This window comes from Phodopus roborovskii, unplaced genomic scaffold (genome assembly GCF_943737965.1).
Source record: "Phodopus roborovskii unplaced genomic scaffold, PHOROB, whole genome shotgun sequence".
In the NCBI taxonomy this organism is placed as follows: domain Eukaryota; kingdom Metazoa; phylum Chordata; class Mammalia; order Rodentia; family Cricetidae; genus Phodopus; species Phodopus roborovskii.
In genome coordinates this window covers 9,892,749-10,159,785 of record NW_026126546.1, presented here as the reverse complement: position 1 = coordinate 10,159,785, position 267,037 = coordinate 9,892,749, and the positions used below count along the sequence as shown (strand labels likewise).

General features: G+C 45.7%; 6 protein-coding genes and 1 non-coding gene across 12 annotated transcripts; 4 read left to right on the top strand and 3 right to left on the bottom strand.

Moving 5' to 3' along the window:
* The first annotated feature begins 26,610 nt into the window (after positions 1 to 26,610).
* Positions 26,611 to 62,864, top strand: Rnf185 (ring finger protein 185). The gene is made up of 7 exons (XM_051200201.1): positions 26,611 to 26,683; positions 49,828 to 50,048; positions 53,102 to 53,120; positions 55,222 to 55,334; positions 56,727 to 56,781; positions 59,364 to 59,481; positions 60,725 to 62,864. Exons 2-7 carry the CDS (start codon positions 49,873 to 49,875, stop codon positions 60,820 to 60,822), a joined length of 579 nt encoding a protein of 192 aa, XP_051056158.1. The 5' UTR covers positions 26,611 to 26,683; positions 49,828 to 49,872; the 3' UTR covers positions 60,823 to 62,864.
* A 5,353-nt stretch (positions 62,865 to 68,217) lies between these two features.
* On the top strand, positions 68,218 to 131,365 carry Limk2 (LIM domain kinase 2). 3 transcript variants are annotated; one of them, XM_051200376.1, is made up of 16 exons: positions 68,218 to 68,248; positions 83,288 to 83,387; positions 111,881 to 112,016; positions 113,387 to 113,496; positions 114,016 to 114,204; positions 115,743 to 115,848; positions 116,207 to 116,403; positions 119,223 to 119,409; positions 120,493 to 120,579; positions 122,763 to 122,894; positions 123,115 to 123,171; positions 125,185 to 125,250; positions 126,153 to 126,327; positions 126,987 to 127,042; positions 127,662 to 127,819; positions 129,776 to 131,365. In XM_051200376.1, exons 1-16 carry the CDS (start codon positions 68,233 to 68,235, stop codon positions 129,918 to 129,920), a joined length of 1,917 nt encoding a protein of 638 aa, XP_051056333.1. In that variant the 5' UTR covers positions 68,218 to 68,232; the 3' UTR covers positions 129,921 to 131,365. The 3 variants fall into 3 exon arrangements, 2 of the variants coding, with proteins under 2 accessions (XP_051056333.1, XP_051056334.1); XR_007835517.1 differs by lacking the exon at positions 129,776 to 131,365 and having other exon boundaries at positions 123,006 to 123,171; positions 127,662 to 127,755; XM_051200377.1 differs by lacking the exons at positions 68,218 to 68,248; positions 83,288 to 83,387 and adding an exon at positions 103,379 to 103,803.
* Positions 131,366 to 132,479: 1,114 nt separating this feature from the next.
* Pik3ip1 (phosphoinositide-3-kinase interacting protein 1) lies at positions 132,480 to 145,199 on the bottom strand. The gene is made up of 6 exons (XM_051200362.1): positions 145,037 to 145,199; positions 144,080 to 144,196; positions 143,885 to 144,004; positions 142,746 to 142,946; positions 142,568 to 142,646; positions 132,480 to 134,084 (listed from the first exon to the last, which is right to left on the bottom strand). Exons 1-6 carry the CDS (start codon positions 145,104 to 145,106, stop codon positions 133,880 to 133,882), a joined length of 792 nt encoding a protein of 263 aa, XP_051056319.1. The 5' UTR covers positions 145,107 to 145,199; the 3' UTR covers positions 132,480 to 133,879.
* An 11,842-nt stretch (positions 145,200 to 157,041) lies between these two features.
* Positions 157,042 to 157,150, top strand: LOC127233827 (U6 spliceosomal RNA). The gene has a single exon (XR_007835520.1). It is a non-coding gene; the product is annotated as a U6 spliceosomal RNA (small nuclear RNA).
* Positions 157,151 to 171,837: 14,687 nt separating this feature from the next.
* On the bottom strand, positions 171,838 to 189,825 carry Patz1 (POZ/BTB and AT hook containing zinc finger 1). Of its 3 annotated transcripts, none has more exons than XM_051200358.1 (5): positions 188,293 to 189,825; positions 186,833 to 186,896; positions 181,006 to 181,177; positions 174,687 to 174,824; positions 171,838 to 173,304 (listed from the first exon to the last, which is right to left on the bottom strand). In XM_051200358.1, the coding sequence occupies exons 1-5, from the start codon at positions 189,561 to 189,563 to the stop codon at positions 172,886 to 172,888; spliced, it is 2,064 nt and encodes a 687-aa protein (XP_051056315.1). In that variant the 5' UTR covers positions 189,564 to 189,825; the 3' UTR covers positions 171,838 to 172,885. The 3 variants fall into 3 exon arrangements, with proteins under 3 accessions (XP_051056315.1, XP_051056317.1, XP_051056318.1); XM_051200361.1 differs by having other exon boundaries at positions 173,127 to 173,304; positions 174,687 to 174,759; XM_051200360.1 differs by lacking the exon at positions 174,687 to 174,824.
* A 17,745-nt stretch (positions 189,826 to 207,570) lies between these two features.
* On the top strand, positions 207,571 to 228,486 carry Drg1 (developmentally regulated GTP binding protein 1). Its single transcript, XM_051200198.1, has 9 exons — positions 207,571 to 207,738; positions 208,970 to 209,093; positions 212,384 to 212,559; positions 219,279 to 219,348; positions 221,773 to 221,942; positions 224,842 to 224,972; positions 226,497 to 226,664; positions 226,795 to 226,917; positions 228,084 to 228,486. Exons 1-9 carry the CDS (start codon positions 207,697 to 207,699, stop codon positions 228,181 to 228,183), a joined length of 1,104 nt encoding a protein of 367 aa, XP_051056155.1. The 5' UTR covers positions 207,571 to 207,696; the 3' UTR covers positions 228,184 to 228,486.
* Positions 228,487 to 230,919: 2,433 nt separating this feature from the next.
* Positions 230,920 to 266,725, bottom strand: Eif4enif1 (eukaryotic translation initiation factor 4E nuclear import factor 1). Of its 2 annotated transcripts, none has more exons than XM_051200461.1 (19): positions 266,601 to 266,725; positions 265,665 to 265,784; positions 256,019 to 256,092; positions 253,274 to 253,401; positions 249,524 to 249,810; positions 248,981 to 249,182; positions 246,138 to 246,313; positions 245,410 to 245,545; positions 245,024 to 245,203; positions 243,668 to 243,900; positions 240,527 to 240,598; positions 240,249 to 240,432; positions 238,787 to 238,866; positions 238,112 to 238,251; positions 236,587 to 236,671; positions 235,193 to 235,310; positions 233,045 to 233,389; positions 232,186 to 232,350; positions 230,920 to 231,646 (listed from the first exon to the last, which is right to left on the bottom strand). In XM_051200461.1, exons 2-19 carry the CDS (start codon positions 265,758 to 265,760, stop codon positions 231,408 to 231,410), a joined length of 2,940 nt encoding a protein of 979 aa, XP_051056418.1. In that variant the 5' UTR covers positions 265,761 to 265,784; positions 266,601 to 266,725; the 3' UTR covers positions 230,920 to 231,407. The 2 variants fall into 2 exon arrangements, with proteins under 2 accessions (XP_051056418.1, XP_051056419.1); XM_051200462.1 differs by having other exon boundaries at positions 265,665 to 265,789; positions 266,605 to 266,708.
* Between the last annotated feature and the right edge of the window lie 312 nt (positions 266,726 to 267,037).

Sequence of the window (267,037 nt, the reverse complement as noted above, 5' to 3'; positions counted from 1 at the left end):
GAGATGGCTCTGTGGTTAAGAGCACTTGTTCCTCTTGTAGGCTATCAGGATTCAATTCCCATCACCTACATTTTGTGGCTCAAGACCATCTGTACTCTGGTTCCAAGGCATTCAGTACCCTCTTCTGACCTCTTCAGGGACTAAATATGCACATGGTGCACAGATACACATGTAGAAAAAATACTCATACACATTAAAAACAAATAACAACAGCAAAACAACCGGGTGGTGGTGCACACCTTTAATCCCAGCACTTGGGAAGCAGAGGCAGGCAGATTTCTGTGAATTCCAGACCAGCCTGGCCTACAGAGTGAGTTCAAGGGCAGCCAGGGCTACACAGAGAAACCCTGTCTTGAAAAACCTAAATAAATAAATATATAAAAAGAAAGAAAGGAAGGAAGGAAGGAAGGGAGGAAGGAAGGGAGGGAGGAAGGAAGGAAGAAAAAGAAAAAGTAGTGCTTGGAGCTGAACTCATCTAGGAGAATGAAAAGGATGGGTGTTTGGGACACATAAAAAGTGAATACTCATTATAGAATTTGGCCTTTGTTTGACTAAATAGTAACAGTCCTAAATCAATGCCCAAGACCTCAAAAGCAAAGGGGTGTTGTATCAGGCCCCAGGCTCTCGTGGCTGCTGTAATTTGGAAGTAGTTGTTATTGTCAGCTAATGAATGCACACCTATCTCCAAGTACCTGCTTGGCAGGTGAACACAGCTGTGCACAGTTGTGTGTGCCTGTAGTCCCAACCTGGGAAGTGGAGACAGGGGGACCACATCTCAAAGGCTGCCTTGGCTATGTAGTAAATTCAAGGCCAGCCTGGGCTACAGGAGGCCCTCTGTCTCAAAAATGGTAAGACTGTGCTCATGCCAGCCCTGAACAAGAGAACACTAATGCAAACCACACAGACAACCTAAAATATTCTTGCTGTGACCTACAATGTAATGAATAAAGGAAATTAATTTTAGTAATATATTTTATGTAATCTACTGCACCAAGTATTATTTTGACATGTCATTAACATTTTTAAACGATGAAAGGGCTACTTTACATGCCTTTTCATATTACCTTTCAAAAGCCTCTGAGCAGCCTAGCACGGGACTGAGGACTGCAATCTCAGCACCAGGGAGAGAGACAGGATCAGAAGCTCTGGATCACCCTCAGCTACATACTGAGTTTGAGGCCAGCCTGGGCTTTGTGAGACCCTGACACAAACAAACAAATTCTATGTTAATGTCACACTTACTGTTGTTCAATTTGGATTTACATCAAAAGTTCTCATTAAAGGGTATCAAACAGCATAGCTCTGTGTGTGTGCATGCGTGTGTCAGTCAGTCTGTCTGTGTGGAGGTATCTGTGCTTGTCTGTTTTGAAACAGGGTCTCCTGTAGCCTGGTGGCCTTCAACTTGCTACATGATTGAGGCTGGTCTTGAACTCCTGATCCTCCTGGTTTATCTCTCAAGCCCTTGGATTGCAGGCATGTGCCCCATGCTTGGATCAGCCTTGGTGTGTGCAGTGTTTACTGATGAAGAAATCTGAGAAGCCAAACAGAAGGCTATTCTTTTTTGAAAATGTGTAACTTCTGGCTGGAGTGTGACTAGACAAAAGTGGGTTAACTTCAACAGAATAGAAGAGCTGAGGATGAACAGTTGGATATGGGGTTGGAGACCCTGAGAGAATACGGGTCGGGTCCTTGTCCCTTTAAGTCTTCATTGTTGCAGTCACTGGGAACCAAGCCCCCCCCCCCCAAGTCAAAGCTGTGTAGACCTTGGCTGCCACCTGGTGGCCTGATGTTAGTGCCAGGGAGTCACAATGCCACCCATACTTATCTCTTGGCTCCGGGTCTGCCTGGCCCAGCTGTTGAGAGCATGGACATTCCCCCTAAATGAGATTTCCAGACTTGGGGGGGGGGGGAAACCCACCAAGCTGGTTGTGTGGTGACCCACAACTACTCAAGAGACTGAGGCAGGAGGATTGCTTGAAAGTTCAAGGCCAGACTACACAATAGAATAAGACACACCTCTTTAAAAAAAATTGAAATAAAAGTTGCTGAATTTAAAACTTTTCACTTTAGATTCACTTCATAACATATATGAATAATCTTTTAGTATAAGCCTGTCCCTGGCCAATTAACGGATGTTTTTTCTTGTGTGTGTGAAACTTGAATGAAGTGCACATCTTGTGTTTTCTCTGGAAATCTTCCTTCTAGTTCATTTTCAGGGTTCCAAAGGAAAAAAAAATATACACCCGGGACTTTACTGGGGCATAAGACTAAACTATAACCATGCATTGGACTCTGAACTTCCCTAGGAGCCACACAGGAGAATGAGAGGACTCTGAGGTCTGGGGGGGGGGGTTAGGTGACAGGCCTCAAGGCACTCAGCAAGGACTTAACCAGGTACCCCAGCTGTGGGGACTAATTCATACCAGCCCAGTCACGCGGCTCACTGGCCCTCTTCTGAGGAACGCTGAAGATTGCTTCCCTGGTTTAGTCTCGCTTCTGACTGCACACATGATTTTTGTGTCTTCACCTCATAGCCATGAGAAGAGCGTGAGCATGGTGGATTAGCCACGCCCAGATAGACCCATCTCCTCCACAGTAGGTGAGGAGAAGATGAAGTGATGCCTCCTCCCCATCCCCTCCCTGAGCTGGACTACCTGGGGACCTGGAATTCCCTCCCTGCACTGAGTAGACAGGGAAACCGAGACTCAGAGAAGGGCAAGGGTCACGTGAGTGGAAGGTTTCCTGGTCTAGATGTGTTTTCCTTTTCCAGGCAAGTGAACACTGAGGCTTTAGGTTCTTAGTCACGCATATCCTGTCCCTGGTTGGCCCAGTTTGCTTTCTGTTTATGTATAAAACACTGTGATCAAAAGCAACCTGGAAAGGGAATGGCTTATTTGGTTTACACTTCTGATCACAGTCCATTACTGAAGGACATTAGGGCCAGAACAAAGGACAGGGACTTGAAGGCAGATCTTGAGAAGCAGAGGCCATGGAGGAATGCTGCTCACTGGTTTGTTCCTCCTGGCTTGCTGAGCCTGCTGCTTTTTTGTACAACCCTGAAACCCCTTGCCCAGGGATAGCACCAATGACCGTGGCCTGGGCCCTCCTATTTCAATCATTAACCAAGAAAACGCCCTATAGACCTGCCTACAGGTCAACCTGATGGAAGCATTTTCTCAACTTAAATTCCCTCTTCCCAGACAACACAGCTTGTGTCAAGTTAACAAAAACTATCCAGCACATCACACTATCGCCTTCTTCTTCCTTCTTCAACCTTCCTGGCCCTCTAAGTACTTTGGCTCGGACCTTGATCTCCCCAAGGCTTCTCAATGGCCTCCCATCAGTCTTCTGGAGAAGTTCCAAATGTCTCTTCATGGGCTCTCAGCCCTCATTGCCCCAGCCCCTCGCACACCCCACACTCTGTACCTGGAAGGCAAAGCAAGCTTTTGATGAGTTGTTTTGGAGACTGTTGGTTTGTAGGAGAATGGTACCATGTCTGCCTGCACCCAACCAAGCTCCCCATTACGATAATGAATTAAACCTCTGAAGTTGTAAATAAGCCCCAATTAAATGTTTTCTTTTATTAGAGTTGCCTTGGTCATGTATAGTGGTCTTTCAGTGAACTTGTAACGATGGCCATGCCCTATGTTGGGAGACAGAAGTGGAAAGAGGGAAGCTTGAGGTGTGGCTTTCCTTTGTCGGTCTTTCTGGTGGGTCAGCTGACCTGGTAGGAAGGGCAGAGAAATACTCCCGCGGTTCTCTGTATTTTTCTGTGTAAGTGTTCCCCAATAAACACCTATTTATCACTTATCTTGGGCATAGTGAAGTCATTGCATCCTCGCCTTCAGTCGTGGTTTGTTTATCTTCACAATAGCACTTTGACTAAGACAGAGTGGGTACCAGGAGTGGGGAATTGCTGCCAGGCCTGACCATGCTGCTTATTGGCAGGATGTGGACTTTGGGTTAGGAAAGCAGTTGAATATTTAAGTGGGGCAAGACCCCACCCAGCTAAGCTTCCGACTGTGAAAAGGAATTAAAGAAAAGCTTAAGCAGTGAAGGAAACCATCACCAACAGAACGCCGCTACAAATGGAATTGAACAAGGTGGTCCTGATCCAGTCCCAGCAAGCAGCAGCACTTGGCAGCCTTGGCCATGTGGTCCATGGATGAGCACCTGTGGGTCACCATCAGGCAAGAGGGTAGCAGGATTGACGGTGGTGGGTTTCCGAAACTGGACTCAAGTATAGTCCAGGAGTAGGGTCTGGTACTGGGTCACACAGGCATTAGACAGTCATCATTCTGGTGTTGCTTGGAGGAGGATCTTAACCACATGGGGTACTGGGAGTATAAGATCCTGACTCAGAGTTAACTTGTTTGCTTGTTTTTCATTAGACTAGAGGTAGCCACCATAGCCCTGAGGCAGATGGGCCATTCTGTGGCTAAAAGTCCAATCATTTGGACAGGTATGCCACAGGGTGTTTCCATGTCCTCAAAGTTTGTGTCAAAACTCCTTTTACAATGTTTTTTGTCTCACGGACAAACAGATGAAAAAAGTTTTGATACATCTGAAGTGTTAGAGCTGGACCCCAAATCACAGTTGTTTTTAAAGCCTCAAATGCCTTTTGTTCAGCCTCAGTCCAGATTAGGGGACTCAGTGTCCCCACTGTGGTAATATTTAGAGGCCTTGATATTTTCACTAACCTTGGTATTCAGAGGCAACAAAACCCAACCACACACACAGACTCTTGAGCCTGCCTCTTAGTCTTTGGAGTTGGAATCTGAAGGATGGCAACAATCCTACTCTGAACCAGGCTCCTTTTATCCTCCCCCAGCTGGGAGCCAAGAGAGGTAGCCTCTGATGTACAAGTTGGGGCTCTCTTAGCTGACACTCTGCAGCCCACAGTCTGTAACTCTTGTAGCAGTCCCTCTGTGGCCCTTTTATAATCTATTTTAGTCTGAGAGAAAGGAGGAGGTCATCTACATACAGTAATAGTGTGGTCCCAGGAAATCACTAATGGAAGGGCAGGAGGTCAGCACTTAGTGCCTCATCACACAGGGTTGGAGAGCTTCTAAATCCTTGGGGCAATGTGGTCCTGGTAAGCTGCCTGCTGTAACCTCCCTCTGGGTCTGTTCATTCAAAAGCAAAAAGGGTTGACTCACCTCTGCCAATGGGAGGCTGAAGAATGCATCTTTCAGGTCCAAGACTGTGCCCAGCTGTTTCTCTGGAGGAATCAGACTCTTGAGAGTATATGGATTTGGGACTGTGGGAAGATGATTTCAGCTCTCTTATTCACTTCCCTCAGATTTTGAAGGGTCTACTATCAGAAGCCCCAGGTTTCTTCAGGCAGGAGAGATGTATTCCAGAGTGACTGGCAGAGTACCAGGATGCCTATCTCTCTCTCAGCCTGGTGATATGGGCTGCAGCATTGAGTATTGTTTAGTCTAGACAGAGCAGCTGAATTAGTTAGTTGAACAATTGTAGGGACTTCATGTTGGGCCAGTTCCAAAAGGTTGTTTTTTTTGTTGTTGTTGTTTTTGTTTTTGTTTTTTTTGTTTTTGTTTTTTTTTTTTTTTTTTTTTTTTTTTTTTTTTTTGCCCATACCCCTAGGAACCTTTGTTGTAAATCTGAGAGATAGTACAACTGTATCTTTTGACTGGGGACAGACTTTCAGCTAAGAGACCTTCTTCTGACAGAGAGCAAAACATCAAATTTGTGCTGGCTATCTTAAGTCTAACTGCATCTCATCATTAGGGAATGTGATAGTGGCTTTCAGATTATGCAAAAGGCCTCATCACAGTAGTGGGTAGGGACACTCGTGCATGATTGCCCACTGTCCACTTTCCTAGGTCTGTGGAATGGGTTAGTGCTCCAGGGGTAGCAGGCCATCTTTTCTGTTGCTCCTTGGACAATCTTTTGATCAGCCAATTGTCCTGGGGCTTCTTAAGGACTGAAGATGTCATCCCAATGTCCACTAAGAAGCCAATTGCTTTGCTTCCAGTTTTAAGTGCTACCCTAGGCCTCTGAGGGCTTAAAGTGTGGGAGCCTGGTGCCTGTCACTTTTCTATTTGCAGGCCTTCTTCCTCTGATTAGGGCACTCATTTTCCCAATGTCTTTCTCCTTGCCTTAGGTACATTGCTCTTTCTCTAATGGTGGCCTACTTGTCTCCTGGCCTCCTTCTTGCCTATAGCACCAGACTGGCTTAGTATCTGGGGTTTCTCATAGGGCCACTGCTATTGCCCGGGTAAGTCTCTTATCCTCCTGGCTCTCGGTTGTTTCTCTGTTGTAACCCTTTGGGCTACCCCAGCAATTGGGACCTATTCACACCTTCAATCCCTCTAAACGTTGCAAATTCTAATATCTGGGGCCGACTGGGTACAGAGACAATGTTGACCACCAGTCTGTTGTCTGGTGCTTGTGGGCCTATGGGCATATAAGTACAGGGAGTCTCTAGGACGCACTCTAGGGACCCAGTGGGATAAACCGGAGTCCCCTGTGTCACCTCACTTACCTTTGACAGGTTTGTGGGCTTCTGTGTCACTGCTTGGAGCCCAGCCAGGAAAGTGTGAGGTAGTGTCTAGCTCCCCTTTACCTTGGTCAGTGTTAGGGTTCCAGTGGGGTCAGCTGGACAGAAACATGCCCTCAATGTTGTGTTACCAGCCAGAGATCTCCCATCTAGACCCAGGACAGCAGCTTTGTTAGCTTCCAACCTTATGCAGTTTCTTTCTCTCTTCCTCTCTCTCTCTCTCTCTCCCTTTCTCCCTTTCTCTCTCTATGTATGTATGTAATTTATTTTTATCTCTTGTGCATTTGTGTTTTGCCTGTGTGGATAGCTGTGTGAGGGCATCAGATCCCCTGGAACTCCCTGAGCTCCCATGTGGGTGCTGGGAACTGAACCTGGGTCCTCTGGAAGAGCAGCCAGTGCTCTTAACTCACTGAGCCATCTCTCCAGGACCTCCCCTCTTTCTTCTGATATAAACAGGGTGTCCAGTAACTGTCAGCAGTCTTCCAAGCTGGGCTGGAGAGTATAGAAAACACCCTCTAGGAGAGAAATGAGTGCCTGAAGTTTCTCGGAGAAAAAGGGTTTCTGGGACTTCCTGTTGCACAATTACACAAATGGGTGTAGGGGCTTCTTACTCAGATCCTTTGGCCAAAAGGAGTTTGTCTGGGAGCTTGCCACGGGGGAAGAATGGCAGGAATTGCTGGGGTCTCCGTCAAAGCCAGGGAGTCAGGGAACCGGGGAGAGTAACTGAATATCTGCTAGATTCAAGTAGGATGCACAATTGGAGCTACTGCGGTGTTCAAGGCATACATAGACTTGGGGAGGGCTCTGTAGGGGGAGAAGAGAAAAGGGCCTCTGGGGCCGAGGCCTGGAATGGGGGTCACCTTTGTCCAGGGACGTTAGGTGGGAGTAAGTCTTCCTCCTCTGGGTTGCTCAACAGAATTTTGTGTTTTCTCCTATTGCAGCTTAGCTACCAGAACTTTCATTCAACTTTAAGGGAACAAACAGCATTTTCAGGAGGCATATAAGAATATGGAGACAGACCAAGGGCTCTGCCTTCTGAAAGGACACCTCTGGACCCTCTGTAAAGTAGAGTGATCCTCTTTGGCTGTTGAATGACTGTCTGTAGGTACATACAATAAATAGCCACATGGCCTGAACAGTATGACTGGTAGTCACATGAAATACTAGCCACTCTGATCAGTTCCCTACAGAGATGTTTGGTTAAGTCTGCTACAACAACCTCCTCCATAGCTCAGGATCTGAGCATTTTCCAAAGGAGTGAGTTGCTTAGAAGCAAAACTGCTGATTTGACTTTCCAGATCTCAATTCGCAATGACAAATAACAGACCAACCAGAGGAGACAGACACAGACAAAAGGAACAAACAACGGCAAGAGACAAATTAGGGATGGCCACCACCCACTCAGATGGGGGCGTGCAGGAATCTGGTGACATCTCACATGGATTTCAGACTCTGGGGTTCTCTCCAACAGTTCTTACATGTCCAAACAGAAGGTACCTTAACCAGACTTACCTCCAGAGACCAGGTGGTTCTCACTGAAGGAAACTTAGAGATGGATATCAGGGGTCTGAATGGTTGCAAATGCCAAGACCTTCTCTCCCAGAGAAGGGGGTACACAACCTGAGATGTTCCAGGTGACTGCCTGGAGAAAAAGTCACAGAAAAGTGACATCCTTATTGGAAGTCACAGGGGGCAGTAAAGCAAGCAAGCCATTCATCAAAGCCAAAATCATGAAGTTATCTAGTGCATTTTGACTCTGAGCTTCTAGAACAGGGTTGGGCACTTTCCCATGGGACTTTTCATGGTAAGAATAGAAAAAGGAGGTCGGTTTCAGGCTCCAGTTGAGACAAGATGGAGAAACCTACCACACCAGGATCAGCTAAGTGCCTACCCATCTAACTGTACTTTCAAAGTTATTTTATTTTTAATTGTGTGTGCATAAATATGTGTGTGTAAGTGCAGAGCCTTCTGAGTCCAGGAGAGGACATCTGATTCTTTGGAGCTGAAGTTATAGGTAGTTTTCAGTCACCTGATTTGGATGCTAAAAATTACCCTCTGATCATCTGCAAGAGCAATATGCACCATCAATTACTGAGTCATCTGTCGAGTCCTGCCTGGTGGATTTCTGAAGCTACCGCAATTCCAAATTTCACAGTTCCAATTCCTGGGGAAATTTTTTTTTGTTTTGTTTTTTTGTTTTGTTTTTTAAGATTCGTTTATTGATTATGTATACAGTGTTCTGCCTGAATGCCAGAAGAGGGCACCAGATCTCATTATAGATGGTTGTGAGCCATCTATAATGGCTATTTACAATGAGCCCCCTGGGGAAGTTTTTAATAACAAGAACATAATGAAATGGAAAATGCTAGTTCCTCAATGTTAAATGTTCAGGAATATAATTGTTGCTTACCAGATAAGACCACGAAAATGATCTATTTTCCAACAGAAGAGAAGGTGATTTTCTTTTTCAAGACAAGGTCTCACTGTATAGCCCTGGCTGTCCTAGAACTCACTCTGTAGACCAGGCTGGCTTCCTACTCATGGAGATCTGCCTGCCTCTGCTGGGATTAAAGGCATGTACCACTCTGCCTGGCAAAAACATGAATTCTTGAATAATAGGTCAGTGGTAGGGTGCTAGCGCAGCATGTACTAGACCCTGTGTTCCACCCATAGCAACACACACACATACACACACACCATATTTAATTCTTTCCTTCAGTCTGCATTACAAATCCAATGACAAAGTAACAGAGTAGTGTGAAATTCAAGCTAAATGGGACTAGGGAGGTGAGTCGGTGGTTAAAAGCACTGGCTGCTTTTCCAGAGAACTGATGTTCAATTCCCAGCACCTACATAGTGACTCACAACATTTACTCCAGTTTCAGGGAAAACACCTTCCTCTGGCCTCTTGAGTACCAAGCACACATGTGTTACATAGACATACATGCAGGTCAACACTCATACACATGAATTAAAAAATAATTCCAGCACTTGGGAGAACAGAGGCAGGCAGATCTCTGTGAGTTCAAGGTCATTCAAGGTCATCCTGGCCTACAGAGCAAGTTCCAGGACAGACAAGGTTTCACAGAGAGACCCTCTCTAGAGGGAGGGGGATTAAATAAATAAATAAATAAAAATTTAAAAATGAAAATAACCAAGCTGATTGAGTCAGTATATTTTCAAACATTTTTCTATATTTTCATAATTGTTATGTTCTGTGATTTTTCTAAAAAAGCAATACCAGCTAAAGCAAGATCTCCTTCTCCCCTCTTTCCTCCCTCTCCCTGTCTTTCTCAGTCTCTGTGTTGATATTGTTTTGTTAGTTCCGAAATTTTGTTTTGTTTTGTTTTGTTGGGAGAGTCTGGACTTCAACTCACAATCCCCCTGCCTCACATTCCTCTGTGCTCTGATTATAGATGTGAGCCACATGCCTGCTCAAGCAGAAATTTTAAAGTGTTGATGCCATCATACTTGGATATAGTGCACTGATTACATTCACCTATCGCTACCCTCTCCCATTTCCCAGTACTTCCGCTAACCCTCTTCTCCCAAGCTAGCCTCCACCCTACCTTCAAGTCTGTTACAAGCACTTTCCTGCTAGCCTGGCCCCAGAGTCGTGTCAGTCCCAAAATAACACACAGAGACACTGTATTAGATATAAAGCTGTTGGCCTGTTACTAACATTTCTTATTGCCTAGCTCTGTCTTAAATATTAACCCATCTAAGTGATTCCAGATGGTCTTATTTTACCAGAAAAAGGGTTTGTTCGGACCTTTTCTCTCACATCCTACATCTTGATTCCTCTCTACTCCATCTTCCAGAATCCTTCTTGTCTCCTAGTCCCACCTATCTTGCTTTCCTATAGGCCAACAAGACTTTATTCATTAACCAAAAAGAGAAACATATTTACAGAATGACATCTCCCATCATCTTCTCTTTTCTGTCTAAAATAAAAAAAGGTTTTAACTTTAACACAGATAACAAAACAGTTATCAAATAAGAACCATAGTTAACAATATTTAGTCCATTAACATTAATATTCTATCATCTATCCTATCTTTGTGAGTTTAAATTCTCATATGTAACTTATCTTTAATCCTAACTAAGGAAAACTATAACCATACTATCTGTCTTCAACTCCATCAAAGACCACAGAAGGATAATATATAAACTCTAAAATGACAAAGACATCTTTGCTACCTGGACAGTCACCAGAAGTTCTTCTGTAAATTGGCACATCCATCTTCGGCCCATAGGCCATAGTGTGTCTGGCAGACTCCTTAGCAAAGCAGGAAACTTTAAACTGTCCACCTATATTGGCAGTTTGTCAGTCACTTTTCTCTGGGTCCTGCAGACTGTCTGGTAGACTCTTCAATGAAGCAGGAACCCTGTAGCAATGTCCATCTTGTTTCAGCAGTCACTTTCCTGTGGGCCCTGTATGTCTATTTTGTACAGCATAAAGTCAAACAGTCCAGACAAGAGCACTTTCTTGCCCAAATGGCTAGTCTTGCCATATTGGGAATAAACTCCATAACGAGTTTCTTCCATGTCCATCTTCCTTTGTGATGCAGGTGGTGTTGCCAGGAGCAGTTGTGTCTCACTGTTAAGAAAAACCCTAAACTATTTTAAATGCCATATTCTGTAGGTCTTTGAAAGGTTTGAAGAATGCCTATCCATTTGAAATATCTCTCTATATATCTATAAAACCTAACCAACCTAACTATAAGTTTCGACTATTATAGATAACCATCTATAATTTCTACTAAATTATACATTTTTAAATGGGCTATGTAAATACAATACTTAAACAAGAGGAGAAATATACCTATCACAAAATTGACCTTAAATTTGTATCAATAAATGAAAATCCATTCCAAAATAAAGTATTCATTTCTATACCATAATCTCCTTTTTACATTTAAAAAGAGATAGATTGTGATCATTAACCATTTATAATCAACCCCATTTAAATGAAAACAAACATTAATAGACAATATTTGGGAATTTGGGCATCATACTTTCCGAACTGCTTCCTGCTGGTTGGGGATGCTATAATACCATGAGAATCCTAAGAAGACAAAGAAATCTTGGCTGTAGTCTGCAAGGATGCCTTGTCTCAGCTGTTTTTGATGTTGGATCACCTGGGACACTGTTTCAAGTGGTCTGGCTTGATCAAGCCATGTTAGTATGGAAGGAATCCACAGCCTTTCATTTTCTGTGGAAACAAAAATAGAAATTCTTTTCCCCAGTAACCTGCCTTTAGACTTAAATTTTGAAGTTAAAGCATTTTTAAAATATATAAATTGGATCAATCCAGGAGCATTTCTTTTAGTAGTTGTTGCTATTTCCTTAGCAGTCAAACAATTCAAAGATAACACAATAGCATACAGTATCCAGACTCTGTATGTTTTTTCCATCTTTAGGTGGCTTTTTTTATTACTGTATTTCTTTTTTTACTTCTATCTTTTCATTTTCTTTCCTCTTTTTTTTTTTTTTTTTTTTTTTTTTTTTGAGAGACAGAATTTCTCTGTGTGCTTTTGCCTGACCTGGAATTCACTCTGTACACCAGGCTGGCCTTGAAATCACAGAAATCTGCTTGCTTCTGCCTCCCGAGTGCTGGAATTAAATGTGTGTGCCACCACACCCAGCTACTCTTTCAGCTACTCTTTCTTTCTTTCTTTTTTAAAGATTTATTTTTTTATTATGTATACATTATTCTGCATGCATGCATACGTGTTTGCACACCAGAAGAGGGCACCAGATCTCAATACAGATGGTTGTGAGCCACCATTTGGGTGCTGGGAATTGAACTCAGGCCCTCTGGAAGAGTAGCCAGTGCTCTTAACCTCTGAGCCATCTCTTCAGCTCCCTCTTCCTTCCTTCCTTCCTTCCTTCCTTCCTTCCTTCCTTCCTTTTAAAACTAATTTATCCTGTTTTTTTTTTTCTCTCCCTAGCCTACATACTACATATATTTTATTTTATTTTAAAATACACTGTAAACCTTTAGAGGTTTTTCTTTATCTTAGTCTGTCTTTACTGTAAATCTTTATCTTTTTCTGGCCCCAAGTCTTTTATCTGCCAAACAACAGCATTGCTTTCCAATATGGCAGGGGTATGTTTATTGCCAGCAGTGAGAGCTGTGCTCACTGCCTTGGTCTATGTTGCCACCAAGCAGCATGCTGCCAGCTTGGAGATGTGGCCACTGCCACTGCCAGCTGCTTGTAGGCCATTGAATTGTTAGCAGGGCCGTTTAAAAGAGCCCTGTAGGGTTTTTTTTTTTTTTTTGCTGCTTATGCAGAGTCAGGAAACCTCCCTTAAAGGAGTTGCGCAAGTCTCTGCTTGTCTCTAGCAAAACAGAGCCCAACTGAGAAAAATACTGCTACCAAGAAGCCTTGCTTGTCTCCGTTCTTTTGTTTTTAAAATCATTTTTTAAGCTTTTGTTAAGTTTTAAGGGGACTTCTTTGTACTCACATTGTAGGCGCCATTTTGTTACGAGCAGTTTCCTGCCAGCCTGGTCCCAGAGCCTCATCAGCCCCAAATAACAGGCAGAGACAGTATATTAATTATGAAACTGTTGGCTGGTTACTAGTGTTTCTTATTGGCTATCTCTGTCTTAAATATTAACCCATTTCTGTCTAAGTGTTTCCACGTGGTCTTATCTTACCACAGAAATGGTTTGTTCGGACCTCTTCTCTCATGTCCTACATCTTGATTCCTCTCTACTCCATCTCCCAGAATCCTCCTTGTCTCCTAATCCCGCCTATCCTGTTTTCCTATTGGCCAACAGGACTTTATTCATTAGCCAATAAGAGAAACACATTTACAGAATGACAACTCCCATCACAAGTCCCCCTCACTTTCTCTCTTCAGACCCCATGCAGACAGTCACCCCTGCTGAGTGTCCATGTTAGTACAGAAGCCAGCAGCCTTTCAGCTCCCATGGCGCCCGCCTGTCCTCCCTGTTGTGAAGCTTTCTAAGCCTCAGAGCAGGTGACACTGGTGCTGTTAGGGCCAAGCACTCAGCAGTCACTTCTTCTTAGCGTTTTAACCAACCCTGAGCTCCCTCTGTGACCACTGCCTGCTGCCCAAAGAGGCTCCGCTGACTAAGGCTGAGAGCTATTGTGGGGTATTCACCTGATGAGACTGCTGGGACTCAGGTGTAAGCCAATAAAAGTCTTTAGCCAGCTGGTGACTGTACTGGGTTTTGGGGTCCCATTGTAGTCCCCGGTTTTCTCAGGGTGGTCTTTTAAGCACAATAAACATGTCCAGGGTTGACCTACTTCAGCTAAAAAGAAAAGTCAGACAGAAGCAGAACTACAGAAGCCAAAAGGCAAGGTTAGAACTTTTAGAGCTGGTCCCAGTACAGACCTTGATAGACTGGGTCTTTGTTTTAGTTGTGGCAGGTGGTGGTGTCTACCTGCTGAGTTTTACATCTTGAATGGTACTTCCATCATGGAGTCCATTGTGCTAAGGTCTGTGGGTCCCTATTACATTTCCCCACTGGTCCTACTGAATGAACTGTTTTAGTTTAAGATGCAGAGACTCCCTGTTAATCCAATCAGAATGAGAATTAAAGGCCCAAGCAGTGCTGATGGCAGAGTAGTTTGCCAGGGGATCAAGATAATAGAGACTAGTATTAATTGTCTGATTCATGCCTTTGTTTTTCTTTCTTTTTGATTTTTTTTTCCAACCATGGCAAGATTTTTTTAATTGTTCCCAGTCAATTAGCATAGAAACAACATATTTTTTCTCAAAAGCTGGACAGTTTCTTTTATCTCATGAGAAGTAAATCTAAGCCTCTTCAATTTTGTAGGATCATTGTGTGTGTCTGTGAGTAGGATTATCTCTGCAAGGGGATTTAACTGTTGGCTTAATATCCCCAGGCCCTGATCAACCTACCTACTGTGTTTGGGAAGCATCAGAAGAGGTACATTTAGTCAAACCCTTGGTACACACCCACCAAGTAGTCTCCGAGGCTCAGTAATATTGCTGTTATCCAGATAAACTAACCGGAAAACCAGAATAGTTGCCATCAGAATAAGAGAAGTGCCTAGTTTAAAGATTTGGAACATTACACAAGTGTTAGACTCTTGTTAAGTCCTCCAACATTAGTTTGGGCTGCCCTTCCGGTTGCAGTGAGTTTTGTCAGTCAGTGGGCTGGCAGTCTGGTTATTTCCTATCTCTATATAGTACAGCGGCCAGGTGTCTAAGCACAATTGGCAATCCTGGCTGATTTTTGGCTGGGAATGATTAACTCTATCCCCAGGGTCCCTTCCTGTGATATAGAGTCTGTTTCTCCAGGTTTTTCCTGTTTCCCAAAGGCCAGAATCTTTTTAAAGGAAGCCTTAGTTTTTACAATGGAAACTCCCTTGTTTCCGGCAACTAGGGGGCCAAGCCATAGAGGATGCATGAAATTGTAAGCTCTGTATATTATCTCAAAAGATAAATTGCCATATCTTTCCTTTTTCCTGTCAAATGAGACACTTAAAGTGAGCATCAGCAACTGAAGATCAAGATGAATATGGTTGCTAGTCTGTAGTCACACTAGCTAACACCTTCCCTGTATCTGTCTTCCTCAGTTTCCGGTCCAGGCCTGAGGGCAGTGGGGGTTGACTTCCACATGAATACATGACCCTGTATTTATACCCATAGTGCAAAAAACAACTCAGGAGGAGACAGAGGGGCAAGGGGTAGAAGGGCCCCTGGGCCCAGTGAAACATTAATTTTAATGGGTTCACAGTCTAGAGACAGTCCAATTGGCAGCATCTGTGGCTTCTGCCTTCTTGATCTGGGTGTGGTGGATCCATGGTGTGATACCAGTTACCTTTACCATCATAGGAGTGGAGAGAATCACCTTGTAGGGTCCTTTCCAAGTTAGATTCAGTGCCCCTTCGGCTATTCACTTGACCAGAAGATATCACTGGATTCAAACAAGGGGAAACTGGTGGTGAACTCAGGTCAGCTGTGTTTCTCGGAGCCTGGGAAGCAGTGGGGAGGACTTCCAAACATAATCTCATAGGGGGCAAACCCCTCCCTACATAGGGTGCAGTGGGCCGAAGCAAAGCAAAGGGAAAAGGCCTATCCATCCTTTGCTGAACTCTAATGAGAGTTTGGTTAGAGGTATCTTGTTTGTTTTGTCTTTTGTTTTTGTCCTGTTAGGGCTTTTTGATACCGGGCTTCTCTGTATAACAATTTTGGCTGTCCCGGAAGTCACTTCGTACACCAGGTTGGCTTTGAACTCAGAGATTGCCTGCCTTCCCTACCCTCTCCAGTGCTGATTAAAGATGTTCAACACCACCTCCTGGCTTCTGGTTGTTGATATTTACCTGCCCAGAACTCTGAGTTCTATCTGCATAATGAATTTTTCATCCTATGTCTGAAGTTTTAGGTATTAATTGAGAGGTTTTGGCCATGAAAGCCAGGACATTGTCAGACCCCATTGCTAGGAGGAGGCCAAATCGGGGGACCAGTTCCTGGAAGACTGTTTAGCCATTATTGGAACAGGTCAGATTGAGTAGGGAACACTTCTATCCAGCTGGAACATCCATATGTAAAAACTAGCAAGTACTTTTATCCTTCTCCAACAGGCAGAATCTTGGTGAAGTCAGTTTTCCCAGAGTTCACCAGGGTGTTGGTCTCTCATTTGGACCCCTTCCTGAATAAGAGCTCTCTGTTTTGGATTCATTTGAGCACAAACCTGGCATCTGGCTGAGACATCCCCTATTAGACTGTCCAATCTAGGTATAGCATACCTTGGTCTGAACTACTCAGAAAGTTTTGTGAACCCTGTGTGAATAGTCTGGTGAAAGTCAGTTATCAGAGTTTTCCCAGTTGTTTCTGGGAGAATTATCATTCCCTCTGCTGTTCTCCGTCAACCTGAGGGTTCGAGCTGTCTATTTCTTCCTTACCATAGAGTCTCAGGCAGTACTGGGTCCTGGTAAGTCATCAGAATGTCAATAGGCCCCCACTGGTTTTAGGGCCTTCTGTCAGGCAGCCGGGTCCACACCCCAGGAGTAGAGGACAGCAATTTGTAGGGGAAACCAAATAGTCTTGAGGAGGCCAAGATTATTAATCTCCCTTTTCCCAGCAGTAAGAAGCCTTCTTCCTCTATAGACCCCACCATGGACATGTCCCATAGTAGAAGAAGCATACTAACTGACAGTCTGTGTTTATGGTGGTGGGACAGGAGTACCTGTCTTGGACCCAAATTGTTTCCATTAAAGTAATTATTGCAGGTCTCAGTAGCTGGTTTCAGCTTTCATCTCCTGACAGTCATTGACAAGCACCTGCATCATCAGGCAAGAGGGTAGCAGAATTAATGGTGTCGGGTTTCTCCAATTGGACTGGAGGGGTGGGGCCTGCTACTGGGTCACGTAGTCATTAGACAGCCAGCATTCTGGTGTTCCTCAGAGGAGAACCTCAACTGTATCATGGGGTACTGTAAGTACAAGATTTCATTTTGTTTGATTTTATTTTGAGGCAAGGTTTCTCTGTCCTAGAACTCACTCTGTAGACCAGGCTGGCCTTGAACTCAGAGATCCACCTGCCTCTGTCTCTCAAGGGCTGGGATTAAAGACATGTGCCACCACTTCAAGTATAAGATCCAACCCAGAGTTAACTTGTTTGTTTTCTTTAATTAAACTAGCAGTAGTGGTCACTGTTCTTGTAGGCTATCGCATAACTACAGGTGTTTGGACAGATGTTGGGATATTCTTTTTGTATACTGTGTGTCTCTGTTTAACCCCACCTAACTAAAGAACCTTCTGATTGGTTTAATAAAGATCTGAACAGCCAATAGCTAGGCAGGCAGGAGAAGATATGCAGAAATTCCAGGGAGAGATAAGAACTCTGGGAATCTGAGACAGGAAATTCACCAGCTAGATTCGAAGGAAGTCAGACATAAGGTACTGAGGAGTGGTAGCGAGCCACGTAGCAAAACACAGATTAATATAAACAGGTTAAATTCTAAGAGCTAGTTGGGAACAAGCTTAAGCTAAGGCCAAGAGTTCATAATTAATAAAAAGTCTCTGTGTCATTATTAGAGAGCTGGCAGTCCAAAGAAAGACCTGTTACAGGCAGGTATGTAACAGGGTGTTTCCATGGCCCCAGTATTTGGGTTAAAACCCCTTTTGTAATGTCTTTTGTTTGGTCTCAGTCTAGATGAAGGGGCTCAGTGCCCCACTTTGTGCTGATGTATTTCCATAAACTCTGGTGTCCAGAGACAGCAATACCCAGCTGTGCCTAGGAACTCCAGAGACAGCAATATCCAGCTGTGCCTAGGAACTCTCAAACCTGTTTCTTAGTCTTTAGAGTTGGGATTTGAAGAATGGCAGTAATCCTATTCTCCTCAGCTGGTAGTCAAGATAGGTAGCCTTCTACAAAGCTGGGCTTTCTTAACCTTCTGTAGTCTGAGTTCTGTAGCTCTTGTAGCAGTCCCTCAGTGGCCCTTTTATGACTTGTTTTTCCAGGTAACCTCTGATGGAAGGACAAAAGGTTAGCACTGTCTCTCATCAAACAGGGTTGGCTAATTTTTAAATCTCTGGGGCACCTGGTTCATGTAAGTCTCTCATGTAACCACCCACTGGGCCTCTCCATTTAAAAGCAAAGACCTAGGAATGGCCCCCATTGACTCATGTGGGTGAATGCTTTGCCCATGGGGAGTGTCACTATTAGGAGGTGTAGACTTGTGGAGTAGGTGTGGCCTTGATGGAGGAAGCGTGTCCTTGTAGAGGTGGGCTTTGAGATTTTGTAAATTCAGGTCTGGCTGGAAGGACACGGACTCCTGCTCCCTACTGATCAAGATGTAGAACTCTCAGTTCCTCCTCCAGCATGGTGTTCGTTTGCCTGCCAGCATGTTTCCTGCCATGAAGATAAAGGACTAAACCTCTAAACTGTAAGCCAGCCACAATTAAATGTTTTCCTTTATAAGAGTCGCGGTGGCCATGCTGTCTCTTCACAGCAATAGAAACCTTAAGACAGATGGGTTGACTCACCTCTGCCAATGGGAGGCTGAAGAATGCATCTTTCAGGTCCAAGACAGTGTCCATCTGTTTCTCTGGAAGAATCAGACTCTTGAGAATCAGAGGTCCCAGGTTGCCAGTCAGGAGAGGCATATTCTCGGATGCCTGTGTCTTCCCCTTGTTTCCAGAGTCATTGGGTATTGTCTGGACAAAGGGAGCTGAACTGACTAGTTGAACAATTGTAGGAGCTTGGTCCTTGGAGGTGATTTCTCTTGACAGCAAAATTTGCTGAGTAAAATTTGCAAGCCTAACTGCATTTCATCATCAGAGAAGGTGACAGTGGCTTCCAGTCTATGCAAAAGGTCTTGTTGAAATCAGTTGTCTGTTGTTAAACACCCTTTGAGCTACCCCAGCAACTGGGACCTACTTATAGCTTTACATGTTTTAACTTTCATAACTTTTTTTTTTAATATTTGGGGTGAACTGGTAACAAAGTACAAACATCTTTTTTAGCAGTTGTCTTTAATCCTTTTTAAAAGGACCAAGTGAAAACTGTTTAAAGTCCCCTTGGTCAATGTTGGACAGGCTGCGTGGCTTGGCAACAATTCCCCTATGAAGCCTTGGTGTGGTTTTCCTACTTTTTCCCCCCAGAGAATGGTGGGGTTTGAGTTTTCCAATTATAAAGATCACTGATTAATTAAAAGGCATAAATCATGACAGAGAACGAAGTGGAACGTTCCCTATTCCTCTGGGCTCAGCTCAGGAGAGCTTTCCCCCTTCCCTGGGGCTGCTTACAGCAGGCAGGGGTAGAGGGGATGCTCACCTGGGGGACTATTCCTCCCTGTGTGCACCTGCTTAGATGGCAGGGGCCCTGGATGAGAGGCCCAGCTCCTCCTCACCTCCACACAGGGACCAACCCTGACCATGAGCAGGAGTCAAGCAACGAAACAATCAAGTGCATGATGGGTGGTGAGGCACACACCTTTAAATCCAAGTACTTAGGAGACAGAGGCAGAGGCAGGCAGGTAACTGTGAGTTCAAGGCCACCCTGGTTACAGAGCAAGTTCCAGGACAGACAAAACTACACAGAGAAACCCCATCTCAAAGAATCCAAACACAAACAAGCAACCAAAACAAAACAAACACCAAGTAAGTGCTCCTGCCCCTGGAATGAGACAGGTAGAGATTTGGGGGGGGGGGGGGTTCTCTGGGTGACCTGGCAAAAGCCAAAAGGATTCAGCTCTCTAACAGAAAGGAGCACAGGTCTCAAGCTAGGTCAAAGGGGGTGGGTCTCACATCAGAGAAAGCCACTGGTCAATACAAGGAGACAAAACTGACAGAAACACATAGAAAGACACACAGCCATGGACACATACACTGTAAAAACGACCAAGGGTGGCCACCACACACTCAAGCATCTGAGCAGGCAGACAGATTCAGTCTTACATGACCCTGGACTGAAGCAGTATCCTGCTGGCTTGGCACTGCAGGGATATCAACTAGCCCTAACACACCTTCCCTAGCTCTGGACAGTTAACACCTAGCCTAACCCATTCTTTGATGGACCACATACCTTTTGTCCCCCTGTGTGAACTTTGTTGGGACTTTCCCAAGAGGACAAAGGCCTATGCGAAACTTGGTTCAGGAAACTGGAAAACTGTGGTACCTATGAATCAAGACTTTGCACATGGCATTGTCTTTTTGGAAGCCTCATTCAATTTGTTCTGAGCATATGGTAATCAACTGGCTAAAGTGTAAATATAGAGAAAATTTAAATGCCGTGAGCATAGGGAACGTACTTCAGTTCCACGAAGATGAGGTCCCCTGCAGCCGCAACAGCTAAATTCATTCTTAAAGAGTCTCTGAGTTTTCTTTCAGTGCACCCACATGATCCCACACCCAAGCTGCAACATCTGAGACACTGGACACTGGATCTGCTTCTGAGTCGACCTCTCCCATGTGTTCAAACAGAAGACTCCTTAACCAGAATTACCTCCAGAGGTGACAGACCAGGTGACTTTCTAATTAGTTTCCTTTGGATGGGGACGTGTCAGACCCCTCTGAAGCACTAGGCAGCAACTGAGCAAAGGGAGCCCTGGCCCTGAGAGTCCCATGGCCACCACACTCTTCCTTGCTCTAAGGGGTCCTGAGACCCCCCAGTGTCTTAGGGTCTGGTCTCTAGAGATCTTAGTGGGGCCTCTAGAAATGTTATGAGGTGCTCATCAGAGAAGACTGCTCACACATGGGTTTAAGCCAATAGGTGTTCAGAATCCCAGTGTAGCCCTAAGCCTTGCTCAAGGTAATCTTTCATGCATAAAACCATGTTTTGGGTTGACATACTTCAGTTAACAAGAACAGTTAGCCAGAAGCAGAATTACCAAAGTCAAAAAGCAAGGTTAGTACATTGAAAGACTCTCCCTGATATAAAGTTAGTTCTGCTAAGGTCTGGGGCCCTGCTATAGTACTCATCTATGGGTATGAACACACACACACACACACACACACACAGAGAGAGAGAGAGAGAGAGAGAGAGAGAGGAGAGCAATTTAACTACATATCCATTTAGCAAAACATTAATAGTAGATGCTCCCAGAGGGCCCTGAACTTTCCTAGCTAAAGGCTTTTAACCAGTTCCACAGTGCCAGGCGTGTACTCCTGTTCTGAAGTATTCACATTTAAGGATTTTCCCAAAACTATAAACTTGGATAGATTAGGACAGTGGTTCTCACCCTTCCTAATTAAGTGACTCTTTAATATAGTTCTTCATGTTGTGGTGACCCCCAACCATAAAATTATTTCCATTGCTACTTCATAACTGTGATTTTGCTTCTATTATGACTTTTAATGTAAATATCTGTGTTTTCATATGGGCTTGAGGGTCTCGACCTACAGGTTCAGAATTGCTGGATCAGAATTTTGTTCTGGTTTTGGCAGGTGGTGCTGCCTACATGTTGGGTAGCCTGGATGGTACTTCTAATATGGTGTCAACCGTGCTAAGATGTGGGAGCCTGCCACACTCCCTTCTGGGGAGTAAGCCTAAGATTCAATCAGGAAATGATTGAGCATTACTGGGATATTCATGCCACCACTATACTGGTAGGTACCAATCGCCAGGCATTGGAGCACACAGAGTCTACATCTGATTGTTGGTGATTTCCCCCTAACAGGTTACATAAAGGGATGTGAATATTCTGTGAAATTGTTATGTTCAACAGAATACCAAAGCCTATCTGTGAGTGCCTGGGTTAAATTTTCCTTTATTTGAGCCTGTTTTCAAGTCCATGTAGGGATTTCATCTATGATTCTATTTCTTTCATCATGCCCACTCTCTACCCAGGTCCAATCACTAACAACCCCTTTAATAAGCACTTGCTGAATGGACTGATGATACTATTGGGAAAACTACGTGGGTGCCAAATAAAGCTACATTTCCTATGTATTCTATTTGAAACAATATGTACTGTTAACTACCATCTATAAGTAAATTCTGTTATCCGTCCCGATACTGATCATTAAAGCTATTCTACTGCAATCCTCAGCCCAGGATTCAATTTAGAACAATACACATTTTGTTGTCATGCTCCTTTAGTCTTCTCTAGTCCTCAGTTTTTCAGGACTCTGATAGCTATTTTGTAGTTGACCCAGTGTTTTCTCCTGAGATTTGGCCATGTACTCTTTTTTTTTTTTTTTTTTTTTTTTTTTTTTCCCCTTCAGGTCCTGAGGATGTGAGACTCAGGACCTCAGGAACGCTACACAAGAGATCTGTCACTTCATGACACCCCAGCCACATAGAAGTGATGTGTGTTCTTCTCGGTGTGTCTTATTGGGAGGCATCTGATCTCTGCTTGACCCACTGAGATGTTGACATTGATCACCTTGATTTAATTTGTCCTGTTCAGCCAAGACTCTGTAACGTACCAGTTTTGCATTATGGTGACTAATTGGTGAGAGACACATCTAGGTAAACATCCTGTTTAGTTCCTGTCATATTTACTTGGCATTTAATCAAAGGAGAAGTTGGAAGTTTGCCTTGTCCCCATTTACTCTTTCCTTTCTTTCCCACATGTGCCTTAGTTATTTTTGTGTGCATGAGTATTTTGGTTCCTGATCGATGGAAGGTAAGCCACTCTGTTCTACCACACTCTCCCTGCAGTAACAGACTGGAAACAAAAATTAGATTTACTGTTCTACTAGAAGATGAGCCAACCACAGCAGCAGGGAGAGAAGGGACTATCCTGAAGCAGGGAGCATGGTAGAAAAGAAAAGGAGCCAGAGAGATAGCTCCGTGGTTAAGAGCACTGTCAGCTCTCCCTGAAGACTTGGGTTCGATTCTCAGCACTTAAATGTGGCAGCTCCCAACTCCAGTTCCAGAGACTCTGATGCCTTCTTCTAGCCCCCATAGCACTGCATGTATACTCATATACACGCAGGCAAACACCCATATACACAAAATAAGATATGTTTTGTTGTTTTGCTTTGTTTTTCCACAGGGTTTCTCTGTGTACTTCTGGCTGTCCTGGAACTTGATCTGTACATCAGGCTGGCCTGGAACTCAGAGACTCTGTCTCCCAAGAACTGTGTTTAAAGGCGTGTACCACCACTGCCTAGAATAACATGAATTTTAAGGGGGGGGGGAGGAAGGAGGGAGGGAGAGAAAACAAACTGCCTTAGCTGCCAGCAATGGACTGTACTAGTCCTTTGTGATAGCACAGCCAGGACAAACTTGTTTCTGCACAAAATAGTGACCACCATTGTTCACATGTGCTAAGAATCTGGATGAATGACAAGATGCACAGGAGGCACAGGGGAAGAGCCCCAATGAGTCAGACGATGCAGGAGGGGACCCACTCTCCCGGCTGTTACTGACTGTTGAAACACCGGGTGTTTCGTGAAGAAAGTGTAAGCGTTTAGTGGTAGTACTCTGAAGGTGGCTGGGATGAGAGCGCCATGTGCAGCTTCGAAGACTGCACCACCTTCATGAGCCTGAGATGACAAGGAAGGAGACCTCAAGGCCAAATGGGCAGTGGGGGGAGAAAATAAGTCACCGTACGGAAGTGAAGCTGGAGCTGGTGGCTGCAAGAATGGTCCAGGTCACTAACCTGAAGCATGTGCAGATTTCTGCTAATGTCATGACTTCATGTCAGAAAAACCTGATTGGGAACAGCTCAGTCAGATTCTAGAACACAGTCAAGGGTCACCACCTTGCTATACTCTGAGACAAGACACCCGAGGCCAGGCCACTGCTGGCCTCATACTGGGATCAAAAGTGCCAAGTACTTCCAGACTAATGCACTAAAATGTGCATTACCCAGTAGATGGAAACCAGGACCCAGGTCCTAGCAGCTGAACTAGCCTGCAGAGTGTAAGGATCACAGCACAGCCCCGAGAAATCAGGGGCTTCAGTACTCACTGCCTGGAGTACTTCAATGCTTAGGGTGGCCAGAAGGATTCTGAGGCACCCGAGCACCTCCAGCAAGCCAGTCCACTGTGCCCTGGGGCCTTTGTCTAGCACCGCTCTCCGGGGACAGGTGGGCACTCTCAGATCTTGTCCTGACTCAGCACGTTAAAGTGTACTGGGACCAAGGGTTCCCACAAGAATGTGACAGGAGAGAAACAAGAATAAACACTACATCAGCATTAAAATGGGAAAGAAATCCATTTGAACAGAGCATGAAGAAGACAAAGCCAGGGAAAGACAAACAGGAGGAGTGGGCTCTAGGAGACTATACACAAGCAACCCAGACACTTTTAGGTTCTTTGCTCAGCTTACTAGGCCACTTCCATTCTTGGGGGTTGCAGGTGTCTTGATTTCAGGTCTTGTCTGTTCTTTGGCAAGTAATGTGCCGTACTGTTCCCATCTGCTGCTATTAGAATGCAAGGTGACGCTACTGGAGTATGATTGAACGTTGTGTTTTCCCAGTGTTTGGGGTAGTGATTGTTGGAGGAAAACCCATGAGTAATAAAGGCTGAGTGTTGGGAAATGGCTCTGCAGCCTTAAGTAACATGTGTTTTGTGAAGCCAAGTTCCTTTTGCTGTGCTGCTTTAGGTAAATAAATGTGTTTAGCCGTTTTTGGTGAAGGGAGACTAGGGGCACTGATGCCTTTAGTCTTTTTCAGATTCAACCTAAAATCTGGCGGGAAAGACTGCTCCTAACAGGGGGTGGCTTTTCTTTCTCTCTTTTTACTACTTTTTAAATTTTTACTTATTCGTGTATTTTCTTAGGCATGAGTGCTCTGTCTGCATGTATGCTTGATGGCAGAAGAGGGCATCGGATTCTACTATAGATGGCTGTGGGCCACCATGTGGTTGCTGGGAATTGGACTCAGGATCATTAGAAGAACAGCCCGTGCCATCTCTTCAGCCCAGTTTTTCTTTAAAAATATATGTGTGTGTGTGTGTGTATTTTGCCTGTAAAAATGTCTAGTCACTATGTTCACAAAGCACCCACAGAGGCCAGAAGAGGGTGCCAGATCCCCTGAAACTGGAGGTGGGGAAGGTGGTGAGCTACTATATGGCTTCTGGGAATCAAACCTGTGTTCTCTAGTCCAGTGCTCTTGACAGCTGAGCCAGCTTTCCAGCCCTATTTTCCCCTTTCTTTTACTCCCCCTCCCCCAGTTTCTGTGTGTAGCCCTGGCTGTCCTAGAATTAACTCTGTAAACCAGGCTGGCCTTGAACTCACAGAAATCCGCCTGCCTCTGCCTCCTGAGTGCTGTGGTTAAAAGTGTAAGCTACCATTGCCAGGTCAGTGTCCCCTTTCTTGATAAGTTAATTCTATTCCATGTCTAGTTTAAAAGATATGACTTTTTCCTCCATCTCCTGACAGTTTCTGAGATTTTCAACTAACCTGTCTGCTCTTCTCTAAAACTCTAATACTATTGTCCTTTTGTTTTCTTTGAGCCCATTTCTAAATTCTTTTTATTAATGAGACTAGCCCCCCCCCAAAAAAAAAAGAACAAAAGGAGAGGAATACTCTGATAGTCCCCTCGGGTCTAGAGTCTGATAAGGGAAGAACTGGGGAGAACGTGCAATCTCCTCTGTCATACGGGCTTTGGGCTCTCATGCTGTCAGTTGGAAGATGAAAGTCATCCGGTGCAGGATACTTCAAGGCCGACGTGCTAGCCCAGCCTTAGCTCCTGCTTGCCCAAGGCCAGGACGGAAGTCCCATCTTGTTTCCAGCATGAAGTGTGCCGGCTCTGTGCCCACTGTGTGTAACATCACATCTGCACAGTTTCGTGGCGGCTGCATGGCCGAGTCACTTATCTGCACGGAGTACTGCTGCGCCAGAATAGCGTTTGTTATATATTCAAAGTTAAGACATCGAATTTTCTATTTTTTTTTTTTATATATATAACAAATGTACTTGCTACTGTAGGAAAATCCCTCATCGGTCACCAGCCCATCTAATTAATTATACTCTTAGAATGAAAAATTTAACACGTATTTATTCAGTGTGTCTGTATACAAGTGAAGGTCAGGGGACAACTGTGAGTCCCCGGGGACTGGACTAGGGTCAGCAGGCTTGGTAGCAAGCATCCTTACCCACCATCTCATTGCCTCCAATTACTTATACTCTTATTATCTTTGTTTTAATACTGACATTTCACGGATTTGGTTAGTAGAGTCTTCAAAGCTCCACTGTCATTTTACACATTTCCATCCATCTGTCCTTACATTCTAGTACAAGGCTGTGTCTCTAGAACTGGCTTTTTCATCAAGGCGCCCCCCCCCCCCAAAACCTTTTTTGCTACTGTTGTTTTGCAACACAGTCTCATGCTCGAAAACGACACTGAAATTCTGATCCACTACCCGAGTGGATGCTAAGACTGCTGGCGTGCACGCACACGTTTCGCGCGATGTTAGGAATCGAACCCAAGACCTCAGGAAGGCGAAAACGAACACTCCATCCACTGAATTCTCCTCCCCACGATCTAGGAACCAGAAAAGACCGGAAGTCCTCTGCTTCCTGCCAGGGCGGAACTTACGAGCTACGCACCTGGCCGGAGCTGGGCGCTGCACACCAGCCTTTTCCGGCTGTAACCGGAAGTCGCTCTGGCAGAGGCGGCTCCGCGTCAGGTGACAAAAGTCCGGGTGGGAGGGGCCGAAGGCTCAATCTTTCTGACTGAGGAGTCGCTGAGACTGGCTTGTCCGCCGTGGGGCCGGGAGGGACTGGTGGCGACGCTGGCGCTCGCACTGCTGCGGGGTACGTGACGGGCTGGGGCGGCGGGCCGGGGGGCGTGGGACCCCGTGGAGCTCAGGGACCGAGGCACCTGAACCCCGGTGCCCGGGACAGCATGTCTGACTGCCCGGGTCCCAGAAGAGAGAGAGGTCAGGCCGGCGTCCTTGGGTACAGATTGGGCAAACCGAGGCCCCAGAGAAGGGGCGGGCGCGCACGAGCTCCCTTCCAGACCGGGGCTCACCCTGACTTCCTCGGGTGCGGGACGGTCTCCCTTAGTAATGGTTCGGCCGAGTGGCGAGGTGCCGAGTGTGGCGAACAGATTTGGGGTGAAGCGCAGGAGATCTGGATTCGAGTTCGCCGCCTACAGCTAATTGTGCGTTCTAGGCCAAGTCCCCTACCCCACGGAGCCTATTCCCACACTTGTAAAACAGCCCTCACACCACCTGCCCGGTAACCCTCCAGTGTGCCGGCTTCCCAGCCCTGGACTCCTGCGACAGCTGGTTTCGAATCTGGGTTTGGAACCTAGGAAACCTTATTTTGAACGTTCTCCTCGGGACTCCTGTACCCACCGGTGTTTGAAGCCTGTTCTGAAGTGCTCTCCGCTGTGAATGCGCGTTTCGCGTGGAGGCAGCTGGAGCCGGCTCGGTTCTTTGAAACATCCATCAGTCTAGCACAGGAAAAGACCACCAGAGGAGACTATCTTTAAAAACTGGCCGGGGGCGTGGCGCAAGTAGGTTATGTCAAAAGATGACTCCCACTTAAGCTTTGATGCTGAAAGAGGTACAACTAGGATTAATAGGTGGGTTCTACGGGAAGACAAATGTGTGCTTAATATTAAGGATTTAACGGAAGGATCATCAGAGGTGACTGTTGATGGGATTGACCGTCTCCTTGTGGGACAAGGTGTCAGGTATTAGGTGGAGGTCCTTTCCAACTTGAAAGTCTCTTATTCTGAGTAGTTATTGTGAATCTTAGCTCTCCATCGCTAACTCTGCTCTCACAGTGTATGTGACATTCCTGTTTGAGACAGGGTCTCATGGGTGTCAGGTTGTCTTCAAACTCCTTTTGTAGTTCAGGTTGGCTTTAAACTCGTGATCTCCTGCCTCTGCCTCAGAGTGTGGAGATTCCACATTGCTCAGTACCATTATGTCTGTTGAATGTGAAATTGCTTTGTCTTCCTTTCTTCTCTTGACCCCTCCTTCTCCCTAGCCTACATTTCCTGTAAATAAGACCAGCACGCTTGATCTTATGTAATCTTTTCCTGGTTGTCATGTTCACCATCCTTCTTTTCAAGGACTTTGGAATGACCCAATATCTGATAAAGGTGTAGGAAATGTGTGTTGTATTGATAGGCAGTGATCCATTCTATTGCTTAGTAGTTTTGTTTTGTTTTGCTTTTTTTTTTTCATTAATTTTATTAGTCAGGGTCTCACTCTATAGCCCAGGCTCAGATCTTTGTGCCTCAGACTCCCAAGTGCTGTGTCATATCTGACATTAGTAATTCATTTTCTAAGACTGTGAACTAGCTAACACTTGGTCTTTCTGTCTGTCTGTCTGTCTGTCTGTCTGTCTCTCTGTCTCTCTTTCTCTCTTTTCCTTTTCTAGAGTGTTATGTAGCCCAGGCTGAGTTTGAACTCAGGGTCTTCCTGCCTCAGCCTCCCAAATGCTGGGGTTGCTTGTGTTCCCCCAGGACTCTACTTGCCAGTGAACTCTGGACCACAGAATGGAGGGGTGATTGCAGTTTTTAGGTCAGTCTTCTCCCTAGTTTATAAACAGCCTTAATCCTCTCTCCAACAGTGTGTGTAGATGTGAGAGATTTTTTTTTTTTGCAGTTTAGTAAGCTGGCTATCCATCCAGCTTATGTGACCAGTTCTTTTATGGTCGTGACTTGCCAGCACGTTCTCACAGATGACCCTTCAAGCATATCTATAGTTTTCTAATATAACATTCTATTTCCTTATTTTGTACTTTACCAAACACTAAGTAGATCATTTTCCCATCACCTGTTTATGCTGCTGGCATGTTGACCGATCAATGCCTTTATTCCCAGCATTCAGGAGGTGAGTTCCAGGACAGCTAGGCTCTCTCTCTCTCTCTCTCTCTCTCTCTCTCTCTCTCTCTCTCTCTCACACACACACACACACACACACAAGTGCTTATATTGTCTTGAAAAGGAAGATACCATATTATGACCCAATTCTGCTGACACTTCTTCCACAAAACAAAAAGTTGGGGCTGAACCAAAAATTCCTGGCTGTTTTCCTGTTGTTTATGTTTCTCAAAAAAAATTTTTTTAATGTGAAATGATCATTCAGTTGTTATGTGACATTCAAGACTATGTGGCTTTAGACTCAACTCAGTTGCCATCTCAGTGTTGAAAAAAATGCTCTTAATTTGTTGGAGTTTTTAAAATTTGATTTGGGAATTTCTTCCTTCCTTCCTTTCTTTCTTTTTTTTTTTCAAGACAGGGTTTCTCTGTTGTTTTGGAGTCTGTCCTGGAACTCACTTTGTAGACCAGGCTGACCTTGAACTCACAGAGATCCTCTTGCCTCTGCCTCCAGAGTGCTGGAATTAAAGGCCTGCACCACCAACACCTGGCTCTGGAGTTTCTTTTTAAAGGGATATCTGATTGATGCTTTAGTAGGTGTATTCTACTGGCCACTGTCTGATGCCTGTGAGAAGGGATCTGATGGTAAAAATACGTTTGGGAAAAGCTATTCATCATTATCCTTTATTAGTGTCTTAATATGAGTACCACATAAAGGCACTGAGATGTCTCACAATAAAAATGCAGACTTATCTAAGCTAGCATAATAACATGTTTTGCTTGCTTAGTGTTGCCAAACTTATTTGGTGTGAAACCTCTTTTTTTAAAATCCTTAACACAGAGCTTTGCTTCATAATATCCATGGTAGCTTCAGACTTTCTCTCCTGCTTCTGCCTTCCAAGTACTGGAAATACTAGTATATGCTACCACAGGGGGTTATTTCTTATGTATTTTTTTAAATTGAAACATACATTGAAAAATCCTGATCTAAAACCTTTGGTCTGTAAGCCAAATCTAGCCCACTGAGTGGTTTTTTGCACAGCCTCTGAGCTAAGAATGACACACACACACACACTTAGGCTGGTCCAATTGCTGATATGTATTGTTTGCTTGCCTGGCTTTTAAGTTTCTTGTGTTTGGGGGCTGTATATGTATAAAGATACTTACTTGCTTTCTGATTTGGTTATTTACTTATTACCTTTTTTTTTTTTTTTTTTTTTAAACAGCAGAGTCTCTGACAGAACTTAGAGCTAAGCTGGCTGGCTAGCAAGCTCCCAGGATCTACCTGTCTCTTCTCCCAGCCCTCAGTGCTAAGGTTACAGATAAGTGTTGCCTTATCTAGCTTTCACTTGAGCGCTAGGAATCTGAACTCAGGGCCTAATACTTGTGCAGCAGCACTTACCAACTGAGCCATCTCCCCAGTCCTAGCTTTTACATTTCTAAATGGGAACTAAATCTAAGAATGATCCCAGCACTTGGGGTAGGGGGATGTCTGTGAGTATGAGGCCAGTCTGTTTTTTGAGTTTCAGTACAGCCAGAATTACATGGTGAAACCCTATCTCAAAATCACAACTAAACAAAATATACATATACATGTATACACACACATCCTCCCAGGTATGAAAGGTTATCTCATGTTATTGATTTACATTTTCCTCATGACTGACAGTATTGAACATATTTGTATGTGCTTGCTCTCATTTGTACATCTTGTAGGTTTTTGATATTTTTAAATTTATTCATGTGCGTGTGTGTGTGTGTGTGTGTGTGTGTGTGTGTGTGTGCATGTGCACATGTCCATGCCAAGATGGATGTGTGGAGGTCAGAAGATAACTTACAGGAGTCAGTTCTTTCCTACCATTTGGGTTTATGGGGATTGAACTCAAGTTCTCAGGCCTCACACCAAACACCCTTACTTACTAAGCTATCTCGTTGACCCATTCCTCTGTACATTTTATTGGAACAATATGAGAATATTCATTTCCTTTACCCATTCTGTAATTGGGTTATTTGTCCACATATACAGTTTTGGATATCAGTATTCAGATTGTTTGTAACCTCTGACAGCCCTGGAAGTAACTCACAATGAACCAAATGGCATAATAGAGACATGCCAGTAACTTCCTTAACTGAAAGAAATTTGATTTGAGTATCCATAGGCTTTTTTGTTTTGTTTTTCATATCAGGGTTTTTCTGTTTAATAATAGTCCTGTCTGACCTGGAATTCACTTTGTAGATCAGGCTGGCCTCAAACTCACAGAGATCCGCCTGCCTCCACCTTCCTAGTGCCAGGATTAAAGGCGTTCACCAATACTGCCACCTGGCAATTTGGACATTGTGAAGCACAGAATAAAGTTGTCCATTTTAGACTGCTGATCATGCAGAGCTTGGCACAACCCTAGCCACGGCTGATTTGAGCAGCCTTGTCCTGTGAAAGAGGTATTATTTGTGCCCAGAAAAACAGCATCATCCAAAATGTGGTAAGAGCATGTGGAGATCCTTCCTTGTGTCTGTCACAGGCAGAGAGGACAGGGGTGCATGTGAAGGACTTAGGGCAAATGTAGGCTTTCAATTCCAAAACTGCTGGCTCACCATGCTGCTTCTGACTCCATAGCCTTTGATTCTACCCATACCATCATGAATATTAAAACAAACAGCCTAGTCATTTAAATTATTAAAGATTAGTTAGGGAAGTTTAGAAAAATATCCCTCATACTCACCTTGTCATCCCTGTATCATCTAAAGAGAACCTTAGTTGCAGTTGCTTTTATTTCCTTATTTCTTGTCACTGGGTACAGCACAGATGTGTGTGTGTGTGTGTGTGTGTGTGTGTGTGTCTGTGTCTGTGTCTGTGTCTGTGTCTGAGCAGGGGAGAGGGAGGGTTGGTGTGCTTGCCAAGTGTTCGTGTGGACATCAGAGGACAACACTTTGTTTGAGGCAGGGTTTGTTTTGCTTTCCAGTGTGTGTGTCAGGTTAGGTGGCCCATGAGTTTTCAAAAAATCCTCCTGTCTTTTTTTAAGAGTGTCTGGTCTTCCATGAATTCTGGGGACTCACACATGGCTTGTTATGCTTATGCAGCAAAGGCTTTTACCCATTTAGCCATCACCCTGGCTCACTATTGGGTGCATTTTTATGGTTAAATCAGTTGCTATATGTAGTTCTGTATTCCACTTTTTTCCAATTATCAACATTATTTGAGATTGGGACTTACTGGGTTGCCTAGGCTAGTCTCAAACTCCTGACCTCAATGGATCCTCCTGCCTCAGTCTCCCAGGTACCTGGTACCAGCTATTAGCAAGTAGCCTGTTAACATCTTAATGTTAGTGTCTTTGTCTTTTTGCTAGTTTCTTTGTAATTACTTGTAATGTCTGAATGAATTTCCATTTCCTTAACTGTTCACTTAATAAGTCAGTAAACTAAACATCATGGCTGTGATAACTACTCAAGCATATGATCATTGGGGTAGAGCTGTGGTTTGGGTTTATTTATGATAAAATATTGTGTTTGTTTTGAAGTAGGGACTCAGCCAATGGTGGCCTTGAACTTATCTTTTCTGCCTCTATTTTCTAAGTGCAGGGATTTCGGTTATGCTCCACCACACCTGACAAATTTGTTGTTGTGTTTTTTTTTTTTTTGTTTTGTTTTGTTTTGTTTCAGACAGAGTTTCTCTGTGTAGCCCTGGCTGTCCTAGAAGTAGCTCTGTAGACCAGGGAAGCCTTGAACACACCTGCCTCTGCCTTCCAGGTGCTGGGATTAAAGGTATGCCACCACCACCTGGCTGTCCCGTTAGTTTTGGTTTTTATCATACTAAAATCCAGTAATCAAGTTACCCTCCTAGCCATTTTTAAGAACTTTAATACTACAGAAGCATCATCACTATTTCTCTCCAGAACTTTTCACTTTTCATATGGGCCCTACTTTTGTTTTTTCACATCTGCTGGATAACACATGGGTCCACCTCTTCATTTTGTTGGTGTACACACAGTACTTGAGTGTGGAGCCCTTGTCCTCCAGGTGACCTTGGGACATACTGAAGCTGATTTCTGTGATTATTAATCTGAGGTGGCTATTCTGTTCTAGAACTAGTTGCTAGGTTGATTCCCTGGGTGGTGTCTGTAACAGGTGACAAACTAGTTTTTACTCTACCAGCTGTTCCTTAGAAGTGCCTGGTGGGTTTGTAAAGTGAGACAGCTCTTTGAATATGAAAGTGGATCCAATATACATTGCAGTGTGAGGAAATTTATTACTGTTACATAAAAGTTAAATTCAGACTTAGCCATAGATTCCTTGGGGCCAGGAAACAGACCTTGTCAGGCTTTCTTTTTATCATTGAGCCTAGTTGGCATTTTCTAAATGGCAGTAAGCGTAACTGATAGAGGAAGCTTTATGGTGCAAGCCTGGTTTGTAAGAGTTGGTGTAGATTTTCCGAGCACTACCTGGCTTTATATTGCATATGTGTGCATATGCCTGTGTGCACAGGTGCTTATGTCCATGTGTGTTTGAAGGCCAGAGGACAACTTCAGGCACTATCCTCAGGTGCCATCTTCCTTTGTTTTCTTTGAGGCAGGGTCTCACTTACCTGTGACTCACCAAATAGGCAAAGCTGGGGGGCCAGTGTACCCTCGGATTTGTCTTTCTTTCCTTCATGTTGTCTGTCCCCTGTGCATACCCCTTTCTATTTCTGAGTCTGGACCAAGGCTGGGAGTGTAGCTCAGTGGGCTACAGCATGGCCAGCTTGCTTGTGTGTGTGCTGGGGGAAGGGGTTCTGGGAATTTAACCTTGGTCCTAATGCACACAAAGCAAGCACTACCAACTGATCTGTCTCTCATACCTGGCTTTATTGTTTTTGGTCACAGTTCCTCTTCAAGAACTCCTATTGAACACAGAAATGAGAATATTGTTTTGTCATTATTTTGTGTGGTATTAAACTCATAGAAAGCTTTTCCCTTAATTGGTTAATTCTTGTCAACCCTATTCATTCTCCTTTAATAGTTTAGAATATTTTAGAGGCCTTTAGCTTAACCTCAGGGGAAATCTGAATTAATGAGGTTCTACTGACTTGCATGACAGTAGAAGCAAAACACTCCTTATCTTATAAAATTTTCTTGTAGCAAATGGAGAGCAGGTGAGGAATGCTGGCTAAGTGAATGGCAAAGATGAGCCTCAGCCCAAGTCCTCTGGCTCTAATTGCTTTTTTTATTGCAAAGTGACAGCCCTTAACTGGGATCTTTCCCAAGCTGGAGAGCTTTTCTCTAGCGCAGCACTGCTCAGCTGTGTTGATTTGAGTTAAAACTGCCAAGTTCCTATTCATTCACATACAGTATTTGATATCCTCTCCTTGTCAGGCTTGCTGTTGAGCTTAGGAGTTGGGTCTTACAAGAGTGCACAATAAACTCCATAGTTAGTCTTCCCCGTGAGTGCACGTACATGTGCACACACCTCACGCACGACAATCTGGACAACCTGGACTGTTTTCTGGTTGTATCCATGAAGTCCCCTGTACTTACCCCTTTCTATTTTTAAGTCTGGACTAAGGCTGGGAGTGTAGCTCAGTGGGAGTACTTGTCTACCTTTGTGAGGCCTGGGTTTCATTCCTAGCACCTTCCACCCCTAAAACAAGGCATGAATCAGCCATATAATAAATATAGTTCTGGGTCTCAACCACTGCTCTTGTATGATACTGATTTTCCAAAGCTTTAGTTAATAGATTGTCTTGTATTGAGTTGTACAGTTTGTATGCTCCTGGACATGAGCTTTGACAAACCATCCTTGTCCTGAGTAATGTGTCTGGTAGCTGGGACAGACATGAGGAAACACCCAAGCACAAGTCACTGAGATACCATCTTTTACACATGTGACTTGGGGTTGGGAAGCTTTGCTACTGACTGGCTCAGTGACCAACCAAATGACCTAACTACTCTGAGCCTAATTTAACATTCATGAGATGCTAACAGTGTTATAGCAGTATTTGCCTCAAGGCAGGCTGAGAAGATTAAATGAAATAGTTCATGTGGAAAAGATGAGCATGGAGTTAGTGGAAGTTATGGTAAGAGTGGAAATGACCCTGACTTCAACACTTCAGGAGAAATCTTATTTCTCGGGATCAACTGTGCCCCATACTGGATTTCCTGTCAGTGCATAGACATATGCCCAGTCTGCCTTCAAGGAGCAATGTTCACTCAGAAAGGAAAGTTGTGATTCATTTGGCAATGTAACCACCTGCTGATTTCATTGCTCTGAAGGGAGTGTAAACAGTACTGTTCTCTGAACTCAGAGTCCTTACCTGGATGGAGTCCCTTTACTGTTTTCTCTGTGACTGTGACAGCTGTCTTGTACAGAAGGTTGTGACCCGTTCTACAGAAAGCACTGAGAGGCGATACTTGTGCAAAGTTACAGAATAGGTGAGGACTGAAATTCATACTCAGAGCTATCAAATGCTCTATGGCATGCTTTTTGCATGCTTTTTATGAAATTTTATTTATTTACTTTAACAATACTAGGGATTGGACACAGGACCCCTCTCGTGCTGTGTAAGCTCTCTGCCACTGAGCTGTTCTGCAGCTAATTTTTTTCCTAGAAAGATGACTTGGTAGTTAGGAAGAACACCTGCTCTTGCAGAGAACCTGGGTTTGATTCCCAGAACTCACAAGGTGGCTCACAACCATCTGTAACTGTAGGCCTAGGGGGGTCCAACACACTTTCTTGATCTCTTTGGGCCCCAGACATACATGTGGTATAAGGACATTGTACAGGCAAAAAACTCATAAAATGAATGTTAAAAAAACGTATGTATGGGTATTGTCTTAGTTAGGGTTTCTATTTCTGTGATAAAATACCTCAGCCAAAAGTAATTTGGAGAGAAAAGGTGTATTTTAGCTTGCAGCTCTCAGGTCACACGCCATCTGAGGGAAGTCAGGGCAAGAGCTCAAGCAGGACAGAAACCTGGAATTAGGAGCTGAAGCAGGAACCACAGAGGAGTGTGCTTACTGGCTTGTTCAGCCTGTTTTCTTACACCATCTAGGACCACTTGCCCAGGAGTGGTACTGGCCCTCACCCCTGTAGGCTGGACCATCCTGTACCAATATTCAAGGAATGGCTGCAGACTTGCCCACAGGCCAGTCTGTTGCGAACGGTTGAGGTTCCTTCCTCTTTTTAAACACAGGGTTTCTCTGTGTATCCCTCTCTTGGAACTCTCTGTAGACCAGACTGGCCTGTCAGAGATTCTCCTGCCCCTGCCTCCTAAGTGCTCTCCAGCTGCTTTTTTCATCTTTTTGTTTGTTTGGTTGGTTTTGGTTTTCAAGACAGGGTTTCTCTGTAACAGCCTCACCAAGAGAAACACCATTTGAATTGAGAATATTGGAAGAAAATATGAAAATGCCAGAGCTGTCTCTGGATTCCCCTCTCAAATCTGACTTATTTGCAAAATTGATAAAACTGATGTATTTATTTCATCTATCATAGTGCATGCATGGGTCCTGATAACTAATTAGTGAAGGAAACAGTGAATTTCATTTTAAATCTGTCTTTTGAAAGTATATATTCTCTTTTGAAAACCAAAGACTTGGAGAAAAAAACACTTTTGCATATGTATCAGGAATAAAACTAGTACATTATTTCTGGAGGATGTTTGTTAAATTGACAAACACACACACCCTTTGACTCTAGTTCTACTGCTAAGATTTACCCTAAAGACAATCTAGTACCATTGGTCTCCAGGTCAGAGAACAGGGTGTCTGAGTTCCAGGGGTGGGGAGTCTTTTTGAGCACCTGAAGGTATTTTAAATAAATCATTAAGGGGCTGGAGCACTAGCTGCTTTTCCAGAGGATCTGAGTTAGTTCCCAGAACCCACATGCTGGCTAATAATTGTCTGTAACAGCCAGGCATTGGTGGTGCCACCTTTAATCCCAGCACTCAGGAAGCAGAGGCAGGTGGATCTCTGTGAGGTCAAGACCAGCCTGGTCTACAACAGATAGTTCCAGGACAGCCTCCAAAGCCACAGAGACACCCTGTCTCCAAAAACAAACAAATAAAATAAAATAAAAGACATTTGTCTGTAATTCCAGTTCCCTCTTGTGGTCTTTAAGGACACTGCATGTTCATGGTCCACAGGCATACACACAGGCAAAACAACCACATATAAAATAAAAAATTTTTTAATGAAAACTAAATAAAAATTAAAAATGAGCTGACCCTGGTATCACAGACCTATAATCCCAGCTACTTGGGAGGTGGATCCAGGAAGATCTTAAGTTTAAGGTCTGTCTGGTCCACAGATGAGTTCAAGATCAGTCTGTACAACTTAGACTGACTGTCTCAGAAAATAAAATAAAATAAAATAAAATAATTGTGTGCATGGTGACCTAAGTCTGTAATTCCAGCATTTGGGAGACAGAAGCAAGAGAATCATCAAGAGCTGTAGCATAGTAGGAACTTGCACTGGCGAGAAACCCTGTCTTTAAAAAAACAAAACAAAAAAAAAGTTTAAAAGGATAGGAATGTGTTGCAGTGGTAGAGCACTTTCTCAGTTTGTGTGGCCCAATGCAGGGTGAGGGGAAGTGTGTGTGTGTGTGTGTGTGTGTGTGTGTGTGTGTGTGTGTGTGTTTGTGTGTGTGTGTGTGTGTGAAGTGCTAAAACATCACCAGATGTAGTAGCTCATGCCTTTAATCCTAAGCAAGCAAATCTCTGTAAGAGATTTAGTTTGGTTTATGTAGTAGTGAGTTCCAGGATAGCCAGATCTACATAGTGAGACCTGTCTCAAAACAAAACAAAATAATTCTAAAATTTCTAAGAGAAACACTAAGACTCATTCACAGTTTCATGTGAATGATTCTTTGCTTGCCTTTTTTTTTTTTTTTTTTTTTTTTTTTTGTCCTCTGTTGAAATATGAAGGTGTTGGACTTTGAGTGATTCCCTGTTTTTCTCCATAGTAATATGTGGACTGTTGAAATGGATCAGTGGGTAAAGGTGCCTGCTGCCAAGCCTGAAGACCTGTACTCAATCCTCAGGTCCCATACAATTGGAGGAGAAAATGCTGACCTACACAAGTCACTTGTGGCAGGCATACACACACACACACACACACACACACACACACACACACACACAATTGAATAACTGTAATAAAAAGTTTAAATATAGCATTTATTGTGGACAAAGCAGAAAGTATGGGGAGGGGCAACCCTGTGGCTGACATGTTGACTTCAGCTGGTAAAGACATCTTCTCCAGGCCTGATGGCTTCAGTTCAAATCCCCAATGTGCACATGGTGAATGGAAAGTACTGACTTCTAAAAGTTGTTTTCTGACTTTCCCCTGCATGCCTTGTCATGTACTCCCACACACATACATAAAATAAGTAAAATGCAATTTAAAAAAATTTTAGCTGGCTGTGGTGATATACTTTTTTCCATTCTAGCCTCATTGGGAGCCAGAGGTGGGTGAAGTTCTGAGCTCAAGGCCATCCAGTGAGACCCTGTTTCAAATTTTTTTTTGAGATTTTATTTTTATTTTATGTGTATGAGTATTTGCCTAAGTGTATCTGTGCACATGTGTGCAGTGCCTTCAGATGCCAGAAGAAAAAGCACTGGATCTCCTGAGCCAATATGTGTGTGCTGGGACTTGAACCCTGGTCCTCTGAATGTGCTTTTAATACCTGAATCAACTCTTTAGCCTCCCGAAACATTTTTTTTTAAACTTAAGAATTTTTTGACCATAATTCTGCTTTCCATAGACCACCACCACAAATAATATTTTTGGCATTTTTTTTTCTTACATGCTCTTCACCTCTTGTGGCCATAGAATGTGTTCAACTTTGTATGCAGGGTACGTTTGGGTCTCATGCAGGGAGCATCTGGTCTCAAGCTTGCTTTGTAGTTGAGGATAATCTTTAATCTTTTTTTGGGTTTTTTGTTTTTATTTTTTTGTTTGTTTGTTTTTTTTGGGTTTTTTTTTTTTTTTTTTTTTTTTTGATTTTTCGTTCAAAGACAGGGTTTCTCTGTGTAGCTTTGGAGGCTGTCCTGGAACCTGGAACTTGCTCTGTAGACCAGGCTGGCCTCTAACTCACAGAGATCCACCTGCCTCAGCCTCCCGAGTGCTGGGATTAAAGGCGTGTGCCACCGCCTGGCATGCTTCCACCCTTTAAGAGCTGTGAGGTTACGGGCATACGGCACTATGTTTGACTTTGTATACTGTTTGTTTTATAAGAAACTGTTTTGTCCAGGCTGATCCCAGACTTATGTTTCTGCCTCCCAAGTGCTGAGTGTATAGGCTTGCACTTTCACATCAGCTCTTTGTATACAATTTTGTATCTTGTTCCTTCACTTAACATTATGTCATATAAGTAAAAATTTTACGTAAGTGAAATTTATAAGGAAGGGCTGGGAATTCAGCTCAGGGGTAGAGTACTTTTTCCATGTATGAGGCCCTACCCTAGGTCAGTGACCCTGGGTGAAGCCCAGTGTCATATAATAAATTTCTTTCTCTTTGTGTGTGTGTGTGTGTGTGTGTGTTGTTGTTGTTGTTGTTTCCTGGATGTGTGCAAGTGTCTATACTTGCATGTGGAGGCCAGAGAAAAATTCTTGGGAATACTGTCCACCTCCTTTGAGACAGGGACTCTCGTTAGTTGGAGCTCTCCAAGTAGGCTAGACTAACTGGCCAGAAAGCCTTGGGGATCCTTCTACTTTGACTTTCTTGGTACAGAGATTACATTTGTGTGGTACCACTCTGCCCAGCATTTTTACATGATTTCTAGGGAGCAAAGTAAAGTCATTATACTTGTGAAGCAAATACTCTTATCAATTGAGATATTTTCCCCAGACACTCCTCACCTCAAGGGAAAAAAGTGCAATGGGCTGGCTCTGGTGGTGCATACTTATGATCTTAGTACTTCAGAGGGGTATCACAGCAAGTCCCAGATCAGCTAGGGTGACATAGCAAGACCCTGTCTCAAGCAAAACAAAACAAAATAAAAAATAATGAACAATAATATAATGGATAGTATTGCATCACATAGTATAATCTACATACATCCAAATCTACCAATTGGATGTCCCAGTCTACTTAGCTAGGGAGTGGGAGCAAGCTGGATAGGGAGAGGAATCATTAAAATCATGGGGCATTTTAGAAGGTTTGGTGGGGAGTTCAGGTTATAGACCCCGGTTTGGAATATGAGCAAGCAAGCCAAGCCTGAAGGGCTCTGGGGAGGGGCTTCCTCCCTGCTCCTTCCTAGCTCTTGCTGCCTTCCTTACTATCCCCCCGGGCTCCTTTTACACTGAGTTTGGCACAGCCAATTGTCCACCTGTCTGTTGTGCTGTGTCTGTATCCTCTTCCGTCCTCACATGCTCTGCACACCCGTCAATGCCAAATGACTGGGCTGCCTTGTTGGGTTACTTGTCATTGTCACCCTTAGGCTGAAACCTTTATCTCTGTATCATGAATGTCTGGCAAATGAGATCTTCTTAAATAAATCTTAGAAGGCAGGGGAGGTTTTGTAAATAGGGAGATTACAATACCAAAGAGCAGGACCAGAAAATGAAGCCATCTTCAGCTTTCTTTGTCCTCCTGGACCTAAAAGATCATTCAAGTCTTTGGGGCCAGGTCTCTTGAGTGCTAGCTTTGGGACTTAAACACTTGAATTTTACAGCTGATTGATGTGTGTCCCAAGTTCCACTCAACCTACTTATTTCTTCCCACTGCAGCCTTCTGTGAGTGTGACATAAACATTCTTGGAATGCGAGTCTCATCTGTCTCCATGTGGTCCATCGGCAGCCTAAGCATCAGTGTAGACAGGCTCAGACATGCCAATGCTACTCGCAGAAAGCTCCCATGTGAACAAGTACGTGCCACAGGAACAAGCCCTTTGCTGGGAACATGCCCAGATTTGTAATTGTCATACTGAATATTGGTGTCTTTTTGATATCTTTGTACACCTTGGCCTGACATTTTAGAGTTAAAAAGGGGTAGAGGATCTGGAATATAGTCAGTTGTAGAGAGCTTGTCTGGCATGCCCAAGACCTGGGTTTTGTCCTTAGAAATTGTGGGGTGGAACATTTAAAAAGAGCACATAAGCCAGACATGGTGGTACACACCTTTAATCCCAGCACTTGGGAGGCAGAAGCAAACTGATCTTTGATTGAGTTTGAGGCCAGCTGGTCTACAGAGTGAGTTCCAGGACAGCCAGGTCTACACAGAGAAACCCTGTCTTGGGGGACAAAAGGAACACATAAGACAGATGATGGATTCCAAAATACCTAAAGTTCCGTAGAGCCTAAGAACCAAACACAAGAATGGGAGTCAGTTCATAGATGATTGCTGCAAGGATAGTCAACTAACTCCTTCCTCAGTTCCTCAGGGGTGAGCCAGGGAAAACAAACCAAAGAATTGAGGATGCTGTCTTGGTCACCTTTAAGCCTTACATTCCTAATTAAGTATTGGGAATCTGCCCTAGTCTTGAAGCACCACTTGAGTCAACCTAGACATCTCAAATTGAGAAATGTTTTTTTAAACTAAGTGTGTACTTGTTTACTAAATGACCATTTATATCTCAGAATGAGGACTGGTCTGAGATCTCAACAGAGTTGCCCCCATCCCAGTTAGTTAGTTAGTTAGTTAGTTTGTTTGTTTATCTATTTATTTTTATGACACAGGATCTTTTTGTCTAGCCCAGGCTGACTTTGAATTCACTGTGTGTCACAAACTGGCTTCCTAATCTGTGATTCTCCTGCCTCAGTCTCCCGGATACGGAGATTACGAGTGTGGGCCACCTCATCTGGCCACCACCAGTGCCTGAAGGTTGTTCATTCTGAAGAACAGATTGTTTTCCATCCCTCTCAAGAACTGTGTTGTGCTGATATTGCTGCTTGCTTTTAGTAGAGTCCTCACTTTTAGAACTGATTTCTGAAACTCTGTCCAACAGAAAGAATCATTTTAGAGTAAGGAAAATGTCACTGAGGAGGCCCCGGGAGTCAGGTATCTTGGGAAAAGGTTGTCTCAGGATTTCTTTTGCTGTGATGAGCACCACAACCAAATGCAACTTGCGAAGAAAAGGGTTTATTTGCTTACATTTCCATATCATAGTTCAGCATCTAAGAAAGTCAAGCTGGATCTAGAGCAGACTGTGAGGCTTGCTTTATTAAGGCAGAGCTTGATCTATTAAAGGTGTGCACCACCACCACCACCTGGGGTCAGCCTGCTTTCTTACAGGCCTCAGGACCACCTGCCAGGAGTGGCACCTTCCACAAAGGGCTGGGCCTGTCCATATTCTTCACTAAGAAAATGCCCTACAGGCTTGTCCACAGCCTGTTAGGGAGGCGTTTTCTCAATTTAGGTTCTCTCTGATTAGATGACTCTAGCTTTTGTCAAATTAACACAAAAACAGCCAGCACACAGGTGCTGGGTTTTTGTTGTTGTTGTTGTTGTTTGTTTGTTTGTTTTTAGGAAAATAGCACAACTCAGGTGATTTTGATGAAGTCATTATTTAGGGTTCATCTTTGAACGTATGCCTTTTTTAGCTCTTCTGCTAATAAACGCCAGAGCCTCAGCTTGGTACTGCTCTTCTTTGTGAAACTTCCACTTGGTAGCAACAAATGTGGCATGTAATTGTAAGTGAAGAATTGTTAGCTGTGTGAATTGGTGGATGGATGATGAGTTGCTCTATATTTTGTATTGCCCGAGCTACAGTCTATTCCACTAATTGTTCAAAGGCCTAGAGATTGAAATAAAAGAGAAGACAGGGGGTCATTCGTGCAGCTGAAATGCTGAATGCCATTTATTGAGGGGATGGAGTGGGCTTATAGACTGACTAACAGCACAGTGGAAAACAATTAAAGATCAAGCATGCTAGTTCTTGGGCTTAGTTCTTCCCCAGCAGATGTGTGTTAGCAAATCAGGAAGAGTGCCAGTAATAACTCTGGTACAAGAAGTTCCACCCAGCAACTTCAGGCTTGCTCGAGGTGCCTCGGGAGTCCATGCAGGGCCCTCCAATATTTCATTCAGAGAGCACAAAAGTTACAGCAGGAGTTTGAGGGCAAACAAAGACTGCAGGTGCACAGGTATACATGCAGGCAAAACACTCACATTCATAAAATAAAATGTAAATGTAAGTCGTGGCTGGAGAGTTGACTCCATAGTTATGAGCACTTGCTGATCTTCCAGTAGACCCAGATTCGGTTCCCAGCACCCATACTTACTGTCTGTGAGAATGTAAAGTGTGCTGATAATACTATTGGAAAGTCTGAGTTTGGCACTGGATGGTGGCTTGGCCTAAGGCAAGTCCTTTAACCTCCCTGGCTTGATGCTCTTCTGTAAAATGGAGTAAGGATAAAAAGCAGTAATAGATTTAAAACTGGAATGTGCTCTGGGTGAAGAGTAATGAATGGCTGAGTACAGTGGCACATGCCTTTTGTCCAGCAGAGGAAGTTGAAGTAGAGGATCACTTAAGTCCAGAAGTTAAAGACCAGCCCTAGGGAAGTTGCTATGTTGGTGAAGTCAGAGTTTCTTGGTTCTGTAGGGACCAGGATTAATTTTAGCAGCTCAGTGACGCTTGGGCCCTATTTCCTTTTACTTTGTCTGGTGCCTGGCCACCAGGACCTATATTATCCCCAGTCCTACAAGACCCATGAGGCTGTGGCCACATTCCTTTGTTCTGTATGTACTTAGTGGATAGCCCCAAAGAGATGCTACTCATCTCTTCTTGTAGATGGTTAGGGAGGAGGTAGAGGAGAGGCTTCAGAGATGAGTATGTGGCTTTGGAAGCCAGAATTGCAGAGGGGTTTGTGAGCAGCCAGCCTGGCAGTCGACGAAAACCAGTCATGCAAGCTTGTACCCACTCATTCAGCAGTTATCTGAATGCCTACTGGGATGAGGCCCAGGGAAGGGAATTAGAATAAGAGTGATGTGATCTGTGCAGAGTTGGCATGTATAAGCCTGTCCCAGTAACTGGCCTGCTGCATGGCTGCTACATCCTGCAAACTCTTGAGCTGGCCTGTTGCTGTCTCCTGACTATTCCCACCTATCTTTACCCCAGTTTTTCCTATATACCTGGGAGTGGTAAATTGAGCCATGCAGAACCTTATTGGATCCAGGTAGGATGTGTTCATTTTAAGTGGTACATATGTTATAATAGCTCCCTCCCACTTTGGTTTCCCTTCCAGATCACTGATCTTGGTAGACCTGTACTTACTTTTCAGGGAACAAAAGAAATGAATTATTTAATTTATTGAGATAAGATCTCATGAAGCCTGAGTTGAACTGAAACTTACTGTGTAGCCAAGAATGACCTTGAATTTCTGACCCATCTGCTTCTCCCTCCCAAGTTCTGAGATTATAGGTGTGTGCCAACATGCCTGGTTTTAGGTGGTGCTGGAAATGAAACCCAGTGTTTTATACATGCTTGACAGACATGCTGCCAACTGGGCTATACTCCCAGCTTCAGAGAAAAGAAATTTAAATCATGACCAGTCAGTAGTAGAGTCACAGCTTGAATTTAGAGCTTTTCAGGATTGGGGGATATGTAGACATTATAGGTACTGCTGTACTGGTCTGATTTGAAAAGTAATATATTTAAAATGTGACACAGAAGGTCTGGAGAGATGGCCCAATGGTTAAGAGCGCTGACTATTCTTCCAGAGGACCCAGGTTCAATTCCCAACACCCATATGGCAGCCCAGAACTGTAACTTCAGTTCCAGTGAACCTGATACCCTTACACAGGCAAAACAATAATGCACAATAATTAATTAATTTAAAAAAAGCCAGGCAGTGGTGGTACAAGCCTTTAATCCAAGCACTGGGGAGGCAGAGGCAGGTGAATCTCTGAGTCTACAGAGGGAGTTCCAGGGCTGGCAGGACTACAAAAAGAAAAAATAAATGAAAGTAAAGCTTAAAAAATTTTAAAGACACTTCCTAAAATTTACGATTTATCTAACAAAAGTAACATACACACATTTACTTCCTTTTTAAAAGTTATTCTAAATGTAATGACAGGTCCCCAAGAATGGAGATCAGAGGGAACCCCAGTGGATAAGTGGGGGGCAAAAAGGGTCAGGGATTGCAGAGTAGAGAAAGATGGGAGGTTTCCAGTCAAAAGGAGACAGGGCTCGAGGACATCAGTGTTGTTCATTCAGAGGATGCAAGAGCTACAGGCATAGCAAATGGAGACAAAGGGGACCCAACTATTGGTTCCAAGAATGAAGGACAGCAGATGGAATTTGGGGGCCCAGGGCTGAGAAATGGTGTACCATGCCCCGCTCCTGTGAGGACTGTGTTGGAAGGCAATCCAGAACGGGCAATGACAAGGGTCGAGTCCCTGGCCACAGGGGAGATTGTAAAAAGAGGAGGTGAAGAAGGCCCAGGGGAACCAAAGAAACTTTGCCCCCCCCCCCCAGAGATGAGGAGGTGGACTGCAAGCCACTAGCCAAGTTCCGAGCAGCCTGTGGGCCAGAGCTGGCAGACCTAGTGGTGGAGAAGCTGGCTTTCGCCAGGCAGCATGGGACCGGAGGTTTCCCCTGGACTGGAGCGGGCTTTGCCCTTAAGGATGGCATCTCAGACTTCTTCCTGGATGGGGCCCTGACACACTGCAGCTGCTCAATCCATGCTGCCAGGTGCAGGTGCCTGCCCTGCAGACACCTCTGCTGCACAATCTCCTCAAGGGGCAGCCTTGTTCCACATGGACCTACTCAGAGATTGCTGGGGGAGATCCCAGGAACCCTGACCCTGTGCACCTCTGCCTGCTACCGTCCACACGGAGGGCAGAAACATATTCTTTGATCACAAAGATAACAGGGCTCACACCCAGTGGGCCACTCCAGCCTCTAATCACCTGAGTCATCAAAGGACCTCCTCTACATCCTAGGGGATGCTGGCCATGGTCTCTTGAGATCCTAGAGCCACACCTGTGGGGAGTGCTAATGGCCAGAGCACATCGAAAGGACATTGCTCTGGAGAAGAAATGTGTGAGGAGAGGCATAGACAGGATTCAACAAGACAAGACAAGGACAGAGCCAGGGCAGGGGGGTTCTCAGAAGCCAGGGTACAGGGACACTAACAGAAGTAAAGACTGAGAACCCAGGGAGAAGAACAAGACTGAAAGAGGAGAGACGGGGAGACTTCTGAAGGAGAGGGGAGAAAGAGAGGGGAGAGAGGACTGGGGAAGTGGGGTGCTGGAGGAGAGGGGAGAGAGGACTGGGGAAGTGGGGTGCTGGAGGAGAGGGGACTGGGGAAGTGGGGTGCTGGAGGAGAGGGGACTGGGGAAGTGGGGTGCTGGAGGAGAGAGGGCGTGACTGGGGAAGTGGGGTGCTGGAGGAGAGGGGACTGGGGAAGTGGGGTGCTGGAGGAGACAGGGCGGGACCGGGGAAGTGGGGTGCTGGAGGAGAGAGGGGAGAGAGGACTGGGGAAGTAGGGTGCTGGAGGAGACAGGGCGGGACCGGGGAAGTGGGGTGCTGGAGGAGAGAGGGGAGAGAGGACTGGGGAAGTGGGGTGCTGGAGGAGAGAGGGGAGAGAGGACTGGGGAAGTGGGGTGCTGGAGGAGAGGGGACTGGGGAAGTGGGGTGCTGGAGGAGACAGGGCGGGACTGGGGAAGTGGGGTGCTGGAGGAGAGAGGGCGGGACTGGGGAAGTGGGGTGCTGGAGTAGACAGGGCGGGACTGGGGAAGTGGGGTGCTGGAGGAGAGAGGGCGGGACTGGGGAAGTGGGGTGCTGGAGGAGACAGGGTGGCAAGAGGAGGGGACAGTTTTGAAAGGACATGACAAAGCATAGCAAGAGAAAATAGGATCACCTGGGGACTTGGCCGTCTCTCAGGGTGGGGCAGGGGAAATGGCTCTGAAGATCTAGTGGTACCTAAAGACTGCCTCAGAGGGAAGGGAACTAATTGAATGACTGTGCTTTGAGATTGAAATAAACAGCCTTATTTTGGTTAAAAAAGAAAAAAAAGTAATAACAGGCAAATAGGATAAGAATATAAAAGTTCAAATTTCTTAGTCCTCAAAATAATAGAAGTAATTGATAGATTAGTATTGCCTTCTAGACATTTTGTGAATGTGTTTGCATGTATAAATTTTAACTCAAAAGAAGTTCATAAATTTTGGCAACCTTGCTTTTTAAAAATTCTTTTATTGGAAAGTTTCAAAATATACATAAAAATAGAATACTACATAATCCTAACACATCATTTCTTTCTTTCTTTTTGGGGAGGTGGCGAGACAGGGTTTCTCAGTGTAGCCCTGGCTGCCCTGGGACTCACTGGGCAGACAGACCTGGCACATCATTTATTTCTCATAGCCAATGTATTTGTTCTTATTTCATCTTTTACTACCTCACCCAGTGTGTGTGTGTGTGTGTGTGTGTGTGTGTGTGTGTGTGTGTGTGTGCCTGCGCCTGCAGTGGTGTGTGTGTGCATGTGTGTGTGCCTGCAGGGGTGTGTGTGTGTGTGCCTGCAGGGGTGTGTGTGTGTGTGCCTGCAGGGGTGTGTGCGCGTGCGTGCATGCGTACGAGGGTGTGTGTGTGTGTGTGCCTGCAGGTGTGTGGAGGCTGGTGTTGGATGTCAGGTGCCTTCCTCAGTCATTCTCCACTTCATTTTTTTGAGACAGGGACTCTGACTGAACCCAGAACTCACAGATTCAGCTAGACTAGTCTGGCCAGTGAGCTCTAGGGATCTGTCTATCTCCACACTCCTGGCACTAGGGTTACTGGCACAATCCCCCCTGGCTTTTTATGTGGGTATTGCAGACCCAAGCTTAGGTCTTCAAATTTGAGCAAGAAGCCAATTCCCCAGTTTCACTCTGGAATGTTTAAAGGAAGTCTCAAACATTCTTTTCTTTAATATTTTATATGTATCTCTAGCAGATGGTGTGTGTGTGTGTGTGTGTGTGTGTGTGTGTGTGTGTGTGTGTAGGTGGGCGTTCTTCTCGGGAGTTATCTGCCTTGTTTTTTGACTAGGGTCTCATATTTGTTGGCCTGAGTAGGCCGGCCGGCCAGCCCCAGGAGTCCCTCCCCACACTGGTGGCACCTGTGGAGCAAATGGACACCGGCAGACACAGTTGTGCACAATAGATACCTGCACACACACAGTTGTGCACAATAGACACCTGCACACACACAGTTGTGCACAATAGACACCTGCGCACACACACAGTTGTGCACAATAGACACCTGCACACACACAGATGTGCACAAATAGACACCTGCACACACACAGTTGTGCACAATAGACACCTGCACACACAGTTGTACACAATAGACACCTGCACACACACAGTTACACACAAATAGACACCTGCACACACACACAGTTGTACACAAATAGACCCCTGCGCACACACAGTTGTACACAATAGACACCTGCACACACACAGTTGTGCACAAATAGACACCTGCACACACACAGTTGTGCACAATAGACACCTGCACACACACAGTTGTGCACAAATAGACACCTGCACACACACAGTTGTGCACAATAGACACCTGCACACACACAGTTACACACAAATTGACACCTGCACACACACAGTTGCACAGACACCTGCACACACACAGTTGTACACATAAAACAATAGACATCTGCACACACACAGTTGTGCACAAATACACACCTGCGCGCACACAGTTGTGCACATAAAATGACATAAATCTCAAAAAGTCTTTTTTCAACAAGGGAAGCCTGGGGCTTGGGGATGTTTATGGCTCAGTGGTGGAGTGCTTAGTGTTTCACTAGCATGTGTGAAGGCCTGCATTTATTCCCCCCCACCCCCCCACACACACAGTTATAGAAGGGAGGAAGTGTTCCACCATGGAGAAGGTCTTGGAACTGAGGCTAGCGAGACTGCTGCCGTCAGAAGGCAGCTGCCCTTCTGGGACATCATGTAAAATGATGTAACTGAGTGAAAAAGTATTGGCGAGCCGGCCTCTCTCTCTGCTCAAGTCGCTAAGCTGCTGTTGTAGTGAGAGATTCCTGAGCCCCAAGCTCTAAGTCTGCCCTGTGAAGAAGTAGAAGGTTTCTTGCTCTGAGAAAACCAGCTTTTGGAATTTCATCTTTTCTTAACTTTGGAAGCTGAAATCAAGGTGGTCTTCAAGTACCCCGTGGTGAGTCCTCGTTTTACAGATGAGAAAAGCACAGCAGGAAAAAGTGTGGATCCTAGGGAGCTGCAGGGCTGGGCTGAGTCTAAGTTTCAGTTCTCTGACTGTGGTAATCACCGGCTTCTAATTTATGAGATAATGAGGGCAGCCGGATGAGGCTCCTGACAGAACCAGAGCCCCCCCCCACCCCCCCCACCCCACCCCCCGGGTATCCTTTGTGTGGGTCTCATTTGTCTTTCCCTACTTTCTTTGATTTGGACTTGGTAGTCAACAGTGATAAGTTTCCCCGGGCTATTAGTGACCAGCTTTGTCTATGGTGATGTGATGGTTTGCAAACAAATAGTGTGCCATGAATCCTGGTCTCAAACCCCGGCTAGTCAGGTAGCCAGATAACTCAGTCTGATGTTCCCTGAAGTGATCAGGATTGCCCAGAGCATGAGTGTGCCAGATGACCTTGGGTGGTGTGGGAAAGACAACTTTACCTTCACTGACATAACTTCCCCTTTAAGTGTGTTGATAAATTTAGACAAAATAAGGTAAGTGGTATTACATCTGGCAGAAAGTGTCAAAAATCATCACCTGGCTCCTCCAAGCTTCCTAATCTTTCACAGTTACAGGAATTTCTTTATGCTGTTATATACCAATTATAGTCTTGAGTGGAGTCTGTTCTGATCAACATAAAAGTTGTCCAAAATTAAAAGTAGCTTGACAGTTCAACTTAATATTTATTGGAGCATATATTTATCGACTGGGGTGGTTAATAGAGGAAAATATAAATAAAGATGGGGGTGGGGGCTTTGTTGAGAACCTTCCAGAGGCTGCTCAGTATTACAGTTTGTGTTTTGTTTTATGAGGTGTGTTTTGGGCCATGTTCATGAGTAACTCGTGAGAAGCGCATAGCCCCACAACTACTGTCCCTGCAGCCCTCTGGGAGACCTGCTCTCAAATTCAGTCACGATTATTGTTTGGAGCTGAGAAAAGATGGAGGTGCTGGCCCGGACGTTGTGGGAAGTAGGCTGCAGCAAGGAACAATCAAGTGCTTTCTGCCTTCCAGGATTGTCTTGAGAATCTTCACTGAAATCTTTGCTGACAGTCAATAATGGCGAGTAAGGGGCCCTCGGCCTCTACGTCCACCGAGAATTCCAGTGCAGGTGGGCCTAGTGGCAGCAGCAATGGCCCTGGTGAAAGTGGAGGGCAGGACAGTACCTTTGAGTGCAACATATGCCTGGACACTGCCAAGGATGCTGTCATCAGCCTGTGTGGCCACCTCTTCTGGTGAGTACCCCTCCTGCCATCTCTGTAGACAGCCTACCCAGTCTGACAGCCATGGCCCTGGGCAGATAGACGTCTCACTCACACTGAGTCCTCATACACTCAGACCCAAGGGACAAGAAGCCTCAGCCTCCATCACAGCTCTACTGCTGAAGGTCAGGGTGGGCAAATCCTGTTCCCGTCCTAGTTGTCTTCCTGTCTCTCCAGGAGTAACCCCACTTAGTGAGCATTACTGCCGCTCGCTGTGCTGAGCCCACAGACAGTGTTGCACAGTGGTTTTGAGCAAGAGTTGTGCAGCCAGCCTCCCCCTCTTCAGTCCTGACTCTGCCACTCCCTACTGGATGACCTTAGACAGGGTGCCTGCATGCACTCTGCCTCGTTTACAGGCTCATTTATGAGTATGAAGTGAGTGAGCCCAAAATAGTAAATGTCAAAAAAGCACATAGCATGTGTGCTAGCAATGATTATAAGTAATTGTTCTATGTTTAATGTGTGTGTTGTGAAATGAAGCAGCGAGGTCAGTGTCCTTTTAGCCTCATTGCTTATGGAAGTCCCTGCTGTCTCTGAGAACTTAGGTGAATGTTGAGCAGTAGTTTTTGTTGTTGTTGTTTGTTTTGTTTTGTTTTATTGAGATGTTGAGCTAAACTTTGAAGGGTAGGAAGAAATCTTCAAAGTAGAGGGGAAATAATGGCGAATAAGATGAGGGGTGTGATCCCTAGGGATAGACATGTGTCCTGTCCATGTCTGAGTCCCTGAGGCTATTGCCCTTCTCTCAGCAGAACCCTGGGTGGGGATTGGGTTTGTTAGGAAACAAGAGTGGTTGTGGAGGGGTGAACCACATTATCAAACGTAGGGGATATGGGGCTGATTAATATTTTTGTGCAGGAATATGGTGAAGAAAGCAATATTTGGGGGAGTTTAAATTCTCAGCAATATAAAAGGTAAATGTATTGGTGAATTAGAATAGAGCAGAGGTTATTCTTTATTGTTTTTGAGATTTTTGCTTTGTTTTGTATAGATAGACCAAAATAAGAGGCAGAATACCATCAGAAAGGACATATTTGAAGATGAAGCAGATTCGTCCAGACTGCAGTGTCTTTAGGCAAATCTGTTTCTTCTCTGCCCACCACTTCCCTCTTTTCTGTAATGGTTATGTCTCCTGGTGACCATCCAATGACAAGAAAAAAAATAAAAACCAACTCGGCCACTCTCTTGACACACAGTAGTTGCTTCATACATGGTTCTGTTCAGTGTTTGTGTTTGAGACAGGGTCATTATATAGACCAGACTGACCTTTAATTCTAGCACTCCTTTGCCCCTGCCTCTGGAATCTGCCTTTAGTATAACCCTAGCCTTTGCCCTGAAGGTCACTTACCTACACTACTCCCTATAATATTTAAGGGAGCTCTAAGACAGTGCTGTTGTGATTTGAGGTGCCCTCTACAGAGGGTATGGATTCAGAGATGAGGCAGCTCTTATAGCTAGGAAACGGCATTTGTTTGTGAATCTGGCCTCATTCAGGAATTGAGAGAAGCATTGTCTTCTTAGGCCACAGTTTTATTCATCTAGAAAAGGAACGTGATGTGTGAGAGACTAACTTTATTACTGTGAAAGAAAGAAATACTAAAAATCAGGAATTTTCCCTCAATATTATGTCATGTTTTTTAGGCGGTGCTGTGTATTGAAAAGGCAGGAGAGAGTTTTTATCCTGATGTAAATTACATGTTCTTTTCCTTGGCTTCCTCCTTTAAAAAGTGAGACACTGAGCTGCGCAATGGTGGCGCACGCCTTTAATCCCAGCACTCAGGAAGCAGAGGCAGGCAGATCTCTGTGAGTTCAAGCCAGCCTGGTCTACAGAGTGAATTCTAGGACGAGCTCCAAAGCAATACAGGGAAACCCCGTCTCAAAACTGCCCCTTCCCAAAAAGAGACAGAGACTGGAATCAGGGGTATGGTACATATCTGTAATCCTAACACCCTAAAGGGAGCTGAGGGGGTGACTCAGTGGTTAAGGGCACTAGGTGCTCTTCCAGAGGACTCAATTTTGATTCTCAGAACCCACATGGTGGCTCACCACCATCTGTTACTTCATTTTCAGGGGAATCCAACAGCCTATGACTTCTGTGGGCACCTAGTATACACATGTGGTCCATAACATGCATGTAAGCGCAAATACTCATACACATGAAAATGAATAAATAAAATAAATCTAGTGCCCTGAAGTCAAAGCAGAGGATAATGAGTCTGAAGCCAGTCTGGGCTATGTGGTAAGACCCTGAATTTAAATAAAGAAATAATTTTTTAAAAAGAAAGAAAGAAAGAAAAGCAGTGTTGGGTAGCAGCTCTATAAGATGGAGGTAACCCTCTTTTCCGAGTAGCTTCTCTATCCTTTCCATTACAAAGATGTTTAAAGTAGGCCTGGACTTTTAAACCACTTCCTGCCATGGCCCTGATATGAAATAACAGAGAATTCATTATTGCTTATGAGTCCGAGGAGGCTGTGAACCTGCTGACATTGATGCAAATTTCGAGTGTATGTGTGTGTTCATATTATCATGTGGTACATGACAGTGGTGACTTTTCCTGTAGAGAATACCTGACTTTTGTTGGATTCCTTCAGGGCCTGTAATCTCTCCAAGACTAACCTGTGGATAAGTTGTGCCTGGGTGGTCTGGGCCATGGGAGTCTGCTTTTGTAGTAGGGTTTAGGATGGAGACTGGAGTCTTTACTCTCTCATTTTTCCCCCCTGTGGGTTTAGCCTTTTCTTACCTGTTTTGTTCTTTTCATTTTGTTGCTCTAAGACAGGTTCTCCTGTAGCCTAGACTGTGTCCCTTCCCACTGTGTGGTTGAGGATGATCTTGAACTCCTGTTCCTCCCCCCCCCCCCTTCCCTATCTGTGATGCCAGTGATCCCTGTGAAGCCTCACTGGGGTTATAGCACCCCAGTCACCCCATTCTGATGTCCTTCCCTACTCATGGAGTATCTCTGCTAATGAAAGCATTTTTCTCCTTCTTTTACTTCCTTGCTGATGATTGGCCGCCCTGGGGACTCTGGTAGTTGGCCGTGTTTGCATCAGGTAAGATGTACTTCATTTTACTTTGTCTTTCATCAGCTAGAATTGCACAAGGCATCCCTCATCTCAAGGGACTACTGTCAGAAGCTGCAATCTCCCTTGCTTCTGGGCTCAGTTGCCCTTTTTATATACCTGCCCACTGACAGATATTTGGTATAATAGGAAGTCATTTCATTCCTGAGTTGTTCCTGATTTTGCCAACAACAGACTAGCCATTAAGGCCTTGGCTGACCACCACTTTCTGTGTCTCAGTGACTCTTTGCAAATGAGTTGAGTTTGATAATATTAAGGCCTTTGTTTTGTTTTCTGTTGAGGATAACTGAAATTCTCCTGCCCCAAAGTGCTGGAGTCACAGGCTTGCACCACAGTGTCCACTTCATGCGGTCTTATGTTAAGCAGTTGATCTGCTAACATCCTCAGCTGTTAGATCATTTTTTGTTTCTGAGCTTTTATATTTATAAAAGATAACTTCTAGCTCCTTTCATATCAGTACACCTCTCTTTCTAAAAGATCTTGAAATCATTAAGAACAGAAGAAGTAAACTTTTTTGGTGACAACAGATAGCTTTTGCAGAAGAGGAAAGTCTGTCTTCCTTGTTTTAATTTATTATGGAAACAGTTAGTGTTCACAAGAACTGTGCTTGGCATTAGCAACTGATTATGATCAGTCACAACCAGGTAACCATCTCCATGGTGTCCTAAGTACAGCACACTTCTGGGTGGTGAGAGGGATGTAGAAGGTGGACAGACACTAAACTGCTTCGTGTCCTCATAGTAGAAAGAAGAGGGAGCTAGGGATGAGCATTCAGACCCAGTTGAACCTGGAAGAATAGCAGAACATGTTAGTGTGAGTGCTGAGAGATCATGTAACTTAAGTTTTGGAGCCATAGACAGGTGGGAAATGTAGGATATAAAATCAAGAGATGCTGCTATTCTTGTATCCCTGCGTCTTTGGCTCATACTCATATAATGAGCTTTATCTCTTCATGTCTAGAGATGCAGTTTATGTCCTAAAATAATACTGAAGGGTTGGAGCATAGTTCATCCATAGTGTGTATACTTATTATGTTCAAGGCTCTGAGTTTAATCCCTAGTGCTAAAAATAAATAAAGGCTGAGAAAATATACATAAGAAAACATCCACTGCCCAGAAAGAGGTCACAAGTTAGGTGTGGTGACATACTCCTATAATCCCAGTACTTAGGAAGCATGATGATTAAGAATTCAAATACATGGGACTGCCTCAAAAAGAAAAGGAAAAAAATATAACTATAACATTTTTAAAGTAATCTTTTGCTCATTTATAAGAAACTGGCTGCTCTTCAATTTCCCAGCACCCACATGGTAGCTTACTCCTATCTGTACTCCAGTTCCAGGGCTCCTGACACCTTCACACAGACACACATGCAAGCAAAACAATAAACATAAAATAAAAATTGAGTTTAAAAAGAATTTTAAAATGTTTTAATATAAAACATTAATAAAGTTTAGATAATAAGCAAAATCTATCCCTGTGCTGATGTCAGGTTACACCATTGGGGATATGCTGTAAAGATGAGAAATTGGAGATGGAGAGATGCCTCAGCAATTAAGAGCACATATTGCTCTTCCAGGGGGCCCAAGTGCAGTTCCTAGTACCCATATTCACAACTACCTGTAATTCCAGCTTCAGATCTCTCAGAGCATGCTCACATTTGTTTTCACATGTTCCCACCCTCCACTGACACATACATAATTAAAAATAAGGTTTTTTTTTTTTTTTTTTTTTTAAGAAAAATGAGATAAGATTGAGTCTGAATGTAAGTTCTGTTCATCCCAGGAGCCTCCCGGGAGGCCTCAGGTTTGCACCTTCTTCTGTACTGCTCACAGTGCCAGAAAGTTTCAGACAAGAGCTTGTTTCATTATTGATACTTAAAGGCAATTTTGGTTTTTATCCCTAGTAAATATTTTTCGATGCTAGGAACAGAGATCAGACTCTGTCTGGTTCCTAAAGATTCCCAACTCAGGCTACTCCAGCTGCCCTTTCCCATTTAAATTCTCTGACTCCACATTCACACACCGAAGGTGGGGCAGCTTTGGACCATTGTGTTTTTCTCTCACCTGCAGTGGTTGGAGACCAGACCTAACAGACAAGTGTGTCCAGTTTGCAAAGCTGGAATCAGCCGGGACAAGGTCATCCCACTCTATGGCAGGGGCAGCACCGGGCAACAGGATCCCAGGTAAAGCCTTGACTGTATCTGATACCCACTTCCCACTTGGATATGGATTCTCATCCATTTAACTCTAACTCTTGGCTGCTTGATTTTGAGGCATTTGGTCAAGATGAGAGTCGCCTGAGAAGAGTGGGGCTTGAGAGAGGAGAGGAGCCAAGCTGCCATGTGCTGGCCTGTGTTAGATAGCTGCTTAGTGTCATCTGCCAGCGGGCAACCAGTTGCCTGGTACCCTGCAGTGTTCAGGACATCATAAAACAAGTGTGCAGAGTGTTGTGAAACACTGGGAGGCAGGAGTGTGCCTAATGGGGTTGTAGCACCAGTGAATGTAACTCTAGGGAGACAGGGACCAGGAAGTCTGGATGGCTTTTGGGGGTTGGGATTTCAGAAATGTAGGTAGCCCTCTTGGTCTGGCATCTGTACCTTTCCAGAAGAATACCTTAATTTTTCTAACATTTCACCCAACTCCACATCTATTAGACATACTGAACTTCTCTTAAAGTTTGTTCTATCAAATTTGTCACACTTGTTTTTGCTCTGTGTCTTCTACTATCCCTGGTTCTACTGTAACTGCCACCCTATATCCTGCAGCCTTTTCTTGATTCCTGCCCATATTTTATGAAAACCTTAAAGTTCCCTCCTTGAAGTGATCTCCATATGAATTGTCCTCACCTGTTTCCATCACACACACCACCCTATATTGTGATTGATTGTGCCTTTCCAGAAATTATCACCACTCTAGTGGGATCTGTCACCACCGTAGTATTGGTTGCATCCTACCCAGTGCTATTTAGATGAGTGGTAGGAGGGTCTGAGGACTAGAGGCAAAAGTAAAAGATAGCATGAGGTACTAACCCAGCAAGCCAAACTGAAGTTAATAGGGGGAGATAAGAGAGACCTCGAACCCTAGTCCTCTCAGCTGACAATCCATCCCTTGTTTTAGTCTGGCTTGGGATCTCTAGCACCATTGAGCTCATATCAAGCAGTCCCAAGGAAGACAACCCGAGTCAAGATCTCTGTTGCAAGGATAGGCTGTGCAATCTGATGGCTTTCTCAGAACAAGCTGATTTTCCTGGTTTGAAGTAGAGTGGAGTTAAACCAGCACTTGATTAAGCCATCGAGTTTTTTGTTTGTTTGTTTGGTTGGTTGGTTGGTTGGTTTTTTGAAACGGTTTCTCCGTGTAGCTCTGGCCGTTTCTCTATAGACCAGGCTGGCCCCAAACTCAGAAGATCCCCTGCCTCTGTCTACTGAGTACTGGGATTACAGGTGTGCACTACTACTGCCTAGCCCAGCAATTTTATGTGTTGAATAGGAAAATGGCCCAAACCCTGTTGGTTAGTCCTCATAGAGAACAACTCACAATAGTTTGTAATGGCCTTACTTTGTACAATTTCTTTTCAGAGAGAAGACTCCTCCTCGTCCTCAAGGCCAGAGGCCGGAGCCCGAAAATAGAGGGGTGAGGAACATTCTAGGAGAAGCTTCTAGAAGTGTGCCTGTGACTTTTAAAACTTTCCTATTGGCTTTGCAGTTTTTTTCCTTGTTCTAAAACAAGGAGGAAAATTCTAAAGGAAGATTTATAAAGTACAGAAAGGAGGCAAGCAGGGAGAAATCCTAGACCACTCATCCAGAGATAACCACTGGGAGCATTTGGGCCCATTTTCTCATCTTCCTTTACTGTGTGTATGTATGCTATATGTGTGTGCATGCATGTGTGTGTGCATGTATATGTTTGTTGATTGATATATGTATGTTTATTGATGGTACATCTACATATTCTTAGATTATTAAATTTAACTTTTACTTTTATTATTGTTGTGTGTATATGGGGGCATATTTATAGAGGTGAGAGGACAGCTTTGGGGAGTTGATCCCCTCCTTCCATCATGGGCTCTGGAGATAGTTATCAGTCTTCATGGTATTCCCCTTTACCACCTGATTGTCTTACCAGCCTGATTTCTTGGATTTTTTAGATAGACTTCCACTGTGTAGCCCAGACTGATCCTGGAATGAATGAGCTTCCTGCCTCAGTCTCCTAGTACTGTTGTTATAGACATAAGTCACCATGCCTGGCTTACTTATTTTATGTGCAGGTGTTTTGCCTGCAAGTACATCTGTGTGAGGATTCCAGATCATCTGGAACTGGAATTACAGTCAGTTCTGAGCTACCATGTGGGTGCTGGGATTCAAACCCAGGACCTCTAGAAGGACAGTCAGTGCTGTAAAACCACTGAGCCATCTCTCCAGCCTCCTGTTTTTTGGGTTTTGTTTTTGTTTTTATAATATGTGGTTCTTATTTTGTAATTTTTTAAATTTTATCTATTGTACAGATACTAGGTTCCTTAATGTGCTCTGGTCACTATTTTGGCAGTGGTAACTTATCAACAAACTTAGAAAATGGTCTCTGCCCTCATGGAATGCACTCATGAGAATTGGAATTTCAGCAGTGCAATTTAAAATGTTACTGAGACCTGTAGTCACAACATTTAACAGCTGATGCTCAGTTGTATAGACCTAATGCAATAGCATGTATTATATTATGGGACACTTACCTACTATCTGCTGTCTTAAACATACTCAGGTAAATTACAAAGTTTTTTTGTAGAACCACAATTATTTTATTATGATAAATTCTTAGAATTATTGGCTCAAAACATTTGCATTTAAATGAAATATTAGTCTTTTTTTTTTCCCAACAACAGTTTCTTGTTAAAAATATAAATGGAGGCTGGGAATGTAGATCATGGCCAGGAGCATAGTAGCAGTCAGTCAAGCATTGTGTTGGAGCAGTACCTGTGAGTTTAACATCCTTATTTATAAGCAGGAAGCAGAGAGCTGCCTGGAAATGCCTCAGTCTTTTGAAACCTCAAAGCCCAGCCCCAGTAACACATCTCTTCTAACAAGGCCACACCTCCTAATCCTTGACAAACAGTTCCACCAACTAGGGACCAAACCATTCAAATATGAATCTATAGGGGCCATTCTCATTCATACCACTGCAGCTACTTAGTGAGTTCAGGGCCAGTCTGAGAATATGAAACTGTCTCAGAAAATCAGTTAAAAATGTATATTAGCCTGGCAGTAGTGGCACATGCCTTTAATCCCAGCACTCAGGAGGCAGAGGCAGGCGGATCTCTCTGAGTTCTAGACCAGCCTGGTCTACAAGAGGTAGTTTCAGGACAGCCTCCAAAGTCACTATGTTGATCAGAAAAAAATTAAAAATTTTTCTAAATATTTAAATTTTTATGCGACATGGAAATTTTCTGTGTATGTAGTTTGCTTTATTTTGTGTTTTGTTTCTGTTTTGGGGGGAATAGTCTTGTTACATAGACCATGCTGATAAGGAATTATCCAGCTACCACCACTTAGCTTAAAATAACTTTTTTAAGGCAAGATCCGGCTTTGAAGTCAATATGTAGCTGAGGATGACCTGGAATTTCTGATCCTCCTGTGTTTACTTTGTGAGTGCTGTGATGATAGGTGTGTGCCACCATGCCAGACTTATGCAGTGCTTTGATTAAATCCAGGACTTGGTGACCTCAGCTACATCCACAGCATCTGAAGGTTTTAGGGGAATGCTAACCCATATCTTGACAACATACTCATATTGTCATCTATGGGTGTTTAAGAAGTTTGACCCTTTAAGTCTGCCTTGTTGCATAAATGAGCACCAGGGTCCTTGGAGACATTTTACAAGATTTTGTTTGACTGATATTATTGACCAGTCGAAGTTCCATCTTTTTTGTTATTGCTTATAGTATATAGTTTGCGCTGTTCCTTTGCATTTGGGTATGGCACTAATTGCCAGTAGTGTATTATGAATATCATGTTGGAAATTTTCCTGGCTAATATGGAACCCTGGGAGGAGGTGCCGCTAATGCTCCTATGCTCGGGAGCCTGGATGGGAGGAAGAGCTGAGGCCCTAGTTTATGGCAGAGGCCCAAGAAGAAACATGGGTGCCACACGCTATGATGTAAGACATTGTTTGAGAAATGTGCGATAAATCTGCCTATTTTTCTTAGTTGCTTCTCCTCTCCACAGGGATTTCAAGGATTTGGATTTGGAGATGGTGGCTTTCAGATGTCCTTTGGAATTGGAGCATTTCCATTTGGGATATTTGCCACAGCATTTAACATAAATGATGGTCGGCCTCCTCCAGGTAAATCCCATTTCTTAAAAAAAAAAAAAACCATCAGAAACATAATCCTGCTTCAGAACTCCTTGGAATTCAGCAGTGTAGAAGTTACAGATAATTGTCAGTACATGGATATCAGACTTTGCAAACTCCCTTAAATTCTTTGCAGATTACCACACCATCCAGCGACTCTGAGCACTTGCCATGTGTTATGTTATATTACGGGATGTTATATTACTGGGATGCTTTATGTTATATTACGAATGAACTGAGGGGCTCATCATCCGCACTCCAAGTACCTGTGCTGTTAGTTGCTTTATAGGTAAAATTCTCAGTAATGATTCCAAGTCATAGCCTGTGCATTGTAGTAAGATAGTCCTTCTGTAGCACTGACCACGCCCATTGGGGGGTGGAGCCATGGGCGGAAGTGACCTGTGGAAGGAGGTCGGAGGGGGCCAGAAAAGGCTCTCTCTTTCTGCCTGCAATGTCTCTCTGCTGTTCACACATTGTTTTCTCCGAGGAAGGAGAACCCAAAGGGCAGGATGTGATTTGCTGTAAAGGAAAGACAGATCCCTGTAGCGGCAACAGGAACTTCCGACTAACTTGATGCTTTCTAGCCTGTTCCAGCATTCAGACCGGCTCACCCTCAGTTCATTCCCAGACAGGGATCACAGTTTTTCTTTGTCATGTTTGGTACAGTTTGCACAGCCTGGATGTAGATCCTGTCAGTTTCCTTCCTCTACAGTCTGAGCAGAGAACTCTTAACGAGCAGAGGTTTTCACTCAGTCCACTTCTACCTTACCATATGATTTCTGGGCCCTGGTTCTCTTCTGGAAAAAGCAGGCACACAGACAGGCAGAGAGCCCTCTGGAATAGTGTGCAAAGAGGCAGAAGAGTGGCAGTGGTCATGTGTGAGCCCTTATGGTCTCAAAAGGCCCATGCTTTGCTCCTGCTGCTGCTTTTTAGATGAGGCCTACCAAGTGTTACCATGCATGGGCAGCATAGGTAAGACAGGCAAGAGGGTCTCTGCCCTGCGGGGCTCCTAGTAGTCTGCTGGCTCACATGCATGTACAGGACAGCTCTTTTGAGATCACTGGAGAGCAAGGCCTCATTGTAGTAGTTCACTTATTTTTGTTTTGGTTACTATTGAAGTTTGGTAGTCTTTTTATTGCAGGATTCTGTTTTTAAAGGGAAATAAAGAGTTCGGGTCCCAGTGGGCAGTATGCACACAGCCTTCTGACAAAGTCTCTTCCTCTTGTCTCTCTAGCTGTCCCTGGGACACCCCAGTACGTGGATGAGCAGTTCCTGTCTCGCCTCTTCCTGTTTGTAGCCCTGGTGATCATGTTCTGGCTCCTGATCGCCTAATACAGGACCCCTGTTGCATCTACAGCAGCACCTCTGGACTGGTGATATGCCACACCTGCTTCTGGTGTTGGACTTGTTTAATCCTGACCCCTGGAATCAAGGGTCAGAAACACATCAAGGAGTCTTGCTTCTCCATTAGAGCTTTGAACTCAAAACCAGTTGGCAAGGAATCCCCAGTTTCACCGCTGCTGTAAACGCCCTCTGTAACCTCAGGTCTTGTGATGACTCACCTCTCATGGGTGACAATTTGAAGCCCTGTTGCAGCCTTCTCAGCAGGTCCCAGCTCTACACGGGGAAGAGAGAAACAGTTTCTTTCACCAGAACTTTATATTACAAAAATGAAGGGATGAACCAAATGGTATTTATGGAAACTTACTTTCATCTTTTTTAAATACCCTGGTAAATGACCTCCACTCGCTATACTGAGAGATTCCCTTCCAGATCCCAGTGCTGTGCTGTCTGCCTTCCTGTCCTCTCCTTCCTCAGCAAAGGAGATCATAATTGCAGCAGCAGAAGCTGAAGATGCTGTGTGACCTTGTGAGATTCTGGTCTTTGATTGGCTTTGGGCCTCCTCTAGGGTCTTGACCCTAGAAAGCAGCTTGACCTCCTGGTTTCCTGGCCATTTGTCCCTGGTGTCACTTGGCTCAGAATTCCCATCAGCTTTCTCCTGTAGACCACTGCTGCATTTGAACCATCCACTCTGTTTCAGAGCTTTGATGCAGGACAGCAGAGCAAGGAGCCCTGCCCCGAGGCTGTAGAAGCCTGAATAACCCTCTCTCAGAACTTGCCCAGAGAAACTGGAGGCTTTCTCAGGTCAGCCCACTACACATAGAACTACCATCCTCAGAAACCATTGTGCTTCTTAGAAGAGTCCAGGACTGTCATTCCACTTGTGGTCATGATGTTGGTATAGCGTGATGGATTTACCTGAAAACTCCTTGAATGTGTGCTGAACCCAAGGAGACATGAGGCTCCTGAGCAAGCAACCCCTGGTGATATGTAAAGCAAAGGACCACAGTGATGAAGTGTGGTTTTCCTTCCTTATTCTTTACGCATATTGATTTGTTGTTGAAATTCATAAGCTGCTTCCTCTGAACCTGATTGTGGAGGAGTGGTGCCAGACAGGAGGATGATTCATTCACCTGCTCAGATGATTCTTGCTCTGCCTATGAGGCTTCATCTTAGAAATGTCTCCTCCTGGAGACCACAGCAGGGCAGCAAGATGAACTTCTGCTAGATTTTTTTGTTCACTTCTCCAGCACCCACTGCCCCAGCAATAACGAGAAACTAGGTTCTTGCCTTGCCTGCTGATTTTTCTAGATGCAGCTCTGCATAAATCTATGGAACCCTAGACCTTGAGGATGGTGAGAGAGCCCTCCTCCTCACTGCATGGTCCCCACCTGCCAATGCCAGTATTGAATTGATACAGTATGAAGTATTGAGTAGGAGGGTGGTTTGGCAAATCCAGCTGGTAAGAGTAAGCCACCAACTTTAGTGTGCTGACAGTTTTTAAATATCCTTTATGACATGGAAATCCCCAGTCGCAGGGCCCCCGGAGTGTCTCTGCTTTAGAGAGAGTTGGTAGGCTCCATCCCTCAGTGTAGTGCAGCCTAAAGTAGAGAGGGAAAACCTAAACAACGGACACAAAAGAACTGAAAGAAGAGTTCTGAGTAGTGGGGCCGAGCCTTTGGATCTGGCGAGATGGAAGGGGCCCGGGTGTGTGCTCGCAAAGGCATCCCAGGAGCATGGCGGCAGCAAAGCTGTGACGGCCGCGTACCCGTTGTGAACGTTACAGGGCTGCACGCCTGCCAGCAGCCGAGGCAGGAGAGCCAGCTTGGGAGTCCCCTCTCCTTTGTAGGCTGTCCCCCTTTAGGCTCGTCACTCGTCCTATGGCCAGGGCAGCCGTAGCCTCCACCTTTCCTCCACCCCCATGGACAAGGACAGTCAGAAAATGGGAATGTGTAAGGCAGCATACCTTGACCAGCACTGATTTTCACTGTTGTGAAAGTGATTTGATTTAGAATTAAATGGTTTTACATTGCTGTGAGCGTGGACTTTGTGTTTGGGATGTTAGTGGCTGGGGAGTGGACACACTGGTTTGGCCCCTGGAAAGTACCTGTCTAGTAAAGTTTTTGTCCTCAAACACCCATTGATAAGGAATGATGACAAGAGTGAACTGGAGATCTAGCTGCCTGAGACAGGCAGCCCCAGTCCTGACAAATGCATGGAATTCCTAAGTCTGCAAACACCACACTGCCTTGAGTGTGCCATGTAGAGAGAACACAGGTTACTCAGTGTCTAAATGCCTCCCTGTGCTCAGGTATAGAGCAGGAGGGCCCACAAGCCAATCCCTGTCCCTGGAACAGAGAGTCTGCCCTCCTTGAGATTGCTCACTAATGTGTGGTATGAAATAGAACTAGATGAGGTTATAAATTTGTCTCAGCTTCAGGCTCCAAAACACCAAAGCTACCGGTCATACCCTCTTTAAAAATATCACATTTCTGCCTTTGACCTAGGCTTTGACCTGAGAATGGTCAAGTTGAACAGGGCCAGGATATAGCAGGAGAATGCAGAGGTAAGGAAACTTCAGAATAGGCCTATGGGCACAAGCCTATATATAATCCCAACTACTCAGCAGACTGAGGCTGGAGGTGGTGAAATGGCAAGCCTGGTGTAGGTACCCACCACCAAGCCTGACAGCTTGATCTTGACCTCAGGGACTCAGCGTGGATAAAAAGAGAGCCAACTCCTACAAGCTGTCCTTTGAGCTCCACACATGTACCATGTCTTGTGCCTGCTCCACCCACCTGCCCAGCCGCATCACACACAATAATAAATTAAAAATTTAGGGACTAGAGTGATGGATCATTGCTTAAGAGCGCTGACTGCTTTTGCAGAGGACCTGTTTTCAGTTCCCAGCAGCCACACACTGGTTCACAACTGTCTGTAACTCAGGTTTCAGGGGATCTAACACCCTTCTGTGACTGCCAAGGACACTGCACATACAGGATACGCATGCATACATGTAGGCAAAAAATTCTTACACATAAAAAATCTTTAAAAAATAAAACTTTAATTTCTTAAAGCAGAAACAAGGCTGAAGATACAGCTCAGTGATAAAGCACTATATATCAGTGAAACTAGGTTCAGTCCCAAGTAACATCGAGAGAAAAATCATGAGGGAGCTCCTGGAATGCATGAGCCAATGGTATCAGAATTTTTGTTTTCAGTGGGGAACAAAAGATACAAAACAGTGGCTAGAGAGGTGACTCAGTGGGCATGAGGACCCAAGTTTGGATCCCCAGAACCCTTGTAAAGAGCTTGTGGTGTGGCTCTGTACTCCTACTGCCAAGGAGGCAGAGACAGGAGGGTCCCTGGTGCCACCAAATGTTACAGCAGTAACGGAAGACCCCTCCTCTTATACTGATCTCTGGTGTACACATGCACATGCACACCAAAACAGACATACACATTCCTACACCACACACAACCCCATGCAGAACAGAACTGAACCAAAAAGCCATCATGTGTTATCCCAACCAGCCACCCCGCTCCCAGTAGCCATCACCACAGGTCCAGGCCTGTTGGATCCACCTCACCCTAACATGCTCCCTCTTTTTCTCCTACCCAGACTACTTGATACAAATCCCAGTCACATGTCACCTCTTAATTATCTCAATATGCATCTCAGAGCTATGCATTTTAATTTCTATTCTATATGTATGAGGGTTCTGTTTGTGTATATATATAAAAATACTGTGAGCCAGCTGCCGTTGGAGCTGGTGCTGTTGGTGCTGGTAGTACTCCTCTTTAATCCCAGTACTGAAGAGACAAAGGCAGAAGGATCTCTGAGTTTGAGGCCAGCTGTTCGGTAGAGTAAGCTCCAGGACCACACAGTGGAATCCTATCTCAGACAACAGAGTGGGGGCAGGAGAGAGAGAGAGAGAGAGAGAGAGAGAGAGAGAGAGAGAGAGAGAGAGAGAGAGAGAGAAGAAGAAGAAGAAGTATGTGTAGTCTGGGTGAGGTGGAACATGCTCCAATCCCAATACTGTGACGGCAGGAGCAGAATTCTTGCTTGAGTCCAGCCTGATGTATATAGTGAGTTCGGGGATGGTATCCAGGACTATATAGAGAGATCCTATCTCAGACAACAGAGTGGGGGGAGGGGAGAGAGAATATGTGTGTATTAGAACTGTGACCCTAATCAGCTTCATAAGTTGCTGGGGCAGGGGACACGGGTTGACCTTCAACTGCTGATTCTCCTTTACCACGAGAAACCATGTCATGCTAGCCCAGTGGCATAATGATGAGGAACTGAACACTCCTGTTGAGTTTTATTTAGAAATTCCTCTCACCCATATATTTTCCATTGTTAGGTCTAATGGTTTCACCAGATTCAACCTAGAGATGTGCACACACAGAGGAGAGCATATCTTAAACTTTCTGCAATGATGGAAATGTTTCATACTGGCTACATGCAACACAATAACCACTGGCCGTATGTGGCTATGGAGATCAAGAAATGAGGCCAGTTAACAAACTGAATTTTTTTCTTTACTTTTTTGTTTGTTTTGACAAAGTTCCTTTATGTGCCCCTGGCTGTCCTGGAACTTACTCTGTAGACCAGGCTGGCCTTGAACTCACAGAGCTCTGCCCGTCTCTGCCTCCCAAGTGCTAGGATTAAAAGCTTGCACCACCACTTCGAGGCCAAGGAATTTAATTTTTGCATCCTATCCCAGAATTCCATTTTATCTTTATTTTCCCTATCTTTGTGTTTTTTTTTCAACTTTTTAATTTTAGTTTTATTTATATGTGTGTGTTGGTGCTCAGGAGAGGCATCAGAACTGGGTTTTCAGGGCGATTGTGAACCGCCTGACATGAGTGCTGGAACAGAACTCCGGTCCTCTGGAAGAGTAGTTCATTCTTCTAACCTGGCCATTTCTCCAGCACCCCCTCCCATCTTAATTTAAATCACCACATCTGGCTATCATATAGCCCAGTACAGATGTAAATTAATCCGTAAGTGTTGCAAAATGTCATGATAAAAATGTTTTTAGGGGCTGGAGAGATGGCTCAGTGGTTAAGAGCGCTGCCTGCTCTCCCAGAGGTTCTGAGTTTAATTCCCAGCAACCACATAGTGGTTCACAACCTTCTGTAACGGGATCTGGTGCCCTCTTCTGGCCTGCAGGCACACATGCAGGCAGAATACGGTATACATAATAAATAAATAAAGTTTTAAAAAATGTTTTTAGAATTGAGAAGAGTCGGATGGAAAGATGCTGATTGTAGCTGGTATGCAAGAACAGGATATATTTAGGAAAGAGTCCTGGACTGAGGGGAGCAGCAGGCAGCTGCAGATTGAAATGAAACCTGACTTGGGTTTTATCTGGTAAGCAGTGAGGAGCTAGTGACAGTTTTAAGCAAGAAACCAACAAGATAGAAGCATTTTTGGAGATAAATCTGTCTATCTTCGGTGATGACTCAAAAAGAAGTCTAGAAGTCAGACTAGCTCGATTTGAAGCCAGTACAGGTGACAATGGCAAAATCCAGGTGGGCCCAAACAAGTCCTCTTAGGACAGCAGAATGGGATGGGCTTTGCTTGTTTATTTTGTAACATGGCTTTGAAGCAGGATCGGAGGAACATAGTAGGCAAGGAAAGCTAAGGCAGCCTCCCTTAGATGGTAGTCTCTTGTTCCCAGAAGACTCTTTGAGGAGAAACTGGAGGAAGGCACAGGACTGGGTAGATGTCTAGATAGGACCAATAGGGGATAAGGGAGCGTCCAGCATCCCTATGAAACACTCAGCTAAGTCAGTGCCCATCTTTAGTCCATCCTGAATGTATAAAGTTGTTATTACCTTAATCTGCTCAATTCTTTGCTCACAACATGGAGCAAACTCTGCAATCCCCTAGACAACCATTGTCTTCCCTACTGTATTTCCTCTATATTCCCCAACCTGACCCTGAACTATCCTCCTGCTGTCCTGCCTCAGCTTCCCAAGTATCTGGGACCACAGATGTGAGCCACCAAGACCAATTTGAGGTAGTTGCAAGGTCCAAATCTTGAAGAGTCTAGAGACTTGATTGTGATTCAGCCCATAGGAGCTAGTAGGAGCTAGTCTTGGATACTAAGTATGATGGTTAGCTAAATAGGCCGACAAAGTGGGTGCTTTCTAGAAAACTAGTAGATGTACTCTTTGCCCAGACCCTTCCTGCTCTCCAAACCTTCCTTGTTATTCTCAGATGGTGTGAGGATGGTTTGGGGTCCACATTGGAATGCTGCTTCTCCTTTACATTTTTTTCCTCTATATTACCTGGACTTTCCTGGGGGAATTTGGAGTTGGCTACACCTGCTCTCTGTGATACGAGACTGCAGGTATTTTGAAAGTGGGCTGAGAAAGAGAGAGAGGGTGGGAAGGGAAGGCAATACACCTAAGTGGGTGGGGGACAGATGTGGGTGCTGGGTTGTGGAGGAGAGGGACAAAGAAGAAAGCCAGGGATTGTTGCTTGAGGACTCACCATTCCTCTGTTGGGGAAGTACAGCAGGACCTCTCCATGTGCGGGATGAGTGGAATCCTGTGTCCTCTCTGCTAGTCTCGAAGTGGCTTGTCAAAGAGGCCCGTGGATTCTTTCACATTAACTTAGTACAGAATATAGTGTTTCCTATAAATCACTTATTTCCTCAGAGGGAAGCCAACGCTCAAGAGGGTTTCCAGGAGGGAATCAGACAGCGCTCCTTAGCTCCTTAGCATGTGTGCACACTGGGTTATACGGAGGCGCCACAGAAGAAATGCCTCACTAGCAGCCACTTCTACTAAAAAGTCAAGGCAGGAAGACAGACTGTGCTGTTTGTTAATCTTTGACATGCAATAGCGGTTTCTCTTAGCTGTTCACATTGCCAATGGGAGTCAAAAGACCCGAGATTCCCACCCATGTTCCGTACCTGATGAACAGAACCATTTTCTCCCTCCCTCCCTCCATCTCTCTCTCTCTCTTCCATTCATTTTTCGAGACAGGGTTTCTCTGTGTAGCTTTGTACACCAGGCTGGCCTACAAACTCACGGAGATCCGCCTGCCTCTGCCACCACCGCCCAGCAAACGCTGAGTCTTGTGTGTTGTCACTCCCAAGCCGAACGCCTCTAAGGGACATGCCTCGCTAGGGGGCGCCAGAGACGCGGCGGAGCTCGAGGCGGGGCGGGGCGTCGGGGCAGGAACCTGAGTGGGCGGGGCTTCGGGGCGGGGCACCGGCAGGCGGGTCCCGGTGCCAGGTGCGGTTTGACCCTCCCCAGGCGCCGTAGGCGGTGCATCCTTCTTGCTGCAGAGGCAGAGACAACCTCTCTAAACCGCAAGCGGGCGCGGACCTGAGCTGCAGCTACGGGGTGGTCCTTCCCCTGGTGTCCGCGCCCGGAACCATGGCGGCGCTGGCGGGTAAGAAAGGGCCACGCCGTCCTTCCCACCGCTCACGGGTTTCTGGCTGTCTGGATCCTCTTGGATCCGCGATCCTCGACAGGAGCCAGGCAGGGTGGGAGGACCGAACGTGGCGGCTCCCCCGGGACTTAGAGGTCCTGGGACTCTGGAAGTAGGGTGGGTTGTCCCGCAGACTGAGGCTCCTAGTGGCCTGCGCGTGGGGCAGCTTCCCACGAGCTGGGTCCCCGGAGCTGCAGCGGGGCCAGGTCTCCAAGTTAATCGACCACATTCTCTGTGGTCGGAGAGTCTGAAAGATGCAAAGCCTAGGGTCTTCCGGGGTTCAGGACTTGAGATTCCAAGTTATCCTGAGTTCTGGATTTTCTGTAGACCCAAAGTTCTCAAAGGTGTCTTTGGAGGCTGGGATTTTGGAGGGGAGTGAGTGTAGAGTTTATGTTGTGTACTGTGGATATGAAAAGGTTGGACCATTCTTCCTGAGGGTCAAAGATATCCACCTCATGTGGCGAACAGTTTCAAGTCTTCCCAGGGGACTAGTTGAGTTCTCTCTTGGTCTCGGAAACCAGCAGGATCAAAGCCGGGCATCCTGAGGGGGAAGGTTGTGTGAAAGTTATTTCGGAATTGGTTTAGTTGGGCCGGCAGCACCTTCACGCATCACTTTGCAGCTTCCTGCCCTGCGGCACCAGGAGCCTTCTGCCGCCTGTTTCCCAGCTACTTGTGTGAGTGGCTCAGTTTCTGATCTACCAGGGTTGACTTGTAAAAGTTTTCTAGAAAGGCCAAGGGGGAATTTTAGGGGTGGGGGAGGGACTGGATAGCTGCCTCCACTTCCTGGCTCTCGGCCGGTGGACAGTCACTTCCTTCATCCTGAATTCAAGGACTGGGCCGCCAGTGGGTCACTTCCTCACTATGGGAGCATGGGATTTTTGTCCTCATTGGAGAAAGAAAGCACGGAGCGGAAATGCCTCTGTCTCTTCCTTGAATTATTTTTTCCCTGGCTGGTTGTGGTGTTGCACACCTGTAATCCCAGCACTAGGATGGTGGATTCAGGAGAATTGCTTGGTCTGCCTATGGAGTACTAACTAGGTTAATCTGGACTACAGAGTAAAACCCTGTCTCTAAATAAATAATTTTTTTAAAAAAATTGAATCCTGGAGTTAGTGGCATATGCCTTTAATCCCAGCACTCCAGAGGCAGATGAAATCAGATCTCTGTGAGTTCTAGGCCAGCTTGGTCTACATAGTGGGTTTCAGGATGGTTAGGGTTACAGGGAGAATCCTGTCTCTGAACCCCCGCCCCCAAATTGAGTTAGGATTGGGGTGCAGTTCAATTGGTAGAGAGCTTGCCCAGCATGGGTAAAATACAGGGTTTCATCCCCAGCGCTACTTAGACCTGCACAGGGTACATGCCTGCAATCCCAGTTCTCAGAAGTTCAAAGTTATCCTTGAGGACAACCCTTTTATTTATTTATTTATTTATTTATTTATTTATTTATTTATTTTGAGGCTGGAGAAGTGGCTCAGAGGTTAAGAGTATATGCTGCTCTTGCAGAGGACCAGAGTTTGGTTCCTGATACCCAACTGACCTCAATTCTATTACTCCAGCCCCAGAGAACTCAACACCATCTTCTGTCCTCTAAGGGTACCTGCAATCTCGTGGCATATGTTCACACAGACAGTGTATACATAAATAAAATCTGTTTTTAAATTTTAAAACGTGTCCTTTTAGAGTTCTTCAGCTCAATTGATTTTCAGTGACTTTTTCTTATTTATTTATTTTTGAAGCAGAGTTTCTCTGTGTAGCCCTGGCTGTCCTAGATCTGTCTGCCTCTTCCTCCTGAGTGATGGGATCAAAGGTGTGACCACTACACTCAGTTTGGTGACTTTTTCTAACCTCTGTAGAGTCTTCACTTTGATCTTTGACTCTCAGAAATTTGTGTAAGAGTTTAGTCGTTTTTCATTTGTGAGTGGTGCTATGAATTGATCCTGGGCCTTGTGCGAGCTAGTTGAGCACTCTGCCATGAGCTACATCCTCAGTGACTTTTAAATATGTTTTAATTTTAACTACTTTTTTTAATTAAAAAGCATTATTTTATATGCATGCTTGCTTGTACACACATGTATCACATGTATGCCTGGTGCCTACAGAGGCCAGAAGATCCTCATGAACTGGAGTTACTAATGGATGTAAGCACCATGTGGACCCTGGATATTGAACTCTGGTGCTGCAAGAGCAACCAGTGCTCTCTTATTTTTCTGTTAAGGGCAGCACCCAATGTTACTTTCCTAGGCTGGTCCTGTACTTCTGTGTACTGAACCTGGCTGAAGTGGCAAGTATTTTTTGTTTGTTTTTTGATAGATGAAGGGATGGAATCTGAGGCCTTGCATGTGCTAGACAATTACTCTACTAGTGAGCTGTATCCTCTGCCCTAAAAGTGGCTTTATTTTTTCCTTTTTTATTTTTATTTATTTATTTATTTTTTGGTTAAGGAGACTTAAGGCTTGAAGTAACTTGTTCACAGGTTTATGACTGAACAAATGGGGCTCAGGCTCAGACTTTATTTTCTATCCTTGGTTTAGCATTCATCTTTCCTGTATCACAAGCAACACAATAAGGTTGCCTGGCTAGTCAGAGAAGGAAGTGGGGCTTGGAACTTACTTGTTCTGTTCAGACTACATTCTCGGACACCTTGCATTCCTGTGTAACAGGAGAATCAACAAGGAAATCAAATATTTACTGAGTGCCTGTGATGTCTTTGGAACCGGGCTGGGCCAAGTTTTACCTCTTACAAATTTTAACAGATGCCAGAGCCAGGAAAGATATTTGAGATTATGTGCAGTGTCCTTGTTTTGCATTTGGAGAAACTGAGGCTTGTCCAGGGTCAGAGCCAGGGCTAGTGTAGGAGGCTAGGATGTTGGAGGCATGTGGGGCTGAACACACAGACCCTTAGAAAATACTTGTAGAGTGACTGAGGGGACAGTTCAGTTGGTGAAGTGTTGCAAACATCAGCACCTGGGTTTGATCCCCAGCCCTGTATAAAAATCCAGATGTGGTAGAGACAGGTGGAACCCTAGCTGATTTGGTTAGCCCCAGGTCCTGGTGAATCTTTGTCTCAAAAAAAAAAAAAAAAGCTATCCAACTGAGATGGCTGTCAAGCCTGAAGGTGGGAGTTTCGTCGCCAGAACCCAGCTAATTTCTGTGAGTTGTCCTCTGACTTCTGCAATTGGTGTCGTGCACATCCTTCTTCCTAATAAGTAAATGTAAACAAGACTCAGTATAAACCAAAATGAATGGTTCCAGGGTAATGACACCCAAGGTTGACCCCTCCCATATGCACTCAGGCAAATACCTGTGCACCCTGACACACGAACATGGCGCACGTGTTTGTGCGCACACACTGAAATAACTGTGGACATGAATAGTCTGTGATTTGTGCTTTGGAGAAGCTTGCTGCCTGATTAGGGTAACTGAGGGGGAAAAAATGGAAATGAAGATGCGTTGTTGCAAAGCTTGTGTGTCCAAAGTTGTGTTCATGTGTTTAACCCTGGGTAACAAGATAGGAGACAGGCTATGACAGGCCCCTTCCTCTGTGGAGTTGGTGATGATGGGGAGACATTAAATCATGACTGCTGTCAGTACTGATGCTTAAGAGAAAGTAAGATAAGGGTCGAGGAGCAGTGGTCGTCGGCAGCTGTGCACATGACAGTGTACGTACGGAGTGGCTGCCAGTCGTGGTCAGGGACAGGGTAAGGGAGAAAGAGTGTATGTGGTGTGTGTGTGAGACAGAGAGGGAGACAGAGAGGTTGAGAGAGAGAGTGTGTGTGTGTGTGTTGGCAACATCACAAATGCTAACCACCAATGACCCCAATGAGCTGTGCTTTAGCCCCAGAGAATACCTCTGTTTTCTGTTTTTTAATGTAAGAGGAATGAAAACGGTAGCAGTGAAGAAACTGCGGAGTGCGTGCACAGGTCAGTGAGCTTCAGCCTTCAGCGGGCTTGGGCACATTAACGTGTGTGGGAGAGCAAGGAGTGGGAGCTAGGAGACCACGAAACAGAAGTTTGGGCTTGGTAAACTATGGAGTGTTTAGTGGCAAGCTAGGGACTGAGGAGTTTTCCAATCCACAGCAGACACTTTAGGTTTAGAATCATAGAAGTCGTGATACGGGCACAGGGCAGCAAGCTGCGTGGATGTAGTGGTCCCTGACATGAGGTGTCATTAGTAGCAATGAGAAGACAGCACTGGCCTCTAGGCAGTGTCCCAAGACACAGGAAGGGCAGGTGACTTGGATGGCCCTTGATGTGGGGCAAAGGCACCAGGGCTAGGACCTGAGACAACAACAAGATGCCTTAGTTCACTAAAGACCCATCATGTTTAGGATGCTGTATTGGGGCCTTCACAATCACAATCTGGTGATGCCCATGCCAGGGCCCATGCCAGGGCTGGCTCTGGTCAGTGAGACTGGAAGAGGGCAGGGTTTTTGAGACATACTAGGATAGGGACTGACTCTGCGTCATATCACTTTGGCATTTCAGTGAGGACTGTAGCAGTCACAAGTCCTTCTTGCATGCACTTACATAGCAGTGGGAATTAGCCCCTTTGTCAATTTACATCCGCTGTCAGCTGGAACACAAGACATCACCTACTTCCCCTAGAGTGAACTTCACCCTGAGATTCCATTTGATGAGGTCTTTCCTCCTCTAATCTGATGGATCAGAAAAGAAAGTCTAAAGCAGTATTGGCTCATGCCTTTAATCCCAGAACTCCAGAGGTAGAGGCTCTCTCTGAGATTGAGGCCAGCCTGGCTTACAAAGTACATTCCGGGACAACCAGGGCTGTTACACAGAGAAACCCTGTCTCAAAAAAAGAAAAGAAAATCTAAAATATAACCAACACCATAGATTTTGGAGTCTGGTGATGCTGGTCCTGACCTCTTAACTGGCTGGTTCATACTCCAATAGTGTCTAGGACACTGTGGCACATTAGTGAGGACTCAAAGTAATTTCTGTCATTGACAATGAGTAGGGAACTGCTGAATGAGACATTGTGAATTGAGTAACTGGGGTTCTCTGATAAGAGATCCGTTGCAGGCCTCCCCAGATAAGAAAATGCCTACTCACAGGGAATGAAGCAGGAGCCCGACAGCCAGCCACTTGCCTGTCTACAGTGCAGGCTGTAACTGTGTGCGTAGTTCACCCTGTCCCCAGACCTGACTTATCCCTGACTTCTGTTCTTCATGTCCTTGTCCTTCACCCAGCGAGTACTCACCAACCCCCTACTTGTTAGTGGCCTGCTCTGTGCCTTGCACATGCTGAGACAGACCAAGGTTAGGACTTGTTTTGAAAACATTCTTTTTGGATTTTGGAAGCTGCTCTACTCAGCTCCACCTTTCCCCTGGCTAACCCCTGGACATGCTTGCAGAGAGGAAGAAAAGTAACTCACAGACAGATCCAGTTTAGGGCCAGGCACCCCGGAGGTATTTACACAGCCATTACTCCTTTTAATCTTCTGGTTAGTCCTGTAAGGTGGTAACTTTTTTTAGCCTCCTTAAAAATGAGCAGAGGGGTGCTGGGCAGTGATGGCCCATGCCTTTAATCCCAGCACTCAGGAGGCAGAGGCAGGTGAATCTCTGAGTTCGAGGCCAGCCTGGCCTATAAGAGCTAGTTCCAGGACACAGGCTCCAAAACAATACAGAGAAACCCTGTCTCGAAAAACAAAAATGAGCAGAGGTTGCTGGGCAGTGGTGGCGCACGCCTTTAATCTCCACACTGGGAAGGCAGAGGCAGGTGGATCTCTGTGAGTTTGAGGCTAGCCTGGTCTACAGAATGAGTTCCAGGGACAGCCAGGGCTACACAGAGAAACCCTGTCCTGGGAGAGAGAGAAGCAGAAATGAGCAAAGAAAGACTGGCTCAATAGTTAAGAGCACTTGCTACTCTTGCAGAGGACTCAGGTTCTGTTACAGCACCCACATGGCAGCTCACAGCTATCTGTAGCTCCAGTTCAGGGGATTCCATACCCTCCTTTGGCTTCGGTACTCACTAGACACACACACTATATATATATATATCATACATGAGACCTTGTCTTAAATCAAAAACAAACAAAACTTAGGAGAGAGGCTCAGGGTAGTAATTTGTTCAAGGACACAGGAATAGAGCCAGGCTTTCAATCCAGGTTTTTATTTAGTTTAAATGTTTTTATTTTGCTTTACGTGTATGGGTGTATGGGTATGCTTGTAGCCGCCAGGGGGCATCAGGGCCCCTGGAACTATAGTTATAAGAAGTTGTTGGCCACTGTACGGATGCTAGGAATCAAAGCTGAATCCTATGGGTGCTGAGCCATCTCTCCTGTTTACGGGGGTGGTGGTGTTGATGGCTCATACGCCACAACACAAGTGCGGAGTGTGTGTAGGTCAGAGGACAACCTGTGGATGTCAGTTCTGCCCTTGTACCATGTAGACTGAAGAGATCTAACTCTTAGCAGCAAGCACCTTTTTTGGCTGAGCCATCTTGCTGGCCTTTTTCTCTTTTAATGTAAATGTTACATTATGGGGCTTGAGAGATGGCTCAGTGGTTAAGGGCACTTGTTGCTCTTCTAGCGGACCTAGGTTCAAGTCCCAACACCTACGTGACAGTTTACAATCATCAGTGCCCGGGGATCCGATGCCTTTTCTGATCTTCATGGATGTCAGGCACACATCAGCACTTACACGCATGCGGGCAAAACACTCATACATATGAAATAGAAAAATCTTTTTAAAAATTTCATGCGTATATGTGTTGCCATATGCTCGTGGGCGCCTGTGGAGATGCCCTGAAGCTGGTGTTACAGGGAGGTGAGTCACCTGACGTGGGTGCTGAGAACATAACCCACATCCTCTGGAAGAGCCACAAGTGCTTTGAACCCCTGAGCCACCTCTCTAGCCCTTGAACCCAACTCTTAGTTTCAGTTCTTACCCTTGACCCTCACAAATAGACTCCAAAGAGAAAGAAAGCACAGCAAGGAAGACACTTACTACCCCAGGCTTCTGCAACCCAGAGGTGAGAGGCCGGGTTTCCTATCACAGGCTCTCCGGGCTGGAAGGAGCCCTTCTTGGACAGAAAAGAACCTAAGGTCTAGAGAAATGCAATTTAAACCCATCTATCTAATGTTGTACAGTGAGACCCTCCCTTTGGTGGCACTTGGTGAGGAAGAAGAGGTTTGGGATGCCGGCAGAATGTCGGAAGATGGTAATGGTTGCTTCCAGGCTTGCAGGCAGTTACTTCATTAAGTGAGGTCCTTTTCCTTTGACCGTTCCCAGTAGCTGCTGCCCTGCCCTGCCCGTCAGCTCCCTGCTTTGACCCAGAACAGATGGGGTTTATACACCTGATCTGCCCGTTCCCAGAAGGGTCCAGCAGTTACCGTACGTGTTTCAAGCTGCCCGAATTGACTGCATTTTGTTCCTGGTTCTCATTGTCAGGTGGAACATGAGACAGTTCAATGGGGTTTGTTTTGTTTTCAGATGAAAGGCTGGGCTTTGTACGTGTCCATTCAGGCATCAGGGTCTCTCCCTATGCTTGCAGATTCCCCACCAGCCTGATGCCTGGGGTCTAATCTGAAGAGACTGCTAGGGTTTGAGGTAGTGGCTCTGGGCTGGGGCACATCCCCTCCCCCCAAACCCTCCCACTGAATGGCTGTGGTCTGAGCAAGTCTCAGATGATAAAATGCAGGCAGTGGCCTTTGGCTATGGGCTCAGGTCCATGTGGGACCAGCTTCTGGGAGTGTTGTGATGGCTAGGAACCACCCTTCTCCCCCAAGTCCATGTGTCTTTTAGAAAGATTAAATGATGAAATTAGAGTACTTTAAAGTTCTCTTCTGGAAGCATGGCATGCCTGTATCCCCAGCTGCTTGAGAAGCTGAAGCAGGGGGTCATGAGTTCTAGGCCAGCCCAGACAATGTACCTAGACCTTGTGTCTAAATAAGGAAATAAAGTCCTCCCAACCTCAGCCATTCTGATGTCCTAATGCCTGCTCCACTGGAGTCACAGATCTGTTTGAGTCACATTATCAGTTACATTGGGAAAGAGACGCCTATTGAAAGCAAAACTATTTTGTAACAAGACTGAAAAAGTCTTGAAGGCAGGGACCCTTATAATAAGCCGTTTGTTTATTTTCTCTCTATTGTCCTGCCTGGCCTGGAATTTACACTGTAGGTCAGGCTGCCTCTGCCTCCTGAGTGCTGGGATCAAAGGCGCCACCACCACCAACCATCTGATCACTTCTTCTTTTAAAGGTTTGTTTATAAATACAGTGCTTTCCCAGCATGCATGCCTGCAGGTCAGAAGAGGGCGCCAGATCTCATTACAGGTGGTTGTGAGCCACCATGGGGTTGCTGGGAATTGAACTCAGGACCTCTGGAAAAATAGCCAGTGCTCTTAACCTGAGTCATCTCTCCAGCACCACTACCACCCCCCCCCCATCACTTCTTAAAAGCAGCAGACTGGCTGGGTTTGGTGGTACTCTTAGGAGGAGACAGAGATCCCCTTCAAGGCCAACCAGCTCTCCATAGAGAGTTCCCGCATACTCTGAACTACCTAGTGAGTCCTGTCTTTCTATCTCTTATTTTGGTTTTTGGTTTTCAGTTTTTGGTGAGTTTTTTGCTTGTTTGGTTTGGTTTTTCGAGACAGAGTTTCTCTGTGTGACATCCCTGGCTGCCCTGGAACTCACTTTGTAGGACAGGCTGGACTTGAACTCACAGAAACCAGCCTGGGAGTAAAGGCGTGCACATTTTGTTTTGTTTTAAATGCATTTTATGTGCATGTTTTTGTCTTCATGTGTATCTGTGTACCATGTGTGCCTAACACTAGTGGAAACGAGCAGAGAGCTTTGGAGCCTCTGGAACTGGAGTTAGAGGTGATTGTGGACCGTCATGTGGGTGCTGGGCCTCACAGGACTTAAGACTACACACTATCACATTTTCCTTGTGTTTCCTGAACTCAAGGTTGCAAGAGAATTGGGATCATTGTTTGCAGGACTCTAAGGGGCTAAAGAGGCCAAGAGAGTTCTGTGCAATGAGGACACTGGGAGGAGGGAGGAAGGGGGCGGGCATTCTGGGTGTATGTATTTGTTCAGATATTATCTAATGGAAAAGGTACATGTGTGTATACATACATACATACATACATACATACCTATATATTTTAACTTGATACCCGTGTGCGTGTATGTGAATGCCGGCTTATGAATGCCACAGTGCAGCATGTGCAGGTCAGAGTGTTGTTTTGAGACAGGGTCTCTTGTTGCTGTGAGCTTGTCTCTGGTTCCCATCTCACCCTGGGAGTTGCAGGATTAAACTCAAACTTAGGTTGTCAGGTGTGCAGGGCAGGTGTTTTTACTCGCTGAGCCATCTCCGTCCCCAGTGGTATAATCTAGAAACAAACCGAGGTCAGGTCCATTCACAGGGGACTTTTCCATATATAGGTGGCTGTCCTGTGAGCCAGGATACCGTTTCAGAAGTCACCCGCTGACCTTTTGAGTTCTACTTTGGTAATTTTATGGGCAGTTAGGTCCAACCTTCCAAGTGGATTTGCTACCAAAATACTGTCCGTCCTGTGCCAGACCTGTGCAAGACCCTGGAGGAAAGGGGGCCAAGAAACAACATTTACCCCTTAAAGCTGGGAGTAAGGGGCTAGGAGAGGCAGAATTGTGCACAGGAAAATATAATTAAAGAACAGATTGTATCAATGAGTGTAGACAAGTGAAACTAGCCATGCTTTTGGAGGCATCAAAAAACAAAATAAAACAAAAACCTGCTTGCTTAAGTGGAGAGATGGAAAAGGTTTCCATGTGAACAATGGGGCAGGAATTCAGAACATCTCTTAACCACTGAGCCATCTCCCAAGCCCTTAGAATATCTCATATCTAGGCTCCCCTTTGTAAAGAGCCATGAGGCTCATTAGTTTCTTTAGGATCACCTTGTAAAAGCCTCCTCCTCCGTCTTGAGCCTTGAGCTTAGTATGCCATGTCGAGTGCCAAGTCCCTGTGTAGTTAAGAATGACCTTGAACTTCTGACCCTCTTGGATCCAATCAAGGTTACGGGCTACCACATCTGTCACCTGGTCCGGTTTATGTGGGGATTGAACCTAGGGCGTTTCGGTGATTGGCAAACACTCTGTCAGCTGAACCAGTATAGCCCTAGCCCTATAAATTCTTTACATAAAAGTTTACCTCTAGTCCTTTAAAGTCAACAATAGCCAACTTTAATCCTGTGTAAATTTTTGTGTCACCTGGTTCCCATCTCTAACATTATCTTCCCAGTTAGTTTATATTTTCCTCAGAGCTCAGTTTGGAAATTACTTCTTCAGGGAATCCTTTTGCCCTCCTGTTTAACCAGTTCTGAATTCCCTACGCCTCCAAGCCACTGCCCCAGTTATAAACACAATCAGGCTGTTTGAGGGCAGTGCTCTAAACACGGGCAGGAGGCGTAGCTGGCATGGAATAAATATGTGCTCAAAGAATGGCCTGAAGAGGATCCATTGAATGTAGCAATCAATAAGCGGCCACTTGGTGAGGCAGTTTCGGAGAAATGACAGGTGGTTGGGGGAGGGAGGAAGTGAGTGCTGAGAGGTGTGGACGGCTTTTTTCATAAATGTGGGAGTGGCTACTGTTTTTCTTAGGAAGGACTTGCTTATTTAAATGACAATGGAAAGGAGCCTGTGTGGGGGAGTGGCAGCTAGGCAATAACTGAAAGAATGTATCTTCATAGAAGTAGGGTAGGGATCTAGAACAGAGGGCCTTGTCAGACAGCCCAGCTTTTCCCCGCAGGCACTGGACAAAAAAGTCTGACCTGGAGCTGAGGTAGCCTGGAGTATGGGTGAGGTGTGAAGGATAGAGACGCAGGGTAGAGAGCGGAAGGACCCGAGACACTTAGGGCGGAGCCTGTATCTATGGGAAGAGGGCCTTAGGGGTCAGTCTGGTTTTAACTGAGCAGAAGCCGACCTAAGTTTTGTACATGTGTGTTTGAGATTTCTCAAGACTGAAGAAAATAGGGCCGGCTCACCATGAAGTGGCAGTAAATGGAAAGCTCTGAGTTTTGGAAACAGACATCGTGCATTCAGAGCCAAGGTGTTGTTGAATTCATCATACCCCCTCTCATTTCCATCCAGGGAACCCATAATGGAAGGACAGAGCTACTGCTAAGTTGTCCTCGGTCCTCCATAAAGGTCCTCTCCTGCCATGCCCACACAGGCAAGCGCACACATCACACACACAATAAATATGGTATATGTAAAGTCCCTCTCACTGGCTTAGTCATAGAGCCTTCGTGAGACCCTGGGTTTGATCCTCAACACACCATCATCTGATTCATCATCTGGCTCAATGTCTAACCTGGCCTGGGCCTCCTAAGCATCTGGTCTGTGGACCTGTACCGGTGACCACACCCCTTTGGGTGTGGTTTCAGTTGGATGAAGTGGAAAGAGAAGAGCTTGATGTGGGGCTTTCTTTGATGCACTTCTTCTGGTGGGTCAGCAGATCCAGTAGGAAGAGCAGGGAAATCCTCCAGTGGGTCTTTGTATTTTTCTGTGTAATTGTTCCCCAATAGACACCACTTATCATTTATCTTGGGTCCAGTGATATAATTACATCCTCACCTTCAGGGCCTACTTTAAATGAGTAAAGTAAAAACCTTTCAATTTGGGGGCTGGAAACATGGCTGCTCTTCTGAAGGACCTGAGTTCAATTCCCCTGCCTGTAACTCCAGTTTCAGTGGATCCAACACCTTCACATAGACATACATGCAGGCAAAACATCAGTGCTCATAAAATATAAATAAATAACTTTTACTTTGTAGTTTTGAAGAAAGACGGTATATGTACTACTATTCTGACACACATGCATGCATGCACACCCAAATGCATATACATTGTACAACATAACATAATAATAATAAAACTATTTTAGTATAATCCTTTAATCTCAGTAGTCAGGAAGCAGATGGAAGAAGATCTGTGAGTTCCAGGCCAGCCAGGGCTGTCTCAAAACAAAACAAAACCCTTCTGCTTGAGGAAGGATTGTTGATGAGCTAAGCTGATAATGGCACAGGCCTGTAACCCTGGCTAATGGTAAAAGTGAGGCAGGTAGATGGGCAAGCCCAAGGCCCAGTTGTGCTACAGAGTGGGTTGAAGACCAGTTTGGGCATTGTAGTAAGATTCTATCCAAAAAGAGAAGCGCTAGCTACACTACAGTGGGGTTGGTGGTGGGGGGCGCACACCTTTAATCCCAGCACCCAGGAGGCAGAGGCAGGCGGATCTGTGTGAGTTCGAGGACAGCCTAGTCTAAGGTTGAGTCCCAGGACAGCTTGGGCTACACAGAGAAACCCTGTCTCAAAAAACCAAAGAGAGAGAGAGAGAAGAGGAATAGTAATATATCAGCAGCAGAGTGTTTGCTTAGTGCGCACAAACAAGGCCTTGGAACAAACCCCAGGACCACAGGAAAAGAAAGGAAAATGAGTGATGGGCATTTAGATGTCCCTACGCTGAGGAAGTAGTGGAGAGGAGTGAGTTTCAAATCCTGACGGCTCATTTAACTCTCCTCTGGGGTACAAAGGAGACAGCCCATACCCTGGCTGCCCCCATAGTACTGAGCAGCCCTGAAGTCCCTGGAGCCTTGCTTTGTCTTCATGGCCCCTGAGCCTGTGGCGGTCTGGAGTTACCCAGACAGAACAAAGCTGCATACACAGTGCACAGGGGAGTCCTGTAACAACCTTGACCCTGTTTCTAGGCTTGAGTTAGGTACCACAGCTTGATTTCAGCTGCCTATCTTGTTTCAAGAAGCTGGCATTTGCCACACCAAGAGTGCTGTGTTTTGTTTAGGTTTCCTCTGTTTTGGAGGATCAAAAACCAGCCTATGCCGATTTTTAACCCACACGGCCCTGCAACATTCTTTCTCCATCTTTGGAAATCTTCTCCAGCTTTTGAGGTTCTGCTCAAGGTTCCAGTTCCTCTACAGAGACTTCAGCCCCTCATTCTAATGAACAGGATTAACACGGTGGAATAGAGTAGAGGTCAGACCCCTTTAAATAGTCAGTGTGCCTCTCATACACGTGCACACACATACATGCGTGCACGCACATACAAGCATGCACTCACATACAAGCGTGCACGCACACAGCCCTCAGCATCAGTTCTTCCTTCCTCTGTTAAAAGAGTGCAAGATTGTCTAAGAATAAAACCCGGTTGGATCTGTGAAAGCAGTCGTAGTTCTTGGCATTGGGTTCTTGGTCTTCTGTCACCAAACCAAGACAGCAGCTCTACCTCTGAAAGGCTCCACCTTGGAAGCAGAAAGTTAAAACACGGGAGGGTATTTCTTTTCCAATGGACTTGCTCTCTAAGCAGCAGAGGCCGTGTGTCCATCCACCTCCATCCTGTGCTCTGTGCAGAGGACCAGTGATGTTGCTGAAATGAACTCCCCAACCAGGTGATAGGCAGTGTGTAAGCCTGAACAGAGAGGTTCTGCGTACTAGCTGGGAACAGTCATGGGAGGGAGGGGGGCCCTTTTCACTTCTACTGATAAAAGCAAAGGTTAAAAACTCTAGGGGGGAAAAATGGTGGATTTTGTTGTTTGTTAGTACACTTGGGTTTTAGGTTTGGGAGTTTTTTTGTTTGTTTGGTTGGTTGGTTTGGTTTTTGTTTTTTTTTTTTTTTTTTACAGTTATTTGTGTGTGGAGAGGGCTCCTATGCCACGGTGCCCTGAACGGAGTGTGAAGGCCAGAGGGCAACTTAAGGGAGTCAGTTCTCTCCTTCTACCATGAGGGTCACAGGGGTCAAACTCAGCTCACCCACTTGACGGCAAGTGTCTTACCCAGTGTGCTCTTGCCAGCCCTAGGTTAGTAGTTTTGTTGTTGTTGAGACGTGGTCTTACTGTGCAGCCCAGAATGGCCTCCCTGACTCACTAGTCCTGCTCGCCCTGAAATTATAGACATGTACTATAACGCTTGCCTAAAAGGCTGGTTTTATATTAGTTAAAAAGAACAGGCCAGATGTGGCGGCGCACACCTTTAACCCCAGCACTCAGGAGGTAGAGGCGGGCAGATCTCTGTGCGTTTGAGGCTAGCCTGGTCTACAGCGTGAGTTCTAAGTCAGCCAAGGCTATGGAGAAACCCTGTCTTGAAAGGGGGGAAAGGAGAGAAAGAAGCAGTCATTTAGGTCACAGTTTCATGTACTGTGTGTGCATGTTTTCAGGAAAGGGCGCTGCCCACATGGGAAGACGGGCAGCTCACTTGGCTTTTATTCTGACATAGGTTCCGTGTCTTTTCCCCATTGGCTGGGGAATGAATTGCAGCAGAGGACAGCCAGGACGGAGCTGGCCCCTGAAGTCACTTAGTTCCAAGAATGCAGCAGGGTCTCAATACAAACAATGGTTTCACCAGATGGGGGAACTGAAACTTATGTATAAAGGTTTGACGAGGTGGAAGAGACAAAAAGATTTGAATTCCTTGTCATAAAAGCTTTACAGTATTTGATAGAAAAGAGTAATACTAATATTTAGTACACACACTGACATGTGTGACCGAGGACGACTAGCAGGAGTTGGGTCCCAGGTCATCCGGCAAGTGCCATTTACCTGCTGAGCCACCTCACCGCACAATCAGAACCATTTTTTTTAAAGCTTTGTTTATTTAATGTACTTTGGGGTTCTGCCTGCATGTATATCGGTATGAGGATGTCACATTCCCTGGAACAGTTATAAACTGCCATGTGGGTTGTGGGCATTGAACCCAGATCCTTTGGAAGAGTGGCCAGTGCTCCTAAAAGCTTGAGCCACCTCTCCAGCCCCAGAACCTTTTTTTTTTTTTTTTTTTTTTACTTGAGATTACTTTTGAAGCCAGAAATCCCCTTCCCTAGAGTGATGGTGGGCCGAGGCCGGCCAGGTGTTTATCAGACTGAACAGGAAGGACCAGGGCCTAATCCCTTCCGTGGGAGCTTCTGTTAACTCGGCCCTATTCCAAATGGCTGAAATTCTGTGCCTTGGCTTCCCGCTCCTCAGGGACTGACCGTCTTGGTTTGTGTTCAGGTGAAGAAGCCTGGAGGTGCCGGGGCTGCGGGGGCTACGTTCCTCTGAGCCAGAGACTGTACAGGACGACCAGTGAAGCCTGGCACAGCTCCTGCTTCCGGTGAGTGCGTCGCTCTCCTGTCCTTACCATTTACTGTGGCCCCTGCACTGTTTTTAGGTTCTAAAGAGCACAAGCAGATAACTTGAATCTCGGTGGGCTTCAGGGGCAGGGAGAGGAACTCGCCTAGGAAGAACCCCCCTCCCCCAGGCCGGGTTAAAGGGCAGGGACCACAGATGAGTCACCTGCAGCTGGAGGGAGAGGTGAGCGTGCTATTACAGGGTTTCTCCAACCCCTCACGTTGGGGTGTGGGAATAGGCCAGAAACAATGACTGTCCTCCAGGCCACACACAGGTTATGAAGGTGCCTCGTGGCGTTTCATGGTGGCTGGAAGTGTCGCCTCTTCCCCCACAGGTGCCTCCCTTGGCCCTCCTTTTTTTTTTTTAAATAATTTTTTTTTTCCATGCAGTCATGTTTTGTCTGTGTGAAGATGTCAGACCCCCTGAAACTGGAGTTACAGACAGGTGTGAGCTGCCATGTGAGTGCTGGGAATTGAACCTGGGTCCTCTGGAAGAGCAGCCACTGCTCTTAACCTCTGAGCAGCTCTCCAGCCCCAGTGACCCTCCTTTTCATGACTGATTTATCATCACTTCCGGATTATTGTTGAGAAGCCGCTCAGTTTCTTAAAATGACAGTACCAGGGCAGGTGAGAAGGCACTTGCCACCAAACATGGCTGTCTGGGTTCCGCCCTTGGGCCCTTGTGGTGGAAGGAGAGAGCCAACTCTGTCCTCTGACTTCTCATACAGGTCATGGCTTGTGTACCTGCACATACACACATACACAACAAACAAACAAACAAATAAAGCCACATTTATTCCTGCTTTCTGGGGCTCAGTTACCTGGAAATAGAGATGTTCCCAGTGTGCAGTAGGCACCCACTGAGCACTGGTCTCCTGTCAGGGTGAGGAACTGTCTTTACAAACAACAGTTCTAGCCCACAGTCATTCTGAATTAGTGGACTGAGGTACTATCCCCTCTGGAGGCGGGGTGGGAATGTGTCTCCCCTAGGCTCATGTCCTGAGAATGAGATAGACATACACAGAGACCTCATCCTATGGATTACGACTCCCACACAGCTCTCTGTGCAAAGCTGGTGTCAAATAATCTAGTGAACCTTTAAGCCCTTGCCTCTCTCCACTCTCCCAAGTTCAAGGTGGGGGTTTGCCTGGAGAGATTTGGCCGCTGAAAGAGCTGGAGAGGGACCATCGTTTTCCTGCCCGTTTAGCTCCAACCCAGACTTCTTATTTTGTTTGTGGTTCTGATTACCTTGACTCCTACTCCTCACTCTACTCCTGGGGAAGTGGATTCTGCTTTTTCTGGGCTGTTTTATATGTTAGAAGCAGTGATCAGCAGAGCCTTAAGGGACTTGTAGGAAAAGCCCTTCATTTTATAGCTGAGGCCCAGCCTTGCTTTGTTGACACAATTACACCTGTCCCTGCTTACATTCCTATCCTCATTTATGGTCAGACCAGCAGAGCATGATCGAACATGCTAGCCTTTATTTGCTTGCCTTCCTTCCTTCCTTCCTTCCTTCCTTCCTTCCTTCCTTCCTTCCTTCCTTCAGGTGGGGATTGAGACAGGGTTTCTCTGTGTAGCCTTGGCTGTTCTAGAACTCGCCCTATAGACCAGGCTGGCTTCTGACTAAAGGTATATGCCACCACACCTAGCTAGTCCTTGTTACTTCAGATGACTGGAAGAGACCACCTGCTACATCTGTAGGCCCTTCACACTGAAGATTAAAAGACTGCTCAGGGTCACTCAGGCCAAGGATGACAAGAGCTGGCCTTCAGACTGAGGTCCTGAGCCCTTTGCAGTTTTGAGCAGATGTTTGCTTGTGAGGGTGTGAGGAGAAATATATGGGCGGGGAGGCATGCCTGTCATTCCAGCTCTCAGAAAATTAAGGTGGAGGATTCTGAGTTTGAGGCAAGCCTGGGCTATACCAACAGCCTGCCTGAAAAAGACGAAAGGTAAATCCTGTTAGCACATAGTTGACCACATAAGGCTGCAAGCTATGGAGTGGGGTGGTCACATTCTCAGTCAGAGGCTTTCAAGGTGTCATGTTGTTTAAGGTGACTTCCCTGACCTTTAGAGAACAAGGAAAAGAACATTCCTGACCTCACAGGCCCATTGGGGGTAATCAATGAAGTGTGATACCTAAAGTACTTGGTAGATAATTGGCCCATAAAAAACATGTCACTTTCTGTTATGTGCAATACACTCACTTCTCTGCACATCCGTTGGTCCTCTGTCGTAGAGTTTCTGGAGAGGGCATCTTTGAACTGCCGTGGTGCAAAGATCGGGAGTGGGGGTGGGGTGGTAAAACACCTGCTTCTGTTGGCCACTGCTTTGCCTTGAAGTCGCTCTGTAACCGGTTCTCCTGGAGAACATCTCTCACCTCACACACTTTCTCACGGTAGAAATGGGATGACATGATGACCTCCCACAGAGAGCTCAAGGATGGGAAGGACAGTTTGCTTGACCTCAGAGGCAACCTGGGCTAAGGGGAATGTGGGGCTAAGGGGCCTGAACAGTCCTTTATGATCTTTCTACCCAGCTCACCTGCAGCTCTGGTGGAGTTTAGACTATGTGGTGTGGGCCCGCTGGGGCAGGACCTTCCCTCTGTGCTTTTCAGAGTTCATTCTTCATGGCTTCCTTCTAGCCCTACTCTTCCCAGCTGGCCCATGGTTAAAGAAAATGAAGGGACATGTGTCCCGTGTCCTGCGGCACGCCCCCCCCTCCCCCACACACTGGGTGAGGTTAGATTGAATGAACAGGTTGTTGGGATTGGTCCAACCTCCCCTCCCTCACTGGGTTCCACCTTGATCCGGAGTGACATCTGTAGTCCCACCTCCAAGAGCCTTCCCCTAGGTTCTCAGGTACCCAGGACATCTTAAGGCTGAAACCTGGGCCTGTTCAGAGAAGTGCAGCTGGCAGGCCTCCCGGAAGTTGCTCAGGGCACTGGGCACTTGGCCAGGATTCTTCTGATCTGCCTGACCGTGGTTGACCGGCCTCTGTTCCTTTTCCCTGCCTTCCCATCAGCCCCATTTAAACTGTGAGTGCCTCTGGCCTGCTTTCCTTTGCAGAATGCCATTGAGCCTAAATCTGGAGCTGTTCTCTCTAAAGCTCCTGGCCTGAGCGCCTCCTGGGGCCAAGAGAGGAACCAGAGCTCATGTTCGCAGCTGAAGTTAGCACGTGGAATTAATGAATGGTGACCTGGCTGTCTTGTTTATCTCCCCCTCTTTTTAAGACAGTCTCGTATCCCAGGTTGGTTTTGAACTTGTTGTATTGTGTAGCTAGGATAATATTGAACTTCTGATGCTTTTTGCCCCCTCCTGAGGGCTGCGACTACAGGAATGTATCACCATGCCTGGTTTATGCTGTGCTGATTGAGCCATGCAGGAATTGTACCAGCTGAGCCAAATCTCTAGCCCTTTTTTTGAGAGTTTTGCAGTGTTAACTCAGGCTGGCCTCGAAATCCTTCCTGTCCCAGTGTCTTTAGCTTTGCCTGCCCTAACCACCTCTTGGTGATTTTGTGGTTGTTGCATTGTTGGGGATTTGAACCCATGGCCTCATCTACTGAGCACGGTGTTCTACCACTGAGCTACAACTCTGGCCCTTTTAGAATTTTGTCTTGACACCAAGTTGACCAGGCTAGTCATTAAGCATCTTGAGCTGGCCTCAAATTTGAGAGTTTGCTGCCTAAGCCCTCTGGAGTTCTGGGAATGCATCACCACAAGCTAGCTCTCAGTTTTCTGGTGACCCACTCCCATCGAAGGCTTTCAGCCTTTTGAGCAGGGTCCCCGGAGGAGGAGCTGCCCTGTTATTCTTTCATGGCCCTCAACAGAATTGCTGTTGTTTGATCTGGTTTTTAGCCGCATTAACTAAAAGAATCCACCACTCCCAGGGCCCTGGAAAGTGTCCAGCCTCCTTTCTCAGGATGACAAGCACAGACTGAACTGTGTCTTGTAAGAAGCCTGTGCTCTGGGAAGGGGCTAAGGCCACTGGAGGCCATGGCCATCTCATCAGGCGCACGCTGTTTTTGCTCAGCTTATGACCCTAGGAAGCTAGTGAGGGAATGGCATACAGATAATCCGAAACTGTAGTGAAACAGATCGCCTGGCAGCAGCTACTGTCTGAAGTGCCAAGCCATATTAATTGCCCTATCTACTACATCTAGGTGTGGTATCCTACTTACAGCTCTAGGAACCACAAAGTAACACTCCATGCCAGACACTGGCGGGTATTTTACAAGCATTGTCTTATTTAATCTTGGAGATAACTCAGTAAATGAATTACTTGCCTTATTTAAAAAAAATAGACAGTTCAGGGTGTTCATATGAACCTATAATTTCAGCACCCGAGAGGCTGCCTCAGAGGGCAGCCAGACTATACAATAAACGACCTTGTCTTAAAAGCAAAAGGCAGGACCAAGCCAGATATGGCGCCTGCTGCTTGCAATCTGAGCAGAGAGGCAGCAGGATCGTGAATTCAATACTAGCAAGTTAGAACCTGTCTCAAAATAAACAAATTAACAGATGTAAATAGCAATAAAGGTAGAGAAATGAGAGTTACCTACTAAAGTCTCCAAGCCAGTTAGATGCCCATCCAGGATCTGAACCCAGACTTCTGCTGTTGTGAGTCTTGGCATTGCTGAATTATGGGTATGTCATTTAACCCTCATTTCTGCGTCTGTAATGCGGGCCGTGCACTGCTTGTGTCAGATAACCTTGAAGATGTCTTGCCCTCACAAATGCAAGACAGCATGCAGCTAACTTTTTTTGCCACGGGCTTCTGGATTGGCAGATTGTATAGCAACTGCGCCCTCTGCTGTTTACTGCTGGTGCTGGCATCTCAGGAAAGCTTGTTTATCCAGTTTATCTCTGAGGAAACAATGAGCAGGCATGTCCCCGAAGCTGGCTGTTGGGCAATAGCTGGAGCCTGCATGATAGAAAGGAAGTAAGGACAGACACCTGGGCCTTCCTCTTCCCCCTTGAGACTCTGGGATGTGGCAGTATATGCCGTCATCCTGCACTGCTCTTTATGAAGTGACGGGGCCTGTTGCCACTGTCCAGACTGAAGTGAAGAGGGACAGGGGCTTGACATTTGTAGACACTGTACCAAGAGCCTTCTCATCCGATACAACACTCATGGCCACCTCTGCTTTGCACAAAAGCAGAAAGGCCTGGAAGGAAAACGTTTGCCTAAGGTCATGTAGGCCTCTGTGCGTGCATGCGTCCGGCTGCTGGGATTATCAGTCTAAACCATCACGCCAGCATTGTCACTTTTGGCTTCTTGGCTTCCATGACATTCCACAAGCTCCTGTTTTTCCACAACCTCTTTGGTCATTGCAGTTTCCTTTCCCTCCCAGGCCTGTGGTGGGACTCCTGTAGATGTACTCCTGTCCCCAAGTATCCTCACAAACACCTGACTTCCGCTGTTCAACACACACACACACCCTGATCAGGTCCTCCTGCTCCAGCCCCTCTACGGAGCTCTTGTAGCCCAGCACGTCAAACTCTGTCTTCAAGCAATCATTGTGCCTCAGCCGCCTAAGTAGGTGGGACTTACAGGCAGACACCGCTGTGGCCCATTTTGATATGTCCATTCAGACGTCTTCCAGATGCCTTAGACTCAGCTGGGATTAAATTTAACATAGTGTCCCTTAAACTGGCCACACTCCATTACCTGCCTAAGTCACAAATGGAGAGCCCTTGATACCTCTACTTCCTCATTCTTCATGACCCAGCCTGCCGGGTTTTTTGTCTTCTTTTGGGGTGGGGAGGATGGGGTGTTAACTTTCCCCCTTCCTTCCTTCCTTCCTTCCTTCCTTCCTTCCTTCCTTCCTTCCTTTCTTTCTTCTTCCTTCCTTCCTTCCTTTTTGAAACAGGGTTTCTCTGTGAAACAGTGCTGGCTGTCCTGGAACTCACTCTGTAGACCAGGCTGGCCTCAGCTTGCCTGCCTTCCTTCCTTCCTTCCTTCCTTTCTTTCTTTTTTAGATTTAGTTTTGAGACTCGCTTTCACTATGTAGCTCTGCCTGTCCTGGAACTCACTCTGTAGACCAGATTGGCCCTGCCTCCCTCGTGCTGGCATTAAGGGTGTCTGCCACCATACCCTTTTATTTGTGTGTGTGTGTGTGTGTGTGTGTGTGTTACTGCATGAGTGGCTATGGCCTCAGAGGCCAGAAGAGAGTTGGAGTTAAAGGTCCTTGTGAGACACTTGCTGTGTCTGGGAGCTGAACTTGGGGCCTCTGGAAAAGCTGGCAATGCTCCTGAGTCATCTCTAACCCAAGCCTCTCGGTTTTACCTTTAGCTTATGTTTTGTATGAATGTGTCCACTTTGTTCTGTTTCTCATTCTTCCTGCCACCCCAAGCTATCAGTGTCCCCTCCCACGTCCCAAACCACTCACTCTCTCTAGAGCAGCTAGAGTGTGTGACACACAGAATAGCGAGGGGGAAATGCCTTAACAGTTAGGAGCATAGACTGCTCTTGCACAGGACCTGAGTTCGATTTCCAGCACCCATGACAAAGAGCTCCCAGTTGCCTGCAACTCTGGTCCCTGGGGATCTGACTTCTGTGTCCTCCTCAGGCACTTTATTCACAGGCACATAGCCACGCACATAATTAAAAGTAAAAACAGCCAGGCAGTGGTGGTGCACGCCTTTAATCCCAGCACTCAGGAGGCAGAGGCAGGTGGATCTCTGTGAGTTTGAGGCCAGCCCCAGACTGAGAAAGTTCCAGGACAGCCGGAGCTGTTGCACAAAGAAACCAAAAAAAAATCTAGGAACAGGGAAAATGGCTTGGAGGAGGTTAGGAACATTTGCAGAGGCCTCAGGCAGTACATATACATTCATTCAGGTACAACTCTCATGTAAACACATAAAACTAAATAAGTAAATAAAAATTGGGGTTGAGGATGCAGCTCAGAGGCAGAGTGTTTGCCTAGCATGCACAAGGCTCCAGGTTAACTCCCAGTTTTGAAAAAAATCTTTGCACAAAGGGTGCTGCCTTCCACATTGGCCCCCTGCTCTCTGTCTGACAAGACTTGTATTGTCCTGTCCCGTCTCCCGTCCCCCTCCCTCTGTCCCTGTCCCCGCCACTCCCCTCCACCCCTGGCCTGGAATCCCAACTCCTCCTTTTGAATAATTAGCTTCTATTCATAGTTCAGATCTTCCCCTGGATGTGTCAGAGGCCTGTACCCCTCACCCTTGAAGAATACTGCTCAGTTCCCCATCTGATTTCCGAGTTTCCTCTTGGAGTTTTAGATTTGTGCAATCATTTACCCCATGACTTCTCACGGTAAGGGACTTCACAGACTGTTGGGCTTTCTGCCCCTCATTATGTCACCACCCAGGCATCATTGGCATAGGAAACCAAGAGCTGACAGAGGTATGATGCAAGTGTGGCCTTCCCTGCACTTCCGCTTCCCTGCATCCTCCCTGAGTGCTCAGGCTCTAGCTGCAGTTCCCGTAAATGGCAGGGACGAACTGGTCCACACACTGGTTTTGGAGAATTGTCTGTAGGGTCAGGTAAGAAGATCAACCTTTGTCTTCTGCCTTCAAAGGGACTATCCTACAGTGGGGAGCAGTGAAGAGGCCGGAGGGCCAGCTCTCCCCCAGTGCTGAGTTCATTTGTAGGTACAGCCCAGACAGGAGCAAGCCCTGAGTACCTGGGATCCCCAGGAAGAAAGGCAGTGGAGGAAGCATGGGTCCAGCTGCTCTACACTAATTCTGAATTGTTCTAGAACATGGAAACTCTCAGTCCCAATGGTAAGCTACTTCATCGTTCGTTTCCTGCAGCTTTACCATTACCTTTGGGCTGAGGGTGGGGGAGGGTATATATAGCTCAGTGGTAGTATATGTGCCTAGAACGCACAGGGCCCTAAGTTCGGTCCTCAGCACTGCAGAAATAAAATAATTTATCTGTGAAGTGGGGCACTAGCTGAAGATACTTTTGCACATAGAGTGGAAAACGTGGAATACTTGCATGGCGTCTCTTACTTATGTGTCGCTAGTTTGTGATGGGATGGTGAATATGGGGCAGTTCTTTAAGACCTTGAAAATGAAGTTTGTGTCTGTGAGTTAAAGATCAGCAACATGTAGTAAAGGCCAGGCTCCAGGAGCAAATCCGGATTCTGCCATTGATTGGCCGCACACTGGAGATATTTTTTGTGTTTTGTTTTCTCAACTGCTTATTTCTATGCTCCATGCTTGGACTTCAGTTAATTCATTCCTAATTGGAGGTGCTAGCCTGTGCCTTACTTCCTACTGTTACAGCGAGGGTTGCAAAAGTGAAACAATGTGTGTGGTGGCCTTGGAACATGTGTGGCATGGGAAAGGGGCCTTGCACATTGTCCTAGTTTGCTTTCTATTGCTGTAATAAACATCATGACCAAAGCCACTTGGGTAGGAAGGGTTTGTTTCACCTTACACTTCCACAGCACGATTAGTGGGGGCGGGGGGGGGGGGAGAGTCAGGGCTGAAGCTCAGAGGAGCAGAATGGAGCACTGTGTACGGGTTTGCTTTCCAGGGCTTGCTCAGCCTGCTTTCTTTATAACCCAGGACCACCTGCCCAGAGGTGGCACCGCCCACCGCAGATTGGTCCCTCCTACATCAGTCATTAATCAGGGAATGCTCCCGCAGACTTAGCTCAGGCCAGTGTGATGTAAATATTTCATCAGCTTGTGTCAAGTTGATAATAAAAATAAAAGCAAGCCATCCTCAACTAGTGAGTTTGATGCCAGCCTGGGGATTGCCACGCCTTGGATCCTAGAACTCTGATTGGGGGGGTAACAAGGGAATGAAGACATGACAGACACATGCTCAGAAAAGCTGGGGAAGGGCAGACCGGGCTCTCGAGTGTTCATTATATAGGGTTGGACAGAGAGGCCATGCTATTATGCATAACTAAACAAGGAAGTGGGGTTATTATATACAGGTAAACAGGAGGCAGGGTATTATATTCAGCTAAACAAGCAATTAGGGTGATTATATACAGCTGAACGAGAAGGCAGGTTTAGTTACTCTCTGTGGAAGCAGTCTCTGTAGGGTAGGGGAACAGTCTCCAGGCCATAAACATCCAGGTAGAGGAAGCTATGGTGGACATTTGCTGCACACACTGTCAACGTCCATACTCAGAGGGTGGCCTTGCCAGTACCCTGAACCTCTGAGGGGATAGGGGGTAGTGAGGTTTTCCCATGAGTCTGAGGCCTTGTCCTTGAATCACTGTCTCAACTCAACAACATACACCCACTGGGGACATCACACACTTGGCTTATTTCACTGGGCTACATGAAGACCATGTCATAAAAAAACAAAACAAGAAAGCTAATTGTAGTGGCTTAAAAGAAAATGGCCTCCAATGGGAGTGGCACTATTAGGAGATGCGGCTTTGCTGGAGTAGGTGTGGCTTTGGAGGGAATGTGTCATTGTGGAGGTGAGCTTTGAGGTCTCATATGCTCAAGCCACACTTAATGAGTCAGTTCATTTCCTGTTGACTTTGGATCAAGATGTAGACTCTCAGCTCCCCCCCCCCCCCGCCATGTCTCCCGAGTGCCACCATGTCCCCCCAGGATGATAATGGACTATACCTCTGACACCGTAAGCCACTAAATGCTTTCCTTTATAACAGTTGCTATGGTCATGGTGTATCTTCACAGCAACAGAAACCATAACTAGACACAAATAAAAGTAAAAATGAATAAATAAGTGGTCAGCAGCAAAACAGAAGTGGAAAGACCGTGAAGCAGATTCATTCATTGCTGTGCCGAAAGTGGCTTGGCCGCCACCAGGCCAGGGCCTTCATTGTAGGCAGGACTAGTTTAGCCAATTCACTACTTCCCAAAGTTAAAAAGGAAATCTCTGTGGCTGTCCTTTCCCTCTAAGTCCATGTACACAGAGCAGCCTTTTGGTGCCCAAGTTAGCCACACAGGCTTTTTTCCTTTCCCACGGTTTTTTATTGCGGTAAATAAGTCAGGGTTTCTCTGTGTAGCCCTGGCTGTCCTTGTCCTGGAACTCACTCTGTATATCTGGCTGACCTTAAACTCAGGTGTGCACCGCTGCGGCTCTGCCAAGGCTGATTTTACACTTAGGGTTGCTTCGGTTGATCTTCCCACCTCAGCATTCCAATTGGCTGGAGCTCTCGGTGTGTGTACCACGGTGTCCAGTGTAGGTCTCAAAGTGCTACCTGTACAGGGGCCTTGGGCATGCTGATTTCACCTGTCACTGTGTATGTAGGTAGACAGTGATGTGGCTATTGTCAGAGTGTGTCTGCACCTCTCTGGGGTACATCTCTTTCTAGACCTAAGGGTCAAAACCCAGGGCCAGATTAGGTTCATTCACAAGATGCCAGCCATAGAGGGTTGTTAGCAGCCAGCCTTCCTCTGGCTAACATTGTGTCTTTTGGCATTAACCTAATGGGTGTGGAATTGTTTTCTTACCTTAATCCTTTTATCAAAGAAGAAGCTGAAGGACAGAGAGGTTTAAAGGCTTGACTGGGATCACAGAGTAAGCTGTTGTTAACCAGGGAAAAGCTCGGGACTTTTACGGACTCTGCTAGCATTTGTTGCTATGGCAAAGGGAGTTCTTCCTTCCAGTGCAGTCAGGAGAAAAATGTCCATGTGAATGAAAGATTTGACCCTGAATGTCAAACATTTTTTGCTGTTGTCTTATGGAGGTTATTTCGTTGTTGTTAATTTTTTAAAATAGGATTTGGGGAGATGATGGTTCAGTGCTTAAGATCACTTGTAGCTCTTGCAGAAGATCTGGGTTCGGTTCCCAGCACTCACAACTGTCTGTAACTCCAGTTCTGGAGATTCTGACACAATCTGGACTCCATGAACACCTGCACACACCTTGCACACATAAACTTAAGCAGGCACACACACATATACCTAAATATGTATATGGGTGTTTTGCCTGCATGCACGCATGTCTGTGCATCATGTCCATGCTTGGTACCTGCAGGGGGCGCTACATCTCCTGGGAGTTACAGACATTTGTGTGCTGGCAATCAAACCCAAATCGTCTGGAAGAACCACAGGTGAGCTTAACCACTTACCATCTCTCCAGTCCTTTTCTTGTAATGTTTCTGTTTGTTTGTTTGTTTTTGGTGCTGGGGATCCACCCAAGACCTTATGGGTACTAGGCAAGCATGCTACTAAACCACATCCCAGCCCCCTTAATTTCCTAGTATTAGCATCACAAAACAACAGTGGATGATTATGTCCAGGGGCCACCATCTGATTCTAAGTGCTCACAGCCATATAGACAAATGTCAGTAGTTAAAATGACCAGGTCCATACCCATGTGGCGTCAGGACAAAGGCATAGGGAACACTTTGGCAAACAAACCTCGTACAAACATAATACAGCTAGCTGTAGACTTGAGCTCAGACAGCACCTGAAAAGGGACATTCTCCAGATATTATTTCCTAGCCTTTGGGAACCTCTCCTTGCTTAAACACTTCTGATAACCCTTCATTGCCTGTGTATCTTTAAAGCCAGGGCCTGGTCTTTAGTGATCTACCACTGCTCGCTTTTCCCCCCACCCCCCACCCCACCCCCGACCTTTTATGGTCACTGCTTTGCTTACATGTGCGCTACATTGTAGCTAATGGATATGCTCAGTGTTACTGTTGTTCCTTCAAGCTAGAAGTCTTGTGTCTGCCTGGCAATCAGCCTGCTATAGTCAGCTGGTACAGTATGTCCTCTGGAGGAACCCCACCCCATGTCCGTCCCCACCAATCAGGGGAGGCTTTTTCCCACCTCCTTGTTAATCTTCCTCGTACTTGAGTTATAGCCCCATTGGTATTTGTTTGCACACACAGCTGTAGTCTTCAAGTGTAGTTTTCCAAGGCTGGAGCCATATCTAATCTACCTAGAATGGAGCGGTGTCAACAGTGTTTGTTAGGTGGACGGTGCACTGTGAATGAGATTTTAGAGAGCCTGAATAAAGTCCTAATCATATGCACCCTCATCATCTCTACTGAGCAGTATTCCTCCAGGCAAGAGCTTCTTTGCTGAGATGGACAATGGAATTAGACCTCTCTGTCTATAGCCCACACCTTTCATCCCAGCGCTCTGGAGGCAGAGGCAGGCAGGTCTCTGAGCTTGAAGCCATCCTGGTCTACAGAGTGAATTCTACAGAGAAACCCTGTCTCAAAACAAACAAAAAGACCTCTGTCTATAATGTCTAAACAATCAACCCCCCCCCCTTTGCTGCTGTATGTAACAGTTCACTGTGTTTTCCCCGCCTTCCTCCCCCACCAAACATTAAAACCCTCTTTTCTCTCTGGGTAGTGCTAGAGGGGTGCTAACGTTCTCTTTCTTTGGGGGATCAGGAATTTGAGACAAGGTCTTTCCACATAGGCTTGGCTGTCTATGTAGATTACACTGGCCTGGAACTTGTAGAGATCCTCCTGCCTTTGTTTCCCGAGTGCTAGTATGCAAGGCATGTGCCACAGCACAATCTCTAGTTTTCATGTCCCTCACAGTTACCAAAACTGCTGCAAGTATCCCATGTCGGATTTAAATCAGGGCCTTTTTCTTGTGTCTGTCATAGTCTGGCTCGGCCTTCTTGTCAGTGCTCGGAAGCACTTGTTGATTGGATCAGAGGTCCCCCATCCCACCTCCTCCGTGACCGAGTCTTGTAGAAGTGACAGATGGTTTTGAAGTTAGCAGTATGTGTTTGTTTGAGCTTGCATGTGTGTGCACGCATATGTTGTTGGAGGTAGAACCCAGGGTCTCTTGCATACTAGAGAAGGGCTCTATTACTGAGATACATCTGCACAGAATGACCATGTCTTCTAAACTCATCTTCCATACAATGTCCCTGCAAAAAACAGGGCAACAGCTACCATGGGTTTTCAGAGGAGTAATAACAGCATTAGGAAGTCAAAGTCCCCAGCAAGTGGAGGCTTTAAGCAACCCTAACCCTGACAGTGATCAAGCAGCCTTCAGAATAAAATCCCTCTGTACATTCCCATTTGCACCAAGGGAAGGATTCTGGTTATCCTGTCCACCTCCAGGGCTAGTGTGACAGTATGATGAAATCAAATAGAGAAGTGCTTGGGAAAGAATAGAGCAGTGTTCTCAGTCTTCAGTGTTTAGAACGCAGGGTCTTTCTCCACCCCACCCTCAGAAACTGTGATGCTATGTGTCCCAGTGGTGCGAGGGATAGTTTCGTTTTCCAAGATAACTGTTCTTCAGCTTCACCTTGAAAAATACCGCTGTGATCAAGAAGTAATACAGGGCCAGGTGACAGTATGTGTGTGCATACCAAGCTCACCTCTGTGTCTGGCTGGTGGAACTCCATAAGTGTTTTCTAGTGTGAAAACTAAGTACCCCTACTTCTGGAGCACCCATCTTTTGGGGAGAGCTACTGGAGTCCAGTTGTTACCCAGGCTAACTGAGAGAGAGCTCCTGGGCTCAAGCCACCCAGCCAGCCCTGACTGAGACATCACCATAATCAGCTGTCATGGGAAGAAAAGAGAATACAACTCTGCTTCTGGGTAGAACCTAAGTCAAAGTGGTGGCGGCGGCAACACATGCACGCCTTTAATCCCAGCACTTCTGAGGCAGAGGCAGGTGGATCTCAGTGAGTTCAAGGCCAACCTGATCTACAAAGTGAGTTCCAGAACGGCCAGGGCTACACAGAAATAAACCCTGCCTCAAAAAAAAAAGAATCCACTGACTGGTCCCATTTTGTTTTTTGTTGTTGCTGCTGATGGTTTTTGTTGTTTTGTTGTGTTTGAACGGGGAAAGAGAGATCCTGGAAAAAGTAAGTTATGATCTTACCGACTGAAAAAATTTGACTCCAGAAATGTTCTGGGCAGATGATGGACAGGTGGGCAGTGACACCTGGGAAAGGAAGCCGATTGCTTAGGCTCTGCAGGAAGTTGCTATTTCTGGGTCTCAGGGCCTTGCCGGTCATGAAATCTTGTCGTGAATTTCCCAGGAGCTTGATGCTCTTTCATTTTATTCTCACAGTGCAAATGTAGGGATGGGAAAAGACCTAGAAAATGGGTCCCAAGACATCTATCAATGCAGGCCCTGTGTTCCAGAGGCAGGGTTCCCAAATCTTTGACTGGATCTGCGTAAGAGAAAGGCCTTGCGAGTTAAGATCATCCGACACTGCTTTTACCTCAGCCCTGTACTTCCATCTGTGTAAACGTGGCGGATTGCCTGACGGCTCTGAGCCGGCCTGCCCTGCACCACCATATGTGAGGGACTAAAATCCTCTGTGACCTGAAAATGCCTTGTAGAGGTTAGCTATTGTCCACCCTCTAGGACTGGAGTCATTCACATTGAGAGTCTGGAGTCATTGTGACTGAGCACTTGCTAGGCTTGTGTTGGCAGAGTGGTGGACATCTAGATGGACACAGCCTTCTTGTGTGTGGTGGGCTTGGAGACATGTCGGGGAATCTTTTCTGAGAGGGGAATAAGCGTTCCATTATATTAGGGTGATAGAAAAGAAGGCAGCTGCCAGGTGAAGGCATGGCAGGCTGTGGGAGGCGCTAAGAGCAGAGGTTTGGGGGCAACTGAGGGAAGCCAGTTGTGATCAGGGCAGGATGTGCTCAAAGCAGTAATTAAAGTGACAGCCTCAGGTCTGGTGTGGCGTTCCTACCAGGATGATAGCATCAAGGGTGCTGAGGAATGTGTGAGGGGTTTGTGATAGGGAATTCTAAGAAGGTGAAGCATGTGTAAATGGCAGAAAGCTTCTTTTTGTACCACTCCAAAAGTGAAATGGATAAGCATATAGGAGTCTTCTGATGTCCTCGTTTGGGTTTCTGTTGTTGTGAGGAAACACCATGGCCACAAAGCAAGTTGGGCAGGAACTTGCTTATTGTAGTCCATCACTGAAGGAAGTCAGGACAGGAGCTCACACAGGGCAGGAACCTGGAGGCAGGAACTGATGCAGAGGCCAAGGAGGAGCGCTGCTTACTGGCTTACTCCCCATGGCTTGTTCAGTTCACCATCTTTTGCTTTGTTTTGTTTTGAGACAGGGTTTCTAGGGTTTCTCTGTGTAGTTTTGGAGCCTGTCCTGGAACTAGCTCTTGTAGATCAGGCTGGTCTGGAACTCACAGAGATCCACCTGCCTCTGCCTCATTTCCTGAGTGCTGGGATTAAAGGTGTCTAGCACATACCCCACCCCACCCCTCTACACAGCCCACCTTCTTTATAGAACCCAGGACTTAACTAACCAGCCCAAGGATGGCCCCACCCACAATGGGTTGGGCCCTTTCCCGTCAGTCACTAAGTAAGAAAATGTCCTTCAAGCTTGTGTACAGTGCTATGGAATAGAAGCACTTTTTGTCTTTCTTTTTTCTTTTCCTTATTTGGTTTTGGGTTTGGGTTTTTTTTCAAGACAGGGTTTCCCTGTGTAGCCCTGGCTTGGCTGTCCTGGAACTCACTCTGCAGACTAGCTGGCCTTGAACTCAGAGACTGCCTCCTGAGTGCTGGGAGTAAAGGCAAGCGCCACCATGCCCCAGATTAATTTCTCAGATAACTTTAGTTTGTATCAAGTTGACATAAAACTACTGGGGCCTGCTCTAAGGTGCTTCTAAAATCTAGAAAGTGAACTGGAGAGGGGAGGACCAGAGAGATGGACTGCTCATGGGGATGGCTGTGCTCAACTGCAAGGATTAAGAGGCAGATCTCCAGACAACCGTGATATGTGTACGTATAGCTACTGGAGAGGTAGAGAAAGAAGCATCAACAGTTCTAGACCAGCCCAACAACAGTGTGAGGTCCTGCTTCGAATTTTAAATTTTTCTTTAAAACTGAAAAGGAGCTATGGATGTATACCCCAGAGGTGGACTGTTTGCCCCGCATGCTCAGTGGTCCCCTTGTAAAGAAAGCAGGCAAGCTGCAAACTTTCCCTGCTTGAAGTCCTCCTTACCAACAGAGGGCCTCATGCAGCAAACATGGGTCCTTGTGCTTCAGATCATTTGTCTAGAGCTTTCGTTCAGGAAGAGGATGCAGTGATTCATTCATTCACCACCACTCACCAGGGTGGTTGCTTGGAGCTATCAGCTCTGAGAGCTGTTCTTCAACCTGTACCAAATGCAGGCACCTTGGAGTCTCAGCTGGTTCTGGGCAACCCGTTTCCAAATCGGGAAATGAGTAAATTAGCACCATCTTGCTATAATTGCCAGTCCCAGGGTCCTTGCAGTTGCCTTGGGCATCTGTGACTGTTGGATTCCTCCCAGCTGCTCTTTGGACCTGTCTGGGACAGAAGGGGAAAGTGTATCCCCCAGTGTGACTTTACCTCCTCGTTCTGATTGGTTTGGACCCCTAGAAGTTGGCCTGAAGGAATTGCACTATCTGAGTAACCAGCCGTTCCCTACATCTGGAGATCAATCCTCTGAAGGCACCTCCTGAAAGCCAGATTTATGGGGGTCACATAGATTCCAGCTGGGAGGGGCTTCCGCTGCTGCCCTGAGCTTGGGGAGACCACGGCTGCGCTTCCAGGGGGGCGGGGCACTCACATGGCTCTGCGAAATCCTCATATTAGTTCCCCACTCATCCACCCACCAAATCCTTTGTGAGCAGAGAGGGAAGAGGAGAAGGCCTGCAGCCTCCTGCCTGCATTCCTAGACACCGACTCACTGCGGCCCGCGGCCACTGGAGCTGCAGAGCCGTGTGAAGTGTCAAAAGGAGTTATGCTCAGGAGCTCCCTAGCCTTGACCTCTGGGCCTTGCATTTTCTTCCATCTACACTCCTTTCATCAGATGGAAATCAAAGGATGCAAGTAGATGCTAGTTCCAGATTTAAATAGGGGCTCCCTCCTTGCCTGCTTGAGTTACCGGGAAGCATAGTAACATCTGGGCTCTGTAGCTGGGAGAGAAAGAGGTCCAGCTGGCCAATCAGCAGCAGTCCTCAGTGTCCTTCATGGTCCCTCCCTTCCACTCCATCGCACTCCCCTGTGGCTCTTGGGTGGCCCCCAGCCAAGATCCTGGTTCCTTCAAGGCTGCTCAAGAGATTAAATCTCAACTGGAGACCCAAGGAAAGCAGGGAGCCCACCAGCACCTCATAGTAATGAAAAATGTTGAAGCTGGAAGCTATTTAGAGACTCACCCAAAGCCTAGACAGAGGCGGGGGCTTTCTACAGGCCAGATATCCAGTGCAGAAGTTGAACGGTAGCCTTAATGATATTAACAGCTAACATTTATCAACTCTTAATGTGTTCCAGACTCAATGCCAAGGGCTTAAGGGGAGTGCATTGTTGCATTCAAACCCAGACAATCTGGCTCTGGGCCCAGGCTGCACTCCCTAATACAGCATGGTGTAGCACAGCCTATGCTGTCTAGCTCAGGTTCAAATCCTGGCTTCCCTTCCTGGTTGTTCAGTTAGATAACTTCAGGAAAGCAATTTAACCTCTTTGTACCTCAGTCCCTTCCTCTCTAAAGGGGGATGGGGTCACAGCGCTACCAAATAGTGGGTTAAATGTCATTCACACACAATGTTGCAATTTGAGGTGCAGGCTGAGTGCCCTCACTCTTCGACACTGCCTCCAGAGCTTGGGTGTTGTCTGCAGTGGTAGATACACAAACCTGAATTCGGCAACCAGGACAGATGCCAAAAACCTTTCTTAGTGTATTTTATTTTGGAGACAGCGTTTCACTATGCAGCCTGGCTGGCCTGGAACTCTCTAAGACTACCAATCTGGCTTCAAACTCAGAGATCCACCTGTCTCTACTAGGATATCACACCCAGAACACAAAGTCATTTTTTAACCATGTTTCTGTACTGCCTTTGATTTTTTGTTTTTACATTTTTAACTGGTTGAGGAGGTAAACAAGAAAGCCGAAGACTATTTCACAAAAGCAGAAAATTATACAAAATTCAGGTATCAGTGTCCACAAAGTTTTATCGAAACCTAGCCACATTTATTTGTTTGTATTTTACTGAGGATGCTGTAGTGTTGAATATTGAGTGGCTGGGATAGGGTCTATATGACCTATATATTTGACCTCTAACCCCTTACAGAAAGTGCTCTGACCCCCCCTCCCACACTGTAGAGACATTATTCTTACTGTTGACAAATGTTTCTTTTCAAACTGGAGGTAACCCCCACAGAACCTTGATTTTTGTCATTTGTTCAGTGAGTGTAACATGTATGCTATACATGTTTGTATGGTTTGTTTTTCGAGCCAGGTTTTCTCTGTGTAGCCCTGGCTGCCCTGGAACTCGAAACTCAGAGATCCATCTGCTTCCGCACCTGAGGGCTGGGATTGACGGCATGTGCCACCACTGCCACCAGGCTAGGCAGTTTCAAAACAGTAGAGAATGTACAGTGAGCACTTAACACTACATACTCAGTAAATGCTCCTTGTCCAGATACAAACCTAGGCTCTTACCACATTCATGGTCCCTGTACCCAGCTGCAGAAATGGGAGCGCATCCCCTTATAACCTAGGGATCAGTTTTGCCATGCACCTTCCTGACACAGTTAACAGTGACAGATAGCAGCTGCTGGGTGACTTAAGACTTCCTCTAGTGGGGAGGTGTGTATACCTGGTGGGAAGAGCCTATGTCACAGCCTCCTGTCCATCAAGGTCTGGTCCCTAGTCTCCACCAGCCGCCTTACTTTTCCCTTTGTAGCCCTCTAGACTGGGGAGAGACTTTCTTCGTGTGGTGCTGGTCTGGTCAGCCCCACAGCTGAGGCTCTTCAGGGGTGCTCCAATCCCAGATACCCAGGTGTGCCGTCTCTGGGCAGCGCCTCAGATCGTCATCTCTTCCACCTGCCCAGTGTCCAGTTGGAGAAGTATAGTTACCACTAGACACATCCAGTAGCAACTCTGGAAGAAGAATTTATATCACCTTACATTTCCAAGTGAAAGTCCATCACTGAGAAGTCAGAGGAGCTCAAGGCAGGGACCTAGAGTACAAGCCATGGAGGAAGAGGGAGGCCGCTTACTAATTGCTCTTTTCATTTTCTGATAGCCTTTAAAAAAAAAAAATACGGAGTCCTGCTGGAGGTGCAGCACGTGCTTTTAATCCCAGCACTCTGGAGGCAGAGGCAGGTGGATCTCTGAGTTCACGCCCAGTCTGGTCTTTTGTAGTCCTGAGCCTGAAAGTTACTCTGTCTACTGGCCTGGCTTCCAATTCAGAGATTTGCCTGCCACTAACTCCCAACTACTGGGATTAAGTACTGACCCTCTGTTAGCGTTTTTATTGGGTCTTCTCACTTCAATCATCAGTCATACAGTTCCTCACACACAGGGCCACAGACCAATCTGATTGAGGTTAATTCTTCAGTTGGGTTTTCCCTTTCTCCAGTGGCTCTAATAGTGCAGACATGGTGGGATCAATAGATGGCTTATGGGAGTGAGTGAGAGGACAGTCAGAATGAAGCTGGGGGTCCCAGCCTCGCCACTGATTGGCTTTTGTCCATCAACGAGTCACCTAACCTCTTGCCACTTCACTTTCCTAGAATATAAAGTGAGGATAATTCCATCTCAGAGAATGCATACTCTGGACCGTTTCCTTCTCTGCAGCACAGCCCTGCCCCAGAGTGGAAGTGGACAGCTTCTTGAGACTGTCCCCAGACCAGGCAGAGGGAGTGGGTGGATGGGAGTCCGGACACCAGAATAGAGACCAGCCAGCCCAGAGCTGAGTATGTTTCTAAGGAGCGGCCTCCCCTGCTGGGGACTGTGTCGTCTCCCGCGGGTGTAGCGCTGCCGAAGCTGGCTGACATCCTGTGCCTTTCACGTCTCGGTAGGCAGCTCTTCGGGGGCTGGGGCATTTGGACACAGAGGTGTCGGCCCTCCCGCGCTGTCCCGCCCTGAGCCGTGCGGTGGACGCTCGCTCGGCCGGCTCCAGTTATTGTCTGCCGCGCTTGCCTGCAGCCTCGCTCCCGCCCGGGCTCCACCCCTCGCTGCGAGGTCTGTTTCCTAACAGCTGCGCCAACCACACACCTCGCTTCTGCCCGAGCCCCTCCTCTTCCTCCCTCCCTCCCTCCCTCCCCCTCACTCGGGCTGGGTGGGAGGGACTGAAGGACGGGACTAACTTGACAGCAGCATCTCATTTTTAGCTAGTCACCGGCCCCTTCCCCGGAATGCCCGTGTGTCTGTAGCCTCCGAAGAGAGGTGCTTCTCCCGCAGCCCCGAGGGGCCACGGAGCTCCCGAGAACGAGGGAGAGACCCGCCAGCCATGTGCCCCTGCGGGAATCTGCCCGGGAGCCAGGGGCCTGGAGTCCTCTCTCTCCTGCTGCTCCGGAGGCAGAGGTGAGCACCGGGTGGCCGGCTCCAACCAGAGGTGCCGGGGACCCCGCCTGTCAGCCTGTCATGGTGGCCGCCTGCAGCCAGCCTGAGGCACTCCCAGACGGGGTTGCAGCTGAGCCTGTTTGTCTGGTGTGGGAAGAAGATGGGGAGTTACTTGTCTGTCCCGGCTTACTTCACCTCCAGAGACCCCTTTAGGTGAGTTGCTCTCGGAGTCCTCCTCCTCCTCATCCCTTCTCCTGGCCCCTGCTCCCGAGGGCAAGGCCGCCGTCTTCCTCGTTCTCCTCTGACTTCACTTGTTCCTGGTTTTGCCAGAAGAGCTTATACCAGAGCAGAAGTGGCCTGGAGAGGGGCGCCCGGGTGTCCTGAAAACCGGGAGGTGAAGGAAGCTCCTAGGGAGCCCGGGCTCCCCTCCCTAACATAACACACCTTGGCGTTACAGTTTCTGGGGAAAGGCACAAATGGGTTGCCATTCTGTAACCCTCACATGTCTTACCTACAGGCCGTGCCGCCTGCCCAGGAATTTGTCCCAACAAGCAGGATGGGCAGGTTTTGCCAAACTAAAAGCTGGCAAGGCCTGGGTGTGGGTAGCCTGGTACACAGTAGGCACTGTATATGTGTTCTCGTTAATGGCAAGCACATTTGCCCTGGCCTCGAATGGGTTCTTAGCTCCCAGATGAGTGGAGTTTCTGGGTCAGCCCCCAGGTTTGAGTATCTATAGGGGCGCTCTGTGGGGCCTTTGATGGGGAGGTGTGAAACTTTGTGTGTCTGACCTGTCTGTCTATGCCCTCTGCCCCACCCCACCTTCAAGAGAAACTCCCCAGGGGGTTTCTGGCCCTCTGGGTCCCTTCTGAATGGAGCCATTCCTGCCTGGGGTGGGGCTTGTTTTTATTCTTTGGGAGAAACCAGTTTTTCTGAGGGCTGCCTCCCCTCCACCAGTAGTCCTGCTGAACTTTTTCTTCCAGCTTCCCCGACCCAGTTTGGTGGATAGTAATCTGTGGCTGTCCCTGGGCAGAAGAGCAGCCGCCAGGAGGTTTCAGTGAATGACTGGGCCCTTGTAGAGTGTCCGGAAGCACACAGACTGTGAGAGGGACTGATCTCTGTCACATCAGCTCTCCTGATGGGCACTTTGTCGTTTTGTCTCTGAAGCCTAGAAAGTTTGTGTGGCCCCATTTTACTGATGAGTCTACCAGTCTCAACAGCGGCAACATGCATGGTCCCGTAGCTGGCTTGTTTTGGAGTTTCTTGTCCTGGGGGTGGGGTTGCAGTTCCCTCTGTCTGTCTCCCTTACTTACCTGTTCTCAGGCTCGCGCCCCCCCCCCCAAACAGAGCAGGAGAGGGATGTTTTTGCCAGGTTTATGGAAGAGGTTTTTGGTTGTTGGGGTATTTGTTTGTTTGTTTGTTTGTTTTCTGAATTGTGGAAAGAAATTGATCTTGAGTTTAGGAGATACATTTTACCATGTGGAATCCAAATGCCAAGTGTTATAGTGGCCATTTGTTCAGGTTGTTGTTCCTCTAAATCCTAGAGAGGAATCTTGGGGGAGGGTTGTTCCTTTAGGGACCGGGAACATGAGTGTGCCCTTTTAATCTCTGTGGCCATGGCTGGACTGGGGCTGGAGCAGGTAGTGAACTTTTGAGAGCTAGGTTCCCAGGGCCGGCAGCCCTTTGTCTTGTTCTATACCAGCCTCTGGGAAACCTGATGACCTCACCTCCACTCCCCAGGCTCTGTTTGCCCAGCTGGAGTCAAAAGGGCACTGGCTTGCAGTAGGACCCTCTGCCCTCTCCTAAATGAGAGGCCACATTCCTGAAGCTACTGCTGAAGGGGGAGCCCCAGGGGAGGGACTGCCTGGACTCTCCGCTCCCTGAGCGTTCAGGCTAAATCACTACCTGGTCTAAAGCTGACTCCCATCAGCACCCTCCATCATGTGACCTCTGTGGCCAGGTGCCTGTCCCCTCCTGAGGCCTGTTTGTTTAGAATGCAGGGATAAGACTTCCTGGGCTCCTGGACCAGAGCCCTTCCTGGATTGTGTCAAACAAGTAAAGCCCTTGACCCTCGGGCCTCTGGAGGAGTAAAGTCCATGCGAGTTCTAGGGCAGTGGTTGCAAGAAAGGTGACGCAACCGGATTCCATGGGACATGACCAGACGTGACCATGTGATGGAGAAAGAGGGAGGTGGGAAAGAAGAATGCCATCTCTGTGCACCCCTCTGCCTGGCAGGCCTCACTCTAGCAGAGAGCACATCATCTTCCCTGCCTGCCACTCGAATGAGTGAAATGAGTGGACGGGGTACTCTCAGACACTCCCAGGTAAGGGGACACCTCAGATGGGTGACAGAAGACCTAAATTAGGGAGTGGCCACCGTGTCACACACTTATCAGTAGGAGCTCGTGTCACTGAGTTCTGGTCATCAGTTGAGTGACAGGTACCCCCCCCCCATCCCGACTTTAAAGGAATCTCCTAGAATAACATTTCCCTTAATATCCAACATTGGTTTAATGAGCTTGGTTTCTACATTATCTCTTGAAGAAAACAAACACATCTTTGCATTATAAGGCAACCTACATGTTAAAAAAAAAAAAAAAAAAAAAACCTCAATTTAGCAGTAAGCTTTGGCATTCTCCTTCAGCCCTCTGAGATTCTTTTTATCCAAAAAACGAAGTGCTTGGATCAGGTGAATGGTTCCAACTGTACCTTGTTTGGCTATCCAGAGGCAAGCAAACTTTCCTTCCCTTCCCTGAGAGAGCAAGCTCTCTGTGAAGCCACACAGATTACCTGAGCCACCAGCCCCCTGACTTTGGTGGGAGAAGAATCTTGGTAGATGTCTGGTGATTTCTGTGAAAACAGGATGACAGCATGCCCCATAAGAGTTGGGGTGTGCTTGCAGACAGCTTCAATTTGCAGGGTCTGCAGGGAGAAGCCACAGAGGGCTGTGTGGTGTGCATCCAAGCCTCTAGGTTCCTGTCATGCTTGCCTCTGTGGGCCCTGGAAGACAATTGTCTCCCCTACTTCGTGGTACCCTCAGGATGTATAGGTTCTTTTTCTTTTCTCGGCCTTGTCCAAACTCAGAAACAAAAGGCTCACAGCCCCAGCCCCAGCCCCTTCTTGGAGAGACCGGAGAACATCCAAGTACATCCAAGGCTTTTCAGCTTCCTTACTACATGGGGTTGAGGACTTACCTGAAAACATTGCTCCAGTTTGGATGTGTGTGAAGGTGGGGCCTGTATCATTCGGCTTCTCCCAGCACTTACCAGGCCGGTTAGTCTTTATGTGCTGTCCGTGCACAGTAATGAGGCCCTGATTGCTAAGGCGCTATAGAAAATTCATCTCGGGACCTTCCTTTTCTCCTGAGAAGGCTGCTTGCTTCTACGTAAGCAGATCCACATTCCTGGGCAGGGGAGGGAAGAGGGTCGGCCCATCTCCATCGGCCCTTGCTGTTCTCAAATTGGAGAAACCTGCTGGGAGCATCACCTGATGTCATTTTCATAGCAATGTGAGAGTCATTAAGTAACCAGCTTCAGTGGCAGGTAGTGGTTTCCTGTGAAAGTCTCAGCTGACCGGTGAGGTGATTCGTGTGCACTCTGCAGATTCAGGTCCAAGTGAGGTAGCACCCCCTTCTCATCTAGCCATTGTCTGCCTAGGCTGTCTGTAGCGTTAGAGGAGCCATTCAGAGGCTGTCCTTAGCTACGGCTTTTGTCTGTGGTCTCCTGTGTGTCTGAGGTTTTTAGCGCTGTATACCCTGGATTCTCAGGAGCCCTGGTTTCTGACCCACCACTACTGCCTCCTTGCTAGGTGCTTTGGGGGTTTGCAGCCAGAGAAGATCGACTTACTTGAAGCTTTCAAAAACTGAAAGCTGAGGGGAGAAAAGGCCATGGCTTATGAGACTCTTGAGGTGGGACATCTTTGAGTGTATTTTGGATTCTTTACCACAGGGTAAATGAATGAAGCAAATTAATGATGCGAGTTACACTATTTGAGCTAAAGGAGATGCATCATGAAGGGCTAACACGCAAACATGAGCTGGTTATTGGAGACAGGAATCCTAAAGCCTGGCAGTTAAGACATGCTGTATCTCTGAGGTAAGCTGCAGTGGAGATGGCTCCCTAGCCAAGTACACACAGATTCAGGGCCCAGCCCCATCGCTTTCCTGTGGAACAACTAATAGCAGATATTGCTGCTGGTAGCTAAGCTAGCACTTTGGAGTCTGCAGTGGCCTGACAGTCCTGCTGTGTTCTTAGGCAAAAACAGAGCTTAAGGGACCTACTACGAGTTCTGTCAGCCGCTCCGCTCCCCATTCTCTACTCGAGACACCTGTGCCGGTATCTGACCGTACTCTCTACATGGCATGTGCATTGGTGATGTCCCCCCTCCAGCCAGGTGTGCTTCCCAGCAGGTTGGTGTGGCTGTCTACTGCATGCCTACACTTGTTTCTCTGCCTGTTCCCTCGCCTGGCAAGAGCTACTTGCAGTGAACAAAAGCAGGATATTGGCAGTAGAGAGGAGGGTGTGTTCTGGTCTCCCGTGCCCTGAGGTGGCGCACATACCATTGTGAGGGTGTCACAGAGCCCAGGCCTGCAGTTGGGTACAAATATGCCTGCACCAGCCTTTCACTTGAGTAGACAGGGAAGGACAGGTCTGGTGACATGGAGCCTTTGCACTACCACCTTGGCTCACGCGTGGCACCTGACACTCATGCACCGTTTTCAGTTTGCAAACATTTGCTGAAGGCCTACTCTGCCTAGCCCTTGGCGTGGATGCTGAGTGTATGTACCAAGAGGGAATAGAACCCTGTCTCTACTCTCAAGGACTTGACAGTCTGATGAAAGAGAAGGATGCTTGCACAAGAACATTAAGTCAGGAGGCGGGAAGGCAAGAAGGAAGCCCTTGCTTCTGGGGCTGGCTCCCTGCCAGATGCCTCACAGTCAGCCACTGCTGTGACCATGGTACCTTTTGTCAAGGGAGAAACAAAGGGGCTAGCCTTTATATCAGTATAAAATCACACTAAAGGGTCTTTTTTTTTTTTTTTTTTTTTTTTTAAGCTCTTTATGGGGGCTGGAATGATGGCTCAGCATTCTTACTTTTGCAGAGGGCCGGGTTTCAGGACCCAGTACCTCTTGGCTGCTTCCAGGAGATCTAACACCTCATTTCCACAGGTACTAGGCACACACATGGTACACAGGCCACATCAAGGCAAACATAAATATAAAATGAATAAATCTGTATGTAATGCTGACACATTTAATGAAAAATGGCATAATATGAAAAAGCCTCAAATTGTCAAGAAAGAAAAAAAAAAAAACAACTCTGGCTAATTACAATATTAAAAATTGTCGCCGGGCAGTGGTGTCATAGTCCTATAATCCCAGCACTCGGTAGTCGGGGCAGGCAGATCTCTGAGTTTGAGGCCAGCCTGGTCTATAGAGTGAGTTCCAGAATAGCCAGAGCTACACAGAGGAACCCTGTCTTGAAAAGGAAAAAAAAAAAAAAAAAAAAAAAAAAAAAAAGGTGTGTCTATGTGTTCTCTATTCCGAAATTTACAATTCCAATCAAATGGGCTTCTTTTCAAATCTTGCGAGGTAGTTGAGGTCAGTTTAACCAACATAGTGAGAAACAATAAAAGTGTCTCAAGAAAGTAGAGAGAAAGAGAATATCAATGACAATAGTCAAGGTGTGGTGGCCCTGCAGGGGGGTAGAGGCAGAACTGGGAGCTGGAGTCTGCCCTGGGGCCGCACTGTGCTTCTGTGATCTGGTCTCAGAAAAAGGAAGAATTATCATCATCGTCATCATTATTTTAAAGACAGGACCTCACTATGTGGCTTTCCTGGAACTCATGTATAGGTCTCAAACTCACAGACATCATCCTGCCTCAGTGTCCCAAGTCCTGGGATCAAAGGAATATTCTACCATCCCCTGATGAAAATTAACTTTAAAAAAAAAAAAAAATCTGCTGAGGGCCAAGAGGATGACTCAGTGGGTAAAGGCCTCCTGACCAGATTTCAGTCCCAGGAACACAAGGTAGGAGATAACCAACTCCACAGAACTGTCTTTTGAACAGCTCATGTTCAAGCACACACTTACCATGTATATGAACACAGTAGATTTAAGCTCCCTGTCTCTGCCCAGCTGGTGTAACTCAGTTGATAGAGCCTTTGCCTGGGACTCGAAGCTCTGGGCTCAATCTGAGCTCCTCATAAAACCATGTGTGGGAAAGCATGGAATTTGTTTGTATATACAATGTATGTTTGTATGAAATTTTTTCAAGAATATATATTGCTTTTGAGACAGGGTCTCTGTGTAGCCCTGGCTGTCCTAGAACTATCTGTGTAGACCATTTGAGTGCTGGGTTTAAAGGTGTGCACCACCAACACCAAGCCTGATGAAGTTTTGGTTTTTGTTTGTTTTCTGATTTGTTTGTTTGTTATTTGGATTTTGTTTTTATTGGGGCTTGAGCGATGGCTCGGTGGTTAAAAGCACTTACTGCTCTTGCAGAGGACCTGGGTTCAGTTCCCAGCACCAGTGTGGTGGTTCACAGCCACTCTTGACTACAGCTCTAGGTGATCTGACAGTCTTAGGCACTGGGCATGAACATGGACATGCAGACAAAACATACACACAAAAGAAATATTATTTTAATTATTTTAATTTATTGTACCTGTATCATGTCCAGAAGAAACTGTGGATAAATGGCTAACTGGAGCCCAGTGGCATACCAAAGCCTGCTGTCTCCAGGCTCATTCAGTATCACAACTACCTTTGGCGCTTCTCTGCTCCTCTCTCACCCCCCCCCCCCAAACTCCAGCTCCTGGGCTTCCCTTCTCTAGCTTCTCGTTCCCTAATAACCCTGATTTCAGCTCTGCTTCCTTTTGTTTCCCTCTCTTGGCCCCTTTCTCTTGGTTTCGTTTGCCCACAGCCTGTCTTCTCGCGATCTCGCCATCTCGCTCCTCATGACCCTGTCCAGTCTGCTGGCCGTGTTCAGTTTACTACTTTGACTATGTGCTCTGGACTCCTCCAGATGCCTCGGGCTGTATTCTCTCCCTCATATCTACGACAGTACCTTCCTCTCAACCATACCTTGGAGCCGTCGTGTTTATACAGCGTGTGTCAGTGTGTAGGTATGTACATGTGAGTGCAGGTGGTACTCTTACAGGGCAGAGGTGTTGGATCCCCCACTGCTGCGGTCATGAGCAATTGTGAGCCATTGACATGAGTGCTGGGAATAAAATCTTTGCAAGAGCAGTGCATGCTGTCAGTGCTGAGCCTGGTGACAAACTTTTTTATGCTTAGCTTCTTCCTTCCTTCCTTTCTTCTTTCCTTTCTCCCTCTCTCTCTCTCTCTCTCTCTCTCTCTCTCTCTCTCTTTCTTTCTTCAAATTTTCTCTCCTCAAGAACACCATCATCTCCAGACGGCTTTAATTCTAGCACTCAGGAAGCAGAGGCAGGCAGATATCTGAGTTCAAAGCCAGCCTGGCCTACAAAGCAAGTTCCAAGGCAGAGCTGTTACACAGAGAAACCCTGTCTTGAAAAACAAACAAAAAAGAACGCCATCATGAGACTTGGTTTTGAAGTTGGGGTTGGTTGAGATTTTGTTGGTCATTGAAACATCTGTCTAGATAAAAGCTTTTTTTAAAAAAAACATTTTTATGGTTTATTCTTATTGTATGTGCTTTGGTGTTTTGCCTTCATATATGTCTGAGTGAAGGTGTTAGATCCCCTGGGAGTAGAGTTACAGACAATTGTGAGGCGCCATGTGGGTGCTGGGAATTGAACCCAGGTCAATACTCTTAACTGCTGAGCCACCTCTCCAGCCTCCAAAGGTTCTTTATTTGCTTTTGTTTTTGAGACATGGTTTCTCTGTGTAGCCCTAGCTGTCCTGGATCTTGCTGTGTAGACCAGGCTGGCTTTGAACTCAGAGATCCACCACCCAGTGACCAAAGGTTCTTAACTGGGGTTGTGTGTGGACTCAAGAGACACCCACATGCCCCACACCTAAACAGTGTGCATTTTCCTAGGGGAGGTTTCTTTGGTCTTCCCAGCTTCTCACAGGACTCCTGGACCCAAAGCATCTGCTCACAGGGGCAGGCAACTCAACACAGGGATCTGGAGCCATGTTCGCTCTGCAGCTCTGAAGCAGTTTTCCTCAGGAGAACTCTGAGCTGTAGCTTTCCCTCATCCAGTCTTCGGAAGAGGAGAGGAGTGCCCATGTTGTCATTGAAGTGGGAGCCAAGGCCACCTGTGGACTTATTCTGGAGACCCAGTGGTGTTTCTTTTCTGGTCCTGCAGGTGTTCAGAATGCCAGGAATCCCTCACCAACTGGTACTACGAGAAGGATGGAAAGCTCTATTGCCACAAGGACTACTGGGCCAAGTTTGGCGAATTCTGCCACGGGTGCTCCCTGCTGATGACAGGGCCTGCCATGGTGAGTGAGGCCCTGCCCCCACCCCTCACAGTCCACAGATAACCCTCCCCAGTTCCCCAAGGTCACTCATCATCTGGTGTCTTCATCAGCAAGGGTCTGTCCTTTATCATTCATTCACCCATAGGTGTCTGTTAAAGCCCTTCTCAAAAGCCACGTCTGGCCTCCCCTCTGTCTGCGTGGTCTGTGATGGCTGTGTTTGGCTTCCAGTGAGTGAGTTGATTAAGTATATGGCAAGCAAAAGTAAATATGTGAGTAGTGTAGTAGCTGGTAGAACGTAGCAGATCCACACCAAACACCATCATATCAGGGATCATAACTCCCAGCAGGCAGCACTGGAGTGGCCTCGTCAGCTCAGAGGCTCACAAACGTCTATGAGAATGACTGGGACTCAGTGAGAGAGCCAGCTGCAGTTCCTCAGTGATTGGAAGGCTCCTAGCCAGAGCAGAGCATCCCCTCAGCTTCCAAGAAAAGAACAAATAGCAGAAAGGTATACAACATCCAGCAGAGACTGGAAGAAGTCAGTGTTCCCGGTCGAGCTTTCTTTCCCTAGATGAGCACCCGGGGGAACATCCAGCTTCTTTAGAAAAATCCTGCTGCATCGTATACCAAGAACTAACAGCAGTAACCTCTGTTGAGTTATTGAGTGATTTCACCTTCTGTTCTCAGGACAGTCTTGTCCTTGAACTCTGTTGCCAACCCCCACCCTTACGCCCGCCCCATGTCAGAGCGAGGGGAGAAAGCCCGCCTCCAGCCAAGGGAACTTGGAAGACACTTTGAGACAAATATGCTTAGGTCTGAGATGGGAGCGGGCAGGCAGCCCTACTTCCAGAGCCAGTTTCTCAGTGAGCTCGACGCACATATGGCACCTTAGCAGTATGTTGTCTATTGCGTCCTCAGACTTCACAATACACGGCCGGGAGTGGTCGGGTAGTCAGGAGGGAGAGAACACAATGCAGTGAGATGAACGCCTTAAAGGACAGGGTGGCAGGTTGAGAAGAGGGTGTACCCAGGTTCTGACCAGGGAATCAGAGGGTTGGCAGGATGGGCTTGTGGAGAGGGGTTGTTGCCCATAGCTACTCTGTGCAGTGGGGTCCAAGCATAGACAGACTTGCCAGCCCTGTGTCGGCGGGATGGTGAGCCTTCGCGGTAGGAGTGACCACCTTGGGGGACATGTCCTTGTGACCAAGTAGTGTCAGAAACAGCAGGAGACATCCACCTGTCACTTCCACAGAAGCGCTACAGAGTTGATTTTGGTGGCGGCCATCAGCACATCCCTGATGGAGGGAGGTCGCTGACTGCCACTAACCCGTCCACTCCAACAAAAGTGATAGCCCATTTCTTCCTCCTTTGCTCTTCCCATCTGCTCACAGGTGGCTGGCGAGTTTAAATACCACCCAGAGTGCTTTGCCTGCATGAGTTGCAAGGTGATCATTGAGGATGGGGATGCGTATGCCCTGGTGCAGCATGCTACACTCTACTGGTAAGATGTCCCCGTGTGTCCTCCCCAGGAATAGCATGTAGGAAAGTGGGACGGGGCACGGGAGTCATATGAGTTGGGTGACTTCACTCTGTCCTGTAGTCTTCCCAGAGGGAGAAAATGAGTAGGAAGTGCCCCCTTAGGAGCAGCCTCACATTAAAGGAAAGACTCCAGCGTTCACCCATCTCCCTTTATCCAACTGTCTTGGTTAACAAAAGAAATTTGCTGGGGCCCAGGGAGGAGTCAAGAGTCCAGGACAAGCTTCTTACTATGGGTCAGGCAGAGCAAGAAAACCCAGCCTGTCTCCCTCCAGGCCAGGGTTCGTCCCAGGACTCTCCCTGCTGCTGTCCTAGCTTGCCACCCAAGTCCTAGTCTCCTCGCTCTGAACAGCCATGGAGACTCGTAGCAAAGGGAGTCGTGGTGAGGCTGGGTGTGATGCTTCAAACCACGCGATACAGTGGTTGCCGAGGGATTCCAGGTTGGCCTGCAGCATCTCAGCGCCCTTTGTGTCCCTCTCCCCAGTGGGAAGTGCCACAATGAGGTGGTATTGGCACCCATGTTTGAAAGGCTGTCTACGGAGTCTGTCCAGGACCAGCTGCCCTACTCTGTCACACTCATCTACATGCCAGCCACCCCCGAGTGCAGACGTGGTTTCTCCGTGTCCGTGGAAAGTGCCTCTTCTAACTATGCCACCACCGTGCAAGTGAAAGAGTGAGTGTTTTGAGAGCCTTGCAGCAGAGGCTCATGGTTGGAGTCCACGGGTAATCCTCATGGGGCTCGACTCAGAATCCCTCCATCCTCGCCTTCGCCTTTCTCCTGACCTTGACACTTCATGTTTCTTCTGCTCAAGTTGCTTCCTTCCAAATACTTAAGGCTGCCTTCTCAGCTTACAAATGTCAGGTGTCAGATCGTGTTTGCTCCTTGAAATTACCTGGCTTGGTTAGTGTGTATCAGCTTGATTGTCATCCGTCCTCCCTATTTGTGATAATTTGAATAAGACTGGCCCCCATAGGCTCTTACATGTGATGCTTAGGGAGTGGCATTAGGAGGTGTGGCCTTGTTGTAGGAAATGTGTTACCGGGGGTTGGCTCTGAGGTTTCAGAAGCTCAAGCCAGGCCAAGTGTCAGTCTCTCTTCCTGCTGCCTGCTGATCCAGATGTAGGACTCTTGGCTCCCTCCCTCTCTAGTCCCATGTCTGACTGTGCTGCCGCATGCTTCCTGCCATGACGGTAATGGACTAAACCTCTGAAACTGTAAGGCAGCCCCAATTAAATGTTTTCCTTTATAAGAGTTCCCATAGTCATGATGTCTCTTCACAGCAATAGAAACCCTAAGAGACTACTCCAACCTAAACTCCAAAAGGACCTTGCTTTGTCTTATTCAGTGTGTGTTCAAGGGCCTGCCATTAATAGGAAGTCACTGTTTATTTTTTTTATTGGTTGCGTGTATGAATGGACGATGAAGAAAATAGGGTTCATGACCCCAAAGAGGATAAGATCCTTCCCTGGGTCTCATCCAAAGATCAGAAGAGAGACTTGTGTCCATGTAATACCCAGCTTCGTTTTATCTGTGGGTCTGTGTTGAGGCTGTTCGCCTCATGATGGCTGAAAGAGGGAGAGGGAGCCCTGTCAATATTGACTGAAGCTGAATCTTACAGTATAAGTGAGCGATTACTGGGGTTAAGATGTCAGCGAAAGGTGAGAGCTGTTCTGTAGCTTCATTAAATAAAAAAGAGAGGGAATTGTGTTCGTGGCAGAGGGAGACCAGTTATCTCCAGAGGTAGTGTAAGTTGAGAGAGTAGCCCGTGGCTGTTAATCATGGAGGACTTTGACTGTGAAGGTCCAGCAGGTCCATGAAGGGCTTTAAGCAGCAAGGTAATACAGTCGCATTGACATTTGGAAGGATCACTGGTGTGGAGGTTGGAGAGGAGAGAGGAAAGGCCTAAGAGGTCCCTACAGTGATCCAGGAAAGAGATGTTGGTAACTATGGTGATGGAGAGAAGGCAGGATTCTCAGAAGTGGGTGGGGGTTGGGGAAAGAAGGGAGGGATTTGAGGGAACTCCAAATGGGGACGATGTCCAGGTTTCTGGCTTAGACCACTAGGTAAGTGACAGTGCCCATCATTAAGAGGAAGCATTCTGGGATGGGTACTGTGTTTTCATGTGAGTGGCCTGAGAGTTGTGACAGCCTGGGACTGGGTACAAGTGGTCAGGTGAGCTTTTACCCTGCTTTAACTCCTGTCCATTTTCAGGGTCAACCGGATGCACATCAGTCCCAACAACCGCAATGCCATCCACCCTGGGGACCGCATCCTGGAGATCAATGGGACCCCTGTCCGCACTCTCCAAGTAGAGGAGGTACACAGTTTGTGTCCAGTGTGTCTTGTGGCAATGGTACATAGAACAGGCCTCCTAGAAGAGCTGGCTATGGCCTTCACTTTTTCCTATGCCAACCCATCTTAGCATTGAGCCTGTGACAACTATAGTGACCTTCTGGGTCAACCTACTAGATTTCCAGGGCAGTAAAAATGGGCTGATAGGTGGAGAGGTGACAAGATGCTAACCAGCGGGCACAGGATGACTTCTGGTAGCTAGAGGCCACCATTAACCAAACTGAGCATTGGCTACGCCATGCTTAAGGCTGTTTGGGTGGGCAGTAGGTAGCCTGGGGTAGGACAGGTTGTGGAGACCAATCTTACACTGCTATTGGCCATAGGTGGAGGATGCGATTAACCAGACAAGCCAGACCCTTCAGCTGCTGATCGAACATGACCCTGTCCCCCAGCGCCTGGACCAGCTGCGGCTAGACACCCGGCTTTCTCCCCACATGCAGAGTACTGGACACTCTCACACACTCAGCACCCTGGACACCAAGGAGAATCAGGAGGGGACACTGAGGAGACGTTCTCTGAGGTGCTGCTACTGTCCCGCCTGTCTTGTTTATTGTCTGTCTCACAGAGGCTGTGCTCTGGTTTTTGGAGGCCAGCAGCATTAAGGAACCAGCAGGCCAGAGACTTGTGCTGATCCAGCTACCCTGTGAGATCCATAGTTCATAGACAGGGTTTCTGTGTAGGCATAGAAACTCACTGTCTAACAGGTTTCCTTAGAAATCAGAGAGTCCAAAGATTGAGGTGGTATCACGTTTCTGTAATCCCAGCATGTGGAAGGCTGAGGCAGGAGGATCACAAGTTTGCACTAGTTACTGTTACTCTATCTCAAAAAAAAAAAAAAAAAAAAAAAAAAAGGTTTTAAGAAAGCATTGCTCTGACCTGTAATCTCAGCACTCAGGAAGCGGAGGCAAGAAGATCATCATGAGTTCAAGGCCAGCCTGCACTACAGAGTAAAATCGTGTCTCAAAACAAAGAGGAGGATCAGGCTGGGGCTGTGCTCAGACTGCTAAGCATACAGAACTTAGATCCCTGGTACCCATGTAAAAAGCCATTCATGGCTGTACCTGTTCCTGAATCCCCTGCACTGTGGGGAGTGGAGACAGGAGGATTAAGGGACTTGCTGGCTGCCAGCCCAGCTCCAGATTCAGGGAGAGGCCACTCAAGGGAATGAGGTGGAGAGTAAGAACATGTGATGTCCTCCACTGGCCCCTGCATGTGTGCAAGAGTGTATGCATGCACACACCTGTACATATGTGCTCACAAATGTTCTCTCTCCTTCTAACACATGCACAGGTGCACACACCAAAACAGAAGATCGGTTCCTGGCCATTAAACTCAAGCAGTGGTAGTGCACACTTTAATCCCAGCACTCAGGAAGCAGAAGCAGGTGGATTTATATGAGTTCAAGGCCAGCCTAGTCTATAGAGCTAGTTCCAGGATAGGCAAGGCTACATAAAGAAACTCTTGTCTCAAAAAACAAAACAAAACAAAACAAACAAACAAACAAAAACCTCAGGCTAAACAGGAAATTGTAATGTCAAAAAATCTTTAAAATCCAACATGGGGGAAATATGGGGCTCATAGCTGGAAACAAAAACAAATAGGGCCAAGTAAGTATAAGAAAAAAAGAAAAAGAAAAAAAAGTGGAGAAAGTGAGCAAATGCCAGGTGGTGGTGGCGCACACCTTTAATCCCAGCACTCAGGAGTTTGAGGCCAGCCTGGTCTACAGAGCAAGTTCCAAGACAGCCAGGGCTACACAGAGAAACCCTGTCTCAGAAAAGAGACAAATGAACAGATGGGGAGGGGCAGCATTGTTGGGGTTATTTTGGCTTTTGTTGTTTTAATAATTTACTTTCATTTCATGCATTCATGTTTTGCCTCCATGTATATCTGTGTGAAGATGTCAGATTCCCTGGAACTGGAGTTACAGGCAGTTATGAGCTGCCGTGTGGGTGCTGGGAATTGAACCCTGGTCTTCTGAAAGAGCAGCCAGTGCTCTTAACCACTGAACCATCTCTCCAGCCCCTTGTTTTTGAGACAGGATCTTACTGTGTATCCTTGGCTGACCTGGGACTTTATAGACCAGGGTAGCTCCAACTCAGAGAGATCTGCCTGCCTCTGTCTCCTGAGGGTTGGGTTAAAGGCACTACTGTGCCGTCAAACACAGGTGTTTTAAGACTTGGGGACAAACACCCCATACCCAAAGCTGGCAAAGCCTGTGGAGGGCGATGGTTATCTCGTGTGTGCGCCCCAAGTAGGCGACTTAGAGGACCAGAGTCAGGAGCACTGTGTTCTCAGGCAGAAATGTCCTTAACATTCATTGTGTCTCTTTCCCTGTGTCTGCATCTGTGATGGGATTGCAATAAAAGGCGGCTGTCTCTTTGGTTTTCTAAGAGTCAAATGTGGCAAAGGAGACAGGGTTCTACAGTACCAGGGCCAGCACTCCATAAATGTGACATGCCGTTAGAATAACTGGGAACCCCAGATACTTTCTCCTGCTCAGATGAGCTACATTGGTCAGGTCCTTGTCGTCTGGCTTCTGTTGGAAACACAACCTCCCCACAGGTCACTCCTGACGGCCTCTTGGCCTTGGCCAGCATGACTGAGTCAGTAGAGGCAAAGCACCAAAAGAGCAGATGTGCGGTGGCTGGAGAGCTGCTCACACAACTTAAAGAGCCTCGCACAGGAGAAGGCAGCTCACTTTGTGTGTGCTGTGGGCATCGTAAGTGGGAGGCAATGCAGAAGAGAGTAAGGGCAAGCAAGCTGGCAGCGCAGGACAGTGTCGGCCTACAGTGTCTAGACAAAGCACCAGTTACTGTAACTGACTGCTTCTGCAAATGTAAATACAGTGGCTTTATTGCCATAAAAATCATATTTCCATTTTATTACTTAAAATGTAAGCAATATAGGCAGCTACAGATTTATTCAAAATCAGATCTAAAATGCCATTTGCCCTTTTTTGTGGATGAGCCTCCCATCACTGTGTGGTACCTTGAATCAAGCAGGAGTGGATTGCTGTTATGTCTGCAGTATCGGAAGCCAGTAGACTCTAGTTAATCGCCCGTGTGAAATCCTTGGTCCACCAATACACACACGCACACGTGCACTTTGAAGTGCTAGGTATGGAATCCAGGGCAGCACACACCACTAAGCTATACAATGTGCTTTTACTATGATTAATACTGAATGCAGCTCCCAAATAGCACATCTGTCTGATATGAGCCGCTTCCCCCAGTGATACCATCTAAACTACAGACTCTGCAATGACAGGCAACCTGAGCGCCCTCCTGTTGTGTCTCCCCTCCTTGCTAAAGACTGCCTCTCCTCTTCCCCTGTCTTCAGGCGCAGTAACAGCATCTCCAAGTCCCCCGGCCCCAGCTCCCCCAAGGAGCCTCTGCTCCTCAGCCGTGACATCAGCCGCTCTGAATCCCTGCGCTGCTCCAGCAGCTACTCACAGCAGATCTTCCGGCCCTGTGACCTGATCCACGGGGAGGTCCTGGGGAAGGGCTTCTTTGGGCAGGCCATCAAGGTGAGCACAGGCAGCAGCTGCTGCTGACTTTCTGCTACCACCACCTTCCTCCGTCTTTATGTTTTGTTGTGTCTATGATGTGTGTAAGGTACTGTGGCACGTGCACATGTGTGGAGGCCAGAGGACAACTGTGAGGAGTCTGTTCTCCTACCTTTCCCTGTGTTCTGGGGATCCAAATCTAGTTCCTTTGCCTGCCAAGCCATCTCGCTAGCCCTGTTACCTTTTTTTTTTTTTTTTTTTTTTTTTTTTTTTTTTGTAGTGAGTTTACCTTAGCAGTGCCATACTACAACACTGGCCTTCCTGGCTATAAGTGATGGTGTCCCAGGTGCCCTTTGTGTCCCTCCACGGCCACCTAAGAGCAGCATTGCTGCTGTAGTGAGTGTGGGCTCTGGAACCACGTCCCTGGCCCTCATGTCACCAGCCATCGAGGGTGTGTTAGGTGCCCATAGGCCCCAGGGTTGTGTATGCTACAAGGTAAAGGCTACTACTACCCAGGTGAACTCAGGAACTAACCTTTCTCTCTTTCTCTCCTCCTCCTCTGCTGAGAGCTGGGAGGGGGGGTCAGGTAAGCCAAGTATCACAGCTTTCCAGATAAGCAGGGCTGGAAGGCTCACCTCTGACCCACCCAGCTCCCCGGTGCATGCCTGTGGCACTCACACCCTTGTTCCCAGACTCTGTTCACCCAGGGGACTCACTCCTGTGCCAGATGTGCGAAACCCCTGCTTGGCTTGGCAGTGTGCCCTTATTCCCCAGTTTCCTGTTCTAGAGTCCTGGCTTTCCTTTTTGCATGTCCAGCGTCCTAGGGGAGGAGACATATATGTCCTTTCTGAGTCCCCTTTGTCCCCTGCTTTGTCCTCTCTACACGCTCTCTGAGCAATCTGGTGTCCTCCAAGGAGAAGGGGGCACCACAAAGATTTCCACCCTTTCTCCTTCTTCCTTTCCCCCTGCTGCTGGAGGTCAGACCCAGGACCTTGAGCACGCCAGCCAAGTTCTCTACCACTGAGCTACTCCCCGGCTCACCGATTTTCACAATTCTCCAGAACTCTCTGGTCTCTGCACTGTTAACGCTCACCCTTCCTGTAGGTGACTCACAAAGCTACAGGCAAAGTAATGGTCATGAAGGAGTTAATCCGTTGCGATGAGGAAACACAGAAGACTTTCCTGACTGAGGTAAGAAAGGGGGTAGGACTTTCCATCATCAGACCTGTACATAGCTACTTGAGAGCCCAAGAGCAAACCCAGGCCATACGTGGCCACAAGACCCTGTTCAAAAAAGAAAGTGAAATGTTGGTGTGAGAAGTTTGTTGTCTCTGTTGCAATCCTGTTCAAAAAAGAAAGTGAAATGTTGGTGTGAGAAGTTTGTTGTCTCTGTTGCAAAAGGGAGAAACGTAGAATAAGTTTTTTTCCAAAAGAAAACTTGGCTGCCAGACCCAGTGGCCCATCCTGTCACTCTAGCAGCCCAGGGGGCTGAGGCAGGAGGATCGGAAGTACAAGGATAGCCTGGGCAACACAATGAGGTAGTCTCAAAATAAAAAATAAACGTGGGGAGGGGCTGGAGGGTTGGCTGAGCAGTTAGGAGCATTTGTTCATGCAGTGGAGCACTCTGTTCTCTGGACTTCCAAGGTGGCTCACAGCTATCCCTGACTCCAGTTCTAAGGGATCTGATACCCATACTGGTCTCCTCCAGCACCAGACACACACATGGTACACATACATACATAAAGGCAAAACACTCATGCACATAAAATAAATTATAAATAAGTAATGGTTGGGCTAGGGAGTAACTGGGTAATGGGTGCCAGCCCAGCAGGTACAAGGCCCTGGGTCCCGTTGAGGCGGGGGTTGGGGTGGGAGGGATGAAGAGAGAGAAATTTGGTTTCAACCACTATTTTTTTTTTTTTTTTAAAGAACTGAAGGTTGATTTTTGTCTTACTCTTTTTATTATTATTATTTATTTTATGTGTAGGGATGTTTTGACTGCATGCATATATACACACCAGAAGAGGGCATCAGAGACTAGAGTTAGAGACAGAGTGCTAGGAACTGAGCCAGGGTCATCTGCAAGGGCAGCCAGTGCTCTTAAAGCATAAGGGAAGATCCAGGTGTGCACACCTTGAATCCCAGTACCCTCAGAGGCAGGTAGATCTCTGTGAACTTGAGGCCAGCCCTGTCTACATAGTGAGCTCCAAGCCAGCCAAAGATATACAAGAAGACCTTGTCTTTTTTTTAAAAAAAAAAAAATGTAAAAGAGGAGGCTGGAGAGATGGTTCAGTGGTTAAGTCATCCTTCAGAGAACCCGGGTTCAATTCCCAGCACCCACATGGCATCTCACAACCATCTGTAGTGGAATCTGATACCCTCTTTGAGCATAAAGGCATATATGCAGATAGAGCATTCATGTACTTAAAATAATTGAATCTTTAAAAAAAAAATTTGGGTGGTGGTGGTGGTGGTGGTGTACACCTTTAATCCCAGCACTCAGGAGGCAGGCGGATCTTTGAGTTCAAGGCCAGCCTGGTCTAAAGAGTGAGTTCCAGGACAGCCAGGGCTGTTACACAAAGAAACCCTATCTTAAAAAAAAAACAAAATAAAATAAAATAAATACAAATAAAAAAGAGAAGCTGGTGAGATGGCTCAGTGGTTAAGAGCATTGCCCTCTTTTCCAGAGGACCTGAGTTCAATCCCAGCACCCATGTGGCAGCTCATAACTGTAACTCCAGTTCTAGGGGATCGAACACCTTCACACACAGTATAAATAAATCATTTAAAAAAAAAAAAAAAAAAGCATTCTGGGCGGTAGTGGTGCACACCTTTAATCTCAGCATTCATGAGGCAGAGGCAGGTAGATATCAGTGAGTTCGAGGCCAGCCAGGTCTACAAAGTGAGTTCCAGGACAGCCAGAGCTATGCAAAGAAACCCTGTCTCAAAAAACCAATAATAAATAAATATAATAGGAAGAAGATGACTCGGGGAGTCCCTTCTGTTCAGGGAGCACTTACTAAAGACAGTACACGCCAATGTAAGGATGCCATCCAGGTTATGGGGGTGATGGGTCGGAACACACTAGTTTAATACATGCTGTTATGATCAGCACCAATACCCTGAAGTGGGACTCCAGAAAAGAGATACCCCATCCCATGAGTGGCTAGCTTCTACTGCCCCTCCCACCTTAGGTAGCTGCAGCTGGGGACACCAGTGGAGCGGTGTCCCCTCCTACTCCGTGGCCACGGGCCTTTCCCGGACCCTCCCACCCTAGTTCCCCAGAGTACCTCCTAGAAAAGCAAGGCCCACTGTGTGAAACCTGCGAGGCTGTTTCGTTTGTGTGATGGTCTTCTCCCCCTCCCTCACCCCAGGTGAAAGTGATGCGGAGCCTAGACCATCCTAATGTGCTCAAGTTCATTGGTGTTTTGTACAAGGACAAGAAGCTGAATCTGCTGACAGAGTACATTGAGGGGGGCACACTGAAGGACTTTCTACGAAACGTGGTGAGCACATGATCCCATAGTCACGAAGAGCCTTGGTGGGTTATCAGAGGAACACCTGTGCCCATTACCCTGGAACCTTGAGGTCAGAGGGACCTTGCTTTGCCCTCAAAGGAGTATACTGGGAGGGACTGGAAGGTTTCTATGGCACACATGCTGACCTCTGGAGTCCAGACCATGAGCTGGAGAGGACACCTCTTATGGACATTCTCCTACCCTGCAGGACCCGTTCCCCTGGCAACAGAAGGTCAGGTTTGCCAAAGGCATCTCCTCTGGAATGGTGAGTCCTACCAAAATCCTTGCACATGGATGGGTAGAGTGAGGTGCAGAGATTGTAGACTGCTCTGGAAGCCAGATACCCATCATGTTGGCTGGAACATTCAAGCAGCTGTTTATTGAGTTTCTTTCAATGCCAAGAAAATTTTGGCCAGCTACTACCTTTCAGCCAGCAATCTTATTCTCAAGGGAGTCCAAATCTCTTTAACAGCAAACATGACATGTACAAGGCAAACCATAGCACAAGGTACCCTGAACCTTGCTGTCAAAGAGGTGTTGGGTGCTGAGGGCCCTTGAATAAGCACAGTCCCTCACTGCCTAGAAGAGGAGGAGAAGGAGAAGGAAGAAACAAGTTCTAGATGAATTCTGAAGAGTGAGTCAGAAGTAGATTGAAGTCACTATTGACCAAGCGGCATCAAGTTTTAGTAACGACAGCAGCAAAGACCTGGGAAGAGAGACTAGGCTGAGTGGAGTGTATTATGGGAATGAGTCTAGTATCCTCACAACTGATAAGTGCTAATGAAATGAATGCTTTCACCCGGGAATGTGTCATTCCTCCGATAACTTTGTTTCCAGTTGAGAAGTGAGGTAGAAAGGGTCGGAGCTGGGTCCTGAGCTTGTCAGTGTGGCCCTCTACACCTGAGATCTTAGTGTTGCTCCTCACACGGGGGCTCACACAGTGAGTCTGGAACAATAGTCTGGAGGCTGAAGGCAGGTAAGGAGCTGTGTGTGTCAGGCTAAGGATTCTGTACTTTATAGGTCATCAGGGAGACAAGGGGGCTGTGCTCAGAGCTGGGCTTTGGCCAAGGTGTGAGGGTGGAGTTGAGGAAGCCTTAGGCACAGAGAATTGGTTGGAGGCCACTGAGACGTTTCAGGTTTGTGTAATTAAGGGACTAGCAGGCGGGGTGGAGTCAGAATGTAGAGACTGGGTGGCAGTTGGAATGGTTGTAAGGATTGACAGTCGGGTAGACTCATGGCCCCTGGAATGGTGATGCCACTCACAAACAGTCATGGTCAGGGGCAGGTATGGGATAGCTGGAGTTGTTGCCTGTGGAGGTTGAGCGTCAGCAGAACTTCCCATCATCTCTTGGGCAGGAGTTTGGGGATAGTCACCTAGTTATCTGAAGAGAAAGGGCAGCTAGAGCTGTAGGACAAGAGAGGTATACAGACAGCGGTTTGGTCAGCACATTGAAAGATGACTTTGTGCTGGGCAGTTGTGACACTAACCTTTAATCCCAGCACTCGGGAGGCAGAGACAGGCAAATCTCTGTGTTCAAAGCCAGCCTGGTCTACAGAGTTATTTCTAGGACAGCCAGAGCTACACAGAGAAACCCTGTCTTGAAAAAACCCTTTAAAAAAAAAAAATTACTTTGAAAGGGCTGACCCTGAGGAGGCTGGGCGGGAAACTCAAACACACAAGGGGTCTCAGGGGAACATGGAGAGGTATAGACAGCCTTTGAGGAGGGGGTTGGCAGGCAGCCAGGCCATGTGTTACAGCTATAGGAAGAGCTCTGTGGGCTGAGCACAGGGGGGTAGGGAAGGGAACAGGGTCACCTTCCATCCACATTGATGGGAGAAAGGAAAAGGCTTCTAAGAGTGACAGGGGAGTGTCTAGCAAAACTAGTTTAGAAACATTTGGGCAGGAAGAGGGAGGGGCTAACGTACAGACAGAAGAAAGATGGAGTCTCAGGGGAGGTGAGTCAGGAGGTCATTTCTTCCCCGTCACAGACAGGAAAGACCCAAAGTGGCTGAAGCCAGACACTGGAGGAGGAAGGAGCATTGGATCTGAGGGTGCTCACTTTAGATTGCCTCAGTCTAAGTAAAAAGGATGGGGGGCTCAGAGGCCAGTAGAGCTGGAGGCTGTGGGGGAAACCTGGGCAGGAGCTGGTAGCTTTCTGCTGGTGCTGGGACTCAAGCGTGGCTTGGGGTTGGGGGAGGGGGAGCTGGACAGACATGGCCTGGGAGAGCAGGGTCTGTCTGTCTGACTCACGGCCCACGGTCCCTGCTTCTGTTGCAGGCATACTTGCACTCGATGTGCATCATCCACCGGGACCTGAACTCTCACAACTGTCTCATCAAGTTGGTAGGTCCCACTGCTGGCCATTCCTCTGGCTTTAGACCAGACACACCTAAGGACTTCTAATTCAGGTTCTCTGCTACCTCCAGTACCTTTTGCCCACCCTCGTCTTCTGGAAGCTCCCAGACTCTGTGCACACATGCAGGAACAATTTCACCCCCTCTCCCCAGAAGCAATCCTTGAAATCATTTTATTAGAAAAGATTAGCTTGCTTGTCTGGCAGGCAGAAGGCCCTGGACTCAATCCCTTATACTAATTTAGTAAGTGTGTCAGGGGTCTGGCTGGGGATGGGGGCAGAATCCCTTGTCTCTATGTATGTAGCCCATTGCCCAGTGTTGCCTTGTAACAGGCCCCTAAAACAGTTGCTGATCCCATTTTACAACATTGACCCCTGCAATACCCCGAGGCCACGGTAGTCAGTTTGAGGCCAGCATTCCTCCTGTGGCACTTGTTCTAATGTGTCTCCTGCTGACGTCCCTATGAGCCAGCATAAAATAATCCTAATCCTTTGCCCATGACTGCTCCCCAGCTCCCCCAGTCCTTTGTCTGACCTTTTCTCTTAACCTATCTGGCATCCATAAGTCCTTTTTAAGAACAAGACAAAGGGCTGAAGACAAACAAGAAATCCTGACCCGCCTGAATTATACTCTAATGGCTTCCAGGGTGGCCTTTTTTTTGGGGGGGGGGTCCTTCCTCTTCAGCTTGAACTCTGCTGTGGGCAGATACCAGACCGGCAGAAAAACACCCAAAAGGCCCAGCCACTGCCGCTCTGTAGAGCTTTCTGTTGTGGCCCTCCTTTGCTATAACTTCGCTCTTGTTTGTCAGTGGCCTTTCTTGCCTACGCCCACACCCCAGGGACAGGCCAGAGAATGTCCTCCCAGGTCCTGACCTTGCCCTTGTCCTGTCAGGACAAGACTGTGGTGGTAGCAGACTTTGGGCTATCGCGCCTTATAGTGGAAGAGAGGAAAAGGCCCCCAGTAGAGAAGGCCACCACCAAGAAGCGCAGCTTACGAAAGAGTGACAGAAAGAAGCGTTACACTGTGGTGGGAAACCCCTACTGGATGGCCCCTGAGATGCTGAACGGTGAGTCCTGAACCCCTGGAGGGGAAAGAGCCAGAGACAACACAGGAGCTGTATCTGAAGTTGAGTGCCATAAGCTGAGGAACTCTGTCGTAAAGACAGACACTCAGAGATAGGGGGTGGATGGTCTTTTAGCCTTGGCCAAAGCAGGCCCCCTAAATTCCTTCCTTCCAAACTTCGCTGTGGCAGCATGCCATCCTGGGCATCAGGTGAGGTCTGACTAGCTTTTGTCTCCGAAATGTAGCTAAGGGCTCAAGCCATTGGGTGCTCTAGCTGTAGCTTCCCCTCTCCAGATCAAGGGCGGAAGTGTGGTGCCCCCTGGTGGATACTGGCCTGCATTCCCGAAAAGCAGCGAGTTGCCAGGCTTCCAAAATGGTTGGAAACAGCCCAACCCTTCCTTCAGTGGCTTCTTTGTGAGCCTACAGCTGGCTTATGGACAGAGCTCGGATTAGCCTGAACCTGGGTGCAGTCCTTTATGTCATACAGTTGCATCCTGAGTAATGTATGTTACAAGCTCCAAGGCAGGCTACCCGGGACTGAGAAGATGACTTCCAAGTGATGCCCATCTTGGGATGCCCTAGTTCTTGGGTGTGGCTTGGCTTGACCCAGTGCAGAATGGGTAAAAGATTTGACCTTAAACCTGCTTTCCTCTCTTCTCTAAGGCAAGAGCTACGATGAGACTGTGGATGTCTTCTCTTTTGGTATCGTTCTCTGCGAGGTAAGCTCTGGTTCAGAGGCCCTAGTAGCCCTGCCTGCCTCAGATCTGGGCTTCTCTCCTAGAAGTAAATAGATTGTCATAAATCAGTAGTTAGGCTACAGCATAGCACAGCATCTTTCAATGCCAGCTAATAATGAAAGTTTTTTACAAAATTGCTTCCTTTGGTAGATAGCAATAGAATAGCTGTCATCTACAGAAAATTAAGCCAAGCTGGGCATTGGTGGCGCACGCCTTTAGTCCCTGCACTCGGGAGGCAGAGGCAGGCGGATCTCTGTGAGTCTGAGGTCAGCCTGGTCTACAGAGTGAGTGCCAGGCAGGCTCAAAAACAATACAGAGAAATCCTGTCTTGGGGGAAAAAAAAAATAAGCTGATGGTAAAGGGCTTCAGACATTAATCAAACCCAGCCCCTTAGCTAGTAGAGGACATACATGGCCACAAAGGGACATGGGCAGGGTGGGAGAGGTCTAGATTAGCCAGATGAAGAGCGACGGGGGCACGAGGCTGCCCTCTAGTGCAGGTTTTTGCTACTCCTGCTTCTCTGTCTATGAGCGAACCCCTTTCTCCTGCCATGTGTCTGTAGCCTCTGGACCCTCCTGACCAGCTGTCTTCTTGCCTGCAGATCATAGGGCAGGTGTATGCTGATCCCGATTGCCTGCCCCGCACACTGGACTTTGGCCTCAATGTCAAGCTTTTCTGGGAGAAGTTTGTCCCAACAGACTGCCCCCCAGCCTTCTTCCCCCTGGCTGCTATCTGCTGCAAACTAGAGCCTGAGAGCAGGTTGGTGCTTCACCTTTCCTCCCATCTCACAGCCCTAAGGCCCTAAGATGCTTGCTTTAGATCTGGACAAGTAGTGGCAGAAACCTTGAGCTCGAGAGCAAGCTGCTAACCACCGAAGCCCCCTGACAGCTCTGACATGCCACGCCAGGGGAAAGGGGGAGGGACAGCATAGTAGCAAGTGGGCTGGACAAGATGGAGTCAGACATCAGAAGCAGTTTTTTATGAAGAAGATCTGGGCTAGGCGTGTGTTTGTCTGGAAGGAGTGGGGCCCTGGGTTTAGTTCTCAGCCCTGGGGCTAGAAGACAAAAGGAAGCCACAGGGACTGAGGGGCAGAAAGGGCTTGCCTGCCATGTGCCAGGTCCTGGGTTGCACCCTTAGCAAACACATAGGAACAGATGCTCCACTCACCCACACACCTTCCAAAGACATAAAAATAATTAATTTTACATCATGTGACTTATCTCAAAAAGTTGCTTTTAATTGTTTAAAAAAAAAAAAAAAAGGTCAGTTAGTACTGTGCTTAGCCGAAATGCATGGACCCTTAGGTATGAGCCCTAGCAATTTGTAAAGCTGGTCATGGTGGTGAGCACCTCTGATGCCAGGACTTGGGAGTTGGTAGGAGGGGAACCAGAAGTTCAAGGCCAGCTAGGTCTGGTGGAGTACACCACCTTCAATCAATCTCAGCACTCAGGAGGCAGAGGCGGGCGGATCTCTGTGAGTAAGGCCAGCCTGGTCCATAGCAAGTTCCAGGACAGCCAGAGCTATCTAGTGAGATCCTATCTAAAGGGGGAGGGGGAGGGCTATCACTCAGTGTACAGCATTTGCCTAGAATGTCCAGGGCTCTGGGTTCTATCTCCAGTACCACATAGGCAGGTGCACATCCCCAACACATGAAGAGGAGGTACCTAGGGAAGGACCATGGGGCCTGTACAAAAAGCCTCTAGCTGTGAATAACAACAGACTTAGAAGCTGTCTTAGTTACTTTTCTATTGCCATGACAAAACGGTGACCAAGGCAACCTATAAAGGCAAGCATTTAGTTGGGGCTGCTGATGGGTTCAGAGGTGAGCTCATTGTCATCACGGAAGAGAGTGTGGCAGCAGGCAGCTGTGGCACTGGAGCACTATCTGGTCTACAAGCGGGGTCTGGCACACATGCCCCAACAAGGACACGTCCTAACCCTTCTAAAACTGCTCCATCAAACATTAGCCTGTGTGAACCATCCTCAACCTGACCACCCCAGGAGCCAAGGGTTTGGCTTGGTGACAGAGCTCTTGCCTGACACAGGACAGGGCCCAGGGCCTCCCAACCCTGTCACATGTTCTTGGGGTGGGGGGACTCACAATCTTTCTGTTGTTTTTGCAGATTTGTGTTTGAGACAGTGTCTCAAGTAGCCCAGGCTGATTCAGATTAGATATATAATTGAAGATGACCTTGAACTTCTGACCCTCTTGCTTCTACCTCCTACATGCTAGGACAGTAGGTGTGCACTGCCATGCCCAGTTAATATGCTGAGAATTGAACTCAGAGCTTTATAGATGGTAGGCAAGCACTCTACCAACTGGGCCACATCACTAGCACCCAGATTAAAAAGCCCCATCTTACCTTTGACTGTTAAGACATAAAGGGCAGCCGGGCAGTGGTGGCGCACACCTTTAGTCCCAGGACTCTGGAGGCAGAGGCGGGTGGATCTCTGTGAGTACAAGGCCAGCCTGGCCTACACAGTGAGTTTCAGGACAGGCTCCAAAGCCATGCAGAGACGAAAGGGCTCCTTTTCTCTGTGGATGTTGTTGCTTTAAGCCAGGACCTCCCTTCTCACAGTGTTACCTTTGGTATTTACAGCAGAGGCTGAAGGGTGTGCCTGAGGTCACAGAAGCAGGAGATAGCTGAGACCCAGCCCTGTGTCCTGCCTTGCATGCTCATGTTCTCCATCTCTCTTCCGTACCCCTTCTTGTAGACCGGCATTCTCAAAGCTGGAGGACTCCTTTGAGGCACTGTCTCTGTACTTGGGAGAGCTGGCCATCCCACTGCCAGCAGAGCTGGAAGAGCTGGACCACACTGTGAGCCTGGAGTACGGCCTGACCCGGGACTCACCACCCTAGCCCTGGTCTATCCCCCTGCAGGGGGACATTCCACAGCCAGCATTGCCCCCTCTGCGCCCTGTCCTTGCTATGAGCAGGACTAGCTAGGCTTCCTGTGAATTGACGGCTTGCTTAGAAGCAGAATAAGCCATCCCTACTACCTCCCCAGGAGGCATGTGGGTGCAGGGGAACAGTCCTCCACAGGTGCTGGGGCCTGGTTACTGTCTGTAAATCCAACACTCACCTGAAAGCTGTGAAGAAGATAAAAAGAGCCTGGATTCTAGACCAGGGGTCTGTTTCTAGGGACTACTTGGGACCTTTGTGGCAGTGAGATTCTGGGAGGCTGTGGCTTTACACTAATCAACATGGCCTGGGCCTGCTGGGCAGGATGACAGAATGAACTGGCCTGAGGGCTCTGGAGACTCTGGCCCAGCAAGGTGCAGGACTTCACACGGTAGTGTGAGTGACAGAACTGGTGATTTCTCCTCCCACTCCAGGCCCTGCCCTCTGGAGCAGGTTTTGAAGAGTCTCTTAGTATGTGGTGAAACCCACAGAATCCAGAAAAAGGACTGGTTTCTGCTCACCAGCCCAGGGACCACATCGGTGTGGGAGTTTCCACTTCAACATCCTGTCTCAACAAGCAGTCACTCACAAAAGCACCAAAGAAGCTGGGGCTGGAAGGAAGAGGCCCCGCCCTTTAAAGAGCCCCATACCCTAGCTGGTGGCTCAGTCAGAAGTTCAAGACATGGTTGGATGCTAGGATGGGTCCTGGAGGCCAGTGTGGCCTGTCTCGGACTTTGGGTCTGAGCAGGGAAAGGGGAGTTCCATAAATGTCTTGGCATCCTTGTGGCAGCTACGACACATCTTTGGCATGTCTGTCCAGGCAGCAACTTAGGACAGGAATTGGTGGCTGTTGAGTCCCAAAGCTGAGAGACAAAGAGCGCTGAGCCGGGCCCTCTTGACTCTACCTCCCTTGTTGCTGGCCCAGCTCTTAACTTCCTGAGCCACACTCCAGGGCCATGGGCATTGAAACCCTCGGGGCACCTTCCATCCCTGGCTACCAGGTGTCCAGGGACTCTCCAGCTCATGAGGCTTGCATCTCCTAAGTGCGAGCTCACACCGTACTTAACAAATTGGGAACGGGTTTGGTTGGTAAATACAAAGTGTGGTGGGTTGTACTGGTGGGGGGGTGTCAGGAGAGTGGTTGCTGTTATTAGCTTTTATCGGGTGATATGTGAAATACTGTACATAAACAAGATGTAATTGTGGGGTGGGAAGCCATCTTTGGCCACTTTACTTGCTGTGTAGACTGTACTTGTGTGTGAAGTTTGCAGACTTGCTGTAGGGGAACCCTGAACTCCCAGCATGGTTCAGCATCCTGTGACTGGTTATACTTGAGCAAGAGTGGGAGTGGTGGGCCTGAGCTGGGCCATGAAGCAGACTAAATAAATTAAGCAGTTAACATAGTGATGACCCTGAGAGTGGAAAAGTAACTTAGGGCCTGACTTAAATAAACTTGGAGGACTTGGAGAGACTAAGCAGCTAAAAGCAATTACTGCTCTTACAGAGGACCAAGGTTTGGTTACCAATGCCCATGTGATAGCTCACAACCAGGTCCAGGGGCACTCAGCACCTTTCCTCAAATGTGTGCGCTCCTGTACACATGTAGTACACATAAGCACTCTCAGGCACACACACTGACATCAGTTTTGTTTAAATTTTTTAAAAGAAACATGGTCGTCTGCCCACCTTCAGGCCCAAGCCACTAAGTCCTCACATCAGGGAATGCTCAGCCTCAAGTCTAATCCCCGCCCCGATTCAGTAAAACTTCGGAGGTCATGCACATCCATACGAGGGAATCTAGTCCCTAGTAAACAACTCATGATCTGAGGTTTGCACTGCTGGAAAAACAAAAGCCACTTAGAGCATTGTCTGAGCATGAACAAATTCACCCAGGCTGATACACCAAGAATTTAACCTGATGCTGGCTGAGGTCCACTGCTAAAACTTGAAGAAACAGGCCCCACACTACTCACCCCAGTAGCTTCCCTCCTAACCCTAGGAACCACCAGCAAGAACCATCCTCAGTGTGATGGCTCAGTGGTTAAGAGCACTGGCTGGTCATCTAGAGGTCCTGAGTTCGGTTCCCAGCAGCCATGTGGTGGCTCACGACCATCTACAACAGGGTATGCGCTCTTCTGGTGTGCCGGCATATGTGCCAAACACTCATACATAAAATCAAAACCGCCATCCTCAGTCCCAGACAGCCCATCTAGCTGTTTGTCCTTCGGCTGCTATGAAACTGCCACTGGCCCCTTTGTTTCTAGTCCACAACAAAGGCTGCTGGGAGGGTTCGTCCTAATTCCTCTACCCTGGAAAAAACACTACGGGGGAGAAAACTTTAAAGATAACTTCTCGTGGCTTCAGATATTCATGGTGACCTTGACTGGGGGGAGGGTGCTGCAATGTGTAGCAGTTTGGTGGGCTATTACTACCTCCCTGTGGCTGGGCGACGGTGATGGAGAAGGCAAAGGTACCGGGGGGAGCATTCCCAGCACCACAAAAATGTGGCAAGTAGAGTTGTGTTTTGTGTTTATAGAAGTCAAATGCAGAGCAATTCCCCACAGTTCATACACAGTGTCAGAATGAGGTATATAAAACAGACAAACAGAAATACTTTCATAGAAAAGTAGGAAGTAGTACTGGTCTTTTTCCCATAGTCTATTCCACTATGGGAACCCTGAGGTCTAGGCCCCTTCAACAGATGGCTCCGGAGAGCAGCCTGGTGAAGGGAGTGGACCCCACCCACCCCTCTCCCGAGTTGGACAGTAGTGGGGCTCCTGGCTGGGGAACACAGCCAAGGCCAGGAAGAGGGACACTCCTGGCCATCCAGAAGTTGCTTTGATCTTGGGCAGGACCCTTTTCCCTCTCTGCAGACCCAGTCTGAAAGACCTGAAAACCCTTAAGGTCCTTCCCAGTGCTTGGGCGATTGTTTTGTACAGGCTGCAATCCTAGCCCCAAGGGAAGGCACTGGCCTACAGGCCATCCCGCTGCCTGCGAGCTAAGGTATACTGCCAAGGCTTACTCTAGGTTTGCCAGATGCCAACACGTGTAATTCCCATGGGTTAGCAGGCTATTCTCTTAACAGCACAAAACGGAGACGTTCTGTCCACCCCTGAAGAGAGGCAGTCTGGACGCCCACAGCTGAGGCTGAAGGTGGAAGTGGGGCCCTTCTGTGGCTTCCTAAGCGGAATGTTTAGTGCGATTCTTCCCTTCATTTCCTTACAAAACAGGAAGAGTCCCTTGGGCCCAGGCCCGGCCCACAGTTGTCAAGGCACGTCACTGCCAGCAAGCTGCAGCACACCCAACAGCCCTCATCTAGAACCCATTTGCAGCCCAAAATTCTGACTGTTGTACAAATTCATTTCTGGTTCTCAGAAGTGAGAAGGGACCTTCCATCCAAAATACTGTGTGTGTGTGTGTGTGTGTGTGTGTGTGTGTGTGTGTGTGTGTGTGTGTGTGTATTTTAATGCTGCCTCATGCATGACCTGTTTGACCTTCACTATGGATAACAGTAGACGCCATCTAGTTCCTGGGGGACAAGTGGAAAGGCAGAGGCTGAACCCACAAGTGGACAGCGGAGAGAAGCTTTGGCAAGCTCCCTGTCTTTCCCTGGCTCAGGCAGTGTGGAAGCCCTTATTTGCCACAGCACCACTGTAGTTACTGTGCCAGTCCCTATCCACAGGCAAACTCTGCTCCAAGGGATAGAAAAGGAGCATCGAAGGACCCTACCCAGCCTCCTCACGCTCACCTATGATGCTACCTGCTTCTGCTGTGTCATGAGGAGTCACATCGCCCCCTCAAAAGAAAAATGGGATAGGGTTTTAACCACAACACAAAATGCAGCTCCTCCCAGCTGCAGGTGGGTAGCCTGCCCTGTACCAGTATCTGCATGATGGGCACCTGCCCACTGCAGGGGCTCAGGCCCCAGGGGTGCCAGCCTGGCCCACAAGGAGGGTGCTGCCCTCCTGAGGGTCAGCAGGAGTCTGGTTGCTGTGTACAATGACAGTCTTCTCGTCCATGATCTCACAGGCAGGGTTGGTGAAGGCAGACAGGGGCAGGGTGATTCGCTGCATCTCCCTCTCACAGGCTTTCTGTTCCTGCTGCTCTTTCAGGTCTTTCCCCCTGTCAGGAGAAGAGAACACTCAGGCTGTACTTCTACCATGGCTTTGCTCAATCAACTCCCCAAAGCCTGAGCAGGAGTTCACCCTGGTGACGGTGAATCACCTGACCAAGCCAGGACTAACACCAGCCCAAGCCCAAGCCATTGGCGAGCCATCCCCCAGGCTGCCTTAAAACCCCACAAGCTGCTGCCAGCTCTTGTCTCTCTGCTCCTTTACCGTAAGGCGGAGGTGGCTGCTGCATGAGACTCAATGGGGACAGTGTAGAAGAAACTTAAAGGAAGGCTGGCCTTTGTTTTCAACCCAGGGGTCCCAGAGACCCGAAGAAGTACCCTAGCTTCCCAATAGAATTGTCCCGAAAACGGACCAGACCATCCTGTTACAAGACTGCCTCCTTCCGGCTGGTGAGATGGCTCAGCAAGCCAGATGACCTGAGTTCAAAATAGAACCCATCTGACCTCTACACCAGCAGTAGCGGGCATGTACCCTCTCTACCATAAATCAAGTTTTTGTTTGTTTTAAAGACTGCCTTCTTGTCCTATAGGCTTGGAAAGTGAGAGCTCAGGCTGAAACTGGATCATTCGCAACCCATTCAGAGGCAAAATGACTCAGGGCTGTATAGAACAAGGGAAACCAATGAAAATGGCTATTAAACTTCTCAGATTTGTCAATGCCTTACTTTGGGTTCTCCTGATACTCAGTGACCATCTGAGCCACAGTGCTGCTCTGCTTATGTACACTACTGACTCTGCCCGGATAGGTGTAGGTATGTATGTAGCAGGGGTATGTGTGTATGTGTGTATGTATATATGTATGAATCATCTCACTTCATTCTCCATTCAGCCTGAAGACTTAATTCTTGGTCATTTTATCTTAAAAAAATTTTTTTTCCTCTGTGGCTTTGAAGGCTGTCCTGGAACTAGCTCTTGTAGACCAGGCTGGTCTCAAACTCACAGAGATCCACCTACCTCTGCCTCCCGAGTGCTGGGATTAAAGGCTTGCACCACCACTGCCCGGCTCTTGATCATTTTATAAACAAAGAAATGGCCTAGAGCATTTAAGGGATGCTCCAAGGATGCAGGATAGGCTCCAACAAGTTTATTGTGTTCTGGCTGCTGTTATGAGAAGTTGTGACCCAGAGTCAGCCCCAGGCAGGCATAGTGGTACAGGGGATTAATTCAAACTTGGGTCTTTGTTTTTTGTTTTTGATTTTTGATTTTTTGAAGACAGTGTTTCTCTGTGTAGCCTTGGCTATCCTAGAACTAGCTCTGCAAACCAGGCTGGCCTCAAACTCACAGAGCTCCACCTGCCTCTACTGGGACTAAAGGCGAGCAGTACCACCACTATCTGGCTTCAAACTTAGGTCTTCTAACTGCACATGTAGGATGCTTCCCACAGAACCCAGCCCCCTAATGTCCAATAGACTGCATGCCAGAACCAGTACAGAACCCAGGGCAGACCCTTTAAAGCCAACAACTTGGGCTCAGCTGCCAGGGAAACCTTGTCAGAAGGAGACATGAACTAAGTTGGTGAAAAAACAACAGAGGGCTCTGGAGTTGAGGACAGATGGATGCAGTGGAGGAGGGCGTGGTCAAGGGAAACTTGGCCACAAATCTCAAAGAACCCAAGAGTGAGATGACCTCCTTCCCAGGGACTGCAGAAGTGGGAGGATGAGGAAGCAGTACTGGGCCAGTGAAGGACTTCAATGGGCCCTGACTGCAGCATGGTGTGGGGAATGTGAAGGAGAGGTGGACCACAAGAGCAACAAGGGCAAGTCATCCAAGCCAGTCATCAAAGACCGCTACATCTCTAAGATGGTCCTGCCCATTGTGTGCTGTGGAACCCATTCATCACAAGCCAGCAGAGTAGGGGCCTCTTCCTTCCAAGAGAACCTGCTCCCTGCTCCCTGCCCTGCCCAGGCCTGCCCTCCAACTGAAACAAAACACAGATCTCAGGACATATATATCTATGACCAGCTGCATTCTGCACCCATCATGTGATGTCCAGTGATAAAAGCTAGAGAACAGGGTATTGGAGGACACATGCACAGGAGCCTCGGGCCTCTCTCAATTAGCCAATCATCCTCACTGTGTATCCCAGCTCCAGCTCAGCCTATTTGTTTAACACTTGGCAAAACAGTTCTCTGTGCCTTGGTTTCTTCTTCTGCCTCAAAGATTATGTGAAATAACTTTGACACTAGTGCAGCTCTGTTGTGTGGACTCCTAGGTTATGTATGACTCACAGGGCAATGTTGCCTTCATCTCCCTTCAAAGACCTCTCCTATTACCTAGCCAAGGCAAGAACTCTTCATCTGACTTAGTAATACCCTCCTCTCTGGGCTTTAATTTCACTGTCTTAAAATAAGGAGCTGGGACATGATAATCTCCAGAGCCCTGGATGTTCTGATAAAAGTCCCCCACCTGAGATATGATCCCAAATTTAAGGTCACAGGTGGTCCGTGAGCTCATCCTCCTATGGTACCTGGGGGACAGGGACAACCAAGTTTCTCAACATGTAAGCCCAGGCCTAGCCCATTCTTTGATTAGCATCTGTACTGAGTATCAATTCCCACAGCAGAAAACCTCCCAGAGCACCCACAGGCAAAAACAGGTATACAGTTCATGGAGAGAGGGCCCTCTAGAATAACCATTCCCTCCCTCACATCCTGAGTCATCCATCAGCTGTGGCCGGCTGCCCCTCAGAAGAAAACACCCATCTGAATAATAAAAAGCCATTTTCTTCAAGACTGCTCACACAGAAACATTTGGAAGGCCTGGTGTAATTTTAGTAAGGGATCCTCCTCCCCAAGCTAGCAGTGATTTACAAAAATGAAATGTTAAAATTACTTTTGCCAGAGGCTAGAATTCCAAGTCTACAAGAAGGCTGGAGGAAGAAATCAAGCCAGGAACCTGTGACTTCCAGAACACCTAACCAAGGTACCAAGAGTGTCCTATCACCCAGGAAGAGAAGCACAACCCCGCCTTGGACAGGTGCCACACACACAAGCATCGCCCATTTCCTACATGAAGAAGCCTTGCTTTCCGTCACCCTCCTTTATGAAGCGTGTGTCTGTAGCCTTCTGAGCGGCTGATAACAGTTAGGCCTCATCACACACGTCTACGGGGGTAAAATCAATTTCTGTTAATGGGGATAGTGGGTCTGGAAGAGCAACCAAGGTTAAAGGCAGCAGACACAGTGACTAGCCTGGATTGGCCCCACCCATTTAGGAGCCTGGAAGAATGCCTGGCCCCACGTGCCTGCTGCCTGGGAATCCTGGAGATGAATTTGCTGATGCTTCCAGGCCTGCTAAACTGACCATTGGGCGGCCCAGCACCCTCTCACTGCCGTGGGGGCGGGAGACCGTCTGGCTGTGGTTGGGCAGCCAAGATAGAACAAAGGCTTATTCACCGACTGAGCTTCTCTCCCAAGGGGGTGAAATGGTGTCGACTTACCGGTTCCCTCCCTTTTTATCAGAGAATAAGAGCTAAGACAGCTCTCAGCAGGGACAGGGAGCTGCCTGGGCCAACTGCCTGGCTGCGACTCCAGGCCCGGCTGAATTGAGTTCCCTCCCTTCTGCCCCCACCTTTAGCTCTTCCTCCCAGAAGGAACTGGTGCTTGCCCACCCTTCCCAGCTCTGGGAAGCTCCTTCCATCAGCCAAGCCCTGTCTGTGGCCTTGCCTGAGTTCAAGACTTGTAGGAATTACCCTGACTGCTCTGGGGCCATATATGAAAGCTGGGCTGGCCAGAGAGAAGCCTGCCTCTGGCTTCCTACCCCAAGGTTATGGAAACAAGGGCGACCTCTTCAAAGCAGTGCAGGTTTCTTCAATGATTACTCTGAGCTGCTGCTGTTTTCCAAATCAGAAGCCATGCTGTGCCACCCTGCACACCGGAAGCTGGGCAAGTTTCCCGTGGTGGCCAGCGTACAGGCACACAACTTGTACACTCAAAGCTCACTGACTCCATCCTCATGAGACCTATGTCCTATTACCTATTACCATCTCAGACCTGAAAAGGCCGAGAAGGGGCCGAGAGGGAGAGAAGTGTTAAGCCAAAGTAGAGCTAGGATTTAAACCAAGCAATAGTGTCCTCTAACTAAACATCAGTGCTGAGGGCGGGGGTCATCATAGCTCACTCCCTACCTGGTGAGTAAACAGGCACAGCAAAGGTAAATAACGTGCCTGTGTACGGCATCCACAAGAGGAAGGTATTCCAGAACAAGATCTCCTTTCTTTTGCTCTCTAAACTGTCATTCTTTGAGAAGTTTCCCTTTTTCCTACTGCCCTGGGTAAATTTAGATGGGGCTACTGGGCTTTGATGGATTTTCTGGAGATAACTGACAGCCTTTAGATGTATCTTCCTGTGCAGCCAGACATGGTGGCTCATGCTTCATACCTGTAATCCCAGCACTCAGGGAAGCTGAGACATACAGACCAAGAATTCCTGGCCATGGCTGGAGATTGGCTCAGCAGTAAAGAGCATGAGTTGCTCTTTCAGAGGACCCAGGTTTGATTCCCAGTAACCACATGGCTGCTCACACCCCTCTGGTATGCACATGGTACAGACATACATGCAGGTAAAACATCCATCCACACATATAAAAAAAGGAGAGAGAGAGAGAAAGAGAGAGAGAGAGGAGTCCTTAGCCAGCCTGGGTTACAGAGTGAAACCCTATCTCAAAACAAGAGCCAGCCAGAACTCAGGAGGCAGAAGCGGGTGGATCTCTGTGAGTTTGAGGCCAGCCTGATCTACAGAGTGAGTTCCATTACAGCCAGGGCTACACAGAGAAACCCTGTCTTGAAAAACAAACAAAAAAGAAGAAATGTGCACACACACAACAACATAAAGTCTGGCCCCCTAGGACATGGTACTTTAACTCTTCTAGGCCTCGGCTCCTCATTAGGAAGAGCCTTGGGCAAGATCAGGGACAGGGGTACAGCAGGGCCTGACTTACCAAGAGGATATGAAACAAGAAGCTGCTATTGTGATTTGTATCTGATTACTGTTCTGCTGCTTACATACAACATTTAACAATACCTTTGGGTGGCTGAATGTATGGGGAGAAATATCCCCATTTAACAGGCAAGATACCCACCAAGCAAAGGCCACCTGAAGTGGCATTCACGTTCCTGCTGTAGCCCTGACATCTATCCGCTTACTGGGGGGAAGATGAGGCTAGAAGCTTGTTTCTCCCCTGCATGTGGTTTCCTGTTGAACAGGTTGTTCTCAGAGCTTGTTTGCTAAGGAAAGGGGTGGTCTGAGGTTAGTGACAGTCTGGTGACTTAGTGCCTTCCCCTGAGTTTACAGGAAAGTAATCTCAAGGTCACATGTCAGTCCCATGACTGACTAAAAGAGTAAGATGACGAAAAGAGAAAAGACCTAGTTTCTACACTGGACACCAGCTGAGCTTGGAATTAAAAGCAGTTACTTCAAGCACCTGAAAGGTCTGGAAACTGACACGGATTGGATAGCAGCCAAATGCTGCCCCAGGCTGAGGACAAGGGGAGTATTTCAGGGCTCAGTTCAGCATGGTGTGGGTCAATGGCTTGTTAGGGCAGAGCAACTACTCTGTCCCTTCATTTTTCAAGTGAGCAAGCAGGTGCCCCTGGACTTCCAGGTGGACCACAACCTCAGTCTGGGAGTCAGGATGCTCTCTTGGGCCAATGGTTCCTGACTTTGAACCTCTCTGCTCTCTGACCCATGGACAATCAGAGAAACAAGTAAAACCATCTGTTCATGCAAATGGGAGAGCTGGGATTTAAACCAATACAGTCAACAGTGTAAGGATTGAGGCATTACACTGGCCTGCCCCTGTCACCTGGCAGAATGCACTCAGTACTCTGGTCATCCCAGGGTTCCATGAATACTAGTCTGCAGGCAGGTGTAAAGGACCCTTTAAAGGTCAGACCCCGCCAGTTATGCTCTCTTTTGCTCTCTCTCTCTCCTGCTTTCGGTTGGTCACCAGCTACCCCCTCCTTTTCTCTTCCCCTCTCTCTCCCCCTCTCCTCTTCTGTTCCCGGTGCCTCTATGTCTCTTCCCTTCTCCCTCACTCCCCTTCCTAAATAAACTCAGCATTTAAGCTCTATCTGCCTGGCGTGTTGTTCCCTTCCCCCTCGGTCACCCTCACCTGCTATGCTCTCCCACATTGTCCCTTACCTTAGGACCCTCACCACTACCCCCTTCTCCAGCTTTTATTCTTATAACTGTACCTAAGGAACAACAAACAGTGTCCTTTCCAGAAGCATCAGAGCTGCACAGTCATCATCCCTACCTCCTCACCTACGAGTAAACGGAGGCCCAGAAAAGGTAAATAACAAGTACCCACGTTTTATAGACAAGCACAACAGGACTATCTGTGAACCATTCACTGTGCCATGCACAGAGCGAAGCTGTCACACACCTTTGCCCCCACAAGAATGCTCTGGACTAACAAAAGCGACCTACACAGTCACACACCTGGCAGTCTGTTTGTTCTACCCTATTCTGGATGTATAACCTCAGGCAAGGCACCTATTCTTTCTTGCCTCATTTCCTCTCTGAGAGCTGGGAAGAAGAACAGCATTTATCTCTTAAGAGTGGCTGTGAGCATAACCTCAGCCTTCAGCAGGAGGAAGCGGGAGGGTTACAAGTACAAGGGGCCAGGCTTGGTGTCTTTAAGGCCAGCACTCTGGAGGGAGCGGCAGGCACTCCTCGGTGAGTTCAAGACTGATCTACCTAGAGAGAGAGATCCATGCCAGCCAGAGTTAAATAGGGAGACCCTGTCTCCAAAAACAAAGTAAGAACAAAAAGCCACCTCTATCTCCTCTTCCACCACCAACAATAAGTTCAAGATCATTTTTTTTAATTTTTTTTTTTTTTTTTTTTTTTGTCATGTAGTAAATTCAAGGCCATCCTGACCTACATGAGACCCTGTCTCAAAACAAAAACATGAAGCTGGGACCTGCCAAGCCTTTAAAGCAGCAGCAACAGTTGACACCTGCTGCTGATGTGGTGATTATCCAACACTTCCCCTTTCAATCTGTAATTTGGCTGAGTCCAGTACCTCTAAGAACACACTGGGTTTATAAAAAGATGGCTGGGAGACACTTCATTGTGGCTCAGATAGTAGTTCTCACTGCTGGACAATGTAGCTCCCTTTTCAGGAAGCTTCCTTTATAGGAAGGCTTCTTGGGCCAGAGAAATACAGCTGATCCTTGGGGCTGGAAGTCAAATACCCTGTTTTTGTCTAACAGCCGGTTCTGACAACCGGCTGTTTGACTCTTAGAACCACACATCACCGATTATGAGAGACCTGCCCCATGTGGCTTCTCAGGAGACCTTTCAAAATAAGCACCCCACCTCCTGTGGTCCAGCTACAAGTTTGTCCCTGCTTCCCAAGCCTCTTGTACTTTCCTATGTGGTAAGGAGTAGCAAATGGATTTCTTTTGTAATCTTTTTCTTTTTTCTTTTCTTTCTTTCTTTTTTTTTTTTTTTTTTTTTTTTTCTCTTCCTACCCTAAAAGGCATCCCACTGAGGAATTTAAGCCTCAACTGAGACTGCAAGACCAGGGCCTAGGAATCTTTTCCAGTAGCAGAATGTTTTGTTTTGACACATGGTCTCACTCTGTCACCCAGATCCACCTACAAATACGGACAATTCACCTCCTGCCTGCTGAGCTTAAAGACCATGTCTTAGGGCTGGAGAGATGGCTCAGCAGTTAAGAGCACTGGCTGTTCTTCCAGAGGACCAGGGGTTCAATTCCCAACACCCAATGGGGAGCTCACTGTGTGTAACTCCAGATCCAGGGAATTCAAATACACTTCTGGCCTCCCTAAGCACCAAGTACTCATGGGGTATACAGACATACATTACTTGCAAGACAAAACAAAACAAAACAAACTCAAGCAAGGAAGATAAAAATAACTCTTGGTCAGGAAGCTGCACTCAGAAGGCAGAGGCAGGCAGATGGATCTCTGTGAGTTTGAGGCCAGCCTGATCTACAGAGTGAGTTCCAGGACAGCCAGGGCTACACAGAGAAACCCTGTTTGGGTTTCTCCTCTTCTTGAGACAAGGCCGTACAGTCTTCAAACTTGTAAACCCCCTGCCTCAGACCTCTGAGTTCTGGGATTACAGCAGGTATACACTATCACACCCAGCACAGTAGCAGAATTTTAAAATTTAACAAAATGAATCTGGCCTCCTTCAGAAAATGGTGACACCTGCTCATAACTCCCACTACTCAAGAGGTGGAGGCAAGAGGATTATGAGTTTGAGACTACTCCTTCAAGGCCAGTCTGGGCTAGGGATGGGGGGGGGGAACCTTGGAGGAGGGGGTGGTATCAGTATCCAAGTGTTTGCTCTGGCTGGTAGCAACCAAAAGCAAATCTCAACTCTAGCTGGTTTTTCTTCCTTCAGATCTTACTTCCTTTTGAAAGACGGCAATAAGTTGATCTGATATGGTGTCTGTTCCTTAGCCCTATTCCAAGAAAGCCAGGAAGAGACACTACTCACCTCTTGTAAGTGTAGCCCAAGATGATGCCAATTCCAATGGCAATGATGATCACCATCATAGTAATGCCCAGCACATAGCCTACGGGGGACAGGACACAAAGTCCTATTAGCCACACCCCAATCAGCAAATGACATCATCTAATGAATTCCAACAAAGGCAGCAGTGGTGCAGCCATACCCAGAGTTCCCAGGTCCTTTTTCTCCTTGGAGTTCATCCTCACACGCTGACTGATTCCAATCACTGGCTGCACCTCTGCTGCGTCACCCCTTGCTGGAAGGACGTTAGCAGGAGGGAACACCTGAGCCTCTGTGTCACCTGGTGCCTCGGACTTCTCTTCGAGCTCTGTTGTAGAAGCTGAAGGTGCTTGGGAAGTGGTCTCTGGAGGTGAGGTGAGAAATAGCTCGCATCAAAGATTGCCTTGAGTGCATTCTACAGCTAAACCTGTGTTGGGGGCATTAGGGGAGTGGGTCCACCTTAAAATGCTCCGCTAGACTGAAATCAATCTCTGTCCCAGGCCAGGAATGGTGGTGAACACCTGAATTAGCTCACTCAGGAGGCAGAGGCAGGAGAATCTTTGTGAGTCCCATTCCAGCCAGGACTGCCCAGTGAGACCATGCCTCAAAAACAAAATGGAGAAGACAACTCCCCTGCCTGCCCCAGAGGCAAGATCAGGCTTGAATGTGATGAGATGTGATGATACGGGGCAAATGTGAGGAAAGTGTCTTAAGGAACAGCCTCTTTCCTGCTTTCCACTCGTTTTTTCAAGTCCTTAATACTTCCCAACACCCAGCGGGGCTTGCCAGAGGGATTCTCCAGAGGATGCCCCATCTTCAGTAGACAGTCCACACTGAGCACAAGATTTTGTGGCAATCCCAGTGTTAAGTGCTTGACCCTGATCATTTCATTTAATCGTAGACAACTCTCTTAGTTTTCTGAAGCCTAAGAGTTTTGAATACAAATCCGTACACCCCCATGGCCTCTGGCAGGTCTCAGAACTTCTGGGTGACTCAGTTCCCTCACACAGCGTCTTCCCAGGATTGTAAGCCTGGTGCCTAGCCGGTGGGGCGCTTCGCTGAAGAAGCAAGCAGCCTCCCATCCTTGTTTACAAGCACTCGCGGAGGATGAGCTCACTCCGAATGCCGCGGCAGCCAATGGGCTTTGGGCTCCGCGGCCTGGAGATAGCTCCGACCAATCGGGCGGCGCGGGGGTGGGACGGGGCGGGGCGGGCGTCGAGCGGCCGCACGTGCGCGGCGGGTGTAACCGCCCTGCTTAGCGCTGGGGGCTGGCGTCGCCTCCCCGGGGTCCAGGGCGGGTACCTGGACAGCGCACGTCCTCGCAAAGCCGCTTCTCAGGGACGCCCGTCTCGCTGCTGATGTAGCACCAGGGCCCGCGCGGGTCCTGGTCCGGGTTCCGGCAGTAGTTGTGGTTGCCGGGGCCTGGGGCGGAGAAGAGCTGTCAAGGACCGCACCCGCCGCGCTCCATCCCCGCCCGCCTCCCCGGCGGACACTCACTGGGCTCGATGGGCGACTCGCGGTCGCCTTGCGCGGCCAACCAGTTGAGGCAGCGGAGACCCGGCGCGGGCGAGGGCTGGTCATCCCGGTACAGGTGGCCGTTGTCCCAGAAGCAGCCTGTGAGGAGGAGGAGGAACCCGCCCGGGACCCTGAGTGTGGCTCTCTGGCCTCAGAGTGAAAGTGGAGAGCGCGTGTCATGCCCCTAGCAGCGTCTGGTCCACAGACCACACTCAGATTTAGCTTTCTTTCTTTCTTTCTTTCTTTCTTTCTTTCTTTCTTTCAAGCCTGCACAAGTGCAAGGGGTTGTTCCTCTTGGACTTGAGAGCACTATGGAGGTGCAGGAGGCCTGCCTAAGGTCAATCTGTGGAGATGGCGAGTTTGGTTCTGGGCAGTCAGGCCTGGAAGTCATCCCAATGTTGAGAAGTCAGTGTTATATAAACTGATGTTCCCTTCTCCACGGATGCGGCCACCTTCTGCTAGTTTAACAGATACCACCAGCTCCCAATTCCACAAAAGCCTTTGATTTAGTGAAGCAAAAGAGTCGAGACTCCAGCTGACGGAATCTGCCACATCTCTTCAGCTCCCGCTCCCCTCAGCAGCAGAGAGCCACGGGAGGAAGCTGGAGAAGGGAGGTCTGTGTGCCCGCCACACCAAGCAAAAGGACTTTAAAAGGGCAGGACTCTGGGGAGGAGAGGCGAAGAACTCCCGAGCTCCATCCACTCATGTACAAGGAAAGGGAAAGAGAAAGTGACTACTTGTCTTTGTTCTTAATGGCAAAGATGGAGCTGCAAGCCTCTGGCAAAGAGGAGAGAGAGAGGGAAGAAAGCTTTCGTAGGATAACAAGAAAACAACCAAAAGCTTCCTTCCCTGCCTGCCTGGTTGTGTTTGGGAAATCAGGGGCTCTACCCGTTCTGCTTCATTAAGTTGTTGCAGAAAGAAAAGCAATTGTAATCTCACCTCCAGATCCATAGGCTCCTGCCAGAAGCATGTTGCTGAGAAGAAATGTATGTACCCAAGCCAACAGCATCCTCGCCTCTTCCGGCTTGCAGGTGACTGAACCGCCAGTGTCGAAATGGGGTCTCCTTGGCAGCAGTTTTGTCTCCTAGTTGCCAGCCTTGCAGTGAGACCGGCCCTTGTTATGCTCTTCTGGTAAACAGCCTCTCTTTAGACCCGGGAGCTTCCCAGCTAGCTTGCTGCAGCCGAGGTGTTTTTCAGCTGAAAGGCGCCCCCTGGGTCCTAAGCCGCCTAGACCATACCAGATCACTAACCCTGAGCCAAGAGAGGAACCCAGCCAAACCGAGAATGGCAGAAAGGTTCAGGCTTTGCTTAGCAGCAGATCCGTTTGAGACCTGCACGACTGCATCCCCAGAGCTTTTCTTCTTTTTCCATCTGTGAGTACAGAGTCATTGTGCCAGAAGGCATCGTGGAGTGGGGTGGATTAGGAGTGCTAAGGCATAGCACAGTAATAAGAGATGATACTGACTACAAAAGCACCAGGCATTTAAGACCACATAGGAGCACAAATAATAGCTGGCTGGAAGCAACTCTATACCAGGGTCAGGTCAGGCACATTCCTTTACTCACATCTGAGGTTTAGGATGGCAGAAAGGGTATCTTTAGTTGAAAATACATGTTATGAAAACATTGGGTTTGCTAGCTGTATTGTAAAGTTTGCCATATCTACCAAGCCCTGAAGTAGAATGTCTCCACCACCACCACCCCAGTCTGTGGGAAATCCAGTTGCAGTAACTTACACCTAGCATTAAACCACATCCATGTAACTTGGGGCTCGTGGAGTTAGGAGAAGGGCCCTCTTTCTAGCTGGCTGAGTTGAAGGTCCCAAGCAGCCTCAGTAAACTGAGAGATAGAGCAGAGTGATTTGCCAAGACTACCTTGTGACTCAGGCAAATCCCAGAATAGAAATGGGAGACTCTGTTTTGATCTCACCACAATAATGTAGGGAGGGGAAAATAACACTGCTAAACGAGCTTTATAGGCTTTATCATAGTAGAAAGCTGATGCGATTTTTCTTAGAAGTTACTGGACTGTGACGTATCTTAAAAAGGTTTATTTTTATTTGTGTGTCTGTGTCTGCACTCAGAGGCCACAGGAAAGCTCCAGGTCCTCTAGAACAGAGATTACACGCAGTTGTGAGCCATGGAATGTGGCTGATATGGGCACTGGAAACTCAACTCAGGTCCTCTGGAAGAACAAGTACTCCTGACCTCTGAACCATCTCTCCAACTCACCAGAGGTGCTTTTAAAAAACATGTCAGGGCTGAGAGATTACTCAGTAGTTAGGACCACTTTTTCTTGCAAAAGGCCCAAGTTTAGTTACCAGCATTTAGCTCAAAACCAACTATATCCAGTTCCAGAGGATTCAGTGCCCTCTTCTGACTTCCATAGGTACCAGACATTCACCTGGTACACATCATATATGCTGGCAAAACACTCGTACAAATAAATGCTCCCAAAAGAATTTGCATGTGTGTGGGGGCAGGGTATGTGAGTATGTGGCATGTGCCCATGTGTGTAAGTATGGAAGCCAGAGCAGGATGTCCAGTGTCTCACTGCCCTGAAACAGGGTTTCTTACTGAACCAAAGTGGGACATTTAAGCGAGGCTGGCTGGCAAGTGATCACCTGGCAACACACCCCAGTTCTATGCATCCTGCTGTCTATCTATGCTCTCCAGTGCTGGGTTATAAGGCACACACAGCCATGCCTAGCTTTTAATATGCATGATGAGGATTTCAACTCAGATGCAGAGACTTGTCCTCTGAACATCTCAGGTGAGAGTGTGTCTGATCTCTAACACAACACAAACTAGGTAGGGAGTAAGCCTGTGATTCCAGCTTTGGAAGTGGAGGCAATTCAAGGTCACCCTTGGGTGTGTATAAGGAGTTTGAGGCCAGCCTAGGTAACATGTGATCCTGACTTAAAAAAAAAAAAAAAGTTCTGTAAACAAATACCTACTAGATGCTGGGTGGTGGCAGTGCACACCTTTAATCCCAGAGACAGGAGGATCTCTCTGAGTTGGAGGTCATCTACAGAGTAAATTCCAGGACAGTCAGGGCTACACAGAGAAGCCCTGTCTTTAAAAAAAAAAAAAAAAGAAAGAAAGAAAGAAAGAAAAGGAAGGAAGGAAAGAAGGGAAAGGAAACTGCTAGATACTAGGTGGTATTTCTAGATACTGGGACTTCTTTGTGTGAACAAAATATTTGAAATCTGTACCGTCATTAAGTTTAAATTCTAGTTGGAAGAGACCTATTTGAAAGGTCAGGATTATTACAGAAAAGAAAGTGATTCAAAGTGAGAGACAGATTAATGGAGCGTGTTTCACCAATGTACTTTCACAAGCTGGATGGTGGCATGTGCCCACCTTTGATCCTAGAACTCAGGAGGCAGAGACAGACCAATCTCTGTTGAGTTCGAGGCCAGCCCGGTCTGCAGAGCAAATTCCAGGACAGCTAGAACTGTTTGTTACACAGAGAAACCCTGTCTCAGAAAAAAAAAAAAAAAGAAAAAAGAAAAAAAATACACACATACACACACACAAGCTTGGTACTGTAGTTCATACCTGTACCTCAGAGGCTTAGGACTGTGAGGTAAGAGCACTACTTACCATTTTAGTTGGTAGCATGAACCTGGGGGAGTGGGGCCTAAAAACAAAGCAAACTAAAGTCTCATGCAGTAGCCAGATTTACTCATGATACCAGAAAATATATACTCTAAGGGTTAAGAAGAGTCACCCAAGTAAAACTGTATAATCAAAGAACAAGCCACACATGGCAATAAAAAAACAAAAACCCGTTTTCTCATAGAGCATCAGCAGCTGGAGTAAACTCATTTCTAGCTCCTACACCTGGGAGAGGCACAAAAACATTTCAAGAACAATTCTGTGTTTTAAAGAAAATGAAGTCACAGGACTCTTGTTTTCTCACAAGCTCAGAATTGTCACACAGCTCCATTCTTGGTCTGACAGAGGATCATGAGTTTGAAACCAACCTGGGCTACATATCAAGTTCTAGGTCAATCCAGTTTAGTGACAGTTTATCTTAAAAATACAGATGTGTCTGGGTGTGGTAGCGCATGCCTTTAATCCCAGCATTCAGAAGGCAGAGGCAAGCTGATCTCTATGAGTTCAAGACCAGCCTGGTATACAGGTCAAATTCCAGAACAGCCAAAGATACACAGAGAAACTGTGTCTCAAAAATAAAAAAAATAAAAATGAGTTGCATATAGAGACCAGAGGCATTTGACAGCATGCTTGGCAAAAGTATGGTTTTTAATCTCAGAGTAGCAAAGGTTCTTCGAGGTTGCTCCCTTAGCATCTAATCTAATGTTCTTCCTCTGACCCTCAGTATGTACTTCTGCTGGACTGTTTTTTTTTTTTTTTCCTGAAACCATTATAGATACAGGCTGGTACAGGCCAGTCAGCACCTACATCTTTTTCAGAGTTTCTGTCTACCATGCTCATGTGTAGATGCCAGTATTTCACCATCAGAGAGCCCAGGAGGTCTGTCACCCTCTTCGGCCTTCCATAGGCACCAGGACTCACATGCTCCTTAGACACACACATACCATAATTGAACATGAATATTAAAACCACACAATAGGACTGGAGAGATGGCTCAGATGTTAGGGGCACCGGCTGCTCTTCCAGATGTTCTGAGTTCAATTCCCAGCAACCACATGGTGGCTCATAACCATCTGTAATGAGATCTGGTGCCCTCTTCTGGCCTGCAGAGATACATGCATACACAATAAATAAAATTTTTATTAAACAACAATGTGGGACCAGGCATGTAACTCTGTGACAGAGTGATTACCTAGCCTGCATAGGGCCCTGACTGAGTTCCATCCCTAAGACTGAAAACAAAACAAAACAAACAAAACTATATATTAAGCATACATAAGATGGAAGTTCATATTTTCAAAAAAATAGCCTTCGGGTTTGTATATTTTGACTAAAATACTATTTTCTTAGCAGGCATCATAAAACCATTGCCTATAATTTGTTTTGTTTTCTGAAACAGGATTTTTCTGTGTAGCCCTGGCTGCCCTGGAACTCACTCTGTAGGCCAGGCTGGCTTTGAACTGAGAGAACTTGCTTCTTTCTGCCTCCCAAAGGAGTACACCACTGTGCCTGGTATCACCAATACATTTTGCATATTCCAAAATATTTCTATCACAATCTCAAGAGCTACTTTGATAGCACACCATGTGGATGGACTAGCTGGAGTCATCCTATTACATCTCACTCTAAAGAGTTTTACTGACACCTTGACCTGCTTTTGCTGATTTAAAAAAAAAAAAAAAAACCAGTAAAACTGAAGCTAAAAAGCGTTTATGCCTTTGTTATTGCAGCTCGACTAGTATATCTGTAATCAAAATGAACTGGCAGTGACTGTTGGGAAGTGCTCTGGAGGCTACTTCTTGACATTATAACATGGTTTTGTCTCTGGGTTGGCACTCATTTAATACAAAACCAGGGGTCTATTCTTGGAAGTGTTTGATAAAATGTACTGTATTGTCTTCAGGGGACAATCTAAAACATTTGACTAGTATGATATAATATTATGGCAGTAATATTTTCTGAAGGAATTGGAAATCTGGAATAACAGGACATAAAATAGTCTTAATGCACCACCACATGAAGAAAAATTCAAATGTGCATGATGAGAAAAAGATCAAAACATCAATAATGACAGATGTATCTGTGAACTGAGCCTGATTTCCTTAAGCTAGTTATCAAACCTATTAGAATGTTCGTTTAAAAGACTGAGAAACCCTTTACATCCTTATTTACTTATAGACAGGGTCTCAGACTGACCTTAAACAACTGATCCTCCTGTTTCTACCTCTCAGCTACTAGATACACACACCTAGCTACAAATCTTTTATTATTGGGGAAATAAATCCAAATCATGCTAATTAGTAAGGGGAGAAAAAAAAAATGACTAAGCTGAAAAAAATTGTAGCCCCTCATATGTTTTCTAGACAGTGCTGCTTTTAAGACACAGCACTGAGTACATTCTTACAAAGTGCATCAGTTAGGGAGGACAGCATTTTGGGGTATGTGTTTGAGACAAGATCCTGTCTTGAGAAACAAAACAAAACAAAAAACAAAAAAAAGTAAAAAAAAAAAAAAAAAAAAAAAGGGGGGGGAGCAAGAAAGTAAGGAGGGAAGAAAGGAAGAAAAATCACATAGCTTTCCCATTTATGAAAACAGACTCTTCAGGATCATAGGGACAAGATCAGAGAATGTAAACTTAGCTGTTCAACATGAGATAGTTGGTAAGCATAGACTGTAGATACTTAGAGTTTATTTGAGACAAGGTTTCTCTGTGTGGCTTTGGACCTCTTTCCTGATGACAAGGGAAAGAATGAGAGAAAGAAAGCGACTGGCAGGGTGGCTCAGTGGATAACAACCCTGCAAGCTTGAGGACCTGAGTTAGAGTCCCAGCATGAGGCCAGAGGAGGACCCGGGGTGTCTGAGACTCCCTGGAATTCCAGTGACTAATGCCTATAGGTGTTTCCCTGTCCCCCACCCCCTCGTTTGTGTCCTCTTGAATACTGAGCAAGCACTCTATTGTTAATCTCCAGCCCCTTCTTTTTCACTTTCTTGATAGTCCCTCTGCGAACAAAACTTTTAAATCTTATTGCATTTCAGTGCTGTTTTAAGTGGTCTTAACACTTGTGGAAAACTAGTAGTCCACAGATTTATTTATTTTTGGACTCTTAGTTTATTCATTGAGGTGTACACCTCCCCTATCACAGTGCTGTACAATTTTATGTAGCTTTGTAAATGTTTTTTTTAATTTATTTATTTACTATGTATTCAGTGTTCTGCCTGAATGCCAGAAGAGGACACCAGATCTCCTTATAGATGGCTGAGAACCACCATGTGGTAGCTGGGAATTGAACTCAGAATCTCTGGAAGAGCAGCAGAGAGTGCTCTTAACCTCTGAGCCATCTCTCCAGCCTGTAAATGTTCTTCTCTGTCAACCCCCACTTTTTCTTTTTTCTTTCTTTCTTTCTTTCTTTCTTTTTTTTTTTTTTTTTTTTTTTTTAATGAGTCTCACTATGTCACTCAGGCTGGCCTCAAAATTCCAATCCTAGGCTCCAAGGAATCCTCCTGCCTCAGTTTCCAAAATAGCTGGATTTATAGGTGCATGCCACGGTATCTGGCTCACTTTTATTATTCCAAATATGCTTGTGAATTTTAGCACATTGTATACAGTGATCAGTATTTTATGTTCTTCTTTTCACTTTTCTGAGCTCATTAACTCCTTTGTGGATAGCTCAAATAGCACTGTTGCCATTTAAAGTAGTTATGAATGTTTGTCCTACTACCTAACTGCTGTGGTTGGCTTACTGCTTCATCTGTTGGTTTTTAGTATATGAGAAAGCCTGGTCCCATGTTAGGTTGTCTGTACACAAACTCCTTAGCTATCTTTTCCCCCTGGATGTCAGGAAGTGCTAGCTGCTGCTTTGGATCAACCTCAACAGAGACCTGAACTGCTCTCTGGCTCAATCAGACAATAGTCCCTGCCAGATGTGGACAGAAGGCCTGATAAGAAAAGCTCAGGAGTGCCAGGAGCCTTGTGACAGTGCCCTATGTTTTGTGGTAAATTGCAACATTTTCTCTCCCTCCCTTTTTTGTTTATAGAGAATTTTTGTGTTTGGTTGGGCTTTTTTGTTTGTTTGTTTGTTTGTTTGTTTGGGGGTTTGGTTCCTCTGTGTAGCCCTGACTGTCCTAGAACTCACTATGTAGACCAGGGTGGTCTCAAGTCAGAAATCTGCCTGCCTCTGGGATTAAAGCCTTGGGCCACCACCACCTGGCTTGTAAGGGTTTTTTGTTGTTTCTGAGTCACTATCTCTGGTAGCCAGGCTAGGCTCAAATGGACTGTGTAGCTGATGATGAACTCCAGACCCTCATCCCTCAGTGCTGAGATTACAGGCGTGTGCCACCATGTCTAGCTTTTCGTAGTTTGGAAATAGATGACCAGGATAGTCTAGAATTTGCATTAAACCTCCTGTCTTGTATTTCCAAGTTCTGGGATATGCACATGAACATCTCTGCCTGAGATCATTACTGATTGAGAAAAATTGTCTTTTTAATTTCTCTCAGGCTGCCAGCTGTTTCCATATCTAATCTCCCCTGTGTTTACATGGGAACTCTCAGACAATCTAGTCCCTGTTGAAGGTACCCAGTTGTGGTTATATATTGTTTATGATTTAATAAGCTTTTGGAGGTCAAAATGCAAAGCCAGCCACATCAATAGAGCCAGGCAGCCATACTAGCTAGCCACAGAGGCCAGGCGGTAGTGGTACACACGTTTAATCTCAGGAATCAGGAGACAGAAGCAGATGGATCTCTGTGAGTCCAAGACCACCCTGGACTACAAGAGTGAGTTAGCCAAAAAGAATAACAGAGCTCACGCCTTTAATCTCAGCACTAGGGAGGAATAGAAGGAAAAAGCAAAGGGTCTCATGTGAGATTCAGTGTCCAGACAGAGAGAGCATTGCACTCTGAGGATTCATGGAGACAGGATCACCCCTTTCAGTCTGACATAGAGGTAAAAGCTAGTAGCTGGCTGCTTTGCTTTTCTTTTATTAATTTTGAACCCCAATAACTGTCTTTGGGTTTTTATTATTCATGTTACACCTAGTGACCTCAGTGTTAATAGAAACAGCCTTCATTTCCCACCAGTCAGCACCAGGGTAAATAAAATCCATGAAGGCAGAAAGGGCTAGACTTCTGAGAGGAAAAAATAAGGAAACACAGGTGCTTCTGATGGTAACTTTATCTTTACTGTATCTTGAAAAAAAAATCTCTCTGTAAAATCTCTCTTGCTCATTTACAGTTTTGTAATTAGCTCTGTATCTCTACCCCCAAAGCTCTATTCAGCAGCCTCTCCCAGATACATCCTTTCCTTGGCGCTCTCTCTCTCTCTCCTTCTGTCTCTCTCTCTCCTTCTGTCTCTCTCTGCCCCCCTTTCCTGCATCACTGCTGCTGTCTGCTGCCTCTGCTTCCTCTGCTCTCTTCCTCCTGCTCTCTCACAGCCAAAACTCTTGACAATTATATGTTACAATTTTCAGGACCTGACAAAAACTAGTAACACATGTTAAGTCACATAGTTTCTCTCAGGCTAGGAATGTTACATTGACCCATGTACATAATAGCTCTTAGTTGGTGAAGGTTCCCAGACAGAAAATGACTTAACAAGACTTAACAATGACAATTAATTAGCTGGACCTTGGGCAGTAGGGAGTACATGCAGACTAAAGTTTCTTCAAGTTCTGGCCTTAAATCAGTAAAACAACACCTGGGAAAATGACCTTGAGTATTTGTCTCCAGGGGCAACCAGCCTGCTTTCAATCTACTCTGAAATCTAAAGTTAGCTTGTCTATGTTATGTAAGAGGTGTTGTCTTTGTGACTCAGAATCCTACATCCGTCTGAGTAATCCTAGTATTCTGTTCATCAAAATTAGACAGCCTAAGCATAAGTCATCTTTCTGACTATCCACAGCTATCTGTGTGTCCAGTAAGTGTAAAACACACCATCCAAGGGCTGTGGAAAGCCACAGCTGTTCTCATTAGGAAGGCATAGCAGTGGCACCCAAGAAAGTTACAGGAACAACCAGCCATCCAGTCAATAATCCCATGGCTCTGTCAAATAGGGCTCTCCAGTAATGTCTGGTGAGTCAGCTTTACCAAGTAGGACTCCCCAACTAAACAAAGAGGCAGGTTAGGCTGATTTTGGCAGGAGCAGTCTCTGTAGGGAAGGAGTCTTTAGGCAGTAAACATGGGGGGCAGGAAGCTATGGTGGGCATTTTCTGTATATGCTATCAATATTTCACAGGGACCAAGAGGAAAGGAATTTCCATTTCCCTGAGCCTAATCCACCTTCCCATTTTCACATAGCTGTGCCCATATTAAACAATGCACATTCACTCAGGGCTTCATCAGCTCCCCCTCTCCCACATCCCTGGATCTTTCCTGTCATTACTGAACACTTACTCTTTTGAGAAACAGAAAGAATGTGCATCTCAGTATTTCTCCCATGGACAATCTTGAGTTCTTTTTACCTCTTTTTTTTTTTTTTTTTTTTTTTTTTTTTTTTTTTTAGACAAGGTTTCTCTGTGGCTTTGGAGGCTGTCCTGGAACTAGCTCTTGTAGACCAGGCTGGTTTCTAACTCACAGAGATCCACCTGCTTCTGCCTCCCGAGTGCTGGGATTAAAGGCATGTGCCACCAACACCCGGCTCTTTCTACCTCTTGAGAAATAAAGTTGACATTCTCTTTTAGGTCCTATGCCCATTTCAGTAAAGTTTTTGGTGCATAACTATTTGTAACAGAATTCTTTTTAGTCTTTGTGCCTGTTGGAAGTTAGTGGACTATACAAGGTGAAATTAAATCCTACAGACAAGATAGTCGGGAGTAATGTAAATCTCAAATCCTGACTACTTGGGAGACTGAGGCTCAAGAATCACAAGTTCAAGACCTGCCTGGGTATCTTAGCAAAAGGAAACTAAAAAGAACTGAATTTGTAACTAAACAGTAGAGCACTTGCCTAGCACATATAAGGCCCATCATTCAATCCTCAGCACCATGTTTACAAAAAAAAAAAAGGATTAGAGAAATAGCTCAGCTGTTAAGAGTGATGGTTGTTCTCCCAAAGACCCAGGTTTATTTAGTTCCTAGCACTCATATGACAGCTCACAATTGTCTGTAACTCTAATTCCAGAGGATCTGGTGCTCTCTTCTGGCCTAGAGGGGCACTAGGCTCGCTCATGGTATACAGACATATGGGCAACTATTTAAAAATATTATGTATTAGGCAGGATAGATGTCTTAAAAACAAAACAAAACAAAATCCCCCAAGATCCAAGTAAGTAAATAAATAACACAAATAACATAAATAAATAGACTAAATATAACTATTTAAAAAGTTTATGTACTAGGTAGGAGAGATGGCACAGTGGTTAAGAGCCCTGGCTCCTCTTCCAGAGGACCCACGTTCAATTCCCAGCACCCACATGACAGCTCACACCTATCTGTAACTTTAGTTTGAGGGCTTCTGACACCCTTACACAGATACACATGCAGGCAAAACACCGATGAACATGAGTTAAGAAATAAATATGAGTTAAGAAAAAAAGATTGATTTAAAAAAAAATTATGTGAAGATCAAGTGATGAATGAAGCTTGAAAGTACATGGTTTCATATTTATTTCTTGTGTGTGTATGCTTAGGCTAGTGGGCTGCCACATGAAGAAGCCACAGGTATTGTCCCTCAGCCACTTCCACTGGTTTTATGAGACAGGGCCTCTCATTCGTAGAGCCCACAGATTAGGTTGTTCTGGGATCCACTGTGTCTGCCTCACAAGCACTGCACTCCTAAGTGGTATACCCAGCTTTTTTTTTTTTTTTTTTAAACAAGTGTTCTAGGGATCAAACTCAGGTCATCATGCTTTTAAGGCAAGAACTTTACTGACAGAACCATTCCCCAGCCCTAACATTTCTTGCCTTGGATGAACAATATTGGTTTGTTTGTTTTTTCAGTACTGAGGATTGCATTGCTAGGGTCCCTGCACACATGCTATATAAGCACTGGGCTGATTTTTCTTTCTTTTAATCTTGGTTATTTGGTTTATATCATTGTTTGAATTTATTTTGTTTTGAAACAGGGTCTCACTATGTAGCCTTCCCTGGCTTAGAGCTTGCTGTGTAGATCAAGTTGGCCTTGAACTCATAAGGATCTGCCAGCCATAGCCTCTTAAAAGCTGGGATTAAAGGCATGTGCTACCATGACTAGCTTTATATTTAGTTTATTCATTTATTTTATTTGTGTTATTTATTTACTTACTCAGATTTTGGGGGGGTTTTGTTTTGTTTTGTTTTTTTCTTGAAACAGGGTTTCTCTGTGTAGTTCCTGGCTGTAGACCAGGCTCGCCTTGAACTCAGCAATTCACCTACCTGCCTCTGCCTCCCCAAGTGCTGGGATCAAAGGCATGTACCACCACAGCCCAGCCTATTTATTGTATTCTTTATGAGTGTTCTGCCTTGCATGTATGTCTGTGCACTGTTTACATGCCTGGTGCCCGCGGAGGCCAGAAGAGGGTACCAGATCTCCTGGAACAAATGTCAAGGACAGCTATTAGCCTTCACTTGGATGTTCTTAACTGAACCTGGGTCCCCTGCAACAACAGCAAGTACTCTTAACTACTGAGCCATCTCTCAAGCCCTGGCTTCATTATATAACTTCCAAGAGTACATGCTCAAGATTATAAATTTCCCATATCTCCCCATGCTTGCCTATTACCTCCTTCCCCTTTCTCCCAATGTAACTATCCTAACTGGGTTAGTGTGACATTGCAGTGACTATTTCTAAGCAACCATGAGTCATGACCCAGTATCACACTTCATATACAGTTCTTTTAACAAATTAACATATTGGATGCTCATCCCACAGATTTTTATTGAGTCCTGAATAGATTGTTGACACTGGGCCTGGGCATCTGAAGATGAGACAGGCCCTCCTGCCTCACAGACAGTATATGTCAGGAGGGACAGTGGGTATTTCTGTACCTGGTGCTACTTTCTAAAGATTAGGACCATAGGTGCTAATAGAGACCTGTGAAACCAGAGGAATATCACAGTTCAGTGAGCTCTGAGCAGTTGAAGAACTTTGACCAAGTTGTATATTGATAGATAACAGGAGTTTTTGTAGTTGGATTTTTTTTGTTTGTTTTTGTTTTTCTTTTTTTTTTTTGTTGTTGTTTTTGTTTGTTTGTTTCTTTTTCTGCTTTTTAAGACAGGGTTTCTCTGTGTAGCCCTGACTGTCCTGGAATTCACTCTGTAGACCAGGCTGGCTACTGCCGCCTGAGTACTGGGATTAAAAGGTATATAACACCATCACCTGGCAGGAGTTTTTTTAAAAGATGTAAAACTAGTGTTCACTTTGGCAACACATATATTAAAAAATTTGAATGATACAGAGAAAATAAGCATGGCCCCTGACCAAGAAAGACACACACATTCATGAAGCGTTCCATATTTTTTTTAAAAATGTAAAAATGAAGAGGTTAGCACATTGAACTGCCAGGTACTTGTCACTCATCTTGTGAGACCACAGACACATGGTCAGTTGCATTCCATCTGTACTTCGACTCATCCATGTTCTTCACCGGTTTATTCTGAAGCAGAAGTCAATATATTCATCAAGTTTTTGTCTTCTGCTTGTTCTTGATGCTGTTTCCTTTGGGCACTGAGAGTGTGCTTAATTTGTATTGCTTTTGGAAGTCTTATTATACCTAACATTCTCTCTCTGTCTGTGTGTCTGGAGGTGTACATGTGCTTTTCTGTGTGTGTGTGTGTGCCCATGTGTGCAAGCATGTGTGTGCATGTCTGTGCCTCTGTGTGTGTGTGTGTGTGTGTGTGTGTGTGTGTACCACATGCATGCATGAGTTATGTATACCTGTGGAGGCCATAAGTGGGTGTGGCATCCTCTGTAACCAGAGTTATAGCTGTTTGTGCCATCTGACATGGGCGATAGAAACCAAATTCAGGTTCTCTGGAAGAACAGCAAGTGTGTCTATCCTTCAAGCCATTTCTGTGGGCCTCCTTACATTCTTTTATCCCTCCCACTTGAGTCACATGAACCCCCTACACACCACTTTGTCACAAATGCTTGACCTTTGCTTACCAGTTCTTCTATGTTTTCACTATAGCACACCAGGTCCAGGATTGGAACAATTTACATGGTGCTGGGGATTGAACAGGGCCTCAGCCTCATGCTTCCTAACTAGCATTCTATCTGTTGAGCTACATGCCCAACCTCTTAGTAAATTGCTGATAAATGGATGGATGAACCCCATTATTGTGCAACACTATTCATGGGGAGATGTGGACAAACATTTGCTCATCTCTGATTGCGAACTGGTGATAAAGCAAAAAAGGAACCACCAAAGTCCAGTGTCTCAGATGTTGCAGCTTGGGTGTGGGATCATGTGGGTGCACTGAAAGAAAACTCAAGAGACTCTTTAAGAATGAATTTAGCTGTTGCGGCTGCAGGGGACCTCATCTTCGTGGAACTGAAGTACGTTCCCTGTGCTCATGGCATTTTTATTTTCTCTATATTTACACTTTAGCCAGTTGATTACCATATACTCAGAACAACTTGAATGAGGCTTCCAAAAAGACAATGCCATGTGCAGAGTCTTGATTCATAGGTACCACAGTTTTCCAGTTTCCTGAACCAAGTTTCGCATAGGCCTTTGTCTTCTTGGGAAAGTCCCAACAAAGTTCACATAGGGGGACAAAAGGAATCTGGCTGGTCAAAGAATGGATTAGGCTAGGTGCTTGCTCTCCAGAGCTAGGCCAGGTGCCATTCAACAGATGTTTAAGACAAATTGCTATCCCTGTGGCATCAGGCCAACAGGATACAGCTACTAGTGAGTTTACTATCTTGTCAAAACCCACACCACATCGGTGGCAGCTAGAACTCTGGAGCTCATTGCACAACAGGCAGCTCAGCTGTTTATGACCCTCTCTCAGGTCACTGGTCTGGTTAGAGATGCCTCTCATATTTCTTGGGGACAAAGAGGCCTAGTGAATCTGCTCAGTTTCAAAGACTTGCTGAAACATTTGAACTTCCTGAGTTTTAATGAATTTGCTTTCAAGATGGAATATGTATTCATCATCATCACCATCCAGAGCATATAGCATCTTAACAGTTTCTTCCAAGGTGCAATGTTTTAACTCCGAGGACGTTACTAAACAACATTCATATGGCTTTTCACTCTCCTGAACCTCAAAACTGCCACTTCAAAAATGTACTTGATAGTGTAAGGAGGGGTTGGGGTGCTGGTGGTGGTGATGATGAACATCTCCCATCAACCCAGGGCTTCACAGATGTGAGGTCAGCACTCTTCCATGGAGCTACATTCTAGCCCATGCTTTGTCTAGCTGAAGAATCCCATCCCCCTCCCCACCTCCCTTTTCTGGTCTCTTCTGGCCAAATGCAATCAAGTACTGATGGCAGAGGATGGAGCCAGAGGCAGATTCTAGGGAAGAAAAAATAGAACACTATGACAATAAGAGACAGTTCAGACAGGCTGGAGGAGGAAGGGAATGGCTTGCTGAATAGAGTTCTGGAAGTGTAACTTTCTGCGTAAGGGTCAGGGATGGTGGCTCATGCCAGCTAACGGGCTAGGATCCCCTATCTGCAGTACTGTAGAAGCAGAATTCCAACCACATGAGTCCATCATTGAGTTCGCATTTGTGAAGACCAGACTCCACATTGAGAACAGAGAAAGGCTCCCTCTTTGCACGTACAACAAGGCAGCCTGAGGTCGGACAGTCAGCATAGGCAGCAGAGTTGTTACAGGATTTTGTTTGGGGCTCCTGTGAACAGTGTGATGTTGAGTGAAAGTGGAGTGTCCTCAGAGCAGGTAATGCTTCTTGCCAACAAGACACCAAAAGCCATATGGTGGAGGAGAGAATTGATCCCACATACACACAAAAAAATAAAATTTAAAATGTGGAAGGTATTAGCAGCCAGCATCAAATTAATAAAACAGAAAGGAGATAGACTTGTGTCTTTCTTCAGGACATGAGAGTAGAACAGAGTTTCTTTCCTGTACAACAAAGGGGTTTTAATGCAGAAGAACCCTGGGTATAACTTTATCACTGTGCTTAATCAGTGAGATGATAATTACTAATAAACATTTGAGGGCTGGAGAGATGGCTTAATGGCTAAGAGCACTGGTTGCTTTTGGAGAGGACCTAGATTCAATTCCCAACACTCACATGGCAGCTCACAACCGTCTGTAACTCCAGTCTTAGAGGATCCAGTGCCTTCTGGTCACTGCAGGATCCAGACATGCACATGATACACATATAAAAAAAGGTATATACATAAAAATTTTTAAATTGTTTAAAACTTTAAAAAAAAGAAGAAGAAGAAATATAGCTGGGTGTTGATGGTACATGCCTTTAATCCCAGCACTCAGGAGGCAGAGTCCAGGACATGCTCCAAAAAAGCAATACAGAGAAACCCTGTCTCGAAAATCAAAAAAAAAAAAAAAAAAAAAAAAAGTTTGAGTCAGCTGACAGGATGCTCAGTGGGAAGGGTACCTTCTGACAGGTCAGATGACCTGGGTTCAACCTCAGGACATACATGTGGGAGTAAGGAGTCAACTCTGACCTGCAAGTTTTCCTCTGACCTCCACACATGCACCATGATGTACACACACTAAAAATGTAATCAAGATTTTAATTGATAACATTTATGATTCCATAATTGTAAACTCGAATAGACAGAAACTTGTTCAATGGGATGGAGAATGTGAAACACTTTAACTAACATTATAGTTTTCTCTCAAGTAAAGTAAGGAACAAGGTGAGGGTTCGCTCTCCTTCTGCTCCTTTTTGCGCTGTTTGGGAAGTCACAGTAAATGCAGTATAACAAAAAATAAAATAAAAGACAAAGCTTGGAAGGAAAGGAACACTATGTTTACAGGTGGTATACCCATCTCTAGAAAATCCATAGAACTGACAGAAAAACTGTTGTTGATAAGCCATTGTAGAGAAAGCTGCAGTGTATAAGGTTAATACACAAAGCTCAGTTGCTTCCCTATACACAGCAGTGGACAGGTAGAAAATAAGGCACATATTTAACAAAATGCCTACCAAACTCCGATGGACATAATCAGAGAACTAAAGAGGAGACATTCCATGTTTGTGAATAACAAGTCACATGTTGTGAAGATATGAGTCCTCCCCAACCCGACTTATCAATTCAGAATAGTCCCAAAGTCCCATAAGTTATTTTGTGGATATAGACAAACTGATCGTAAAGTTTACACGGAGGGAGAAAAAAAGACTCAGAATAGTGAACCAGCATTGAAGTAAGAGAGTACATTTGGAGAACTTGACATCTGGTCTTCAGACTGACAGTCGCGCAGCAGGGTGGCGTGGCCATAATAACATGACCTGAGTTCCGTGCCTGAGACCCACACCCTGGAATCGACCAACAACCCGCTGAAAGTTGTCCTCTGACTTCCACACTCGAGCCATATGCGTGTACATAATAATAATAAATGGCAGAACAAAAACCTTAAACAAGTGAGCAGCTTGTTACTGGTGGGAGGACAGGCACATATACCATGTAATAAACAGACCAGTGCAGGAATAGGACCCACAAACAGACCCATAAATAGTGTACACTAGTCTTTAAGGTAGGCCTCACCAGGTTGCCCTCATCAGTCTTGAACTTCTGAGCTCAACTGATCTCCTGAGTCAGCCTTAGTCCCCCCAAGTAGCTGGGACCAAAGGTATGTTGCCACTGTTTCCAGTGGAGAGACTGATCTTTGACAAAAGAACAAAGACAATACAGTGAAGACAAGAAAGTTTTTCTAAGCAATGGTGCCAGAACAAGTACACAGCTATATGGAAAAAAAAAAAAAAAAGACATACATTACACACTTAGCAAAAGTGAACTTATCATAGAATAAAATATAGAGTATAAAACTAAACTTGAAACTCCATGGGAGGAGTGGTGTTTAGAGCCAGTGAGATGGCTCAGCAAATAAAGGCAATTTTTGCCAAGATTGACAACCTGAGTTCACTATCTGGGTCCCACATGGTAGAAGGAGAGAACAATTCTAGCAATAGTCCTCTAACATTCACATTCGTGCAATGACACATGCATGAACACACACATGAATACTTGGTTTATTTATTTAAAGTGTAGATGAGTTGAGGTATAGTGATTACTTGTAGAGACAACACCCCGCCATGGTGTCAATCCCAGTACTCAGGAAGTTGAGGTAAGAGTCACTTCCTAAGTTCAGTGCCAGCCTGTGTTGCATGCCTAGACGGAGAACAGAAGGGCAAGGGAGAGAACGCCACGGGCATGATGATGAAACAGTTGATAAGATAGACTTAATGAAAATTACAAAAATTTACACCCTAGGAAATACAACGTTAAGAGAATGAGAGGGTGAGCCAACACCCTGGAAGAAAATTCTTTAATGAGACACAGCTGACTAAGGACTGTTATGCTGAAAGAATATACACAGAACTTTTTTTTTTTTTTTTTTTTTTTTTGAGGCAGGCTTTTCCTGTAGAGCCCTGGCTGTCCTGGACAAAAATATGCCTGCCTCTGCCTCATAAGTGTTGGGATTAAAGGTGTATATGCCACCACCACCTGGCTCAGAACTTTTTTTTTTTTTTTTTTTTTTTTTTTTAATAAGACCATCTCAGTATGTAACCCAGGCTGTCTTGAAATTTTTTTTAAATGTTTTTTACTGGGCAGTAGTGACACATACCTTTAACCCCAGTACTCAAGAGGAAGACGCAGGTGTTGGAGGCCAGCCTGGTCTATAGAGTGAGTTCCAGGACAGCCAAGGCTACATAGAGAAACCATGTCTCAAAAAACCAAAAGTAATGCAAAATTTGTTTTAGATTTATTTATTTAGGAGTTTTGGATCCAGAGTCTCACTATTATAGCACAGACTTGCCTACAGCTCACTCTGTAGATCAAGTTGACCTCAAACTCACAGAGATCCACCTGTCTCTGTCTCTTGAGGGCTACGATTAAAGGTGTACACCACCATGCCTGGCCCTAGATTTTAGATTTTGTGTTGTTGTTTTTTTGCTTTTAATTTTGTGAGTATGAGTACTTTGCCAGCAGGTATGTATGTATTCTGTTCCTGTGCCTGCCTGGTGTCTGCAGAGGTCAGAAGAGGGGGATCAGAGATTCCCCTGGAACTGGAGTTACTGATGGTTGTTAGCAAGCTTGTAGGTGTTGAGAACTGAATCTGGGTCCTCTGCAAGAGCTATGAATGCCTTTAACCACTGAGCCATCTCTTCAGCCTCTGTCTTGGAACTTTGAATTTTCTTCCCTCATCCTCCTGAATGCTGAATTACAGGTATTCCAGCACAACTAACCTAAACTATTTGCAATACTAATTTTTTTAATTTTGTGTTTGATGAGACAGGATCTATACAACTTAGAATGGTTGTGAACTCAAAACAATCCTCTTGCCTTAGTCTCCTATGAGCTAGGTTTAGAGTAAGGACCACTCAGCCTAGTTTATTTTATTTAGGCAAGTGCTATACAGCACTGAATTGTATATTCTTAAAACTTAACAATAGGGCTGGAGAGATGGCTCAGCAGTTAAGAGCACTGGCTGCTCTTCCAAAGGTTTTGAGTTCAATTCCCAGCAACCACATGGTGGCTCACAATCAACTATTGTGTCTTCTGGCCTGCGGACACACATGTAGGCAGAATACTGTATATATAATAAATCTTTAAAAAAATAACCCATTTTAAAAATAAGCTAAACAAACACAAACCAGACTGCTGTGGCTTAGTGTCTGAGAGATCACCTCAAACTCAAAGGGCCTGGTTTCCATCCCTAGCACCCAACTAATCAGAGGGTAAAAGCAGGGTAATCTCTATGAATTGCCTATATAATGAGACCCTGGCTCAAATAACAAAACAAACAAATAAACAAAAACAAAGCTGTGTATGGTAGTGCCATATACCTACCTGTAGTTAATATTTGGAAAGTAGAAGAAGGATCTGGAATTTGGGGCCACCTTGACTTTCATATGAGTTCAAGGCCAGGCTGAGCTAAATGAGACCCTGTCTCAAAGGAAAAAAAAAAAAAAAAAGGAAGCGCGACTGAGATGGCTCGGTGGGCAAAGTGTTTAAAGTGTTTGTTACATGAGTCCTAACACAGCAGTCAGGCACCACGGCACTGGCCTGCAATCCCAGTACTGGAGCTCACTCATCAGGATGTCAGTATAGCCAAATTGCCACATCGGTGAGCTCCAGGCTCAGTGTGAGGCCCTGTCTTTAAAAAAAGCAAGGAAGAGACCTGATATCAACCTCTGGCTTCCATGTACACACACACAAAAACACACCCACACACAAGAGGAAAAAAGGAAAACTAGACTGTTCCTACCATATGATTCAGCAAGTATGTTTCTTGGTATTTATACAAAGTAGTTGAAAGCATATGTCCACCCACCTAACTACACATGGATGCTTATGGCAGCTTTATTCAGATTTGCCAAAATTAATAGTGTCAAGCTGGTGACCAAGCCTTTAACACATAGGCAGGATTTTGAAGGATATTCTAGATCCAGACTACAATATCTACCCTCCACTTGAGTCATCAGGGAAGGGGAGCTTGAGATAGACATTTCAACATGAGTATTAGAGCTGGGATTATCACTTGATGGCATAACCTTTGCCTAGCATTAACAAGCCCCCACAATCATACACACAAAATGAATATTTTCATTACTTTTAAAAGATTGATTAAGTATGGATGTTTTGCCTATGTGTATGTCTATGTACCATGTGTACCTGGTGTCCATAGAGGCCAGAAGGGGACATCAAATACACTGGAACTAGAATTAAAGACATCTGTGAGCCACCATGTGGGGACTAGGAATTGTCACTGGATCCTCTGGAAGAGTAGCCACTGCTCTTAACCATTGAGCCACCTCGAAAGCCCTAAAGTGAATAGTATATCTCTAAACATTTTAAATGAATCTTAATAACAGAGACTTAGTTCTAACAGGTTTTTAATTCTATGAAGTTTGAGATACCCAGAGCCAAACCCAGGCTTTCTTCCTGACCTTATACCAAGTGCTCTTACCATTAAGCCAGGATCCCAAGCTCCTGTTTGGTATATCCCGCCCAGTGGGAAAGAAGGGCTTGACCTTATTTTACAGCTGAAAAATGCTTTGTATTGATACAGGGCAAGGCATGAAAGTAAACCAAATGCAATTACATTTCCTTCCAGTCTTTCTGTGCATCTTTTTTTTTTAACATTTTTCAGACCTTATAACATAAGCAGTGTTGTTTTTTTATAGCTGCTTGGTGGATCTCTGTAAGTTAGAGGCCAGCCTGATCTACAGAGCAAGTTCCAGGACAGCCAGTACTACACAGAGAAACCTTGTCTTGAAAAATAAATGTGTGTGTGCGTGTGTGCACGTGTGTTTGTGTGTTTGTGTGCATGCGTGTTTGTGTGTGTGCGTGTGCACGTGTGCGTGTGTGTGTGCATGTGTGTGTGCGTGTGCGTGTGTGTGTTTGGACATGAGAGTGCAGGTGTCCTCAGAGGCCAGAGGTGTGTCATCCCCTGGAGCTAGAGTCACAGATAGTTGTGAGCTGCCTGACGTAAGTGCTGGAAGAACAATACCCACATTTAACCTCTGAGCTCTCTCTCCATCTCCTCAATCATTTTTAGATTTAATTTTATTTATGTATATGAGTGTTTTGTGTGCCTGCATGTATGTATTGTACCGCATGCATGCATGCCTGGTGCCTGCAGAAGTTGGAAGAGGATGTCAGACACCCTATAACTATAGTTACAGATGGCTGTGAGCCACTAACTCAGGTTCTCTGTAAGAGCTATGTCTCCTGCCCCATAACCACTTTCACTATAAGCATTTTTCTCTTGTGGTATTAAATGATTTGTAACCATCTTTAAATGAGTATATATGGGCCAACTGATTGACATTGTGCATGAGTTTGGTACAATAAGATCTCTAGAGTTACTTTGTTGTAAAGCTTCCACAGTGAGATTCTTAATTCAAAGGAGGTGAATATTTTAAAGAACCTTGACATGTATGTGGTTTATGCTGCTATTTGGTTTGGAAAGAGTGTCTTATGTAGCTCAGGCTGGTCTCAGACTTGCTATATAGCTGAGGATGACTTTGAATTTCTGATTCTCCTGCTCTACTTTCCAAGTGCTGCTGTTACAGGTGTGTACACACCCAGCTTTATGTGGCGCTGGGAACTGAATGCAGGGCTGTGTGCATATCCCTAGCCATTGTTCCTTTTTTAAGTGTGTGTTGGGGGGGGGTCCTGAAAGACAATGGGAGGAGTTGAACCCCTGAGGGTAACTGTAAATGGAGGCAAAAAGGAGGAATATAAAGGAGGGAAGCAGCAGCCAGAGTAAGAGTGACCAGCCACCAGGGGGCAGCATAGCCTGCAACGTGTTCTCTGTGGCAGGGATCATGGAAGGCCCAAAGCAGCAGGTTTATCTGTGCTGACTAGGACTTAACCCTCCCGTTACCCTGAGTCAGTGAACTGACTCAGATGACAAATAAAGGGTCTGGTTTCCAGGTCTGGCCTGATGCTGGGGGAGGAAGGGCTCATCTTTAAGGAGAGGGGATTTCATTAAAGGGAGAAAGCAAAGGAGCCCCCGATTCAGTGATGGAGTTGACTCTGGTTTCAGTTATTAGTTAGGATGGGATGAGCCCCGGGAATGGGTCCCATGGAGTGGGGATGTCTATCCATCCCTGGCTCCCACCTCTCCCCTTCGTCCAAATTTGGCCTTTTCTCTGGCTCCAGCCCTGCTTTGCAAGGAGGCTCTGAGGTGAGGACTACTTGTGAAATGCAGTTGGAACTGTATTATCTTGTGTTCATCCTGGCATGTAGCTTCAGGAAGCACTCGCTAAGACTGGCCCCATAAATGATTCTTCCCTCTTTGGCTTGGTAACTGGCCACCTTTTCCCAGAAGCTCCTATATGATCTGACAAGGCTCTTCCTTCCATGGTGGCATGAAGGGATTTGTCACTTTGATGTCAGTTGGTATTTGTATTCAGGGCCATTTGTCCCACTGAGCCCCTCTGCTTCTGTCACACCGTCCCTACATGTCAAATCTTAAGTACACTCTAGGGACCTTATCTACGGCCACCACTTTCTCAGACCTGACTTTTGGCTTCTTAGCTTTCACCAGAACATTCAGAGCACTTGTTCCTGCTCATTCCATCATGTTCTCTCTCATAAAGACACTTATGCGTATGTCTCATGCCCTATATAACTATTTGCTGAAATACACACATTCTCTCTTTCTCTCCCCCCCCCCATCAGCAAGAATGAAGTCTTTCTTAGCACATAGTAGCCATTCAGAAAGGCCAGCTGTTGATTAGTGGCTGTGAAAGGTCAGGTACTATTCTAGGTAATGAGAAAACAGAGATGAGTTATGTTTTTAATTTAATTTTTTTAACATATGGGCCTTCTGCTTGCTTGTATGTGTGCACCACATGTGTGCCTGCTGTCTGAGGCCAGAAGAGGACCCTGCATCCCCAAGAACTAGAGTTACACACAGATGGTGGTGAGCCACCCTATGGTTCTGGAACCATTTCTCCAGCCCTCAAGATGAGTTATTTTTACATCCCATTTTCAAAGAAACTTGGTCTTATATGGAGAAACAGTCATAAGAAGATGATGTACAAACTGGGGATATAACTTGGCTGTAGAGTGTATGTCTAGCGTGGCCTGACAGTTTGAGCCCGAGCATCCCAAAGTGCAGTGTAAAAGAGGAAATGGTGCAGAACAGGGAAGGCAGAGTGACATCCTAGGCTCCCTGGCTCCAGAGTCAGACAGTTGAAACCTGAGTCCTTACCTTGCCCTTCACAAGAGCACTGACTCCACCTGTCTGGACATTAGGATAAAATACTTCCCTCATGGGATTCCTCATAGGGCACAGTGCTACACACAGCAGGCATGCTAGCTATCTTACAGTAAGGCAGAGGCAAGGAAAACTGTAGACAGCAGCAATCATATTTCAGCCTCAGGAGTTCCTCAGGCAGATAAGGAAAGAAGAACTTTATAATCACTGGGCGGTGATGGCACACACCATTGATCCTAGCACTTGGGAGGTAGAAGCAGGCAGACCTCTGTGAGTTAGATGAGCGTGGTCTACAGAGCTAGTTCCAGGACAGACTCCAAAAGCTACAGAGAAATCTTGTCTAAAAAAAAACAAACAAAAACAGGGTAGAAAGTAAATTGGATAGGCAGCCCTGGTAGTGAGCACATTGGACCCCCTTGCATGGATCCCCAGAGCAGCAGCCTTGCTACAGGCCATGGCATTGCACTGTCTGGATCAATGAATTGATAGCAGACCACAAAATCTCAAGCTTTGGGTTTCAGATCAGTCTAACTCATGAACCTTGAGTCTGCTAGCAGGAGCCTAAGCCCTGATGTTGAGTAAAACCACAGACCCTAAACAGAGTTAGGCCTGGCAAAGCAGAAGCTGAGCTTGCAGTAAAATGGCAGCTGGGGGCCCAAATCCAGCCTGACCTCAGAATGACTTGTTTAGTTTTATTTACTTTGGAAGTTTTTGTGAACACAGCCCAAGCTGGCCTTGAACTCCCTATGTGGCTGAGGCTGGCCTTAAACTCTTTCTGTCTCTACCTTCCACATGCTGGGATTTTAAGCAAGTGCCTTTACACTCAACTTGCAGTTTTAAATGGTCAAAAAAGTCATTTTGGACTAATCTCTTGCTGTTTCAATTGTGAGCACAGTATGTGACAAACTCCTTCACACTCCTGCCGCTGATTGATCTTCAACATGGACTACAAGCCAAACAAGCCCTCCCTTGCAGGATAACACCAGTGCTTACCTGTTGGCACTGCACAGAAAGTGAGTCCTGCTCTTGTTCCCTTTCTCCAGTACAGTGAAGGTGTTTGAGCAAAGATGGTTGAAGTAAATTGAAAGGAAGTTTTAAGTGTTTCCTCATGTGCTTTATCAGGGTATCAGCACCTTTGTGTTCTCCCAGCAGCCCTGGAAGAACCCCCACACACACACACTAGACCCAAGTCACTCAGAAAGTGGTAGTGAAAGGTCTGACCCAGGTTGGCTGTCTCATGGGATAACCATGAATCAGGGCATAGTGGTCACCCAGAGAAGGGACATTGCTGAGGAGGGCAGCAGCGGTGAAAGAAGGCTGTGGCAAGTGGACGGTGCAGATATGCAGATTAGGATGGCGTGGAGGACTTCAAGGCCTCCTGCATGCAGTAGGGCAGAGCAAAGAACACACGGCTAGGCGTACCTCAGGGCTCTAAGATCCTGTTGGACAGGAGATGTGGTAAAGCCACAGCAGTCCGTGGGAGAATGGCACAAAAACCTGGTTGCACTGCTGGGTTCGTCTCATTGGATTGCCTACAGCTGTTTGGAGGAAGCCGCTTAATGGTTAAAATGGTACTGCCTTTTTTGAGTAGCTGTGAATCAATACATGTGAAGGTTCAGGCAGGTGCCTGGCACCCTTAATATGCCATTATTATTAATGGTTACTGTATTTATTTGGAACATCATATGGCTGGAAAATGCCATAAAGGCCTGACATATTTTAAAAAAGACCCACAAGTGGGGACTTTACTTGGGGTATACCAAGTAGGAAGCAAGGGGTCGGCCTGGGAAATCCAAAGGTAAGTTACATGCAGTTAGTTTGTGGGGGCGGGGATAACGATGCTCAGAACAGGAGGCCTGGATAGAAGCCATTACTCATTCTCACAGGCAGTCTACTTTTGTACCCAACTCCTGATAACATCCCTCTGCTTTACCACAACCCTCCCAGTCATTCCTGTCATGCCCACTGTACAAGCAAAAAGGCTAACTAGGCTTGGAGAGTTGCCAGAATTGTAAAAAGTACCCCACAGCTGTATTTGGAACTGCCACAGCCCACCTTGTTAAGTATCCAGGTTCTACTTTGCTGGTGATCAAGTTTCTGCGTAGCTGTGTTCACTAGGGTTTCTTGGGGCATAGGCTCTCCCTGACCTTCACAGGGTAATCTACCATAGGAGCTGAGTACAGGGCCTCAGTCTTGGCTTGTCATCATGGCCCACACCTTCCAGCAGTAGTCGGGCTAGCACTATGGTGTGCCTGGACAAACCTTTACTTCAGTAAAGCCCAGGGAAGTTCAGGGTATGGTCCCAATCATGCGTGTGCGTGCACGTGCATGTTCTAAGTATGAAGAGCCTGTTTACCCCCAGCCTCTGTGCCTGTTTCTCACTTGCAGAAGTGGGCTGATAGTAACAGAACCAATTTCATGGTTGTGCTAAAGACCATGTAGAGCCTTAGCTTGTGATGGTGGTCTGCTGAGGAAATTGTGGCTTGGAAATTTGCTCAGGAGCAAAAGCAAAAGTTCTCTACCCTGGGCAGGTGTAAAGGAAGGACAACCCTGTCCGTGTTTCTCAGCTTTTCTGTCTGGCATGGAGCCCAGGAGTGGAGCAGGCAGGAGCACCTGCCTGCTTTGTTTTCACTCCCTGCCATGAGACACCGACAGAAACTCTTCTGCAGCTACACTCCCCATTTGCCCAGGGCAGGGCTACTAAAGGCTTCAGCAGGACTCAGGCCACGCATGTCAAGTCCCTGGCTCAAGGCCAGGTCTATACTTTAACATAAGTATAATCAGGTTCCAAATTGTGTAATGGTCACAAAGTTGCATGTATGCTAAAATTCCAGCATGCTCAGTCAGCCTTTCTTTGCCTACTAACATTAAATGGTCAACCCTCTATTCTACAGTCCACAATGCCTAGCAAGTTACCCAAAAGTTCATGTAAGTAGATGACTATTTAAAAAATCTAGCCAGAAGTTCTGCCTTCAAATCAGAAAAGCAATGTGGGGGCTGGAAAGATGGCTCAGTGGTTAAGAGCACTGGCTGCTCTTCCAAAGGTTCTGAGTTCAATTCTCAGCAACCACATGGGACTGAAGCTCTTTATGGCATGCATGCAGACAAAGCACTCATATATAAATAAACAAACAAACAAAAAAGTAATATGATGTTCCCATTAATTCTCCTTAGTGGCTGGGAGTTGGTGTCACATGCCTTTAATCCCAGCAGGAGGCAGAAGCAGGTGGATCTCTGTAAATTGGAGGCCAGCCTGGTCTACAGAGCTAGTTCCAGGACAGGCTACAGAGCAATATAGAGAAACACTTGTCTCGAAAAACCAAAAAAAAAAAAAAAATCTCCTTAGTGGGGTTGAGAGAAAACTCAGTAGAGTGCTTGCCTTGAAAACATCAGGATCTGAGGTTGAGCCCCAAAACCTGTGTAAAAAAATGCCAGGCACAGGGGTGTGCACTTGTAATCCCAGAACTGGGAGACAGGTGGACCCTGGGGGACCTGCAGGTTAGCCAGCCTAGCCTACTGGGTGAACTCCAAGTCAGTGAAAGAGCACCTCAAAAAACAGGTGGGTGGAGGCTGTCCCCTGGCATCCATGCGTGTTAAGCACAGACATGCACAGAACTAAGAATACCTTCTCTTCATACATTCACAACTAATGAACAACAGAACAAGCTAGGTAACATGTGTGTCGGGGGGACCTCAAGTGTCTATTTAGAGCGCCCTGGTCATAATGTTTTTCTCCCTGCCATGTCCCTCCGTGGTTCCAGCATGGTCATTGCCTTGACCTAACACCTGCCTCATACCTCCCTGGGCCAGCCATCCTATCTACTAGCTGTCACTAATCATCACCTTTTGATGTTTTCCTCTTGCTTATTAGACTGCTTGCTTGTTAACCGGAGCAGTAATTTTGTTTTGTTTTTTTCGAGACGGTTTCTCTGTGGCTTTGGATGCTGTAGACCAGGCTGGTCTCGAACTCAGATATCCACCTGCCTCTGCCTCCTGAGTGCTGTATTTAAAGGCATGAGTCACCATCACCAAGCTCTCCCAGTAAGTCTTAATGGGCTGTTTTGTTCATTATAGAGCCTGAGAACATACCTGGTATACAAGCAGTGAGAAGGACTGAATGTTTGTTGAGTAAATGAGTCATGAAACAATGTGTTTTGGTGGGAACATGTACTGTCAGGCACAGTGGGGCTGGCACAATGGAGAAGAAAGAAACCTCTTGGGAGCCGCTCACTGCCCCTCCCCGACAGGGGGACAGATGTCCAGGTCCCAAAGACACAGTTGAAAAACTGGACTCAGGGGAGCAGGCAGAGTATCGTACTAATGTTTTTAATATAGTCTGATCAGATCAATTCACATCACAAGGTCAACCTGGGCTTGCTCAAGTGTAACACAACCAAGGTACACAATGTTTCTACCTGAGGCACTCCTACCTTCCTGGCCCCCAACACCATTAAAACCTCTTCCTGACCAGACTGGAATTTTTTTTTAAAATTTTGCATAAAACTATTTCTTCCATAGACTTCAAACACCTAGCCAAATTAATTATTGTACATCTAAACAAAGTTTAATACTAACCCTAATGTGTGACTGCGGTTTACAAAGAGCTCTGTGTCACCTGGGGTAGCTTTCAGTAGCAATTCACTACAACTGGTCCTAAAAATAACAATAATAAGAATTAGAGAATCAAACCCAACAGCAAGTTGAATGGTTAAAATCAAGTAAGAAACTGGAATTTGGGGTAGAGGTGTCCTCAGTAGATGAGCTTGTCCTGGCAGTGAAGTGTTAGCTTCCAGCAGCTCAAGAAGACCAGGGCCAACCTCAAAGGGCTCTTAGAGGACACTCATCCTATATGGTCCATGGGATGCTGTAGGTTTCTGGCTTTCTTAAAAATAGTTGGCCATAAGAGGGTAGAGACCCAACTGTAATTTCTTTTGAGAATATAGGAAGGGGGTGGGGAATGAGGAACGAAAGAAGTGGGAAGGGACCAAAACTACCAAAGTCCAAGAATGCCTTGGAATTGAGGTTCAGGATCACCAAGAACTAAGCACCAGAAGTTCTGGCTTCAGACCTAGAGGAAGCAGGACTGGTACTGGCGGAGAGGCCTATGTAGTGTTTTCTGCCCTTGTCCCATACTGGGTCTCTCAAATATTTCTGCAGAGTATCAGATGAGAGTCTGTTTCTAAGACCATTGGGAGGAATGGGTGATGGACAGGGAGGGGAGCAGGGTGGGATAGGGATGGGGGTTAAAATGAATAAAAATCTCTCAGCTACAGAACCCAAAGACATCACTTCCCTCTGCATTCACAGCATTTCTCAGCAGTCCCCAAAGGCTGTTGTGTGGGGACACAGCATGTCTCACTTCCCTTCCGGCCCCATGGGCTGCTGGTCCACCTCAGGATCCACTAAAGATGACGCAAACGCTGACTGAACAATCTGAAATCCAAAGGACTCAAGAAGAGACATGTTCTGCTGGGGAGAGAAAGGTGAGCCAAGGGTAGGGCCTAAGTCCCCCAAAGGACCCCCAAGGGCCCGGACATGCACCTTCTGGATGTGTTTGTTCAAGTAGGACTTAGAACGGAAGAAGCTCCCACATTCAGGGCATGGGTACTTCTTCTCCCCATCAGACTCCATTTTGTTTTTAGGGACTGCCATGTCGCAGGAGTAAGAGCCGTTGGCACTCTGTTTCTCTGGTGTCTTCAGGTCACTGGCATCTGAGAGGTCACCATAGGAATCAGAGCTCTCAATCAGATCCTGATGTGAGCATTTCTGGCCTTCTATGAAAAAACAAAAGAGGGAAGAGATGAGGCCAGGCACTGAAGCTGTCCCCTCCTGGAGGAGCCATGAGAGGCCAGCTCACAGGCTCTGGAGGGCCAGCTTTGGCCATTAGCTAACCTGGCAGAACCCATGGAGGTTTGGCTGGTCTGTCTAGGAGCCTAGAATGCCTATGGGGCAAGATGACTGTGTCCTGGGGCCACCAGCCTCCCTCACTGTAAACCTTTCATGCAGATGTGTGTAGGGTTCACCATCATCTCAGCCTGCTTCAGGGAAGGAAGGCTAAGAGGGGATCCCTCCTACTTTTGCCCAGAACAACCCAGAGGCCCCCATTCCTAGGCAACTCCAGAGGTACCTCTGGAGTAAGACTACTCTGATTATGATGAGCAGATGTGTCTGTCGGTGGCTTGTCCCCTGCACCAGACCAGCGGCTACTGTCACAAAGCAGGCAAAACTAGAACCACAAGATAGATCCTTTACTCAGCTACTTCCTACTGATGGCTCAGACCGCAAGCAACCCTTATATGAGGCCTATACAATCTTTCCACTTCTGCAAAGACCCTTCCAAGGGCCATACAGCCAAAGTACAAAGAAGAACAGCAACTCGGAACAACTCTGTCATCTACACCAAGAAATGGCCCTTACTACCCTGCCTTGCCTGGCCCACACTGGAGTCTACTACCAACTAGCAGCTTCCTGCCTGGGTCCAGAGAGCCATGTCAGGATGGGAGGTCTGTGATGGGAGCATGGAGCATGCCATCTCTACCATCTGCCATGCCCCTGGTGAAAAGGCAACATCATGACATACACCCAAACAACACAAACCAACAAGTTAACAACAGTGAGTCTGGAAACGCTTGTCAAACAAACCAACTCCAAGTCAGAGACAATCAGGTAGGTAAGCTCATTTACTGCCATGCACCTCACAAATGCAGCCAGAGACTCTTTGGAAATGGCCACTTGTGGCAACCAACCACCAATACCATGAAAGAAGCCAGCCATTGGCTCCCACCCACCCACAGGATCAACCAAGGAGAAAGCATTCAGCCGTAGGTCCACACCATCCTACAAGGCAACAGGCAGTGGATAGACCCAGAGTAATTCATCAGTCATGCAGTGCTCCTCTTCCTGCCCTAGGGAAACCCTGCAGGGCTCCAGACAATGGGGGCTAGCCAAGAGGAAGGAAGGAAGGAGGAAGGCTGGGGAAGAGGAGGCAGGCTGGATCAGCAGTACCCTAAAGCCTCACTCACTGTTCTGGAGTGAGACACCTGTGGTAACTCTGTCCTGGAGAGCACTGCGATTCTTGCCTCCCCACCACCCGGCCCAGCGCCCCCACAACACAGTCTGCGCAGAGAAGCAAAGTGCAGAGCAAGGGGTCGCTTGCCTTTGTTGCCATAGGTCCTGGCGCAGTGGAACGCTGCTCCCCCATTCAGGATGGGTTCCTGGTGCCTGGAGACCTGGGGAAGGGGAACACCGTGGTGGGTTTTAACATGGACCTTTAAGTAGGAGGCAGAGGAGAAACCTAAACAAGACAAAAGGAGATGAGATCCCACAGCCAGCAAGAGATATCTCTCTGCTCCCCATGCCTTTTCTTTGGCAGCTCTGGCTAGCATTCCCTGGTCAGCTGGACCTGGAAGGGGTTCTCTCTCTGCCTCAAAAACATCTGCAATCACATCAGGCCATGAGGTCAGGATGGAGAGTGCTCATCCACAAGTCAGCTTCTCTGTAAAGGCTACATTGAAGGGCCCAGGTGGTTTGAGTGATGTCACACAGGCTATGTCAGCTGTAGAGACCATGGCTAGAGACATGGTCAGACAAGCATATGGGGCTCCAGCCAGCGGAAGCCTGCTTATCACTTACAGGGAAACCCGGTTGAGATAAAGGGAGATCGCTCCCTGTCTTCTACCTGTTGGAGCATGCTCTATTTTTAACTTTTCCACCTTCAGAACAATGATTTAAGAAATGGTTCCACCTTCTGAAGAGCAGAGACGGAGTCACAGAAAAGTGGCATCATGGTCATCCCTTATCCACAGTGGTCTTCTCCGTCTGGGTTAGGAGTATCCAGCAGGTTCTCAGGACGATCTCCAGCCATCTTAGAGCAGCTCCATTTTAATTCTTGGGCTTCAGCCAGTTTAAGGCACAAGTATTTCAGGCTGGAAGAATGGATCTTGGGCCAGTTTCCACAAGTGTCACAGGCCTCGCAAGGACGACAGTCACAGAATTGGGCAGGCCAATAAAACAACTGACTTGAGTTTCACAGGAAAGAAGTATGCCATCGACTTCCACCATAGTCAAGGATCAAAGAGGACCTTGAGCAGGAACCAAAGCTTTTAGTGTAATGCTCACTTAGTGCCGGTGCCCTGATTTTGTTCTGTTAATCCAGATCTGGCCAGCACATTCCTCAGGTACTTCTAGGTACTTCTGCTTCCATCTACGTTTGAGTTTTTTTTTTTTTTAACACTTCATTATAACTTTTGGTATTTTGAGAGAAGTTTCTTCATGGAGCCCTGGCTGTCCTCGAACCCACCTGCCTCTGCCTCCCAAGTGCTGGAATTAAAGGCGTGCGCCACCACTGCCCACCACAAGTCAGATTCTTAATTCTTTTGCTCCCCCATCGCCTTTCTCCCAGCAGCTGCTGAGCCGTTACTGTGTCTCTGTGTGGTGGCGGCTCTGTTCTTGGTTGTCAGTTTAACTACACCTGGAATTAAGTAAGAACCAAGCGGTTGGGGACACCTGTAAGGGACTTTTTTTAATTAAATAATTTGAAGTGAACCCACTTTTTAGTCTAGCTCTTCTGAGGTGGGAAGATCCACCTTTAATCTGGGCCACACCCTCTGCTGGCAGCCTATATGAAGACATGGAAGAGGGCTTGCTCTCTTTGTCTGCTTACTGTCACTTTCAATGGCTTTAGAGCTTACTTCTTTGGGATTCTGTCATCTATTGACCAGCCTCATGAACTGAACAAATAATGGATTCTCAGACCTTCTGTTGGTAGACAGCCACTGTTGGAATAGCTGGAGCACAGCCTGTAAACCACTCTAATAAATCACACACACACACACACACACACACACACACACACACACACACTTCATTCTATCAGTATCAGTTCTGTTCCTCTCTGACAATATATTCTGATATTTTTCTTTCAAATTCTAATAAAATTGCCCTTGAGCTTCAAAACAAACAAAAAAGTCCTTTGGACTTGTGCAATAGGGTCCATTGTTGCCACAATTATGTTATAATGAATGTGTTAGAATGGGCTGCCAGGAAACAGAGGGCTGGCCTGTGGGAACCTTCTTTAGCAAATACTCTTGAGGACAGCAGGTGGTGGCGGCCTTGAGGGAAATGTCTGATCAGGAGAATATTTCCTTTCTTAACAGAGAGACTTCAAAGATTGGCCTGGATCAGGTGCGAGTTGTCTAGCCTGCCTGGGAAGCTGTCTTGGGCCATACTTAAGTGCTTGTCTTGGGGCCAGATACTGGAGGACAGACATTCCTAGGAAGCAGGCTACAGTCAGGAATGGATGGGCAAAGCTAAAGGGAAGAGAAGGAGGCTTTCAGCCCCATCCCTCCAGTTGGTGTTGTAAAGCTCTCTAACACATGACAAACAGGACACAGTGGCCCCAGAAACCAGCATCAAAACTTTCTGGTGATACAATGCTGCCACTTCACAAGAGTATTTCTTTGGTTTTTCATTTCTTTGAGGCCTCTGAAGTAGAATGAAGCCCCCTCATAGCATGCCAGAACAGGTCCACAGTAATCAAAGTAAATGGGGGGAAAAATGCACCAGGAATTATTATCACTCTGTGTAGGGAAGATACAGCAGATACTCAATAAAAAGCATCCTGCATGTTCCTAAAAAACATTCTGAGGAATATGTGCCTGGATCCTCTTGACTTTCCCCTGGTTGCAGATGGTACTATCTGTAGCAAACTTACTTGGAAGGTGGCAAGAACAGATCCACAGCTGTCACTTAAAGCCCAGAACTTAAACACAGCAGCTCAGCAAGTCAAGTGTTGGGAAGAAAATGAATCTGAGTTTCTGAGCACAACGTATCTTTGAGGCCTGATGTATTTAGCTGACATTCTAAGTTCACCCACCTACTCACTGATTAACCAAGAGCCAAAGGCAGCTTGTTGTAGGGCCTCTGTGATGGAAGTATTGTGCACACATGTGATTGCTTGCCAGTAAGTCTCTCCTCCTCCAGAAATGGAGTTTGTTAATGGTGAAAGGCCACTGTTCTTCAGTTGTATTTTTTCTTAATGGTGTCCCTGCAGTTCACATTCATGTCCATGTCCATGCAGAGATTGGGGACTGCTTGTTCTGTGTCTAAACCCTGGAGGGGCCAAATCTAACAGTGCATTAAGACCACCAGTACAGGAGAGTGGCATAGTGCTACCTTGCTATACATGTGTTCATCTGACAGGAAGAAATTCCTTTGTGGTTTTTTTTTTTGTTTTGTTTTGTTTTTCGACACTGTTTCTTGTTGTAGTCCTGGCTGTCCTGGAACTCACTTTATAGAGCAGGCTGGCCTTGAACTAGAGATCCTTCTGCCTCTGCAACCCAAGTGCTGGGATCAAAGGCTTGCACTACCATACCTGACCTTTTCTCTGCACACACGTGTATATGTGTGTTTAAATTATTTTTACTTTATGTACATTGTTGTTTTGCCTGCAGGTATGTCTGTATGAAGGCATCAGATCCCCTGGACAGGAATTGCATATAGTTGTGAGTTGCCATGTGTGGTGATATTTTGTTTATGATCTAATAAAGCTTGCCTGAAGATCAGAGTGCAGGGCTAACCACACTAGTTAGCCACAGAGGGCAGGCAGTGGTGGCACACACCTTTAATCCCAGCACTCAGGAGACAAAGGCAGACGAATCTCTGTTAGTTCAAGGCCACTCTGGGCTACACAAAATTGATCCAGTCTAAAAGAGAGACAGGCAAGTGGTGGTGGCTCACTTCTTTAATCCCAGTTCTTGGGAGTGACATGCCTTTAATGTCAGCACTAAGGAGGTAGAGACAGGAAAGCATATGGCTGGGCATAGAAAAGAATGTAAGGTGGGAGGAGACAGGAGTCACTGCAGTCTGAGGATGCAGTCTTTGGTTTGAGCATTGGTGAAGGTACTCTAGTGGCTGACCACTGTACTTCTCTGCTCCTTTAAGAACAATTAGAATTTGTGCTACAGCCATGTGCGTGCTGGGAATTGAACCCAGGTCCTCTGGAAGAGCATCTGGTGCTGTTAACCACTGAGCATCTCTCCAGCCCCACCTTGTATGTTTTGTTTGTTCTGTCTTATTATAGAAGGGCTTGGCTGGCCTGGTACTCCTGTCACAGGAGGAAGCCTCTAGGCTTGAACTCTTCCCCTTCTATGTGACATTGGCTGGCTTGGAATTTAAGCTGTCCTCTTGCCTCAGTCTCTGAAATGCAAAGATTACAAGCAAGAGTCAAAGTGTGAGGCCAGCCTGGGCTTCATGGCAAGGCTGGAAAGATGGCTCAGTGGTTAAAAGCACTCCTTCCTCTGAAACAGCCCCCAATTTTAGTTCCTAACCCACATAATTGCTCTCAACTACCCATAACTCCAGTTCCAGGGGATCCAAAGCCTTCCATAGTACATACCAATGCACATGGTATGTATACACACACACACACACACACACACACACACACACACACACACACACAAAATTAAAAATATTCCAAAAAAAGTAACAAGTATTATTGGGCTAAAGATACCTGTAAGTTCACCTGATTCGGTCTTATCTCCAGGTGCTCTATCACCGAGTCACAACCCCAGCTCTAAGAACATTCATTTATTTAAGCCTGGTAGCTTCCATAGGGCAAAAGATGACAGAGCCCCCCATCCTCTTCCACCCTCTTGTTTGTTTTGTTGGCGTCTGTGTGACGCTGTCCCTTTTGGTCATCCAGAGGCAGCATCAGCTTTCCCTCGCCCGAGAAGGCTGCAGCTCTTTCCTCCTCTGAGCTCCCAGCATGGGTTAGACCTGGAGGAAGGGGTCTTGCTGCTGTAGACTGCTCTCTAGCCTGTGACCCCACAGGCTTGGTGAGGTCTGGGTTTACTCTTTGGAATTCCACACCTTGGTCACATGGCTCGTGGCTGGTGTTCAAGTCCTCTTTGCAGCTCTTGAGGAAAACTGTGTCCTAATGGGTTAACTTCGTTGCTGCCCTCACCTGGGCTGCTCACAGCTGTCCTTTCCTGTCATCTGGATTGGACTGGACTGGACTGGACTTCTGGTTTTATTAACATCCTTCACCACTTTTAGCAGTTCTCAGCTCTGCCAACTGAGCTAGTTCCAGGATGGTAATGTCACAGGAAACTTGACAAAGTCCTAATGTCGCATTTTGGCAAGTTTAGAGTTATTTGGGGGTACTTTCTGGAAGCCAGGTTAGGATGCAACAAGGCAAAACCCAGCTTTCTAAGAATCTGCCCTCACCACCCCACTGTTTGCTTCTAGAGGAAAACAAGAAGCAGCTGAAGCAGCTAGTGGTTGCATCACAGCAGATTTCCTAGTGGAACAGGAATCAGTACTAGGTGGCGATTGAGGCAAATCCGAAGGTGTGTGTTGTCCCTGGAAGCCACCTAATTCCAGAACTCCAAGAAAACATCTAGCCAGCCGAGTGCCTTCAAGAACTGTGGGATACAGGAAGACAGCACCCTGCAGAGGTCTTGTGCCTTGTCCAAACCAGACTATCAGGAAGCAGCATCAAACCATTTTACCATTTTACAATATAAGGAGGGGCGTCCCAAAGATGCAACTCCTTGTGGATTCAGAGAACTCTCAGCTACCTTCTGTTGGGGTCCTCACAGCAACCCCATGAGATGGAGAGGGGGAGGCTCTTGATCACTTTTAAGAGAAGAAGCAAGGCAAGGAAAGCCCAGAGCTACATAGCAAGGGGCTGTCTCCCGATTCCTGGTTCAATATTGAACCCACTGAGTCAGAAACTAGACTTACAAAAATATTGACACAAGAGTGCCCCAGGAAACAACAAGCAACATGCCCAACTGGCCAAAGCAAGCATAGAAGGAGGCCAAAGAAACAGCCTCACCCCAACCTCCTCAAGCACAGACCCTGCTTGCAAACAAACTCCCAGCACTTCCAACAGCCAACTCTACCCAGCAGAGCCTCAGGGACAAGCCGTACTTCAACACAACACTGCTGCCTTGGCTACACACTACATAGGCCAACCTTAGCCTCAAGCGCACTGCCCTGCTCAGAGTACCTTCTACCTGTGTCTTTCATCAAGGCCACAATCTGCTTGGAATATTTTTTAAACATTTATGCCAGAAATTTTTTGTCTCTTGCTCATCTCCAGATCCAGCCTCCTTCCCTGGCTGTTGAATCTCACATGCCAACGAGTGTGCCAGCAGGGCCCTTTTATAGCCCATTCAGGTTAGTGACTCCTAGGCAACCTCTAAAGGTTTAGTATATTTGTGAATTCGTCCATCCTGCCACTTGGGCAGGTGTATTTGACTCCGAGCGTGGGGGGATCACCTCTTTCCTTCTGTTCCCACCAATATTCTCTTAAGCACCCAAGCCTCTCTGAAAGGAAGAGGTCTCAAACAACTAGCTGAGTGATATGCTCAAAACCTAGGTGAGGCCATTTTTCATTCAGTGGGGCGGGTGGGCTCCCCACAAGATCAGGTCCATCCTCTGAAGTGAGGGAGCAGTGGGGGAATTACCTCGGTTACAGATGCTGCAGAAGTTGCTAGGCCCCTCGCTGTGCTTTTTCAGGTGGTCTGCCATGTACGCTGCCCGCAGGTACTTCCCACACACCTGGCAGGGTACCTTGTCTTCGTGGCAGGCCAGGTGGGAGCGCAAGCGGTCTCGAGTAGCAAAGGAGGCATTGCAGGTCTGCATGTAGAAAGCAAAACAGGAAAAGAGGATGAGGAACAACAGACATCTCACACTTGACAGAGTACACGAGGAAGCAAAGCCCCGTTCCAGGTTATCTTGTGAAATCAGTCTCTTTAGAAAACTGGAGGGCTCAGCTACGGCTTTACACACAGTGCCAAGTGGCTGTCCATCCTTCCCACAGTGCTGTTTCATGGGATATGAGTTGGAGTTATTGGCTCTTCACCACAGACAAGCTGAAAACATGGCCAGCTAAGTCCTATGCTGCTCAGTTACTGAGTTAAGAGTTAAATATTTGTTCATTTTTTTCTTCCCCACCCCTTGGGTTTTTCAGACAGGGTCTCATGCAACTCAGGCTAACCTGAAACTCTAGTAGCTGAACTTGACCTTGAACTGCTCATCATTGTGCAGAGTGCTGGGTCACAGGTGTGCACCTTCGCATCCATTCATTCTTAAAAGCACAAAGCACTGGCTTTAGGAGCACTGGCTCTCATAAGCGAGTTACCACCCATAAACCAGTTTTCCTGTTCCCCATCCCAGATTTCCCCTTACTGCTTTATACAAAGAATCCAATGTATTTGTTCCACTCAAATATGACATTTGTCTTGGCCACAGGGAAATGGAAAGGCAAGACAAAGTACAAAAATAACACACAATGTCCTTGTAGTACGAATTTTAAAAGTAGCTTATAAAATAAGTGGTAGTGTCAGTTCTGCTAATGTGAGAATGGAGAAAGTAGGCTTTAGGCAGTAAGAGCATTTGTGCAATGTTATGTTGAGGAAAGGATGATAAGAACAGTGACACCAGCCTGCAGCATTGATTAAGCAGGCTCTGAGCTCAGACTGATAGAGACATTTTCCCTATGTGGTTCATCCATACAACAGCCCCCTAACGCATGCTGTTAGCCCTGCACTCTAGGAGTCTGCAGCCACGGAAAGGAACAACCCAGCACAGGCACAACCCAGCGCACCTCACAGCCAGGCCCTGCGGCCACGATGTACCGGTCAGAATGAGGGTCCAGCTTCCTAGCAATTATCTCTCTCCAACATCCCTTCCTTTGTTAGGTCATGCAAAGGCTGGGGTGCCTTGGGAAACACAGAATGTCACAAAGCCTTGAAGAGGTGGATCCAGTGGCTTTCAAAGTTATTTTGGTTCCACGGAGATGCCTCAGGGGCTAAAGTCAATTTGAACTTAAATTTCTATTCCTTGTGTGTGCTCTCTGCTTTAGAGTGTAAGAAAAAGCAGCTTTCACATTTGAGGGTGCTGCTATTCATCCACTGACGAGGTGCCACCCCATTAACTTGCCAGAGAGGAGCTGCCTCTGTTCCCTATTTAGAAGTGGATCTTGATAACCTAAAATCTCAAGGTAAGTGTCTGGACACTGTCAGCACATACACACGTGTATCTTCTTACTGTACAAAGCATGAAGCCGATGGCAATGCCATGGAGGTAGATGCCGCCACCATTTCCCTCCTCAACCTCAGACCTCTACACCAGCACAAGCCTCCTGTTCCTGTCATCACAAGTAAACAGTACTAACCTGATCAGGTTCTGCTTTTATGTTTTTTTGTTTAATTCTTTGACAAACAAGGAAGCTTACTTTAGAAAGTGAACTTGCCCAAGGTTCAAGTAATAATAAAGGAGAAATCTACACACCCTGACCAGTCTCCAAGTCATCTTCCAGCTACACAGAGGTCTCAACCAATCTATAGCTGGGCAGATAGATGCCCTGTGAGGATGCAGGACAGCTGAGTTGAGAACTGGCTTCAAGTCTATCCCTTAGCACTTCTGAAGCCAAAAGAGGTGCAGCCCATGAAAGAAAGGTGTTGGTATCCAGTTCTGTCCTGGGGCAAGGATGTGCAGGCATACTCCAGCACCTGGGCAACCCAGAAAGCGTCTTGGATATTCAGTCTCACAGTCACAGGATGACCCAAGTCAGGGGTGGTATCATGACCACAGACAGTGAGAGGGGAATTCAGACTGTAAAGCACAGCGGGGGCTCTCATAAATACCTGCGGGGAGAGGTAGACGGTTCTTCATCCAAGGACAAGAGATAGCTCTGATAAAGATCCCAGAACTCCCTACCCCTGCAGCTATGAGAGTGGGGGTGTTCGGTTTTGTTTTTTGAAACAAGGTCTCACCATGTAGCCCTGGCTGCCCTATAACCCATTCTGTAGACCGGGCTGGCCTTGAACACAGAGACCCACCCGCCTCCTTTCCAAGTAACTACAAGAAAGTTTTAAGCCTCAGAACTCAAAGGCGCCGACATGAACCAGGTGAAAGTCTTCAATACCATCTTCCTTTTTCCAGGGAAAGGAAGCCTGAGGCTTGAAAGATAGCTTGTTTGCTTGTTTATCTTGACCATTTGTGGTCTTTCCTTTAAAGGCTTTGCCTTATCATACTTGGTACCCAAGATAATGGACAGCCAACTCTAGATTACCACAAATGGATCAAATATCTGGGGATTAACTGAGCAAAATTAAAATCGCAGATGCAGCTGGCTTTCTTTACCCAGCCCTCTACTGATTATGTCTCAAGGAGTAAGGCTAGCTACACCCGAGCAAACATAATTAGGAACACCAGTCTCCTATTGGAATAAAGAAGCCACAACAGAAACTACTACCTTGTTACAAAGCCAAACTAAAGTAGCTGTTGGCTTCCCTGTTCAATTGACCCTCTGTAGGTAGAGTCTCCAGACTTTTCTGTGTGAGTCCAAGTCTGGGCCAACTAGAACTTCAGACAGCACAGAACACAAAAGAGGCTGGTCACATGACCCAGGAGAGAATGAGAAGAGGCTAAGGGACCGACCTTACTTAAAGAGGTCACCCAGAACCTGAACCTCAGAAGAAAGAACTCCTCATCCTGCAGACATGGAGTAAACAGAAGGGCCCTGAAAGGGAGCCAGCCAGCCAACAGCCCAGTGTGACTGCCTGCTGGCTTGCAGTGCCTACTGTGCCCACAGCCAAGGCTCACACACAATCTGCTATTAGAGGAGGCATACCATCACCACTCCCCACTGAGCCTATCATGCTTAATGCTCACCCCACCTCACTACTAAAGCGTTCTGTTATGAATGGGGCAGCTGGAAGATGGGACCCCAGGAACACTAATGGGCATCCCCAACCCTAGGAGGCCTTAGCAGTCTGGAAGCCAAGAAAATATTTAAGGGTGACACAAAGTCCAGCTCAAGTGGCCCTAGCCGCTTTGTCTTGAGTGTACCCACACACACTCATCCTTGTCTGACCAGCCTCAGATGTGGGGCCATCAGAAGCAATGCAAGAGAGCTAAGACGCTCCAGCCTCTCAGCTCTGGCTGAATTCCAGGCCAGGACAATGGCTGGGGCATGTGAAGCACTTAAGGAGACTCAAGCCCGAGGCTCCCTGCCCCTTACCTTCTAAAGGCTTTTCTATCAGTCTGAGTAACAGGCCCCTTTCACCTAGAGCGCGACAGCCAGCACATCATACCTTGCTGGGTCCTCTTTAGAAGGTTATGGCTACAGGGTCAGGTCTGTGAGAGTGTGTGCTGACGAGCAGAGGCAGGGAAGGACTGACTCATACACCAAGGGACAATGATGCCAGTTGTTATGTCAGACCAAGGACAAAACACACAAAGTCTCAAATGTTAGAATGAAAACTTTTATCATCACTCCTGATCTCCCAGCAGAGTCTGCAGGGGTCAAGGGACACACCAAAGGGACCTGGGGGAGGGAGTGTCTATCTGCTTTGTCAGCCCCTAAAGCCATGTATCAATACAAAGCTACTGGTTAGTTTAGTTCTGAGCAGACCAGCTAAAAAAAAAAAAACAAACAAAAAAACATAAGCATCTAACTCACTAGGCAGAAATGAAAGGACTTTATAAGGAGGAAAAGCACAACAGCACAATGCACCCTCGGTGAAACTGGGCCAGAGGCTCCTCCGGAGGTGGAGTGACTCCCAGGTGGGAGAGGGTGGCCAAGGGAAGCACAGAAGCTGGGGCTTAGCTCCCGAGAACCACCAACTTCCAGTCACCCCAACAAAGTGGCTTGTCCAGGGTCCCACCTGTCACGGCAGTGGGAGGGGAGAGGACTGTTGAGAAAGGAACATGGAGGCCATGAGGCATTCCGAAAGGTGCTCTCGCTATCACTATTTGAGAACGTCAAGCTGGGGAATACTTTAGGACATCTTGGGAAAATCTGGGAATGGTGGGCAGGCACCATCTTGCTGGCCTCTCCCAAAAGCTGGGGTCTCTGGCCAGCCACCACTCTCCTCCACCTCTCCAGAAGGACCCAGGCTAGCCTACAGGCCACTGAGTAAAGGCCCGGCTGCCCTCTGGGGTTGTCCAACCCTGCCTCAAGTATCCTGGTGGGGCTGGGCAGAAGAGAGCATTGCTGGAGTGTGCTGGGCTCAGGTTTTCAATGGCTGGGAAGGGCTTTTTTAGAGAGAGGGAAAAGGCGGTATCAGGAACTGAATGGGACGACCTCCACAAAGCAGGCTGGGCAAAGTCCCATGATGGCAGGTCGCTAGGAAGAGGTTCCAGGGGCGGCAGGCCGCTGCTGCTCCCAACCCACACCTGGAAAAAGGGCAGAGAGTGCAGGTTACCCCCCCAAGCCACCGGGCACACCCCCACTGCCCTCTGGGTTGCTCCTAGCCTGCCTGGGGTTGCTCAGCACACTACCTGGGAGTCAGAATGTGCTCTGTGACAACAGAATCAGACGAAGAGGCAGAAAAGCAGCAAGGCAGAGATCCCGCAGGTCTAACTTGAGTCAGCATCCTTGGGAGAGGCTACCTAGCCATGCACCTGTGAACAATGCTAGCCCTTGGAGCTTGGTCAGACTGTGCACATCCATTCCTTCCTCTAAATCTCCCAGAGCCTGCCCTTGCCAGCAGGGTTAGGAGTAGCTATTTCTGTCAGAGGCTGTAGGAGTATGTAGCAACAGTACCTTGCAGTCAGTTGAACCACTTGCCGTAGTATAGGGGAGACAAGCACAAAGACAGTGGTGTACCTTTCATCACACAGAAATGCTCAGAGGCCAGGAAAGAAAACTGACTTTTCTAGGTGCCAGCAGAGCCCCCAGATCGAATTCAAGCAGACGGGAGAAAAGCCCAGTCTGGCCTTCCCTACATGACTCCACACTGGAAGAGAATGCCCTGCCTTGCTCTTGCTGTTTGTGCTGGAGATGGGACCACCCTCTCCCTACCTCCAGCCTCTCCTAACGTCATGCTTTCTCCACTGATGGAACCCACTCAGCTCAAACCAGGGCAAGGGTTGTTGGCTGGGCCACCAGAAGCCCTTTTGGAACCCCTACAGTTGGTACAAGCTACTGGGAACCAGCAGCCAGGCCCAGCAAGGTGTCTGACCCACCAGGACAACACTTGTGTAGTGTGGCCCACCAGTCAGGAGCCCAAGAAGGCCAGGACAGGAGAGCTAAGCAACAGAACTGAGGTAAAGACTAGAAACCAGAACCAAGTAACCAGGAAAGAGGCTCTCACCCTGGGGAAAGCAAAAGGGACTGGGGTATAGAACAAAGGACAGAGGGAGGGCATGGGAGAGACCGAGTGGGAGGTGTGTGCAAAGCAGTGGTCAGTGAGCTGGTCCAACACAGCAGGCTTGCTCAGGGCCAAGGCTGGGAGAACAGCAACATTCTTCTACCCAACTACATCATGGCCCAGTCCCTACCTGACACTTGTGAGGCCGCTCAGAAGTGTGCACCTGCTTGATATGTCCGTTCAAGTGGTCAGGCCTGGAAAAGAGGTCAACAAACTTTTAAAAACAAGACATCAAAAAAGATGGGCCAAATCTGGCCAGTCTCCCTCCGTTGCCCCCCACCCCCGCTCCTAGGGAGGACTCCACCCCAGCAAGACAAAGACAAAGTCACCACCAAGCCCTGGCTCCCAGGGCCTAAGTATCTCAGCCATTTCCCCCTGGGGGTTGGGGAAGCAAATGTTTCACTCTTGATCTAGCTAACCCCACCCCACCCCCAGTAGAAATTCAATGACTCCTAGGACCCGAGGCAGCAGCTTTAGAATGGCACAGGGAAGCCTTGCCCAGCCTTTCAGGGAGGGGGTGTGGGACTCATTGTCCAGACTAAAGCCCCTTAGAAGCTATTTGTTCCCCTCCCCCCAGCCTCTCCCGCCACAGCAGCCAATGAATGCCACCCGGATGGAATTCAGTCCCCAGAGGCCAGGGATGGAGTCTTAAGTCCCCAGCTGGGCTGGCAAGCCAGATGCCCGCCAGAGCAGGTGGGCAGGGGCTGTCTGACCGGTAAGACTGGTTGGAAGCTGGGGCCCCTCTGAGGGAATTCCCGGTCCCTAAGCTCACACACTCATGGTCCTCAGGATTCCAGTTAAAACCAGCCTCCTATTCAATATTCTCAAACTATTAAAAAAAAAAAAAAAAAAAAAAAACCCACAACCTGCTCCCAGGAAGTCCTCAGTCCCAAAGAAGGCTCACTAAAAGTTAAAAGGAGGGTCTCCGCCTTTCATTCTGTATTGAGAACAGAGGACCTGTGGGTTCACTGGATTCTAGAGACAGCAGGTCAGCGCGCATCAGATTCCGGTATTACTATTGCAAAACAGCCCCGAGTAGCCAGCCGGCTTTATGCCCCTCAGTACGAGGGTCACATGAGGGGCAAAGCTGGAGACTACAGCTGCAGGATGGCCTACTCAAACTGGTGGGGGATCTGGGCCTCGGGAGTGTAAGGAGTCCTAGACGCACTTGTTCAGTCCCTCCCTCCGCAGCCATTCAGGCGGGGAAAGTCGAGGGAGGAGCCCAGCCTCCCGCCCCCAGAGGGGGCCCCACGCCTGGTGCCGGAAACACAAAGGGAACCGGGGAGAAGAATGGGGAGGCCCAATGGCTCTGGCCTGAGGAATCCGGCCCCTACCCAGAGGCCTCCAGAGGATGAGGACAGTAGTGCTCTGGTGCCGGAGAACTTGCCTGAAGGGACAGATGCAGCTCTTGGCCGCACCATCTCAAAACTGGGAGTCTTAAACATTTTATTTAAACATGGCATGCTCTGTTAAGGTCCAGTGACCCTCCATCCCCACAAAATCCACATCCCCAGATCCTAGCAAGGAACTGTCTCTAGAGGTGTAACTAAGATAGTACACAGTAGAGTGGGGGAGGGGGGCATTCCTCACCTGGAGAAGCCTTTCCCACAGCTCTGGCAGATGTACGGCTTGCCCACTGACCCATCATGGGACCTCACATGGTAGGACATGCGGTCTTTTCTCTTGAACCGCAAACCACACACCGGACAGGAATACGGCTTCTCCCCAGAGTGGGACAGCTTATGCCGGTTGAGATGGTACACGTCACGGAAGATTTTGCCACAGATCTCACAAGCCACCTGCTTCCTGGTCCGGCTCCTCTTTCTGGGGCCGTCAGGGTCCTCTGTGATGGGTAGCCCATTCTCACCCAGCCTCGGAGGAGGAAGATCGATATAGCCCAACTGGAGGCTAGTGACGCCGTGCTGGGCCTCATGTTGCCGGAGCCGATTGGCATCAGTGAACACCTTCCCACACAGGCCACATGGAAGGATGCCTGCCTCTCTCAAGCCCCCTGGAGACCCAAACATGGAGTCCAGCAGGTTGGCCTTCCTGGGGCGTCCCCGGCCTCGCTTGCCAGTCAGTGGAGGAGCACTGGATGCCACATTGGGGAACGGAGAAGTCAGCAGTTGTGGGGATAGGGGTCCAGCCACCATGGGCAAGCGGTCCACCCCAGGTAACACAGGCAGGGAAGCTTGGCCTGCAATAGCTGCACCTGTGGCCCTGGCAGCTTCTTCCTCGGGCTGCATACTGCCGGCAATACCGTTACTGTTGGCTGCTAAGGCTGCCCCATTGGTCATGTCCAAAGGGAAGCCCAAGTCAGAGGTTCCAGGAGGGCGAAAGAGCATGATATCAGCCCGGGCAGGGGGCACCAGGATCTGCACGTTGGACTGTTTGATGACTTCCTGGCAGATCTCGATAACCGACCTCATCAGCAGGAACTTGGCGGCCGTCATGAGCTCAGGGAAGCTCTCTAGGCGCACTACAATTCGGGACGTGTAAGCGAAGTCCAGGATGTCTCCGAACACTTTGGAACTGATGGTGTGCATCTCCAGCTCGCGGCTGCCTCCAGTTCCACCGCCCGGTGCCGCCGCCGCGCCTCCTACATCAGCAGGACCCCCGTCTGCAGCTCCGCCGTCACCCAACTGGGCGCTGAACACAGACTCAAAGTACTCGCTGCAGGCAGCCAGTACCGCGCGATGCGCCGGGAAGCTCTCGTCGCCCACCCGTAGGAGCACGTCGCAAAAGCGCCCGCCGTTTTTGCGTTGCTGGTTCAGGTTGTGCAGCATCTCCGTACTGTGTCTGCTCACCTGGTAGGTGTAGCAGCCCGACGGGCCGCAGGAAGCGTCGTTGACCCGCTCCATGGCCGCTGCCCCCTCCCCGCTAGCCGGGCCGGGCACCAGCCGGTCCCCAGTCCTTTCCCCTAGGCAGCAAGACGCCTTGCTCGACCGACAAGTCACACTCCCCACACGTGCGGCCCGGGGCTCGGTAGTTCTCGCAGGTGCGCCCAGCGCACACGCCCCCTGCCCGAATCAGAACGTCTAGACCCAGCGGTGCACTGCCCCCGACATAGCCACCCCACCCCCTGCCGGACCCAGCGCTGCACTTGCTCTCCGCTAGCCCGCCTCCCTTTCTCGGTCTACCTTCCAGGGGGTAAACCAGCGAAGAGGTGCGCCCCTCCTGCAAACGCGGCCGTCACCTCCCCTCCCGCCCGCCAGGCGGCGCCGGCGCGCAGCCAAAAGGCGCGCGCGCGCAGGGAGGAGGGGTCCGCCGCGCAAGCGCAAGCGCGCGCTCCGAGGCTTTTCCCGGGCCCGCTGGGGGCGCGCGCTGCGTCCCCTGCAAAGCGCGAGCCGGGGCGGGGGCGCCGGAGCAAAGGAAACAAAAGGCGAAGGCGAAGGCGGCGGTCGGCGCGCACGGGGGCGGTGGCGTAGGCCGGGTCTTGAAGCCCGGCGAAGGCGGTGGCCGAAGCGAGTGGGTGGCAGCGGCAGGGTGGGCCCTTCCCCAGGCCAGGCACGGGTGGCGGCGGAGCGGCGGCGCTGCGGCCCCAGGCTCCGTGCGTTCGGAACGGAGGAAAGATGGCAGCGGCTGCACTTCCTCTTGCACTTTCACCCCTGGGGGGAGGAGAAGGAGGGGGCGATACCAACAACACCCCCCCCAGCTTGCAGAAAGAAAAAAAAGCAGCGAGCTCGGCGTGGGGGGTCTCGGTGGCCCCGGCCCAGCACGTGCGCACCGGGCTCCCTAGCCTGGGCCGCCTAGCGCTGCAAACTTTCCACTTTCTTTGTGCGGAGCACCCCCCCTCACCCAGTCGAGGATGCACGTCCCCCCATTCCCTATTTATACACCCCCCCTTGCAGCTCCGCTCCCCCCGCTTCCTGCCCCCCCTCCCTAGCTCCGCCAATGCTAGCGCAGCCTGAGCCCCCGCCTCCCCACCCCGCCCGCGGGGCCGGGGGGCTGCAGCCTCAAACCCACCCCCCCACCCCCGACCCCGACCAATACGATCCGAGGGACAAGCCAGCAAACCAGCTACAGCGGCCCCTCCGATGCCCGCCCAGAGTGTAGGCAAGCTTGCGGGAGGGGCGGCCCTGGCGTGTGGATCTGAGCCCCCCCAGCCTGCCTTGCGCACCCACAGGTCGGGCGGGCATCAGCACCCTGCCTAGCTCTCTTTGATGGCCGAAATCCCCACAAGTCGTCTGCGACCTCCTCCGTCTCCGCAGCCCTAAGGAGGACGCGGGGTCCCTGCCCGACACAAGCGGAACCTTCTACCCGATTCATACTGACCGAGGCAAATGGCCTGCACGTCTGGATAACTAGGGAGAGATAGGTCGTTCCCCCCACCCAACCGCTCCTTGTGCTTTGTGCCCCAGGGAGCCTGAATTCGCCTGCTGAGGGAAGACAGCAAATGATGGCGATGGACAAGATGGACAAAACCAGCGGCCCCTTCACATCCTAGCAGTTTTGAGGAAAAGTAGGGAAACCAGGGATCGAGAAATGCCCTCGATCTTCCCCCAAAGCCAGAAGCATGCCTAGCGCCTGCTGCCCTACAAAATGCCGGGCACTCTGACCACGGACCCTCCGGCCAGGCCTGAGCGCTTTGTCCCTAGACCGCCTGAGGATGCTACCAGATAGGATTGGACACGGAGGTTCGTCTGCTGGGGCCGCCGCTGAGCTATTGGGCTCAGAGCCTGAGACTGTAGGCAAGGCACGTGTACGGGCGCGAAGTTCCCACAGTTAGTTGCAAGAGGAGTGAAGTACGTATTCCAAACTTTACTACACGGTTCCAAACTGAGCGCTTCCATTAAACGAAGCGGTGTGTGGAAAAGCATTCTGGGTATTAGCATGCAAATGAACGGGCCCGGCTTTAAACTCTGCTTGGCTCGGATATATTCCCACCACCATGCGCCTAGTATAAGCCTAGCCATGCGCTCAGCGTGGCACTGTAAGAGAAACCTAGTTCAAATCCTAGACCTGAGCTCTCGGGTTGGTGCCAGTTACTTGGCTTCGGTGGACTAGTTTGGTAACCTCTACAATTGACAAAGCAGCTTTTCTCTTAAGAGTTGAGAATTCACACTCAGATAATGTATGACCCTCAGAATGAGGAGTCTTCCAATAGTACATCCCAGACTCCCTGGAGAAGATGATTGAGGCTTGAGGAAAACTCCCTGACCCTAAAGGAAGATCTGTCCCTTAAGCCTAAATAGCTAACAGCAAGCTAGTTATTGCCTTACTCTCTCGGTCCCAGCATTGTAGAGGCAGATTCTGGGAACTAGAAGTTTTTTTTGTGTTCAACTGTGCTTGCTGTTGAGGATTCCAAGACAGAGCATCCATCTAGTGTGTGTGTTCTAGGGCCCTGTTCTTTCCCAGACTGGGGTTGGGGAGCAGAAAGAGGAGGGTCTTACTACTCTGTCCATTCTACTCACAACTCCCCTAGATGTGCATGTTTCCAATTACACCAGAGAAAACTGGAAAAGTGATGAGACTTGCCCAAGGCCTCACTGCTGGTGGTGGAATCAGGAGTCCACCCAACTGTGGGTCCTCTCCGGGGGTCTGAACTCCATTGGTGGCTCCTGTGAGTTAGCGCTGGAACTCGGTGGGCTATGTTTAGAAAGCTGGGTGCGTGCAGGGCAGTAGTGGTGACTCACCCCTTTGACCCCAGCTCTCAAGAGACAGAGGTAGGTGGATCTCTGAGTTCGAGGCCAGCCCGGCCTACAGATCACGAGTTCCAGGAGAGCCAACCAAGGGCAGCCAGGGCTACGCAGACAAACCCTGTCTTGGAAAACAAAACAAGAAGAAAAAACTGGATGCCATAACTAGCTGCAAAGTGGAGTTCACAGGGCTTCTCACCCACAGGGCTCTAAGGAAAGCAAGGGACACAGCTCCTTTGCAATACTGATGCTGGAGTAAGCCTAGTGACTCAGGACCCCGCCTTGGAGGAGTGGCTAGGTGCAGGTGAAAATACCAGTCTTGACCCAGCTGATTGCAGCGCATTTATGCAGGAGCCAGAGTTTTTCTGTAACCCTGTTTTCCATCTCACCCATCTATTGGGCCCACAGAAATGTATTCTGTAACTTTAGGCTTCCGGATGTATTTATAGAATCTCAATAAGCAGCTCAGACTGGCCTAGAGTGTGCAATCCCCAGGGCTCTGCTTCCTGAGTGCTGCAATTACAGCACATACCACCATGCCCAGCTCCTGTGTTTACCTCTGCATGGGACCATCAGACCTCTCTATAGTGGCTGCACTTCACAGCTCCACCACACATACCTATCAAACCTCTTATGATCGAGCAGGCTGAGGCTCGGAGGGGTTAAATAACTTGTCCAAGATGACACGCCTGGGTCCAGACTAGCACCTCCCATCCTTTAAACCTCACCTACTAAGCATTCATTGATTGGTTTAACATGTCTGCCCGGTGAACAACTGAGATAAGTATTTTATGAAGGTTTTTTCCCCGCCACATCTGATGACAGAGCCTATTGCCTTGTTCTCAGTGTCTAGGCTACACCTTGAAGAGAAACAAGAGCGAGCTCACAATCCCTGAGTCTGCCTCCTGCTGCTGGCCTGTTGGACCTTCTACCGTTGCCATGGAAACTGTGTACCTCAGTTTTGGCTCTGCACCAGCTGGATAGCAAACTGAAGAGCATTATTGTCTCTCAGGCTAAGCAGAGCTGTCAAGGTCATTCATTCCTTCATTCATTCATTAGATTGATATTGATTGAGCACCTACTAAGCTCTTTGTTTTGTTTTGTGGGTTTTTTAGATGCTGGAGAATACAGTAGTAAACAAACTAGACTTCAGACCTTGCCACCAAGAATTCCAAAGCCCAGAGAAGCAGACAGACAAGAAATAAGGACACAGAAAAATCTTCTCTTTGCTTTTCTCCCAGTCCAAGTTCTCTCTGCTCACAGCCCTTTCTCCTGAACAAGTAAAGCTCATTTCAGTTTTTACAGCTCCCTTCTTTGTTCATTTTTTCCTGGTTGTGAAAACCAAGGAAATTTATGAAATTCAGGAAATATATGAAAGCAAAAGGAAAAATTAAATAAGGATCTGTGATGTTACCACCAAGAGTTAAAAGCTATAAGCCAGGTGATGGTGGCACATGCCTTAAATCCCAGCACTCAGTAGGGAGAGGCAGGTGGACCACTATGAGTTCAAGGCTAGCCCGGTCTACAATTTAAATTCAGGACAGCCAGGGCTCCACAGAGAAATATGTCTCAAAAAAAAAAAAAGAAAGAAAAAAGCTACCGATATGTCTTTTTCTACATATAGATAATAGATTTGCTTTGTTTTGATTTCTGTCTGTCTGTCTGTCTGTCTGTCTCTCTCTCTCTCTCTCTCTCTGGTTTTTTGAGACAGGGTTTCTCTGTAGCCCTGGCTGTCCTCAAACTCACTCTCTAGGCCAGATTGGCCTTGAACTCAGAGATCCACCTGCCTGTGCTCCCGAGTACTGGATTTAAAGGTGTGCGCCACCATTGCCTGGCGCTCTTATTATTTTTTCTGATAATTTTTAAGAATACTTTTAATTTATCCCTATATATAGTGAGCCTTGGTCACATGTAATCAAAATGTTCCTTTTTCCACACACACCCATTACTTCTCCCTCTCACTTCCACCTCTCTTTATTTTATTAGTAATTCGCTGAGTCCAGTTAGCGCTGTTTGTGCCCACAGGTGTGGGGCTATCCACCTGAGCATGGATGCTCCACCAGGGGCTACACCCTTCAAGGAAAATGACTCTGTGATGCCCACCCCAGCCATTAATGGTCAATCGCTCCTCAGCTAGTGGTGGGGCCTGCCGAGCCCCTTCTCTCCATGCTGGACTGCTGAGTGGTGGGGCTTGGTGTGCAGTGGCCCCGTCTTGTCCAGTAGGCAGCATTTTATAGCCCCCCTCCCACTTCCAAATACACAAACAGGAACTTGAACTGTGTTGCCCAGGCTGGCCTTTAACTCATAGTCTGATGCCTCTGCCTCCCAAATAGCTAGGAAAACAGATAATGTGCCACTAACCCCAGGGGTTTCCCCAACATTTTAGTAATATTTTATCTATCTATCTGTATATATAGATATTATTTTATGATCTTATTTCAAAGATGTATTTTCAGAACTGATAAGATGGCTCAGCAGAAAAATGTGTTTCTGCTAAGCCTGATGACCTGGGTTGAATCCCTGGGACCAGCATGGTGGAGGCATAAAGCCTGCTCTCAAAGGTTGTCCTCTGACCTTTGTAACCAAGCACAAATAGATAAGTTAACTTAAACTTTTAAGATGTATTTTTTGCATGTTGTGGTGGCTGGCACATATCTGTGATCTTAGCACTTAGGAAGCAGAGGCAGGAGGCTTGCCCAAGGCCAGCCTGCTCTACGTAGTGAGTACTAGACCAACCAGGGCTACATAGTGAGACCCTGTCTAAAACAAAACATATTAAAAATGCCAAACAAACAAGAATGTATGTTTTCCCAGCACCTTCCAAAACTCCTCAGGGGCAAGGCCTGGGCACTGATGGTAACAGCTGATATTGTTGGCCGAACAGGGTACTGGTCCTGTTCCTTGGTTTACCTTCTACAGCAACCCCAGAGGTACCTACTCTGATGATTCATTCCCATTGTACAGACTGCTGCGTGGGCAGATGAGAAAGGCAAACTCGAACCATGTACTGGCAGCTCCTAGGCTTTACCTCCAACACCCAGCCTTTGCTAAGCGATTGCTCTGGTACCTGAAGGGAGGCACAGGCACGAGGCAGCCAGAAACTGCCCTGCTCACAGTTGTCCGACTGGCTTGACAGACAGGGAGCCAGCTCACTTCCTTCACCCTCAGAGAAAGCTGCTTCTCTGGCCACAGAAGCAAGAGAGCTGTTCAGGTGGGAATAGAACACAGAGTTTAGAGACAAGAAGACCCAAGTTCAAAGTCACAGCTTTCCTCTTGCCAAATGTGTAGCTTTGGGTAAGATGCCCACTCAGCCTTCCTCTGAGGAGAGGATCATTGCCACTTTTTTTTATTATAATGTGAGTTGTTTGGTTGTTTCAGACCGGGTCTTTCCAGGTAGCCCAAAATGGCCTCAAAAACCCTGGGGGAGTTTTGTGGTCTAGGGATCAAACCCGGGACCTTTTTGCTCTGCCCCTGAGGCACATCCTCAGCCCTCCTTGTTTTCCTTCTTGAAAGGGTTCCAGTGCTGTGCTGTGAGATGGTGTGAAAGACACCCGCCTTCCCTGGGGGCCACATCTTTGTGCTCCACCAATGATCCTGTGTGAGCCAGAAGCTTAGAAGTCCTTCACTTCCATCCGGAAGGGTTAGCCCTTCTCTGCTGTGGCCTTGGGGCCCTAAGGACCTTGTTATTTATCTTTGGCCATGTTTCCTGTTTCTGTGACACCAGCAGAGATCTTTTCTCTTTTAGAAACAAGAAAGGAGAAAAAACAAACAAACAAACAAACAAAACCCTCTTCATACGTGTGTGTGTGTGTGTGTGTGTGTGTGTGTGTGTGTGTGTGTGTGTGTGCGGGTTATACTTCGTAACTTTTATGAAAATTTTCTTTCTGTTTGGATTCTGGAAATGAAACTGAAGACCCTCTCTTGCCAAGCTTGCGATCAGTGGTACTGAGTTACACCACCAGCCCCAGAAAACTTGTTTTAGTAGAAGAGTTGGGAGTTTAAGACAGGGTCTCAGGTGGGTGGTGATGGTGCGCTTTAATCCAGCACTCAGGAGGCAGAGGCAGGCAGATCTCTGAGTTTGAGACTACAGAGTCAGTTCCAGGACATCCAAGGCTATTGAGCAAAACTCTGTCAGAAAAAAAAAAAAAAAAGAGCTGGAAAGAGAGATGGCTCAATAAGGGCACTACCTGTTCTTCTAAAGGTCCTGAGTTCAATTCCCAGCAACCACATGTTGGCTCACAACCATCTGTAGAGAGATCTGGTGCCCTCTTCTGGTGTGCGCAGGCATACATGCAGGCAGACACTATATACATAATAAATACATAAATAAATCTTAAAATAAAAACCAATAAAAAGAGAAAAGAGAGTAAAAAAGAAAAAAAAATTGGGTCTCACTCTGTAACCCAGGCTAGCCTCAAACTCACCAATCTACTAGCTTCAGCCTCCCAGGTGCTGGGGTTAGAGACATGGGCCGCCACATTTGGTTGTTGCTGTTCCTAACTGAAGAACTGAAGAATCAAGGTCTGTTTTATTCCTGGGAGGGTTGGTAATAAGGAGTGTGTGTGTGTGTGTGTGTGTGTGTGTGTGTGTGCTTGTGCGCGTGCATGCATGTATGTGTGTGTTTGTGCATGCGTGCATGCATGTGTGCGTGCGCATGCGTGCATGGGTGCATCAGAGAACAACTTGCAGGAATTGGTCCTCTCACCCCTCCAGGTCCCTCGAAGTTGAACTCAAGGTCCTGGGCTTTAAGGCAGGCGCCTTCACTGGCCAGTCATCTCACCATCTTGTTTTTGTTTTGTTTTGTTTTGTGGCTTTTGCTTGTTTGTTGCAGGTGGGGTACCTACCTGTGTATTCCTGTTTTTCCATTGTGGGGGGTGGTGCTTAGATGTGTAGGTTTGAAATTGATTTTTTTATTTTAGGTGTGTGTGTTTGAATACACATATGTGCAATGCACTGCTTGTCGAGGCCTACGGCTGATGTTGGGAGTTATGACTTATTGTTCTACCACCACATTCATGAGGCAGAGGCTGTCCCTCAAACACAATATCAACAACATGACCAGTGTCAACAGTGAGCTCGTACCGAAGGCCCTGACTCCATTTTTCAAGGCTGGAAATTATAGGTAAGCCACTTAACATGGGTTTTAGGTATCCAAGCTCTGGTCTTGACATTCTCCTTGGACTTTGTTTTCTGTTTTGAGGCAGGCCTTGAACTCATGATCTTTCTGCCTTAGTCTTCCACATAATAGGATTTACATTATATCCAGCTTCTTTCTTCCTTCCCTTCCCCTTGCTTTCTCTCTCTCTCTTTCTCTTTCTTTTTCTCTTTTTTGGTTTTTGTTTTTCCAGACAGTGGTGTTTCTCGGTGTAGCTTCGGCTGTTCTGGAACTGGTTCTGTAGACCAGGCTGGCCTCAAAGAGATCTGCCTGCCTCAGTCTCCCAAGTGCTAAGATTAAAGGCTTGTGTTCTACTCAACCACCTGGCATATTTCCTTGCTTATTAATACATACCTCTTATCATCTCCATTGCTCAGCGCCACACATTGCATATAGAAGACTCTCATAAATGTTTGTTGAATGAATTAAAGTAATCATTTTGAGGGAGTAAGGGTGTAGCAGAGCAGTTGAGTGCTTGTCTACGTTAGTCCTGGTACCAGAAAAACAAAATCGTTTTCAGCTTTCAAACTAGCAAATATTTTGCTTATCACACTCTAGCTAACCATCCTGGGAAGGGCTGTGTGTTCACAGATACTGCACATGGGAAGAGTGACTGGGTGCCGCTCTGAAGAGAGGTTTTGAGATCTATTTTAAAGCCTTGGGAATGCATTTAGCTTTTGATCCAGTAATTTCATTTGTTGTGGGCTTGAAACCTCTAAGATCATGTGAGCCAGCTTGTAGAGTAACTCACTCACAGCTGTCTTTCTCTATTGACTGACTCTGGAGGGTTCCAACTGCTGCAAAACTCAACTTGATCTCCATAAGTAAGAGAGGACTGGAGCTGGAGAGGTTGCTCTTCCAATGGTCCTAAGTTCAATTTCCAGCACCCGCATGGTGGCCCACAACTGTCTATAACAGTAGTCTTTGGGATCCAATGCCCTCCTTCTAGTGTGCAGCGGTAGACTCAGACAAAACATCCATATATGTAAAATACATAATTTTTTTTTTATTTTTGAGACAGGGTTTCTCTGTGTAGCTTTGGAGCCAGTGCTAGAGCTAGCTCTTGTAAACCAGGCTGGTCCTGAACTCACAGAGATCTGCTAAGCCCTACCTCCCAAGAGCTGGGATTAAAGGTGTACACCATACTCTGGTTTCTCTTCAGTTCGTATAAATCTTTCTCGACTTTTACTAAAGGTGTGCGCCACCAACAACTGGCTGATGTCTTTTTTAAAAATAGAATAGAAAGGACCTCATTTGAAAGACACAAGGAGCTAAGGGCACTCTGTTTCCATCATTGTCAAGGACAAGTTTTACTCCAGCTGCTACCTGACTGGTTCCCTTCTTCTCTGATCGGAGGGAACTTCCCACTCTCCAGCTCCCCAGGTTCCTGGGTCTCCCTGAGAGACTGTGTCTGTCACCATATTAAAATCATTTTTTAGTATATTATCTTAGGTGTGTGGCTGTTTCACCGGCATGCATGTCTATGTGCCAAGTGTGCTTGGTGCCCACAGAGACCACAAGAGGGCATTGGCTCCCTGGAACTGGAATTACAGATGGTTTTGATCTGCCATGTGGGTGCTGGGAACTGAACTCAGATTCTCTGGAGCAGCCAGTGCTTTTAACCACTGAGCCACCTCTCCAGCCCTTGTCACAAAATTCTGAGAAGGACAAATGTGAGTCCTCTGTCAAATTGAATCCAATCAGTTGGGTTCAAGATAGACTGCTGTGTTGCATAGATTACTTCTTCTGCAACTTTTTTTTTTTTTTTTTTTTTTTTTTTTTTTTGAGACAGGGTTTCTCTGTATTGCTTTGGAGCCTCTTCTGGAAGTAGCTCTGTAGATCAGGCTGGCCTCAGATTCACAGAGATCCGCCTGCCTCTGCCTCCCGAGTGCTGGGATTAAAGGTGTGAGCCGCCACCGCCTGGCTGGGCCCTCACTTCTTTCCTCAGGGCATTTATTTATTTATTTATTTATTTATTTAATTTTTTTTAAGATTTATGTATTTCTTTTGTAGACAGTGTTCTGTCTGCATGTATGTCTTCACGACAGAAGAGGGCACCAGATCTCATTACGGATGGTTGTGAGCCACCATGTGGTTGCTGGGAGTTGAACTCAGTACTTCTGGAAGAGCAGCCAGTGCTCTTAGCTCTGAGGCATCTCTGCGCCCCCCCCCCCCCCCGAGCATTCTTGCCCTCTGTGACTTGGCCTTCTCTTATCTATCTATCCAGAGTTATGGGAGACTCTGGATCCCTAATTTTATTCCAGCCACACTAGAGAATGATCGGAACCCTGAGTCTAGTGTGGAATTCTTGGGAGAGAGAATCAGATAAACCCAGTTGGCCCACTGTGGCACCATGTCCTGTGGCTAAGAAGAAGCAAAGGTTCTTCCCACCAGGTGACTGCTCCAAGCCAGTGAGATGGTACAGTGGATAGGGCACTTGTCTCACAAGCCCGACACCCTGAATCTCATCCCCAGACTCACATAAAAGTGGAAGGAAAGAAGCCGGGCAGTGGTGGAGCACATCTTTAATCCCAGCACTCAAGAGGCAGAGGCAGGAGGAACTCTGTGAGTTCAAGACCAGCCTGATCTATAGAGTGAGTTCCAGGACAGCCTCCAAAGCTACACAGGGAAACCCTGTCTCACAAAGCCAAAACCAAACCAAAACAAAACAAAACAGTGGAGGGAGAGAACCAATTCCAGGAATTGGTCCTCTTACCTGTGTGTGTGCACCCTCCACACACACCATCATCATCACCATCAAATGGCAGCTCTGCCCCACCATGTGCAGAGAGAGACAAACTCAAAGAGCTATTAATTGTGTCTGTGCCTTGTATGGCAATGTATGCCTGTAATCTCAGCATTTGGGAGGTTGAGGCAGGAAGATTAGGAACTGAAGATCATCTTTGGCTCCATAGGAGTTCAAGGCTCACAGAATTATAAGAGATCTTGTCTGAAAAGGAAAGGACTTGGGTTGTTATGATGTGTGCAGATGTGCACAGATAGGCATATTCCTGCTGTCATTTTGCATCACACCATGGCATACCAGAAGAGCTAACATTAGGGAAACTGACACACCTCTTCCTTTTCAGGAAATCAAGACTGGAAAGTTTTACTCACACTGTCTAATTGAATTTCACTAATATATTGAGCAAATGCCTTAATCAAGTTACTATCCAGTGTGGCTGAGTGATGGCTCAACAGTTAAAATCACTTCATGCTCTTGCAGAGCCTGAATTCTTTCCATGACCACATCGGTAGTTTGTGTCTGCTACCTCCAGCTCCAGGGGATCTTAATGTCCTTTCTAGACTCTGTAGGCACCTGCATTCACATGTACATGCCCATACGTGTAAACACAAAATTAAAAACATAAATAAAAGATATGGGTAGAAGACTGGGGGTGGGGTAGTTCAGTCTGACCTGAGTTTGCTCCCCAGAACCCATATTGGAAAAGCTAGGCAAGTACTTGTAGCCCAGTGCTGGAATTTGGAGAAGAGGGCCTCCTGAAGCCTGCTGACTACCTACCTGAACTGACCAAGTGAGTCCTAAGCTAGTGAGTGATTCTGTCTTAAAAGACAGTGGATGGAGCTTGAAGGACATCTGAGTTGACCCCCCACATCACCACCCAAGCTGTCCAGGCCTCATCAAAACACAAACTCAAGCCCTAGCAAACGGCCCAGTGTGTCTGATCAAGGCCCCACATGCTCAGCTGGTCCCACTCTGAAGTACTTCATTTACATCAATCAGATTCATTTAGAAATCTGTCATCTTTGCCAGGAACGCAACACACATTTGCAATACAATAGGTTCCAGGTCAATCTGAACTACATAGTGTAAGATGACTCTGTCTCAAAGAGAGGGATGGAGGGTAGGAGGTAATTGTTAGAGAACAAAGACTTATTTCACCAAGTCCAAGCCAAGGACCTGGCAGATCTAGTGTTTTGTAAAGGTGCCCACGTTTCCAGGTGGCTCCTATTGAGTGGCCCCTGTCCACACTAGGAGACAGAAGAGTGGTACTGGACACTCTCTTCAATATTTTTCTCTTTCTAACCCAATTGCAAGGAACCCTGGCGACTGGCCTCCTAGCCTCACCTTTTTGTTAAAAAATAAATAAAAATAGTCCAGCTAGCTCAGTCGGTAGAGCATGCGACTCTCAATCCCAGGGTTATGGGTTTGTGTCCCACATTGGGCACCATTTTGTTATGAACAGTTTTTCTGCCAGCCTGGTCCCACATCCACATCAGCCCCAAATAACACACAGAGACGCTGTATTAGATATAAAGCTGTTGGCCTGTTACTAGTGTCTGTCTTAACCCATTTCTATTAATCTAAGTTTTTCCACATGGTCTTATCTTACCGGAGAGAGGGTCTGGATCTTCTTCTCCAAGTCTCTACATGCTGAATCTCCTCCTACCTGTCTGTGAATCCTCCTTGTCTCCTAGTCCTGCCTATCTTGCTTTCCTATTGGCCAACAGTGCTTTATTCATTAAACAATACGAGAAACGTATTTACAGAATGACATCTCCCATGTGCGTGCGTGCGTGCGTGTGTGTGTGTGTGTGTGTGTGTGTGTGTGTGTGTGTGTATGACTATTTTGTCTGAATGTATGTTTGTACACTGCACATGGGCCTGGTACTGGAGAAGGCCATAAGGGCATTCCAGATCATCTGACACTGATGTGAGCTGCCTTGTGGTTGTGGAATCAAACCTGGGTCCTCTGGAAAAGCAGCCAGTGCTCCTTAACCCTTGCCATCTTCCAGCCCCCTACATATTTTTGTTGTTGGTGGTGGTGGTTTGATTTTGGATTTTTTGGTGCTTTTTTTTTTTTTTTTTTGGTTATTTGAGACAGGGTTTCTTTGTGTAGCCCTGACTGCCCTGGAACTCACTTTGTAGACGAGGCTGACCTCTCTTTCCTGAGTGCTGGGATTAAAGTCATGCTTCACCACCACCCAGCTTCTTGGTGCATTTTAAAAATTAAATTAAATTTTATGTGCATTGGTGTTTTGCCTACATGTATGTCTATGTGGTGGTGTCAGATTCCCTGGAACTGGCGTTACAGACAGTTGTGAGCTGCCATGTAGGTGCTGGGAATTGATCTCAGGTCCTCTGGAAGAGCAGCAAGTGCTCTTTTTGTTTTTTGTTTGTTTGTTTGTTTTTGAGACAGGATTTCACTTTGTAGTCTAATGCTGGAACTTGCTGGAACTACAGGCATAAGCCACCTCACTTGGCTTCAAGCTGTGATATTTATTTTAGCTCAATTTTTTGTGGGGATGCATTGGTTTGGTTTTTTGATACAGGGTTTCTCTGTAGCCCTGGCTGTTCTGGAACTCACTTTGTAGACCAGACTGGCCTCTGCTTTCCAAGTGCTGACATTAAAGGTGTGTGCAACCATCACTGGACTCTATCTAGCTTTTGGTTACAAACAGACTTGAGAAATATGAATGAATGAAGGCCAGGGATTTTGACCAACCCAAAGCTGTTAGTGAAGAGAAACACTCACGATATGATGCTGAGCCGAAAGAAATGAAAGTCACAAACCGAGGTGGGGAGGAAGAGCCCAGCTTTTTTGTAGGAAAAGCAAACACTGTGGAGAGTATCTGCAGGATCCGGGTTTTAGTGTGGTTCCCACTCCTGTCTTTTTTCTTATATGCATCCTTTCTCTGTCTTTCTCACCCTTGTTCTCTCTGTTTCTGAGACAGTCTTCTGTAGTTCAGGCTGACCTTGAACTTGCTATGTGGGGAGTGATATTGAACTCCTGATCCCCCCTTACCACCTCATAATGGATGCTGGTGGCCGTGTACGGGACTGCCATTCACTTCCTGACACCAACATCAAGGAAAGACAGTCTCATCCCTTCCAGACCAGATCAGCCTAAGCCTGGAGGACTGTTAATTGACTTTGGCTTGAGTATTTTGCAGGGTCCCTGGGTCCTCCCTTTCCCCTGAGACTCTCCTGGTAACAAAAATGCAACATCTATTTCAGGAAGCCTGCCTTTGCTTCCCTTGTCTACCAATGTCCTTCTAACTCTCCTTCATTTTCCCCAACCCTGACATTATTTTGCAATTTTTGAGACAGGGTCTCTTTATGATGTAGCCCTGGCTGTCCTAGAACTAGCTTTATAAACCAGTATGGCTTCAAACTCACAGAGATCTGCCTGCCTCGGCCTCCCATACTCTCCCATCTAATTGTCACGAGTCTTTGACTTCTAAAAAGTGCCACCAGCTGGGGACAATCCTTCATTCAGCATATGGGAGACATAGTACTGATTCACCACTGTTGTTATCAACTATCCCTTGTTAAATTAGATCCCATTCACTTTTTTAGAAACCACTATGAGGGCTGGAGAGATAGCTCAGCAAGTTAAGAGCACTGGATGATCTTCCAGAGGACCCTGGTTCAATCCCCAGCACTTCTTTAACTGGTGTGGTGTCATTACAGGCCTGTCATCCAGGTGCTCAGGAGGTGGGGACAGGTATATCAGGAGTTCAAGGTTATCTTTAGCTATACATAGAGTCAGGGATCAATTTTAACCTGGGATAACTGAGACCCTGTTTCAACAAAGAAACAAACCTACCTCCTTTTAATAGAGACAACCTGGGTCCAATTCCCAGCACTCCCACTGAGGCTTACAGCTGTCTGTAACTTCAGTTGCAGGGCATCTGAAGCCTCTGAAGGCACAGCATACATGTGGTGTGCAGACATATGTGCAGGAAAAACATAAAATATACTTTTTATGAGCTGGTCCATGATGGCACATGGGAGGCAGAGGCAGGCAGATCTCTGTGAGTTCAAAGCCAGCCTGGTCTATAGAGAGTACCAGGACAGCCAGGACTATTTCACAGAGGAACCCTGACTAGAAAGAGAGTATGACTTTGCTTGTTTGGTTCAATTTCATGTATGTGAGTTCTGTGTACCTCATTTGTGCCTGGCCTCCCCAGAGGCCAGAAGAGAGTGTTGGTCAGTTCCCTTGGGATTGGAGTTACAGATGGTTGTGAGCCCTCAAGTGGGTGCTGGGAGTCAAACCAGGATCCTCTGCAAGAGCAGCAAGGGCTCTTAACTGCTGAGCCATTTTCCCACCCCTGTCCCACTCGCCTTTTTTTTTTAAACAAAAACCACACTACTGGGATGCCAAAGATTAGAGCCCCTACCCAGCCTTGTCTATCAAGCAGTGCTTCTCAGAAAACCCTGAAGTTAATCAGATAGGCCTGATGAAATGTCACAGTCAGAGAAAACATTGATGAGCCCAAGAGCAAGTGCCACAGCCTGTCTCAAAACCATCCTCCTCAAGCTGATACATCTAAAACCACTGCAGTTAGTTTGTAACGGTTAACATCTGGCAAGAGAGGAGGCTTTTCTGTTTTAGGTTTTTGTTTTTGAGATGAGGTCCCTTGGTTCTCTGGCCTGCACCTGATCATCCTGCCTCCACCTCCTAAGCGTTGAAATTGCAGGTGTGCTACCACATCTGACATTAGTGTTTTATTTATTTACTTGAGACAGTTTATCCTGGAACTCACTGTATAGCCCAGGCTTCCCAAGTGCTGAGATTATAGGTGTGCGCCACCACACTCAGCTTTACAAGTTTATTCCTTGCTGCTGATATGCATATATAATAACATTAAGGACAGAATCTGATTCACTTCCTATTGTTCCCAGACCTGTCACAGTGCCAGACACCGTCAGAGTTCAGTAGATGATTACTGGATGGATACAATGGCCACCCAACACTCTGAAGATGATTTTACCCTTTAGCGTACTATGGACAGTGTGTTCTGGCTTATTTGTGAACAAAATGGTTAACTTAGCTGCAGGCCTTATGTGGCAGATTTGTTAAGGAGAACCCTCCTCTCAGAGCAGTGATGCCTTGAAACCCTCATCCAATTAACTCTACGAGCGAGCACTTCAGGTTAGGAAGGGCTGCTGATTTGATTTTATCTGTCTTTTTAAGATGCATCTTTGATCATACCCTATTCCAGCTGGACTTCCTTGCATAGTCCTCCCTTCTCCGTTACTAATGGGGCTAGATCAAGTTACCTCATTACTCCTTAATTTATTTATGAAAAGGCTGAGGTTAAAGAAAAGAAGCAAAACCCTGGGTCCTTCGGGAACTTTCAGTAAAAGCTTTTCTTCCCCTTTCCCCTCCCTTCAGACAGATACCCTATCTCGCCATTGTCCCTGGCAAGCTGGAATAGTTTTTATTTACAAACTTATATAAATAAACCTTGCTCTGGCTGGGTGGAGGCCATCTGTATGGGCTGTCTGGACTGTCCATTCCCAATGGATTAATCTATCAACAGGAACTCATTTACATAGAGTAAGCCTAGCACAGTAATCCAGGGCAAGCTGACTACCTTGCCATCAAACACTTGAGGGAGAGAAGTACTTTTAAAATTTAATTTTTATTATTACACAGTAATCTGTGGGCAAATCAATCTTGTATAAGATGGAAACACAGAACTATGCAGAGGGCCAGTGAGGTGTCTCAATGGGTGAGCGCCTCCTGCCAAACCTGAGCATCCAACTTGATCCCTGGCACCTATGCTGTCTTCTGACCTCCACAAGAGCACGAACTCCAGAAACAAGGGGCTGGAGAGATGGCTCTGTGGTTAAGAGCACTGGATGTCCTTCCAGTTGGACCCAGGTTCAATTCCCAGCACCCGCATGGCAGCTCACAACTGTCTATAACTCTAGTTCCTCACATCAACTCACATTGAATAGTATAAAAAAAAGAATGCCTCCAAAGATAAATAGAAGCAAGCAAAACAAAAGTTGGGCATTGCTGGCGCACACCTTTAATCTCAGCACTGGAGAGGCAGAGGCAGGCGGATCTCTGTGAGTTCGAGACCAGCCTGGTCTACAAAGAGCTAGTTCCAGGGCAGCCTCCAAACTACAGAGAAACCTTGTCTTGAAAAAAACAAAACAAAACAAAACAACAACAAAGTCAAAAGTGAAAAGTGGGCGAGGAGTGGTGATATACCAGATCCAGGGGATCTGGGTGAGTTCCAGGTCATTGAAAACTGCACAGTGAGATACTGTCTTAGAAGGAAACAAACAAACAAACAAACAAAACTAAGTAACAACATAACAACAAGGTGAAGGCTTCCTGTATGTCCTTCATCTCATCCCACTGATGGGAGACTAAACACTTTTCCCTCCAGGTTTGAGTTCAACTTCTGGGTCCAAGAGACCCTCCAGGCTCAAGTTTCTGGAGTCGCTGGCTTTATAGGAATGAGGATTCATTCTTCTATATACTTTTCCGAGAATGTGTTTTGCTCTTGTGTGCTTGCCTTGAGCGCAGGAGACTAGGTTCGTTCCATCATCAGCCACGGAAGCTGGGCGTTCCTGTATTTTTATAACCATGCTCCTCTAAAGGATCTTCTAACAAGCAGGAAGGATGGCATTACTGCAAGGTGCAGTTCTGTCTGTCCATCCAGCAAGCCCGGGACTGTCTTCCAGCCAGACTGAATATATGTGCACATTTCAGTGGCTGTAATTCTGTTTTACAATATATAGGTGCTTTTCTATTTATCTCTTCCCTTCTAATGAGTGCTAACATAATTTCCAATTTTTCAATATTGCTGCTCGCTCTCTCTGGAGTTCCTTAGTCAATCCACTCATTAATTGTGGTTCCTCGAGTGCCACCCCATCTCCTCAGGGTTCCTGGAAAACAAAGGATCCCTCAAAGATCCTTTTTCTTTTTGTAATACTTAAATCCCCCTCCCCTCCAAGAGCCTGAAGATCGGGCTCTCAACAACCTAGGAAGCCGAGGTCACCGGGGCGTCTCCCCAGACGAGAAAAAGGGGTCTCAAAGCATCTGCACGCATTTGCTGGGCGCCAGGTCTAGGTCTTTCGCGAGCCGCACGCTCCGCGCCGAGCAGACCCGGCGAACGCAGATCCGGCGGGGTGGGGCCCGAGCTGCGCGCGACCTTCGGCGCGCTCCAGGAGGCCAGGCCGGGCGACCGCTCTGGTCACCGCGGCCGCGGGCTCTATGACTCCGCAGTGGCTGGCGGAACGGGGAGGAGTCGGCGGAGAAGGCGGAGACAGCCGGGCACCGTGAGCCTCGGCGCAGACTTCTCGCGGAACTGCGACCCGAGATTTAGCAAGTCCCGCGCTTGCGCACTGCAGCGCTGGTCTGTGGCGCGGCTCGCGCGTGAAGGGATCCAGGTGGTGGGAAGGCGCCGGCGCTTCCTCGAGCCGTCGCAACCATGAGCGGGACCTTAGCGAAGATCGCGGAGATCGAAGCCGAGGTAAAGGACGCAGTCGGCGCTTCCTTCCCGGACGAGCATCACTTCCCAGGCGGTGCCGCTGTCCCGACGTACGGTGGACGGCGTCAGGGCCCTGCTCCTGCCCAGCTTCCACCCCGGAGCCACCCCCCTTCGGCTGCTCAGTCCGCGCTTGCACAGCCTCGGCCCCTTACCCGTGCCGCTCCCCCCTGAGCTCCCTGGTCCCCTCCGCTTCCATTGGCGGGCTCCCAGTTCCACCTGCTGGCCCCTCGGGCTCTACTTCTGCCTTTCTGGTTTTCTTGCTTTTCAATGGGTCACACCGACGTCTGCTCAGACTCCATGAGGTGATCACGTATTTTAAAGTCTTGACTTGCCTGTTCGCCACTCTAACCCTGATGATCCCCTTTTGCACGTCATTTGTTTTTTTGGCGACAAAAACATCTGCAAATAAATTGATTCTACCGGGATAGCGTGATGCATGAGAAGTTCAGGGCTTTTTAAATGTAGTGACCCTGTTTTAGACCAAGTCCACTAGAAAGGAATCCAGCAGATGGGTTTTAATTCCACTGGTGGATAGGAATTGGAATGACCTTCGTGCTGTACCATTGGTTCTCATTTCTTTTTCTCTGAAATGAGGAAAATGAGCTGGGTGGTGGGGAGAGTGAATTCCTTTATTTAATTATTTGTGTGTGTGCACGCGCGGGGGAGGTCAGAGCATAATAATAATTCTGACCTGTCACATGGGTCCTGGGATTGCATTTAGTCTTCAGGCGTAGCAGTAAGTCCATTGATTTTATGTAGTTGGCTCTGGGTTTTCTCCTCCTTCTGTCTTTTATGTTTTGAGAGACAAGGTCTCTTTACATAGTCCTGGTTATTCTGGAACTATGTAGACCAGGCTGGCCTTGAACTCAAGAGAGATCCCTCACTGCCTCCAGAGTGCTGGGATTAGTCAGGTTGGTTGGTTGGTTGGTTGGTTGGTTGGTTTTTAGGCAGCGCTCAGGAGGCAGAGGTAGAGGCAGGTGAAACACCATGAGTTTGATGCCAACCTTGTTTGCATAGAGAGTTCCAGGACAGTCAGGACTACATAGAGAGACCCTGTTTCAAAAGAAACCACAAACAAATATTTGAAATGGATACACTGACATTAGTAGGACCTAGAAAAAGAAAACATCCTGCTCTCAGTTTTTGGGAACCTTTGGGATACCTTACTTTGTCTGAAATGCTGCAGGTTTATGACTGATTCTTTCCTTATTAGATGGCCCGGACTCAAAAGAACAAGGCTACAGCACATCACCTTGGGCTGCTTAAGGCTCGCCTTGCTAAGCTTCGAAGAGAACTCATCACCCCTAAAGGTGGTGGTGGTGGTGGGCCAGGAGAAGGTTTGTGGTTTTTTTTTATTTTGTGTGTGTGTGTGTGTGTGTGTGTGTGTGTGTGTGTGTGTGTGTGTGTGTGTGTGTTTTTTGATTTCGGTTAAACTAATACATAGAGTGTATGTGTGTGTTCATATGCCTGTGGATTATTTATTTATTTTTCTTTTGAGACAGTCTCACTGTCCTGGAACTCGCTCTATAGAACTGGAACTCACAAAGATCCACCCACCCATCTCTGCCTTACAAGTGCTGGGATTAAAAAATGCCACTATGCTGGCTTCTGTGAATGTTTTTTTTTCCCCCCACAGGGTTTCTTGTGTAATAGTTCTGGTCTAGAACTCACAGAGATCTGCTTGCTTCTGCCTCCTCAGTGCTGGCATTAAAGGCCACCATCACCATCGCTTGGCTACTTTATTTTTATTTATTTACCTTTTGTTTTTGTTTTAATTGATATCTTACTGATCAGGAACTTACCAGTTCAGCTAGACTATTCTTCAAGCTCTGGAGATCTGCCTGTTACCCAGAAATGAGGTTTGTGTAGTTTTTGCTAGGCTTCTACGTGGGTGCTGAGAATCCACAGTCAGGTCCTCATGCTTGTGTGACAGGCATTGACCCCATTATTTGTAAACATTTAAATTTTGTGTGTGTAATTAATATTTTTAGCAGGGCAGTTGGTGATACATGCCTTTAATCCCAGCACTTATGTAGCAAATGCAGGCAGATCTCTGAGTTCTAGGATAGCCTGGCCTACAGACTTACTTCTAGGACACCCAGGACTACACAGAGAAACCTTGTCTCAAAAAAAACAAAAACAAAAACAAAAAAAAACTGGCCAGGTAGTGATGGTGCTGGTGCTGGTGCTGCTGGTGCACACCTTTAATCCTAGCATTTTCGGGGCAGAGGCAGATAGATCTCTGTGAACTCGAGGCCAGCCTGGTCTACAAAACAACTTTCAGGACAACCAGGGCTGTAACACAGAGAAACCCTTTCTTGAGCCACCCCCCCCCCCAACATGATCAGAGTATATTTGTATTTTTCTAAGCCTGACAAACCCAGGACCTCATATATGCTAGACAGATGTTTTATTATTGTCCTTGGGCCCTAAGTCTAAAATTTTGTTTATATATTATTACAGCCCTGAGGCTTGGTCCTAGGGGCTTGTACATGTTGGGCAGGTCTTTTACCTGAGCTACATACCACGTCCTTTAGCTGGAAATCCTAAATTATGTTTATTTTAGTTTATGAACAGTAGCTTTGTTTATATCTCATGCCTACCAAAAATAGATTTATTGAAATATGTACACCTGTAGCTAGAACCAAGTTGGAATAAGAAGCTGATGCAAAGAGGCTAGAGTATGAAAGTAGAAATAGTAAATTGAAACTAAGAAAAATGTAACCAGGATTTAAAGGAATGCTATGTATCTTGTATGCTTGCTAGAGAAGAACCATAAACAGATCTGAACTTATTTGCAGTCATTATTAAAAACAAAAACAAAACAAAAAACAGCCAGGGTCTTTAGTGCTTAGTTTAGTGCTTGCTATCCAAGTATGAGGACTTGAGTTCAGATCCAACCCCATGTGCAAATTTGTGTGTGGCCACAAGCCTTTTCTAATCCCAGAGCCAGAAAGGGAGAGGTAGAATTCCTGGGCTTTCTGTTCAACAGCCTAGCTGAAAGTGAATTCCAGGCCTCAAAGGGTAGGCTTGAAATTGATCAAGGAAAGCATCTGATGTCAACCTCTGGCTTATACATACACGGGCTCAGGGAACACACAAATCCCAAAAGCTGGTAACACAGTATTTGGGACCAAAGGTAGGAGGATTGCTTAAGTATATCCTATTTAAAAAAACCCGACCACATTATTCCCAGGTATAAGAAAACATCAAACCAGAGTTAAACATAAAGCCTCAAATCCACACATGCTTTTTGGGGTTCTTGTTTTGTTTGAGACAGGGTTTCTATGTAGACCAGGCTGGCCTTGACTTTCGAGTGCCACCTGGCTATGGTTCTGGAGTGCTGGGATTAAAGGTGTGTGCTACTATGCCTGGCTTCATTTATTTTCTATTTTTAATTTTTAAAAAAGATTTATTTATGTATTATGTACAGTGTTCTGCCTGTACCAGCTCTCATTACAGATGGTTGTGAGCCAGCATGTCATTGCTGAGAATTGAACTCAGGACCTCTGGGAGAATAATCAGTGGTCTCAACTGTTGAACCACCTCTTTAGCCCCAATATTTTTAATTTTTGTTTTTTTGTTTGTTTGTTTCCAAACAGAGTTTCTCTATGTAGCCTTGCCTGCCCTGGAACTTACTCTGTATACCAAATTGTCCTTGAACTCACAGGATTCTGCCTGCCTCTGCCTGGGGATTAAAGGTGTGCACTACCACTGCCCAGATGATATTTTTAATTTAATATTTTATATTTATGTCTGTGCTGGGCATGGTGGTGCATTCCTTTGATCCCAGCACTTAAAAGCAGAGACAGGCAGAGCTCTGTGAGTTCCAGGACAGCCAGAGCTGCATAGTAAAACCCTGTCTCAAGAAAAAAAAAAATTAAAATTAATTTGTGTGTATATTTGTTTGTATGTGCACCGGTACCTTCAGAGGCCATAAAAAGGAACCAAATCCCATGGAACTGCACGTAGAGCTCCCTAGTGTGGGTGCTAGGAACCAAGCCTGAGTCCTTTGCAAGAGCAGCAAAGTGCCATCTCCAACCTCTTTTTTTTTTTTGTGGGGGATGTTCTGCCTGTGTATGTATATATCTGTGTACCTTGTATGTGAAGTTCCCCCCGGGGTCCAGAAGAGCTTTTCATACCCATTGTATCTTCAGGACTGGAGGAGTTACAGATCATTGTGAGCTACTTTGTGAATGCGGTGGATTGGATTGAGTCTGGTCCTCTGCAAGAGCACTCCAGCCCCAGTACATTGTGTTTTGGGGAGAGGACCTCAGGCATTCCAAGCTGGCCTCCAAGCTTCTGATGTTCCTGTTTTTTACCTCCCTAACACTAGGATTATAGGCATACATCACCATACCTGGGTAACCTTCAGTACTTTTTGGATGAATGCTTTTCTAATCCTTTGGCCTTAAATAGTATATTAAAAACTGTTATACTTTAAGTAATGAAAGATTACATTGTTTTAATCAAGTACTGTGTATATTGAATTGTGAATTTTATGCGTGAGTTCTGTTTCAGAAGTAAGCTGCAGTTAGAGAAACACTAACAAAAATGTGAAAGGAATTTGTTGAGTTGTAATGCATCCAAGGATAACTCCTGTCTTTGATGTTTATTAATATTTTAGGTTTTGATGTGGCCAAGACAGGTGATGCTCGAATTGGGTTTGTGGGTTTCCCATCTGTGGGGAAGTCAACTCTGCTCAGTAACCTAGCAGGAGTATATTCTGAAGTGGCAGCGTATGAATTCACTACTTTGACCACCGTGCCTGGTGTCATCAGATATAAAGGAGCCAAGATCCAGGTGAGTAAGATTTGAAGACCAAGAAAGTATGTCAGGTCTATTTTTTTTTTATTTTAATTTTTATTTTATGTGCATTGGTGTTTTGCCTGCATGTATGTTTGTGAGAGTGTAACTAGAACTGGAATTATAGACAGCATCGAGCTGCCATGTAGGTGCTGGGAATTGAACCTGGGTCCTCTAGGAAAGGAGTCAATTTTCTTGACTGCTGAGCCATTTCTCTAGCCCCAAATCTTTTATTTACCGGGACTCTCATCTCTTAATAGTTGCTACATTAAACAGTTTAACAATGAAGTAATACAATGAAGTAAGGCTAATGAAAATACGTGAAAATGAAAGAACTACTTTTTTTAAAAATCTGATAATGGGGGAAGAACCTAAGAGATAAGGCTTTATGTACAATATGACTTTAGGAAGTGAGTCTTATTTATATATTTATTTGTTTGTTTGTTTATCTATCCGGAGACAGTGTTTTTCTGTAGCTTTGGAGCCTGTCCTGAAACTCTCTCTATAAACCAGGCTGGCCTGTTCTGCCTCCTGAGTTCTGGGATTAATGGCACATGCCACCACTGCCTGTTGAGTCTTTTTTTAGATCCATCTGCCTCTGCCTCGTGAATGCTAGCATTAGAGAGAGCTACCACTGCTCAGCAAGTCTTTTTTTTTTTTTTTTAAGATTTATGTGTATGGGTATTTTCCTGTGTATATATGTGCACTGTGTGTATTACTGATGCATGGATCCCCTGGAACAGTCAGTCTTGAGCTGCCATGTGGACTCCAGGAATTGAACCCGGCTCATCTAGAGGAACACCCAGTGTTCTTAACCCCAGGAAGAGAGTCTTTTGAAAAAGGGTCTTATACATAATCAAGGCTAGCTTGAACTCCAGGCTTGCCTTAGCCTGTGAAGTGCTAGGATTATAGGCCATTATGTGACATCCCATTTGGTTGGCAGATTGTCTTGAAGTTAGCATATGTCTTTCTGTTGCTGTGATTAGACACCATGACCAAAAAGCAAGTTGGGGAGGAAAGAGTTTATTTGACTTACACTTCCATGAAGGAAGTCAGGACAGGAACTCAGAGAGGGCAGCAACATGGAGAGGCGATGGAGGAGCGTTGCTTACAGGCTTTTTCTGAATGGCTTGCTTAGCCTGCATTCTTGTAGACCCTAGGACCACCTGTCAAAGGATAGAACCACCCATGATTGGCTGGGCCCTTTCCGATTAATTACTAATGAAGAGAATGACCTACAGGGTTACTAATAGGCTGATCTGATGGAGGCATTTTTTTCAGTTGAACTTTCCTCCGTTCAGATTACTCTAGCTTGTGTCATGTTGACATGAGACTAGCCAGCACAGCATAGAATTTGACTACCCAGAAAAATGAAAGTACATTTAAGGCAGCTATCACATGCCTTTAATCCCAGCACTTTGGAGGTAGAAGCAGATAGATCTCAGAGTTCAAGACCAGCCTGGTCTACATAGTGTGTTTCAGAACAGCCAGAGCTAGGTAGAAAGATCCTGTGTTTCTATAAACAAAGAAAAAAGAATTAAAAACAAACAAACAAACAGCTGTATGGTACATCTTATAGTGACTTGATATTGGGGCCGTTTTATATGCTAAGGAAGCTGAGCTTTATCTGTATAAGACTTGAACATATATTTTACTCTGTAAAGACACCTGGGTTTCAGTTTTTTAATTGTTTTGTTTTGGTATTGGTTTTTCAAGACAGGGTTTTTCTGTGTAGCCCTGGTTCTCCTGGAACTTGCCCTGTAGACCAGGCTGGCCTTGAACTCACAGAGATCTGCCTCCCTCTGTTGTGTTCCCCTCCCCCCCCCATCAAAGGTGTTCCCCACCTCCACCCAACTTTGATTTTCTCTTTTTTAAAGTTTAATATGAAAATAATGGGTTTTCTTCTTACGTCATCATACTTGACATGTCATTGTATTTGTGCCCGTCTGTCCCTACCCCTGCTCTCTGTACTTCCCCTGCCTTTGTGCCTTCTTCTCCTCCTCAGTTAATCCTGAGTCCTGCTTTTTTTCTTTTTTACTACATGTGCTGTGCTGCCCTCTCTATTTCTAACCTCTTCCTCCCATCTCGTGGTCCCCTTCTAGTTTTGTGACTCCTCTCATATATAACTACATATACACACAGCACTCATATCAAATTTTACATCTACACCCTATATTAGGGGAAACAGTAAGTATTTGTTTTGATCTGGTGTATTTTTCTTAATGTTTTCCAGTTGCATCCATTTTCTTGCCAGTGCCCTGATTGCATTTGATTTTGTGACTGCATAAAATCCTGTTTTGCATAAAGTGTTCCACATTTTTTTATGTTTATTTGTTGATAGACCATATAGACTGCTTCTACTTAGGTTAATTGTGATATATTTTTATATATATTTTACTAACAAAGGATTTATTAGTTAATATAAATAGATTGTAGATTCATTGGATAGTCTAAAGAACTATTAGAAGGGCTAAATACTTATTCATCATTTGTTATTTATTTATTTATTTTGAGACCAGGTGTCTCTTATAGCCCTGGATATCCTAAAACTCTTTGTAGACCAACATGGTCTTCAACATAAGAGATTGGTCTGGCCCTGCTGGGATTAAATGCATGTGCCACCATGCCCGGCTCTGCTTCTTAAATTTCTAATAAGTGATCATGAACTTTTTTTTAACTTGTTTTTTTAAGATTTATTTGCTTATACAGGGTTCTGCCTATGTGTATGACTTCAGGCCAGAAGAGGACACCAGATCTCATTACAGATGGTTATGAGCCACCATGTGATAGCTGGGAATTGTTCTTACGACCTCTGGAAGAGCAGCCAGTGCTCTTAATCTCTCCAACTCTAACTTACGGGTTTTTTTTTTTTTTAAGACAAGCTCTCATGTAGCCAGACTAGCCTCAAATTTAGTTTGTAATTACTGATGACCTTGTAACTCCTGATCTTCCTGCCTCTACCACTGAGGTGATCGTAGACCTGTGCCACTATCCTTGGCATTCACACCTTTTCCAGGAAATATGTAGTGCATGCATCTGTAGCGTTTGTGTTTTTTTCTGAGACAGTACTGTAGACTGGGTAGTAGGCCTTGAACTCAAGAGATCTTCCTGTCTTTGCCTTCCATACATTGGGATTAAAGGCATGCACCAACACTGCCCCACCAAAGATTTATTTATGTGTTTTGTCTACATACCAGAAAAGACCATTGGATCCCATGGAACTAAAGTTTTGACAGTTGTGAACTGCCATCTGGGTGCTGGAACATGCACTCAGTTCTCTGGAGGAGCAGCCAGTGCTCTTAACCACTGAGCCATCCCTCCAGCCCAGTCTTATTTTTTATATAAAGGAATTAAGCATCTCTTGATTTTTGTATCCACAGATATATGAGTGTGTATGTGTTTTGGGAGGGTGGTTTTGGCTTCATGTGACTTTTCAAGTTTCCTTATGCCCTTTATTTTTTTGCTTCCGAGTGAGTAATAGATAATCAGTTTTTTTTTTTTTTTTTTTGTTTGTTTGTTTTGTTTTGTTTTTGATTTTTGAGACAGGGATTCTCTGTATTGCTTTGGAGACTGTTCTGGAACTAGCACTTGCAGACCAAGCTGGTCTTCAACTCACAGAGATCTGCCTCCTGAGTGCTGGGATTAAAAGCATGTGGCACTAACACCTGGCTTGATAATCAGTTTTTTTTTTTTTTTTTTTTTTTTTTTGTCATACTGATTTCCAAAGCAGCTGTACAAGTTTGCATTCCCACTAGCAATGGATGAGTGTTCCTCTTACTCCACATCCTCTCCAACATAAGCTGTCATCAGTGTTTTTGATCTTGGCCACTCTGACATGTGGGAGATGGAATATCAGAGTTGTTTTGATTAAGAGCAAGTTCTATTAACCTTGAGCAGTCTGTCATTGTAGCCTTCTCTGTAACAATTTTTTGTATTGCTACACAATCAAGTGTATTCCTTAAACTTTACTCCTTTTGGTGCCTGTTTTGCAACAGTTGTTGCTGTTATAATACCTTGTCTAGTGGTGGCTTTCAGTTCTTTATTGCACTACATATGTTAATTGGATTTCTGTATAGAAGAGCTGCCCTTCATACATTTATTCAAGAACATATCAATGTGGGGTCCTCTATATTTTACTATTAACTGGCTAGTGGTGGAGCATGCCTTTAATCCTAGCACTTGGGAGATAGGCAGGTGGATCTCTTGAATTTGAGGCCAGCCTGGTCTCTAGAGCCAATGCCAGGACAGCCAGAAATAGACAGAGTAATCCTTCTTAACCCCCTCCACCCAAAAAATTCAGTACTATTATTACTAACATTTTACCAGCCTCCACCCTCAGAACGTTCTTTTTATTGTCTCTTGTCTTTTATGTGAGCCCTTACATATAGTTTTACGAGGTAGGCTAATAAGCTGGCCTTAAACTCAGAGACCTCCTACTTTGCCTTTGCCTCCTGTGTGGTGGAATTGTAGGTGTACATTGTTATCCTCAGCAGCATTGTGATTATTGAACAAATTGAAAATCAGCAGAAATGGTGCAAACCATTGTAATATTCAAGATGATATAAATGAGTGGTTGCTGTCTTGTTTTACCTAATCATGGAGTTCTGTCTAGTTTATTTTATGTATTTTGCATGTGTATGTATAGCGTGATATGTGTGTGTGTATGTATGCATGTTTGTAGGCATGTGTAGGGGGTGGGGGTGAGCATGTGTGTATCAAGGCCAGAGTTTGATGGCAGGAATCTTCCCTCATTCACTTTTCACCTTATATTGAGTCAGGGTCTCTTACTTGAACTCAGAGCTTGCCCATTAAGTTAGTTTAGATAGTCTGCTTGCAATGGGACTTACCTGTCACTCCAACTCTGGGTTATATATAGGCTGTCATTCTCTGTTGGTACACGAGTGAGCTTTAGGCATCTGGTTCCAGTCCTCATGATTTTGTTGCAAATGCTCTATCTACTGAACTGTGTCTGTAGCACCTTGTTACATGTTTTCAGTGACCTGAAGTACATGACATTTAGTATATGCTAAGGAAAATAAATATTCATGTCACTTGTGAGGAAGATTGGATTTGATAAGTATGGTGGCACTTATAATTCCAGCACTTAGGAAATGGGTGGAGGTAGAAGGTCCAAACATTCAAGTCATCCTCACATACATACTGATTTCAGGAACATCTTTTATTCTATGATACTCTGGGACTTCAAAGATGTGGGGTTCTCTGAGACCACCACACCTGGAAGAGTAATGATTGAATAGTTACGACCAATTTTCCCACCAGCACTGGTCCTACAGCCACATCAGCCCCAAATAACACACAGGGATGCTGTATTAGATATGAAACTGTTGGCCTGTTACTAGCGTTTCTTACTGGCTAGCTCTGTCTTAAATATTAAGCCATTTCTATTAATCTAAGTTTTTCCATGTGGTCTTATCTTACCAGAGAGAGAGACTGGACCCCTTAATCTTCTCATGTCCTACATCTTGACTCCCCTACTACATTTCTCAGAATTCTTGTCTCCTAGTCCCGCCTATCTTGCTTTTCTATTTGCCAACAGTGCTTTATTCATTAACTAATAAGAGGAACATATTTACAGAATGACATCTCCCGTCACTGAATGAAGCAAGAAACAAATTTGAACTGGACAGTTGTGGCACACACCTTTAATCCCAGCACTTAAGGAGGTAGAGGCAGGAAGATCTGAGTTTAAGGCCAGCCTGGACTTCAAAATGCCAGGCGACATAGCCAGGGCTACACAGAAAAATCCTGTCTTGAAAAAAAAATAAAAGGAGAAACTCCAGTTAAATACTCAGAGCTGGTATTGGTTCAATAGGTTTTTTTTTGGTTTTTTTGTTTGTTTGTTTTGTTTTGTGTTTTGTTTGTTTGTTTTTGGTTTTTAATTTAAAGGTTTTTTTTTTTTTTTAAAATTTCATGTGTATGGGTGTTTTGTCTGCATGCACATTTGTACATCAGAAGAGAGGACATTGGATCCCAGGAGACTACAGATATAGATGCTTAGGAGCCACCAACATGTGGGTGATGTGAATTGAACTCACAACCTCTGGAAAAGCAGCTAATGCTTGTAACTGCTGAGCCCTTGGCTCAGACTTCTAGGGTCTGACAATAGGAAATTTATTTTAGACATTTAAGTAGAATACAATTTGGAAAAATGTTTTCTGATGTAACAGTCTCTTGAGTACAAGGAGGTATATTTACGTCAAAGCTTTTCCCAAAGTGCATGTTGCTTCTTCCATAAAGATGGTTTCTAGAGCTAGGCTGCATGTGTTATCATAAGGGGCCAGTGGAGGCTTTGGTGTGGTCTTGGTCATACTGATATTGTAGAGGTCATCAAGGCCATTAGCAGGTCTGGTCCTGTTTGTGGGAGTTTGGTATGGCCTGGACCTACAGATGCAGAGGGGTCACCTAGGCTATTAGCCACCTCTATTCCCAGCCTTCTGACAGAAAACAGGCTATACATCTTTTCCTTTACAAAAGACAGCCTACCGTGTTTAACATTCCTGAAATCCCTGGTGTGATCTGTGAGTGCAAGGATTTTTGTGTTCCCAACACCAAGAAAGATTGGAAATGGGTCTCATAAATTTTGGATGGTAGAGAAATGAAATACTGGTATCCAAAAGAGGACACTAGTTAATGTGGTTGATCTGTTCAGATTTAGAGCTGGTTGTTCCTTGTTTTCATTGCTCTCAATCTTACAGCTTCTGGATCTGCCAGGTATTATTGAAGGCGCCAAGGATGGGAAAGGCAGAGGCCGTCAGGTCATTGCAGGTGAGTGAGTGCATCTGTGGGTACAACAGACAGATAGCTTCTGTTGGCCAACACTGTTCTAGTTGTTCACTCCCTGTAAGTTCTGGACTTTCAGATGTCATCTGTATTGATTGTTTTTTCCAGTGTGATCTTTGTTCATTAGAAACCCTTAACTTTGATAGAGTATAATTAGCCTTTAAAATTTTTTAGGCTTATTTCATATATATTGTTTATAAGTAGTACTTAGCCTGCATTGTCTGTATGTGCTTTACATGGTCTGCCTAATGCCTGGGGAGGCCAGTTAGGTGGTTTATCCCTTTGAACTGGAGTTTATAAGTGCCTGCCACCATGCCTTTTTTTTTTTTTTTTTTTTTTTTCTTGAATTCTGGGGACAAACTCAGGTAGACAGTTTGTACTGAACTATCTCCCTAGTATTGAAGGTGTTTTTATAAACTCTTACCTTTGCTTAGTTTTTTGTTGTTAATGTTTATTTTTTATTTTGTGTTTGCATGATATATAGTTTAGTGACTGTGGAGGTCTGAAGAGTCCATTGGATCTCTTGGAACTGGAATTATGGATGGTTACAAATGCTAGGAAGCAAATCTAAGTCCAAGAGCAACATGTGCTCTCAACCATTGAGTCATCTCTCCAACCCCAGACTTAATATTCTTAATATTTATGATGCTTTTGGTTGCTGTAACAGAATATGTCCCTGTTTCACAGATGTCAGTCCCATATTTCAGGGAGGACCTCACAGAATTTATATTGGTCAGAAGAGAGATGAAGGGAATGGGAAAGTATGAGGGAGGGGATGATGTAAATGACCAGGAAATACATGAAAAGATTCAAGATTGCTAGTCATTGTCAACATTGAGAGAGATCATTAAATACCACTGACTGTTAACAGGTAAGAACATGAAGTACTTGGAAGTTCTTACTCACTACTAATGGGAACATAAAGTTATATAAACATTTCGACAACTGTTTCTGATCACTTTTTTTGTGATATGCAACAGTTTATCTAGGAAAAATGAAAACATACCAACAGAAACACTTGTAGCTGTCCCAAGTATCTTCCTGTCCATTGTCTACCTCCCCATCCCCATTTCTCTGTGTTAACATCTCTGGATGCCCCAGTACTCACTTTGTAGATCAGGCCTGCCTTGAACTCTCAGAGATCCACCTTCCTCTGCCTCTCAAATACATGACTGTTTATAGCTGATTCATATTATACTTCCAAATAGAAAATAATACATATGTTCTTCCATAGGGGATTAGCAGGTAATAGTTTAGTCATTTATAAAAGAGACAAGTTACTAGTAACATATACAATGTGGTCAATATATTTTTTAACAATTTTATTTATTATGTATATAGTTATCTGAATGCATGCTTGCACACCAGAAGAGGGCACCAGATCTCATTATAGATGGTTGTGAGCCACCATGTGGTTGATGGGAATTGAACTCAGGTTCTCTGGAAGAACAGCCAGTGCTCTTAACCTCTGAGCCATCTCTCCAGCCCCAATGTGGTTGAATATTAAAAAGTGTTAGAATAAAAGATTTGAGCAGAAAAGAATAGATTTTATTTTATCCCATTTATATGGAATTTTGAAAAGTAAAACTACCTATGGTGATAGGAAGTGTTTGGCAAGTTATAAGAGAAATGGTCTAAAACTGGTACAGCTTCTGGAGGTGATTCGAATGTTCTGTATATTTTGATTGATTTTTTTTTTTTTTTTTGTTAGCTGAGGATGTCCTGATCTTCATGTTGGGATAACAAGTATCTGCCACCCCCTATCTTACTATATCTTGACTAGTGTGATGATATCATTAAATCATCTGTAAAACTGCTGTAGTTTGTTTTTATAAATTGTATTTTGATAAGGCTAATTAAATATATATTAATTGAGGGCTTGAGAGATGATTGAATAGTTAGGAGCACTGGCTGGCTTTACAGAGGCTCCAGGTTTTAGTCTCAACACCCATGTGGTAGCTTACAGCTGTCTGTGTTTCCAGTTTCAGGAGGATAATCAGGCAAATGCTCATACCTAGTGAAAAACCAAACCAAATACATGACTGACCATGTAATACAGATAATGCAATCTGATTTTATTTTAGAGTTTGTATTATTTTAAAGTTTATTGTTTTAGAGTTTGTATTTTAAAATGTTTCTGAACTTATTTTTAGTTTATTACTCAGTTTATACCTTTAGTTTGTCTTACTCATATATAAAAGATGGGCCAGTGTTCTGAGTGATTGATAACTTTAAGGTATGTACTGCAAATTGATTGATAGAATAAATCTTCGGTAATCTTAAGCATTTTATGTGAATATAACAAGAAATAAATCAGTCTAGGAGCTAGATAGAAAATACCTCTGTTTGAATTTTTGGTTAGTAAAGGCTGTATGCATTCAACTTAGGGTATCATTTTTTTACCCCCAGTGGCCCGAACATGTAATTTGATCTTGATTGTTCTGGATGTCCTAAAACCCTTGGGACATAAGAAGATAATTGAAAATGAGTTGGAAGGCTTTGGGATCCGATTGAACAGCAAACCCCCCAACATTGGCTTTAAGAAGAAAGACAAGGGAGGCATTAATCTCACAGCCACTGTAAGTGGGGAAGGTGACATGGGGTGGAATATTGACTGAAGGGATTGGCATGAAAATGTTTTCAGATGTGCAGAAACTGGTGATTTGGAAATTTTCTGGCCTTTCCTGCTCTCATTGAGATAATTCAGTGACTGATAAGACAAAATCAGGGCAGGAGTCATTCACAGATTGACTTTTCCAACTGTATTTCTCCTTTTTAGGTCTCTTCCTAAGGTGGTATAACCGTTTGGAACAATCTTACCATGAAGTAGTTGCCAGTATCCTGTGCTTTAATTTATTTAACATGAATTTATGAAGAACTAATGAGAGACCTAGTATTCTTTTAAGCTCTGGAAGTGGCAAAGTGAGGGAAGTTATAGAGAAAGGCACAGAGTAGTCAAGAACCCTTCTTCCTGGGTAAATGAACAATTAATGAGGAAAATATAGTATATTATAGTATATTAATTGATGAAGTAAAGTAAGGAAAGGTGAATAAGCTGTTCTCTGCCTCCCAGAATTGTGTTTCATGTATCTCAGGTTGGTCTCAAAATTACAATGTAGCTGAGAATAATCTTGAACTTCTTATACTCTTGCTTCTGCCTCCTGAGAGCTGGGATGACAGATGTTTGTCAATGTGCCTGGTTTCTGGGGATTGAATTCAGGGCTTTGTGCATTCTAGGTAAGCATTCTACCAACTTAACTACAGCACCAGTCTCTAGGACTACCTTTCTACATCGTTTTCTTCTTTGAGACAGGGTTTCTCTGTGTAGCCCTGGCTGTTTTGGAACTCACTCTGTAGACCCAGGCTGGCCTCAATCTTACAGATCCACCTGCTTCTGCCTGTTGAGTGCTAGGATTAAAGGTGTGTGCCACCATGACCCACAGAGCTACCTTTCTTTTCTTTTCTTTCTTTCTTTTTTTTTTTTTTTTTTTATTTTATATAACCAAGTCCATTTAAATGAAAACAAACATTTATAGACAATATTTGGGAATCAGAGGTACCTTTCTAAGTGCATTGTTGGGAGAAATATTCACTGAGGTGACATGAGAGTGTCACCCCAGTGAATATCTTCAGGGTGTTTGTTGGAGGGGGAGAGCCAAGTGTTAAGTTCCTGAGATAGAAACATGAAAGCAGAATAGTGAACAAGCTAGAATTGTACTCACTGCATAGCCATTTATTGTATATTGATTTTACTCATTTGTATTTCAAGCATATGAGGGTTTTGCCTGCAAATGTGTGTAGAACATATGTGTGGTAGCCGGTTGTGGTGGAAAAAAAAAAAACAAACATATGTGTGTTGCCTGAGGATACTGAAAGAGGGCATCAAAAAACCCTGGAGTTATAGACAGTTGTGAGCTGCTATGTGAGTGTTGGGAATTGAACCCAGGTCCTCTGCAAGAACAGAAAGTGCTCTTAACCACACTGAGCCATTTTTCCAGCCCCAAGTTAACTTTATTTGTAGTGTTTTGCTACAGTGTCTTTTATGTGCCAGTCTGATCTTGAAGTCCATATCCTCCTTACACCTCTTAAGTGTTAGAGTCAAAGGTGTATGATACCCTGCCTGACTTTTGGACTTATGTTCTAAAGGGGTCCTAATAAGCATTTGTGTTCAATTGCTTTAATCGATACAATGAAGAAACCATGTAAGAGGTTGTTTCAGTGCCTCTGTGAAGAGCTGGTGACTTGTAGTGTATGTAATTTTAGCAGTTTGGAGATTGAGGCACACCAATTATGAGTTTGAGATCAGACTGGGCTACATACCAAAACCCTGTCTCAGCAAAAGGCTTTGGCTAGGCCCGATGACACACACCTTTAATGCCAGCACTAAAAAGACAGAGGAAGGTGATCTCTAAATTCTAGGACAACCAGGATGGTAGGGAATGTTCTTCTGTATATGTTTCTCTTGTGGATGATGACTAAAACACTGTTTGGCCCATAGAGGCAGGAGGATTGGTGGGACTAGGAGACAAGGAGACCTCTGGGAAAGGTATGCAGAGAGGCGCCATAGGGGATGCCATGGAGGGACTGGGAGGATAAGGACACGGCAGGCGTTCTCCGGTAAGATAAGACCATGTAGAAATACATAGATTAGTAGTTATGGGTTAATAATTAAGACATCGGTTAACAGCTTTATAATTAATATACCATCTCTGAGGAAGGTGGCAGGACTTGGCGGGGCAAGGAGATCCCAGCAGTACCAGGCCTTCACAGAGAAACTCTTGAAAACAAAGAAAATGTTACTATTGTTTGCATATGGCTGGTTTGTCTGTGTGCTGCTTTAATATGTGCCTGCCGCTTGGAGGCCAGAGGAGGGTTCTTTAGACAGTCACACTCTGAAGCTGCAGCTGGACTGGAAGTCTCTGTGGAGTCCATATGGACCTTGAACTCAGACTTCTGCCTTCTGCCTACTGATTCTGTCATCCAAGCTCAGTAGAGATGCCTTAAAAAGAAAGCCGGCGGCAATGGGTCGGGAGGGTGGGTGTATGGTGGGAGTGGTGAGGAGCAGTGGCTGACTCACAACAGTGTTTTTTTTTTGTGGCGCTCTGCAGTTTTGGATTGGAGCCTGTCTTAGAACTCACTCTGTAGACCAGGCTAGCATGCACAAAGCCTTGGATTTAAGTCACAGCACCACATTAACTGTGGTGTTGCATGTCTATGATCCAAACACTTGGGAGTCATAGTCGGGAGGATAAAGGACATTCTTGACGACTTAGTGAGCTTGAGGGCAGTCTAAAAAGGAAAGTACACAGAGACTGAATATGGTACCCCATACCTTTAATCCCAGCACCCAGGCAGGGACAGGTTGATCTCTGAGTTCCTGGCCAGCCTGAGCTACATAGAATGACCCTGTTTCCCAAAAAAGAAAAGTACATGGTCCCCCATCCTCCCTGATTGGTCTTTTTTACTCCATCCATTCAGTGCCCTCAGAGTGAATTAGACGCTGAAACAGTGAAGAGCATCCTGGCTGAGTACAAGATTCACAATGCTGATGTGACTCTGCGTAGTGATGCCACAGCTGATGACCTCATTGATGTGGTAGAAGGGAACAGGTACTTAGTGTGCAGCCTGCAGTGAGGCCTTGGGCTCTTCACTGTGCTTGTGGGTTGGTCTTCATGTCTAACTTCTTCCCTTGCTCTGCAGTTTGGCTAGTGATGGTGTTATCCCCGTTTGTGTTATTCGCTGTGACCTTTGCTGCGTCTTAAGCTCTTCTGAAGAGAGGGGGTGGTCAGTCTGCTCTCTCCAGTTATTATTTCAGCAATCATGGGCCATTTTGCAGAAGGCAGAGCACCAAGATGTGCCCATGCGTCCTTATTGTATATGGCCGAAACCTTGCTCTGTGAAACACTGCTACTGTTAGCACTTTAGTAAGTTAAACCACTTTGCTGAAGTTATTCCTAACATTTACACAAAATCTTCTTAGTTGTTTATTTGAAGAATTTGACTAACTGAAAACAAATAAATGCTTTGAGTTGGACAATTTGCAAGCAATGCAACTAAAGTCTGAGAAGTTACAGCTTGCCTAATTACTAGTAATCTTAACTGCCATATTTATTGGACATTAGGGGTATAAAGTTGGCAAATCCTATACTTAAGGAAAAGATTAAAGGCATGCATCTGTAATCCAGGAGGCAGACAGATCTCTGAGTTCACTGACAGCCAGGACTATACAGAGAAACCCTGTCTCAAAACAAAACAAAAAATAGTTTTAGTCTTTAAAAACTATCATGAACTGGGGATATAACTCATGATTCAGTTTATCCTACCATGAACGAAGTTACGGGTTGATCCTAAGCCCTGGCTGAAAAGAAGAAAAAAAGGATGCTGTGTGAAATTATAGGTATATATGCCTTTAGTCCTACCAGAGACAGGTTGATCTCTGAGTTAGTTCCAAGACAGCCAGGGGTTGCACAGAGAAACTTGAGAGAGAGAGAAATCATAGGCGTACCTTTTGGGTGGAGCGGTAGAGACAGCAGCTCACTATTGTGTGCTTATCCTGAACTTTTGGGGATGTACCTTCCTCCCTCTTCCACTGCTGGCATTGCAGGCATGTGCCACTCTGTTTTTGTTTTTTCCTTTCTCCTTTAAAAACACACAAAATAAGACAAAATAACCTTATATTCTTAAATTTCCCAGTAACTGGCTTTATGTCTGAAACTAGGGCCTGAGTTTTGTTAATTCTCAATCTATAATTCAGTTTTTAGACTTTGTACATGCCTACTTTTTAGTTTTACTACTTTTTACTTTTATGTGTATGTGTTTGCACCTGTGTGCGAGTGCCCAAGGAGTTCAGACGAGTGTGTCGAGTCAGTGGAGCTATAGGAACTAGTAAACTCAGTTTTGTGGGAAAGCAAGTGCTCCTGACTGCTGAGCATTTCCAGCTCCTTGTGTTTATATTTGTAGAGAACTTAAAAAAATTATCTGTGTGTGTGTGAAACAGACAGACAGACAAAGACAGGTATGTACCCTTGAATGTGTGCGTGGTGCACATGTGAAGGTTAGAGGGTTTCGTTCTTTCCTTGCACCTTATTTGAGTTCTCATCACCAACCTAATAACTTTTCTTCTCCTTATGTAGAGTTTATATCCCCTGTATCTATGTATTGAATAAGATTGATCAGATCTCCATTGAGGAACTGGATATTATTTATAAGGTACCTCACTGCGTTCCCATTTCTGCCCATCACCGCTGGAATTTTGATGACCTGTTGGAAAAGATCTGGGACTATCTGAAACTAGTGAGAATGTAAGTCTTAATGATATTTGTCTGTGTTTTAGAACTAGAAGTAAAGTACTTTCTATCGAGGGCTCTGTTCTCAGATTGGAGAGCATCCTGGTCTGATGGCAGAGGCATTTGTGTCTTTCCTCTGTTCTAGTTACACCAAACCCAAAGGCCAGTTACCAGATTACACCTCTCCAGTGGTGCTGCCCTACTCCAGGACCACAGTGGAAGACTTCTGCATGAAGATTCACAAAAATCTTATCAAAGAATTTAAATAGTAAGCATCATGGGCATGTGGTCCTTCCTTTTTTTGTGAGCTACTGATTTCACAAGTAGTAGTAAATCTTAGAGGAGATTCATGAGACTGGGTAACAGGCTTCTGAAAGGTTTTATAGATCTCTCTCTTTCCTCTCTGTATAGCCCTGGCTGGTCTCTGCCTCCTGACAATTGGGATTATAGGCGTGTGCCCACATGACTGCCTTCCCTCTATTTTATGTGTATGCCTTAGTATGTATGTGTGTCACATGTTTTCAGAGCTCAGGAAGAAGGCATTATCAGGTCACTTGAAATAATATATGTGAGCCATTGTGTGGGTGCTGGGAATCAAACTTGGGTTCTCTGTGAAAGCTGCATATGCTTTTAACCACTGAGCAATCTCCCCAGCTCCCTCTCGGTGTCTGAGAGCCTTGCCTACCTAATTGGAGCAAGAGGAGTTTCATTGCCTCTTCAGCTCAGGAGTGTTTGCTGAGGTGTAGGCTCTTGCTTGCCCTCATTAATTCACCTTCCTTTGGGCAGATACTCATTTTAAGGGGTGTGGAATGGCTTGGTGGATAAGAGTGCTTGCGTTGTAAATAAGAAGACCTGAATTCAAATCCTTTACTCTCATGTAAAAGTGAATGCCTGTAAGCCCAGCATTATGGGTCAGAGAAAGGGGGTGCTGGAAGCTTCCTTGGGTCTGCTGGGGAAACTGTAAATGTACTTAACTGCTCAGCCATCTCTGGCCCCTGGATTTTTTGTTTATGCTTTTATTTGTTGGTTTTTCGAGACAGGGTTTCTCTGTGTAACAGCCCTGGCTGTCCTGGAACTCACTCTATAGGCCAGAGATCTCGAATTCACAGTTTAATCCCAAGTGCTGGGATTAAAGGTGTGTGCCACTACTGGTTTAGCCCCCCCCTCCTTTTTTTTTTTTTTTTTTTTTTTTTGCTTTCCTTCAATTGACTATGGAGTGAGAATAATCCCATGACTTCTGAAAGCAATTGTCATCTTGTGTGAGGTTCCAATGTGCCACAGTGCTGTGAAAATGGCCTTGAGTGTTTGCCCTGATTGAAAGAGTGCTTTGAAGTCTGTCTCTTAAGAGCCAGGATGCTAACTAAGTCTGATAAGGTAACCAGGGCTAAAGCTGATTGTCATTGCAACTGACTATCTTTATTCTTTTCTATACAGTGCTTTGGTCTGGGGTCTCTCTGTGAAACATAATCCTCAGAAAGTGGGTAAAGACCATACATTGGAAGACGAAGACGTCATTCAGATTGTGAAGAAGTGAAACCTCCTCCCCCATCTGCTGGCCAGCCACAGCAATGTTCCTTATGACCAAGTACCCTCCTCAACCCTTCTGTCTTTGGCAGCCATTGGGTTGGGATACAGGGATAGATATGGAAACTCCAAACTGGAACATCATTTGTCTTGAACTCTGTAGCTGAGGCTCACCTAGAATTCTTCTTTATCCATCAGCCTCCATCTCCCAAGTGCTGGGCTTACCAGTGTGTACTTGTTCCTCAGCAACATCACCTTTCTTACCTTGGTATCACTTCTGTTGAACTGTATAAAAACCCTGATGGGCCCCTTGGCTGTGTGTCATTGTCAGATTCGTTGTGGGGTGAGCTGAATGAGCAAACACCTGTCTGCAGGGAGGCAGCTGCAGAATATGACATGTAACATCCTTTGTGGTGCATAGTAATGAGAGGCTCTTTCACCTGGGTTCAGCTTTCTTTCCTTTCAGGTAGTCTTTCCTCGGGACATTGTTGAGGGCAAGGATATGATAAAGTTATCTGCTTATTTCCCCCACTTCTGGGCTGTTTTGGAAGATAGCAGTTGAGTAGACTGCTATGATAAAGCAGAGTGGGGTTTGAGTTTCACGTTTTGTCTTAGCTATGAACCTACAAAAGATTACTTAGCCTTTGTAAGCCTCGTATACTACAGGGATAATGGCATTAACTGTTAAGGTATTAGGGGTGGGTTTTGGAAGTTGCTTAGCACAGTGTCAATCATACAAGGTTACTCAGCCCTTTTTAAAACTGGGCTCGGTTGTATTTTATCACAGTCTTCATGCCGCTGGACCTCCAAGCTAAAACTTTTGCTATAATCCTTTGGCAGCCTGTTGCCAAGCCTATAGTTTGGGTAAAAACAGGGAGGACATTAGAAGTGTGGCAGCTGATGTTACCAGAATAATGAATGCATGGACACATCCCTAGGAGTGGGAGAGATGGTCATTAAGACAGTCTGATTATCCTGATTATCTGAAGATGGTTGGCAGTCATCACATCATGGCTTAGTTAGAATGCGTGCCCGTAGGTCAAAGAAGTCTAAACTTGCTAACTCACTTTTAATGTGATCTGCAGGGATGGGAGAGGAGGCCTTGATTAAAACAAGAACAGCTTTGTCTTCAAAGGAGATGAGCTAGCACCTTTAGCAATCTGTGAGTGAAGATGTGGCCTTACCCTTTTCTCAGGCTTGCCCTCCTGCTGCCCTACAGCTTTTTCCTTTCTTTGGGTCAGCACTGTCTCCAGATTCAGGTAGGTCTCACTTGTCTCAGGACAGTTGCTTTTTTCAGACTACAGATGTATGTCTGTCACTGAGATATTCACTGATAAGGGTGTAACTGAAAGCCTATCTAAACACTCCAAGAAAGAATTAGGATTTAGAGCTGTGGAGTTTCTAGATAGTTTGTTCTCCAATGAGAGCCTGTTGAGATTTTTGGGAATCCTCAGGCCAACTAAGATTCACTTTGCTTAAGCATTTAGCACTTTAGAATGCTAAAAAGAGGGCAGTCCAAATCCCTCGCAAAGCCTCAGTGTTTTTGAAGAGGCCCTGAGTCCATCATTTCAGTTATCCCTCCCCCAGTTGCCAGTCCCACAGCCTTTGAGTTTTCCTTCAGCTTAATGTCATGCCTAGTCAAGGCTGGCTTTGACTTCATCGAATGCTGTGTCCACACACACACACACACACACCCCAAGAACAAAACAAACACATCAGTTTACCTTTTCCCTTCTTTGGTACTTAGACTTGATGATTCTGAAGAGAAGGTGCAGTTTGTGTCAGGACACTGGCTGGGAATGTGCTCCTAGTGGTTGGGACCTGGGTCACCATGTGGTTGCTGGGAATTTAACTCTTGAGTGTTAAAGGCTGTGTTTCTAGCTTCTGTATACTGTAATCTCCTTGGTCCCCTTTGTGCTTTGTCATGCCAGCTTCAGCCTGCACAATAATTCTCTTTGTGCAGTTCTTCTTTACCACTCCCCCCCTTGCTGGCTCAAGCAGGACACTTGGGGAGGTACAACCAGTGTTCCTCCATTGACAGTTGGGACTTGAAAGAGTCCTCCATTGAAAGCATGTTGTCAGTCTACACTGCATGTTTCTCAGGCTGTGAAGTCACTAAGAGTGTGAGGGCATCTAATAAATTCTCAAGTATCAGGTTGCCCCCAAGCTTAACTCACAGCCAGGTTTTGTTGATAAGAGTAGGTGGTAGGAGGATTATAATCACTGAGACCCAAGACTTGTGAGCCATAGGATATATTTACTCCTACAGTCAAAATCCAACTATGATATAGAGAATGGCTATTTTAAATCTCTATAGTGGAGTTAAAATGGCATTTATAGACCTAGATCCATAGTCATCTAGTGATTGAAAATAAGTTTAATTAAAAGTTTAGTCAGGCTAACACTGTCTTTTAGAATGCCTTCTCTGTACTTTATGTGGAGAGTACATATAGTACAGGGGGAGCTAACACAGCTCAGACATTAACAGGTTAAATTGGAAGCTGGATTAACAGGGAGGAACAGTAAATTTCAGAGAAATTGCCATATACTTGATTGCCAACGAGAAAATCTGGTTGATTTGATTTGGATGCAGTACTGATACTATTCAGGTTTAGCCCAGCTTACACTAATGCTATGGGAATTTTATATGTAGGGTAAAGTCAAAAATAAAATTCGAAAGAGAGATCTGTCTTGGTTCAGTGTTAGAAATGAGTGTTATGGAGGAAATAAGCACAGGACCAATCACTTTGTTCACACACGTGGCATATGCAACTTTTAATAAACCAAAAGAAGTCCCAAATATACAAGTGGAAAAAAAATCCAAACAGTTGACACAGGCCTAACTAATAGCTACTTTATGTACAGCTGTATAAGTTCAAAAAAGCTATCCTATATGTATATACAAAAGTTTATACACAGATCTGTACATAAGGGTCTATACATTTTATTCTTCAGAACCCTTAGGTGTCACTTCAAGAAGACACCAACACTTCATTCACATGTTATAAAAGAAAGACTTCGAAGATTGATAATAGTGTGTCCCTTGTATTTGGACCGTGTAGGCTCCATTTTGATTGGTTTACAGCCTTTTGTCATAATGTAGGATTACGGTAGGTATGTGGGTCCCTTTCACATAGTGTGCTCCAATGTAAAAGCCCATAGATAAAGATGGGGAATGAGCTTCACAGCTAGGGTGCCACCATAGGTCCAGATGGGTGAGCCCGCCTGCCCTGCTCACTGTCTGTATTCCAGTTCATCTACACTGATGACTTTGGTGGGCATAGAGGGCAGAGGCTGCTGTAGCACATCTGAGCCAAACCACTTGGCAAGGCCCACAGGGGAGCTGCTCCTTTGACTGGTGCGATGTTCCAGCTGGGAGTGCATATGGGGCAGGCCTGACCTGCTGGGCACATTCTGAGGAGTCTGAACGTTGAGGGGTGCTGCCTGGGAACCAGAGCCTGGAGGGTGCAGAACTATGGAGAGAAGAGTGTCACTAAGTGCAGCAAAGTAGCTCTATCCACACTCCATCCACAAAAACTTCCCAATCTATTAAGATAATCTCATTCCCAAGACCTGTGCTCACTATTGGTAGTATTTTCTGACCTACTTTGCTGGAATAGTTTGTTACTTCAGGGGTGGAAGTGTCTGCCAAATGACTTATTATTCTAGGGCTTTTCTAAAAAGGTACACAATGGTAGATGACTTTACATACGAAAGCTAAGGTACTTGGAAACCAATGCTGTAAACCCACCAAGGCTGACATATCACATCTCAGGAAAGATTCTCAGCCTTCAAAGGGTGGAAAAACAAAGCCAGAGCATGCCTGGCTCCCACTGTCCTTGCAGTTAATAGTAACCCCCAAAACTGCATGGGTCAGTTCCCTTCACCTACTTCTCTATGACACCTGTATTCATTAGGACAAGCTAAGGAACAAGAAGTCAGTGATAACTTCTACTAGAACTATCAGAAACTAAAGTGTGATCAGCAAGCCTGGCCCACCCTGAAACCTTACCTGAGCGCTGCAGCTGCTGCTGCATCACTGCCAGATGCAGAGGTGTCCCCGGACGAGGGCTTAGGAGGGGGTGACTAGCAGCAGAGAAAGGGTACAAGGGCTGTCCCAGGAGCGGGCCAGATATTCCCTGTAGAGGAGCCATATCTATCCCAGGGGGAAGCACACCTGATGGGAGGAACAAGGAACTTCTGAGAGGTTGTACCCATGCACCCACACACCCAAAACTCAACTTTAGAAGCTGTTGCTGACTTGGAAACTTAGAAGAATGGGATCTGGATGAATTGGTGTGTGGTGGCACACTTCTTTTTGAGACAGGGTTTCTCTGAAACAGTCCTGGCTGTCCTGGAACTCTATATATCAGGGTGGACTCTAACAGAGATCCGCCTGCCTCTGCCTCTGGAGTGCTGGGATTAAAGGCATGTGCCGCCGCTGCCACCCCACCATTTTTCCTTTCTAATGATAAAATTTGAAAGATCATTTTACTTTTCAAGACAGGGTTTCTCTATATAGCCTTGGCTGCCCTGAGCTTAGTTTGAGTTCTGCCTCCATACATGTGTCAGGGCACACAAGTATACTCACAGAAACAATGTAAATGAGTGCCAAAGCCAGTCTCCTAGTCTTTTTAATGGGTTAAATAAAGGGATTGGACCCACTACTTAAATGTTACCATAGAGTAACATTTAATTAGCAGCAATTTTTTTTGGGGGGGGGCGGTTTTGAGACATGGTTTTGTATGTATGTATGGCTTTGGAGCCTGTCTTGGAATTAGCTCTGTAGACTCCTGAGTGCTGGGATTAAAGGTGTATGCCACAAATGCCTGGCCAACGGCCACTGACCACCCACACCCAGTCAAACTCACCAGCTTGTAGCAAACTTGGAAGATGCTGTGGATGTACTCCTTGGGCTATCAACCTTTGAACTAACCCTGGGTGAAGCTGGTGAGCAGGCCGAACAATAGGAACGTGAGGAACCAGGGGAACTTGGTGGGTAGGGCGAAGAAAAGGTGTTCCTGGAACTGGGGTGGCTAAGGTGGGTGTTTTTCTCCCAGCTGCTTTAGGTCGATAATCTTGTTCTTTGGTATAACGGTTGTTCTGGGACAGTGGAGTGGAGCATGAAGACCGCTGTAATGTTGAAAGTTTAGGATTTGTTGTAGGAGAAGAGTCTTGATCAGTATTGGGTATGGAATTAGATGACAACAGGGTCTCTGTAAGAATTCAATCATAGTATATTTTGGTATTGATATCATTTCTCTATTTTGATTCCCAACAGTCCAGCAAAATTTTTTTAAAAAACTGACAATTCTTAACTTGATTCTTACCCAGTTTAGAGTATTTCATGGAATGGCATTTGCTTTAAATGTAGACATGCATGTTTTCTTTTAAGCTTTTTTAATGTGTATGGATAGATGTTCTGCCTGTACATAGTCTATGCATCATGTGAGTTCTGTGCTCAGAGAGACCAGAGAAGGTGCTGGATAACCCAGGGCTAATAAAATCACAGATGGTTGTGAGTGGCTATGTGGGTGCTGGGAATTGACCCCAGGTCCTATATGAAGAGCAAATCAGTGCTCTGAGCCATATCTCCAGCCTGCAGATGCCAAGTTTTTTTTTTTGCAACTGGAATTGTTATTTTAAAAAGATCATACCCATTTTACTACAAGTCAGTTTTACTTAAATCAGGACTGACCAACAAAAACGTTATAGCCATTCATGATCTGAATTTTGATGTATGAATTAAGTTATAGTACACATTAAAAGCCATGAGACATTTGTCTGTAATAAATAAGGCAGTGGGATTACTCATTAGTAGCCTTTTTAAGATAAACTATTATGTCGGCCCTCTCTCCCTTCCTCTTAATTCCAGCGAAGATCATTTTTGTTCCAGAGATGTACTTTTTGGGATTCTCCAAATACTCCATCAGGGTATCCTCTTCCCAGGTGATGCCTTTGTTCTTGTTGGCATCCGTGTATGAGAATACAGCAGCCTGACCTGTCTTCCTCCCAAACAGACCATGGAGATTTGGTCCAGTCTTATGCTTGCCTCCCTTTTCCACAGTGTGGCACTGGGCACACTTCTGAACAAAAATCTTCTTGCCTTTCTCAACATCACCCATTTTTAATTCGATCCCAGCTGATCAGCATCACAACCACTTCGACCCGAAGACGGACGTCCCGCTCTCTGAGATGTCGTTTTAAGGCGCTCTAATTACTTGCTGGAACAATCAATGGACTTTTTGGTTGTTTTTTTTTTTTTTTTTCTCTCCCAATTTTCCTTTCTTGAGGGATGTTAGAAACGAACTCATGGCTTTGTACATAACTAAATAAATATTCTAACACTGAAATATTCCCAGTGCATAAATGATTTTTGACGCAATAAAAAAAAAAAAAAAAAAACAAAAACTCAAAAAAAGACTCATGCCATTTAAAACCATTGCCAGGATTAGTCTCTTATATCCCAGGACTTGGGAGTCAGAGTCCAGAAGATCTTTGTGAGTTTAGGGCTACACAGTATAATCCTGTCTCAAAACAAACAAACCAAAAACCCATAACAAAAGAAAGCCTTCATCTACTCTATATCCCCTTCAGCCAAAGGTCAAAAAAGGACCACAAAAGCAGTCCAACCTAGTTATAAGTGTCTTGCTCTACACAAATGGTAGAGCAAATTTATATTTAGTTTATATGGATATAGCTTCATAGTTAAAAGCATTGAATACTCCTTTTCAATTACAGCACCCATATGGCTGCTCACAACCACCTATAACTCCAGGCATACCTGCAGGAAATACACGTAAAAATCTTACACAGAAAGAACTGAACTGTATTAATATGCCAAATGGATTTGTTATTCAACTTGACAGACTAGTAGGATACTAAGCTAGAGCACATCTGTTATCTTTGCTGGACAGACTGTCAAGTGACCAAGTCTTGAGTGCAAGCTCACTCAACCTGCCCTCCTGACACTGCAGTCAGGAGTGTCTACGCTCTGACACACACAAAGTGAGCAGTACCTTCGCTGGCCTTCTGAGTATCCTCTTTAGTATCACCAGGAACTATTTCCTCCTTGCTTTTCTCTCTGCTTTCATACATCTTCCGGATCACTGAGGTGGGGGTGAAGGAAGGAGAAAGCTGCAGAGAAGAGAGGCAGAATTACCATACTCAAGTGCCTTTTCTCTAATACTAAGCCAGGGCTTTTTTGGTTTTGGATACTGGGATTTAAACCTAGGGTCTGGCACATGCTTGGACTATGCAGAACCTGCCCTTGGGCCTGGCTTCACCAGTGAAGCCATTCAACAGAGTGAAGAGTCCCCATTTTGCCTACATGGGCAGAGCAACTCTAATGTTCTGGCCTAGAACCCCTGGAAGAAAACAGAAAGAAGCAAATAGTCATTGTTCCAAGAGCTTCAGCCCTGTTCACCTGTAAAAATGGGTCTATCTACCTTTCACCTCCCATTTACCTAGCCTGGGATGGGGCAGGAAAGCATTAAGGGCATGGCTGGAGCTGTACCTTGGTAAATATGGGATGTTTCAATGACAACCTATGATATACCTTGTTCCTAGTGATTTAGTTTTTAAAAAAACTGCATACAAGAAAATTCAATTATCTTAAAGGTTTCCTTATTTACTAGGACTTAACCATTGAGGCTTCTTTGTTCCTGTTGTTTATTTTTTTAAATACCTTTATTATGCATGTGCCCAAAAATGTAAAAGGCCAGAGATGAGATGTAACTCATGAACAAAACTTCCAGAATTTCTTTAAAATAAGAACTTTTGAGATGTTTAGTGCAGAGACCCATATGGAGTCCTTATGCATAAAACAACTGTTTATTTCCACCTTGTCTACTGGCATTGATCGATTAATGTAGGTCTGTAGGGGTGAGGCGGGGGGGGGGGGGGGGGAGAGCCAGTGGTAAGGCTAGACTAACTACCTCAAATAAAGAAACCTATAACAGAAGAGAACAATCTGTGGACTTGTCAGCGTGTTCACTGGACTCCCTGAGAAGTGACCAGTCACTCCTCTTTTATTATCTTCTTCCTAACTTTGTCCTTCTACTTCCAAACACCAGCTATTTCTGGTTTGTTTTTCAGACAGGGTCTCACTGGGCCCAGGTTGACCTTAAGCTCTGAAATCCATTTGCCTCTGCCTCCCAAGTACTGACATTAGGTGTATGTCACCAAGCCTGGCCCAGGTGTATTTTTAAGCACTAATGTCTTGTGTCCTGGCCCAAGTTCAGGTATCTCCTAGAGCATACTTTCCTCAATGTTCTGAGTTAGGGGAAGACCTAATAAATAGGTAGGTCAGTATTCCTATGGAAGACATTTAGAGACAAGGGAAACAAACTGTATAACACAGATAAGCAGATGCATAAATCTACAAACTATTCCGTTACTAAAGGCTACTGACCATGCTTGTGATGGAGGCAGCAGGAGCTGGGGAAGAGGAATTTCCTCGGTGCATGGGTGCTGGTGACTTTGATACTCGCTGTTGCCTGTGAACAAATTAAATTGTTAGCTCTCAACTATTATGCCAAGTGCAAAACCATGTAACTCAGACCAGATCAGGAACTTAGCACACTTTTGACTTATCCAATTTAATTTCTTATTAATTTAATTATCAATTATCAATTTAATTTCATATTCAAAATATGAAAAATGTTAAATTCTGAGGGAAGAAAAAAAGCCCTGTGTGGTAGAAGCAGTTAGTAACCTGAAGTAAACCAAGATGAAAGATAAGAACAAGGTAAAGTGGGAAAATAAAGTGGAAGGAAGAAAGAACTGGAAACTTCCAAGACCCAAAGGAAGCTACTTGGAAGCTGCTGCAAGAAGCTAGGTAAGACCAGTAAGAAGCTAAGAAGGAACAAAGGTTCAGGCAGAAGGCACAGGCCTTTAGGCATGTAGGGTTATCTAGGCTGGGACACAGTTTATTAGTTGTAAAAGCATTCATCATGGGAGTTGGTATACTCTAAAAGGTAAGGGGCAGTGTTTGTAACACACCGATGCCCTATATCAGACACCAATTCAAATCAAACCAAAAACTCGGAGTGTCATGCCCTACGACTTCTACCTATGCCTATGAATAGATCTGTCAAGAGAAAGACTTTTTTTTGAAGTTAGCGTTCTCTCTATATAGTCCTGGCTACTCTGAAACTCACTATGTAGCCCAGTCTGGCACTGAATGTAGACATTCTCCTGACTCTGCTAGGAGGCACTATCCCCAGCCATTCTATTTATTCTCCCTTAGCCTGAAGGAAAATGGGAAACAGGGTTGACATAGAAGCAGGTTGAGAAAAAGTTTATGTGTACTCCCTGCACCAATACCTATGGTTAATGACTGAAACTCTCTGAATCATAGGCAATGATGGGTTCCTACATCTGTAAGCTTTCCAATCACTATTCATAAACTAAGCTACCCAGAGATGAAGTCTGAGAACATAGGCCATGTATTCTATGTGTACATGGGAAAAAGATCCCCAAACCTAGGGGTTTCATGCAAATTATCATTTACTCTTTTTTTTTTGGGGGGGGGTGTAGGGGGTGTATTCAGACAGGATTTCTCTGTGTAACTCTGGAAGTCACTCTGTAGACCAGGCCAGGCTGGCATTAAACTCAAGAGATACACCTGCCTCTGCCTCCTAGTGCTGGGATTAAAGGTGAGTGCCACCAGTGCCTGCCAAGGTAATGATAATTTTTAAAGGTTAGACAGTGGTTACTTCAGAAGGGGGCAAAATGGTAATACTGGAACAGTGCACATAGCAGGATGCTGTAGAATTCAACTCTATTTCCTCTACTGATAACATCTGCAGTGGGATGGAATTCCCATCTTATATTGGATCAGCATATGCAACAGTTTATGATCAATCATGATTTACCAATCTCAGAAAACTATTTACAAATCAGTATCCAAATCTACATAAGGATTACTAGTTTACCTGCTTCGGAGTCCGTCTCTGGTTCTATCCACTTGTGGTTTGTTAAAACCAGGCTGATAAAAGGATGCTGCCTGTACTGCAAGGTCATGTGGGAGGGCCAGCCCCTCCAAAGCAGCCTGCTGCAATTCTAGCTGGCTCATCTGGTCAACAGAATAGCAGCGGACAATCAGTAAAAGAACAAGGACGTTCAATTTTTCACAAATGTCTGTGTTATGGCTTAAAAGTGAGCTAAGAAAACGGTTATTACAAATAAAATACGCTGCCATTCACTGGATGATATTTTTAAAATTTAAATAGTGGGATGAGAAATGGTTCAGTGGTTAAAAGAGTGTTTATCGCTAATGCAGAGGTATCCAGATTCAATATACAGTACCCACAAGGCAGTTCACAAACGTCAAAACTCCAGTTCCAGAGGACCTGATGACTTATTGAAAATTCCTTGGGCAATGAGCACACACGTGGTGCACAAAAATAAAAGGAGGCAAAACATTTATACACACAAATCTGAAAAGTTTTCTTAAAATTTAAATAGTACTCGTCACTCAGCAATGACCTTAAGCTAAAGTGTCATTGCAGAATAAACCATGTGTATCATTGTTACAATTCAAATCTACCCCACAAGCAACAAGGGTAAAAAGGCAAGGAGATGGGGTCTGAGGAAGAGCTCAGCCTGACCTGGGCTGTGACAGGGCTCATGGGTTTTCGCATGCCTTGGAATGGATCTCCAAGTAGCTGCTGGGGTCCTGATGGGAAACCTGCCAGGAAAGTTCCAGAATCAATGAATGTCAAGCAGTAGTGCCCATGACAGCGTAAGTACCCACCAGCATGTTTGCCTGGTAAGAGACCTCCCCTTACTCTTCTCTTCCCACAGTGTGCATGTGAACCATAAGCAGAATTCACAATAGCCTCAATTGCTGGTGGAATCTTCTTCTCACTCGATGACTGCCACCTTTGTCCTTTTTACAGCTGAAAGCTCTCCTCTGACTAAGAACATTTCTATTCAGCAAACAAGTCAGCCGACACTCAAGCAGAGTCCAGAGCTCTGGTCAGAGTATGACACGGACAAGCATTAAGGTATCTGACTGGCAAAGAAAAGGAGCCGGCAATCTCCAGTGGTTCGTTTGATGGCAAAAATACCAAGACAGCTTTCTGAAAGTGCTTCTTCCAGGAAAACTTTACAACTCATTGTTTACAAACTTCAACTGCTTGCAAGAAAGTCATTACTCTGTGACTGGTTCCCACATAGCCTCAAACTTATTATGTAGCCCAGGCTGGTCTCGAGATCTGCCAGGCATTGGTGATGCAGGCCTTTAGTCCCAGCACTCGGGGGAGGGGAAGAGGCAGAGGCAGGCAGATCTCTGTGAGCTCAAGGCCAGCCCGGTCTAAGAGCTAGTTCCAGGACAGGCTCCAGAGCAATACAGAGAGACCCTGTCTTGAAAAACCAAAAAACAAAACAAAACAAACAAACAAACAAACAAAAAAAAAAAACAAAAACAAAATGAGATCTTCCTGCCTCATCATCCCAAGTGCTAAGATTAAAGGAGTGTACCACCACTTACTGGCTTTCCTCAAGTTTTATATTAAGGATAGACCTAAGAATCCAAATTTACTTTTCAGGTAATTCTCTCAACGAGAGCTAAAGAGCTATAAAAAAGTTTACTATGAACATATTGACTTAAAAGGAGAGCTGGGGTGGGATGGCTTAGAGATTAAGAGCACTGGTCACTCTTCCAGAGGACCTGGTTCAATTTCCAGCACCCAGATGGCAACTCAGAACTGTAATTCCAGTTCCCGGGGTCAACAACTTCACACAGATATACATGCAGGCAAAACACCAATGCATATAAAAATAAATTACTTAAAAATGGGGGGACTGGATAATAAACTATCTTCCATTTTGATGGCACAGTCCATAAACCAGGTGACTCATTTATACATTTCCTTTAAAATTCTTTAAGCATACCCTTGAAAGAAAAGTCTGCCAAGTCTTGGAACAGGTCTAACCTACTTGGACAAAAGGGCAAGGACATGCTTAAGAGCAGTTACTGAGGTTGGAACCTAAGTCAATGGTGGAGTACTTAATTGGTAGGCATGAGGCTCTAGGTTCAATTCCCAGTACTGCTACAGCACTAATTACCAATTGGTGATGGTATCCTTGGATGAAGGTAGTCTGCTGATGCTGCTCGAGTTTGAAACACCTGTGACATAGGAGGAGAAGGTGCTCTTTGGCTCAATAAAGATGCAGTAGGCTCCAAGCTCCCCATAAGGCCACTGAGAAGATTGGAAGAAGGTGGTCTCTGAACCGGTTGACCCAGAAGTTCCTATGGGCAGAAATGTCAGACCCCTATGAACATCTCTGACTGCCACACAATGGTCACTCTGAGGGTTTAAGATCAGTTTAAGAGTGTAACATACCTGTAGGATGTTTTTAGGGACAGGCTGGCCTGGAATATCAGCTGGGGCCAACAAGTGATTTTCAAGATTTCGCTAAAAAATGAAGGGAGAAAACTAGTTTTAACTTCAACATTATTTATATTGGGGAACCAAAAAATATAAATAGGCAGTTTACTACAAGGCTTAGTATATTTGCAGTAGAGTCTGCAATTCCATGTCATAGTTTGGGGATGAGAACTATTATGCAACAGTAATGAATGAAGACAATGACTTTAGCAGTAGACCAGCACCTCACATACAAAATAAGCAACGTGGATATATTCTAAGTTTGTGTAAATACTGATCTGCCTACTTTATATCATCAATCTTGTTAGCAGGGGTCTAAGGCTCATTCCCTCACCTTAGCTGAAACTAGATACATGTAGTTTACTGCACTCCAATACAAACCAAGTGCACTCACAACTCAATATTGTATAATAAAATCAAAGGTTTTGACATGAAATACTGAGTTCCCTTCTTTTTCTTTCAAGAGAGTCTGTTTATGTAGCCCAGTCTGGCCTCACACCACCATTGTCCTCCTGCTTCCTCCTCCCAGCTGCTTCCAGCTGCTTGGCCTCCATATCTTTGGAGACTTGTACTGAAAGGAAAAACAAACCCTATGATTTGAGAGTAGATTTATATCCACAGCCGTGGTCTTCTAAGTCAGGTCTTGCTGTGTAGCTCATGCTAGCATAAGCTTATTAGGGAGCTCAGATTGGCCTTCAATTTATAATTCTGCCTTAATCCCCCAGATACTAGGATGCGTGCCATGGCTAGAAAAATACATGTGCTCCTATTTTTATAGTGTTTATGTCTATTGTGTAGGAAAAACTCTGAAGCAGTTATAGAATCATTCCTCTTTGAGTTGTATGTTACAGCCTCAAATATCCTTCAAGGGAGCAAGAGGAAAGGCACCTCTGTTTGACCTTAACTGTTGGTCAGGTAAGAAAAGCTAAAAACATCAGGGCTGGAGAGATAGATTGGCAGGACAAGTACCTATTGCATGACAATCTGAATACAATTCCATGACTCACAGTATGCAAAGAGAAAACTGACTCCCCCAGGTTGTTCTCTTAACCACACACGGTGAGATAGACAGACACATGCTAACAAAAACACGTACAGGCATGCAAAATATTTTTAAAATGCATATGAGGGTTTTTTTTGTTTTTTTGAAACAGGTTTTCTCTGTGTAGCCTTAGCTGTTCTGGAACTTGCTCTGTAGACCAGGATGGCCTTGAACTCAGAGATCCAGCTGCCTGTGGCTCCTGAGTGCTGGGACTAAAGGTGTGCACCACCACAACCACTACCACCACCATAGTGAATCAAACATTTATTGCTATTCACATTTAACTACTTGTAGTTCATAGGTAAAAGGGTTGAGGAGGCAAATGTAATTTAGTAGACTTGACATATCACAGTAACTATGTCTACACTTCACTCTTCAGATCTGCCATGCTTCCCCATCACTTTATCGCCAAGGAGCAGTGGAACATGATGACCATGGCTGAAACTCACTCTCTATAAACACTGCTGTTAAGTCAGCACAAATTATAAACCTGCAGAAGGGGCTGGAGAGATGGCTCAGCCACAAAAGGTAGGCTGACAACAAACAATGTAAATATGTATAAGCCAGCTTTATGCCTACAAATTAAAAAAAAAATCAGTTCCAACTTCTTACTATTAGCAAATTCACAACTTATTGTCTGGTAAACACATCTTTGATATGTTTTTAAAAAGGATATAGGGTCTTTTTAGACCCAGGCTATGCTTTGAATTTGATATTATCCTACTGCATTCACCACCATGTTTGCTATTTTTCTTTTCCTTTTTGGTTTTGGTTTTCTGGTTTTTTTTTTTTTTTTTTTTTTTTTTTTGACATGGGGTTTCTCTGTGTAGCCCTAGCTGTCCTGAAACTCTGTATAACAGGCTGGCCTTAAATTCACAGACATTTGACTGCCTCTACCTCCCAAGTGAGTGGGATTAAAGGCGTGCACCACCACTGCCTGGTGTCATCTTTGCTACTTCAATAAATGAATAAAACAATTACCTGTTTAATCAAGAAAATACATAATTCAAGTATCTGAGAGTGACTATAAATTATGAAAATAAAGGTTTTACTATAGGGGGCTGGAGAGGTGGCTTATTGGTTAAGCACACTGGCTGATCTCCCAGAGGACCTGTATTCAGTTCATAGAACCCACATGGTGACTCACAATCGTCTGAAACTCCAGTTCCAGGAGGGGCTGACAACCTCGTCTGGCCTCTGTGTGCACCAGGCATGTAAGTAGCGCCCAGACAAACATACATATAAAATTCTCATATACAAAAAGTTAAATATATAAAAAATTTTACTATAAAATCTTGCATTGTTGTGGAGTGGTGGCTCATGTCTTTCTTTAATCCTAGCACTTGGAAGGCAGACAGGTTATCTGAGTTCAAGGACAGCCTGGCCTATAAAGCAAGTTCCAGGATAACCAGAGCTACACAGAGAAACCCTGTCTCAAAAACCAGAACAAAAAAAAAAATCTTGTAGCCCAATACTTCTGGTCAAGCATCCCTGAAAAATAGCATCATTATTAACATATATATGAATCTACTTTTGAGACAGGGTGTCATGAACACGTAGCTAAGGCTGGCTTGCTCACTGGTGTTTTCCAGACTGGGTCTCAGGTGGCCCTGGCTGCTCCTAAGCTCCTGACCATCTCAGATATGAGGATTACAGGTCTGCTTCCCGATACTCAGTTCAGCTCAAGGGATAAGTTTCTTTTTTACAATGGTGACCCTACATACTAGGTATGTGTTTCTCCCAATGGGCTTATGTCCATAATTTAATTATTTTTCTTTCATAGGAAAGGATTTCATAAAGATATGCAGGAATTTCTTTAGATTGAATTATTCAATAATCCTATTGTCTCAGACATATACATTATCCACAGATAAGACTTTTTCTATTAAATAGCATATCCATAATCATGGAACAAAGAAACACCAAAGACCAAACAACTTCTAAAGAAATTTCCAATCTACTCAGAACACCTTAATAAACATTTATTACTGCGGTGGGAGCTGATACAGAAACAGGGAAAGGAGAGGCTGGGTGAGGCTGTGCTGAATACTTACATTGACTTTGGGCTGAGTAGGCAAGGTCCCACTTGCCTTCATGGTGCTCACTAGCTTGTTGAATGCAGTCATATCTCCATCTTTCTTGAGCTGCTGGTTGCTATTAACAGCACTCAGGGTTTCCTCTAAATGTTCTGCCATGAAGGGAGTTGAATTCTTCATTTGCTGGTCCACCTTTAAGCCCTTGAGCCCTGCTTCTACCTCTTCCACTGAAAGTACAACCCCTGAATGTGCTGCGAAGTTGAGAAAGTTCTGGTTACACCAAGCACAGGGGTATTTGTTAGGAATTCTCATTGGCTGTCATGGTAATTATTTCATAACTGAAGTGAGGCTGTCAAAAAGGCTGACACTGAAAATATGCAAACTGAACACTTGAAATCATAGTTTCTTAGTAAGAATAAGGCTATAATTATGTACATAGAAAGACATGACAAGGTGGCACACATTTATATTCCCACCACTCGGGAGGCAGAGGCAGACAGATCTAAGTGAATTTGAGGCCAGCTATACATAGTAAGTTCCATGATAGCAAGGACTACAGAGACCCTGTCTCAAAAAATAAAGGGAGTGGGGCACACACCTGGAGAAATGGCTCAGTGGTCAATGCACATAATTGTTCTTATAGGGCTGGAGTTCAATCCCCAGCATCCTCACCAAGGAACTCCCAACTGAACCGCCAGGAACTCCAGTTTTGGAGAATCTGTACTTCTCTCACTATCTTGGGCAAATCCAGACACACATTCACATAAATAAATAATTTTAAAAAAGGAATAAACTATACCAAAAATATGTAAGGGATAGAAACTGGGAGAGCAGAACTAGGGGTATGAGTTTCCAGAAGTTGGTAAGATCCTTATATGGTGAATTCCAGGAAAGCCAGAACTGCACAGTGAGACAGTCAACAAAACAAAGCAAAACCCAAAAGACTTGACAAGATCCTGTGTGTTAGGCAGAAAGATACCCTATAATAAATTTTCCCAGACTTTGCTACCAGGGACAAGAATCCAGACAGCTTAATGGCAAAAAGACTAAGGACTTGCTGCTTAAGTGAGAACATGGTAAATGGAGGCACAGTTGTGAGGAACAGGCAAGTTATGCCCTAAGTAAAAATGGCAGGGAGGTCGGGTGTAGTGCACACCTTTAACATCAGTACTCTGGAGACAGAGGCTGGAGGTTCTCTGTGAATCATGGGCCAACCTGGGCTTAAAAGACTCAAGGCTGTGTGGCAGCATGCCTGGGTGTTTTTGAGAAACATTAACCAAATCCCACCATGTATTTGACTTGATGAAGAGTGGTACATTGGAACCCTTCCTTAAGAACATGTGGGCTTGAAATAGCTAAACAACAAACACTTACAGCTCTCCTTAAGTTTTTCTTTATTTGCAGAAAGGCTAGAAAGAAGAGGTTTTAAATCCACTTTGGCTTTCTGTAGCATTTCTAAAATATCCACTTTATTTTCAGCATGGTCTTCCGATGGTATAGGAGCAAAATAATTCCCCGAGTTCTGTCCAGGAGAGAGGACGGCTTGTTCGAGACCTGATTTTTGTAAATAAACATATTCACAGTTGGTCCCATTGAACACAGACACTTCCCTTCAACAGCATAAAAGGAACAAAAACTGAAGGCTTTTCAGTATCCTAAACCCCTTAGGCCTGAGTAAACCACTGAGTAATGAAGACAAAATGAACCATGGCAGGGGAGGCTTGATTCACATACAAGGCTATAGTAGGAAGCTATCTTACCTGCAAGTCTCTCAAGCTCTTCATGTGGAGTAGAACCAAGGCTGCTGGATCTGCTCCCTGACCGGCTTGGGTTGGAAAACCACCTACTAAATCGGCTTGCAGAGACTGACCCTTCTCCCAAAACATCTTCTATCATCTGGCAAGACACAGAGGGATTAAGGAGACAGGCTCTAGGTGAAAATGACATGAAGGTTAAATGTTAAGCCGTTAACTCTGAAGCTTCTTTTGACACTACTGACCCCAAACTTCTTTAACAACTTTGGAGTTGAGCCTTTTTCAGATCTTTTCTGAGCCTCAGTATCCCAAGTGCTAAGATTACAGGTGTGTACCCAGACTCCATACGTGTTTATTTTTATTTTGCATGAGTGTGTGCTATCTATATATGGAAGCTCCTGTGTTTAGGTGCACATTTGTTGGTGCATATGAATGTGTGCAAGTGGAGGCCTGAGGTTGATGTCCAGCATCTCCCTTAGTTACTTTCTACTTTATAAATTGAGCCAGGGTCTGTCACTGGAACTCACAGCTCGCAAACACAGCTAGTTCTGTTAGCCAACTTGTTCCAACAATCCTGTCTCCATTTCCTGTGTGCTATGATTACAGGGGATCACCACATTGCCCCAACATTTACTGGATTCTAGAAGTCTAAATTTTAGTCAGTCCTCATACTTGTACAGCAAGGGTTTTATCCACCAAGGCATCTATGTTTGTAAATGTGCTGTTATACTCACGGAAGCCAAGCACGGCACCTTGTCAAGGTTAAAGAATTCATTAAAGTCAAATTCTCCTGGGGACTGCTCAGGTAGGACAACATCCCTTGGAACTTCCTGATCAGCAGAGGGCTCTTGAGCCAGGATAACTTCCACTTCGTCCTCTTCAGCCACACCTCCATTACATTCCACTATGCCTGAAAATAAAACCAGTACAGAATCCACCTGTGAAGTACACTCCAGTCTCATTCTGTGCCTTTAGCTATCAATACACATGCAGAAGAACCATACATGACTGTCAACAGACTTCTTGTGCTGATACACTTCCTATAATAAAGCATTTATCACTTCTCTGGGAACAAGAAGAGAGAAAAGTCATTGCTAAGTACCCAGAACATTAGCAGAGTAGGAAAGGGACCGTGGCCCCAGTCCTAAATATGTCAAGTTTCCTATGTTATGGCATGATTTCTTAAAAAAAAAAAAAACAAAAAAACCAAAAAAAAAACCACTATTCAATTTTGTGTGTGAAAGAGAGAGAGAAAGAGAGAGGGAGTGTGTGTGTGTGTTGGTATATGGCACATGTGTGCAGATATCTTAGTAGGCCAGAAGAAGATGCTGGCTTCCCTTTGGAGAGTTATTCAAATTGTAAGTTTCTGAACAGCTTTTGTAGTAGATAAAAGAAAATGAACTTGGGCCTGTACAGCCAAATTACCTACACCCAATGTAAAGCTTGACTGTCACACCTTCCTGGAAGCCTATCCTGCCTTTAAAAAAAAGTACATTGATCTACCAAGTACACATTCATTGCTGCCTTTCATATAATTTTGGTATTACAGGAATTCTCTAGTGACAGATCTCTAGAGACAGATAACCTGGTCTAATCAGTTCAGTCTTATTCTAAAAGGCCAGGTCTTTTAAGGTGGGAAGAAGGCTATGCAAAATATAGTTGCTAACATTTTAATTTTACACAAAGTATGAGCTAAACATAAAAAAACAAAACAAAGCCCACTTATTTGCAAATGCATAAAATAGCCCCCTCCCTGCAACACCCAAATGAACATAGGTTTGGAGAGATGGCTCAGTGGCTAAGAGGACATACTGCTCACCCAGAGGACCTTAAGTTCAGATTCCAGCACCCGTATCAGGCATCATAACTGCCTGTCTATATGGCACTTCTGGCCTGCTGGGGTACCAGCACATATGTATACACATACATACAAATAAAAGAAAAACAAAAAAAAGTTGAAAAACACTAACCAAATGCAAAAAGGCATGTATGAACTTTGGTTTCAATTCCCCTACATTCCATAAAAACTGAGCCTGGTGGCACAAGCTTACAATCCCAGAACTCAGGTGATGGAGGAAGAAAAACCAGGAGGTAAAAGTCACCCTTGACTACATATCGAAGTCAGATTCTATATCAAAAACAAACCAACAAAAACAGCAAACCCAGCCGGGCGTTGGTGGCGAATGCCTTTAATCACAGCACCAGGAAGAAAAAGCAGGTGGATCTCTGCAAGTTCTGAGACCAGCCTGGTCTACAGAGCAAGTTCCAGGACAGGCTCCAAAGCTACAGAGAAACCCTGCCTCAAAAACAAACAAAAAATTGCAAACCCAAAACCAACAGAAAACAAAGGAGTAGGGATGTATCTCAGTGGTAGATTATTTGCTTTACAAGTTCAAGGATCCGGTTGAGATGGCACATGCAGGTAGGATTTGCTGAAAAAAGCAGAGACAGGAGGATCACAAGTTCAAGGCCAGCCTGGGCTATACAAATTCAAGGACCTGGGTTCAATCTCAAGTATAACGATAACACAAACACAAACCTGAAGAAAACATTACTGGGTGGGGATGTAGCTTAGACTAGAGGTTCAAGGCCATCATCAGCTACATATTGGGTTTGGTGCAAGCCTAGGCTGCACAAGACCTTGTCCCAAAATGAAATACTACAGGAATGGATGAAATTTAGATTTCTTCTCAGCCACAAAAACCAGTATTTTCTCCCTTTCTTTTGGATTTTTGAGACAGGGTTTCTCTGTATAGTCCTGGGATTAAAGGCATGTGCTATCACTGACAGGCAAAGCATTATGTTCTTACAAAAGCGGGATCTCTACCATCAGTTAAAAGGCCACACTATCTGATGCTGCTTTCTTCTGGTGGAGAGTGGGATAAAGGTATCTCAAAGGAATTAAACGGAATCTTTAGGCTACCTATAAATTCCCTGCTAAGAAAAATGTGCCTACATAAAATGCCTACCACATTTAAAGTGTGCATAAACCAAAAAGAAAAGAACTGTGATGTCTTTTATTCTCACTTTTAAATATATCTCATTAGGTTATTTCCATTTAAGTTTATTTTAACTTCTTTGGAAGTTAGCACTAACTATTAACAGCTTTCCCCTGTTACCCAATATCTGTCAAAACTATGTATTTTTCAACTCTACCTGAAAAGAATAATTTATCAAATAAGTTCCCAGTAGTGTCTGAGTTCTTATGAATACATTTCATAGTCACAAGAAAGTTATGCCTTAAAGATTTGACAGGTGGGCTGGAGAGATGGCTCAGAGGTTAAGAGTGCATTGCTTTCAGAGGTCCTGAGTTCAATTTCCAGTAACCACATGGTGGCTCACAACCTTCTATAATGAGATCTGGTGCCCTCTTCGGGCCTGCAGGCATATATGCAGTCAGAACACTGAATACATAATAAATAAACCTTAAAAAACGACAAAGATAAATAGATTTGGTAGGCATTGTCTTTACCAAAAGACCCTGTCTTAAATTTACTAACTGGAACCCATTGTTAAATGTGCAATTAAAGCAGTAATCATCACATTATTTTAAAACAAGTTCAAAGTTCCTACTGACCTTCCTTCATAGAGGCAGTCCGTCGCCTTGTTCTTTTTCTCCCTTTGTGATCTTCCTCTAGTATCTTGTCATCAAAGCCAGTCAGCTCAATGGTTTCAGACTGACTTGTGGGTCCAGCTGAAAACCATTCTGGTTCTTCCTCAGTGTACGAATCATTTCTTCTACGCTCACCAAAGACACGTTTACTATCCCCAAACTCCCTCTGAAAAAGTACAAAAACCGAGACTGAAAAACTGTAAAATTCTAGAGGAAGCAATGTATTCAGTTAACTTATGCTATAAACACTGAAATGCAGATGCTGTGGTATTAGAATGAAGTGCATCACCACTCTTACAGTGCCCACTGAGTTCTCCTTATCTAGCGTAACACTGGGCTGTGATCCAGCTTCTCCAAGTATCTGGTTGGGCTAGGGGAATGCAACTCGGAGCTAGTGTGTGGCCCTGGGTTTAATTCTGTACCATCATCAACAAGATTAATATAGTATGAAGGAAGTGAACATCAAATTTCCAAGCACTTGAGAACCAAAGGGACCAGAGAACAAACCCTGAAACGCTTGTCTTTGTAGTCCCTCTCTCTGTCTCGGTCTCTCAAGTCTCGAAGGTCCTTATCGCTGAGACGGTGATCCTTCTCAAAAGCCCGAGCAGAGATTATCCTCCCACTGCCAATCCGTCGTCCACCAAGCAGGCGAAGCCCATCAGTGTCTTTCTCCAGAGGACTTCCAGAGCGTCGGGAGCTGACAGCAGCTGTCACATGGCAGCCACCTCCAAAGCTTCGTCTCTGTGGGCTGAGAACAACATCTAAGTCATCTTCTTTCACACGCTCTCGTGGATCTGAAAAGATGCCAGAAAGAAAAAGATAAGCAAACCAACATCTCCAGAAACTGTGTCCATGGCTGGCAGGAGGACAAGAAATATCAGAAAGGAGGCATCTCTAAAACTAGCTTATCAACAGATTCAGAGTAACAAGTATATATTAATTGGGTTTTGAAAAATTTGGTCTTAGCTGGGCAGTGGTGGACACGCCTTTAATCCCAGCACTCAGGAGGCAGAGGCAGGTGAGTTTGAGTTTGAAGCCAGCCTGGTCTACAGAGCAAGCGCCAGGATAGGCTCCAAAGCTACGGAGAGAAAGCCTGTCTCAAAAAACCAACCAAATAAACAAAAAAAAGGTCTTTAAAGGCTGAACTCAGATCGTCAGGTATTGCAGGAAGTGCCTGCTGAGCCATCTCACAGGCCCTTTATAATTATTTCTTTTTATACTAAACTTTAAAACATTTTTATATATTTAGTCTTTTTTTCTCTTCAGAGAAGCAAATGTTCTTCATAATAAATGACTTTCTATGATGAATCTATCTTTACTATGACTAAGATTTTCATGCATACAATTTTTAGCTAATCGTTTGTTCATTAATAAACAACTAGGAGGTGTCGGCAGCAACAGCAGCTGTGGCATGCCTTTAATCAACACCACTCAGGAGGCGGGGACAAACCTTTGTGAGTTCAAGGTCAGCCTAGTCTACAGAGCTAGTTTCCAGACAGCCAAGCTACAGAAAAAAACCCTGCCTCAAAAAAAAAAAAAACAAACAACAAACAACAAAAAACAAAACAAACAAACAAACAAACAAACAGAACATTTCAGTCAATTTGTATGTCTGTAATTCTAGCACTTGGGATGCTGAAGCAGGAGCAGGAGGATTACTATGAGTTCAAACCCAGCCTGAGTTAGAGTAAGACCCTGTTTCAAAACAGGTAACTTTAAATTGGTTTCATATTCAACATTTAATTTATCTCGATCTGAAACAAACTTTAAGAGCATCTTTGCTGCTGGTTAGGCAAAGTGTTTCTACTCTATAAGAAGATCTGGGTTCAATACCCAGCACCCATATGTCAGCTCACAGATATCTGTAACTCCAGTTCCAGTGTTTTGGACACCTTCACACAGAAATACATGCACATAAAATAAAAATAAATTAGAAAAAAAAAAACTGTTCTTTAAAGACACTGTTTAGATATCCAAAATTGGTATAAAACATTTCAAAGCACATTTCTCAGAGAAGACCTGAATCCACAACACATAAAAACTCAGTAATTAACAAATAAAAAAATAAATAACTTAAAAATGCACCTATTGGCTGGAGAGGCAGCTCAGTAACTAGTTAAGGCTGCTCTCCAGAGGTTCTGAGTTCAATTCCCAGCACATCCATAGCAACTCATAACCACCTACATAGCAACCATCTACAACTGTCCATGGGATCCAAGATGCCCTCTTTTTGGAATGCAGATAAATATACAGACAAAACATCACATACATAAAATCTTTAAATCAATCTTAAAAAGAAATAATGGGCCAGTGAGCGTGGCATAGTGTAGAATGCCTATAATGCTGGCAGTTGGTAGCCTAAGGCAGGGATTGTTGAGTTTGACTGAGGTCAATCAGGGCTACAAGTGAGGTCCTGTCTCTAAAACAAAACCAACGAAAAAGGATAGATGCCTGAACAGACACTGCAGCAAAGATATGTAGACAGCATAATCTGTAAGCACGAGCACACTGTGTTCATTATCACCAGGGAATACAAATGAAATGGAATAGCACTGTGTACTACTAGATGGCTACAATTAAAAAGGCTATCCATTCCAAGTGCTGGCAAGATGTGGAGCAAAGAGAACCTGAAAAACTGCCAACAGGAATATATAATGTCTAACCACTTGGGAAAAAAAGATGTCTGAAGAGGGCTAGGAGATGTGTCAGTGGTGAGGAGCACTTATTGCTCATGAATAGGAAGAATCCAGAGTCAGTTCCCAGCACCCACGTACTAGCTCAGGACAACCTATATAACGCTAGTTACAAGGGATCTGATGCCTTCTTCCGGCTTTCTTGGGTACATATACATGTGCAAGCAAAACACTCATATAGTTAAAATATTAATCTAAAAATAAATTTAAAAACTTAAAAGCAGACTTTTTCTGACCTGCTTAGACATTAATCATGCACAAGGTGCACATACATTCATGTAGACAAAACACACATAATAAATCTAATTACTTTTTAAGAAGCTTGTTATTTTTGAAAATATTAAATATACTTAACAGCCATAATATTTCTAGGATTCACCCCTGAGGTAAAAAATCCTTAGGCTGGACAGTGATGGCACGTCTTTAATCCCAACATTTAGAAGAGACAGGTGGATCTCTGTGAGTTCAAGGCCATCCTGGTCTTTGAAGAGAATTCCAGGACAGCCTCCAAACCTACAGAGAAAAACTGTCTTGAAAAAAAAAAAATTCCTATGTCCCCCTAATGGTGGACATAGGAATTTAACTCTTTAACTCTAGCACTTGGGAGGCAGAGTCAGGCAGATCTTTTTGAGTTCGAGGCCAGCATGGTCTACAGAGCAAGTTCCAGGACAGTGAGAACTACACAAACTCGGTCTCGAAAAACAAAAAACAAAGACATGAGCCACCAGCCCCTCAACAAACACCTCTTTCAAGAAAGTGAGGCAGGGTCTCATGTGGACCACCCTCTAATTCATTATGTAACTGAAGATGCATTCAAACTTCTAATCTCCAGCTTCTATCTCCCAAGTGCTGAAATTAGAGGCTTGTACTACCATGACCAATTTATTCACTACCAGGAATTAAACCCAGGGCTTTATGTATGCAAGGTCGGCATGCACTCTACCATCTGAGCTATAGCTCCAGCTGTCTTACTTCCTTTCCTGGTGCTGTGCTAAAAGGTACTGAAAAACTTCAGGGAGAAAGGGCTTATTCTGGTTCATAATGATACAGTTGTCTATAATGGCAAGGAAGTCAAGGCAGCAACAGCTTCAAACACCTGGTCACATTTAACATACAATCAGAAAGTAATATTGATGAAAGCATGCTACACTCTAATCAAGTTCTCCATTTTATACAGTCCAGGATCCCACAGAGAATGGCCACACCCACAGTTAAGATGGGTTTTCCCCTGGAAGTGTCCTGGGTGAGTCCACAAGTACCAAGCTGTCAATACTTATCACACCAGCAAAGACAATGGTACTTTATAATTCAAAACCATGTAGCCTGACTCATTGTTACAGGAAGACTATTACTATGATTTTACTCTGCTCATTATAAAATATACAACTGGTAAATTAATTTATAATGACATTTCAATATGTAAAATTCTGAGGGCTAGCCTGGTCTACAGAACTGCTAGAGCTACACAGAGAACTCTGTTGGGGGGTGGGGGGTATGAAACCAGCAGCCAGGAGCATGTTCCCCAAATCATACTACCATCATTTATAAATGTCTGCACACTTACCTGCTATTCTGCGTACCAGGGAAGGTCGGTCTGATTCTGGCTCTTTCTTCAGACTTTCAACTGGTGAGCTCCTCCCTGATGCAGGGTAGAGAGAGGCATGCCACTTCTCAGGGTCCCAGACACCATCACTACAGGTTAAAGGATAGCATTAGTGCTTGCAGGTTAATTCTAAAAGGTTCTAATTTCTAGACTTCAGGTTACAAGGAAACTTTCATTCCTCCAGAATGATTACCCTATTCAAGTTGAAAAAGAAAGTTATTACTACCGTAATAGCATGTTGCTGGTTGTATAACACCAACAGGAACTTGAAAAACAGACAAATGAAACCACAGTCCATAAACCCTGGACCATGTTTGAACTACATTAACTATTCTACACAAAGATCTTCACAATACTGCAGAGACAGCTCTAGCTCGTTATCAGAAGTACCTCCTAGAAAGTATTCTAGAATATTTTAGTTTGTTGTATTTTGAGACGGTCTCACTATATTATAAGCACTGGGGGGGGGGGTGGTGACTGGAACTTGTTATGTAAACCAGGCTGGCTTCAGATTTACAGATTCACCAGCCCTCGACCCCGAGCTAGAATCAGGTTTTCTCCAAGTAGGACAGCTCTTAACTTCCTTCTTTTTCTCTTTCTAATTAGCCCCTCTGTGCTCTACCTGCTTTACAACCTTAGCCATGAACACCCTTCAAAGAGTGAGCCCACATTTCTCCACCCCTCATGACAGTGAGCTATGCATACTTTCCAGGGTCTCTGTGGAGTCCAACAAATGCTCTCTCAGATGAGAAGAGAGGTAACAAAAGAAGCTTTGTCCCTCTTATCTTTAGTACTGTCATTAGCTAGGCACAATACCCAATTTAGTATGAGAGCTAATATAGTTGATCAGGGTAACTTTTTAATTTTATGCAAAGAAAAAAGTTTTAATAATAAACAAATATACAGCTGGGTGGTGCATGCCTTTAGTCCCAGCACTTGGGAGGCAGAGGCAGGTGGATCTCTGTGAGTTCAAGACCAGCCTGGTCTACAAGAGCTAGTTCAAGGACAGGCTCCAAGGCCACACAGAGAAACCCTGTCTCAAAAAACGGAAAAAAAAAAAAAAAACGAAGTATATAAAGACTTTATAATGTTAGGGGCTGGAGAGATGGCTCAGTGGATAAAAGCACTGGCTGCTCTTCCAGAGGTCCTGGGTTCAGTTCCCAGCAACACGTGGTGGCTGATAACCATCTATAATAGGATCTGTTGCCGTCTTCTGGCACACAGGTATACATGTACAACACTCAAACATAAAATATAAACAAATTTTAAAAACTAACAAAAACAAACACTTTATAATTTTAATGAAAAAGAAACAAGCCTATGAAAAATCCTAGCCAATCAAAACAACCATTATTCTGGTATCATTACCATCAGGAAAATGTGATCACACATCTAGATTCAATAGGCCATTCAACAGTCTAAACAATACATTTTAAAATCTGTCTAGATTGAACATTAGTTTAATGATAAAAACAGTCATCTAACATGGGTAAGGTCTTGGGTCCCAAACGTTAACACTAGGGGTAAGGGTATGTGGCACAATGAACCAAGAAAATTAAACATGACACTTGGTAAGTAAAAATACATGCCCTTGATGACTGCAGACTCAACAGTTGAGAGAGGCATACCTTCCTCCTCTCCCTGCAAAATAACAGCCTAGACAGAAAGCCAAAGAAAACTCTTAAAAAAATTGTGAAAAGCACCAGGTAGTGGTGGTGCACACCTTTAATCCCAGCACTTGGGAGGCAGAGGAAGGTGGAGTTCAGCGAGTTCCAGGCCAGCCTGGACTACAAAGTGAGTTCCTCCAGGACAGCCAGGACTGTTACACAGAGAAGTCCCATCTCAGAAAACCAAATAAAAAACTAACTAAATAAAATATTGTGATAAGGAAGCTGAAGTATAGCTTTCCACAACTGATAGCTTCTGACTGAGGTGCAGGTGGAGTAGAACTCAGTTTTGTTTTATTTTCTTTTCTTCCTGAGACAGGGTTTCTCTGTATAGCTGTGGAGCCTATCCTGGAACTCATTCTGTAGACCAAGCTGGCATCAAACTCAGAGATCCACCTTCCTGTGCCTCCTAAGTGTTGGGATTAAAGGTGTGCAGCACCATTACCTGCCCCCCCCCCTTACAGGGTTTATCTAGCTTTTTCAAACCAAAGCCCTTTACCTTGTTTCTTAAGCAAACAACATGCTAATATGAATGACTCTCTGATAAAGATCTTAGGGTCCTTCCTTCAACATCCCCAAAGAAGTGCCCTGAAATCAAAGCATGAACCACAGGATCTGGGGAAAAGACCTTGGCACTGAGACTCCTCAGTTTAAATCTGTGACTATAATCAAGTCATTCTGTAGCTTAGTTTTAGTACATGTTAGTTGATGGTCATACTATTAACTCTTGAGATACTTCCCTTATTCCTAACCCTACCAAAAAGCAACTTACCAACTATGTAATTTTTTTATTTAAATAAATTTTTATTTATTGATTTTCAATTTTTACAAATTTTATGTATGTGCACATGAGGACAAGTGTCCACATCAGCCAGGGGTGTCGGATGACCCTGGAGCTGGAGTTTACTACAGGTGGTTAGGATCCTAATATGGGTGCTAAGAATTAAACCTAGGTCCACTGAAAGAGCGGCACAGATACTTAACTATTAAGCCATCACTCTAGCCCCATCAATACAATTCTTAACAGTAACAGTCATACCTGTCATATTTTTCAGAAAGGCACGATGGCCTCTGTTTGGAGTAGGGACGTTCTTTTATATCCAAGAGCTCCTCCTAAAAAGAGAAATCACATGAGGATTTTGAATCACATTTCTCAGGCAACATACTTCTAATTTATTTCTCTTCTGTGTGTCTACTTTAAGCATTTCACACAATTTTTTTTTTTGGGGGGGGAGGGTGTTGAGACAGGCTCAAGACTGGCTTTGAACTAACTCTCCTGTTACAAAATTTCTGTCACTGGTCTGCTAGCCAGCAGAGAGGAGTGTTTTATTGTTGTGGCAGTTTTTGTTGGGAATAAACATGACTGAATGAAAAGGAATGAAGGCTGTACAGAGGAACCCTGTCTAAAAAAACAAAAGAGTCAGGCGTTGGTGGTGCACGCCTTTAATCCCAGCACTCAGGAGGCAGAGGCAGGAGGATCTCTGAGTTCAAGATGAGCCTACAAGAGCTAGTTGAGCTAGTTCTAGGACAATCCAAAGCTACACAGAGAAACCCTTTCTCAAAAAAACAAAAAACAAAAAAAACAAACAAAAACAAAAAACAAACAAACAAACCTGGGTTACTGGGTTGTTTGTGTGTGTAGAATATACACCTGTATCTAGGTAGTGGTAACACAAGCCTCTGATCCCAACACTCAGAGGCAGAGACAGACAGAACTCAAGAGTTCAAGGCCAGCCTGGTCTACTGAGTTCCAGGACAGGCTCCGATGCTACAGAGAAAAAAAAAAAACGAATGAGGTCAGAGAGCAAAGTCGTGAAATTGGTTTTCATCTACCTTTAACATGTCTGGGACTGAACTCATGTGATTTTATATTAGGTGTCATCTTGCCAGGCCCCTGCCCAGCTTTCGATGTGAGGGATGGGATCTGATTTCTTGTCTTCACAATTGCATGGCAAGTGCTTTATCCACATACTATCTTTAACATCTACACACCTTTATTTGGATTTGCCCGTTGTTAACAATTTGCTTCATTATTTTATCATGTATATGTATATGTGGTGCCTGAAGAGACTAGAAGAGGGCACCAGATCTCCTGGAGCAGAAATTATGCAGTTGTCAGTTGTCTTAAGTGGATGCTGAGAACTCAACTCTTGTAAAACCAACATAAGCTCTTAATTCCTGAACACCCTTTCCAGCACTAAGAATGAAAAAAGAAAAAAAAAAAACTTTTACATAATTTAATTCATAGAAAATAATTTCTCTTTTTTTCACCCTCCAGACAGGATTTTCTGTGTAACCCTGGCTTTCTCATAAATCATTCTGTAGTTTAAGTGTGGCCTTAAACTCAAAGAGATCCACATGGCTCTGCCTCCTGAGTGCTTGGTTAAAGATGTACACCTCCATTGCCTTTCTCTGAATCTTTAAGTGTTTTGTTTGTTTGTTTGTTTTTGTTTTGAGACAGGGTTTCTCTGTGGCTTTGGAGGTTGTCTTGGAACTAGCTCTTGTAGTCATGACTGGCCTTGAATTCACAGAGATCCACCTGCCTCTGCCTCCTGAGTGCTGGGGTTGAAGGCGTGAGCCACCATTCTTTATCTAGTGTTGCGTCATAACCAAAGGTAAGCATAAGAAATACATCCTTCTAGCAGGGCAGTGGTGGTGCTGCCCTTTAATCCCCTTTAATCCTGGTACTCAGGAGGTAAAGGCAGGTGGATCTCTGACTTCAAGGTCAACTGGTCTACAGAATGAGTTCCAAGACAGCTAGGGCTCTGGCTAGACAAAGAAACCCTGTCTCAAAAAACCAAACAAGAGATACATCCTTCTGAGGAAGTCACCTCTGGGTGTTGTATGTCCAGCTATCCTTTAAATTAGTGATGTGAATTCCGATCACATTTTGAATTAAGCCTGTGACCTGTGGGAGACAAGTTAAAATCATCCATGTATCTGGGTTTTCATTTCATGGTTCCCCCTCAACATCACATCTAGTGATTATTGCTATCATTCTTCATTTCCTAGTTGTAGCCATTTCTCCTTATCTCCCTGCCAACAATTGGCATTACACTGTGGTCCATGTTCCTCTTCTCTCATTAATTCTATATATTGATGTAGACACTCAGATTCATAGTTTTGTGCCCCTCTCCCCACATACACACATTTGAGACAGTTTCTATGTAGCCCTGGCTGTCCTGGAGCTCACTATGTAAACCAAGCTGGCCTCAAACTCAAAGAGATTCTTTTGCTCTTGCCTCCCAAGAGCTGGGATTAAAGGCATGCACAACCACACACAGCTCAATGGTCCTTAATGCATGAATATCTTTATTTTGATGCCCAAACAGTCTCAGATTTTGCCAGTAGAACTTTAAGTGGGGTATGTGCCAAAACCTTTAGTGAAAGAATCACTGCCTTCTGTAGGGTATGGTGGTACTCACCTGGAACCCTAGCACTCATGAGGCTGAGACAGGAAGATTATGACTTTATAACCCAGGCCAGCCAGGGTTACATAATGGAATCATGTGCCCAAAAGTAACAAATAAATGAACAATATTTCCTTTCTGGTATATCTTATACCTATCCTGCCTCACCCTGGAGCCAGCCATTTCTATGATCCTTGAAGTGTGGCATGGTACCAGAAGCCAAGGTCTGGGAGCTGAGAGTACCCTCATTTGTTTAAGTCCTTTCACCAAAATCACAATATGTATGTATGTATGTTATATGCACCTGCTTATGGACACAAAAAGCCACAAACTCGATTACCTGTTATTACAATACAATTAACCATTTATAGAAGAAATTACACTGCAATTCATAAACTTTTGTCTGAATACAATGCTACAACTTTGCAGTGACCTTTGCAAGGCACCCTTTCATCCCTGAAAGACAATGAAAGACAACAATCATTACATACTGACACACAATGAATTCCCAAAGTATCTTATAAGATGTGTGAAGTCTCTATATGTTCTCAGGACAGCACACTGCACTATGTATGACTAGAAGACACTGTAGTCTTAAAATCTAGAGAGGCATTACAGCGCATACCTGAAAACCTAGCACTCACGAGGCAAAGACAGGAGAAACACTAAAATCAGCCTGCTCTATACAGTGAGATTTGTCTCAAAAACAGACTGGGAGGCTGGCAAGATGGCTTAGTGGTTAAGAGCACTGGCTGCTCTTCCAAAGACTTGGGTTCACTTCCCAGAACCCACATGGCAGTTCACAACTGTCTGTAACTCCAGTTCCAGGGGATCTGACACCTTCATACAGATATACATGCCAAGCACAACACCAATGCATGTAAAATAAGGATAAATAAATCATTAAAGAACATTCTAAAGGGGCTGGAGAGCTGGCTTAGTGGTTAAGAACACTAGCCTAGTCTTCCAGAGGTCCCCAGTTCAATTCCCAGCAAACACATGGTGGCTGACAACCATCTAAAATGACACCTGGTGCCTTCTTCTGGCCTGTGGACATACATACAGGCAGGATACTGTATACATAATATAAAATAAATCTTTTAAAAAAGGTAAGAAAGAAAGAAAGGAAGGAAGGAAGGAAGAAAGAAAGGAAGAAAGAACAAAAACTAGCCAAGTGGTGGTGGTACACACCTACAGTCCCAGCACTTGGGAGGCAGAGGCAGGTGGATCTCTGTATGAGGTCAGCTTTGTCTAGAGAGTGAATTTCAGGATAGCCAGGGCTATTACACAAAGAAACCCTGTCTTTTAAAAAGAGGGGAAAAAAAGAGCAAAAACTGACACCAAACAACCAAATGATAACGTTACCCATCATACCTATATTATACAGGCATTTGAATGTATTTAAGATTTACTTATAAATTGATTTGTTTTGGGATTTTGATACAGGGTATCACTATGTAGCTCTGATTGTCCTGAAACTCACTATGTAGACCAGATTGGGCTCCAATTCCTAGAGATCCACCTGTCTTTGCCTCCTGAGTCCTGGGATTAAAGGTGTGAGCCACCACACCTGGTGAATGGCTTTACTAACTAGAAATACATAGAAATGTTTAAAGAATTAATGTAAATGAAACTTCAAATTTAAAATGGTATTAGGAGTCTGTTCCAATTTCTGAAAGCCTCAAAGCATCAACAAGCATGCTACCTCAAAGTCACTTATGAAGACTGGAGTCCAGAGAAATAGGCAGGGTGAGCAACCTGGCAACAGCAGATGCACAGAAACTTTTTTTTCCTTTCAAGTCAGGGTATCTCTATGTTACAATCCTGGCTGTTTTGTAACTCATTGTTGACCAGGCTGGCCTCAAACTCAGAGATCTGACTATCTCTGCCTCCCAAAAAATGGTCCCCTCCCAGCTCCAAGTAACAATAAAATTTTTAACATAGGTAACAAACAGTTTTACAAAAAGTAAAATGAAGGGCTGGTGAGAGGTTAATCAGGTAAAGGCTGATTTCAATCCCAGGCACCTACATGGTGAAAGGAAAGAGCTGATTCCCATATATTGCTCTTTGGCTTCCATATTATACATATGTATGCAAGCATGTACAAACGATGCAATTTTTTTTTTTTTTTTTTTTTAAAGAGAGAAACAAGGAGCCAAAGAAGTGATTACCAGAGAAACCCTGTCTTGGGGGAAAAAAACAAAAACAAAACAAAACCAACATCGAAAATACAAACAAAAAAAACCCAAAAACAAAAAAGAATGTAATATAGTATCCCAGAAGCAATCCTCAAGTTCAAGTAGGGTATTAGTTTAAAACATACATGTAATACAGACTTCAGCTAAGAATGCTATACTAACATTGGTTCATTAATTGTAACAAATGTATTATACACACACACACATACACACATTAATATACTAAGAAGCCAATAGATGCCCCAAGACATATACCATACCACAAGCTAAATCAACACAGCTTACTTTCTTGTTTTTCTTTTCTTTTTTAAATTTCTCTTTCTATCCCTGGCTGTACTGGAACTCACTCTGTAGACAAGGCTGGCCTCGAACTCACAGAGATTCCCCCCTGCCTCTGCCTCTGGAGTACTGGGAGTAAAAGCATGTGCAGCCACTACCACCTGGCTTTCCTTTCCTTCTTCTGAGTTAGGGTCTCATTATGTAGACCTGGCTGGCCTTGAACTCAGAAAGAGTTCACTATGTAGCTCTGCTTTTAGCCTCCTGGATGCTGGGATTAAAACTGTGAAGCTGGCATCTTGTTCTTTAACTATATACAGAAGACTTCCTTGCCTTTGAAATTATTTCAGTTACTCAAGAGGGGTTGTTCTTAAACTTAACAGCTCATCAAGAGTCCTCAACGTCAATTATTCCTTGAAAAGGACCTCCTTTAAAGATATTTTCAAAGAACACTTTCTATTTTGGCTGAACATTAAAAAAAAAAAAAAAATCCTTGGAAAGTCGTCCCAAGTATTTCATCAGAATGTGAACGCTCTTTTGTAGATTTTACAGACTGTGGGCCTAAACCCTGAAATCACCCAATGAACACTAAAAGGTTTAATAGTTGACTTTTTACTTTTTGCACAGGTTACTAAAACGTGACCAAGCAGAAACAAGCTACTAATTGGCCAAGAACCATACACCCAAGGAAATTGTGTCAGCCTCCTTAAAAAAACTTGTCCACTGAGTGGTGGTGTTGGCACATTCCTTTATTCCCAGCACTTGAGAGGCTGAAGCAGAGGCAGGTGGATCTCTGAGTTCAAGGCCAGCATGGTCTGCAGAGTGAATTCTAGGACAACCAGGACTACACTCAGAGAAACCCTGTCTTGGAAAAGCCAAACATCAAACTCCCTCTCCAAAACTATCCCCCAAAATAATGGAAGCTGAGGAGATGGCTTGATAGTACTTGCAATCCAGCACCTATCTAAAAAGCAGAGTACATGGCTGTACCCAAGTAAGGGGGAAGGAGAAAGGCGAACCTTATAAGCTTGCTGGCCAGCCAGGCTTGCCAAAAATTAAGCTTCTGATTCAGTGAGGGATTGTGTCTCAGGACAATAAAGCAGACAGCAATATCCTGATCTGGCCTATGCATATGCATGTATAGGTGTCACTACCTACATACATATGTTCAAGACACACACACAGAGAGAGAGAGAGAGAGAGAGAGAGAGAAAGAGAGAGGTGGGGGAGAGAGAGGGAGAGTGAACACAATGAGCTAAAAGCACCTGTAGCTGGCTATCAAGCCAATATCATTCATGAAGGGAGCTACGAAAGGGAACCCCAGAGAATAGGTCTTGCAGACGGTTAGGTTAGCACCACACTAAGCCAAATCTACTCTAACCTTACAGTGGCAGATCTGACATAAAAGACTTTTCTAGTGAAGAATGCATGAAACTATGAAACGAAAAGAGGAGAAAACCTGGTTTTCTCTCATTCAAAAATTTCCCCCTGTGCACCTGGTCAATGCAATAAAAGTAAGCCTTGCCATTTAAATAGTCAATATAACTGATAAAAACAATGTAAAACTGCCAAACAGTAAATAGGTTGATATGATAACTACTAGAAGAAATTTTTAGGGCTATCTGCTTCAGTGTTAGAATGGAGATGAAGTTGGGTAGTACAGTTTAGGGGAAAAGGGTATTCCTAGTAGGCATTTGGTTGAGCAGGCTCCACACTCAGCCAAAATAACAGCAAAAGAGGTGGTTACTTGCTGCCATGTACAAAGCCATTGCCTTGATTCTAAAGCTGGCATTAAAAGGACACTCATCTTTGGATATGTCTGTTTAATACATCATTCAGTTTTTAGCATCTGCTATGTAGCAGACACTGGATCTGTACTTCCCCATTTATTCACCATAAAAACTCCTACAAAATCAGCTGTAGTATATCTTTACATCAGAGGAAAGAAAGAGATTAACAGAAACTAAGTGGCCAGGTGTGGTGGTTCATGCCTTTACTCCCAGAACTTGGGAAGCAGGGCAGGTAGATCTCTGCAGATGGACAGGTGGATCTCTGCTTTTGAGGCCAGCCCTGGTCTATGGGGGAAGTTCCAGAAGCCAGAGCCAAGGTTATACAGAGGAAGCCTGTCTCAAAAAAACAAAGCCAAAAAGGGAAGGGAGGAAGAAAGGAATGAAGGAAGGAAGGAGGGAGGGAGGAAAGAAGAGATAAGCCAAGTGTAAGGCTGAAGGTCACACAGATTAAAGGTAAAGTAGTAATCCAGTCCATGAGTGGTGCTTAACAATCATTAGTCTCTTTTCTTCCCCAAAACTTGCACTGACAAGAAGGTGCATCACCCCTTTCTGAAGCTGTGCCACTAATGACCAGACTTGCTCCTGTCTAGCAGGACTACTAGGAGCTCTCACCTTCTTGGGCAGGTTGCCCTGAAGCCCAGCATCCTATTATAGCACCCTTTCTTGAATTAAAGGTTCCTTCTACAAATTTTTTTGTTTGTTTGTTTGGTTTCTGTTTTTTTGAGACAAGTTTCTCTCTGTAGCCCTGGCTGTTCTGGAACTCTCTCTGAAGACCAGGCTGGCCTTGAACCCACAGAAATCTGCTTGCCTCTGCCTCCCAAGTGCTTGGATTCAAGGCATTTACCACCACTGCTCAGCCCATCTACAAATTTCTATGTGCAATGACTGGCTTCTTATCCAGCTCAAGTTCCTAACATGCTGAGCAAGTAGGAGAACATTCATGGGGTCAAAGAACCTGAGTCCCAACTTTTCAAGATGAGCTAAAATGGAAAAGGAAAGAAATAACAGTCAGATTTCAGTATTTACAGTCTTGCCAACCTGCTAACTTGTAGTTAGCTATGCATTCTGGATAGCTGACAAATTAAGATTGGTTAACGACTTTTCACATCCTAACTCTGCCTTCCTCAAAGTAAGCATCCTTATTTTTATGCTAGTTTACATACATCACTGAAATGCTACCTGTTAATAGGTTACTACTCAACTCAGTTTATGGAAGATGTATATAAAATTAGCAAGATGACTTTTGTATAGGAAACTGATCATATTAATATTCCTGACTTCTGCCTGAAATTTAAATTGTAACTCTTCTCTGAGGCTTACTTTCCTTCTTTTCTTTTCTTTTTCCCCAAGACAGGGTCTCACCATGTAGCTGTGACTGTCCTGTAAGTCACTATAAAGATCAGGCTGACCTGGAACTCACAGGCAACCACCTGCCTCTGCAAGCTGTGACTAAAGGTGTGTACACTATTTTGACTACAAAATGTAGCTTTTGTTCTTGGAAACACAAGCTTGGAAACACAAATCAGAAATTATGAATATTAATGACTAAAGACCCTGAGGATGACAGGAGCACAGATCGCACAGATCAAGACATTTATAATATCCTGGTTAACTGTCACAGAGGCTTAAATGTTGGTGTGAAGACACCATGTGACTTTAACTTGAATTCCTATACTTGGAAGCATAGCAGAGGCCACTCCGAACCTCAGGGAGCAGCTATGCATCTGTTACCTGACAAATGCCGTTTGTCAGTCTCCCACAGAAGAGACTTCAAAAAAGTCAAACAAGAACTAGGGTATTTGGAATCACATTAAGATTGTAAGTAGTTCAAAGACACTTTCCTTCATCTGATACATTCAGAATTCACCTGTCAACGTTTTAGGCAATAAGTTTAAATTGTGGAGTACTTCTCAATCTGAATCCATAGATCAAAAGCTTTCTGACAAATGTTAATCCCAGCACTAGGGAGGAAGAGGTGCCTGGTCTACAACTGACTAATAGGAAAGCACTCAATTAAGAACTCACATTACACTTAAAAACTCCCTCCAGGCATACTCAATCATTCATTCATTCATTCATTCATTCTCTCTCCCTTTAATGCTGAAAATTACTGACACTCTACCAAGTAGGGAAGAGTAAAGGCAGTACACAAATAAGGCCCAGCTTTACTGAGAATCCTAGGAGGCCAGGGACAATAAGCCATGCTGGAATTCATGATGGTGTTCATAGTAAAAATATGGACATGAGCTCAACTAGATCATAATCCCTGTCACTGGCCATTTCAAGACTTTCCACTTTAGAAATATTTTATTTACTCTAGCCCAGAGTATTTCAGGAAGCCAGAAACAAACTTATTAGTCTGTTTAGAAACACTCAGCAGCCAATATGACACAGATGAAATATCTTTACTAAGTACAAAAATTTGTTATAGCTCCTGAGCTAGGAATGACAGCAACACGACCAATTTAAAACCACACGTAGTAGTGCACACCTCTAACTTCACACTCCAGAGGCTGAATTGAGAGAGTTCCATAGGTAAACCATGTCTCCAAAAACAAAAAGAAGAAGCTTAAAATCACTATGTATTCTTAAGCAATGAAATAGTTGAGTTCATATCCTATTTGTAACAACAAAAGCACAGATTAAAAAATCCACAATTACTCCTCATCACTGACCGGGTCACTCCTACAGGGATTGGACTTTCAAGGAAACATTGACACAAAACACACTGATTCTGTGAAGCATTCAAGAGCTGGCATCCTCACCCGATCCCATACCACCCAATCACACAATGTCACAGAACATCTGGGTGCAAATGTGTACAGATAAACAAATTTCATACAGCCCTTCACCTAAAACCCGTTTAAACCCAGTAGTCACAATTTCAGGGAAATGACCAAACGGATGCTTCACTAAATTTAGTCTCCAGTGAATCAGAGCAAGGCTACCACTTTAAATAACTCCAATGAAATAGCTACACATTACTACTTCACTAGTAAAAAAAAACTTACTTTTGTATAGCGATGGGGGGATTTGGAGGTGGGCAGTTTCTTTAGCTCAAGGAAAGCATCTCCATTTTCTATTTCATCCACACCTCTCTTCTCCATGGCTTCTTGGTGTACAATTTTTTTTGTACCTGAAGAGATAAATTTCAGCACAAAACTGTCAAAGGAAACAAATATTCAGAAGCCTTAGCTGCTTATGAAACTGAAACTTTGAAGGGGAAAAGTCTGAATAGTTGTGTAAAGAAATCCACCCAAAAATTAGGGTAAGTACCAGAACTAAATTGGAAAGAGAACCACCTTAAGTATTGAATATCCACAGCGAAAGGAAAGCAGAAGTATAAGGGGCCCAACTCAGGATACAACCTTTAATTATCTTTAATACAAAGACAAACCAAAATAGTCGCTGCCACCCACGAGAACCGACCAGGCGGTGCTGGTGAAGTTTCCCGGAGTAGAGTAAAAGCAGGACTGGTTGGGCTGCCGATCCGGGAAGTCAGGCTGCTGGAAGTGCCTGTCACTTGTCAATGGGTGGCACCAGCTGCCCCTTATTACCCCAGTGTTAGGGGCCGGGGAACCCGCCCGAGCGCACCTCTCAGTCGGCCACACCTGTGGCCATGTGAGGGGCGTCCGCGGCGAAGGAAGGGCCGGTGCGGGCCTCTTCTGGGAAACTCCGTTCCTTAATAAACCAACCCCCGGCCCCTCACGCAGGCCCCGGGCCAGAGGCCTCCTCGGGAAGAAGGGCGGGGACGATACTCCGGGAGGGAGGCGGGCCGGAGGGAGCAGGGACCAAGTCCACAGGCCGGCCACCTACAGCCGGCGCAGGCCCGCCTGCTGGCCCGCCGGCCGCCCGCGCGCCTCTGCCGCCCACTGCGCGCGCCCTGCCGCCCGCGCTCCCGGGGCAGCGCGCCTTCCTCGCCCGCAGGCCGGGGCCCCGCTCTTGCCGTACCCTTGTTCGGAGCGCCCGCCGCCGGGCGGCCCCACGCTTTGGCCGCCGCGTCCCCCCGCGCCCGCTCCAGGCCCGGCGCCGCTGCCCGCGGCCTGCGCTTGCGCCCCCCCCACACGCTCGGGCTGGCTCTCCTCAGCCGCCGTAACCGCGGCCCGGCCCTCCGGCGCAGCTCTCCGCCCCCTCCCCCTAATAACCCCCGCCGCGCACCGCGGGCCCAGGCGCCGCCCTCGCAGCGCGCAGGACCTGGGGTGTCCGCGGCGCTGCCTGTCGGAAAAGCCGCACCGGGCTCCGCCGCGCTGAGCTCTGCGTGGGCCGGACGGCGAGGGCACAATAGCCAGGCAGGCACGGTGGCTGCGGGGAGGTAGTCACGGCGGGAGCTGCGAGAGCCGGTGCCCGAGCGCTCAGGCGGCCGCTGTGGGCAACTCAAGGAAGG

Bases quoted from the DNA above. Each gene is read 5' to 3' on its own strand.
- Pik3ip1 (XM_051200362.1), bottom strand. From the start codon at position 145,106: ATGCTGTTGGCTTGGGTACATACATTTCTTCTCAGCAACATGCTTCTG. The intron at 142,647-142,745 runs GTATGGCTGCAC...TGTCCCCCGTAG, and splicing joins AAAGGACCTGGGAACTCTGG to GCTATGTGCTGGGCATTACT. The intron at 134,085-142,567 runs GTGAGTAGTGTC...TTCTCCTGACAG, and splicing joins TTGGGCTACACTTACAAGAG to GGGGAAAGACCTGAAAGAGC.
- Rnf185 (XM_051200201.1), top strand. From the start codon at position 49,873: ATGGCGAGTAAGGGGCCCTCGGCCTCTACGTCCACCGAGAATTCCAGT. The intron at 56,782-59,363 runs GTGAGGAACATT...TCCTCTCCACAG, and splicing joins CGGAGCCCGAAAATAGAGGG to GGATTTCAAGGATTTGGATT. The intron at 59,482-60,724 runs GTAAATCCCATT...TTGTCTCTCTAG, and splicing joins TGATGGTCGGCCTCCTCCAG to CTGTCCCTGGGACACCCCAG.
- Drg1 (XM_051200198.1), top strand. From the start codon at position 207,697: ATGAGCGGGACCTTAGCGAAGATCGCGGAGATCGAAGCCGAG. The intron at 226,665-226,794 runs GTAAGTCTTAAT...CCTCTGTTCTAG, and splicing joins TATCTGAAACTAGTGAGAAT to TTACACCAAACCCAAAGGCC. The intron at 226,918-228,083 runs GTAAGCATCATG...TTTTCTATACAG, and splicing joins CTTATCAAAGAATTTAAATA to TGCTTTGGTCTGGGGTCTCT.
- Limk2 (XM_051200376.1), top strand. The intron at 115,849-116,206 runs GTACACAGTTTG...TATTGGCCATAG, and splicing joins GCACTCTCCAAGTAGAGGAG to GTGGAGGATGCGATTAACCA. The intron at 120,580-122,762 runs GTAAGAAAGGGG...CCCTCACCCCAG, and splicing joins AGAAGACTTTCCTGACTGAG to GTGAAAGTGATGCGGAGCCT.
- Eif4enif1 (XM_051200461.1), bottom strand. From the start codon at position 265,760: ATGGAGAAGAGAGGTGTGGATGAAATAGAAAATGGAGATGCTTTCCTT. The intron at 240,433-240,526 runs GTATGTTACACT...TTCTGCCCATAG, and splicing joins TCCCTAAAAACATCCTACAG to GAACTTCTGGGTCAACCGGT. The intron at 238,252-238,786 runs GTCAGGCTGAGC...TCTGTTGACCAG, and splicing joins TGAGCCCTGTCACAGCCCAG to ATGAGCCAGCTAGAATTGCA.
- Patz1 (XM_051200358.1), bottom strand. From the start codon at position 189,563: ATGGAGCGGGTCAACGACGCTTCCTGCGGCCCGTCGGGCTGCTACACC. The intron at 186,897-188,292 runs GTGAGGAATGCC...CCTCTTTTCCAG, and splicing joins TGTGGGAAAGGCTTCTCCAG to GCCTGACCACTTGAACGGAC. The intron at 174,825-181,005 runs GTAATTCCCCCA...TGTCTTGTTTAG, and splicing joins CTGCAGCATCTGTAACCGAG to GTTTCTCCTCTGCCTCCTAC.